This window comes from Diabrotica undecimpunctata, chromosome 10 (assembly GCF_040954645.1).
Source record: "Diabrotica undecimpunctata isolate CICGRU chromosome 10, icDiaUnde3, whole genome shotgun sequence".
In the NCBI taxonomy this organism is placed as follows: domain Eukaryota; kingdom Metazoa; phylum Arthropoda; class Insecta; order Coleoptera; family Chrysomelidae; genus Diabrotica; species Diabrotica undecimpunctata.
The window spans coordinates 49,705,501-49,932,658 of NC_092812.1; the positions used below are offsets into that span (position 1 = coordinate 49,705,501).

Below are 227,158 nucleotides of genomic sequence, written 5' to 3' on the forward strand. Positions count from 1 at the left end.
TATTACCTGGAGCTGCTCAAATTCCCTATGGCGCATTATGTGTCCTAGATATGACGTCTTTCTAATTTTTCACTGTTTTTTCATAAAATAAGTAACTGAGTAAGTGAGTTTTTTTGCCGAAAAGTCTTTGTTATTTTAAGGATATTGACACAAAGCGCGTACAGGGTTATTTCTATTTACACATCCATTGAATCGTATTGAATGATTTTCGATTGTGTAGGTATTTTTAAAAAATATTTCCGCCAAGATATTTAATTTAATTTTCATTCTGAATATCCCGAGAAAACGTAGAAATTTTAACAAATACTATTGCCAAAATGTATTCTTTAGTAAATTAAAGCGAACAAGGCCAAAGGAGAGATCTGCAGAAGTGTCAGACGCCCCCGCTTCAAGTGAGTAATGAACGACTACACCCACACCATTTGAAACCGCTTTAGTGTGGACCGTTTATTTATACGAGGAAGCTGCGGTAATTACGAAAGTAGATTTAAACCGTTTTTTTTTATAATAAACGCTATATATATATATATACATATATATATATATATATATATATATATATATATATATATATATATATATATATATTGTAAAGACTACGACCGTCAATTTATATTTCTAAAGTATTCAACTAGTGAATTCAGAGGTTTAATCGGTCATTCAGGTTGGCAAATAAAAAAAGAAGTCAACTACTTCATAAGTTTATTGAAGACGTTTCGCTTTATATTTCTAAAGCTTCATCAGTTCTCTAAAATATAACAAATGACATTCAGTTTATAAGAAATACAGATATAGTTCATAACTTACAACTCAATATGTAGTATGTTATCGATGTTATCATATCTACTGTACACTTTACTCCTTATTTAAAACTAACTTAACCAAAAAAGAAAAAACAAAAAACAAAAACAAAAAACACACAAACTTTGCAGAAAATAATGTTCATATTCGTAGATATGAATATTTAAAAAATTTTTAACCGAACATTTGGCTTCATTTAGATGGTTCTCCACTGAAGACCAACAAAGTTCTGATTTATTGCAATCTAAGCAAACAACTTGACGCGATACCGAAAATTTTTTTAAGGGCCATGTGTCACCAAATTCCAAGGTTTGAGACAATTATGAACTTCTACAGGGGACATTGCATAATTAGTTGGACAGGTGGAATTTATATGGCGGAAATATTTGATATATTATTTTTAATTTATGTTTTAATGAAACTTGGAAATAGGGGATAATTTTGTTATTATTTTGAACAAAAAATACGCCAACTTTTAACTGAAGAATAATTGGTATCATTTATTTCGTAAGATGAGAGAGTGGTAAACCTGGCTCAAATTGTCGATGTCGGTTCTTTTGTTTATTGCCGATGAGTTCTTGAGGATCTCACACATTTCAATAAAGGAGCGTTTCTGATGGTTGTTTTGTTTCGCCAGTATTTTGGTATTTGTGAAATTAATGTGATGTTTAGTGGAAATGGCGTGTTGTGCAAGGGCACAAGAGGGTTTGGAAAGTCTGATGTCGCTTTTGTGTGAAGTTATACGCCCTAGAAGAGATCGACTAGTCTGGCCAATGTAGCAGGAGTTGCATTCTGAACAAGGTATCTGATAGACAACATTAGTGTGCTCTAACGAGCTTAGTGGAGTTTTAGACTTGGAGAATAACTTTCCAATGGTTTTAGTATTTTTTAGGAATATTTTGACGGGTAAGTTTTTGAATAGTTTAGTAAGCTTGTTCGTAATTTGTGGGAAATAGGGAAGAGAAGCATATTTTGTGGCTGGTTTTGGGGTTAACGGGGAAATGTTTGTCTGTATGCTATTGGATATGGAGGCTAGTATTGCACCGTTGGGTGCTTCCGAAATAGAATGACCATAGCTTTTAGAGAAAAGATATCTGTTGATGATGGATATGGGGTAAGAGTTATCAATGAGAATGGATTTGAGTAAATCCAAGGATTCCCTCTTGTACCGCGTATGGGTCAACGTATGTACTCTAAAGCTAAGAGCTTGTACAAGGTTATGTTTGTATCTTATTGGGTGTGTAGAGTGGTAATTTAAGAACCGGTTGCTCGCCATGTCTTTCCTGTACCACGTAGTGCCCAATGTGTTACTATGTGTGCGTATGATTCGCATATCCAAAAACGGTATGCTGTTATCAACCTCCAATTCACAAGTAAATTGCAGGTGAGGATCAACGCTATTGAAGACTGATAAGGTGCTTAAAATCTTATCAGGTGGTGTTGCTAGGATCAAGTCGTCGACATAACGCTTTACAAAGGGAACCTGGAAATCTAACTTACCGATACTCTCATTGATAAGGTCATCGAGTACGAAATTAACTAGAATGGGGGAAATGGACGATCCCATGGGAGTTCCAAATATTTGGCGATAATATTTGTCATTAAATATTAGATAATTGGTGTCAAACGTCAGTTTTAATAATTCCGAGAATATTTCCCACGATACTGGACTGTGTGGTTGGATTTCATTCCAATGGTTCCGGAGTGACGTGACGACGCTGGAGAGTGGGAGGTTAGAAAACAGTGATACTACGTCGAAGCTTACTAAGACAAATTCTCTTGGTAACTGATAATTATTGATGAATTCACTGAACTGGAAAGAGTCTACTATGTTAAAATCGTTCTTATAGTTGTATGCTTGTGAAAGAATGTCCGTTAGGAATTGGGCTACATTAATGTTAGGAGCGTTTATTGACGATAGTATAGGACGCATACTCAGTTGGGGCTTATGGATTTTAGGAAGACAATAGAACCTGGGGGCGTTGCCATTATAGTTATGGAGGGATTTGGCTAGTTTATCATCGATGATTTTTTTATTTTTTAGTTCAGTGATGAATTTATTTATTTTATTTGTGTAAGTTGAGGTAGGATTGCGGAGAAGTGGCTGATAATATTTATTATCATCTAGAAGTTGTTGGCTCAGGTTTAAGTACTGCTCTCTCATCATTAGTACTGTTGCATTGCCTTTGTCACTGGTTAATACCATCAGGTCAGGGTGTTCTTTAAGGAATGTGGACGTTTGTCTATAGACATCATCTATATCCGAGCTGGCATAGGGAGGTTTATGTGAAAAGTTGGTAAGAATATTATTAGCAGATGATCTTAATTCGAGGAGTTCATTGGCTTCCGAATGTGAAAGTATGTTTTCTATGTCAGCTACGAAATTACATACGGAATAATCGTTAAGCGAGGGTTGTAATCCGAACTTAGGTCCGAGAGATAGAAGTTTTAAGATATTTATCTCATCTCTAATGATTTTTCAGAGATCTATTAGTAAGCAATATCCTTTTTTGAAATGGAATAAGTCCTTTATGTACACCAACCCGCACTGAATTAGTCATTTCTGACACTTCATCCAGTAGACGGGACTGCTTATCTACATCTGTACCATATGCATTTCGTGTTATTGGCAACGAACTTACATCGAGAATTTAATAGATCAAACCAATCATTAAATAGCTGAACAATTACAGCAGCTTCTTTCCAGTAACCATCTTTTGGCATTTTCTCCAGCATAACTAATAGCTTTTGCCACATAATTTGACAATAATTGAACTATAGGTCTCACTCTTTACCTCATAGAGCCTTTTAAACAGAGATGATGTAGTGTCAATTGATGCGCAATTGTCAATTCTGAAGTTGATGTATTTAGTAGCACTTCAAAGTAATCCTTGTTGATTATTTTAATGTCAATAATAAAACCATTCGGAATGTTGATCTGGTCCACGGAACTCCACTGGTCCTAGGTAGTTGACTGAAGGTCAACCGCTTTTGCTAGAATGTTGATCTAGTGGTAGTTCCTTACCCGGTCTTGGAGTCTTGATCTGAGAAAGCCCTATTTTTTTCCGTGGCTAAGTTTTGATTCGTCACTTCCCGCTCCTTGCTGAACCAAGTGTTGATCGATCCATCCATCTCTACTCCTCTAACCTGTCCTTTCTTTTTTTCAAAGCTGCTTAAATATAATTTTATTTGTTATTTGTTTGTTTCAAATATACTTTTATTTTAATTAAACCTGAGTTTTACTGAGTATACTATCTAAAAGAGCTACCCGTCACAAAATCAACTGCAAAGTTAGTTGCCACAGAGAGCCGATGGATAAATATTTACATGGCAACATAATAAATTCTTAATTCATCAATTTTTCTGAAAACGATTTTCTGATACATCAAAACAAATGTAAAATCTTTTTTGCTCAATACAATCAATTGTGATTTAATCCCATATAAATACAATATTTTATTGATTATTCCAACGCGATGTAAATTAGGTTATTTAGTCTGAAAATGCAGACAAAATGTATCCCTTATTGTTTGTTGTCAGTTCAGGGATATATTAAAATCAAATAAACACGAATTTTAGCTTCCATCAACATCTAGTTAATTCGTTAATTACAAATATATCAGCGGTACAAAATGATTTCGGATTTAATTAAGCCGTCTATAGTCTAATTTATCAATGTATTACACTATAAACCTCACGAAATGGGTTTCTTATCTGCGTTCACACAGACAACCTTTTTAATCATCGAAGAGAGCTACAATTTTGTTATAAAAGGACTATTTCAAATTTATAAATTTATAATTTGTCATTTTAGAATCTAGAGCATTACTACCGAAAAATCGACAAAAGAATTGAACAAAAATGTAACATTCATAGAAGGGTCCTTGCTCCGGTAGTAAGACAGTTAAGCATGTAAAATATTTTGCTGGCCTTTATAAGGGTAAACTTAAACCAAAAGAATAGTTCAGTTTACTTTAATAAACAATATGTTAATAATAAAATATTATATAATAATATAATAAGCATAACCCTAGAGATGACAAAACTTATACAAAAACTAATATTTCACTGCAAGATAGTAGACGCATGGAGAAACAGCATAATGATACAAAAGTTTAAGAAAGGAGATAAAGAAGATCGCCGAGACAGAAGACGAGCTCCAAAAATTAACACATATCTTCAATACAATAGTAAAGAAATACAATATGATAATATCAGCAGAAAAAACCAAATGTATGACAACATCTAAATACCCACTACGACGTAAAATCGAAATTGATGGGAAAATAGTAAAGCAGGAAGCTAGGTTTGGATATCTGGGAATAGATATAACGAGTTACAGAGATGTTAAAGAAGAAGTACGACAACAAAGCTTAAAAGCAAAGGTAAATTTGTTTTATTTAACTGAAGAATAAATAGAACAATACAAAGAACTAGGCGAATCCTAGAATATGACATATTAAATATATCTGGTGCTGTTCTGACCTGACATAATGTTTTTTACTGTATATATATATATATATATATATATATATATATATATATATATATATATATATATATATATATATACAGTAAAAAAACATTATGTCAGGTCAGAACAGCACCAGATCATATTTTATATTTACTTGGTTTACATGCAAGAAGTGGCTGTAAATGACAATTGATTAGATCAACATTTTTTGTTAGTCATAGCCATTAATTCTGCCAAAGGACACTCTGTTTTAAAAAAAGTTACTTATTTTTTTCTTATAAAATTTACTTTTGTTACAAGCTTAAAAATTAAAAATTTTAAAAATTTCAAAAATTAAAAAAAAACAAATTCTTCTTGGGGTGCCCAGTGTTTGATTGAATCAAACGCCTTCGCGAAGTCTACGACGGCTAAACTTCTTGTGATATATTGTGTTATTATTATTTTTTTAATAATAATATGCTAATGATCAACATGTGGTCATACATACTAAATACTTTCCTAAATTCAGCATGTTAAACTTTCACATAGAATTTGGTATTATTATAACATCCAGTTAAAAATATTCAAATAAAACCAACAATAAAAGAAAGAAATGAATGAATCTTTTAATGAATTACTTTTCAACGACACGTCCAGCTTAAATTAAGAACTCATGTCATTTCGGTCTAGATTTTTCCATATTTTTGAACAATTTTTCACCTTAATCCTTCCAACGTATTTCCTCTTATAATCTCCTTTCAAGAGATGCAACATTTAGCCGATCTCCCCGATTAAATTTAATTCAAGCTGGACCTCGGGCAGTAATTCTGTTACTGTTAATAATATTCTCAAATTACATCCATTTAGTCGATGAGGATCGTAAAGCACTACCATCTCACTTGTAAAGCACTATCATCCCGAGGCTGAATTTAAGGAATCAATCAGATTTTAGTTTTGGATGTTAAAAAAAATAATATGTACAAGTGAACCGCTATCAGCATCTATAACGAAACTTATGAAATTTCAGTAGATTATCAAAACGTATGCCTAGAGTCAAATACAAATCATGACGAACACGAAATAGAAAAAAAAATAACTATTATACTTTTATATCATTTTATTTTCCATTAGTTATTTTATATATAAAATATATTTTATATATAAAAATTTCGTATCACGGTGTTTGTCCAAGCTAATATTCAAAAACAACTTAACCGATTTCAGAAAAAAATTGTGAAAGTGTATTTGTTGATCCAACTTAGAAAATAGGGTATTTTTGATCTCGACGAATGACAATAATTTTTGTTTTAATTGTAAATTCAAAATGTTTTATACGACTGCACCTCTACAGTTTTAGTTCATTTGATCCATGCATTTATAAAATATCATAAAATGACGTTTAACAGACGTAATTTTATGTTTTTATAACATTTATAATAATAAATGATCTTTAATATAATAAAATGATAATATCTTTAATAACTTTTATAATAAATCGAGAACGACTTAATCGATTTGGCTAATAGGTGAGAAAATAGTAGAAGTAACGGATTTACTTCCCATACAAATAATAGTTACATTATACTCTTATAAAAAATGTTTTATTATGCGACTCTACCTTTACAGTAGTAGTTCATTTGAACATAAAGTGACGTCCAACAAACTTCACGTCTATTTACTTTTTTCGTTTAGCTTAAACTCGAGAAAATATTATGAAATTGTAAGAAAAATAGTAAAAGCAGTTTGATTTTCCCATACAAACAGTTATACCATGCGGTCCATATGTAAGGAATAAATTCATTTTTAGCGATATTATGTACTATGTGAAAAAAACCTGAAACAGGTCGATTTTTATTTTTAAATGGACAATTTACAGTATAAAAATATTATCCCCCTCCAGCACCCCCTTTCAATTATAAGCACCCCCTCGAAAATTTTAAATATCAAAGGGGCTCGTATGGTACCTTTTTAGAAAGTTATTTTAGTCATCTGTTCAGCAATATAAAGTTTTTAAAATTTGGTGGAATCATAACTGGGAAAATTGATTTTTAAGATGTAAAATTTTGATAATGTCTCTATCACAAAACTTTAGGTTAAATGAAGATAATAATGCCACATAATATTTAGAATGTACTTTTCAATATACCTTACAATTAAATTAAATGTTCAAAATAACCCCCATTTACTTCTTGACAATAATCGAGGCGATTTTGGAATTCTCGTACAACATTTTGTACGACCTCGGGTTATTTTGTTAATTTCTTTCGTTATCCTAACTTTTAAATCAGCAATACTGTTTGGTCTATTAAAATATACTTTAAATTTTAAATAACCCCATAAGAAGTAATCAAGAGAAGTCAAATCGGGGGATCTAGCCGGCCATTCGATCGTTCCACGTCGTCCAAACCACCTATTGGGAAAAACCTTTTAAATCATTTCTAACTATATGTGCAAAATGCGGTGGAGCTTCATTTTGTTGGTAGTAAATAGATCGATCTATCTCATTTGGATGATTAACATCAGGAAAAAATCTTCGTAATGTAGGCACTAAAAAGTTATTCAAAAAATCTAGATAAACCTCACCATCAACTGTGCCAAAAAATTAAAGACCAATAATTTGATTGTTAATAATCCCAGCCCAAACGTTAGCTTTTTTAAGATATTGCGTGTGAGTCTCACACACCCAGTGAGGATTTTCTCTACTCCAATATCTACAGTTCTGTTTGTTAATCGTTCCGTTTAAATGAAACGTCGCTTCATCAGAAAAAAACTATTTTGTCTATGAACTGCAAATCTGCGTTCATTCTGTCCACCATCATTTCACAGAATTCTGACCTTCTATTAGGATCATCTTCATTTAACTCCTGAACCAACTGAACTTTGTAAGGGTGGTATTTTTCTTTATGCAAAACTCTCAAAATGGATGATTTACTTACATTATTGACGGCGGCAAGTTCTGGAGTTGTCTTATGTGGATTTTCCTCAATCTCTACAAGTACATATAACTTTTTTTCATCAGTAAATTTATCATTTCTACCTGGTTTTTCAATATTTTTTACATGTCCAGTATAACGAAACTTCTTTTACATGTCCAGTATATCGAAACTTGTTCACCAGTGTATTTATTAATAAACATTTCACAAACCTCCTTTTGAGTTCTTCTTTTATTACCACAACCAATCATAATTAAAATGTCTATTCTTTGTGTTTCGGACAAATGAGTCATAATTAAATTTAATACGCGCACACATATTATACTGACTCTTTTAGTAACCTTAAATACCTTAATGACAGTAGCCTACTAGATTCATTTCAATTGTTTATTTGGCTTTTTGACTAATATTTTATTATCTTTAAAGTTTTTTCCCTAACGTTTAGCAGAGCAGATACAAAAATACTTGATTATTTTTAAAGTATATTTTAATAAACCAGGCAATATTGCCGATTTAAAAGATAGGATAAAGAAAGAAATTAACAAAATAACCCCCGATGTCATACAAAATGTTGTACAAAAATTCCAAAAACGCCTCGGTTATTGTCAATAAGTGAATAATGGTGGTCAAGTTGATCATTTAATTTAATTATTGTAAAAATCAATTTTCTCAGTTATGATTGCACCAAACTCAAAAAACTTTATACTACTGAACAGAGGACTAAAATCCCTTTCTAACAAGGTGTCGTACGACCCCTTTTGTTATTTAAAATTTTCGAGGGGGTGCTTATAATTCAAAGGGGGTGCTGGAGGGGGATAATATTTTTATACTGTAAATTGTCAATTTAAAAATAAAAATCGACCTGTTTCAGGTTTTTTTCACATAGTACATAATAACGCTAATAATGAATTTATTCCATACATATGGACCGCATGGTATATACAGATTTCAACTTTTGTTAGTTGTATATAAAGTGTTTTAAAAAATGTGATTGGTACTTGAGAGTAAAATATTTTTATTGCTGACAAAATTATTTATACTTGAATTGAAAATAATTTAAAAATATTCAACATTGTTTATTTAAAATGAAATGATATTTTTTAACATTTTTTCTGCAATATAGTTAAAAATTCAAGTTTGTGCATTAATTCAATACATCTTATTCTAATAATTATAAATTTAATTAATTACTATTTAAATGGGAATAAGCCACAATTAAAGGTTAAAATACGTTTATTGACGTTTTAATTTCCACTTCGGAAATCGTTCTCAAAATACAAACGTTTGTATTTTGAGAACGATTTCCGAAGTGGAAATTGAAACGTCAATAAACGTATTTTAACCTTTAATTGTGGTTTATTCCCATTTAAATAGTAATTAATTTAAAATGCCACAAGAAAATAGCTTCAGAACAATATAAATTTAATGTAACAATTCTAAATTCCAAACAAAGGTAAACTTGAATATTTCAATCTACTAATAATGTTAAAAAATGTTATATTCTAATTGAGTATAATAAATCCATAAAATCTTCCAGATATATTTTTATCGTAGGTGTGAAGAAAGTAAGCTTTTCTTATTTATAAAAAAGTATATTTTATAAAAATATATATATGATAACTTATTTTACTCGTTGAGTTGCGGCAAATGTAGACAACTTACAGTTTTTGTTAGTAATGCTTTTGCATCCAAATATACAATGCATCAAACTTCCAGATAATTTCTGCACTTTTGTTAAGAGTAAAAATGAATGAATTGTAAGTGTCTTTTCGGCTATACTTAATAATTACTTGAATCATAATTGGGGCTCAGTGATTAACTGAAATTAACTTTCAGATTCAACAGTTGTTACCAGGTGATCTGATATATTTTAAATTAATCGACAGTATTGTTAATGAAGACGAAACTGTAAATTATCCAACAGAATTTTTAAATTCTCTGGATATACCAGCAATGCCACCACACAATCTTCAGTTGAAAATTGTTTCACCAATTATTGTGCTACACAATTTGAAACCACCCAGTGTTTCATTTGTATTTAGCAATAGCCTCTGGACAGCTAACTTGTTTTAGATCTCCTATTTTGTTTGTTATTTTCACTTTTGTTATGACTTCTGGATTTTGAATAAAGTTTATTACGTTTACTGATTTTTTCTCTCTATCTCTCCACTTTACTACCGATAGTTCCCCAGATTGCGCAAAATTTAAATGATGGAGTCTTGTCTGTTTTCAGTATTGTTTTTGGGTAATATTTTCTATCAACGCTGAAAGTTCCGCAACCAAAAGTGTTCCTCTCTAACATAACTTTCAATACATTAAATGAGGAAAAGCGTGGTCAAAATAAATACACTATCCCTTATAGCAGTAAGGTTCACTTACTTCTAAAACAACCCTCTCTCCCAGGTAAGGCTCTAGCATTGTAACTTGTTTTTCTTGATAAATCTAAAATGAAAACCTATATACAGTCTTGGAACAAGCAAGGGCCTATACTTTTATTCCCGTTTGATTGGTTTTTAAGGATATCACTCGAAGTGCCATACCAGATATTGAAATTCTAAGATGATCCTTGGAGTTTTTTGTTACTGTGCATCTAAATTTTTGTAGGGCAGTTTTTATTTTTGCTCTATATTCTTTGGTCTTTAAATAAATCATTAATTTACTAAAAAGCTATTTAACAGTCTTAAATTTCATAATTACAATTTTCAAAAAGCTTTATGAAATAATAAAACTTGTATACATAATCCCCTCTGCGAGACTTTTAAAAATGCTAATATGTTAAGTTTCGAAAGTTTTTCTAGTTCCTGCACCATTGCTATAAAAAATACCAACAATGCTTATATTAATTTGTAGGTGGAAAGGTTGGTTCAGCGAACTCGAACTAACATTCGTTGATCAAAATAGCAACTGTGTGGGTATTAAAAGCTGAAAACTGGCTCTAATACTAATTAAATACTAACTGGGTAAAAATTGGAGCAAACTAAGGTTCTTAATTTTGTGCACTTACGGACGGAAGTATATATATTTCTCTTTAATTACTGTTAAGTATAAGGGTGTTCGTTTTCGTAGAATTTATTTAGTAGACAGTAATAATTGGGGAAACATTTATAAAATCTTTAAAGCGTCTAAAACTTGATTAATTAATCTTTTTCTTCAATTAATAAATTTTTTCTATATTTGTTAATAGCCGGTCAAGCTATTACTATAGAGATTTTCGCATAATCACGGCATTTTTCAAGATCATTTCTCAGGCCTTTATTATATGTCATATATTTATTTAATCTCAGTGTTCTTATTTAAGTTCAGAAATACCTTTGTCTTTGTCCAGTGTTCAATAATATTAGGAGTAAAAAGAAAGAAATAAAATTCAAATTTGTTCATTACAATTAAATATGATGTTAAAATAGCTTGAAAAATTATTACACATATAAACAAATCATTTAAGTAGATGTATATATCAATCTTTCCCTATCCTGATAAATTACACTGCAGAGTATGTTAAATTGGATTTTAAAAACAGCTACTACTTCACAAAAAAAATTAACAATGAAAACAATACAAAATAATTTTGTCCCTGTCTTCTTTACATTTAAATTTTTAATATAGAAATGTTCTTTTATCACTACCCTCTAGCTAAGCCTTTTTCCTTTGTTCTCTTACACGCAATCTAAGTCAAATGCCCTAACAATCCTTCCCAACTCATTTGGCTTTCAAGTTATCCTTGACGGTTCTCGTGATGAATAATAACTTATTTGTACTTACAAATACTACAAAACTTAAATACTGCAAACTTCTCCAAATTAGCATTCCTATTCCTATTATTTTCAATTACCGTTTGTAGCCACCGCTCAAAAATTGCTGGCACTAGTTCACTTCTCAGGATTCTATGTTCTCGTCTTTAAAGTCAGCAACAGTAAACACTTCTCTCTTTTAAGTCTCAATCAAATTAAAATTCTCTTTCCTCTAGTTTTTTTTTAACCAATCATCTTTTTTAACTCAAAATACCTAATTATCAAGAAATAAATTAAATTTCAATTTTTTATTTTTATAAACAAATCTAACAATGACCCTGCCGTATTTAACTGTCTACAAAATTTCCCAGAGCTGTGAAGTCGATATGAGATACAAAGGAGGTCGTTAATCCCTAATATCTTGCTTGTCAAGACCATTGAGAAAAAGTATACGGGTTTTACCACGATATATACTAAGAAAATAATTCGGTTTTTATACATTCCTTAAAACTACTATTATCCTAAATTTTATACTTTTTTCATAGAATAGAATAGAAGTTCATATACATTTTAACACATACTAAAAAAATATGTGAATGTAATTAATTTCTCTATTTACAATCTACGTGTAGAAATAACAAATTGTTGAAAATTTTGATTATTCTTCCTTTTCTCTGTATTTTTTAATTTTTCTACATTTTCGGGTTATAACAATTTAAATAAACTCAAGAGCTTATAGCTTGGTAAACAAATTCATTTCTTGGTATTCTGTCTTTTGTTTTCTTTTACTTCTGCTTCAAGAATTTATTTTAGTGTCTGATATCACGGTATAGAACGATTTGGTGGTCGTCCTGACACCGCAGTCTTCAGACGTGTGTCTCTATAGTTCGAACATATATTAATATCTTCAAATATTTGAAACGAGTTAGTTGTGTTTATACTGATAAGTAAAAGTACCAGTAGTTAGTGTAATAACTCGTAAGTAAGAATATCAAAATATCGGTAGATGTATGAGAAGCATTTTTCATAAATTCTCAACAAATAATTATTAGAGAAAATACATCTTTCTTTGATGCGAATGACCCCTATTTCGACATCTCAATTAGTTCCGAGGAAGTATACCCACTTTTTAGTAGCTGTAAATGCAGCAAATCTCCTGGTTCTTACGGAGTCTTAAAACATCTCCCTAACAACTAGGTCTTATACCTAACTTTACTTTTTAGTAAAATACTTGAGGAAAACCAAGTTCTTTTATCCTGAATTAATATAATCACAACAGTTTTACATAAAAAAAAGGACCAAACGAAGACTCTAATAACTACCGATGCATTGTATTAATAAGTTGTTTATGTAAAGTTTTTATCCACATTTTATATAACCATCTAATGCCATGGTGCGAGCAATTTTCTATACTTCCAGTATGTTAGAATTTCCGCCGAAAGACTCCTCACTGATAATGTATACACACTCTTATCCGCCGTACAAATGTTATTAAAAGCAATAAAGTAACTAACTTAAATAAAAAAAAAACGATTTGGCTGTGAGGTTAAATTGATGTGAGAGTCCTTATAGGTTGTCCTCGTTTTCGACAATCAAACGCTGCGTCATCTGCATAACGCAAAATTAGAATCTCCTTATCTCCCAGCATGTATCCTCCCATTGTATGCACTTTGTTTATTATCTTATCAGAGGAACGGGCTCAGTGATTAGCTTGAATTTGATTCTCTTTATATATGTATTTCACAGTTTTGATTATATTATGTGGAATTTATGTATTTTTACAAATTAAATTTGGTTTTTGGAGCATATGTGAAAGTTTCTCCTGGATATGCACTTAAATGCATTAAAAATTACTACTAATTTAATGTCGATGTAGAATAAAGTTCGTGAACCATAACCGGAATACAGAATTGCGATATTTTGAAGAAATTTTAATTATAAAATAAGCCTCTAAATCCATTTAAATTATGCCACAACCATACATGTGCCCTAATTCTCTACTTAAATAAACTACATTTGAAAATTTCCATACTTTTCATTTAGCAGCGCCGATATTTAATGTCGTCTGGAGGTAGATTACATATCCATTCAGCTCCTCAGCCCTCCTTTTTCTGTCTCCCTCTCTCTCTCACTCTCTTCTCGAGCTCGCGAAATTTGTGAATGAAATGCAACAACTGGTCGTCCTCGGTCGATATCAGCGACCCATTTAAGAATATTTGCCGATGCTCCAACTGTTTTATTTTCCAAGCTCCACACTGAAATCGGGACATCTGATGACCCCGTTTGTTGAACTTATAATAGAGCAGGAATAATAATTCCTTAGTGATTAGAAATTAAACTGTTTGATTTATTTGCTTAGTTTTAAAACTTTAAAACTAAAATATCGTTTATTTAGAGAATCAATGAAGCAAAATTATTAGCATTGTTTCTCGTTAACTGTCATATATCTCGATATAAGATTGTCATAAGACTGAATAGGTTACAAATGTAAAGTCGTGTGATGTGTAATGATAAATCAATTGCATCACCTTAAGTGATGTTGGTTCGCAAGGACAGGCGGCATGTGGTCTCAGGGGTGACAGATTTTAAGTAATTAAAATAGACCATTATTATAAACTCTAAATAATAAAGTAATACAACAATCGTTATTAAACACTATTACATGGCGCAGTCTTGTGGTCAATAAGACCTGCTGCTTCTAACCTAAAAAAAATAAGTGGTTAGAATTAGACCAATATGGAGTTTAGAATCCCTTAACCATTATAATTTGAAGGTAACGTGGCTGAAAACTTTAGGCGATTCAAACAGACATTTGAAATTTACCTCTTGGCCAGTGGCAAGGCAAAAAAGGAAGACAGTAAAAATTGAAACAGGAGAAAAACTCAACAAAAAGTAGTCAGGAAATGGGGTGGCACTCATGAGTTACAAGTAATTATTTATTGTCTTAAATGTAAAAACAATACATATAATATCAAAACGTTAAATAAATAATAAAACGCAATTATATACATTAAGATAAATGTAATAATCATCATTATCATTCTTTCTCTGCATTTAATCCCTAGGTGGGGTTGGTTTTCCTAGTTACATTTCTCCATTAGTTTTTATCTTAGGTCACACCAATATAATCCACACACACACACACATATATATATATATATATATATATATATATATATATATATATATATATATATATATATATATATACTGAAAAAGCGATAAACGCTTGTAATCAACGCTGATCAGTTAGACTACAAACACAACTATTTGGGTATGCAGCGGAAGATAGGACAAAGAAATACTCTTTTTAGTCTACCAAGCTTTCGCAAATCTTTATTTGCATCATCAGGGTGCTACAATAAACAAAATTAGTACAAATTACAGAATAAAAATTATTTTGTATCTTACACTAATTGAGGTTAGTTGTCATGGTGTTTATACAATGAAATGGACAACTCATCTGACTCCTACAAATGATATTGTTCTGAAGCTATTTATATAATATTTATAATATATATTCCCATTTAAATAGTAATTAACCTACAAATGATGGCGACAACCATCCAAAAAATTTTTGTTTTAAAACGTTCTTTTCTAAAACACATATTTAAAAATACTTAAAAACACATATACATAAACATTTAAATAAAATTATGTTACAAAACAATTACAGAACATGTAGTCATAATATAAAATTTAGGTTATAAATATTCTTATCAAAAACCAAGAATTAGTTGTGAATTAATTACTACCAACTTAAAACGACAGAACGTTAGATCTTAAATGATAACAATGTAAAGGTAATAGTATACCTAATAGACGTTGGATTTTCTGAAAAATAAGTGGCAAAAAGACTTATTTTAAAGTAGAAGAGATAATATATCTCATATATAATGAAACTTTATATTGTTGACGATTAATTGCCTTATTGGTAGGTTTGTGGTTATCTAAAGTTAACAATCATGAATATAAGTTGCTTAAATTGTTGGTATCTGTCTTTTTATTAATGGTTTCTTTTTCTTGAAAAATGAAAGCCATCTCGAGAAACAATCTTTTTAAATAATTGCTCTCCGTGGATAGGATTTTTACATTTGGAAAATCGAAAGAGTACCCTGTTGTGTTAGCATGTGTGGCTAGGGAACATCTATCAGGGTGTAACCTAACGTCACTCTTGTGAATAGTCAAACGGCTGGAAACTTCTTGGGAGGTGTGACCTATATAAGAACCTTTACAGCCTAAACAACTAAGTTTGTATATAACATCACTTTTATCTGAGTTAGGTACTTTGTGTCTTTCAATGACTTGTATAAAGATCCCACAACTAGAGTGCTTTTATAAGCAATTTTCACATTTGGTAAATATTGAGCAAAAATTCTGGTCAATTTGGGAGAGACATCCTTAATAAATGGAAGTGATACAAAAGATATTTTAGGAATATTGTTAGTCAGTGAATGGGAATCAGAACTAACTTTCATAGTACCTGTATTTTGGGGAGGGTTCACTTGTGTATTGAGTATAACAGAGGATGTGTTAAAGATGATTTTCCTGAGTAAGGATTCGGGGTAAGAATTATCTAGGAACAATTGTAAAAGGATGTTGAGATTCTTCTTTCTAAAAACAGGGTCAGCTAGTTTACAAACTCTTGTGGTCATTTGTTTCACTAGATTAACTTTCATGCTTGACTTGTGGTAAGAATGGTAGTTGAGATATCTCCCAGAGGTACACTTTTTTCTATACCAATCTATTGTAATGATGTTATCCAGTTCTCTGGTGAACATTGTGTCCAGAAATGGAACAGAATGGTTTTGATCCTCTTTTTCAAGAGTAAATTGAATGTGGGGGTCATAGCTATTGAAAATTTTTAAAAGCTCAGTCTCTAAAACTAGTGGACACGACATAATAATGTTATCAACATACTTTTTAATAAAGGGAACGTTATGAGGAACAACCTGGAGAATAATATCCAACAGATCGTCCATTACATATATTATGTGGCCAGAATTGGAGAGAGAATTGGGAGCCAGTATCTATTCTAATTTTTTTCATTGGGTTCCAGAGTTGTTTTTCTTGTTGTTACTCTTCTGTGTCTGTTTTTATAATTTCGGATGGTTCTCTTTGAGTAGATCTTTATAGTAGTCTTCTGATTCTTCTTCTGTTATTTATTATAATTGGACCTTTTCGTTGGTATTTTTTCTTAAAAATTCTAATATTTCTTAGGATTTAGATTTTTTTTGGCCTCCTATATATTGTGTGCGCAGGTTTCTTCCCATTCTTCGTTCTGTTCTTTCGTTCTCTTTCACGAGCACGTGAAAAATCTAACTTTAAAACTTTCAAGTGAAACAAGGCGGGACGTTAGTTTAAATACTATTAGATTTCTAAAATAAGACCTAAAGAACATTATTACTGCATGAAATGCATTAATTGGAGATTCCACCAGAGACATGAGAATAAAAGTGGTTGCTAAATCACTACTTAATTAACAGTCTAAAAACATTTATTACTTTTTGTGTTCAGTAGTTGTAAATAGGCATAATTTATTACCAAGAATTAATGTCTTAAATAAAATGTTCAAATTTCTTAAAGTTCTCACAGGCGGTAGATAATCTTAAAAAATATTTGTAATTCCAATGATCTGACGATAATGTTAACTATTTGTCGAATCAGCAACAATACTTTCTATAAATTTAGGTACTAATCCTGAATTTCTTGCTTTCTATTTTGCAAATTCTCGAACACGACATCTCCTCAGTAAATAAAGAATGTACCATATTATCTAAGTGCGATAATAAGTATGTATTTTTTTGTATTTCTAACTATAAAATAACTATGTTTAAGTAAAAGATTTTATTTTTGATTTTAAGTATCTTGGTGAAGTATTTTTTCACTGGCCAAAAAATAAACTTTTACGTTTTAAATTTTATTGGCATTTTTATTAGTGTTTTGTTTTGTATTTTTAGACGGTTACGTAAGTTATGTCATCGTTAAAAATTAATAAAAATATAAAATATTCTCTAAAGGGGAGCAGCACATTAGGTCTTCGCATGTGGGTGGCCAACTCCCTAGGATCAGCTTTATGTAGTAAGCACGGATAATGTCAAAAATGTCATGTGATAATAATGTCAAAAAGTATGATTACGGATAAGATAGAAGAGAAAAGTGGCAGCGGACGCACAAAACCTAAAGAACATGGGAACTTGGGATCAGAAGCTGATGATGAACAAGCTGTGCGTGATCTCCATTATTATAGGCAGAAGTTACAAGACACCAAGACTCAATTTCTACTGTAGCGTCATTGAAACAAGAAAGGCGTTTAGTAAATTTCTGCGGGATGTATTTTTTTACTTTAGTTACTTTCATAACAATAATTTTACATTGTGGAAAATAAGAAACAATAATTTTAAATTGTGGAAGATGAAATTAATATATTTTAGATTATAAATTTCCAATAAGTCTATTTTAATATGTTAAAGAACCGAAAGATACCACATAATTCCTAGACATACTACACCATTATTAAATATCTGATAAATTATTTATTAAGTGGGAAGTTGCAGTACAGAACCGGCCTTTACGATGAAACTGTCCATACTACAAAACATAATTATTAATATAAGTATTTCGGATTCAAATTTCCATATTTAAATGCTCCAAATTTTTAAAAGATCACGTAAATAGTCATCAAATTAATACTAAATTATAATGATCCTTAAGCCCCAAAATAAAGTAGATGAGTTTAAGATCGAATAATTAGCACTTTTAAAAATACGCGTGCTGGATTTGTGTTTTCAGCTTCTAAATCCAAAGTAATTCTTGGAAAATTTATGCCAAATTTAAAAAAAAAAAATTTAGTTTAATGTTTTAGTACATGCACTTGGTCCAGCTTATTCCAAACATGTGTTTTTTTCTGATCCCTTAATCCCAGTTTGCCGGAAAAGAGGAAAAATCGATTTAAAAAATCTACAGTTTTTTCCATTTTCCGGCAAAATGGTGCATATTTTCTAGACACATGTATGAATTTTTTTAATCAGCAAGTCACCCTTAATCCAAATAATTCAAATTTTAAACAAAATATTCACTTTTAATTTTTACGAAATTTTGAGCAAATACTGACATCCAAGTGGAAATTTTTCTCACGAACCGTTAGATGTAGGAAAATTCTGAGTATGGCAGAACAGGCGGCCAATTTTATGTAAGAAATGTCCATTCGCTTGACTCTCGGACTAAAATTGACGCCAACATCGCCGATTAACGAAATTTGATAAAAATCCAATGGTCTACAGTTTTTTCGATTTTCCGGCAAAACGGTGCATAATTTCGAGCCACATGTTTAATTTTCTTTAACAGCAAGTGACCCTTAATAGAAATAATTCAAATTTCAAACAAAATATTTACTTTTAATTTTCACTGTCAGGGGCTTTGTATAGTTCACTGCAGAATTTATTTACGAGTTGTATTATTTCATTCTGTCTATTTCTTTTCCTTATAGTCTTACACAGTTCTGTGTATCGTATTCTCTGTATGTTACTACTTACTTTCAATTCCTCTCTTCGTTTTAACATTTTTTTGGTTTTATCAGACAGTTTACTATGTTCATTTTGTTGTTGCGGGCTTCCGATTTCTTTGGAACTATCAAGGATGATTTCCATTAATTGAAAGCTGTCGATTTGGTCATGTAATCTTTAATCAATTGTCCTTTGGTAGTGATCTGAGTTTTCTTCTAGATTGTTAATATTTATACCGGTTACTCTTGGTTTTGTGATTAATTTTATTCTTTACTCTTGGTTTTGTGATTAATTTTATTCTTTCTAGTTTGAGATCTAGAACAATTTTTGCTCTATTTAGTCTATGGTCGCTGCCTGTTTGAAATTTATTTATTACACTGACATCTTTTATTGTAGCAATCTTGTTGGTTAGAATTATGTCAATTTCATTCTTAGTGATTCCATTTGGTGCTACATAAGTTCACTTTCTGTTCGATTTTTCTTAAAGAATATATTTGTAATTTGCATATTTTGGTAGTGTGCAAACTGAACCAGTCTTTATCCCCTTTTATTCGTCCCCCTTGTCGTTTCTCTTTCCCATTTTGGCATTAAAGTCACCAATTCATTAATGTTACCGTAGATACCTATATAGATTGAAAAATATTATATTTTTGAAAGACCAAATCCACCTCTGTATCCAAAATTCCTTTAAGCTACTTATAATGTACCACAATTTAATTAGGGTGAGTTTTACTAGACGATATTATTACATGATCTATTTGGAAGCCAGCTTCCTGTATGCACTCCTGTAAAATAAAATTTTAATATACGTAAACCATTGTGTGTTCATATTGTAACCTTTAAAATATGTTATTGGACACTTTCTCGTATCGTTTTTTCACTTAAGTAATATTTAAAATAAGAATAGTTCTCCCGTTGTTTAAAAAATTCCTTTTATCGTATGATTAGTTGTAATATTTTATTTGTAATATTTAACCGTCCTCAAACTGGTTGATTAATATTACTAATACAAACAATTTATAGATCAATCATGACAGAATTAATCAATTATAATTATTGATTTTCCTGTATTTTTGTCTTAATTATAGTTGGAGGAATACTAATTTTTCATTTATTTAAGTAGGAGTACTGCTAATGAAAAATTAAAATTGAATTTTAATATAATAATAATTATAATTATAATATTAATATTAGCTAAATTAATACGAATAATGCTAGACTATTTTTACTTTAATACCTGTATAAATATCTCCGAAATCAGTAATCAAATATAAATTTAACAAATAATAATTTATCATTCAACGGAATTAATTCCTATACACGGAAGAAAGCGAAAAATAAGAACTGAAGCGATTTGAAATTCTGCTTCACTTAAGATATCTCACAAGTACAGAGACATAGCAACCAAGCTAAGCAAAACGTTCTCATGTTTATTTTTGCTTCCGACTTTGGCATTGTTCGTCCTTCAGCGGACAACCGCGATGCCCTAACTTATTGGAAGATTTCGAATTGTAGGCAAGTAGAAATTAGAATAAGGTACTCTGAAAAGGCTCCACTAAAAATGAAACTATAATGAAAAAATTCCGTTCTGTTAAATTTTAGGTGGTGAAGCGTCGTTTCACTCGCGTCTTGGGATGAGCCACCACTATATTACACATCTTGCAAACAAAAGTCTAAACGAAAAAAATTAGCCCTAGAGACATAAAATATACCGATATCAATCGCATTTTTTAAATTGTAAACATCACCTTTTAAACAATCAAATAGAAAACTAATTAATATTTTTTTACCAAATTTTGTGGGAGCTTAAGTGTGTCGAAAGCCTACGTGTGAGACATATATTGAAATTGAGAGTCCGGCACCGATATCGAATAACCAACACGCTATTTGATAGATCCTGACAGATTGTTAAAAATAAAGTGTAAAAACAATTATAAAATTCTTACATTATGCTATCATACAGTTTTACAATGTTAGTTCATTGAGCATTGAAGAAACAAAATATATGAGTACATATTTTATTATTAATACAGGAATCCGTAATCACAGTATCTCAGAAATACACTCCTACATCTAACGGTTCGTTAGAAAAATTTCCACTTGGATGTCAGTATTTGCTCCAAATTTCGTAAAAATTAAAAGTGAATATTTTGTTTAAAATTTGAATTATTTGGATTAAGAGCGTAGGCGCAAAATTTCGGGCCAATACTTTTTAAATGCATTCATTTTTTTCGAATCCTAAGAAAACTAATAAGTATTTTTGAAAAATTTAAACGCAGAATAAAAGAATACATTATTACTGAGGGCCGAAAGTCCCTGAAAACTTCTATAATGTTTATTTTAATAAGTTACAGGGGTGAAAAAAAAAGAGAAAATTTAGTGTGATTTTTAATTTCAAATATCTCATTCAAAAAAAATTTTGTTTATTCTAAGGGACTTTCGGCCCTCAGAAATAATGTAATCTTTCATTCTGCGTTTAAATTTTTTAAAAATATGTGTTGGTTTTCTCAGGATTCGAAAAAAATGAATGCATTTGAAAAGCATTGGCCCGAAATTTTGCGCCTACGCTCTTAAGGGTGACTTGCTGATTAAAAAAATTCATACATGTGTCTAGAAAATATGCACCGTTTTGCCGGAAAATGGAAAAAACTGTAGATTTTTTAAATCGATTTTTCCTCTTTTTTGGCAAACTGGGATTAAGAGATCAGAACAAAACACATGTTTGGAATAAGCTGGATCAAGTGCATGTACTAAAACAAACTAAATTTTTTTTTTTTTGTAAAATTTGGCAAAAATTTTCCAAGGGGGTACCCTTGGATTTTTATCAAATTTGGTTAATCGGCTATGTTGGCATCAATTTTGGTCCAAGCGTCAAGCGAATGAACATTTCTTACATAAAATTGGCCGCTCGTTCTTCTGCCATACTCAGAATTTTCCTACATGTAACGGTTCGTGAGAAAAATTTCCACTTGTATGTCTGTATTTGCTGAAAATTTCGTGAACATTAAAAGTAAATATTTTGTTTGAAATTTGAATTATTTCGATTAAGGGTCACTTGCTGTTAAAGAAAATTAAACATGTGGCGCGAAATTATGCACCGTTTTGCCGGAAAATTGAAAAAACTGTAGACCATTGGATTTTTATCAAATTTCGTTAATCGGCGATGTGTGGTTTTTTCAAGTGTAACGCGAACCACTGGGCATTTATTGACATGAAAGGTAATTCCATTTTATTTTCAGCTTTACTGAAATAAAACGTTTAGTTCAATTTTATTCACGTTGATGTTTTTATCGATCATTTTGGATTCTTTTAGCATGAAACATACATTTACTAATGACACTACATTCCTAATAATAATTTCAAAACTTTTTTTTTTTATTTTAAAGACATAGTCGCATCAATATCTGAGGTTATTAGCGATATTATATACATATAAATGAGATAATTTGCTTATAAATAATAAATTTTGTTTAGTACATGAATGGCTTTAAGTAATTTTACCAAATGTTTAATTTTACAATTTTCTCTTTTACTAATCTCTCAAAATTTCACTTTTTGATCCAATAATGTGGTTGGTCTGTCTCTTCAACTGATATCTTAGAAACTCTACAAGAACATGCAATACTGAGTGGAACATTTCTAAAACTTCTCTCCAACTAAGGCGGGGTCTTACTCTTTTTTTTCTACCGTGAGGGGTCCACATTAAGATTTGTTTTGGGAGACGTTCTTCAGACATTCTCTGTACATGACTGTATCGTCTAAGTTGTTGGGTACCAATATCGTCTACTATTGTAGTTTTACTTTCATAATTTCTCTTATTTTGTTGTTCATTACTCTTTCTAGTCTAGATTTTCCAGCTGAACGTCTCCAGAAATCCATTTCCGTTGCCTCAAGTTTTCTCTTGTATATTTCCTTTACTTGCCATATTTCACTACTGTAGGTAATTAAACTTTTAATGATTGTGTTATATATGTTGTGCTTTTTGCGCACATATGTGTTGCCTCTCTTAAAATTGGCCAGTAAAAAGAATATTGCCAAGATAGTTGAGGTTTTAGATGACGAATACATGGTCAAATATTTAAAAACAGATATTGGAAACAATAAATTTGTCTATACAGATGAGGAAGTCTCTTGTGTCTCCGAAGGCGACATAATAAAAAAACTGCCTTCAGCAGATTTGGTTGAAACATCACAACGCCAACAAAATATGATGTCCTTTAATGTTAAATTTGATACATACAATGTAAAGTAATCATGTTTGTCATCTTATAATTTATGTAATAAATAAGATTCCGTTCGTTTGTGTTGTTTCTTCTTAATCGAAGGTAATTTGTTCTCTGACCACAGGTACAACACATTGTCGTACCTTTGGATGACCTGTCCAAAAAATATCAAATTTTTTTTTAAAAGGTAACTGAAACGAATCCGTAGACCATTGCTTTCTCATTTATAGATAAAGGTTGTATCTACTTCTGTATGCTTCAATGGTCGCTATAAAGCAATTTTTAAACATTTTGAGCCAAACGATATGAAATTTGCCCAAAGGTACAACACTCTCCCCTACCACTTGATTCTAGAAAACTTCGGTATTTTTTCTAACTTGACACAATTTCCATGTTCCGAGAACGGTAAAGTGAAACAACCTGCATATTTAGGAGTTTAAATCTAAACACAAATGTATGTTAATATTGTTTTTTAAAGTTTGTTTAGAAATAAATAGATCTACTGTTTTAATAAGCTTCTGAAACTGTTTTCTTGTGATATTCTATGTCTTAGTTAAATATTATGTTTTTATGGGATTGGACTACAATTAATTGTAATGACAATTACATTTTACAAACTTAAATTACATTTAAACAAATATTTTTTCGACTTAACCATTTCTTTATAGTTAAATAAGTAATTTTTTACATGAAACGTAAAAATGTGCAAAAAAATTATTAAAATTCTCAAACTACAGCAGAATTTATTTTATGAAATAAGTCTAAAAATTACCAGTATGTGTTTATATATATTTAATTACTTTAGCTGCAGAAAATATTGTGGACTACGACTTGGAACACAATCACGCAAAAAACCTCCGAAAACTAAGCTGTGAAGTCATCAGCAACATTTATCGTAGAGACAGTATATCAGGCGAATTTTAAAGAAATTTGCTGAAAATAATTTCTGAATTTAATAGAGTATCACTAAAAGAGGAAGTGTAACATATAACAGGCAATATTCTGCATTAGAAACCAGCGCCTGGGACCAAAATGCTGGCGATGAGTTTGCTATATTTCGGAAGGTCTAATAATTTTATCGGGAGCTAATGAATATGAACTAATCAATTTAAGCTATGGTATAAAGTTTTTCGACTGCTTTTTTTATTTATAAAAAAATTATATGTATTTAAAAATCTATCAATTCTGTTCTGTTCAATCACAATCGTTTAAAGTTTGTAGAAATATTGTAACTTGGACAATTATGTTTTTGCTATATTACATACTCTGGACCAATAATTTCAATACACTGACTATTTACAATTTCCGCGTCAACTATTTGACAAACAAATATTTAGATATGTAACCTAAACATAAATTGTACATATAAATAACTTTTCAATTAAATGCGCCAGGGCAAACAACAGTGAAGGCAAATTGAAAACGAATATTTGAGGCAGTAAAATTTACACTTATGCATCTAATGCAATATGCAATATTACAACGGTCGAATCATTCAATATTGCGATTATGTGTAGGAACGCCACAGATATTTGAAGGAATTTGGTAAATTTAGAAATTATGGTAAAATATTATCGATACTAAATTTAAAAATGTAAAAATTCCTAAGTAAAAATAGAAAAATGTGGATTCAATTGGTGAATTGGTAGTGGTCTATCAGAATAATAAATTCTGTTTGTAGTACGTAATATCTCCATTTAGAAATGATTTTTAAACTATTTCCAGCAATTCATTTTCTATTATACAATAATTAAATTTTGTTGTGTTGCGAAATATTTCCGCGGTTACTAAAATTAAACCTAGAGCTAAGATTAATACTATTACAAGATTTAATATTAAAGTCAACAGTCATCCGGGTTCAACCGCATCGATTTATCATTGTGCCGAGCTTTAGCCCTGAAGAAGACATCAAAGAGGATATGAACAGTATAAACAGATATAAACAGTAGATTACGATTTAAGTCCACTTGTTTTAATAAACTGTTGATATTACGAAAGATACAGGGCGTTAAAGTTGAAATTTATAATTGGGGGCTTTTAAGTATGAGAATATATAATTGAATGCATAAGAATGGGTGTAACTTATAGAGCGCTTATTTTTTTTGCTCTTTAAGTCCTATTTAAATATAAATATAAGTGTTAATAATTTCAAAACTCAACAATTTTCCAGATAATCGCATTTTACAAATCTACTGCATAATTCTGATTAAACGAAATTACTTCAAGCAACGAAGGAAAAATAGACAAAAACATCAATATTTCCGAATTTTCGTATGAAATACCTTTCACTAAAGTTCATAGTTTCCGAAAAATTAAAGAAAAAATAGTATACGCTAATATTTTTTTACATACATCAGTGAGACAATAATTAACAAAGTGTTATAGGATTTGAAATCAAACATTTTACGTTTTATATTAAATTAAAGTCATAATAAAATACATTTTATTTACAAAGCAAATTAAGAAATAGTTAAACCGAATAGAATTAGTTAAACATTTTGTCAAAGTAATAGCTCGATATGTTGACCATTTTCTTAAATTCGTTTATCAATACGTTCCATAAAAGAACGTCACAAATTAAATAGGGTCATTGGTTCAAAAGAAAGCACTGCAGTATTTATTTCTTTCCAATGTTGGTTGCAAGTGTTTATGAAATTCTTGAAGACACGTTGTTTCATTGCATTTCATACACCAAAATCAGGCGGATTAAATTCTGGGCTACGTGATGGCCAAGGAAATTGACAACCACGGGCAATCTAGCGTTCAGGAAAGTTGGTATTTAAATATGTTCTAACTGCCCTCCTTTAATGTGGGCGTGAACCATCTTACATAAACTACATATTTTGCCTTAAGTTTATTGGCAATTCTTCCAACAAATCAATAAAATCATTTTGTAAAAAATGTAAATAGTTCTCACCATTTAAATAACAAGGAAACGCGCATGGCCCTAAAAATTATTACTAATGATTTCACACAAACATTTACTTTAAATTTATGTTGGAAATGAGGAAATGAAACATGAGGATTTTCAGTGTTCCAAAAACGATTGGTGGAATTGAAATTGGTTGGAAATTGGTGGAAGAAATGGTCAAGATTTAGCCTGGCTTCGAAAGTATTTGCAAATCTGCATCTTTAAGGTAAATTACGCGAACCATTACTTTATATTTTTGATCAGGCGCAGGTGTAATGATTTTAGGTCGGTCTGTCTAGTTGTCATTTGAAATGTGGTCATTGAGAAGAATGATGCGCATACCTTGGGTGGATAGAGTTAGAAACGATGACGTCCTTAAGAGAGCCGGCGTGGAAAGAGAACTCTTTGAATTAATTAAAAAACGCAAGATTGGTTACCTTGGGCACATATTGAGAGGAGCAAAATATGAAATACCACAGTTAATCCTACAAGGGAAGATCGAAGGTAGGAGAGGAGCCGGCCGCAAACAATTATCTTGGTTAAGGAATATTAAAGAATGGACAGGAATACACAATACAGGCGAGCTGTGTCACGCCGCCAAGAACAGAATTCTAGTAATGAGATAGTCGCCTACGCACTTTGGTGTATGGCATGTTAAGAAGAAGAAGTCTAGTTGTCACTATTACGATGAAATGATCCACTTTCGCCTTAATTCTAAAATAGATGTTTAAAGATTTGGTGATTAGGTTGCAGCGTGGTTGTGTATCTTCTTTTCGCTGCACGCCCATTAAAATATTGCTAACAATAAATAGCAATCATTTCTGTCATATCCATATTAGAAAAAGTATTAGGTCTTAGGATTGTCTGCGTTTCTTTAATAAACCAAAATAAACTAGATATTACAAAGTCACTAATTAATCAAAACATGACTTACTGTCGAAAGCATTCGTGACATCAACCTACTATGTTAAGATTTTCTGTAATACATAAGCATAGCAATAAGATTGGGGTTGCATTAAATAAGACGACATCAAAGCTGGCTTCAAATAAAACATTTAACAGAGGGAGCAAAGTATTTTGTTGTTTTTTATAAGCATCTTTGAGCTGTTACTTATGCTCATCTACAGGTATTCAGTGCTTTAAGGCACAAATATCACAACTAAGAATTATTATGCAGCTAATCTGTAAAATGAGATCATCTCGAAAAGTGTTTCCATTCATACAGATGAAATAATATGGACCATTGTCTGATACAAGAAAAATTAATGGATTGACAACCAAACTTATATAGTATCAGCATGTATTTCAAACCAATATTTATTTCTTTTGAAAACATTTCTTATTGTTTCAAAAAATAAAGGTTTTTATAGAGGTTATAAATAGTTATATAAATAGTAAATAGGCTTATAAAGTTTTTATAAGGTTTTTTATAAAGGCGAGAAAGACAAGCAAAACGGAAATTACCAGATCTATTTACAGATATAAAGGAGGAAGTGTTATGCTCTGAGAAGGCATAATGATAATATCAGAAGCAGTTAACAAATTGCTTTAATTTCCATCCAACCAACTTTAACAGCTCGTAGGTATATTTAGTTGGTTCTAGTTAGGCTACAGTTAGGCTCTGGAGAGGTACAATGGTAGAAAATTTAAGTTTCATGCATGATAATGCGCATCCACATACCAGCAGAATGACTACAGACTTCTTTGAAGCAGAAGATATCACTGTTCTGGAGTGGCCTGCTTGCTTACTCTACCTTAACACTATAGAGCAATTGCGGTTGCTTTAAAAAATAATTAGAGCTCATAGAGAGAATCTACAAAACACTACACAGCTAGTGCAATCTACTTTTGAAGAATGGAACAACCTGTCACATCAAAATATTGAAAATTTGTTTAGGAGCATGCCAACGTGAATTAAAGCTTGCATAAAGGCTAGGGGTGGCTACACGGACTACAAAAAAACAAACATAAACTAAAAAAATAATTTAGTAGTTTTACATTAAAATTGTTTATGTTATTGACTTTAAAACAAGTGATGTCAATTTATTATTTCAATAATTTACCATTTCCATTTGGTGATTAAATTGCTTTAAAATAAATATTTTGTGACTTCTTATGTTGGTTTTTTGAAATTCGCTTGAAATAATAAAAAATATCAGATGATTTTATATAAATGTAATTGATGCATATTTCTACTCACAGTTAAAACTACTTTATGAATATACTTTGACACAACAATTTATTATATATTAATTACTGTTAGATTTAAAAATTAAAATTGATATTTTGTTATATATATTGATATATACATATATATATATATATATATATATATATATATATATATATATATATATATATATATATATATATATATATATATATAGAATTGAATATTTATGTTGACAATATACAATTGAATATTTATGTTGATTTTTCCCGAAAAGAATGAAGTATTACACTTTTAATTTGTTATATAGATATATGTCTTATATCAATATCCAGACTATATGAAATGTTAAGACTTTATTGGCGAAAACTTTCAAATTACTAAAGCAGAACCAGAATTCAAAGATTTCTACTAATAAAGCCCATTCTGGACCAATGGTAATCAACTTGAAGAAGATGGATGATATTAAGTAGATCATGAAATATGTAGAAGCTGGAGTTCTATTATCATATTTAATCCTGGCCAAGTACTAACATAGAAAATGATCATGATACTGGTCAGTAAGACGCGATATTCTTTATTTTTATACGCAGATAAAAATGTTACTTATGTAATTGGTTATTTTTATTTAATTCTGGTCTTACATTTTAATGTTACCTACTGTTAGGAATTTATTAATTGTTATGTCTTTAATTTATAATGTCTTTACTAATTTATTATATTGTTCCTACTTTAATTTATTAAAAGGCACGATAATTTATATAAGTTTATTTATCACTAAATATACAATAATTTATTAGTAGGCGAGCGTAACAATAATAATATCGCGAGCGCGAATCTTCTTTATTAACTGTCCCTTCCAAATAAAGTTCCGTTATTATATACCAGTGCCGTTATCTCGAATAGTCTAAAACCTTCGATGGCGAAACGGTAAAGGCAAACTGGATTTCCCTCATATCGGTTCTGGAAGGTCGCTCAGGTAAATCGAGGCCTCTCGTAAACTCTACAACATATTAGATTAAAAACATGTTTTAAAGGTTAAAACTATGACTCATATTTTTACGTAACATTGCCCCCCTCTCAAAAGATGGTTCCTCCTGGAACCTTGTTGGGACTAGAACTGGAACGGTATGCTGGTATCGGCAACTAGGCCCTCTTTTACAACTTCCAGTTGTATAAAAATGACAAGGGACGGTTTTCTCTCCGCACCAGTAACTATGCGGATTGCAACAGACTAACACCTGGACTTCGGTGTCTTTAAAGATCTCCTCCACCATATTTCGGATAACCCTCCAATCTAATTGGCGGCACTCCAACTTTGGCATGGCTAACTTTTGCACGTCGGACTCTAGTACGTGCCCTCTCAATTGAAGTAAGGCTTCCCATACATCTCGGTAGGTAGGTTGGTCACGGGCAGTGTCTTTTGTTACCAGGTAGAAAAGGTAACGTGATGCATCTTGGAGTTTCAAGGTTTTACCGGGAGCTGGCACTTGGCATTGAAGTTCTGCAACTCGACCAAACTTCCTTCGAAAGACGGATGCCAACCCTGGTGCGTCTTTGATACTGGCCGGGATGGTAAGGGCCAGCGAGTAGTCATCGGGGAGCTCGAGTAGATCTTGCTTTTCTTCAGTGGTAACACCATGTCTCGCTTTACCGGTACCTCCATAGGCACCCATGAATTCCTCAAACGTGAGGTCAGACACATCGTGGATTTGGTTTACTTCCACTTCTTCATCTACGTTGTGGTCACCTTCGAAAGACGCCAACCGGTTATGGTGTACTATCATCGGCTTTCCCCTCGGAATCTTGCTTATTCGGTAGATGACATCGTTGATCTTCTCCATAATGAGGTATGGACCTTCCCAAAACTGCTGCAATTTGGGAGAACAACCTTTTCGCTTCTTGGGATTATACAGCCATACTTTGTCGTTCTTCTTAAAGCAACCCTTTTCGGCTTGTGTATCGTACCGTTTCTTCATTCTGTCGCTAGCGATCTGAAGGTGGGAACGGACCAACTCATGTACATCGTCCATTCTTCTTCGTAATTCGATCACATAATCTTCACCTGCTACATCTTCTCCAGGTTTACATCCAAACTCGAGATCACAAGGTAGTCGCATTTCGCGTCCGAATAGGACTTTGGCTGGTGTCTGGCCTGTTGATTCGTTAACAGCAGATCTGTAGGCCATTGTGAAGAACGGAAGGTATTGGTCCCAGTCTCGCTGATGATCGGACACCATCTTTGTCAAATACTTGCCAACTGTCCTATTCATTCGTTCTACCATACCATCCGATTGCGGATGATACGCGGTAGTTCTTGTTTTCTTCATGCCTAGTCTATCACATATTCCTTGGAATAGATCGCTTTCGAAGTTCCTGCCTTGGTCACTATGTATCTCCAAAGGCACTCCAAATCGGCTGATATATTCTTGGATCAACTTATCTGCAACGGTGGCGGCCTTCTGGTCGGGAAGTGCGTAAATCTCGACCCACTTAGTAAAGTAATCCATTACTACCAGCATGTACTTGCCTCCATTTTCACTTTCTGGAAATGGCCCAGCGATGTCCAAAGCTATTCTTTCAAACGGGCTTCCAACATTATATTGTCTCATAGGAGCTCTCCTTTTTCGGTGAGGCCCGTTACTCGTAGCACAAATAGTACATTTCTTACACCAGTCTTTTACGTCGTCGGAACTGTTCATCCAATAAAACCGTTCCCGAATTCGCTGAAGGGTTTTTCTTACACCAAAATGCCCTCCCGATGGACTGTCGTGTAACTGACGAAGTACTTCGGCTATTCTGCTCTTTGGGATCACCAACTGTCTTCTCTTCTCTGAACCGTCATCATTTTCCAGGACTCGTTTGAGCAAGCCATCTTCGATGATAAATGAGTCCCACTGGGCCCAATACGTCTTAACTACTGAGCATAGGTTTGATATTTCCTGCCAAGGTGGTCGACGGTTTTCCTCTTTCCATTTTCGGATTTTCTGTATAACTGGATCTCTCTCTTGTTCTTCCCTGATTTTAGTAGGCGTCCAGTCGTCGTTGACAATCGTCGTTCTTAGCACTGCTGCTTCCTTGGATTCCGTTTTGTTGCAGTGGGAACACTCTGCTGGGCATGGCCTTCTGGAAAGAGAATCAGCGTTTCTGTGGCTAACTCCGGCCCGGTGCTCAATCTTAAAATCGTATTCTTGGAGTCGTTCGATCCACCTGGCTATCTGACCCTCTGGATTCTTGAACTGCATCAACCACTTAAGGGCGGCATGGTCGGTTCGGATTAGAAACTTTCTGCCATAGAGGTATTGATAGAAGTGCTCTACTGATTTAACTACTGCTAGAAGTTCTCTTCTCGTGACGCAATAATTCCGCTCAGGTTTTGAAAGAACTTTACTAAAATATCCGAGGACTCGTTCCTGTCCTCCTTGAATCTGAGACAGCACTCCTCCAATTCCCACATTACTTGCATCCGTATCTAAGATGAACTCTCCTTCTGGCAGTGGATACCCTAAAATTGGTGCTGTTATTAAATGCTTTTTCAACGTTTCAAAGGCATTTTGGCAGTCTATATCCCAGCGGTATTCTCTTGCTTCCTCTGTAAGTCGCGTTAATGGCTTAGCGATATCTGCAAACTTCTTAATAAACCTCCGGTAGTAAGTACATAGTCCAAGAAAACTTCTCACTTGATGTTTGTCAGTTGGTTTTGGCCATTCCTTAATGGAATCGATTTTTCCCTTATCCACGGCCACTCCTTCTTTACTGACTATATGACCCAGATAATTGACTTTACCTTGAAATAGCTGGCACTTCTTGGGGTTTAGCATCAATTGGGCAGCTTTAAGTCGATTAAAAACGTTTTCTAAATTCCTCAAATGATCTTCGAATGTCTCCCCCAAGACGATTATGTCATCTAAATAAACCAGGCATGTTTTCCAAGATAACCCTCTCAACACATTTTCCATAAGCCTCTCAAATGTCGCAGGAGCATTACAGAGTCCAAATGGCATAACGTTGAATTGCCACAATCCAGATCCTGTGGTGAAGGCTGTCTTTTCTTTATCTACTGGGTCCATTTCTACCTGCCAGTATCCAGACTTCAAATCCAAAGTAGAAAACAATTTACTTCCAGCCAATGTGTCCAATGTGTCATCGATCCGAGGCAGAGGATAACTATCTTTCTTGGTAACGTTGTTCAACAAACGGTAATCCACACAGAACCTCGTCGTTCCGTCTTTCTTCTTAACCAGGACCACCGGAGAGACCCATGGACTCGTAGAAGGTTCTATCACCCCGTCTTTCTTCATTTCCTGAACAATCGTTTCAGCTTCCTCTCTCTTCGCCTGTGGTAATCGTCGAGCTGTTTGACGAATTGGCTTAGCATTACCAGTATCAATTTTATGCTTAACAACGGTAGTTCTTCCCGTCTTTCCTCCTTTCGGTACGAAAATATCACGATACTGTCGAAGAAATTCCCTTAATTTCCTTTTCTCCATCTGATTTAGAGACTGTCCTGCAACTGCAACCATTTGGTCGAATTTGTCGTTGGAATTATCAGATGTTGTCGCCTGACGAATTATGGATGTCACAGGTACACAAGTTCCTACTTTTGTCTCTTTCTTTATGGTCACTGGGTAGTCGTTGACATTGATAAGTCTCACAGGGATTTCTTTAGCCGAAATCACCAATTCCTTTCCAATTATGATTCCACGGCCAACCTCATCGTCGTGGTTCCAAGGCTCCATCATAACAGGTCTCCCTTCGTCTACAATTCCCTGTAGTCGCGCTACTATGATCGTTTCGCTTCTCGCAGGCACGACTGTATCTTCTGTAATGGCTGCTTGCACAGTGTTGTCATTATGTGGATGGAGAAATACCTCCTCGTTGCCAACTTTGATTACCTTATTCTTAAAATCCAATTGGAATCCATGCATATTCATTACGTCCATTCCTAATATAACATCCTCTTCGATGTCAGCAACTATAACAGTATGGACAAACTTTTCTGCCCCAATTCCCAATTGTACCTGGATTTCTCCATGAATGTTGGCATTTTCACCTGTAGCGGTCCGAAGTCGTAACCTCGTTGGTAACAGTTTCTTTCGGCTGTTTATAACTGTCGGGCGTATAATGGTTCTGGTCGCTCCGGTATCCACCAACAACGTATGCTTTTTACCATTTATGTCTCCATCTACATATACACTATCTTCACGACATTTCAAAGAAGCTATTAGTATGAGAGGGTCTTTGGAAAAGTTCTGGGTCGAAGCTGCCCCCCTAAGGCTGACCCGTTCTAGTTTTCCTGATGGTGAGTTTCTTGATTTGCGTCGTACCTAGGGTGCTTACAGGAGCTTCGTACGTGTCCTATTTCGCCACAATTCCAGCATCTGATGGTCTTCGTTTTCTTGTATGTCATGCTTTTTATCATATTAACGAGCTGGTCAAGTTTATCTTCATCTTCTTCCTCTTTTACAGTCCTAACTTTACTGTAACCGCCAGAGGCCTGCGTAGCTGACTCATATTCGAGGGCGGCGGATAAGACATCAACCAGCGTCTTGTGACGAGCTAATCGTAGTGTTCTCTGCATTTCATGATCACGAAGACCATCAATAAACGTTTGAACGGCCAACTTTTCCATCATGTCTTCGGGAGCTGTTGGATAAGCATATCGTACTAATCTGGCAATATCTACTTCATATTCTTGAAGAGCCTCATCTTTCTTCTGTCTACGATTTTTAAGCTGCGACTGATATACATGCTCCCAATGTTCGTGGCCATATCGCATATTTAACCTCTTCTTCAGTTGTTCGAAATCATCGGTCTCCTCTACGGCTATGGTCTGAAGCACATCTAAGGCATCTCCTCGAAGAGCGATAGTCAGGTTTACAGCCTTTTCTTTTTCAGACCATCCATTCGCTCTTGCAGCTGATTCGAACTGTTTCATGTAGTTGTTCCATGACGATTTTCCGTCGAAAGTTGGGACTTTGACATGCACAGAACTTCCACTTCCTTCAAATTTCGGCCGTGTTTCCAACTTACATTTCGTCTCGTCTTCTTTTATCTCTGCTGTAATTGGATTGTTTCCTCTCTCTGCTGTCCCTGTTTCCTCCAGCTTCTTTTCCATCTCTTTCATCTTTTCTTCGAAGGCCGACATATCGGCAGCAACTTGGTTTTTTAACGAAGATATTCTATCGTCGAGGGCAGACATCTCAGAAGTGACTTTAGAGATTTCCGAAGAGATGTTAGCAGAAACTTTGCTTTCCAGGGACGAAATCTCGTTAGAAACTTTGTTTTCTAATGACGCGATGTCACCAGAAACTTTGGCTACATCAGAAGAAACTTTCGAAATATCGTCAGAAACTTTGTTCTCTAATGATGCGATGTCACCAGAAACTTTCGAAATCGACGAGAGGACAGCATCTTCAAATATATAAGTCTCTGGATCTAGTCCTTCTTCTAGCAAAGCGTTCTTTAGTCGTTGGACTAACTCAGCCTTTTTTCCGGTAGAAGCTAATTCTCTGTCTTCAAGATGTCTTCTTAAATTAGTCACTGTCAGCTCATAAATCGTAGCCATTTTCACAATTTATTTTATATCACACTTCTGCACCACTGTTAGGAATTTATTAATTGTTATGTCTTTAATTTATAATGTCTTTACTAATTTATTATATTGTTCCTACTTTAATTTATTAAAAGGCACGATAATTTATATAAGTTTATTTATCACTAAATATACAATAATTTATTAGTAGGCGAGCGTAACAATAATAATATCGCGAGCGCGAATCTTCTTTATTAACTGTCCCTTCCAAATAAAGTTCCGTTATTATATACCAGTGCCGTTATCTCGAATAGTCTAAAACCTTCGATGGCGAAACGGTAAAGGCAAACTGGATTTCCCTCATATCGGTTCTGGAAGGTCGCTCAGGTAAATCGAGGCCTCTCGTAAACTCTACAACATATTAGATTAAAAACATGTTTTAAAGGTTAAAACTATGACTCATATTTTTACGTAACACTACGTTGAGATTAATAACACTACAAGGTTAGTTTTTATAAGAAAATAATTAATCAACAAATTTACTTTTTATTTTAAAGAATGTACAAAATACTATACCAAAATACTAAAACTTTTATGTACAAGCGAAAATGGAAACAAGAACAATTATCTCAACACACAATTTTTTTCGTTTTCCCAAAATTGAAACATTTGGACTTGTACTATTCTTATTCTCACTGTGATTTGTAACTTCTGAGTGTTGCGCTTCTTCTTGTCGTTCGTATCTCCTCAAATACATTTATCTATATGTAGTTATTCCATAAGGAGAATGTTCATACACACGATCAATATATATTACCGTGTTTATCTTAAACTATGCAAACAATCAAGGCCTGTTTGCTCAAGATTTGGATTGTGTGGTTATACGACCAGGTAATAATATGAAGATATGTAAATCGGGAGTTGAAAGTAAAGTCTTGATCATTTAGAATACCTGTGGAATGAAAACAAACCAAAATATCTACACTGGAAAATAAAGAAAATGCACATCGCCTTTAATAATGAAAAATACACGTAGTAAGTACATATATACAAAGTGTTTCTATATTCAATCACAAAGAGCTCTCGATAATTCAAGAGGTCGGGGCAATAAGGAACCTAAGCCTCAGTAAAAATTTAGTAAATCACGTTTAAAGGTTTTGAAAAAATTCTGAAATTATTTGTTGTATTTTATAATGTTTAGCTTAATTTCTTACATACGTAATAAATTATTAAATATATTTTTTTTAAAAAGGATACAAAAGAAAAAGTCTATTAAAAAAATAATTGTGGCTTATGATCCTTTTCACAATAACAGAATTAATATAAATTCTAAAGGTAAGAATATACCTACAATATTATTTAGTATTAAAAAAAATGGTTTCGTTATTCCCGTCTACTTCATCTGTTTCATCAACTTGGTTATAGTTTTGTTCAATTCCGAGTTTTCGCTATATGTGGTTTCCTTGTAAATTTATTTATGCTTCTGCAATATCTAAATCTGTATCATTTATTTTATTAAAAAAAAAAAAGAAATTGGAATATGCCGTATGTGCCAAACTTCAATGGTTGCTTTACCTTCGAGCGGGCGCGCTTTTAAAAATCACAAGAGTGGGCGCGTGGCGGCACTTTATGTTCGCCAGCAGAAAAACATAGATTAAATTCAAAAGAAACATATTTATCATTAATATAAAATTCCAAATAATCATAGACTTAAGATAGTTACACCAAATCATTTATTTCAAAAAAGTACAAAAATAAAATATTATTTTACCACATAACAAGATAATAAATCGTATTCATAAAAAAAGAATATTTTTTCCTAATATTCGTCTTCCTCCACTTGAGTAAGTACACAAATATGGCAGGTGGTGGTCTTAATGTCGGATATAACATGTACAGGTCGTTTTTTATTCAATGCTGCTGTTCATTCATTAACACACCACAGTAAATTAGTCATGGTTGATCGACTTTTCACAAATCCATGTTTTTGTAGGGAAATTGTTGTCCAAGTTGTTGGCCAAGCAAAAATTCTAAACGACACTCTGTGATAATTGATTAAATAGCTTTACACAATAACAGATGTAAGGCTTATTGGTCTGTAATTATTGGGATTATATGGGAACTTATTTGCTTTTTTAAATAAAGGTGTTACTGAAACACTCTTCAAACATTTTCTCAAAAATAATTTAGACATTTTATCGGGCCCTGGAGATGAGTTGTTTTTTAATTTGTCGATATAGCGTTTAATGATTTCGGGCAATCGATATAATCATTTTTGGAATAAACTCGTCAATGACTAATTTTAGAAAAATGATTTTGAGACGGTTCAATAGCAAAAACTTTAGAAAATGTTTTTGCAACAAATGTTAGCGACCTCATACGTGTTCTTTTTTAATAATGGAATTAGTCGTTGCAACTTACGATATATTCTTCATATGCCATTTTGACGTTATTAATATATTAGTTTCTAGGATTTTATTGTTTAGCCATGACATGTCTTATATAGTCCAACAACATATTGGAGATTGTGATTCATTATTAAAAACTGATTTTAAAACTGTCAACTATTGGAAAATTCCACTATTCCAGCTACGTCTTTTTTAAGAATGGGATTATTTTACTAGAAAGTAATTCTATTGTAATCTGTACATACTTTTGCCGTTCTGTGAATTTAGTAATTACTCAACCCTTGCCTTACTATTATGGGAATAAAGATATGTGACTTTCTACGGTTAAAGATTTTACCTGAATTCATTTCTTAAATCCACACGTTTTATTGAAAAATTATTAATATTATCTAAACATTGTTATCGACAAGGAAAAATGTGCTGCGGCGGCAACATATGTGAAACTAGTATTACCATCGAATTCATACTTCTCATCATATTACATTTTTGTTAATGGATCAAAAAGTTTTCAGTGTTTTATTGCTCTATAATTTTTCTACAATGAGCCGTAAATTATTATGAAAAACATTACAAGATCTTAATTTTCGATATATAAAACGATGTCGGAATGACATTTTAACAGGTAAGGAGGAAATAATATTATGACAACGTAATTATCTCTGCTTAATTTGGGAATATCGTGCGGCAAAACGAAAAATGTATTATCTTGACGAGACTTAGGTTAACGCCGGACATAAAGTTTGGCAAGATACAACAGTAACAAATGCACGGCAAGCGTTTGCTGAAAAACTGGAGACTATCATGAAGATATGAACTTCATATGCTTCGAAAAATAGTTCGAGAACATTTTTGCGTAAATAATAACTCTGGCATAGTAGTGAATAATGAATCTTATCACAGCTGCCTTGTTAAACACATTTCAACGATGACTGACAGAAAATTCGTCATGCAGAGCTGGCTACGAAAAAAATGTATTTCATTTATAGAGAAAGTAGTCAAATCAGAACTAATGACAATAATCTAGGAGCGTCGTGGTAGATATCATCAATTTGATGTTGTCACAATGGCTAGACTTCATGGTAATAATGATATGAAACTTCTACTTTATTATTGCGAGTTAAATCCAATTGAATCAGTTTGTGCTCAAATGAAGGGATATGTTGTCTGAGAGCACGTAACATTTAAAATTGAGTATTACAAACCAGTATAGATTACATAGATCCCACAAACTAAGAGAACTGTGTTGCTCATGTCTTGAAAATAGAAAAGAGAATGTGGAAGTTGGAGCAATATAAATGTTATTAAACCTATATAATAGTAAGGGTCGGTGCCAACGGTAAGATGACTCAATGGATTCCCACGATTTAGATGAATTATAAACCAAGTTGTAAGTAAAAAGTTCAATGTGGTAAATATAAATATTTTTATCGTTGTAATATTTTTTTATCCAATACGGTTAAGCATAAATATGCTATATAATTTGTGTTAAATATGCTATGTACGATAACAATAATTTTAAATCGCAGAATACAAAATAATTTTCATTGTTCGATTACAATCCAACAATGAAAACGATTTTGTAGATATAATAGATAATTATTTATCCAACTATTTGTTAATCTTTATAAAACACGTAAAAGGATTATTTACGCTAGAATAAAATCGTCGGTCAGATACTCAAGCGGGCCAGACTTCACTGTGAATAATCTAGTGGATCGATGGTTCACACAGCATTAGTTTTCAAATCTAGATTATCTAATTTTAACAATTAAAATGAGTGCTTCACCAGATTTATCGGTGAGTATTCCTTTTTATACTGCTACTGTTAATGGTCAACCTACAAATATCCAATATCAGCAACAGCAAATTCAACCAGAATGCCCAAATGTCCATTTTCCACAAAATTTAAAACCAAATTTAGCACAAATTTTAAACAACCCACCAACAACAATATATTATGTTCCTAATCAATTACTATCACAATCTTCCTCAAACTGTCAATACAATCCTAAAATAAATCCCACATTATCTACACCTCAAAATGAAGCTTCTGATTCTATTGAGATGATACATACATTACAAAGTGAAAAATCTTCAGAGGAAATCAGCGACATTGAGTCATCGGACATCCACGAATGGCAAAATATACAACATAGTAACAAAAAACGTAAAATTAATCCTCCGACACCAACAGAAAACGAAGACACGGTAGTAACCAGCAATAAATTTCAGATTCTACAAAATGAAAATGAAAACGACAACCATAATAGTTCAGAAAATACCAACGAAACTCCAGCAACCTCTAAACTCCTATCAATTTTTATATATGATGTTACTGTGTATTCAGTAAAATGGTTAATAACCTATCGAAAGTAACAAAAACAGAGACATACTATTGTACAGCATTAAAAAACAACACAATAAAAATAAATTCCCGGGACTCTAAAACATACCGAAAACTGATAAGACAGTTAACAAGCAAAATAATTGTGTATCATACATACCAAATGAAAGAGGATAGAGCATACAGAGTTGTAATTCGTAATCTACATCATACAGTGCTCATTAATATAATAAAAAGTGAAATAGAAAAACATGGGCATTTAGTAAGAAATATTGTAAATATAAAGCACAGAGTAAGTAAGGACCCTCTAATGATGTTCAACGTCGATATTACAGCTCGCTCACTGTAAAGGACTTAGTAAATATTTAAAATGTACGAAGAGCTATCAAAATGTTAAGGACCGATATTATTACAACTTTCTTATTAGTAAACGGCGTATTCGATCTTCACATTATATAATTAGTACATCATGTTACATTTACAAGTCCCCCTTCCCAATTTCTTGTTAGGGTATAGGTTTTTCCCAATTGCTTGTCACGAATAGCTTCCGGTTTCAATGTGTTATGTTTTCTCGAAACCTAGGGGAAAGTCGGGTAAAATGGTCCTCTTACGTAAAATGGTCCCCTAACGTAGTTCTTATAATTTTCATAAAACCGCCGGCGCCGTTTAGCTTTCTTTATTATATTTAGTACTACTGGCACCACTTATATACGAAGCTGTGAAAAAGTGCGAAGCCTAATAGGCTAGTTTTAATATAACCTAGAAAAACACATGTAATATTGTTAATTTCGTGCTCACAAAAGTTGTTGTTTTTAGGCGTTTTAATTGAAGTAGGTAAAATTTTTTTAATGGGATTTAAAAAGGATTTTTTTCTGTTTATTTCACGTCTGTTGAGAAATATTTTATATTTGATCAGATTTTGAGATAAAATGGTCCCCCATGTTGAGGCAAAATGACTCCGGAGACCATTTTACCCTTGCTTAGCCTCCTAAATAAAGTTTTCACATCCAAAGATTTCTTTTAGAACTTATGATAAGAGACATACAAAGATTTCTTTAGAACTCCTGAGGTTACGTCAGCTGCCAGATCGAGAAGCTTTAATAAAGAGGCAGTCGCTAAGTTTTTATCCGTTTTGGATGAAATACAAAATAAGAATGAGATCAATCCTTTGAGTATATATAATATGGATTAGTCTAGCATTCAGACAAGTTGCACAAAATTTTAGCACATAAAGTGAGGAAACCGGTTGGTTTCTTAACAAAGTGCTGAAAGGGGACAAAACGTCACCGTTGTTCTCTATTCAAAAAATGTGGATCTATTCATTCCTCTAGCAGTAATATTTCCTCACAAACGAAGAAATGAATTATTATTTTAAGGCGCCCATATGGAACACTTTCTCTTTACAACGAATTTAGACACATGAAATCTAACACCTTCATTCTATTCTTAAAGAATTTTCAACAATATACACTATACTCAATTGAAAATAGGGTTTTATTATTGCTTAAAGGACATTCAAACCACAAGTTTTCTGACGCTATAGAATACTGTAGGGAAATTGACATTATAATGCTGTTGTTTCCTCCATACTGTACGCACGAGATGCAGCCATTGAATGTAGCAATATTTTCACTTCTAATGGCGTATTTTAATGAGAAAGTTATTTTATTGCTTAAAAAAACCCTGGAAAAGTCACAGCTCTGTTTAATATTTTTAGCTTGTTTGAAAAATCGTATCGAAGAGCTGCCACACTTAACAACGAACTTAGTGGATTCGAGGCAAAGGCATCTATTCTTTTAATCCGAACATATTCCCAGATTGGAAATTTAAACCATTGTGTACAACTAATCGACCTATATTGGAAAATGAAACAGTAAAAACCTTTTTCCACAAAGATATCCGTTTTGCTTATAACCTTGCTTATATTTTACCTGTAACGAAAAGAAAAATTCGTAACGTATCTTTATCAGACGATTCAGAGGAATGGGAATGAAGTGGACGATACTCAGATGATATTAGCTTCTTTGGAAACAGTCCGAACAATTTCCGAAGTTAGCAGTTGACAGAAAGGTGGCAATAAAAGAAATGAAATCTCAACATCGCTGGAGGATACTTTTGTAACTCCATATGTTATACCTTGACTACCTCAGGCACCCCCTCAGGCAAGGATTTCAAGACCTTCGCAAGAATCAACTGTTTTCATCTCTACAATACATTATCTTTTGATGAAAGAAAAACAAAAAACGATAAACTCAACTTCAAAAGCAGCTAGGAAAGCTGCAAGCAGAACGGTGATTATAAAAAAACAAAGAAAATAGAAAATTTGATGATAATGAAGATGACGGCGGCGTCGCCTGTATATTTTGCTCGGAATTATTCAGTAAATCGCCTCAGAAGGAGGTTTGGGTTAAGTGCAATTTGTGCAATAAATGATGTCATTTATTGTGTGCGGTTGTAACTGAAAAGCAGAAATTTTATATTACCGATTTTTGTATCATTTTATCTTAACCACGGTGTAAAACAAAACGATCCCTACGGTACTTTTCGAAAATAATGTTATTTTTCTTTTAACTGCGTACTTATATATAATTTTTTTCAAAGAAATATGTTCTGCTATACTCTTATTGTTTGATTAAACTGTACTTAATTATTTTATTTTTTTGAGCTTTATGAGTCATACGTTAAAAGTACTACCCAAAGTAACACATAATAGCATCTATGAAAAGTTAGAGGAGATTAGCGAGACGCAGTTTGGGTTCCGAAATGGAATAAGTACTCAAGAAGGACTACTTTCCATCAACACACCGATTTACCGATGACGTAATGTAAATGTTGATCTACACTTGGGCGTCGTTGACTACAAAATGGCTTTTGATAAAGTTAGACATAAAAAACTAATATCAATATTTATGAATATGTACATTGACAGTAAAATCATAAAGATACTCTAAATACATAATCATTATATTGGAACCAAGTATCATAGTTAAAATTTATAAGCAACAGTCAGAAGGAATGCAGATCTATAGAGGAGTTAAACAGGGATGTGTTTTATCGCCACTTTTGTTTAATTTATATTCTAAAAAAATTGTCAAAAATACCCTCAATAATATTAAAGCGGGAGTTATCGTTAACAGAAAATTAACTACGTACGATATGCAGATGACACGATTATTGCACGGATTTTAAAAGATTTGTAATATCTAATTGAAAACTTAAGTATGAATAGTGCTGAGATGGGAATTACTATAAATGCTAAAAAAACGAAATAAAAGCTAATTAAAAAAAGTCCACAAAAAATATACTCGACATATTGACAATAAATGGTAACGTGAGAGAACCAGAAGAAACATATCAGTACTTGGAAACTTTGATCAATGAAACCAATGATCATACTGTAGAAATAAACAGGCGAATAGAGATTGTCAGACCAGCATTAATATGAATGAAGCCACACCTAACGTGCAAAAATCTTAATTTGGAAATCAGACGTACTATTCCATGATATATATTTTCAATATTATTATATGTAGCCGAAACTTGGTTTCGCTCCATATAATAATATTAAAAATCTGGTTTTACAGCAGACTATTAAACAAATTATGTCATGATATAATTACAAATAAAAAAGTACTGGAGATGGTTGGTAAAGAAACAGAACTAATCACCACTATACAAACAAGAAAACTGGACCTAGGCCACATGATGAGTGGAATAAAATATAAAATTTTGAAATATTTAAGGAAGAAGATCTGTTGGCTGAAGGCAGAATTCTTGGTTGAAAACTGTACGTGATTGGTATCAATGCAGATCGATTGATTTGTTTAGAGCAGCACGTTCAAAAAAAAATAGTCATTGTGATTGCCAACCACTTGTAACAGTGGTTAAAGTTTTCTGTTCCATAAAGTGTCCACAGGCCTGTAAGTTGTAAGTACTATTTGTTGTACACATTGAATAGGAGACTTGCAAAATTCATTAGACCAAAGTCAATAAATTAATTTTATCAGCATACAATTATTAATACTTTATCGTACAGACAATTTTAATTGACTAAAACTATTTCGTTGATGGCGTTCAGTAATTTAAAATATTTACCTCGTTAAATTTATATTAATTTGGTTTGTATAGAATAATATTATATTGCAATTATATGTGTGGTTTTGCTTATTGATTATTTAACAGAGTAATAGAGTATATATAGTAGTAGAGATAATTTTATTCAAGTGTTCCGAATTTATTTATTTACCTTTTACATTTTTTAAAAAATACTTGGAAATACGTGTTTGATAAGAAGCACAAATAATAGCCCTGGGAATTTAATTTGAATTGAGAAGGGTTATGGTTGGTATATTTTTTATAGAAAGTATGCAATCAGTTAAATAAATTAAAGACAACACAAAGGGCAGATTGACATTAATACAAGCCTTTGACCAAATTAATTGTTTTCATACCTATAGCTAAGTTTCATACCATAAACCATAACTTATATATTAAGACGCAAAACTAATATTAATATTATTATAAAAATTAATATTAAACTCACCCGAATACCGGTTTGAACAGCGTTGATTATCACTGCGCCGAGCTTTCGACACACTTTCTGACGATTTCTCTCAGAGACTACTACACTGCAATCTGAAATATTTCTACGGTTAGTATGATTAGACCTAAAGCTAAGATTAATACTATTACAAAAATAAATATTAAACTCAACAGGCTTCCGAGTTGAACCGCGTCGATTATTGCTCGATCTGTATTATATAGTCAAACCCCGAAATTATGGCACTCAAGCAAGCAAGCAATTTAATTAAACCCAGCCTATGACACATGTTTACTCCTAAAAATTACGTTCGGGTGTAACAATTCATTGGAACGAGGTGTATTAACTCGAGTTAAATTACAGGAGTCACTCCACCGCGCCCCAATGCTCCAGACCATCCCTTTCCCCCCTATAGCACTCTGATGCGCGATAGGCAACTATCAGTCACATGCTCTGCATGTAGCAGTCCTGGGTAATAGAACTTCAACATGGCTTCCTAACCGAATCAAATTCAGGACAGCGTTTTTCGCTTTATTCCTGTTTTCTTCATGTGACTTATCCACGAAACTAAAATTGCTTACTTGGGCCTCAACTCTCCGCTCAGGGCTAGGCTCAGTTCGGAGACTTTGTGCTCAAGGGGTAGGGCCCTACTTGCTCGCCCGGGCTTTTTAGGGTTTGTAAATTTTTTTTTGTGGTTTTCGCCGGTTTTTGTTAGTAGTTTTTTAATTTTTTTTGGCCGAAGCTGTTTTTTGAAAATGGCAAATTTGCCAAAACGTTTAAGCAAAACTTAAGTAGTTTTATTTACAACGGACCGACAAACGGTCGGTCAAATTTATGTATATATGAGCAAATGATAATACAACAGATTGCGATTCAGGAGACGAGGATCTCACAACGATAGACCATTTACCAGGAACCCAGCTGAGAACTGACGTGGACGTTATATTCGACAATCAAGATCAGAGTACAGAAGAGTCGGATTCAGACGACGACGACGTAACTCTTGCCACACTATGCAAAGAAGACACAAAACCTTCGATTATTCTCGAAAAACTAGGATCTGCACAATGGCTTAAAGGTGATCGTATCAGCATCCTAAAGATGTTTACTGGATACTAGAAATCCGACATTAGGTGTTTTGTGGGTGTGCTTATTTTGAGTGGCTACGTGGTGTTACCAAAAAGATATATGTATTGGGAAAATCGTGTTGATAGTCAGTATGAAAAAATCGCTGAAGCTATATCGAGAGATAGATTTTCCCATTTAATGAAAATTCTTCATGTGTGTGATAATATTAGTTTGGACAAAACACAAAAGTTTGCTAAAATACGGCCATTATATAATGCAATGAATAAAATTTTTTTAAATCACGCTTCTTTCGAACAAGAACATAGCCTAGATGGTATAATTATTTATGGTTCATTATTATTATTATTATTATTACATATGGTATCATATTTTGGAAGACACACTACGAAACAATTTATACGAAACAAACCCATTTGTTGGGGTTATAAGCTTTGGATGGGTACTCTCCGTCTAGGTTATATTGTATGGTTTATACTGTATCAAGACAACTCAGTGCAAATACCAGCCTCATACAAAAACTTGGGTCTTGGTTCGTCGGTTGGTTTGTCTTATGCATATGTGCTTCAATCACGCTGGCCAAAAACCAGATTCCACCTTTTTTTGATAACTTTTTCTCATCTATACATCTACTAAATGAGTTAAAAACTAGAAGTCTTTTCTTAGAAAAGAAAGGGGAACTAAGGATTACAAATTAGATAAAAGCACAGGGAAAGAGGAAAACAATGGTACTTTCCGCTAATAGTACATCGAATTGACATGGCTATTCAAAACGCGAGGCAATTGGACCGAAAAGACGGAGGAAGCCTTGATCAGCTTGAATTTAGAAGGCAAATAGCTTCAACCTTCTGTAAACCTACAAAAAAAATACCAAAAGCGGCCCAACAAGACGGAATCCCCACACGGTCTTATATTCAAGATATGATGGTATGAACCATTTAATTGTGTATCAAGAAAAACAATCTCGTTACGGACTCTGCAAGAAAAAGATTCAATTTTTGTGCGAAAAATCTAAAATACCATTACACCCCAAACAATGTTTTAAGGATATATATATATATATATATATATATATATATATATATATATATATATATATATATATATATATATATATATATATATATATATATATATATATATATATATATATATATATATATATATATATAAACGTTCAAATTATCGGGTATAGTGGTCTATAGTAAAAATCTTTCTTTTTTCTAAATTACTCAATATTTCGCTATTTATTTAAAAGCTTCCTCAGGAGTAAACTAAAAACAATTTGAAGATTACAAAAAATGGCGTACAAATACATTTTAAAACATTCTTCTTCTTCAGTGCCTTATCCGGTCCGGATGTTGGCGATCATCAAGGCTATCATGGTTTTGTTGACTGCTCTGCGAAACAGCTCCGCTGAGGTCATCCCAACCAATTAAAACATACAGAATTTAAAAGATTTTGCAAATAAAAACTGACATTGAAGTATTTGAAATATTGAATGTCAAGATTAAATTGTCTTAAGCACGTTCGTTACAGCTATACGATAAAAAATTAAAATTATTTCAAATGTAAAAATAAAAATAACAATAAAAGAAAAGTTAGAAGAATAATATTTATTTGATGAATTATTAAGGTTAGTTGTTATTAAGATGAATGTTGGCTATTTTTAATATTTATAAATTTTGTTCAATATGTTACAATATATGTTACTTAACTGTCCAGTGTCCGTTTTATAATTTAAAGTGTTTTTATTTTTATTAATGTAATACATTTCAAGAAATAATCTACTTTTGTAGTTATCAGTCTGTGCCAAAATGTGAGCTTTGTTATAGTCTAGCATATGACCAGTGTTTTCATAGTGTTCAACCACTGCGCAAGTATTTTTTCTCAAGCGGCAATCACTTTTATCTTGTGTGATGCGTTGTTTTAGCCATTGTGATGTTTGACCAATATAGCTATTTTGACATCCTAAACAGGGTATTTCATAAACGACATTACTTTTATATAAGGTTGGTACTGGGTCTTTGATTTTTGAAAATAGTTGTTTGCTGTTCATGGTATTATATTTAACTATACTAATATTAGGAACATTTTTGAATATGGATATGACAGAATGAGTTAGACCATTAATAAAGGGAAGTTTTTTATATTTGATTGATTTGTTATTAGAATCACGACGGGATATCCTAAACAAATTTAAAAAAAACTGATTTACAGCACTAATTTCTATGACGGTCCGTCGTTTATGAAATACCCTGTTTAGGATGTCAAAATAGCTATATTGGTCAAACATCACAATGGCTAAAACAACGCATCACACAACATAAAAGTGATTGCCGCTTGAGAAAAAATACTTGCGCAGTGGTTGAACACTATGAAAACACTGGTCATATGCTAGACTATAACAAAGCTCACATTTTGGCACAGACTGATAACTACAAAAGTAGATTATTTCTTGAAATGTATTACATTAATAAAAATAAAAACACTTTAAATTATAAAACGGACACTGGACAGTTAAGTAACATATATTGTAACATATTGAACAAAATTTATAAATATTAAAAATAGCCAACATTCATCTTAATAACAACTAACCTTAATAATTCATCAAATAAATATTATTCTTCTAACTTTTCTTTTATTGTTATTTTTATTTTTACATTTTAAATAATTTTAATTTTTTATCGTATAGCTATAACGAACGTGCTTAAGACAATTTAATCTTGACATTCAATATTTCAAATACTTCAATGTCAGTTTTTATTTGCAAAATCTTTTAAATTCTGTAAGTGTTTTAAAATGTATTTGTACGCCATTTTTTGTAATGTTCAAATTGTTTTTAGTTTACTCCTGAGGAAGCTTTTAAATAAATAGCGAAATATTGAGTAATTTAGAAAAAAGAAAGATTTTTACTATAGACCACTATACCCGATAATTTGAACGTATTTATAAATTATTTTTTGGTCGAAATAATCACTTCTAATATATATATATATATATATATATATATATATATATATATATATATATATATATATACTGCTTCTTACTGATGTCCTTTTAAAAGAACATGACATATTTTAACAGCTAATGCAAAAATTATTATTTTAGTATGTTTTGTCGTTAAATAAGACACATTTCCTTATATTTCCTTTAAGTAAAAATAAAATTAAAAAAAAATAGTTTCAGTAATATGTGTGTTAAAGTATAAAAATTCAGTTTTTTCTCTCTCTACAGTAAATAAATTGGTTAAACTTTTATTATCAGTGCTGACTTATATATATATATATATATATATATATATATATATATATATATATATATATATATATATATATATATATGTATATATAAACATATAAATATATATATACATATAAATATTTAAACAATGTTATATTGGAATGATGTTTGGAGAACATCAGATAAATTTGCAAATACCAAAATATGTGTGTGACAAGCCAATAAGATGTATCCCCGTGGACATTCAACAACTACCTCTACAAGTTGGAAATAAAATATGTGTGGGCATTTTGCGCCTATCGCCCTATATTCAAAGCGAAAATGTGTAATTGCCGCGTTGGAAGTGAAAGATAATTGGGTAGTGTAGTCAGCATGGGCGGACCAATGTTAATAGTAAAGCCAATGATAGAGTGGTGGGGGAAACGGTGGTAACGGTAACTATCCATTTTTGAAATCGAGCGTTGGCGCCTTAAAATAGATAGCCGAATTTGGGGTACGTAAAAACGTAAAAGTTACTAATAGCCGAATTTTTGGGATGCCAAATTGGAGGACATATAAGCGGACAAGGAGTGAGAGCGGAGAGAATTTGCCCAGGAGCAGCCTGGCTAGCGCAAAACCGGCATCGCAACCCCATTCTATGAATTAGTCTTTCACCACCCCTCCTGTAATGCAGTCGTAAGTTCAGGATTGTGTGTACGTATATATCAACACGCTCTCACAGATGTGCACTCACAATGAAATCACACCTGATAGTATTAGTCCGTATTTTGCTGTGTTAACGTATAGAGCATTTCTTCTGCACTTTTGATAAACTTTGTGACATATCAAAATAACATGATCAGTTTTTAAAAGAAATATCAAGTTAACGGTAAAGTGTACAGTAGATCTTATTCGCCAACACGTACAACTTCATGAAAGTCAAGGTAAGTGTTTGATTCAATTTAATAAAACTTTATAAAACTTTTTCAACTTTAGAAATTTATAACTTACAAATAATATACCCCTCAAAAATTATTTCTAAGCAATTTAGCAACTTATATATCTTGGTGAATTTTAATTTTCTAAAATATTTTGCAAATATAAATGTTGATCTAAACTGATTTTAAATTCTCTTCAAAATTAACTTGTTGAATAAAATGTAACCTTGTTTATATTTTAGAAAACTCTATACCGGATTACTTATTTTAAATAAAATATTGACAAAGTTATGAGAACTTTGAAACTATTTTTAATTGAAATTATTAAAATATTTTAATGAAAGTATTTTCTCTAAAAGAATATTTGTAGTATGAGCTACTATTTGCAAATTTTTAAACCGAGCAAAAAAATTATTTATCTTAAGATAGGAATGGAGAATTATAGTAAATGACTAAAAAAATAGTGTACTCTGAAATTGTGATGTTTTTATGTTTTATATTTTTTACTCAGGAAGTTTGCATGTAATGGTTCTGTGTACTATATTTTTTTAGGGTTATTAAAAGTCATAGTCAATACAAAATTGAGAAGTATTATTTTAATTTATACGAGTTATAAAATGCAAGGAGTTTAGTAATGAATTAACATTAATGAAACATTTTTAACTGCTTTAGGTCGAAAGTTTTCGATGTAATGTTCTCATGACTTTACTCTTAAAAAAAGTATTTTAAATGTTAAATTCGTTAATTGAAAGTTGATTTATAGTCAATGAAAAGGATTTCAAAGTGAGCACTAAGGGCTTGCTAATCCAATCCTTATTTTTTTAAACTAATGTAATATTTAAATTTCCTATCATTCCCTTCTTATTCATTCCAGAGATAAGGTATTTGTTGCCTGTTCGGAATTAATTAAGAAGTTTTTGGTTATTTTATTTTCATCTATGCTGTTTATGTTATTTACCTCTTTATTCTCTTATTTTCTAGTTAATCGAGTAGATATCCAGTCTTTCATGTCTTTCTCCTTCATTTCTATGTCTATTAAGTATTCTAAAACCTTTAACTCTTCTGAAAAATCTCATTGTACTAGGCTGGATTCCAGAGTTATCTCTTTGCGTCATTACTCAACTTTCACATCCATATAATTGAGTAGGTGTGGCCATTGTCTAAATCAAGTTTTATCATTGTATTGTTTCTTTTCTGTTCTTCTTGAATGATTGGTGTATATTGATTTTTTTCCTGTCAGTATTGCTTTATCTCACTCTCTCATGAAGTTATCAATATATATATATATATATATATATATATATATATATATATATATATATATATATATAAAATTAGCATTTCTTGGGTTTAGGTTTAATAAGTAATATTAAAGTTGCAACTAGATTGTATTGTGCCATTGAAATCAATGTTTCTGCAGGAAACCCTTGCCTCTGTCAAGATTCTAAAATCAGTCAGGAACAAAAAGTTATTGTAAAATATATAAAAAACGTACCAAAACGGAAAACGGGACACTAACATTATTGAATTGACAGAAGTAAACCATGAGATGGTTCAGATATTAATTTTTACTTCTGTCAATTCAATAATATCAGTGTCCTGTTTGACGTTTTGGTAAGTTTTTAATATATTTTACAACAACTTTTTGTTCCTAATCCTGTACATTTTAGAATCTCGACAAAAGCAAGGTTTTCCTGTCGAAACGTTGAGTTCAATGGCACAATAAAATTTAGTTGCAAATTTATATATATATATATATATATATATATATATATATATATACATATAATTTAAGAAAGTAACATAGGTTAACTGAAAAAAGGGGACACTAAGGCACTCAAAAATTTCATACCTAATAGGCCTTACTTCATCAATAACAAAGATACTAGGTATTTTATCTATTTTGCCAATTTCTTATTTGGTACATAACTTTTTAATCACACTGTATATTTTCTTTATATTTGGGCCGCGAATATTTAAGTTATCCAATCGATTAATTTATTTATAATTATAAGAAGTCTATGGCCCAATCTGTCAAGAAATAGAAAATCACGGATATCGAAATGAAACCAAAGACCTCTTCCGGAAAGTGAAAATTCTTGCGAGTGAATTTAAACCCAAGAACTATGCAATAGAGGACAAACAGGGTATTATCATAAGTGATATCGACAGAGTGTTGGAAACATGGAAAAACTATTGTTCAGAGCTCTACAGGGAAGAACACGTAAATCTAGGCCACACTTCGGCCCTCGAAAACATCGCATACAACCCTGAACCTGAAATTCTGCTGTCCGAGATTGAAGAAGCTGTAACTCACCTCAAGAAGAATAAATCCCCTGGCTGCGATGATATCACGGGAGAGCTCCTTCAGAACATGGGAGACAAAGGATGTTACATAATGTGGAAACTTTGTAATAAAATTTGCAGATGCGGAAAGTGGCCCAGAGAATGGCGCACATCATTGTGAATACCAATTCATAAAAAAGGAACAACTACAAAGTGTAGTAATTATCGTACCATCTCACTGATTTCCCATCCAAGCAAAATATTACTAAGAATCATTAAACGCCGTTTGCAACAATACTTAGACAAACAAATTCCCCAAGAACAAGCAGGCTTTGTCAAAGGGAAGGGTACGAGAGAGCAAATCCTTAATATGCGGCAGCTCATAGAAAAGGCCCGCGAATTTAAAATTCCAATAATAATCTGTTTTCTAGACTACCAAAAGGCATTTGATTGTGTGAAGTGGGAAGTTCTCTGGACAGTTCTTCATGAGATGGGAGTTCCAGATCATTTGGCAATATTAATTAAAAACTTATACGAAGATAACTCAGTTAAAATAAGAATTGAAAACCAGCAATCTGATACCTTCAAAACCAGCAGAGGTGTACGACAAGGGTGCATACTATCTCCAGACCTGTTCAATTTATATGGAGAATACATAATGAGGAACGCACTCGATGGATGGAGAGGCGGCATCTCCATTGCAGGAAAAAAGATCTCAAACTTAAGATTCGCAGACGATACAACACTGATAGCAACATCTGAAGAGGAGATGTCGAGACTGATAAAGAGAGTAGAAACCGAAAGCAACAAGTGTGGGCTCAAGATTAATAATCAGAAAACAAAAATCATGATTGTGGACCACGCGAATATCCTCCAAACAACAGGCGCCCTAAATCAATTCGAGAAAGTAGACGAGTTCACGTATCTAGGATCTTCCTTAAGCAATGCAGCCTCCTCCCATACGGAAATTCGCAGAAGAATAGGGATGGCCAAGAACGCGATGAGTCGACTGTCAAAAATATGGAAGGACCGCTCTTTATCCAAAAAACTCAAAATGAGACTGGTACGGACACTCATTTTTTCAATCTTCAGTTACGCTGCCGAAACATGGACAATAAAATCAGAGGATAGGAAAAGGATTGACGCATTCGAAATGTGGTGCTGGAGACGAATGCTACGCGTCTCGTGGACGGAGCACAGATCCAATCAGTCGATTCTCGAAGAGCTAAACATTCAGACCAGACTCTCCTCTCAGTGTCTTGCGAATGTTTTAAAGTTTTTTGGCCACATTGCGAGAAGAGACAATGACAACTTAGAAAGATTAATTGTATGCGGAAACGTAGAAGGACGTAGAGGCAGAGGACACTCACCTATCCGATGGTCAGATCAAGTACAGAAAGCCACTGGAGAGACGTTTTCCGAGTCCATGAGAGCAGCCCAAAATCGCAAGAGATGGAGAGAATTGACAGCCCGCATTGTAGGAAATCACGATCCTCAGCAATGAGGAAACGACAAGAGAGAGATGGCCAAATTAAAAAATATAAGAAACATTATTATTAGAAAAACAACACCCTTTACATAAGATTTTTTTAAAATGGATTCTGCATTTGAAAAGAGAATGAAAAACTAAATTTCGTGGTAAACTTTGAATTTTCGGCAAAATATGTTTTGTGGTAGCATTTTGAATTTGAATTCTGAAATTATATGAATTGCTACAGCTCGAAGTAGAAGAAAATTGTGATGCGACTTAATTTTAATTAATACCATTATTTTGTCTAAATTGATACAATTTTAACATTTCAGTGGTTTTTTTATTATGTACGAGAAACACATATTCGTCTTTAAGGTCTATCACGTAAGATAACTTCTTTTTTAAAACGCTTTTTAAATTTTATATTACATATTTGCCGTTCCAGAGATTAAGTGTTCGTGTAGTCTTACGGTTGGAAATTGACCGTGTGTTCTGGAATAATCATATACCTTTCCAAAAGTTTCGATAACTTGGTATTCTTGGTTGAGAAAACCGCGTTTCATACTCTCTGTGAGCAGTTATGTCGTTACCACAAAAACCGTACATATCTACCATATCCTCATATTCTTCGTTGCTGAATTGATAAGGCATATTATTGAGTCTTAATACAGAAATAATGGATGAAAACACAAATAAATTATTTAATGCGATAAAAATGAAAGAACATTTAGTATTACTAACAGTAGTAGTGGTTTTATCGTCGAATCCTGAAGATATCCTATACCAACCACGTTACTAACCAGAACGTTTTATTAAGAATGCAAAAAGAAAAAGAGTTGTTAACTACAATAAAAACAGCCAAAATCGAATACATCGGTCACATCATGAGAAACAGCGAAGGATATGAGTTGCTGCAATTAATTCTATAAGGAAAAGTAGAAGAAAAACAAGGACCAGGAAGGCGAAGAATTTTCTGGCTGAAAAATCTACTTACGTGATTCAACACAACAACCACAAATATTTTCAGAGCTGCAGTTTGCAAAATACAGATTTACATGATGACCAACATCCGAAACGGACAGGCACTACAAGAAGAAGAACAGTAGTAGATTATTTAAAACAAATGACAATCACCGTATCTATTGCATAGAGCAGAAATTTTTGGAGGAACAATTTTTGGCACTATATTTAAAATAGAGGAACAATGAAAAAAAAAATATATAATCTTCAAAAGTTGTATAATAATATAAAAATAATATTGCCATATATAATAGATAAGATACACAAAAAAAATGTTGAAAATGTGTCATTTTTTCGTATTCTAGACGGTAATAGTACCTCTATTATTGAATAAATAATAAAGAGTCCACAAAAAATGCATAACTTTAATCAACGAAGTATCTTAAAAATTAAAAAAAAAACACCGAAAATTTGCAGAAAAAAAATTGTTATTAAAACTAAAGTAAATGTTTGACCCAATAATGGCCAAGCATTGAAATATTTAGATTTTTTGCAATTCAAGTTTATATACATAAATAAAGGCATAAGAACAATATTTCACTTAAAATTATAAATAATAATAATTGCCATATACAAAAAAATAATGTTTCGTTAACGAAACTTTGGCATAATATATGTAGTAAATTGAAAATTATACGTTTTATAGTGTGTAAATGAAATTTCTTGGTTTTATTAATTAAAACAAAAGGTATTGCTACAATAGTTAATTATATAAAATAAAATGATTACTTGTCTGGTAGTATGGCAGTAGCGCCATTATGGCATCTCATTTTTTATGGTAAGCACTAAAACAGTCAGCGTGCAAGTGAACCTTGCATTTTCCGCACATATAAACAGAATTAGTTTTGCACAGTCTGCACCGCCGTCTACGTCCATCCTCTTCGCGAACGATATTATGACCAGTCTGGTCATATTGAATATCAGAAGGTAAACTTCCTTTAGAAGGACGACCCCATGCGGATGTGGATGGCTTTGGCTCTGGATCTGATTCGGAGTCATCTTTTTCAGCAGCTGTTTTTATCGTAAATCTTTTTTCGTTTTGTATCAGTGACAAAACCAACGAAGAACGAAATTGCAATTGGGAGACTAGAGAATCATTTGCAATGTTGTAAATTCTCCATGAATTTACAACTGTGCAATCCACGAGGTTCATAAACAAGGGCCACCACCACTTTTTACTTCTTACTCAGGTCCGGTAATTTGATACCGAATTATCTAGGAGATCAACACCTCCCATATATCAGTTATAATCGTTAATCATATTGGGCTGAGGTATTGAATCTTCCTTTCGTAGCTTCCGATTATATCTTTTAACTGTAACAATTGGATGAACCGTTCCATTGTTGCTGGCTACAGTTACAACGGAATTATCGTTCCACCTTGCAACTGATATTTCTGCCTTTTTGTCGAAAGCATGATCAAACTCGCCTCTGTTTTTCTTTCCAAGCACTTTGCTACTTTGTAGAGGACATCCTGGTAACCTATTATCTCTCACGGTGCTAGTAAAGAAAATTCCTTTTTCACCTAGAATGTGAAATGGTGCATAACTTGAAAAGAAGTTTTCGAAGAAAACTCTATGTTCTGAAGGGTTTTGCATTACACGTAGCAGATCCAAAACTACTTGCGACTTCCTAATATTGTCTGGGTTATTTTTCATTTCTTAAAAGGCGTCTTAAATCCGTTCAAAAAGTTCTTCACTACTATGTATTTCATCTTAATAAACTTCGAATTTTAACTATCCCCAAAACATAATAATTGATCGGACTAAATTCACATGATCGTGAAGGCTAGACCTGAGAACCCCCTCTACCAATCCATCTATTGGGAAAATTGTCGGATAAAAAATCTCTAACTATGTATAATCATGTTGAAGGTATAAAGTACCTGTATTAATATTTTCATCATCTAGCAGTACTGGTAAAATATTTTCTAAAAAATCTTAACACACTTCTTCTAGTTCCATGATTGTTATCGAGCGTTATCATGTTAGCTACCATATTCGGCATCGTGACTTCATTGAGAGCAGCTCTAAATGTAGTCTAAATGTAAATCTAGAATAGTCGATTATCCGTACCAATGTCTTGGATTTTTCGGCCACGATCTTCTTCTTCTACCATGAACACGTTTACCTTTCCCTGAATGATCAGATGTAAAAGTTCATATTTTTGAGGGTGTCTCATAATGTGACCGAAGTATTCCAGTTTGCGTCTGTTTATTATATTGGCCAGTTGTATTATTTGGTTCAGGCTTTTAAGGACCTTCTCAACAATCCAACTTCACTTATTGAACCGATGGATCAAGGAATAATTTCTGCTTTTAAAAGAAATTATAAAAAATAATTTGTACAAAAAATTGTAGCAAATATGGATTTGTATGGCAAAACATCTCCAATGACATGGCAAGAAAAATCTTGTTTCACTCTGCTATTCATATAATGAAAAAAAGTTGGAACATTTCGAATAATTGCATAAAAAATTGTTTTATAAAATAAAAAATTTTTAAACAGGCACAAACTTTATCAACCGATAAAATAAGGAAACCCCAAAACTGGAGAAAATGTCGGACGACGTTTTTTTAAGATTTGTTTCTTCTGGCGATAATTTATCGATTTTAAAAGATACTCAAGATCATCATGTAAACAATGAATCCACCCAACTCAATATTATGCCACAGATGAGACAGGAGATGAAGGTTTTTCTGACTTCGTGAAAATTCCATCCATTCGGCAAGTCCGTGTGTAATATTAGAAGTTTTTTGGAGGACCAATCCTATGTCAATTTGTCTAATTCTTATAATTATTATTTTATTACCATTTATTTATTTTTTTAAGAAAAAATAAGTAATTCTGTTGTATGTATTTTAATAAGATATCTTTGCATCATTTTTGTATCATTACATACATTTCATATTTATTAGCCACCAATGATCGGTTATTAGAAAATCCTGGCTATACGAATATTTTTTCTTGGCACGAAGGCTATTACAATAAGCGGGTTCGGCTGCAATAAAAATTACTTGAACATAAAACTCGTCAAATAAAAGGTATATAAATCAGTCATTCTACAAAGACTACCTAATAATTGTAATAATTATTAATAAACTATCTTTTCTGGCTTTCTGGTAAGCAAACTTGTCAATAATTTCGGTCAGAGAATTCGGATTCGATATAGTTAATGGCCAAATCTGTAAGCCTTTCTTTTGTTATATTATTTCTTAGAAAGTTTTTAATAATTTTTAATCTACTGAATCTTTTTTCACCTGAAGCCACAGAAACAGGTAAGATTAAAAAAAATTCTGAATGTTAGAGCAAAATTTGGAAAATAGGAAATGAGATCATTTTTGACTATAATTAGTAATATTACAGTTGAATGTCAAATAATACTTAATAGTCCTAATAATTATTTATAAACTTACTATTTCTGGTAAGTAAATTTGTCAATAATTTTAGTGATATCATTTTTTTTCAGAGAATTCGGATTCGATATAGATAAGGGCCAAATCTGTAAGCCTTTCTTTTGTCATATTATTTCTTAAGTAATTTTTAATAATTTTGAATGTACTAAAACTTCTTTTACTTAAAGCCACAGAAACAGGTAAGATTAAAAAAATTCTGAATGCTAGAGCAAAATTTGGAAAATAGGAAATGAGATCATTTTTTGACTACAATTTTCAATATTACAGTTAGCTGTTTTTCATCTGGAAAACTATCTTTAAATGAAGTTATTTCATAAAAGAATTGTTTACGGTCAATACATTTTACGATACTTTTTTTACTATATTTGTAACTTAATATTTAAGGCCATACATGCTTTTATAAGGTGTGTTTAAGAATTGTAAAATAGATAGCAGTCTTGAACTGCTGGAATGGGTTTCAAACAGGTTCATATCGGTTCATAACGAGGGTTCATGCCCTCGTAATCAAATAATCGGACCATTTTCCTAAGCTTTAAGATACGAAATTCAGGATCAGTACCTAAATCTCTAATAAGTAATGTTGCTGAAGGAGCAAATATTTTAAAATTATTATCGGATCTTTAGAATTCGGAATATTGTTAGGTTTTTATGTGGGTTTAGAGATTAGATGAAGCACAACGTGGTTTAACTACCTCAAAACTTGATTTACCTGAAAACTTCCTTAATTACCAAATTACAATTACTAATCACATGAATAATTATCGCTTACAAAACAATTATGCGTGTAATACATCTTATCGCCAATACTAGCCTCTGTGCGCTTATATAATGAGGACATAATTTTCTGGAACAACTTCCAGCGATGAGAATCTCCGCATCGATAGAAACTGTGCGTGGAATATATTCGGCGGTGAAGAGAGAATTCTCGACTTCTCTAAAGCACAGGGCCGCAATCAGGAGTATGTGACATAACAATATTTTTTAAGATTATCTAAACCTTGAATGTATTTCGCGATATTTAATTTAGATTTTAGCATTTTAGCACCCATTTTTGTTTTCCTGTCTCTGGTGTAATCTTCAAATAAGGCATTTAGTGCAGTAATAATGTTTTTGGTGTTGTTTTGGAGGTCTAATAACATTGATATGATTTTTACCCTTGTTTTACTTAACGGTTTTTAAGTTTTTCACGTATTCTTTTAGCAAATCAGTTCAGTACCAGGTATACATGGGGAAAGCCACTAAATATGTGGGTAAAAACCCTTTAAACGATGTAAACTTTTTTAATTAATACATATTTGCTGCTAAATTTAATTGATGTTGGAGTTTTAAACAGATTTACATCATGACAAAGCAATACTGCCAGGGGTTGCCAACCCAAGAGAAGGTATGTATCCTCAATAGAAACTGATTCTTATAGCAACAATTAGTTGCTATCGAAAACCCATAAAGATACATTCTCTTAAGTTGGCAACCCCTGGGAGTCTTTTTTTTAACTATTTTCGTTCCTGATATTTCTTCTTACTGTCTTATCCACATTGCATTGGCCAGATCTGGGCCACCTCATTTCACTAATTTTCAAAATTGATATATGCAGTCTTTTCATCTCATTTATTGCATTATGTGTTGTCCTGGTTCATATAAACTCCGCTCACACATTTCATGTGCCTATTCTACAACTTATTTTGATTACAAATTCTGCCATGCGGGAGACTCTTCGTACACCTGCCTCATTTAAGAGGCGGCTGTATTCGGGGACATCATTTAATTCCTCAACCATAATGGTAATTGTTCGAAAAATACCAAAGTACTCATTCCCTTGGCTCTTCCTCTGCTGTGTACATGCTATTTAAGTGATTGCCACTGCACCGGGTACTGTTATGTATGGACCATTCTGGCCTACATGACTTTTGTTTAATACGAAAAGTACTGAAAAACCAGCTGCCTATTTCCAGGTTGGTTTTTATAAAAGCCGCTCTCCAGATCATCGTAAAGACTTTCTTCTTCGCCAAGGATGCCGTTGTGGACTTCATCCGTGACGCAGGACAAGCAGATACTAGTTTTCTGGACCAGCAAACATCTGAAATCTATTGATGGTAGGGATTTATTCACTTCCCCTAATATGACTATCCAGAAGGAGTTCCTACCCGCTACCGCCTGACTAAATCAGCAGATGCAACCATTCAGTTGATTATTAAAGATACTGTAATTGAGAGCGTGGACACCTACAAATATGTGGAAACATGGGTAACATCAAATGTAGACCAAACAAATGAAGACACGTTATAAAATAGCACATCATTCTTTAACCTAAAAAGTTTCTGTGTTGTTAAGATGTAAGGTGTAAGATCTAAGGAGATCTTCAGTATTACGTGTTCTCTACTCTTCTTTGTGGCTTGTAAACATATCAATAAATTGGCCACCTTTTAATTTTGGTGCTGTAGAAGAATCCTATGAATATCATGTATTCAAAGAGTGTCAAAGGTTTAATTATCTAAAATGATAGGAAATAAAAAAAAATCATATTAACTATCAAAAGACGAAGACTTAGAACGTGTGATGAGAGGGCAAGAATACTCATTATTACAACTTATTATGCAAAGAAAAATTCGAAGAAAGTGACATGTGGCAAGACGAAGAATTTCTTGGTGAAGAAGCTGAAGTAATGGTTTGAGTAGTAAAGAACTATTTAGAGCGGCGGTTAATAAGGTCCACATAGCCATGATAATTGCCAACCTTCGATAGAAGATGTAACTAGAAGAAGAATTGCTCATGCCGTTTCTAAAGCTTAGTTGGTTGTCGGATTATCCTCTGGAACACCTTCAGTGCATGGCTCACCAGTGCAATTACCCGGTATTCTGAGCAGTCTTTCTCATTATGCTTCGTTGGAATGTTTCTGAATATGGATACTAACAATTTATTCGGTATGGTGCCTGTGTTATAAATATTATCGTACTATAATCTTATAATCTTATTTTTTATAATCTTAACTTTTATAATCACTCGGTCTATTTTATTGCATTTCCTAACTATTGTTTGAATTTGTATAAATATATGGGTCGCTATTTTTAGCTTCCTCTGAAGTATAAACGCAAATAATTGTGATATTTGTTATATTTTTTACAAGTAGAATTAAGGTATTTTTAATATAAAAGCTTTTAAAAGCTTTAAATAATTTAATTAAATGTTTTCAGCCACCTGTGAAACCAACTCAGGAGGGAATTAATTAAAAATAACTATACGGTGTCTAAAACTTTCGTGATGCTCTTTAACATAAAAAAATCTAATTATTTTTAAGTGCTAAACTTTATTTTTAATTATTCTTGAAACAAGTTCAATCTACGAATACTTTAGACATTCACTGCACGGGTTTACGTTTTAATGTTTTCTCCAGGATATACTGATTTACGAGGAAAGGTTGATAGAAAACTTACTTTTCTATTTAGGACGCTATCAAGGACTGATTTAGGTGTTTCTAAATTTCTTTTTCCCAATACTAGCAAAATCGATTTCTTAAACAGTCTAACATAATTTCAGAAATATTTTCAATAAAAGAGGCTATGAATACCGATGAAAAAGGTGCAATGAATAAAATAAGCGGTTTATTCGGTAACCGCAAACTTAAAAAGGTCACGAGGAGCATAGGGGTGTGATCATAATAGATCTTTTGATTTGTCTTTAAAATATTTATAATCATACCAGAATAGTATTATTCTGCATGGTTTCGGTTTGCAGTTTGGTTTCGCATAACCAAAGCCTTAAATTCACTAGTCCGAAACTAGGAAAAAGGAACATCAATGAAATATCAACAAGGCCAGCTTCAAAACAGCAAAATCCAAACAACAAAATTAATTGAAACATTATACAGCGACCTTTATAGCTAAACAAATGACTCACTTCTATCTTCGAAACAAAATCTAAAAAAAAATCATAACAAAGGTAAAATCAGAAGTTATGCACGATATAAACGAATAAGAAATAGAGCATTCTATCAAAGAAATGGGAAGGAACAAAACACTTATAGTGATGGAATTCTGATAGAAATGTTAAAATAAGGTAGAAGAAAAATCTTCCGATATCCAAAAACGCTTTTTAATAAATGCTTATTTGAGGGAAATATGGAAAACATATATATATATATATATATATATATATATATATATATATATATATATATATATATATATATATATATATATATATATATATATATATATATATGAATATGGAAATATGAGAATACATGAAAACACCCCTAACACAATCTTAATTTACAAAAAGGGCGATACCACGGACCTAAGAAATTACCGACCAGTTTCGCTTACACGGAAATTTGATGAATACCAACCGGTAAAACGGGCTAGATTTTAAAAGGGGTACAGCACTTATGACCTACACTTGTGCACACTCTAAAAATTCTAAGAGAAAAGGTAAATGCGTATAATGTTTCTCTCTGTTTAATCTAGATTATTCTAAAAAGGCCTTTAATAATGTGGAACTATGGATCATCGAATCACAATGGTATCATTTTTCTCTTTGCACATCTCGTCGATTTTATATTTTATGTATTCTTTCTTGAATGTGTACGATTTACATAAACTCTGATTTTAAATAATCTTCTCAAATAAAAAAAAGTTCTAGCATCATCATCATCAACAGCTATTCCATCCATCGTTGGGCGTAAGCCTCCCTTGTCATCAGTCCATCTAGTTAGAGGCCTGCCTCTACTTCTTTGCTTGCTCTTGGTTTCCATTCAATAATTCACTTCGTCCAACAGTTGTCTTCTATTCTTTCTATGTATTGTGTCCAGTTCCATTTTAACATGGCAATATTTTAAATTATATCTGTAACTTTTGTTAGTCTTCTTATTTATTTATTGGACTTGTGATCGCTAAGCTTAATGTCAAGCTATGGCAGATAAGCATTCTCCGTTCTATAGCTCTCTGGGATATTTGGAGTTTGTGGACTATGTCGTTGTTAAAAGCCCATATTTCAGTTCCATATATCAGTTTGATTTAAATAATATTTGTAATCTGCCAAATGCTGTTTGCGTTTGTTTGAGTTTGTTTATTTGATTTTTTTTCCTAAGTATATATACGTACCAACCTTTTTTATATTATCATTGTCTAGAGTTATGTCCTCAATTATATCTAGAGATTTGTCTGTTAGATATTTAGTTTTTGATTTTTAGTCCTATTTATTTTGTATGTAGGCCTAATAGCATTTTCTGCAATTCTTCCCTATTTTTTGCTATTACCACATTATCGGAAAATCTCAGGTGATTTAGGTTTACGTCGTCTATCGTCACTCCTTTATTTGCCCATTCTAAGTTTGAAACGTATCTTCTAGAGCTAAAGTAAATAGCTTGGGAAGATAGAAACTCCTTGTCTAACCCCTCTTTGTAGTTTTATCTTTTTTATTTTTTGTCTATTTTTACTTGCTATATTGAATTGTTATATATATATATATATATATATATATATATATATATATATATATATATATAAAGATCAGTATTATAAGAGCATTTAACCAAGCTGTGGATAATTCACTTATTTCTACACATTTATTAAAAATGATTTTTAGCATTTTTATGATGTTTTGTCCGCCATACTTTATCATTTCTAATAATATTCCCTGTTCACCTGGAGCTTTTTTATTTTGCATAGTGCTTATTGCATTTCTTATTTCGTCCTCTATTAGATCTGGTATATCTTTAGGCATATTAAATATTTTTTAATATTTTTCGGTGTTTTTCGTCTTTACCTGGTGGTGGTGTTGCTTTTGACTTGTATAATGTTTGGTAGTAGTTTTCTAACGTGGTGGTTATTTTTTTAACTTTGGTAATTTCCCTGTTTTCATCATTAATTAGTTTTGTAATTAGATTTCTGACTTCGCTTGTTTTCTTCTTCCAGTTTCGTATGCCTTTCTTTTTATATAGTATTTCATTTAACTGTTATTTTGTAATTCCCCAGACTTTTTCTTAATTATTTTATTGATTTATGTTATTTTTATTTTATTAAATGTTCAGTCTTCCACAAGTTGTTGTCTCTTTTTTATTAAATCTTGTGTTTCCTTGCTGAGCTTTTGAACTTTTGTTTTATTATGGGTCGATTCTTTTGCTACTGATATTATAGTATTCGCTTAATTTTTATTTAGCATTTCAAGGTTTGAATTTTTGTCTATTAGTGCAATACGTTCTGTCATTTTTTGTTTATATTTGATTTTTCTCTATTTTAATTCGTTTATGAGTCGTGTTCTAGTTCACCTACGAATCGGACGTGCCTATCGACAAAGCGAAACGAGGGTTTTTTTTTGTAAGTAAAAAAATCTGAATCCAGAACGAACTAACAGATACAATTTAAGGTAGGCAAGAATATGCATCGTCCTGTAAAAAAATTACATACTTAGGTTCACTTGTCACCACACACAACAATATCAGCGAAGAGCATACCGCTTTTAAACTAGAGCTTTAAGCCTGAAGACCTGATGGACAGAATTAAATAGCCAATTCATTATTAACTTCGGCTGTTAGTCATGTACAGGATGTATGTTCATTAACTTTTCTACATAATAAAGACCAAAATTCTGCATTACCCGTAAGTTGACTCACATTTGAAAGATTATCCGCCTTTATAACGCAAGGTGTGTTAAATAATAAAAATTATTTGGCTTTGAAAAACTTTTTCAATCTTAAAGTCGTCATTTTCAACACCAGCATTTTTGTCTACCTGTTAAATGCTTAAAGTTTATGTGAGTCCTGGTTTGACTAAACAATAGCTGCTATATTTTCTGTATCAGTAAAGACAATACATGTGTTGCTAATATCCTTCTGACCACTATTTCCTGATTTCATAAACAGCTTACATACAATTAAGTTTACATTTGCCAGAAATCTAGAAATAATTGGGGTAATTAAGTGATTTAAAGTAATAAAAATTGCCACAGGGAAAACATTAAAATTCATATCAAATAACGTTTCCCAAGTCCTCCGGATTAAAAAACATTTTTCTTGTTTTGAACACAAGCATCAACATTTAAACATAACGAGTCTTTCACAAAAATCTTAATTAGAGTAGGCTTGGAGATATTTTTAATGTTTTAGGGATTTACTGTATTTACGTCCACCGTTTAACATTTGTTTAATGTTTGGAAGAGCGTAGCGTACATAGATGCGAGTTACAGTTTCGATGGAATTACAAACTGCCTACAAACTCACAATATTTACATTCATGCAGACCGCTTAACCCAACTACGACGCATTGGTTTAATCAAAGTATTTTAAACTTTTACTAAATTCGTCAGCTGGCATCCACTGGAAGACAATGAAAATGTTGCAAAAAAACTTTTTCCATTTTTGGAACTTTTTAACTAAAATAATGATATTTTAGAGCTCCAAATATAATGTTAGTGGACATAATGTAGACGGTGAACAACATAAATGAATTTTTGAGTAAATAAACTAGACTGTGCTGCCTCGAAATTTTGTCCGTTTTTTATTTTATTGATAACAGCATCAACCACTTTGGGTTATTAGCTGTACTATAATTAATACGTAGATACTTACATCTAAAGAATATTTTTTATGAATTATTAGTTTCACAATTAGGTAAGAATGTTATATGTTACAATTTGTAAATACGGTTTACAAAACTACAAAACATTAATAGTTACAGTTTGTTTAAAACATCAATATATATATATATATATATATATATATATATATATATATATATATATATATATATATATTACAGGATCCAACTTGTATATACAATACATTTTGGTTTTGGAGGCGGCTATCGCCGTATTCCCGTTCTGCTCCGCCAATCCTCCCGATCCACGACATGCTCCTCCTCCAAACCTCTCGATTCCATCGCTCTTCTAACTGCTTCATTCCATGAGCGTCGAGGTCTACCTCTTTTTCTTCTTCCAGGGGGCGGCCATCTGTGAAGTTTTTGGGGCAAATGTTCGTCAGGCATTCTCAATATGTGTCCAAACCATTTTAAACCTCTTCTTTCTATTCTGTCAATGACCGTTTCTTTAGGATTTATGTTATTTCTTATAGATTCGTTGGTCTTCCTTTCCAGTCTTGATGTTCTAGCACTTCTTCTCAAATAATCCATTTCAATATTGTTCTAAAGCTATTTTCTTGTGGCATTTTAAATTATATACTATTTAAATGGGAATAAGCCACAATTAAAGGTTAAAATACGTTTATTGACGTTTCAATTTCCACTTCGGAAATCGTTCTCAAAATACAAACATTAGTAAATTAAACAAATTTTGTTTTTTGTTACTTAGTGAAAAATTCTTCTAATAATTTAATTTTATCTGACTCATCTATATTGACAATTCAGACATACATTATACATTTTAAAGTAGACGACTTTAAAATGATATTGCCAATATTGTTGAGTTGCGTTCCTGGGACGACTTTACTTATAAGATAGTTCATTCGATTAAATGACGGATATTCTCAAGTTAAAGTTGATTTCATGTACGCTCCGTTACAAGACGGCGATGGTGCAGGGAAAATAAGAAGAATCGATGAGATGAATTAAATGAAGGACATGATATTGTACGATTTGTAAAAAGTTAGGGGCTTTCATAGCTGGGACATGTTTAGGGGTAAGAAGACATAAAAACATCCTGTTGGTAATAGAAACGAACAGCAAACAAAAGAAGGGAAGACCTAGGTTCAGATGGTTGAACGATGTGAAGGATGACTTAACAATGACGCATCTAAGATGATGGAGGAGATAAAAAAGGGCACACTAAAGGTTGTTAAGCCAAAAGATGAGACATAGTATATCTTTCTGATTTTTACATTCAAGTGCCCGATTATTATATTTCTGTAATTTCTGGGACAACTAACGTATATATGTGCTTTTCAATTCATCATGATATTATTTAGCCGTCATATTACATTGTTCCAAATAATATTGTTTAATGTCTCTTATTATTTCTCCAGTTAAAGTTATGATTACATTTCGTGTACAATTTTATTTATTCTATTTATTAAAATGTCTCAAAGACACATAAATGGCATGCAATAAACTTAGATTCTATTAAAATTAGTCCGCACCAGTGAAGTTAAGGGGTATATTTCGATGCTGGTAATTTATTTCGATAATATTAAATTTCCCAGGTCGGGTGGAAAGAGATTTATGTGCTATTTTTTATAGAACGTCAATATTAGTAAATTGGTAACAAATGAAATATCGCTTCAGCTGCTTTCGTCAAGTTGATTTTTTTTTATAAGAAACTCTGATATATGAAGCTAAATCTTAAGATTTAACAGGAAATAAGAAGATCGTGTGTAAGATTGTGAAAACATTTTATTGAAAATGTGGGTGTCCAATTTCCTTAATATAATATATCATATCTTACTTTTTTGATATATCTGATATTGTGAGTTCTTCCCCCAATATTATTATAAAATGTTACTTAAGTACGTGGAACAATATTGTATACAATAAATTGGTAAGTTTATATATATATATATATATATATATATATATATATATATATATATGTATGTGCAAAAATGATACATACACTTGCCATATTTATTGAATGGCTTGATTTCAGTGAATAATAAAAGGAAATAATATTTTCTGACGCTATAGATGGGACGGTAAGGGTGCCCATCCCCCCAAACATGACCGAAAAACGGTCAGGGCAAAAATGATAAATAACCAGCTAATTTTTTCTGTATGCCTTGCTTTAACGAGGAAAATAAAGGTTTTATTATTGTCTGACACCAAGAGCAAGCCCTCTTTCCAGTATGACGCGTCAATCGTGCCTTTCTCACGCCATCTCTAAAATGATTAATACTCATCAGATATCAATAGATATTAACAAAAAAAGCAATACTTAATGAATGCTAAAAAAGTCTGACGTTTAAATTGGGCATAACTCGAGTCTGACGCAAAAACCCTATTTTCTTTAATGATCGTACTGAACTTTTAGTAATCATACACAATATTAATTAATGTAGCAAATTAATTCTACATCTAATATTATTATTAAAATTGCATTTCGAATACTTTATAAATTATATCTGCGTATTTTTGCATTATTCTAATAAATTAATTAATATAGTATATTACATATTTTAAAACTTAAAACTGCAACATTAATCAAGGAATTTTTGTTTTGCAAAACGCTAGTAAAATTTGAACACATGAGTAATTTATATAATATGATGCATATGATTTAAATTATTTGTTGGTGTAACTACTTGGTGTCCTAATAAACTTACGATATGCAGTGTATACATTCCTCCTTACTACCCCCTTAAAGAAATTGAAATTCTAAATCTTATCTATCAGCTCCCCGCTCCATATATTCTAGTAGGTGACTTCATTGCTCATAACTTTATGTGGGGGTCAAACCACACTAATGGCAAAGGTAAAACTATAGAAAACGTTATCAATTGCACAGGCTCCTGTCTACTAAATACAGGCTCTAATATGCATCTGAACTTTTCCTCTGGCACATTTTCGGCGATAGATCTTAGTTTTAGCGACCCAAAAACATATACTTCACTAACTTAGAAAACTTTCGATGATCTATATGACAGCAACCACTTTCCAATATTTTTATCATCTGATATCTCCAACCATGAACAAACTATAACCAGAAACTTCTGGCGGCTAAAAAATGCCGACTGGATAGACTATACTTCACAAATAGATAACACCTTACCTTTTCTATCCCTATCCGACAATATTAACAATAATCTATTATTAATCACAGATTCCATACTTAAAGCTGCAAATTTGCACATAGGCAAAAATAGTATTTCCCATAAAAAAAGGCAGTACTTTGGTGGAATACATCTTGCCAAACCGCAATAGAACAACAAAAATTAGTTCTTAAAAATTACAGTAAAAACAAAAATCTGGAGAATCTCATTGAACTAAAGAAAACCAGAGCCAAAGCCCGATTTATTATAAAACAAAGTGAAAAATCATCTTGGAGAGAATATGTATCCTCTATTAATTCAAGCACCAATCCGGCGGATCTCTGGAAAAAGATTAGGCAAATCCAAGGAAACAACACCAACCTCAAAATCTCTAGTATTGCTGTAGATAACACTACAATCACTGACAATCAAGAAATCGATGAAACCCTAGCAAAGCACTTCGACACTAAATTCAAAAGTAAAATAGATACCTCCTTACGAAAATCATTACCTAACGCCCCACCCTGTTCCTCACCCGAAACAATAATGGACATCATACATCTTAATTCTCCCTTTCTTTTTGAAGAACTAGTATCAGTTATTCAAACTTGTAAAAACAATGCCGCTGGTCCTGACGACATTCCTTACATATTTATCAAAAAGCTCTCCAACTGTAGCCTACTCAAAATACTTGAGATGTATAATTTAAACTGGTCATCTAACCAATTTCCCAATCAATGGCAAACCTCTATCGTAATACCCATTAAAAAGCCTAACCTAGAACGTTCCTTGGCCAACTCTTATAGGCCTATATCACTAACTTGTACGATGTGCAAAATATTCGAAAAAATGATTAATAAAAGACTCCTATGGTTCATTGAAAAACATAAGATATTTGCTAGTGAACAGTCAGGATTTCGTCAGAACCGTTCAACCCAAGACAACCTTGTAATCCTCCAAACTCATATATCAGAGGCCTTAAACAAAAGACAAGAAGTCGTAGCTGCCATATTTGATATTGAAGGTGCTTTTGACACTATAAGTAGGCAATGTATATTAAACAAACTTATCCTTCTTAATATTAATGGTAATATATTTAACTTCATACGAAATTTTCTATCTTCTAGATCGTTTAGAGTCTCTGTCAACGGTATTTTATCTTCTAATCATACTCAAACTGATGGCGTACCTCAGGGATCGGTACTAAGTCCTAAGTGATTTATGCTCTCACCTCATTTTCCCTATTAAACATATCATGTATGCTGATGATCTAGTAATTTACTGTCATGGACAAAACTCTTCTACCACCTCGAAGCTTATTCAAACTGCTGTTGACACACTTTTTAAAAACACTAGTGACATGGGGTTATCTTTATCCTATGTAAAATCTAAAATTATAAACTTTAGTAGACGTCCCCCTTCTCCATCTCCACTTATTTTGATCAACAATGTCAATCTTCCTGTTGTTAAACAATGCAAAATTCTCGGATTAACGTTTGACTCACGACTAACTTGGAAGCAACATATATTTTCAATAAAAGGAGAAACGTACATAAGACTAAACATAATAAAAACTCTATCACATCATTATTAGGGATCTGACGAAAACTCACTTCTTAAAATACAGTACAATTTTCTGAAATAAACGCAATACGCTGCTCATTTCCTTGTATTTCTACGTTCGACAAAAAATTATAAACGTCGTTAGAAACAGATTTTCCAGAAGAAATTTTGTACAAATGTTCTTTCGATAAGTCGGTAGAAAATAGGTTTGTACACCACTGCTATATTATATGTAATAAGGCGACAAATTTTTTTTGGTTTTTTATTATCACAGATTTCTTCAAATTATTACTTATACAAGTGTAGTAAACGTAAATTTATCAAATCCAATAATTTTGAAATGCAACTTGTACGAAGAGAATGAGTGATAGCCCATTTTTCTCTCCGATTTTTTTCAATTTTTTAAAATGATTTTTTCGTTTTTTAAATATTCATTTATTTATTTTATTATTATTTATTTATTATTTAAACATTCTAATTTATAATTAAACAATGATTGCTGTAATAAGTATGTTTAAAAAAACACCTATTTATTAAAGAATTAATCTGAAAAATAGACGCATACACTAGGCCCAAGTGCTACTGAAAAATTATAATTTAAAAAATGTTTTTTTTGAAATTTTACACTATATGCCCCGTTTTGAGTGTCAGACAAGTTATGAAATGTATTCAACATTTAACTTAAAAGACAAATATGTTTGAAAAAAAAATTTTATTAATCATTTTAGAGATGGCGTGAGAAGGGCACGTTTGACGCGTCAGACTGGAAAAAGGGCTTGCTTTTGGTGTCAGACAATAATAGAACCGTTAGTTTCCTAGTTAAAGTAAGGTATATAGAAAAAATTAGCTGGTTATTTATCATTTATGCACTGATTGTTTTTCGGTCATGTTTTGGGGGACACCCTTACCGTCCCATCTATGGCGTCAGAGAATATTAATTCCTTTTATTATTCACTGAAATCAAGCCATTCAATAAATATGGCAAGAGTATGTATCATTTTTGCACATGTCGTGAAACGGACATGTTTCGGAAAATATAAGGGGAAAACGCCCTCGAACCAAAAAAAGTCACAAAGGAAAACTGTGGCAGACTTGGTCTAAGGAAACCGTACAAGAAGTTTCAAGAGAGTATAAATCTCTAAAAAATTTGCCAGCGGGCACTCTAACTACCACTCTATATACAAAGATAATAATAATAATTATTTACATTTATTTATTATTTGTAGAACAGTATTATTCCAGTTCACTCGTGTACTTCAAACATTTTTGAAAGTATTTTATCAATACATTGACAACGTTCAGCATCATGAAAGGATGAATGGTATTTCTAACGAACCATTGACGACTGAAATCACGTTGTAGTCGCTATGACGGAAATACTAGTGAATTATTATACTCTGCATTTGTTAACATTTTACTTTATAGACCTGTTTATTTATCTGTTTACTGTGCGTAATTAAGGTCCAGTAGTTTCATTCGCACGTTATTTTAATATTAGTTCGAGTGTCTTCAAAACACTTTTCGCATACAAAACACATTACAAACAACTCATTTGGATTTCCATGTTAATTTGATCTGTCTACTTGTACACCTAAAATAAATATCCGTCAGATATTCAACCCGGAAGGCTGTTGACTTTAATATTAATTCTTGTAATAGCATTAATCTTAGCTTTAGGTTTAATTGTACTAATATATATATATATATATATATATATATATATATATATATATATATATATATATATAACGGCGCAACAGGCCTTGTGGCCCCCGGCTTCTAAAAACTTGGTTATTTCCCTCAATTTTTTTCAGTCAATAATTTTTATATCTGTAATTTTTTTATGTTCATTCGCTGAATTTATTTTCCCGAAAATCTCTCCAAAAGATTAGATTAACAATTAGTTTTAATGCATTTCTGTTGAAGTTCTGATTGTTATTTTTGTAAATGGCTATGAAATTTAGCGTTAGGTCAGAAATAAGCTGGCTATTGTTGGTGAATAAGTTCCGGCAGTCCAGACAAGGGCAGTCATGATATGATTGTGCGGGCTTAGGGAATTTGCCCGAAATGAAAATGTATATTTTTGAATGCTAAGGGTATTTTTACTACCTCTACCCTCTTCTCGATATTCTGTTAACCTTTTTGTAACTTTTTTTTGAATACTTTCTATCATTACCAAGCTAACCGTAAATTTGTACACATCACAATAGTAAAAAATAAACATTCTATCCCGTAGTATATTATTTTAAATTAATAAAGTATTATTTTTTGCAATTATATCTCACGGTGAACTAGTCGTGGGCCAGCACACAGATAATTCAAATAAGTTTACAGAACTTGTGTACAAACTAAGTAAATACAAATATGTCGAAGTGAAAAAAAATCAAACTAAATGAAAATCGATCTGGATTGCGGATATTTATCAAATGAATTTGAACGTGAGTAAACTTATAACTGGTACGATAAAAGCTTCACATGTCACTTAGTATTACTTCGATGCAGCAGAATTTTGGTTTCTTGTTAACACCGCATTTCTACACTTTATGTCGAGAACTGTCTTATCAAAAAGCCCGAACAAAGGTCGGTAGTTGAAGATGAGACTTTTGACCCAATTTTGTAGTGTGTAATATGGGAATCGTTAAAAGGCCGCTTTAGTATGCTTTATATTATGTGTTAAATGTCACGTATTTGTGTTCTATAATGAATATGCTTAATAAGACAATTGTTTAGAATGGACAAAAATGATAGATATACTCGGGAATAGAGAATTATATATTTTACACAAGTTATATTTGTTTATATATGTACTTATTTCAAAAATTGCACTCCGTATGCTTTCATTGCGATGCTTCGTCTTAGTCTCTTATTTATTATAAAAGCACGAGACTAAATGTTACCGAAATATAAATCATGGGATAATAAGACTATAGCATAATGTTAAAATTTTGTGGATTGTCAAAAGAAAACGAATGAGTAAATATGTATTGTTCTAAATAAATAGTAGGAGTGAAATTTTAAATTACAAATTTTACTTCGAAAAATACAGAATTGTATATATTCTATTGTAACACAATCTACTTTTTCTCGCAGAATCATCCTGACTCGAATGCAGTTTTTCCCAAACAAAAAGACATCCTTCACAACCGTTAAGAAGACAGTGTTATATATTTCGCTTGAAGTTTGTTTCTTGTAGGCAAATGATGTCTACATGGGTGTCTGAAATGAGTTGTTGTATACGTTCTAAAAGTGGTAATAGCCATCGCAATTTCAACGAATTAGATTGAAAATAAAATATTTATAATTCGTTGAAATTGGAACTAACCAAATTTTCGGATAATGAACTCGTGCTTTCTGCTTCATTCAAAGGATTTCTTTTACCGTAACAATATTCTAAAAATGCTATGAGGTAATCGGCTGGTAATATAAAACAGTGCTTTTGGTAGTGTTTTATAATTCTATAACTCTAAAATAGTCTCTTTTAATTTTTTTGTCTTGATTTACTTTCTTATGCCTTGTTTTGGGACAGTGAAGCCTTCTGAGTCGGTTAGAAGATCTGTATCCAATGAATCGACAGATTTTGGTCTCTTTTCGACTTTAGAAACTATACCTACTTGGTTTGTTTCTTTGGGAGTTTCTGAAACAGCTTTTGTAGAACGGTCCGTAATGTACCTACTTGTCGATGCAGCATGTGAATTTTCAACGGGAATAGGAAGTTCTGCGTTTTAGTTATTATAGCGATTAGGTCTAATTTTTTGCTGAGAGTTTTTTTTTCTTCTGCTGAGGTGAAAATTTTCTAAAAACTCTACCAGGTTAACCCATCTCTAGGTATGGCTCGCATGTCTTGTATTTAGGGTAGAAGAATACATCCTACAAGGAGGTCCTATAAATGAATGTCTTCCTGTTATCTTACATACCAACTAAAACTACCCCACTTTCGGAGCACTCCCCTTTCTTATCTACATTTTATCTCTATTGTTGGTCTGGCTGTTGCTTCTCTCCTTCCTAATAACTACTCGGATGTAATTGTGTACGCTATTTCATCCCTCCTTACTACCACTCACCTTTGCGTTTATCTTTCTCAGTCACAGGGTTCATACCAATTCTCTATGCATTATGTTTCTCCCACTGTGCATCTATTACACCCCAGCATTGTGTGAGTAACAGTTTTGGAGTATTCACAGTATAAGCATTTATCTGTATATGTCTTTCCGAACCTATGAAGAAAGGCCCTAAAACACCCGTGTCCTGTGAGCACGTGTCAGTCGCCTGTGACCACAGTTCACTCAATTCATTAGACTCGAGATCACCATGGTAGTCCTCTGGACAACATAGATTATGCTGTTCCACTCTTTCTGTCATTTTTCAAGTATTATTTCCCTTTTTTCTTTTCTTATAGCTGTAGTCAAATGCTCCCTTTTCTTAAAGAGAAGTCGTCTTTCTACCACTCCAGACTGGTACCGCGTGAAGGATAACTGACTACACAACACCCTGTAGGGCTCTCCTCCTTTCGGATGTGGCTCTCCAAAATGTTGGGTATAACTCTCCTTAGCAGAGCCGCACACTTTGCTGCCTTCCGGGCTACCACCCGTATATGACGCATTTATTTGATATCAGTCGTGTCCCTGCACATTAGAGTTCCATCTCTTGTTTTTTTCGTTCACCCTTCAAAATGATCCATGAGTTTCAGTCCGTGATCTATCATTCATTTCTCCGTATACCGTACTAGAAATCGGAGATCCGACTCGTCCCACGCTATTAGCAGCACAGCAAAATCATCCTCAAAGGTGAAGGATGTTATGCATTCTCCCTATTCGCAGTTTATGACCCCGTCATATGCCAGATTCCATAGCGTCCGTGCCATTCTTAACCATGATCCTTCTCTCGGACAGATATTACGCTAATACATTCATCAGATAGCCCGGACATTCCCTTTCCGTTTAATACCCGCATCACTTCTTTCCAATGCAGAGTTTTAAATGCATTTGTAACACCGAAGAGCAGCAGAGCCGCCCAGCGCTTTCGTCCCTAATGTTCTGCAATGCCTCGAGTACACTCAAAATTGCGTCCATAATGCTCTTCCCCTTGCAGAATCTGAACTGTCTCGGGGATTGGCTTCCTGATCTCTACATTGCGTCGTCTATCCGTCCTTGCAACATCCTCTCGTACAACTTCCCAATGTACTGGTGAAGCACATAGAGCTATACTTCTCGGCAGTTTTGCGGAGCAGTATCAGCCGTGATGTCTTCTAAGCCTCAGGAAATGTCTATACTTCAAGCAGTGCATTTATGTGCTCCAAAAACCACCCAGGCTTCGCGTGTCTTACACTCTTTACCACTTCGAGCAGTAGTCCGTGGGACCTATGCGTCTTAAGTGCACGCAATGTCATGACTAATTAATTCATGTTAAAGGGTACGACCTGCTTAGCTTCCTCGTCCTTTCACACTCCAGACTACCTACCGAGAGGAAAGAGCTCTTGTTGTCTTAATCTTTTTGTACAGTGACATTTCGTATGAGGTATACACATGGAATTTTTTCATTGGGATCTTGTATCTCTGACCAAAGATGTCCTCATCCAGATTGTCACGTAGTTCTCTCTAGTGTCTTTTATTTTTTGTACGAATATTATAAAGTTCTTATTTTTGTTCGCGGTATTCTATTTCGATTTGCTGGATTTGCTCTGTGACAGGGTTTATTCCTGCTCTGCCCCTCGCCCTCGTTATCCTTTTCCTCATTGTTATGGCATCCTGCTTACATCTCGACGACCTATTGTATTGCCTTCTACAGTTTCTTCCATGATTCATCCCAGGTTTTCTAGTTTTCCACCGATGGAAATTCACCCTGCATAGTACCTACTCTTAATTTAATGAGTTCCTCATCTGCCTTCCAGTCGTTCCCATCGCCGCATCCGACTCCGGACGTCCTGGTACCTCACAAACCGTTATTGTTCCTGCTCCGGTTATCAAGAATACGATGTACCGATGTTCCGTTCCGGTATAGTCTGGCAAGACCGACCAATCTACTTATCTCAGAGAATGGCACTCTGTCAAAACATCTGTAGTAATAATTGGTTATAATAAAAATTTGTACAAGTGTTAAAAACAAAAGTTTGCAGTGTATTATTGCTCAATACAGCGTATATGTTTGGTAGAGCATTCAGGTTTATGAAGAGCGCGTGTTAGGTTACCAAAATCCAAGAAATGAGTCTTGTTCATCACATCCGATTTTACACTTATAATTAAATATGGCATACAAAACAATTTGGTTAAATAATGACTACCATATAACAGCTCATACTGAGCTGAGAGTAGGTACCTAGTTTGTTTAAAATTGCGATTGAACACTTTGTCGTGCGTTTCCCCATTTTAATAACATTGAAAATGATAGTAGATCTCTCGTTGTTTAAAAATCCCTCTTATTGTATAATTATTTGTTCTATTTGTTTATAATATTAATTCGTTCTCTAACTGGTTGATTAATATTACTAATACAAACAATTTTTATATAAATCATTAAAGGATTAATGTATTGTAATTATTGATTTTCCTTTATTCTATTCGTAATTAAATTGGAGGAATATAAATTATTTTTATTTATATAACTAGAATTGCTTTTAATGAAAAATTTAAATTTAATTTTAATATAATATTAATTATAATGATAATCCTACTAAGAATAATGGAGTATTTTTATTTTATAAAAATCTCCGAAATAAATAATCAAAATTAAATTTACTGGAAACAATTTATCATTCAACGGAATCAATTGCTATACATGAAAGCCGGCGAAAAATAAGAATTGACGCGATCTAAAATTCTACTTCACTCAAGGCATCCCAAAAGTACAGAAAAGTATCGTTGCCATAGCAACCAAGCTAAGAGATGTGATGTTTTGGTGATGTGCTGAGACGGCCGGCCGAATTTGCCTCTCGTATTTGTTCTTGCTTCAGACTTTGGCATTGTGAAATTACAAAGAAAAGTTTGCGTTCTGTCAAATTTTAGGTGGTGAAGCGTCGCTTCACTCGCATCATGGGACAAGCCGCCACTGAAGTGTGTTGAGAATGTATAAAAATTCAATAATAGAGAATTTTCAGCATAAAGTTAAAAAAATTCTAAGCATTTTAGTACAACCAAAAAAATTCTGGTAATATTTCATTAATCAATGTAATGGAAACGTTGGTTGATAAGCCTTTTATTTTTGTATGATGTATTTTTTTAAAGATTTTCAGGCCAACAAAACAATTCTGGTTTATAAAAGCTAAATGTACCAATACACCGATAACAACAAAAATGCAAAAAGATATTTCAAATCCAGCTGTCGTTATAGTCCAGTCCTCAGAAAGACAAATGCCACTCAACCTCTAAAAATCATACGAACAAGCTGAATTTTGGTGAGAATACCAATTTTCAGATCCTAAAAAGACGCAAAAAGTCTACTCTCCTACCCCCGGGCTTTCTCCTACAACCCCCTTCGTAGGGGGAAAGCATAAAACATCGATTTACCAAGAATCTGTACCCATTAGAAAAAATATTTTAAGGAATAAATGTACCTGAGATAATTTTGAACAAAAATATATTTTAGCACTTTTTGTGTAGAATAAACTGTTTTCTCAGAAACAACGCCTGAATTACCGGCGATTTTGAATGTCAGTTCAGTCATTACCGCGAAATTATTTTTCTAAATAAAATTTGTATTACTCGACAGTAAAAATTATATATCTTTTGATCAGAGTCTCCTAACAAAATGGGTTTTAAATGTGAAGAGATTTCGTATACACTTTTTTTATTTTGCCGCAAAGAAAGTCAGTTTCTGTTAGTAAATTTCACAAAACTATTAATAAATAAACGATGCACGATTTATGCGATTTATCACTTGTATTTACCAGTCGCTATGGAATTTCCATCGTTGGAGCCTAATATTAAAAACCTTTAACATAAAATTTCGATTCTGACCTTCGGCAACAAATATAAGGTATTTGAAATAAACCTAAAAAACGCCGAATTAACACTTTTACATTCCAAACTATCTCAAGTCACAAAAATGCTTTCACGAAGACAGCATTGGATTAGATTTGTAGCTGAAGTTGTATAGTTTTGAAACATAAATTCGTGAGGTCGAAAAAAAGTAGTTTTTAACGTTTTATTTGACGTATAAGGCCGCTGCGAGAATTGTAACCATGCCGGCAGTGCTCGAGCGGAGTGCATTGCTACCTGTATTCGAAGGTCTTGAAATTAAAGTTTGTTTAGCAGAAAATGGTTTACTTCAATTAGTGCGTTTAATGTTATTAAATTTATCTGACTTGGCCCATTGTTAAGACCTTGTAACTTAGGTAAAACATTCTTACCTGAAACCGGGCCTTTTATACTATTATCGGTTAACCCAGAAAGTCGATACTAATTATTAAAGTCAACCATTTACTGCTAAACAAACTTTATAAGAACCTCCTGCATAAAGCGACTATAGACAGTAAATAGTAGAAACACTTAGGTTCAATTTTCTGTTTTAACTTTCCGAATTATGGTTGGAATCGAAAGTTATGTATGTTTCTGTGAAAATGAGATAATAGTTATATTTAATCTTATACTTCAAATAAAGCATTTAAATCGCTTCTTTTTGGTTGCACAAGTAGGTATTTCTGCTACAAATTCCATCTACAAAAGTAAACTTCAGTTACAAATTACACCCAATGCCACATCTTCGTGGATGCATTTACTGTGATGTGAGATTGTTTCTAATGTGAAAGTTTAAATTCAGTATTTTTAGACATATTTCAAATGCCGCTTATACGTTATCAAAACTCACAATCAAAATTTTATGTTATAAGTTTTGAAGATTGGGCTATAATAATGAAAATTATACAGTAAAGGGTCATTAAAAGTGATAAATTTTATTGATCTCTTGAGAATCTTAACAAATGACAAAAATCGCGAAACGTTGATTTATTGAACAGATTTGTAAAACTGTATTTATTTGTTGCAAAATGAAAAAATTGCATATGAAAGCTGCTCTCTTTCAGTTTTAAAGCGCATTTTGATTTTTGTCGATAGGATAATGTGCTCAAATAATATGGAGTTTTTACTGTCGAGTTAATACACATTTTATTAATCGCCGGTAACTTTCAACATCGCCGGCCGCGTCAAGCGTAGTTTCTGAGAGAACGGTTCATTCTACACAAAAAGTGCTAACAAACATTTTTATTCAAACTTATTTCAGCTACATTTCTCGTTTAAAATATTTTTTACGGCGTACAGATCTTGGGAAATTGATGGTTTATGTTTCCCCCTACGAGGGGGCGTTTTAGGGGGAAGCCCGATGGTAAGAGGGATAAACTGTTTTGTATCTTTTTTGTGGTCCACAATTTACATCCACAGCAAAATCCAGAATGTTCCTCTCGTTTTAGAGATCAAATCTCTGGCGACTGGACTATTATATTTGTAATTACATACATGTGAAAATAGTTAAAATATGCAAAATCGCCGAATCTGGTCATTTTAAATTTTGACATGCTGCCAATTAGAATTTTATTAGAGTTGACTTTTATTGATCTATTTTTAATAAATTTCATGAAATCAATTTAGTGTGCTACGTACGTACGTGTGGTAGTAAGCTATTTTCTTTTGGAATTTTTATAATTCGTATAATTTTTATGGTAAACATTTCATTTTAATATAAATATATATATATATATATATATATATACATATATATATATATATATATATATATATATATATATATATATATATATATATTAAGCCCTTCTCTTTATTCGAATTGCCGAATATAGGCCTCTCTTAATTCTCGCCATTCATCTCTGTTTTTTGTAAGACGTTTGGTCCTGCAATTCTTTTAATATCGTCGCTTCAGCGCATTTGCGGTCTTCCTCGTGGCCTTCATTTTGCCTTCATATGGCCGCCAATTTCTGATTTCTTTATTCCATCGGCCCTCCTTAAGACGTTCGTTATGTCCAGCATTTCCACTTCAGTTTAGCTGCCTGTTTGACAGCATCTTTTACTTTTGTTCTATTACGAATGTCTTCATTGGTTTTATGGTCTTTTAGTGAGATATCCAGCATCTGTCGTTCCATAGCTTTCTGAGTTTTTTTGATCTCCATGTTTATTTTAGTGAATGTCTAGGTTTGACCTCCATATGTAAGTACATATACGATACAGGAATTAAACATGTGTGTGGGTGTGGCAAAGGCTGGTCTAATAAAAAAATTTTCAAAGCGGACTGTAATTATATGTAAAATTCTTACCTTATTAACTGGTAGGCTCGAAGTCTAAAATTTCTTTATTTATAGTAAGGTAAGAAAGGAAAGAAAGATAGGTAATTTATTTTAAAGTGACTGAACCGGCGTTTCTTGGCTTTCGACTGACTTTAGGCGAATTACTTAACCGGTGTTAATTACTACTCGACTGGTTTGAAACAACTACTACTACATACTATTATCAACAATATTAATTTGACCCTAATTGTGGCAAAAAACGTATTATGGGAATTTTGTCAAAATAAAATATAACGTGTGCTTAGAATAAAAATAATACAAGGAGGTCAAAATATTCTGCCACACGAGTTTATTTTTAAAATAAACGAAAAAGTCAAAAAATCAACTCAAACAAATTAAATTTTAATATGCTGCATCTGCACATATACCCATCACCCTTTATTGAAATTTTAATTAAAAATCTATATTAAAAAAGTTTCCTCTCCAGTTTATAGACTGACAAAGTTTAAGGACTGGGTACAAATAACTACCATGCTTGGATCGGACTTTTACAATTCGACCGATCCGGTCTTTTCCAGGATGCAAAGTTTCTATGACTGCCAAAGGCCACTGTAAAGGTGGGATAGTTGATAGTTTCATTGTTTATTACAACTACCGTTCCTTCTTTGGAAGGATTCGAATTAGTGTTACATTTTAAACGAGACTGTAGAAGACAAATATTCTGAATGCCATCTTTTCCAATAATGTTAAACAATGCAATCTAACAATTTATATATTTTTTTAAAATACTCATATTCTTAGTACAGTGCGACAGGATTTTAAAAGGTCGTTACTTTGAACACAAAGAGGACGCGAATTCAAATCACACTCGATTTGTGTCAAAACGGTTAAAAAACAGTAAGGATCTGATTCCCCACAACTCTACTTAAATGAACTTTCAGGCTTTTTATACTGCTTTCCCAAATACCACAGAAGTGCCATAAGGTACATTCATTTTCCAAGAAAATGGTATTATTAAGTTCCTGTTGGAATGCATCATAATAAAAAGTATCACAACATATGGATGCGAAGTGTGGCCCCTAAAAGACAGATCAGAGAAAATGCTTAGAGCAACAGAAATGGACTTCTGGCGCCGCTCGGCGGGAATCTCCAGACGCGACAGAATAACAAACGAGAGAGTCCGAGAAATCATGGGGGTTACACATAATATTGTTGATGACATCAAAACGACACAACTCAGATGGTACGGACACGTAAGGAGAATGCCGGAGAATAGAATACCAAGACAAATTCTTGAATGGCAACCAAGAGGTAGGCGAAGACCAGGAAGGCCTAGAAGAAGTTGGAGAGAAGGAGTTGATAAAGAAATCAGAGAAAGAGAACTGGAAGACGATCTATGGAATGATAGAATGAGATGGAGATTGGAAATCGGAAGACGTCGAAGAACGTTGTAAACCGAAATTATATATATGGAATGCATCAAGGTCTCTTTTATCACCTACAAAATTTGTGCCATTATCTAAATACAAAACCTAACAATTTCCATGGCGAGATAAAAATCTTTTGAAAGCGGCCAAGAAACAATATGTAGAATGCGAGGAGGCTAATTCGAGATGTATGGCTTTCGTACTTAGACAAGCAAATAAACATACGTAAGCCTTTTTGGTTTTTACGCCACGATATCTCCCTATAGTGATGGCAACGCACCAGTATAATCTACGATAAGAGTCAATAAGGCCTTTGCCTTATTGACTCTTACAGCGGATAAGTCAGCAATCATAGGATATGTAGGTTTAGGATTAAGACGGTAACAACATTACTCCAAATTCTATTTCTAATGACCTGATGACTAGAGAGAATCCAATCATTTTTTTTTTGAGATTTTGCAACAAATACGCTTCAGCATGCAAGTACAATTTGTGGAAATATCTATTAACAAAATGGTAAAAGGATCGGCGTTGGGCAACAAAATTGGATGTTTTTGTTCAAAACTACATTGGGAGTATTTCCAAGGGAAATACTCTTCAGAAAAATATTTTTACAGAACAGCTCGAATTTCTGCAATTTTTAAATCAAATATATAAACAGATATCTGTTTATTTAAAGGTATTTTTCTAAAAAATCCTAATACATATACTATGAAATTTAAAAGTTTCGACCAAATTAGAATGAAGTGTATAGTGGAGAAATTACGCGGGTGACAATAACAAAGAGGGTTTGTGATCTATATTCAGAATCACAAATCATAATTTCCTGTTTGTTGACAGACTGAATAGGCATATATTGTGGCTTCAATAATAACCAATTTGGATTAGTAATATATGTGTGATAATTGACTAACGAAGAAGGAAACAAACCTAGAGAGGCGCAATCAATAACATTTTCCTTTTCAGGAACAAAAAACCAATATTTTAAAGGAACCATCTTGTAAATTTTAATAACCCCATTTTGAACAAATAATTTGAGATTGTTCTACAACTTTATCTTATTTAAGACAATCATGGAATCACTTAAGGCAAAGATTTTATCAATATTATTTCTAGGAGAATAAGTTTCAATCGCGTGTGAAAAAAGCTTTAAGAAAATACTCCACAATCAAGAAGAGTTATTTTAGACATTGGCGATACTTTATATTGAGAGTACAGTAAAGTAACTTTAACTTGACCTCTACAATTAACAACCCTGGAATAAACAATTTTACTCCATTAGACTCAAAATGTCATCGGTAATCGACTGTTGCTTTTTTCGATTGTCATCTTTTAAGTTTGGAGTTAAACCGTTTATAATCATTTTGATTTCAATGATTTTCGATGGATTTTTGTCATTCGGTATTCCAAACATTGCTCTCTAGATTGTTTGCAGTCACCTGACTGTTGTTCCTATAAAAATCCATATCAATTTAATTAGAATGTTTCTGTTGTTTTATCCTTTAAGCGTTAATTTTAAGTCGGCCAATTACAGACTGTTGTCAGATAGAACATCGGCACCAGGAAAAGTTTCTACAGATTTTACTGCATTTCTGTAACGCTCACTGATGGTTATGCAATCAATATGATTTCTTATGATCTGGCGAGTGGTATCTGCTGGAGATTTCTCCGTATAGAATCTCCTTTTAGGTAGTTTGAAACAGCTATTCATTATACGTAGATTATATTCTTTGCAAAAATCTGCGAAATAGCCTCCCCTGTTTTTTCTGTTATCATCATACTAGCTTACAACCTGATCTAGCCTGAGGATCCTAGCCTCCTTAAAAATTTCTCTCCAGTCGTCCATATATATCGCCTTCCTCTGCCAAGCACGTATTTACATATTTTTCGCTCATGTCTTCAGTCTTCATCGATTTTATCAAAGAACTTTGTTCTGGGTCTTCATCTACTTCTTTGACCAATGGATCTATTAATGAGTATTTTTCTGGTTGGGTCATTTTGTTTCATCCACATTACCTGACGTACTCACTCAGATGTTACACCTTATTATATTTTATGATGCCTGGGTTCCGGTATATTCTATAAAGTTCGAAGTTGTATCGTCTTCTCCAAACTCCATTGTCATTCACCACTCCACAAATTCGCCTTAGTAATTTTCTTTTGAAGCATCCCAACATGTTTTCATTACTTTCTATTAGACTCCAGGTCTTTGAAACATATATTAAGACTGGGCGTATTATTGTTTTGTAGAGGTTTACTTTTGTATTTCTCCATATCATTAAGGATTTAAGAAGGAGATTGGGCCACTAGCCCATTGACTATTGATTTATCTCTGTAATAGTATTATTTTCACTGTAAACGGGTACTTCCAGGTATACAAATTCGTTATATAATGATTATAACTTGCTCAGTTGCCTGGCATATAGCTCTAACACATTTGCTAACCTCCTTTGACACTATGAATCCCACACCATCACAATGATTATTGCTATATTCTCCTGAACAACATACTTTATGATTATCCACATTGTATTGACCAGATCCAGGAGACCTCATTTCACTAATAACCATAATTGATATATGCAGTCTTCCCATTTCATTTATTTCATTATATGTTTTTCCGGGTTCATATAAAATCCGCACATTTAATGTGCCTATTCTACAACTCATTTGGATATCAAATTTGGCCAAGCAGGAGATTTTTCGCACCTCTGTCTCATTTAAGAGAAGCCAGTATTTGGGGCTCTCATTTAGTTAATCAGCTTTAATGATAATCCTTTAAAAAATAGTGCACTAGTCATTCCCTTGGCTTTCTATGTACAACTGACTGCCACCTTCGCCCTCCAAATCATTGTGACGACTTTCTTCTTTGCCAAGGATGCCGTTATAGACTTCATCCGTAACCCTGGACAACGGACCCTTAGCAGGTACCAGTTTCCCTTGCCAAGATACACCTGGAATCTGCTGACGGCAGGAATTGATTCACTTTCCTGATACGACTATCCAGAAGTAGTTCCTACCCGTTACCTTTGTGAACTATGGAACGTTCCAATCAAAATTAGAGTACCTATGAAAGTTGCAATTCCTTCTGCATAAGTTCGCGTGTCTTCTCGAATTGGTTCTAATCTGTTCTAAATTTTATTAATATCAAAACGGGAATTAAAACTCACGCTTTAATTATATACACAGATAATTTATTTAAATGTTTACAAACTTAATGATGTTCTTGAAATTGATTTTATAACTGACCGTTCAATCAAAGGGTTTTACATTGAAACAAATATATTCAAGATGTTTCTAGGGATTTCTATGAAACACGTCGACATTCGATGTGTTGATGTGATATGTTGGTAGAAACACTGATAATTCCATTAACCTTATCATAATTAATAGGTTCATGAAATCAATTTTACTTCTGGCATTCCCTGTATTATCTTTTGTTCCAGTCAAAAGTTTTATTATGTTCCGAGTCATAGTCTGAACTTGAGTATTATATCTCTCTTCAATTTGGTGACTTTGTTTATTTCCCAAAAACAATTTTCAATGCTCTTTTTATTGGTTTTTTCTTCCAACTTACACTTACTTTGATATTCTGTGTTATAACATCAACATCTTCTCGCTCTCATCCGATTCCTCCACGATCAGTGGATTTTTATCATTACTTAAAATCTTACTTTAGGATTTCTACTCTCTAGACACCTTCTCGGGTTAGATATTTTGCATCATACTTTTTCCTGTAATTTATGTAGTAGGTGTATATAATAATAATTAAAATAGTAATACTCATTCAAATTTGCAAAAACAAATAATATTTTAAAATTTCAACTACAAGAACAAATGTTACGTAAGTGGCGCGTGGGTTAAAATTATAGACCAGTCAACTCTGAGCACAAAAAACAACAAATACCACTAGTCTCAAATAACAGAAACAAACTAATTGAGTGTAGCGATATTATTTTAGTAGATATTAAGAGATGTTCACGAATATGTGTATTTTCTTTTCAAATCATAACTATTCAAAGAGGCAAGGTCAAATAACACAAAAGGAACTGAAAAAGTCGTACTGAAACCTGAAAAATGAGAACTGAAAAGTCTAAATTCTCAATGATAAGATTTGAGACAGTCCAGTGACAAAGATTTAGAAGCCACTAGTATTACTTAACTGTAATAATGCTGGAGCAGGCATTACTTGGGAGCAGCTTCTTTTAAATATTCAGTAGTTAAGGGAGAATAAGAACACTTCTTCACTTACCCACATATACGTTTATTCTAATTTGTATATCGATGTAAAGTGGATTCTTCAAATCACCCTGTGCTTACTCAGCAGAACTTGTGACCCCCTAAAAAATCATATTACTTTACATTTAGCAATATAAAACAACATACAGTTCTTCTCTTAACGTCTATTATTCCGTTAAATACTTACTTTTTGCGTCCTCTTTAGTTTTAATCAAATTATAAGCTTCCAGTGCTTTATGACATCCAGTGCTCGGTGTCTTGCTGTAGATCTTCTTGGGTACAGGTTAGTTATAGCTGCTCGCACACCAGCAGATGATCATTGGTTTGTAAAGCGACACAGTTACGCAGATTATCTTTAGCTCCCCGTTTTTCAGTTCGTAATTATTGCACCGGGTCACTCTATTCCGCAGCCGGTTTAAAGGTTTCCACATGGAGAAAGGTAAGCCTGATCTGGGTGGTAGTTCATACTTATGTTCTAATGGATGTTGTAGTTCATACTTATGATCTAATGGAGGTTGTAGATCATGCCAGCTCCAAAGTTCTCTCTTCCGTTTACTTGGTGAGGTCTCCAGCTGTTTTGTGTAACGAAGGAAACTGCGGCATGACTTCAGTTAGGCGGGTTCTTTTACTTGATCATTCAGGGGGTGACGGTGGTCTTTGACTTGTTTTTATTTCTCTTCCTCTGCGGCTACAGCTCTTCTGATCTTGGGAGGAGCTATTTCTGTGATGGGGTAGATTTAGAAACTGGCGTAGGTCTAAGGTACCGTGTAATATTTCGTTTCGTTACATTTAGAGCAGTGTCCATCTACAAGGTGTGTTCAAAGGCGCACCAAGGTGCAAGTGCTGGTGTAAAGTACATGTAGATGGGCACCACAGGTTGCACCTCTCAGTGTTTTCAGGATATTGTTTCTTGCTGTGATGTTCATTTTTGTATTCTGATAGTGGTGTTTGTATGTGCTCCACTTCCTGAGCCGACCACACAACTTTAAGCTTCTTCTCAGCTTCTTTATTATTTAAATGGAAAGCGTATACCTGCGGTTTTGACGGGCTTGGCTTCAGGTGTTGTCGGTCATAGTAAACTGTCAGTTTATCTAATGATCTTGAAAGTTTACCCTGCACCTCCGCAAATTATCTCCCTGTGTGTTCTGCGTATATAAATCTGAATATTACTTACAGTATTAAGTATTTGTATTTCTTCTTATATGCCATAAGTATATAAGTTTTTTTTACCATTTTCACTAATTTATTCACCTGTTTCTCTGTGAACAAAAAATGATAACTTATGTGTATAAATATTTCTTCAAAATGCATAAATTCTTTTGACGCATAAAAAAATTAAAATATAAACATTAGTAAACCGAAAGTTAAACACACCACATCAATCTGGCTAACATTGGGTTTTCGCTCTATTTAAATCAAACAGCATACTCCAGTCAATCTCCGAATTTCATAGAAATTTAGATTTATGTTTTACTTATGAAACTTGGTTCCCGGTTAGTTATCAAATTACATCGGCATTTTACCGTTCAAATTATAATTTAAGCTCAACCACTGTTTGGTTTTGCGGTTAGTTATGCAAGTACTCCAAAAGTTCATTGAAGATGAACTTTATGAGTCTGAAAACGTTCTAAACTTTATTATAATTCATTTCGACTTTTTACTTTAATTTTTTAATTAAACACTATACCACTTACAACAGAAGTTTTTCCTTCAATATTCAAGTTTTTAACTAGTATTGTAAACATCCGGTAAACATCCCATTTTAAGTATATTTTAAAATTATTTCAATCGGTTTCACGCTCGAATCTAGAATTCTAAAATTATTTTCGATAAGGGTAAATTTTCACCAAATTCAATAAAAAAAAAATAAACTCTCGGCACAGGTTTACTTTTTGTCGTTTTGTTTTACGTTTGTCACTTTCTAACTATAATTTAAACATCAATAGTCTTTTATAAGCCCTAATAGTTAGACAAACTGTATTACCATAGGAATTTCAATTTGATATCTATGATAAAGTGTGGAATGTGTAGAACAAAGATTCATAGCTACTAGGAGCGAGACTACACACTTCACTTAGATCTAGACAGTCAAACCAGTCAAACGGATGGCGGATTAGCTTTTTGTCAGTGTAAGGTCGCGGCATATTATCGTGCACGTATTGTTTCCGGCACGTAGCGTTTCCACTCCAGCAATTGGGCTGCGCGTTCACATTTTCATACATAGAACGTTTCAGTTTGGTTCGGTGAAGATATGATCTCGCTTTTCTCGACAAAAATTATGTGCAATTGCTCTTCTACTTAACGATGAAGAATGAAAAACTGTGTTAAAAAGAAGGTTTGAAGTACATCCAATGCTAAGAGAAAGGAAGAAGGAATGTGAATACTGGACTTTATACAGAGAATTAATTGATGACGATGAAAAGTATTATGGATATTTTAGAATGAATAGGATTCAGTTTAAATATGTTTTAAATTTAATTTCACCTTCAGTTAAAAAACAAAATACTACATTTAACGAAGCCATACATATAAAACCAAAAAGTATTTTTAAAAAGAAGAGGTATCACTTCCGTACAAAAGTCCTAATTGTTTATCACTTCCGTGATTAATTCCGTCACAAAGCAATAAAAATATGCATAACTGACAAAATAGCCTCGAAAATTATTTTTTTAAATACTCTGTATCAAAATCAAACAAATACCTAAATAAACAACGGGGGGAAAACGACGGACATCTAATTCACATTATCCTTACCAACCGGTTACGACTCGTTACGTTGCCATCAGCATCAGTAAAATATTGTTTTCAAATATACTGAACGGAAACGCTAAGTGTCTGAAACGCTTTATTCCGGACAGTGTGCGTTGTTCATATTTAAATTAATTGTAAATTGTATATTTTCTATAACAAAGTAGGGATTAAATTGGGTTGTACATAATATCTGTTTTATTAGTATCATTGTTTTTCCTCTTATTTTCATAAAATAATTAAAGCAACTATTACAGCAATATAATATACTTTGGAAAGTAACCTCAATACTTTCCTGGCGCCCCCAATTTTCTTTTAGATGCATGCAAATTGGCCGAATCCTTCCTGAGATTAATTGGTCATCCTCTGGCATAGCCTGCTAGTCAAGCTCACAATATTGTGTTTCACATTTCCTCCATTTTTGTTACATTGGCCACTACATCCGCCAACCCCCTATTCTTGTTAAATTCGTGCTTACCACAAAAGCCCACCTATACCAGTTTTGTTATAAACTACAGAGTACGTAGAACCTAATTCCACTTTTGTGCGCAAATTGGTGCAGTTTGCCAAAATTATACTGTTTCGCCGTATTTTACCTTCAATGACTGAACTAGTAATTTTATCATTATTCAATTGGAAAATAAATTAATAAATAACAATTTTCAATATCACGTAAATTAATATACTCGAAGAGTAGAACAAACATATTTTCAAGGTTAATTAATTTATTACGTCAACACAAAACATCGACAATAATCCTGGATTTAACTTGCTGCCAATTTTGTGACGTTTGCATATTTTTAATTTTATTAAATTACTATTTAAGGATTTCTAATACGGGTATATTTTCCCTAAAACTAATAACAAGTAACATATTTCAAGTTTTTATTATCTGTATATTACATTAGTTATGAATTTAAAAACCTTAGTCTCCTGGTATTGAAAAATTAACAGCTGGGAATATCAAGGGGATAGTAAATTATATTGTAAACTCACTCACATATATTATTAACAAATGTCTTCAAATAAAGTATTATCCCAACCCTTTGAAAAAGATTGTAATTTTCCCTGTATTTAAAAGTGGTAAAATCAACTGGAAATTGCAACTTACGGACCTAATCTTTGCTATTTAACTTATTTAAAATATTTGAAAAAGTTCTTCAAATACGAGTAAACAAGTTTCTCAAAAAATTCAATATCTTATCATATACAAAAATTTGGTTTCCGTAAGGCCAAATCGGCACAAAATGTATTGCGTTTTCAACTGGTCAATTATCAGGAGCAATTGATCAAAACAGCCTGCTTTGTGTATCTTTGGTGATTTGGCTAAAGCCGGTTTGATACAGTTAGCTACCCAAAAGTTAGCTACCCTTGCTACACTGCAAAGAATTGGTTTTAGACGTCCTGCATTAAAACTTATTCAGTATTATCTTCAAATCAGCTAACAATTATCTTCAACAATTTAAACCAGTGAACAGAGACGTTAAATGATACAGATCTTAAATGGTACTCTCGTTTGAAGATAAAAAAAATAGACCTCGAATAAAAAAAGAGTGGTTGCAATCACAAAACTGCATTAAATTTGTTAAGCAAAGGACATAAGAAAGGATACAAAATAAGGGATATAAAATTACCGAAATTTTACACATAAAAGTGACCACAGAAGGTATAAAAAATCAAAATTAAGCCTAGAATGCAAAAGATCATCGGCATCAAGAGCACAGACATACACAAAATTATTGTAGAAGATATCCGAGAAGCTTGAAATGTCTCGGGAAACATTTGACAAAAGATTTTGGAAAGCCGTAAAATAAAGAACATAGATGTGTAAACTGTGGTGGTGCCCACACAACACGGAACGAATAGACACCTACAACCACACAACCAAACAAGACAGCAGACATGGAGCTTTTTACACAAAACCAACTACGAGAGGTTGACCAAATCCAAACCTATGCTGAAATAGCCTGTAACGAGCCAAAATAAGGTACTTGCAGACGACACTGCAATACTAAAAGGTGGTCAAACATTTTAAGAAACAACCAGAAACCTCCAAAATCCAGTGAATAAAATAGGCACTTGGAATAATAAATGGCACATTAGTTTTAAGTATTCTACCTAGGAACAATGAAAAATAAAGTTGAATATGACTTTCCTGAGGTAAAAAATTTCTTTGAAAGTAAATTATTGACTATAAATATATCAAAAACAATTTTTTTTTGACCTGGAATTAGTCACCTTAGAAATTTATCAAAATTCTTGAAATTCTCAAAATTCTTTGTCATAGAAATATCGGCAGTTTCCAGTGTAAAGCATTTGAATATATTATTTAGTACATACAATAGACAGCTATTTTCAGTGGAACGTTTAAGCACAAAAATTAATTATTAAAATAAGAGCACTTCTACCCAAATTTGCAAACCATTTTGTTACATAAATCAATTAAAAATTATATTTTATGCACTAGTACAAAGTCTTTGCACTTTTATATATGGATTATTATCCTGAAGCGGTATAACACATAACTATGTTCAAAGCAAAATTTGATATTAGGCAACTCTATTATGAAACATTAATCCATTATTAATTTAAAAACAAATTTCAACAACATATCGCTCACTCACGTGAAACAAGATATAGAGTGGTATCACAACTAGTGCCACAAATTCACCAGACGGCAAGACAGCTCTATTACACATTTTTAAATCCCAGGCTATTCATTAAATTGTCAGTGGAACCAAAAATCTTGAATTTATTTATTTTTTTTTGTACTCCATTCTAAGAATTAAATAAATTTGTTAATGATGTTGCTGTCGATGATAATGATGTTGGCTTGTGGATTTTGCCAGCCTGTACCGGGTCACCTTGATTTATTGAATGTGATCTTCTAGCCACTTTCTCTTCCGTCATCTAATTCTTGCTGGAGGTTTAATAAGGGCGCTGATTAGTTCATTGTCATGGTTTGTAGCGGTTATATTGCCTACCACATAGGGTATTACTTATAGGGGGTCGAAAATTGGGAACAGAAATTGTTGGGCTGGAAAGAGGGTAAGCAAAACAAACCGGAACGTTTGCTCACGGCTGCTCTTGGTTTGTTTGGAGAGCTGGGTCGTGGGTAAGTTAATAATAAGGGGACTAGAATGGGGTAACTACAAAAAGTTAATTAAAAACGTACTTACATGGATTTACTGGACAAAACAACACAAGAAGGTTCATAAGCTATTTAAATCGGACGCCGCTTGGTAGATACGCCGGGCCACACAGGATGTGACCAATTTGTACAAAGTTGGAAGACAAGTAATTGGGCGGTACTTTGCTGGATCTTGGGTGTTACTTTAATCCTTCGGTATTAGATAAGTGGTTCCCTGAGTAATTTACATTTTCTACGGTGGAATTAAGTTTTCTATAGAAAGCCTTCTCTGCATTCTCAAAAAGCATATTGTCGCATTTACGGTTGTTACTAACTTTGTATCTCCTTAGGCGACCTGAATAAACGGAGAGTTTTTGTTTTAATGTGTCCAGGCAGTGTTGAGCTGTGTTGTTCTCTGGATCATGTTGTGAGTGTCTTGGAGTGTTCAGAATTATTTCTTCAGTTCTTTTAATTACTTTTCGACTTCTTACTCCTCGGATGTATTCTGTAATTTGTCCAATATCCCTGCGCAATAATTCAATTTTACTCAGCAGTCTTTTTTCCCAGGGTGCAATTCTGTTTTCAGTCCTTCCGATATTAGTTCCCCGCCGTGTTCTGATCTTAATGCCCATAACATTAGCAATTGCTGTTGCTGCACAATAAATCAGCATATGCAAATATTCTAATGTATGGGCTTCCACGATATAATTGGGTAGGACTTCAGTGTTCATAATTTGTAACAGCGCACCTAGTTTCTTACAAGAGTTTATTTTTGGTAGCGGTGGTCTGCTAAGTGGGTTTGTACCATTAAACTCTTGTACGGCACGTGCCATTTCTCTTACCAGGCTATCGTGCAACTCGTTGTTGTCCTGCTGCGTGTTAACAGGTTAAGTTTCTTGTATGATGGGCTCAGGAATCTGCTCATTTGGGATTTAATTATGTACTTGATCCACAACTAGCTCTTGGTTATGAATCTCCCGTTCGACTTCGCTTCTGATAGTATCGCGTCTAGCCTCTGGGATAAGATTATTTCTTATAATTACCCGGTATTGATCTGCTATTCGCTGTTCAGATACTTGAATCTCTGGGTACTCCCTGCAAAATTCGGCATACAGTTGTTGTCGATAGCCGATCGTTTCTCGACCGAGGTTCGTCACCTTGTAATAGAAACGCAAAATGTTTTCATTAATAGACACAGTCCATTTCATGCGCTGCCTCGGTCGTCCCGCTTGAGTGAGCGCCGGCTGATGTTCCAGCGCAGCACCTTCAGCGGGTGGAGCTCGTGTTGTTGTTTGGCTCATTTGTGGTTCTTCTTGTTGTTGGGCTGTAGCTGATTGTATGACAGGGGCCCGCCTCCTCAACACCCTGCCACCGACGTCCCGCATGCTGTCACGTCCAGCGCCGGCTCCAGACGTGCCCTGGCGATCCCCAGGCAGCGACCCTAAACATAAATTATTAAACTCCATTTTCATGGGTGTGCATTTTATACCTACAGCCAGGTGTCAGTTTTTGTTCCACGGCAGGTATGCCTGCTACCCTCTGGGTATCGGTTCTAAGAATACCCAGAGAGTATCCCCCATTCGCAGGGGGCCGCGCCTGATAGAAGAACTAACAAAAAACTCCCACAGGACTATTATTATTATTATTATTATTATAAGTAGTCGAGAATTTAACGATTTCAAGACTTTTTATTCTTTTTATAGTCCTCGTATAACGCCTTTCGTTAAAACAGAAGACATAAAAGGACAGCATTAAATCGAATAACACTAGTTTATGAAATATCTGAAATTTAAGTACCAAGGCACTTGGTTACTCGAAGCATTTTATATTTATAATAAATTTTTCAAATAATAAAGGCTAACGACAGAATAAATTGAGATTAATCGACAGAATTTTTTACTATTTGAAAATAGCTAATGACAATTTGTAATGTATCCGTATTCCAGCACTTGTTTTACTGAGTTAATCGATTCGTGCAGCAGTGAACGGCTCATATACTCGTATTAGTATTCGTACCCAGCAAAAAATTATGCAGCAATAAATTCTCGATGTAATAAAAAACTATTGAAAGGAGAAATGAAAACTGCAGTAGACATTAATATAATAAAAGAGAATTTGCTATATACGATAGTTCATAATATAAAATTTATAGAATTTTAGCAATAAAAAATTTGAAATATAAAATGATGACACTGTTAAAGATCATATTTGACAGCCGGACTGGCAATCACAATTTAAAAAATCAAATCTTCCGCAAAATGTTCTCAAGTAAAGAGGTATGTGCTATTATTTTATATGTAAACTATATGCAACATGAAACTATGAAAACTGTTTAAAAATTCCTAAAATAAAAACTTTTAATTCTTTCAGACTACCTTTCAGTTCTACAGGTCATAAAAAATATTGTGTTCCTAATTTTTGTTTTATTTAGCTTTACGTGTCTCAACGGACACAGGTACAATTTTACTACATTATATTACAAGAATATACAATAACATTACACTCGATAAAGAAATGCATTAAATATTGGTACAATTAATGATTATCAAATTCTAAAATCCATTTCGTCTTCTAAATTTTCTGGTAAAGCCTGGTTTTATAGAGGTGATTAATAAGGTTTTTGAATTTATCTGGCGAGCTAAGAATATTTTGTAGGTTTCGACTCGGTTTCGATTTTTTGTGTTGTTGTTGGAATAGGAACAGTCTACGAGAATATGTTTAAAAGATATAATGTTACCACAGTGTGTACATGCAGCCACTTGCAGACTCTTGGAAAGTCATTAAATGTATGAGTTAGTCTTGTATGGCCTATTCTAAGTCTGCGAATTAAAATTTTGTTTATTTGTGTCATGAACGCAAACTCAGCTTTTTAACGGAGGTATGGATATCACGAAGCTTCGAATGGATTTTATTCCAGTGATCTTGCCAAGACATTTGGATGATATTTTCAGAATATAGCTGTAAATCTGTATGTAGTGGTAAGTTCTGTTGTATGTTGTATTTCTCAACATTAGAAGACGCGGCTTCCACCAAGAATCATGGTTATCATGGTTATGGATACTCCCAGTGAGATTAAACTATCGAAAGGGTTCTGAATAGCTTGGATAAAAGGATGAGAATGACGAAAATGTATACCAACAAAAAATCATTCTGATTTCCAGCTTGGTTATAGTTTTTTGTTTCCTCGAGATCTGTTGTTTTTCTTCTTTAAGTGCTTTATTATTTTTTCTCTGAACTCTTTGTCGTCTATTTATATTTTCTTGATTTCGTTTAAGTTATTTTAAGGCAACTATTAGTGGATTCCTGGTCCCCAATTGATAGATCGCTTATCCCTTCAGCCTTTGGTGGTAAATAATTAATGTTTTTAAAAGGTTTAAGAAGCGATAACGGCCCTCCATTTTTCGTTTTACGTTCGGTGTCAGCTGCTTGCATTTGTTGCATGTTAGTGATAGAGAGTTTGCCTTCCTAAATTGATCAAATGCTAGTTTGTCCATATCCAAGCTCAAAATAGTAGCGAGGCAACCGAAATTAATTCTCATTTAGTTTAAGGCTAATATACGTTCCGATAATACTGTGAACAAAGCTAATACAGTTCGATTCCTTACAAGCATCTTATAACACCTTGGTTTGCAAAGATACCATTAAAAATTCACTACACTCGCGGTAATTTCTGGAAAATTGGAGGTAAAACTCTAATGCGAATTTAAATTTTAACGCCATGCCTTGTTATTTGCAAAGAGATGTAAAAAATAATGTCCTTTTTTCTTTCCCATTCCTGAAAAAAATACCACTTTGTGCAATGGTTTAACAAATTTCTGTTATTAACATTTCACTAAAGATTATATTGTACTATATAGACTTATATAACAAGCATACATATTTCGAATATAAGCAATTTTTTAAGATAAACTTGAGGGAAATCCTTTGTGTGAGTTGTGTAAGCACGCTGTCAATAAAATACGGCTTTCACGTCTTAGTGCTATGTAATCCTTTCGTCTCCAACCATATATATCAAATACAGCACATTTCAGTATCGTATAAAACGAGCGAGAAATCACCAACTTCCATTATAGTGGGTAAACATGAAGGCAACTTATGAAAAATGCAATTTGTTGGAATAACTTTGTCGATGCTACTTAGTTGACACATGTTATTGAGCACCCGTTGTGTCAAGAAAGCATTATAGGGTTTTATTGTCACGTAAAATATGGAGATACACTACATATCTGGTAAATGTTAATGATATTTAAAACATATATTTATATATGTATAATTGTATATACATATACAGGGTTTCCCATAATTAATTGGACATTAGGTAATGGGTGATAGCTGACATCAAAATAAAGCGTTTAAGCTCAAATTGCTTAGGCAAAATGTTGCTAGTTTTCGTTCTACAGGGTAATTCATTAATCTTGTTTTATAATATTTTTAGGGATATATTAAAAACTATTCAATCGATTTAAGTGAAATTTGGTATCTTGCTATTATTTAGTATGCTTAATATGAAAATGATATTAGTTTTACCATTGACACTAGATGGTGCACATTGGTTCATTAATGTGGCTATAAGTTTTTGTCCGCTCTGTATAAACATTCTAGGAAAAAAACATGAAATAACTTTCAATTCTACACAAAAAAGGTGTTCGTGTTTCAAATCGAAAAAGTACACCGTTTTCGAAATAAACGTATTTTTTAGAGACGTGCATAAAGTGAAATAAATTTACAAAAACTGATGTAAATTCAAACATTATTCAAAAGGTTTAGATTACACAACATAAAAAGAGCTCAACACACATTTATTGGCTCACAAATAAAACAACAATTCATCAAAAAGGCCATCAATTTGTACCTTTGAATCGAGGTGCTTACACCCATAATTCGCACTACGAAATTATTGCCGCAATTGATCTAGTTTTTACCGGAAGGTAAGTAACCTTGTAATTAATTAAATATTCGATATCTATTACAATTATATAGAAAAAATGAGTAAATTAAATGAAGGCAAAATCTCTATTAGACAATGTTGAAAAGGACATCAAAAGTGATAAAAAGAGATAGAAGAAAGTAATAGTTAACAAATATTATTGTGGTGATACAGGAGAGAACAAAACTATTGGTTACAGGACTTAAAGTTGGAAAAAAAAATTGGCCTACAAAAGTATAAGTAGTATGGCTTCCATGGCAGCATATTGAATTAGGACCCGAACTCCTTCTCGATCTGCAAACTTACAAGAAGTGCCCAATTCTGGTCTCTGAAAGATACGCTAGCACACATTTGGATTGTAGTTCGCTAGTATTAATGATTTTCTACTACGTGCTTTCTTTCTTTGTATCCTTTGTAATGTCAAAGGATTCTTGAGCACACACTAACCAAAAATATTCGTAGATGGGTCGGCTAAAGTTTTGTCGTGAGTTTTCTTATGGCATCTTCAATGGGGTTCATTCTCAGACAAAATTTTATCCAAATAGTTCTTTGAGATCACTGTTGTTTTGATCCACATTAGAACAGTTTTGTAAATTCTACAACCAAATTATTGGGGAGAAAGTAGTTCCTCGAAAAGTAGTGGTAAGTTGCCGTGTTATGATGGACTTAGTCAGCAGGCTGCTGCCTGATATTCCTGAGTTTTCTTCTTCAAGTTTCAGATCAGCATTGCCGCGATATTTAAATTTTCTCGGTGTTTTCTGTAAGAGCATGTTAGTGGTCCTCTAATGTTCGTTTCTTGTTCGATTCTTTTGGGATTGTTGAATCTTCCTTAGTCTGTTAAGTATATTTTTGGAAGATGTTTTATTAGTGGGGCCTGATCAATATGAAAAGTTTATGAAGTCTCTTCTTGTTCTTTTTCTTAGTTAAGCGAGAGGCGCTAATCTCTGACACTTCATTATAAAAACTATTTACCATATCCTGTTTTTTATTAAAATCACAATAAATCATGTGACCTCAATGAAGGTTAATAGTTTTTTCGTTGGTAGTTTTAAGATCACTTCCGGTTTAATACACAGGTACAAGATGTGTATGGCAGTCTCTTTTTTCATTTCGCATTTTCTGCATCATGGTCGAGAGTTTTTTATTAATATTTTTGATTTTTTTCTTAGTCTGTATTTGCGCTTGACAGGCTCTCCATTTCTTTTGATGATTCCTTATCAGCCAATTCTGAACTTTGTTTCTTTCAGTATCTTTTTTGATGCCACAAAATATTTCTGGATCTATAAAGGTTCCTCTCGATGTTTGTTTTGCCATCAAATCTGCTCGTTCATTCCCATGGCCCAGCACTCATATTTAAGACACTAGGTCTTTTGCTAGGTTGTTTGGGATATATTTGCAGTTCCTCACCAGTTTAGATTTGGTGAGTACGTTCATTACGGTCAAAATAGACGCTTATTTATCTGCATAAATGTTAATTCTTTAATTTTGGGTCTCCATTCAGGATTTCATCAATGCAGGCGACAAAAGCATAAAGTTTGGCCTGGAACACAGTTGTATATTGACGTATAATTTGCATTGTAAAAAAACAAGCATAAGTCAGCTAAAAAGCATAACTAACACGCATCATTACTAGGCATACTCCAATCAAAAGCCACCTGCATAAACAGGGCTATTTCATTAAGATTTAAGCTGTAAACTCTGTGATATATATGCATACATATGCAGTTACCTTGTATGTTTCCATTTTTTTGGTTTTCTGGCTCAAACTTAATCAGCATATTAAGTTAAAACGGCATGATGAAGAATTTAACCTTTTTCACTTATTTTATGGAGGCACTTAGAGGTTTCAAGATCCGAGGTTTTGTTCATAACGTACAAAAATAATAATATCATAAAATCATAGTTGATTGTATTCCCAGGCAAGTAATTTGCTTTATACGGAGTTGTTGGTTTGTCCACAAAATAGTTTCGAGCCTAGGAAGAGAGAGTTTGATCCATGTTTTGCCAAGTTCCAGATTGTCTATGTCCACTAATCCTATTATAATCCGACGCCCTTCGGTATTTGCTCTTAATTTCTTTAAAAAAATTTGTACTGCTAAATCAACCGTGATACCTTGGTAAACCAGGGCCTTTATTTTAGGGCCTTTAAAGTCACTTAGACGTTTGACAGAATATAGACCTTTGTTCTACGTGACACGTCCTGCCTAAGTGTCTTCTCCAGGTCTTTTTTGGTCTTCCTCTCCTACTATTTCCAGGAACCCGCAAATCAGCAATTCTTTGTATTGGGTAATGAACGTCTCTACGCAGAATATGACAGACCATCTTAACTTATGATCTCTCATCTTGGCAACAATTGGTGCCACCCCTAGACTTCGCCTAATATACTCATTCCTAATTTTATCTTTTTTGGCACTTCACTTATCCATTTAAGCATTCTAATTTCCGCCACATACATTCGTTATTCCTCTTTCTTTTCAACTGTCCAATATTCAGTTCCTTACATCATAGCTGGTCTTATGACTGTTTTATAGAATTTTCCCTTCAGCTTCGTAAGAACTTTTCTGTCACACAACACACCACTAGCTTCCTTCCACTCCATCCGTCCAACCCCAATTCTACTGCATACATCCCCATCTATTCCCCTATTACTCTGTAACACCGATCCTAGGTACTTAAAATTATTACTTTTCACAATCATTTCACCATCCAAATATATGATTCTATTTGTGCTCCATCTTTAAATGAACATTCCAAATACTTGGTTTTTGTCTCACTTAGTTTTAAACATGTTTCCTCAAGAGCGTGTCTCCACTGTTTTAGTTTTTGTTTTAAGTCGCTTTTATTATTTCCTACTAACACTACATCATCAGCATAAATTAAGTATCACGGAATATTACCCTGTAGTTTCTCTGTTATTTGATCCAGAACTAATGAGAATAAATAAGGACTAAGCACCGAGCCTCGGTGCAATCATGCTTCCAAATGAAATTTATTAGTCTCTCCCACACCTGTCCTAACACTAGTTGTTAGTCCCTTATACATGTCTCTCACAATCTGTACATATTCACCGGGGACTCCTATCTTATTGAGTGTCAACCACAGAATCTTCCGAGAAACTCTATCATATGCTTTCTCAAAATGAATGAATACCACACGAGCGTTTGTTACTTTATTCGTGTAGTTTGGACCATTTACCAAGCCTAAACTACCAGATGGACAACCTACCATAAAAGTATCATGGAACTTGGTCTGGTCAATTGTGCCCCAAATATAAAAAAATAACATCATATTTAAAAGATATTTATATAACTTACGTTGCAAAAATCGTCGAAGCTATACGACTCTCATACAAAGTCACCCTGTGAAATACAACTGGTACACAAATCGGTGTATTTAAGCTGTGGAACGAAAAAATTATCTACGTGGTTCCTTATAACCGAACACGGCAAAAAACACAATCAGTTTGGATGGGCTGAATAAATGTTCGACAATGTTGTCAAGTCACATTATCACAACATTCAGTATACACCCATAAATACTCAAACGGTTTAAATGTACCCCCGTTGAAAGGTACCCCCTCCTTCACTACTTATTTTGTTATTCAGTTGTGTTGGATAAATTTCTCTTATAATGGTTGTTATAACTTTTAGCCTCATCTGGTAAAAAAATCCCTTAAACCGACCTCTCTGTATTACCTTTTTGTACACCCTAACAAAAGAAAATTAGCTATTCTTTCTACGGCCTCAATAAAGCAATTTGCTCCCAGTTCCTTGAAATAATATCTTAGGTAAACAATTTTGATTTTTGACACTCATATCAGAATTTTAAACACAAAATAAACCTCGCCCGTACTTTAATATATTTGAAAAGAAGCAAATTTACATTTTAACCAAGGCAATTTGTCTTGTAATCCTCTTAAGCTCTCCCAATTATGTCCCAAATTCAAAATTTCTTAATTAGCACCTCGTTATATTTACAATGTTTTTAAAAGGTATTTTAGATCGCACAGACTACAAAAATAATGTTTTTAAAACATTTTTGATCAAACAAAAATTTAATTTTTAAATGATTTGAATCATTGTTTGTATTATTTTTAAGTACGAAAATTTGATTAATCGGATTTTTAATGGACGAGACATGCTATATTAGATTTATAACATGGTGGTAAAACCCATAATTACATATGCATCAGTGGTATGGTGGCCAAAGGTGCAGCAAAAAAGTGCTGATCTCCCTCCTTTACATATAACTATAAGAAGAGAGGCCAGGATATGACATTATAGGCTGCGAGAAAATCTGAGCAACGTACCGGTTAGATCAGGACATAGCAACATCATAAATAAAACTAATAATGCTGAATGGATGATGATTTCTGATCATACGCCACCCTGATACAAGCCTGAAATACCTTTCCAAGTGGACATTTGCCCACTGGGAGAAAATTTCGCCCACTCGTCAAAATTTCGACATTTTTTTCCACTAGGAGAATATATCTCTGTATTTCAGGCAGATATTTTTGCAATATTGCAGTAAGCAAGATAAATTAACTTGAGGGCTTTCGAACTAAGGCAGATCAGCATATGCACAGATAGCCAAGCAGCCATTGGGGCTCTCATAAGTCTTAAGGTAGACCCTAGAGTAGTGTGGAAATGTCGACACGAACTCGACAGACTGGCGGAACATAACAGTGTTGAACCGGTATGGGTTTCAAGTCATCGAGGCATATTTGACAATGAAAGAGCTTATGCACTTTCCCGAAGAGTATTAGCTACAAAATACTTCGGTCCGGAGCCGGCTGTGGAAGTGCCAAAAAACTTTGTCCGCGACCCGAAAAAAAGCCTGGATTCGAAGCCAACACAACTCACACTAGGAAAATATACCAGGTTAAACAGATGGCAAGATGAATATTGGACGGACATGTGCTAACAGGGCTAAAGTACTGCAGAAAATAAGCAGACATCAGCTCAAAGACATAACAGGCCTCCTTACTCAACATGTGCCTGTTAAGGGGCACCTGCACACAATAGGACTGGTCCATGGAGACTTGAGCTGCAGACTTTATAGCAGAGAACCTAAAACAGTCAACCATACTTGCATGACTAAGGCACTGGATAGCAGGCGGCAAACACTTTTGGAGACAACGAAGTGACTCCAGAAATGACTCCAGATCTGAGATGACTCTCAGAAAGTTTCTGAAGTTTAACGAATTCTGAGATCGGTGTCTCTTTGAACAGTTGATGAAACATGGAGTTCATGGTTGTACCTGGATCTTTAACTTCGTTTTCGAGAATAGGTCTAAATATCTTCCTTAGAACTTTTAGTTAGACGACTTCCAGATTTCGTTTTGTATCTTCTGTCATCACCCATGTTTCGCATCCATAACATACTATTAGTCTGATTTTAGTCTTGTAGACCCTGATTTTCGATCTCCAGAGTGTGTTTTTGGAACGGAACACATGGGCGAGAGAAAAGTAAGCTTTGTTTCCCTTTACTATTCTTCTCAAAATTTCTAGTTCTTCTGTTCCATCCGTGTTTAATGTAACTCCCAGATATGTGAAACTTTCTACAGTTTCAACATCATCCTCTAATTAAATTGTTCTTCTGTTTCCACTGGCTTTTGCCAGTGTTAGTTTTTTTGTCTTTAGAATATTTATTTCTAGTCCAGTTTCTTCTGTCCCCGTTTTTAAATGTGAATAAATTTCTGACACATCTTCTGTTCTGCGAGACATAATGCTAATGTTATCGGCATATGCGGCAATCTGTATTGATTTATTTGTTAGGAGATTACCTCTTCCTATATTTAGCTATATAATCACAATTTCAAGAGTCAGGTTGAATAATGCCGGTGCCAGCCCGTCCCCTTGTTTTAATCTTTTGAATATTGAAAATTTCTCAGTGAGCTCATATTGTACTCTGACAGTTACTGTTGACGAGTCTATTGTTGCTTGCTTTTACTATTGGGATATATTTTTGGGTTATGTTAAAGCTATGCAACATTTGATATAACTTTTGTCTATTAATTAAGCCGTAGGCATGTTTGAAATCTATGAATATGTTGTGGACGTCAATGTCGTATTCCCACGATTTGTTTAGAATTTGTTTCACTATGAATAGCTATCAGTTGTAAATCTTCCTTGTCCGACAATATTTTTTTAGTTAGTTGTTTGAGTCAGTTAGTTGTGGGATATTTATTTTATTATACCAAAAATGAAATAGGATATCATAACATGAGGGAAATTACAAAACGTATTAAGGAAAATAGGAAAGAGAGAAAGAAACTCGGATAAGAAGATCTGATAAATATATATATATATATATATATATATATATATATATATATATATATATATATATATATATATATTATATATATATATATATATATATATATATATATAATGTTTAGAGTTTAGCTTCTTCCAACCGTATAAATCTTTTTACAGGATATGCTTGGTCAAAAACCAGTTCAAATTTAAGACTAGATTTGTATTTATTTAATGACTCCATTGAATAAAAATATTTGTTCTCTCAAAAGTCAATTTATTTTTATATTTTTATATTGATAATTTTTATATTTGTATGTAAACAATTGTACCGCTTATACATATTGGTAGATTTTAAAAAAATATCATTCACATTTTTTCCGAAGGCGTCATTCATCGAATTGTAAGGGAAAACAGAGTCGTTTCAAATGGCGTAAGACGACGCCTACACGACGTAACAAGTATTTTCAAGTTTCCCAAGTTTTTCACATTATATCGACTCAAGGTCTCGCCCAAGTAGGGTTAAGGGGCCGTATTGCTTGCTTCCTTTCGCCCTTATTTTGAGAAGTATCAAAATAAGTAGGCTGAAAGTATATAAAATTAATACTATAAGCGTTTTTTTAAATAAATTTAGTTTGGGTTATACATTATTTAAAATTTTTTTAGATTTTTAACGTCTTTTTCATCACATAAAATCCCAAATATAAATGTTTCATTTATTTATATTCTAGATGAAGCCATTATTTGTTTAGTTTTCGTTTTTCTGCAATTTATTTAAAAACGTTTAAGAATCAGGAGTGGGTTCAATGGAAGCACAGGTAAACTACAATCTTTCTTAGACGCACTCGAACTTTTAGAGAAGCTATCGGTAAGCCATGAGGAAACAGCGATAATCCTCATAAAAACAAGATAAACCAACAAAGCCAGGAGCCTAATAACCATTGAAAACACCATGTTAGATATAAAAGAAACATTGAAAAGGGAACTAAGAGGTGACAGCCCAAAAATGGTGATAGCTAAATTAGAGAAAAAGAAACAAGGACATAGGGATACAGCGGTGTATGCATCTGAGATAGCAGAACTAGGAGAACAATTAAAAGTGGAATACATAGCAGAACGAATACCTTTAGATTTGGCAGAGAAATACACAACAAATACAGTGGTGGCAAGAATGAAACATACCAGCTCCGACAACACCAATCTAATATTAGGCAGGTAGCTATACAACCTCTGAGGAAGTCATGTCGAAATTTTAATCGATTGACACAACGGAGGATAACACACAGGGAAGAAAGTTAATCTATAGAACAAATTGCGAAAATAAAAGTGGAACATTTTAGTATAACAGAGGATATTATCATGAAAACGACAATGGAGAAGTCAAACAAGTCTACCCAATTAGCAGCATACGCAGATGACATAAACATAATGAGCAGAACAATGAATGCAGCGGAAGAAACCTACGTTGAGTTGAAACAGAGTGCAGAAGCAGTAGGGCTAGCAATAAATACAAATAAAACAAAACTACTCATACAAACCAGATCAAATAGACCGGTGCAACAACACTTTATTGACGATATAGAACATGTAAATAGATTCACATACCTAGGAATGGATCTGGTCGCAAGCAATGAAGAAGAACCGGAAATAAATAGAAGGCTTGTGCTGGCAAATAAAGCCTATTTCGCGATGGGCCACATATTCAAATCGCGAGACGTACACCGGAAAACAAAACTCCGGGTCTATAAAACAATAATCAGGCCCATAGTAAGTTATGGTTGCGAAACATGGGTGGTGACACAGAAATCTGCCAAGGCATTAGATGTGTTTGAAAGAAAAATATTACGTAGGATCCTGGGCCCAATAAGTGAAAACAACAACTGGCGAATTAGGTACAATAGAGAAATATACGAGCAATATAGCGAACCACCTCTAGCACAACATACTAAACTGCAGAGATTACGATGGGCAGGGCACGTGGTCCGCATGCATGAGAATAGAATCCCCAGAAAATTATTAAATGCAAGAATGCAGGGAAAAAGACCTGTTGGAAGACCTAAAAAGAGATGGGAAGATGAAGTCGATGAGGATGCCAGGCACTGCCTGGGAACGCGTTCATGGAAAAGAACAGCGGTAAATAGAGATGGTTGGAGAAGCCTGTTGAAGGAGGCCAAGGCCTAATTTGGGCTGTAGCGCCATTGGATGGATGGATGGACAATGGAGAAGACTAAATTTAGCTCAGCAAAATTCGGTAACAAGAGATAACTGTCCATACGATCAGAAAGTACACAGACAATTCAATAATTAAGCAAATAGAGGAAACTCAGGATTTAACAGAAACATAAGGTTATTAGGATTAAAAGGTATCCACGGGAAATCATAAAATCCGCAGTTGGGGTTTTGAACAACCAATATCCATATAAGACATATCATTATTAGATGATGACTCAGAATTAGAGTACTACATATACAACTTCGACTTAATCCTAAAAAACACAGGGTTGTAAAGCTAAAATGATGATAACTTTTTTTCTCCTTCAAATGTATATGCCACCTATATGTTGGATTATAAAATTTAAATCTTTCTTTGGAATCTGTTCAATATTTAACTTTTAATGTTAATAAACAATGAAAATATGACTTTAAGACAAAAGTATGTTATACTGTTTCTTATTGGTCATAGAAGGTTCTGTTTTTTTTTTGGAAAGTGTGTTTTTTCACCAGATTTTCATGGAGTTGGCTTACAAACGTGTGACATGAAAAATGTCAAAGTAATTATAAATCTTTATAAGCTAACAAGTCCTTTCTTTCAAACTGTTTTTAAATAACAAATTTCATAAAATGCCGAATTTTTTATTATATCTAAAAAATTAAGCCTAAAAGAATTGATTGTGATTTACTTAATACCTATAGAGTGACTGTTTAGGTAAATTTAAAATAATTTGGATAGCCAAGCGGGCTGGGCGGCTGGCTTCTCCTTCGCTTCAATGCGAGAGATGTCAGTTCAAATCCCCGGCTCGGTGAACAGAAAACAAAAAGGCTAACGCAGTAGTTTAAAATTCTAAAATGAATCTGCGGCTTAGTCTAGAATATGCTGGTATCTGATCGGCCTATGGTGGAGCAGTACGGCAAGAGATAAGGGCTTGCGGCTAGGTGATACTCCTCCATAGATCCCTACCGGAAGGGCGTGGAACGCCTAAATACCGGGTAACCGGGTATATATATATATATATATATATGTATATATATATATATATATATATATATATATATATATATATATATATATATATATATATATATATATATATATATGTGGTTTCAGTTGTTTTCCGGGTTTGACTCCGCGTTAAATATTTTTGGTTTTTAGAAAAACCATTGTTTTGACGACGTTTCGGCAAGGTCACACTTGCCATTGTCAAGTCAGATTCTGCTTCGTCTTGATGTTACAGGCGAACTGTACATCAAGACGAAGCAGAATCTGACTTGACAATGGCAAGTGTGACCTTGCCGAAACGTCGTCAAAACAATGGTTTTTCTAAAAACCAAAAATATTTAACGCGGAGTCAAACCCGGAAAACAACTGAAACCACATATAGCTCCCGCGGAAATTTCAAATTCAATATATATATATATATATATATATATATATATATATATATATATATATAAAATAATTTAAATAACAAAATAAATAATAATAAAAATAATAAAATAAACATAAACTATTCGCAGATAAATGAACTTTTTAAAATCTACAACTTTTATTTGAATTATTTTTCTCTAAATGTTAGGAAACATTTTATAGGCAATGTTTTTTCATCAGCTACTCCTGATATAACTTTTAGAACCTTTAAATATCTGTTTAAGGTTTTTACATGAAATCAATCACTCCTGATATAACTTTTAGAACCTTTAAATATCTGTTTAAGGTTTTTACATGAAATCAATGATTTTTTCAAAAATATAATGGTTTAACAAGTCAAAAGAAACATGTACATATTATATTGGTTTATACTTAGGCATTTCTATGACATCACATTCCTATTCTAAACAACATGTATATTATATCATATTTTACTTATAATAATATATTTTTTCTTCTTCTTTCTTAACTTTTCCCTTTCAGGGGTCGCTGATCCTTAATCTTCGTCGCCACACATTACTGTCCATCGGGTCTTCTTCACTCAAACCTTTCTCTCTTAAGTCGTATGCCACACAGTCCTTCCATCTCCTCGGTTTTCCTCTACCACTACTTCCATCAACTTTTAACAGCTCTATACTTCGTCCCACATAGTTTTCATCTCTACATCCGACATGACCAAACCATTACAGTCTTTATTCTTGAATTGATCCTGTCCCTTCTAGTCTTACCCAACCTCTACCATATCGTTTTCATTTCAGCTACCTCCATCTTCTTTTCCTGAATCTTCCTTACAGGCCACACTTCACCACCGTACACCAGCACAGGTCTCACCACACTCTTGTATATCTTTCCTTTCACCCCTTTCCCGATTTTTCGACCACAAAGTACCCCGCTCATTCGCTTTCAGTTAAATCAACCAATCTGTATCCTGTAGGCAATTTAGTATCCCATTTTCCGCGATAAAGGAGCCAAAGTCTTTAAGTTTTCCTTCTCGTCCTACCTTTTCTCCAAGAAATTCTATGTCTCCAACCATTCCATTTCCTCCCAACCACTGGGCACTTTACCCAACGGAACAACAACTTTTGACACATTTTCTTTTTTTATGTAGGACTCCCCCTACTATTTTTTTAGGGGCGTGTCCATTGATAATATTTTTTCCTGTTTTTTCCTGTTTATAGGTTTAATTGCTTGAATGTCTGTTTTTTTTCTCTTTAGCGCCATAATACATTTATCATGTCATTTTGTTGTTTGTTGCGTTTTTTATAGCCAGTTTTTCTATTCTTTTTTTCTCTAGTATTTCATCTACGGTTCTTAAGTTTCTCTCACATTAAATGTTTCTAGTTTCAAAAGTTTTAGCTGGTCTTTACTAGACTTTCGCTGTCCTTGTCCATACCCTTACCTTTATAATTTTCTCTGTATCTCACACTTCTTTAGGTTTTTTATCTGAAGTTTCAATAGAATAAATAAATTACTATTTTATAAAGTTTCCGTTAATATAGATTAAACATATAGTTTTTTATTGCACCTAATGCTTATAATTAAAAGTGAAGTAATATTGCTATAATGTTTACTTCAAAGAACTAGTTGCCAAACGTTTTATCATTTTCCGATCATATCCCGTTTTCATACATAAGAAAAAAAACGTAAATAAAATATCACCCCAATACCGACCCGAAAGCCTTATTTTAATTGAAATGAATCCGACCCCTTACAGCGAGAACAAGAGTTTGCTCGATCATCAGAAAAAATAAAGAAACAGTTCAATAGAACCATTTCTCGGTTTATTCGAAGCACACAAAATATGCCTTTATGTACACTGAATTTTACTCCAATATTTTCTCCAATATCCATATACGATTGGAGAGTTTAATATAAAAAAGGAAGGACTAAAAAAACTGAAAACTATTAAATATAAGCTTGATGTTTAGTTAAGTTTGACGCAATTCAGATAAAAATCAATGTTGACGTATTTAGAAGAGATTTACAATTCAGAAAGCAACCGAAGCATAACCTGATTATGATAAAAAACTTTTTATTGAATTATAATAGAAAGACAGTGCAACTTTTATTTCAACTTGTTTTTCTTTTTTTAGTCTTCAGAATTATTCTATAAGTTTACATCTACAAAGCGTTAAGTCCTCTCATTCCCTCTCGACTCAGCGTCCACGACTTAATTCTGTAGTCTAAGATACTGTATACATTACATTCAGTCAATTGTGGTTTTAGGGCCAATATTAAATATCATTTTTATAGAGTTGGCACGTGAATTTCCAATTAACTTTTATTTAGATAGTGCAGTTGTTTTTTTATGTTATTAGTTTTCGCAGGTAAGTGTACTTCTTAACTTTTCCAATCTACATCAACCTACCATTAATCTTTTTAGACACGGCAAAACGCTCGGGTTCGTTCGGAAAAATATTCCCATTAAATTTTTTTGCATAATCACTTTCATGAGGTACGCTTTATTAACGATTAAAAAATTTTAAAGTTTAAAGTTTTAAAATTAAAGAAACCCAAAATACTTATCGGGAAATGATAGAACAAGGTTTGAACTTGAATTAATAAGTAAATTGGTAAATTCAAAAATAATATTTTTTAGTTGTGTTGCCTTGAAAATCGTAATTTTGCCTTTTTGCAGTTTTAAAGTGATTATAAGTCGAAAACAATTAAGTATACAGAAAAATTACAAAATACCTATTTTGTTGAGAATGGCCCAAAAAACTTAAAAAAAAATGGGTTTGTCCGGGCCGAAATATTTATTGTTACAATATGTTAAAAAAAAGGGTTCAGTACTGGGCGTAAAAATAAAAGGGCGGTACTGTGAACTAGCGCCAAGCTTTATTTTAATCAGCAAAATAGCTGTTTTTAATATTATCTTGACAATTTTATAATATTTTCAATCAAATTTCTATTTAGCAGCAGTTTTGGAGATTTGTCTTTTTTACCCTTTTTTCATACTTTATCGGATTCGTTAGTAATTTTTTTACGTCTCCTGTACATAAAATTATGAAACAATCAAAAAATCAAAATAACAAATTATGGTCAGTTTTGACATTTTGTATTTTGATTCTTCGGCTGTGACTACAAAATATGAAAATATTTGACGTATATTTCTTTTTATCGCACTTTGATACAATAGTCTAACTGATAATTGCAAAAATACAACACTGTATTTATATGAAATTATGAAAATATTAAAAAATATTTTTAATTTTATTATTTAAAATTTAAATAATATCGTTTTTATCTTTGCTGTTTCTAACATCCTTTTTGTCCTCTCTGTGTCAGGTCGTGATTCTGTCGCGTATGTTATTATTAGTCTGATGGCTGTTTTGTAAATTCTGCCTTTTATTTCTTTGCTGATATTGTTTAATTTAGGTATTCTGCGGCTCTGTTTGCTCTATTCACATGATCTATCACTTCGAGCTTTCCGTAGGTAGATAGTGTGATGCCTAGATATTTAAGCTCCATCACTGTATTATCTGACCTTCCAGCTCCAATTTACATTTTAATAAATTTAATTTTATATTCACGCATTTTGTCTTTTTTGGGAAAATGTTTAATTTTCTGGCGGTTATATTAAATTTTTACAGCAAACGTTATAAATTATCTTCATTTGAGAGAGTAGTATTACGTCGTTTGCAGAGTAGATTATTTTAAGTTGTTTTTCTTCCATTTGGTATCCTTTTTTAGTTCTGACTTTTTTTATTAATTCATACATAATCAAGTTGAATCATAGAAGACTCAAGGAATCTCTCTGTCTTATCTCATTACCAGATTTAATACGGTCAGTTAGTTCTTTTACTTTTATTGTGTTTTTTGGTAGACATTTTCGATCATTTGAAATTTGTACAATAAGTGGATAACGTCCTTTAATTTGATCTAATACTTCTTAATGTTCTTCTACCTTCTTAATGTCCACGAAACGTAGATATGCCGGTTTGTTGTATTTTAATGATTTCTCTTGCACTTGTCTTATTATAAATATAGCGTGGGTGCATTCTTCCCGACCTAAAACCTTGAATGTGGATCTTAACGAAACTCTAAAGTTTTATTATAAATTATCACAGTTTTTGGTTTACTTGTTCGAACGCCACCTTTTACTTGTCGAGTTTCCTTAAAGCACTTTACAATGTTTCGTACCGACGCCTTATGGATAGTAGAATGATTTAGTATCGTTGAACAAGTTGGCTACTTCACTATAAGATCTTTTTCTGTCGTCGCAACCCCTCATCATTAAAATAGCTATTCGATCTTTTTCATTCAAAACCATTTTTATTGAAGAGCTTTTAAAAACACAAAAAACAACAGTCAGCTTTAGTTATTATTACAATTTATTTTACAAAACTTTTCAATAAAAGCCCAGCTATTGTTAGTTTTATGAATTAATATCAAAATCACAGCATTCTATATTTACTGAATTACTTCAAACCCATTTGGTACTAAATTTTTAATGTATTTAGATCCTTCGTGACTAGATAAAATACCTAGATTAACAATATGTAACAGTAAGTGTTACATATTGTAAAACTGTATATGTGTGTATGTGGGTCTATATATATATATATATATATATATATATATATATATATATATATATATATATATATATATATATATATATATATATACTGAAAAAGCGATAAACGCTTGTAATCAACGCTGATCAGTTAGACTACAAACACAACTATTTGGGTATGCAGCGGAAGATAGGACAAAGAAATACTCTTTTTAGTCTACTAAGACTAGTTTTAAAACCTTACTCGTAATTTAACTTCAGCTCAATCTTAATTTATATATTATCATTTTTTATTAAAACTTCAAATTTTAGTTCAGAAATAAAACAATTATTCAATTTGAAATTCGAACAAGTAATTCATCCATAACGAATCCATTTCGTAATACTAGAGACTGTATAGACCAGAGAATACAACTTGCATGCAACAGAATGGATGCGTCTATTGAGATTATCTTCCAAATTCCTAATCTGTAAAGCATTCCACACTAATTCAGCGCCATTACGGACCATTCAAGTAAATAAATATTCTTAAGCTTTTGCATTATTTATTGTCATAATCAAGTGCACAAGTATTTACGTCTCGAATATATCAAACCTGATTAAAACCTTTTTAGCTTTCTTACTCTATTTATATAGGGTGTGAGAAGAGAAGCGGGACGGTCGAATATTTCGCGAAATTGACATTGAAAAACGTGTGTTTAATATTGTTCTAAAGTTTATCGAATAACATCAAACATACTGTTTGATATTATTTGATATTAACGAATACCCCTGTTTTTATTGCAAATTTGGATATTGCTATACTCGGAAAAAAGGTTTATGCTGATACCATAGAAAAATTATGGAAAAGGTCTAATATCTCGAGAAATAGAATTCTAAACGAAAAACCAAAAACAGGTGTTAAATATTTTTCAAAAATCTTTCGAATAACACCGGACACGACCCTCAACCCCTTCCCCTGATGATGAGGCGGGTTGCAATGTAAAATCCTAAATGGAAAACCCTATTTTTTATTGCAGATTGACATTTTGCATGAAAAAGTCAACAGGTGTTTTCTGAATTTTGTTTTTTTCGATTCGTGATAGATGGCACTCTAATTGCAAAGGCTGGCTACTACCAGACGCGTATGACGGATGAAAGAGAATGGTTGACCCTTCCCAAATTCTATGCGATTGGCAGAATTGCTAATTTAGTGCAATTTTTTGATTCTCCAATGATTTCTATGTAAATAATATACTTTTCATTCTTCTTCTTAAAGTGCCCTCTCCTCAATGGAGGTTGCCTACTACAATTTTAAACCCTTCTCTATCTTCAGCTGTTCTTATTAGCTGTTCAAAATTTAGCCCTGTTCATTGTCGGATGTTTCTGAGCCACGATAGTCTTTTCCTTCCTAGGCCTCTCTTTCCCTCGATTATTCCTTTCACTATAAGTTGGGCATATTGGTACTTATTATTTCTCAGTATGTGGCCTAGGTATGATGTTTTTCTAACTTTTACTGTGTTAAAAAGTTCTCTTTCCTTGCCTATTCTATGCAGCACTTCTTCGTTTGAGGTATGCGATGTCCATGAAATTTTGAGTATTCTCCGGTAGATCCACATTTCAAAGGCCTCCAATTTATTTACGGTTGATGTTTTAAGGATCCACGTTTCAACTGCATATCGAAGAGTCGACCAGACGTAGCATTTTGATAAACGTAGTTGAATTTCGAGTTTTATTCGAGAATCACAAAGCAGTTTTTTTATTTTTTCGAAAGATTTTCTGGCCTGTTCTATTCTCGATCTTATTTCTAGATCAGGATTTAGGCTGCTATCGATCCAACATCCCAGGTACTTAAATCTATTGACCTGTTCTAAAATGTGCCCATTTATTGTGCAAGGTTGAGGTACGTTTTGGTTTTTTCGGATTGACATCACTTTGGTTTTTTTAATGTTTATTTTCATACCAAATTGCTCACAGGTCGAGTTGGTCTTGTCGATGAGTCGTTGTAGACCTAAGTCGGAATCCGCAATTAACACTGTATCATCGGCGTATCTAATACTGTTGATATTTACGCCATTCACATTGACTCCATCCTTGGAATCCTCCAATGCTTCTTTAAATAGAAACTCGGAGTAAAGATTAAACAGCAGAGGCGACAGAACACATCCGTGTCTAACTTCTTCTCCTAATTTCTACTTCTGCGGATGTGGAACCTTCGATCCTAACTCTGGCGTTTTGGTTCCAGTACAAGTTTTCTTGCAAACGTTCTAATAGTAGGTCGTGTCTTACTCTATCAAATGCTTTTTCGAAGTCTATAAAGCATATAAATATATCTTTCTGTTGGTCGTAGCATTTTTGGGCGAGAACTAGTAAACTGAACAGGGTTTCTCTCATTCACATGCCGGCTCTGAATCCAAACTGATCGTCTCCGATGATTGTTTCGCACTTTCTATAGATAACGATAAAGTCATTATTTTTCGAGATATTTGAAGTTAAAAATTAAGAGGCACAGTTATTTTAAATAATATATTATGTATGTCAATGTTTTTGGATCATAGGATAGCATTTATTACGCACATGAAATTTTAATCACTATTAACAAAAAAACATAATGTTATTCATTGAAATTTCTTGAAATGAATAGATGCATTCAACATCGCTATTCTTTTGTATCCGATAGATAAATTTCGAATAAAGTAGAATAAACATGAAAAATAAATAACTAAAACAAAAAGCTTTAAGCTAATTTTTATTGACAGACCCGATAAGAAAAAATACATCATTTTTGTTTAACGCATGAAATAACTAAATACTCATTTAACTGATCGTAAAATTTCAGCGCCTGTCACTCAAAACATTTTTATAAATCGAAAATCTTCTTTCAACGTCTACTCTAGTTATCGATGAACTTTGCCAGTTACTGTCGGGTCCATGTTCTCTATTTAAAATTGAAAATAATTTCTTCATCGTTTGAAATCCTTCGTTGTTTGTTAATAAATTTTTTGAGTTTTGTAGATACTATCTGTCCAATTCTTCCAGGGATATCTTCCATCCTTTTTCAAAACTGTTGATTTTTTGGATCGACTCAACAACTGACATTTCCTGTTTCTCCAAATATGTGTTTCACTCACAACACTTGTTACTCTTGATAAAAGCAAGATTGTTTTGTAAATATGTTTCAACTAAAACATCCTGAGAATATTTTATCGATTTCGTAGCAGTATCTTGAAGTTCCAATACGAAGCTTTTAAAATTTCCGATATATTCGTCGTAGTATAAAGCTGCATCTAACCATGTACCCCATCGAGTTAACACTGCTTCAGGTGGTAATGGAGTGTTAGGCAATTTTTCTCTAGGAGCTTTAATGAAACTTTTTCCCATTTTTTTATCAACACTAAACCTGAAAATTGCAGCCGTATAGATTTAGGCAGGGTGCTAGACACGTACAATGGATTAGATTTGGATAAAATACTTTAGGATTTGATGATATTTTGATCATATATGGTGCAGGATCAAAAAGCATTAATACTATCTTATTGGTGAACAGCCTTGGGAAGATAAAATTTGTTAAAGCTTCATTTACGAATCTTGATACTGTATTGGTATTTGTTACTTCCAGTTCTTTTGAAAAAAGAAAAAAGAAAGAAAAGTGGTGTAAGTCATATGAGCATCATTTTGAGATATAAAAGGTTTTATTAGAAATATTGCAATTAAATCTACGTAACATTTGTAAACATGCTTGTGGTATTTTTTTATTTATTACGAACATACGTAATTCTAATAACATTTTTGTACAAATCAAACTGTGTTAAGAGTAGTTTTTAAGGGGTGAAATGACTTACACCACTTTTACTTTAAAGAGAATGTACAGAAAGCAAAACATGTTTATTGTTTTTACATTAGAAAATAAAAAATAAATTTACTTATTAGTCATTATTTTCTTCTACATCAGCAAGTGTTCCAGCTTCGTCATTGACTTCATCAGATGATATAAGATTTATAAAATAAGAATGGTGGACTGGAGGAATGTATGGTAGTAAATCACACATATCTCGTTCTTTGGCAATCCAGTTGAAGATTTTTCTACAATGTTTGTCTTTTCTTCTGATTGCTTCGAAGGATATTAATTTGTGAAAAGTAAAAATCTTCATTTAGTGTTTCTTTATAGAACAGTGAAAATGGTTCATCTTAGTAAAAAAGTGAACACCGGTATAAGACAGATGCAGAAAGCTGTGCTACTCTCGACGTCTAGATGCTTACGAGAATTTTTGGGAAATACTCCAACTTGCAAAGTTACCTTGGGCTCGATAACACGGAAAGAGTCCCACCATAGCTAAATCCTTTTAATACCGTAGGTATCTGGGATAAGTGAATTTTTCCCTTAGAGAGAGTGTGAGCCGTATGGCTAAATCTGGATAATAGTGATAAACACCTCTGACAATAATATAACACTACTTAATCTCAGCCAACAACAAGCAACAGAAGATCTAGATAACGACAGTGATGAAGCACACACATCAGATAAAACAACAAAATCGTCCCAAAATGGTACGGCCATGTACAGAGAATGCCAGATAACAGGATTCCGAAACAGATTTTGACGTGGACACCACAAGGAAGAAGAAAAAGAGGAAGGCCGAGAAGAAGCCGGAGAGAGGGAATTGAAAAAGAACTAGAGGAAAAAGAAATCCCTTCAAGCCTATGGTTAAATAGAGAAGAATGGCGGTTAGGAGTCGGAAGGCGTCGGAGAATGCTGTAAACCGATAGTAGTAGTAGTAATCGTCCCAAAAAAACGCTCCACGGCAGACATTACAATATAATACAACAATTACATATCAGTAAATTATACTCATACACATGGCTAAAAAAAGGAAAACTACAACCAGAAAACGAAGGAACTACAATAGCAATCCAAGACCAGGTGATAGCAACTAAAAATTATATGATATATATCTTGAAAGTCCATAACATACTAGACGGCAAATGCATAAGATGTCATCAAATTTCAGAGACGATAAACCACATCACTAGCGGATGTAAACTTCTCGCTTGTACAGACTATACAGATAGTCACAATATAGCAGCTAAAATATTCCACCGAGAAATAGCACTAAAACACAAACTCATAACAGAACAAACACCATATCACAAATATCAATCACAAACAATATTGGAAAACAACCAAATTAAACAATACTGGGATACATTACATACAGACAGAACAGTTGGACAAAACAGAACAGATATAACACTCATACTAAATGAAGATAAAGTTACCTACTTCCTGGACATAGCTATTCTCAACTAAATAAACGTAAAAGCTAAAGAACAAGAGAAAATAGATAAATACACACCACTAGCTATAAATATAAAGCAAACATGGAAACAAGAAAAAATTATTATCCTACCCTTTATTATGTTACCCACAGAAGTAATACCAACTTTCTTTATACAAAACCTACATAAACTCAATTTACGCATAGAAACATACACAACCTTTCAAAAAGCGGTAATATTTGAAATATGTAACTTAGTCCGAAAATTCCTTAACCTACCCCAATAAAAAAATAACCTCCCGTTAACTTGGTACCCACTGAGAACCCTGAGAAGATAAACTGATAATAATAATAATAATCCATACCTACCATGTTATACGGATGAGAAAGCTAGGTAATGAAGAGAGGAGATGCCTCTATAATCCAAGCTAGCGAAATAGGATTTCTCGAAAGAGTGAAAGGCATTACAAAACTTGATAGACAAATAAATAAAGACATAAGCAAAGATAAGAACTTAATATTTACTATATCAATGTGCAAATAAGAGTATCATGTGATAATGTTTGTTTCTTCAATCAGTAAAATTTCATTAATAAAACTCAATTGCGTTTCTCTGCAAAAAGAAGTTACATAAGTTAAATAAAAACAAAAAGAGTGTTCTGTTTTTCTTTACATACATACCAAAATTGAAATAATATATAAACAGAATAGATCTGATAAAAATCGACTAACTAAACAAATGTTAAATTTCAAATTGAACGGGAAAAGGAGTATACGACTGATCTTGAAAAGATTGAGATAAGTTTGATAGTGGACGAAGCAACAGATGCCTTAGCCCTAGAAGGAGGAAGAAGATCGATGTTTAAACTAAATAAAAATTAAACAGTATATTCCATTTTTATATATTTTATAATTTATTTATATTTATATTCCAGTTTTATTATTAAAAGTCTTGTATGTATTTTGCTGCGAAATTATTTTTACTTGAAATATTATATATTTCTCAAATTTTAATCTTAAATGTAAATATAAATAAAAATTGATTAAGCTAGCAAAGAATATAACCGAAATAATAGTTTCTATCCTTCGCTGCATCCCGTCGAAATTAAATGAAAATCCTCCCTCAGATCTTCGAGATCCTTTGAAGTTACATTTTCGACTGGAAGATTTATATTGACTTGGAATGACCAATTTCCAATCTCTTTAAGGGCGGTGTAACAACTGAACCGAAATTAATTCTCATTATATTTGAACAATGACGAGCTCCCATATTCGATAAATGTTCAAGAAGTAATTTAAATTCAATGCCAATCCAGGCATGGATTTGATTTTGGAGATATGAAAATATGAAAGAAATTTTAAGAAATAAAAGGAGTTTATACTTTGAGTCTTAAATTATTACTCTTTACTTTTTTTTTTTAATAATTTCTTATTGGGAATTGACTACTAATACAGTTGGAAATATATTATTGGACGTTTCAGCTCGGAAATGATTTTTAAAACATAGATTAGCAACAACTAACACATATAAGGAGAAAGCTAAGCTACCTGAGGAAAGAAATGCCAAATGTTAATGCGAGTTAATAGCAATATAAAGATAGTAGGTAACGGCGTAGTTCGCAATAAAGAAAAAGAATATAATAAAATATGTGTATAAGATGGAAGGCAACCATATATATGTATTTCTGACTATTGTGCAGCAGACAACATCTGCTGCACCAATTTAATATAACCGCCAAAAAATTTAATATGTTAATTTCAAAGACAAAATGCAAGATTATAACAACAATTTTTTTAAGGTGTAGATTGGAGCTGGAAGGTCATATAATAGAACAAGTGATGGAGTTTAAATATCTAGGCATCACATTATCTATCTACGGAAAGCTCGAAACTGAAGTGAAAGATCAAATGAATAGAGCAAACAGATCTGCAGGTTGTCTGAATGAAACAATATGGAGAAATAAAAATATCGAGAAAGAAATGAAAGGCATAATTTACAAAACAGTCATCAGACCAATAATGACATACGCGGCAGAAACACGACATATTTAATGATAAACGATGTGCTCGAAATGATTAGAAAGACACCTGGTGTGGAAGCCCTCCTGTATGTTGATGACAATTCGGTGAAATTGCTTTTTTGTATAAGTTATTTGTTAATAACAATTGCCGGCCCACTTGTAAAAATTTAAAAAAAATACATTTCATCTTGGAAAAATATATAGAATTGAATAAAAAGGTTTGGTGCATTAGAAATGCAAAAAGAATTTTAGTAGGTATATTCTGTTTCTAAGCGTCTTTTGAGGGGTAAACCGCTCGCCTATTAGTTGATAAGAGATAATCGTGCTGTAATCTTATAAATAAATATATTTATATAAATTCGAACTGCTCGTTTGATTTAATCTCGCTACAATATGATTGGAGTTTATTTCGAATGTCACCAAAATGCCGCTATTGCCTTACGCATATATTCTGTAAGATATCCTGACAGGGGACATTATGGCAAACAAGTATTTGAAAGAAAGGCAAGAAGATTAAGATAAACTGGTAGTTTTCATCGTCATTATTTTAAACGACGTAGTAGAGGTATGCCCGAAGATAATTCAATCAATGTTCTTGCTTTAATTCAACAGAATCCACATATAAGTAGTCGGCAAAACTCTGTAGAATTAAACATACCCAAAACTAGTGTTCTAAGGATTTTAAAACATCACAGGTTGGTTTTTCAGATTATAAAGTGAACGTTTAGGTCAGAAACTTGGAATTCCCTTTAAACTTTAGATTCAACCGTTATTTTAATATTCTGATAAAAACGGCAACACGGCGCTTCTATCCTTTTATCCATTTCTTAAAAATACTTATGCACGATTTATCTCGTGAAACAATTGTTGATTTTTCAAGATGTTTTGAGTTTTAGTAAATATAGTGGTTTCTTTTTCACCAATATTTGTTGTTCTGTTTTTTAGACTGCATCCTTATCATGTAGTTCTCCACCAAGCTTTACATGAGAAAGATTTGGATGCAAGGCTGGATTACTGCAATTGGATGTTAGGTCTGCTAGAAGAACAACCGCATATCATGTCAAAGATTTTGTGGACAGACGAGGCTACGTTTAATAGTGCGGGTGGTGTTAATCTGCATAATATGCATTATTAGGCTAAAGAAAATCCGCACTGGATACATGAGGTGCAGGTTCAAGGTATTTGGAGTCTTAATGTTTGGTGTGGTATAGTTGATGGAAAGATCGTAGGTCCATATTTATTTGATACAACTTTAAATGGCGAAATATATTTGGATTTTCTGGAAAATCAGTTGCCTATTTTATTGGAAGATATTTCCTTTCAAACAAGAAGATATATGATATTACAACATGACGGGTGTCTTGCGCACTTTTCCAGACGAGTTCGAGATTATTTGTATGCAAGTTATCCAAATAAATGGATTGGAAGGGGAAGTATATTTGGGACTTAGTGTACCAAACTTGACTAACCACGCGAGATGACATGAAACTGCGCATTATAAACGCAATAAATAGTATATCAACAGCTGAGATTGAAGCAACTGTTATGTCTACGCGCGAAAGATTACATCTTTGTGTGGACAACGATGGAAAACAATTTGAACATTTAATTGGACATTTAGTTTTAATAATCAAGATATTTGTATAATATTTCACACATTTAATTTTAAGTTATAATAAAGGGTGAGTCAATACTATACTTACTTATGTTTATGCGTTTTTATTCATATCTCGAGTTCGACAAAAGCTATCAACATGCGGTTTGCGGCATTTTGTTACGAGTTTAATCCAGTTCCATTATAAATTAAAGTAAATAGGTGTTTCCATTAAACATTTTGAAGAAAAACTAAATGCAATTGTTTTATAGTAGATGTAAATTAAATCATCCACACTCTATGGCACTAATTTCGTTAAAATTGGTTGATCCAAACCAAAATTATAGGTATTTATCCACAAATACATTCCCACTATCCCCCATCCTTTATTTGAAAAAAAAAAGTACTTGAACAACTTTGTGCGGAATTTAGGCCTTTTTCTAGTTTACTTATTTAACACTTGGTATAATTGGGCATATTTCACAAAAAACTGGTTTCCAAATTTTTCTTCACAGGTTACGCCCCCTAGCGGTTAACCCAGAAACTTGAAAGTTATTTCCAGCGACTTCTCTCGGCCACTTTTACCAAGGAATTTTTTCTCCCAAAGTTATAACATGAATAGTTTCTGATATATAGCAGAGAGATCGGTTTATTGGACCACCCGGTACATTGAAATTCTAGAAATTGGCTAAAATGATTGTATTACGCATAATGTTTAAAAACATTTTAAATATTTTAAAAATATTTAAAAATATATAAATAAAAAAATATTTAAATATTTAAAAATAAATAAAAATAAAAATATTTGTTTAAAAACATTTAATTTTTGCAAGAAAAGTAACATTTTTTTAAATCTATGATTCGCTTTGCCAAATTTTTAATTCACACAAAATTCAGTTAATTGAATTTAGTTGTAAGATGTAAAATTCTTATTAGAGTTGTATTATTAGAATAAAACGAACTTATTTTTAAAAACCGGACCTGATTCTGTTCCAGTTTAAATAAATCAGTTCATGAGGTAGTTGTAGTGTAATGTTTGAACAAAACATGAGACACAAGTTGTTTTAGTTAATGTTTGAGGATGTATTGTCGGTTTTGAAGTGGTGAACTTGTTCTCTATTTACTGTAATTATTTCTCGATGTTGATTCACGAACTCATCGGCAAAAGTTTTACTGGATAAGTACGAACAAATACGATTATTTGAAATTATTAAACAGAACAACATATGCTTTGGATTAACATTATTTCCAACGGCTAAATATTCTTCAAGTTTGATACCGTTTATCGATTTAAATATTATAGCTTGCTCTTTTGATGGAAAAGTGGTGGGCTATTGTAAATAGCGTGCAGTGTAGTAGGTGTAATGTTTGTTGGTGTTGGTACTATCGTTGATGTTGAAACTCAATATTTATATTATTTCTTGATTTGGAAATATCAAAAATGTTGTTAAACTGAACCTGGTTTTAGACAGGTTCAACTTATTAGTTCGTTTATAAGTAATAAGCTACTTATTAACGAATTAGGTGTTTTATAAGTAATTACTGCATACAGTGATGAGTGTCTTACCACCCGGCAAAATAGCGGAAAGGATAGAAGATAGATTAAGTTGTGAGATAGTACGAGTTAAACTAGTTTTAGACGTGGCTATTTGACTTCAGTCATAATTATACGGATGACCTCGAAAATATTTTATTTCAATAATTTCTGATGTTAGAATAAATGATTGAATAAATTAAGATATATTATAGTAAAAACATTAATTAGTACAAATGGGTCAAAAATGGGTTAACTATAATTATATAGGCACCTACTCTTTCTCTCTTGTCGTCTCCCCATTACTGAATATCGTGATTTTTTCCAATATTGCTAACAACTTTTCTCCATTGATCTCTATCTTCAGCTGCTCTGAGAGTTTCGCAAAAAGAGTTTCCAGATGAATTCTTAATTTGGTCAGACCATCTAAGTTGGTGATCGTCCTCTTAAACATTAAATCTCTCCAAACTATCGTCACCTCTGCGAGCCACGTGACCGAAAAATTACAGAATACATCGCAGACATATTGTGGACAGCCTTTTTTTAATCTCGAGTTGGTTTGGAATTGAAACGTTTGTCCTATGAGCTATCCGAGGTATGCGCAGCCTTTTTCTCCAGCACCACATCTCAAAGGCATCAATTTATCTGCACCATATAGAAATATTGAGAATACAAAAGCATTCAGTAGTCTCATTTTGATATTTTGAGAGATAGATCTGTCTTTCCAAACTTTAGTTGGGCGACTCATCGCATTTTTGGCCATACCAATACGTCTCCGAACTTCACAGTTACCATCGTTAGTTATACTACACCAGCGATAGACAAAACTGTCCACTATCTGGTATTCCTGTAACATGTTAGACATATAACTGATTTCTAATGTAATAACCGTATACTTAAGATTAGGTTCAACTCCTGTGTCTTTGTTTTTCTCTAACAAATCTAAAATTTTCTTGGTTCTGTTGTTGACAACATAGGAATACATCTTGAATATCCACTTGATCACAAGCAATAAAAAGTATTTCAAATAAATTAATTCAGTCATTTTTTAAAATAATTTTACAATTATATGTTTAGTAGCACAAAAAAATGTAGAGACATTACATTGTGTAATGTATAATCAAATCAAAAATTAAAAACAAAACCCGCATACAACCTGATCACAAAGCACGATAACAACTATACAACAATACGTGACTAGCAGCTGTTTGGCCTACCGGTACCAACAGTATAACTTGACATACTTTTTATACGTATCACATAAACAGAGGTTGGACATATATTCATCGGATCAATGTGAGTTTTACAAAAAAATATGGCAATAACTGACTTGTACTTTTAAGAACGATGCAGAAGGCAATGACAGATCAAATGGAGAAAAATCCTCAGAAACAAAAAAAAACTTAATTACTTTTACTTATCGATTCCGGTCCTGGATATATTACTGAAATACAGCAACTTAGTCATCTGCAGAATTAATAAAAGTATAACAGTGAAACGAGTATAGTTAGTGTGCTAATTTGTGCTATGAATCATAACTGTGAGTAGCATAATTTCTAAGTATTAACTATTGATCAATACTGTAACCTCAAAACTTGATATCCAAGAGTACCGATAATAAACCACTTTATGTTATTACCTTCTGTTCCTACCGGCTTTCGAGACAGGGCCGTCTCGAGGATCGAGTTGGAGAAGTATGCGGAATCAATTCAAAAATGGATGGAAATCCTGATGAGGAAGCTTCGGCTTCTCACCATACCAACCAACCAAATACATATTCCAGTGCCCTTACTTCTTTTAAATATCCGACCAAAGAGCAAGCTGTTGTTCTCTCTAGTATCAATGACGTCAAAATTCATGAATACATTATTGCTGTGGGAAATTTAGTACAACCGAAAAATATTCTATTTGCCTCACGTATCTCAAACAATAGAGTATGTATTTACCTCACCAGTACTAATGTCGTGGATTCCTTACTGCAAGCACATAATTCACTAATATTGAACAATACAAAAATTGAAATTAGAAGATCAATCACCCCAGCCACAAGACTCGTCATTTCTAATGTCTGCCCTACCGTCCCAAACACTTTTTTAGAAGATGAACTGAAAAAGCTGGGACTTCAAACAGTATCTAGAATAACTTTTTTGAAAGTAGGCATGCCGGATACTGCATACAGTCATGTTTTAGGCTTTCGCCGCCAAGTGTTTGTTACTCCTGATGATACTATCCTTATACCAGACTTTGTTACAATTTACTATGACAACACCAACTACTGTATATACTTTACCCTCTTATATACTGTATATATTACAACTTAAATTGCACTAAGTGTGCAACAAAAGGACATAGGGAAACTGATTGTCAATCAACATTTCAACAAACACTTCTCAACATAAATACCCCAAAACAACCAGAAAAATTCCACAACAACCTCCCCTAATGGATACTGACCACACTAACGTTTAAATTCTTAACACTGAAACCTTAGTATCTAATCAACCATCATTAGAAAAACGCACTTTGTCCACAAAAAAAAACCAATGAAACAAATTTTCCTCCATTAAATATCGAAGTACCCCCCATACAACCAAAAGACAGATATCTACCTCACCTGATATACAAGAAACATCAACTTCCACAACTCCTTTTGCAAAACGTAAACACATAATGAAACGCCAAAAAGCCTCCCCCTCTGATATTATGAAAGAGCTAGTGACCATTAAAAATAAATTTGAGTCTAGTTCCTCAAAATTTCCTCTTGATTTTAATATTATTTGTGATGCGATACAAAAAGCCTTAAACTCAAAAAACCCTAACTCCATTGTAGAAAACTACACAACGGATATGATATCATTTAAATATATTCTATTATTTGCACATGATCATATTTTAGACCGCGGTATAAAATCCAAATTAACAAGGCTAAGAAAAAGGTTACAACTCAATATCACTGATTCCTCATTGAATATAGGAAGTGATATCTCTGTTTCTCAGTTAGGTACCCAAAATAGCTAATACATTTATTTTACAATGGAACCTAAACGGATATTACAACAACGTAGAATCTCTTAATATTTTAATGAAATAATTGTCTCCCCTAGTAATCTGTTTACAGGAAACACATCTTAAAACTAAAAACTTATATATTAAAAACTATACTTCTTCTTCTTCTTCTAATGGCGCTACAACCCTTTGTGAGTCTTGGCCTGCTTAACAATGTTCTTCCATTCTGCCCTGTCGGATACTTTCCTTCGCCACTGCCATCCCTCTCTACGTCGTCTATCCATCTTTTACGGGGCCTTCCTCTTGTTCTGTTTCCTTGGATCTTCCATCTCTGGACTACTTTTACAGCTCGATTATCTGGCATTCTTTCTAGGTGACCAAGCCAGTTTAGTCTTTGTGACTTTACAAATCTGATTAAAAACTATATTAGCTTTCTCAAAAATCACGACACAGAACACGCCAGCGGCGGAGTAGGTATTTTCGTAAAAAATTGTGTAGAAGCAAGAAAAATTCACCTAAACACGAATTTGGAAGCCGTTTAGGTGTCTATATCATGCTATATCAACTGCAGACCTATTAATATATGTAACATTTACCCCCCTCATCCAAATGAAAATGTACTTGAAGACTTACAGCGCTTAATCGATGATATTCCTGCTCCCAAATTAATATTTGGTGACTTGAATTGTCATAATATCAAATGGGGTAGTATAAAAACAGACAAATGTGGTAGACTTTTTCAGAAATTAATAGATAATCAAAATCTAATATTAATGAATACTGGTAAACCTACCCATTTTAGCTCCCACAATAGTACTTTTTCTGCCATCGCTATTTCGTTGTGTGATCACGATCACTCATTAGCTAGAAGTTTTTCTTGGAATAGTCTTGATTATATATATAATAGCGATCATTTTCCTCTAACAATTGAAACCATTGGGCATGATCAACCGAATATTCCTGTTTACCAAAAACGGAAATTAAACTTAGCAAACTGGGACTTATATAGAGATCTAATAAATGATTATCTTACGAACTTTATTCTAGAAGATAGCATAGATTCATCTCTTTATCATTTCAATGATACTATACTAAAATGCGCTAATATTGCACTGAAAAAAACAAAACCTTGTAAACGAAAACCAGTACCATGGTGGAATGAAGAAATAGCCTTAGCTATGAAATCTAGCAAACATGCTTTCAATGTTTTAAAAAGACATAAAACAGTAGAAAATGTTAACTTAAAAAACTTGGGGCAAAAACTAAATATCTTATTAAGAAAAGTAAAAAAAAAACATGGTCAAATTATAACTCTACCATAAATTCATCAACAACTATGACTACAATCTGGAATAAAGTACGTACACTAAAAGGTGAACAAAACTCAATTCACATTAACACTCGTTCTTATAAAAACAAATTAATATCTTCCAAACAAAAAATTAGTAATATTATGTCAGATATATATAAGATAAACTCAAGCAATGCAGACTTCATCCCGCATTTTTGGATTTCAAAAATAAACGTGAAATGACAGAAATATCTATAGTAGATAGTGATAATCCACTTAATTTTCTCATCACATATCAAGAATTTGAAGAAGCTGTAGATAAATCAAAAAACACTTAATCGGGTCCTGATCATATATCAATCATATTTATCAAAAACTTGCCGTACACTGAAAAATCAATTCTCTTAGACATTTTCAATCATATTTACCTTACTAAAAAATTTCCTTCAATCTGGTCTGAATCAACAATTATTCCCATTTTAAAACCTTTCAAATCAAAAACTGACCCTCTTTCCTATAGACCAATTTCTCTTACAAATAATACATGCAGACTACTAGAAAAAAATTTAAATAACAGATTAATATGATTTCTTGAAAAAAAAATCGATTATTAAGCCATATCCAAAGCGGTTTCAGGAAAGGCAGATCAACTCATGATGCCTTAATAGCTATTGACAATTTTATATGTGAGTCCTTTAGAAATAACCAGAAAGTAATTGCCATATTTTTTGATATAACTAAAGCATTTGATACTGCATGGAAATACGACATTTTACAAACCATGTCTAACTGGGGTATCCAGGGAAATTTTCTTGCTTTTGTAAAGCATTTCATGAATAATAGAGTATTCCAAGTACGTGTGAATGGAATTACTTCAAAAACAGAATGTCTTAAAAACGGTATTCCACAAGGCTCAACCTTAAGCCCCACTCTATTTTTAATAGCAATTAATAATATCGCTTAAGAGATAAAGTTACCTTTGAAAGTAGCTCTGTATGCAGATGACTTAGTTGTATATACTAGTAGCTGCAATATTACACTAACCTCAAAAATTTTGCAATCATTTCTGCATAAACTAGAAGACTGAGCATTGTAGAGAGCATTGACTTTCTTGGCCTGAGACTGGACAGTCAGTTAACATGGGCAGAACATATTAAAAAGTTAGTCGTATCCTGCCAATCTAAAATAAATCTCCTTAAAATGCTATCAAACCGGTCTTGGGGAGCGGACACCATAAAATTGCTGCATATATACCAATCATTAATCCGAAGTAAACTGGATTATGGTGCAATATGCTATTCAACTGCGAGTAATTATATTCTTAAAAAACTAGACACTATACAAAACACATGTTTAAGACTTATTCTGGGTGCTTACCGAACTAGTCCTGTTTCAAGTTTTCAGGTTATTCTAGATGAATCCCCCCTATCAATACGAAGACAACACACTTCTTTAAATTATGCCGCGAGACTGTCTTCCAACCCTAATAACACAAACTATTCACTTCTTTACAAAATATATCCATCTACTCATTGCCATCAACAAATTAAATATCCACCCCTTAAAAAACGTTTAACGAGATATGGTTTTGACATGGAGCAACTGACACATTCTTATCCTACACAACGAACTATACCTCCCTGGGCTATTAATTTTCCCACACTATTGATATATCCCTCACGGCCTATCCAAAGAGTATCACAAATCCCATAATCATTAACAAATTATATCAAGAACGGATATCAGAATACACTGGCTTTAACTTATCACCTTAGAAATATAACCATAAATAAATAAGTATATACTGTTTGTAAATATTAGATATAAATCACCTATTTTAAATTACTTATTCTGAAAAATATTTAATTATATAAAAAGTATGATTACTCCACTGTTCACCTCTGGAATACAGTGGGCCAACTTCACATGTGCGAGGGTTTGTCTTCCTATGTGGTGTTTACTAGAGCTATATTTAAGTTATTTGTTATTTTAACTAGTTTAGCATGGTCCGTCATTATTTTGATCAGTCTGGTCTTCTAGTTTGGTGCGTCTGATTATTTGTATGCGTAAAATTACACAAAGGTCTTGGAGATTGTCTTCCAAATAAGCCATTAACTGGTTAATGTCCAAATGTATTCGTTGTAGAAAACGACGACCGTAAAGCCTGACAATTTCCTATGGGGAGTTTAAACAATTTCTGTCTCGCTGCCATTAAACTTTTTTCGATTTGTGCATTAGATTACAGCGGACCTTTTTCAATAAAAATGTTCCGTCGGAGATGAGTTCCAACTTAAAACGACTATTTTTGTTTGTTTGTTGTGCCACTAAGCCTTTACATTTAGAGTAATTTAACGGAGGAAGTCTGTCTGCAAGGTTGCAGAGATTTATTTCTCGTCGAGGTCGGTCATCGCAAATATTTTATAAAATTGATGTGGTTTTATGTCGACTACTTTAGATGAGAAAAATTCAGTTGGCTACCGAGGAATTCGGTCCGTCAAAAATCATATTGCTCGCGTATTCGGTCCGCATAGTTTTGCTTATGAAGGATTTTATTCCAATTTGACTTCGATAGAATCGGTTTTAAGTTTATGACCTTTAACTCCATTGACCATAGATGTAGAATATCTAAATGTTTTAATGCCAGGACATATTTTGAGTCTTAAGCATCTAATTTCCTTACCTGCACAGATTTTTAATATATCACTTGTTATTATTCATTTGACCTCCCTCAAGTAAACATCGTATCGATAACATAGATAAAGCGAGAATTACTGTGATAATTAAAATTCCATTGTGATAAGACTTTGAAAGTTTTTAATTTCAAAATTAAAATCCTATTGTGAAAAAGTATATAAGTTTTTATTCGCAAATAGATAGTTAAATTGTTAAATCTTTAAATAGGCCGGGCGCTTTCGGACCATAGTGTGAGATGGGTGTGCGGAAATATAGGAAAAGACAATATGTTTTCCCAACAGACAACACCAAGTGAATCAGTACTTGCTCAACAAAATTAATTGCTTTTTAATTAGCATCAAGTTAGAAGCCAAAATAAACAGATGTTATACAACGCCCGGGTATAGGCAAAACATGAAAGAGAAAATCTAAATATGATCATACAACAAATAAAAATTCAAATAAATATACTACAAAAGAAAATACAGGAAGGAAAACAACAGAAAAATTAACATATAGAATATTGCACGGACGGGGATGAACTAAGTAAAGAAACCGAATGGATTTCAGTTCAATGCGCAAAAAAGGAAAGCAAGTGACTCCCCAAAAGAAGTACAACTCCACTCCCATTAACAGAGAAGTAAATAAGAAAAAATTTAAACGGAGCGTGAACTACCACCAGTTATTATACAAACAAATTGGAAAAATGCCCAATAGGCCAATATCTTATCAAAATAGTTTGCTAATAGATGGAAATGTAAGAATAAATGTAAAAGACGAAAATAAGCACAAATTCCACGAACACTTGTTATAGAAAACGACGTAATCGAAGAAATGAACCAATTTGTATACCACGGAGTGCTCGTTAGAACAATATTCCAGCAGAGTTAAACCGCAAAATTTTCACGGCTAACAGATGCCATTTTGGGCTCAATGTTCTTCATACATTTTTAATTATATCGAGAAATACAAAGGTAAAACTCTACAAAACAATAAGACGGCTAGTCCTAACATATGGTTCAGAGACCTGGACTCACAAAACGTAGTGAAGGATGTTTCGAAAGAAAAGTACTAAAGCGAATCTATAAAGCGGTGAATGTTAAATATATTAAAATATGACATTTGAGGAGGAAAGGGGATGTAATGCCAAAATGACCTAGCTAGAAAAATGCTCCTTGATAGACCTCTTGGTCAGAAAAGAAGAGGAAGACCCAGAACAAGGTTACTTGACAACATCGATGAAGACATGAGAAATATGGAAATACGTACTTGGCGGAAAAAGGCGATGGATAGGGACTACTGCAGAGAAATTCTTGAATAGGCTACGACCCATGCAGAGTTGTATTGTATTGTATTGTTTTGTAGAGTTTTATTTTTGTATTTCTCGGTATAATTGTGGATTTAGGGAGGAGATTGAGCCCCAAATAGCATCTGTTGGTCGTGCAAATTCTGCGGTTTATATCTGCGGTAGTATTATTTTCAGTGTTAAGGAGCGCTCCCAGGTATACAAAATCGTTCACTGCTTCATTGAAAGACCAAAAAAGCGATGGGAGGATGATGTGCATGATGACGCCAGAAATCTCCTTGTCAGTCGATGGTGGAGGAAATAACTACAGACTGTAACGGATCAAGAGGTTTGATGAGGGAGGCCAGCGCTCGACTTGGGCTGTAGATCCATAGTATGGATAAAGAGGAAGCTAATGGTCTCAGTTCTGATCAGTCTCTAACCTAACAATTAGTGAGCATATTATACTAAAAGAAACTAACGCTACATTAATTAATATCAGAATGAACTGTGACAGCTTTAGACAGGAGTTAAACGGTTTGACCTAAATCTATATATATATATATATATATATATATATATATATATATATATATATATATATATATATATATATATATATATATATATATATATATATATATAAATAACGAGTTTATTACAGCTGCCGCCGTTTCTCGCAACCTAACTTCCAACGCTTGCGATCGTTCCAGTCATCTACTTGTAGACCCCTATTTTCCATTGCACCTTTTACTTCTTGTCTCCACGATCTTCTTGGTCTTCCCTTTTTCCTGCGGTTGGTGGGGATCCACTGTAACATTCTCTTTGGCCATCGTTGGTCATTCATCCTTTCTACATGACCATACCATTTCAGCCTTTTGCATTCTATAGTTTCCAGGACGTCAATGTCTATGCCCATACGCTCTCTGATTTTAGTATTCCTTACTCAATCTCTTCTAGTGAGTTGGCAACATCTTCTCCAATAATTCATTTTCATTGCTTTTATTTTGGATGCGTCATTTTTATTTATTACCCAAAGCTCTGAACCATATGTAGCAATGCTTTCTATGATACTTTTGTATATCCTAATTTTTGTGTTTCGGGTGATGTGGTTATTCCAAAGTATACTATTCAGTTGAAGTATTGCTGAATTTCCTTGACCAATTCTAGTAGCTACTTCTTTTGTGTTCCGACCATTGTTTGTAATGTTTACACCGAGATATTTATAGCTATCAGTATTTTGAATTTGTTTGCTTCCTAGTTCTAAGTGCTTTCCTTCACCTCCCACTACTACGTACTCTGTTTTTGATGGATTAATTGATAAGCCCCACTTAGTATATTCTTCATCTATTTTTCGTAACATGTAGTGGATATCATCTTGATCTTCTGCAAGTATTACTTGGTCATCAGCAAAATGCAAGCTGTACAGTGTATCGTCTCCAATTTTAACACCCATAGGTTCACATTTTCTTTTTGAAATATCCAAAGCCCCCTCCAAATAAATCTTAAAGAGTGTAGGTGCAATGCAGCAGCCTTGGCGAAGTCCTTTGGTCATTTTTATCGTTTTTGTCACTTTTTGTCCAATCTTTATTACACTCATCATATCATCGTACAACTCCCTTACAGCATTAATGTAAATTGGTGGAATATTTTTGTCTTCTAGCACCTGCCATAGCTTGGCTAATGGGACACTCTCATACGCTTTTTGAAGATCAATAAATACCATGTGTGTCTCCATATTATGTTCCAAACGCTTTTCTATTGTTTGTTTTAGGCAGAACACATTGTCTATACAAGAACGACCAGTACGAAAGCCACTCTGATCTTCAGCGTCTTCCCAACAATCTTCAATTCGGCTTTTAATTATCTTCCCGTAGACTCGACAGATTGAGTTAGTTACACTAAGCCCTCGGTAGTTCTTACAATCTTTTCTGTCGCCTTTATTTTTGTATAGATTGCTGATATATGCAGTTTTCCATTCTGGGGGTAGCTCTTCTCCTCTCAAGAATAAATTAAAAGTATAAGCCAATAGCTGAAATAGTTTGTCAGGACCATATTTAATCAGTTCAATGGGTACTCCCCCCGGTCCTGGAGCCTTTCCATTTTTCATAGCGTTGCCGTGTTTTTTAATTTCTTCTGGTGTTATTTCAGTTTCTTCGCGGTAGGAAATATCATATTTTTGGTAGTCAATATCTTGGAATTCTGTTCGATCTTCTGTCAGCATTTGTTCATAATATTCGACCCATAATTCTGGGGCTATTAGAGTTAACCTACTGCATTCTTTTCTATCTGTTCTACTACCTCTAATTGTTTTCCAGACTTCTTTACTTCTTGCTGTACCCATAAAATTTTCTACGTTATCGCAGGCTTTATTCCACATCTCATTTTTGGCTTTATTTACCTCTTTTTTTACTTATTTGTTTAAGCTGTTGTACTGTTGTCGATAGTAACGTTGCTACTGTAACGTCTTTTGTTGCTAGCCATTTGTTATACATATTCTTCTTCTTCCCCACAAGATCTTCCATTTCTTTATTCCACCATTGACCTAAATATACCAATCAAAAATAATAAACCAATTCATGAAGAAGCAGCGAAACTAACCATAAATACAACTAACCATAAATACAACAATCAGCAAGGAATAATACCAAAAAAATTATATGAAAAACCAAAGGTCAAATCTAGGACAACCCAGCAAAAAAAATAACTTCATAAAATAAAAACGTATTAAACAACCTCACGCAACAGTTAAAACAAGAAATAGATATAATAAAAAATGAATCAATTAACCAATAAATAAACCATCTGACAAATAACTAAACCACTGACTACTCAGTCTGCCAACAGTTGGCAAACCCCCGTACTTACGCACGGGTGTAAAAATTCTATTTCGAGTAGGGACAAATGGTTTTTGGTCAGGTATCCAGTAACATCGGCATTTTACCGTATAATTTAAAACTTTAAGTATGTTACCTTTAATTTAAATCCAAGCATTGTTTGGTTTTGGGGTTAGTTACGCAAGTACTACAAAAGTTCATTAAAGATGAACTAATTAGTCTGAAAACTTTCTAAACTTTATTATAATTCATTTGTGTTATTAATAATTACAATACAATAATATTTATAATACAATATTATACCACTTACAACAGAAGTTTTTACTATGCTGTTCGACTTTTTTAAGTTTATCATATTTATCACTTGTCTTTGTTGTTATCAAATTTTATAAATTTTAAATCCATTCTGCCCCTTTAAAAGCAGGGATAATCTTGCAGGGAAATTCAAGCAATCTTGATTTAGCGCCAATTTTAATATGTTTGGTATTTCGTCGTTTTCGTATTGTGAAATTCTGTAGAAGAGTCTGTCATAGTAGAAGATGCGTTTGCTAGAGCGCAGAAATTTTTGTAATCTTGGAAACGTACATAATTCAGAGAAAAGTAGTTTTGAATTCAGGTTTCAGTAATTTGTAAATAGTTTCCAAAGGTTGGCGAGGTAAAATAACTAGAGAAGCACGAATTTCACAGTTTGGAATTTCCCGTTTCATTTCCAATGCTGTGTTTTATAAATACAAAAAAATATTATGACGTTTCAAACTCCACATAAAAATTGCTTTTTGTTACATATATACTTTATTTTTCATTTATTAACTGCAATATAACAATATTGCAGTTAATAAATGCAATATAACAATATTAAGACAAAAAGCTGAACGGATCGTAATAAACATTCATTTTTCATTTTTGTTTCGCTATTTTCGCCGTTTTTGGACGTTTTAAACATTATGGACCTTTTTTTGTACATTTTATTCTGTGCCGTCAGAATTCAAATAACGAGTTTGTTATCATTTTTTTATTCCACTCTAAAAATTTTATACGCAGTAAAAGCTTGTTTTTAAATTGTCTTTATTTCGCCAAAAATACTTTTACTAGCTGAAAAGCTTACGGCAGTCGCTACAGCAGTGCCCACTTAAAATTTCTTAGGAGCTTAAGCGTTTTCCTTCTTGCCGCTTCGCATTGCATAAAAAATTTAACATTTATTTTAACTTCTACATTTTTCGTGTCACAATAAATTCTTTTTTTTAACTTGAGCTTTTAAATTCTTATTTAATTGCCCTGATTTCTTAATGACATTTTTTATATTGCCATTTTCGTTAATATGCGTTATTCAAGACCAATATCCTACGCTTTGATTTGCAAATAATAGCATCCTGAATTATAAAGCTATAAATCATAGGGTTAATTTTTATCTGAATGAGGTGTTTAGAATCCTCTTCAAAGAACTAATCCCTAAATTGAGTGTGACCATTGCTATAATTTAAATGCAAATTTAGACGCCATCTGACATATTCCAAATAAAAAGTTCATTCAAGAGCTCCACTGTTACTATTATTGTTACTACTTTTAGGAGAGAAGTTACACCAAGACCTTTAAGATCTATCGAAGGCTACTTCGGTCAGGAACTCTATCTATGTCACAATTAACTCTCCATGAAAGATTTTAAATTCAAGATAGAAAAATAATTCGAAGAAGACAGTGCGAACTAGACCGAGAGCAAGACCTAAATTGAAATAGGAGAACAAGATAATTGAGGATATTGAGAATCTTGGTATCTAATGCTGAAGATTATATGCAGAGACAGGAACCAATTTATGCTTCGTCAATTACACTAAAGCATTCAATTGTATGAAATGGAGAAGGCGATAACTGATTCTTCTACTTAAAAACCTATATGGAAACAAGTTTCTGGTGTAACAAAATCTGATGCAAGAAAAGGCTATATTGTACTACACATATTATTTAGTATATAAAGGCTTTATATTTTAGTTATCGTTTCGACAAACATTCCTTGTCTTTATCAAAACTGTATCTTAAATTTATCATCAGTGTTACAAAAAATTAATAAAAACGTACCATAAACCGTAAATTAGTTAACATTAAAAACAGAATTCTTCATAAAACTTCTTAAAATAATATTTTAGAGTATCAAACAAGCTTTGTCCGACATATTTTAGCGTTATTTCTATCTATTATAAGCTTTAATTTAAGCGTATATAAATTTGAAAAATAAGGGGTAGTTTTCACCCTAAAAAATAATTAGGACATATTGGCATAGGCTAGATTTTATAGTAAAGAGTTTGAGCTTACCCACAAACTTTCATGCAAATCGATATATATAAAAAAAATTCTAAAGTTTTCTGCTATTTTTATCGTCATATTCTGGACTATTTCAAAAGTCAACAGACCAAAGAAGAAAAGATTGCCCGCAATAAATTATTTGGAAGAGTGCGATAAAGGTGACAATAATTCCGGTATAAGAAAAGATGCCATAATGATGATCAAGGCCGTGATAATACTAGAAGAGGAAAACCGACAAAAACCTGTTAAGAGATGATAAGACAAAACGTATATGTGATGGGAATTATTATTATGATCCAAGATAGAAATTTGGGTCCCAAAACAAATATATCACCAAGGCAAAGAACGCCACGATTCTGTACAGAAGTAAAGGAAAAATGTGAAGAAAAGAAAAAAGCCTACCTGAAATACAACCAAACCACAAAAGGCATACCATAATTATAAGGCAATAAGAAACGAAATACACACACTTGTAAGAAAATTATAAAATAATCACTGGGAACGCTTTTCGAAAAAATGAATCATGATTTTTATAGTCTGCAAAAGGAAATATGGCGCTTAATAATAATAACTAATAGAACCAAAACATGTAGAAAAGGATGCATAGATTGACTAGCCAAAAAAGCTCTATGCAGAGGGAGAACAAGTGACGCTAGAACCGGAAGCACAAGAAATTGCCACAAATGAAGAACTTAATATAAAAATACCGTAATATAAATATAAAATCTTATGAATAGAAAAGCAGTAGGTAAAAACGGAATACCAAACGAATTACTGAAATAAAGTGAAGCAGCAATGATAGAACAATTTACAACAATGATTAATAAAATTATAAAACAATAAAATACCGGAAGAATGGAGAACAAGTGAAACAGAGGTATAAACTTGTTAAATACTGCCCTAAAACTTAGCAACTAAAATTTTACGAGATTTAATGATTCAGAGGATAAATTTGCCAGATGAACAACAGGCTTTTCGAACTGGAATATCGTGTAGAGATGGAATATTCGTCATCAAGCAAATTACTGCGAAATCACTCTAGAGTATAATAGACTAGCATTTCTGTGTCTGATTTACTTAAAGAAAGCGTTTGACAGAGTAAGACTTAAAGGTATATTCCATCTTCTGTATAATAGAGAAGTTCCCCTAAATATCATAAAAACTATTGAAAACATCTACCAAAATAACAAAATGCAAGTTAGAATAGATGGACAACCTACATAACCTATAGAAATAGTCAGTGGAATAAGACAGAAGGACTCATTGAACCCTATGCTTTTCAATTTAATTATGGATAAAATAATCAAAAGTGTCAACAAAGGAAGAGAATACAGAATGGTAAACAAGGAAATAAAAATACTTTGTTACGCAGACCATGCAATATTGATGGTACAGTCTAGAATATGAAGACAGTCTAGAAAGACTGGTCCACAGATTGACCTTATAAACAAACAAATTTAATAAGACAATCTCATCTCAGAAAACTAAAGCAATAGTAATCATCAAAGAACCAATCAGGTGGAAAATAGAAATTGATGGCATCAGTACTGAACAAGTAATGCTAAAAAAATACCTTTGAATTACACTGTCCAGCTATGGAGACCTGTATAAAGAAATGATAGATCAGAAAAAAGCAAACAGACTGGCAGGAAGCCTTAATAACACTATATGGCGAAAAATACACATTAACACTGAGATGAAGTCAAGCCATAAAGCCTGTGAAAGACCAATAATGGCATATGCCTTATAAATAAGATCCGATACAGCCACGACATAAAGCCTACTGGAAACTGCAAAAATGGGAGTACTGAGAAGAATTACAGGAAATACGCTGAGAGATCGAAAGATGAAGACATTAGAAGAAAATGTAACGTACAGTGTGTAAACTAATGGACACTAAATAGAAAAATAGAATGGAATAATCATATTAAGAAAATGGAGGAGAACCGTGTGGTCAAAATGGCAAGAGATGAATCACCAATCGACAGAAAAAGTATCGGACGACCGCGAAGAAGATGGAGTGATGTGTGACGAGTGATGGAGTGATAATAGAGGTATTAATCCGCCAATGAACAAGCAAAATTGCTTATAAAGAGGAAGAAGAAGAAAAAGTTAGAAATCTAACAATGATGATGATAATGATATTATCACTCATTATATTTTTACTATAGCAATCTATGATATCTATTGTATGCATTTTTCTTATAACGTTTCTAACTGGATTTGTTTTCAAAATTGTTTGTTGTTTATTTTTACTTTACCGGTTAAAACAAAAATGAAAGAAAAGAAAATTATAACTAGAATATGGTCGTAAACCATATTTATTTACGTTTTTAGACGTTAAGCTTAATGCAAAACCCCGATAAAATTTATGAATCCCAAGAATGTGGTGGTTGTTATAATAACAAACGATACTGTTTGGTAATCACATTTTTTAATTTCTGCGTCATATCTACAAGATTAATGAAAATGTTTTTATTAAAATGTCGTCTGAAATTTCATCAAGCCTGCTTATTTTACAAAGAAGTTTTGTTGATATATTGCTTGTTTTGAAAGTCTGAAGCAGCCTCCGTTTTCCCTAATTATAATGAAGTAGAAATTAAATTGCGTCCGTAAAGTTGTTGGAATAGCATCTAAATTCAAGTCTCGAAATGTCAGCAGAAGCATTTATTATCTACAAAGAGATGCGACGAAAATTGTAAGGAATTATTCCACCGACTTTTTATGTAAAAAATAGTGTGTTATTTGTTGTGAGATGAAGTAAACCTAAAACAAAACAAACAATACTTTAAAAACAACTATTGTGCGTGTATTTCATTTGTTGGAGATTTAACTGAAGTAAAACGGATTTAGTGGAACATGATTTTTATCGATTTAGGGTATTTATATGGAGTCTAGTTAGTCGTTACCAAATGTTCTCGATAATCATGGCTATTTCAACATTACTGAAAACATTGCGCAAAAACTCTGTAGTATTTATTTGAAACCTTGTCCTTCGGCCACCTCGGGCCTGGACCATAGGCCGAACTAACCGATGCCTATTTATTGTTTGTAAGGATATAGCAAAAAAATACTTGCACATTAACTAGAATACAACACACGACTCTGACATATATTTAACACATATAAAAAGACAGAAGGTTACTTAAAGAACTCTAGGCCAAATGAAATATAAAAAAAATATTACTGTACATTGGTGGTTTGGCTTCTTACACACCTACACAAATCAGTTAATTTTTCTGAATTTTTATTTCTAATGATTTTTTATGTGCAAAGTCACGCTTTTTTTTAATAATCATTACATAGATGGCAGTTGCTTCTTTTTGCTGTTCGATATAGGTAGCTGACAGTTGCACAGCTGCTTTGCCTTCAGCGTGACTCATCTTATTTTCTTCGTCTTCCTCTTGACTGTCCGTAGCATCTGCGTCGTTCTCCTACTCATTTCCTGGCAAATGAGTAGGAGAACGACGAGTATATATATATATATATATATATATATATATATATATATATATATATATATATATATATATTGAATTTGAAATTTCCGCGGGAGCTATATGTGGTTTCAATTGTTTTCCGGGTTTGACTCCGCGTTAAATATTTTTGGTTTTTAGAAAAACCATTGTTTTGACGACGTTTCGGCAAGGTCACACTTGCCATTGTCAAGTCAGATTCTGCTTCGTCTTGATGTTACAGGCGAACTGATTTCTCGGTCGCTGCACGCTGCGTTTAAATATCTTGTTGCGCTTCTTGTCATTGGTCCTGTGCGCAGAGTGGGCGTGGTCTTCTTCGCTATTTTAATTTTTACGTTTTTCTGCAGAATTGTTTTCCACGTATTTGGGAGTCTTTGGGCATCATCTCTGGTGTTTAAATTTTTCGGATGTTTTTCGATCTCTATGGCTTCTCTGATTACACGTTTGGCCTTATTTTCGATGTTGGCTAGCATTGTTGTTCCATTTAAGTCTATTTTATGTCCTGTGTTTATGACATGTTGTGCTAGGGATGAAGTTTTTTCTTTTCTTTCGATGGCGTTTCGATGTTCTTCGCGTCTAACCTGTATCCTTCGATTTGTTTGTCCGATGTACGATTTATCGCAGTCTTCACACGGGATCCTGTATACGCCTTGATTTTCTAATGCAACTTTTGTTTTTGCTGATGGTAATATGGTTGCTATTTTTCTGTCGGTGTTAAAAATAGTTTCTATTTTGTTTTTTCTTAGAACTCTGCTGATTTTGTCTGTCGTACCCTTTATATAGGGCAGGATAGTTTTACCGACTGGTTTTTCTTCTTTTTCTGGATCTTTGCTGTTGTTTCGGGATTTATGTGCTTTTTCAATCATGAACATGGAGAAACCATTTTTTCTTAGACTTGTTTTGACTTTGTGCATTTCTTCATTCTTATGGTCCTCATCTGCCAGTTTCTCAGATCTTGTTATTAAGGTTTTTATTACCGAATTTAATTGTGCAGGATGATGGTGTGAGTCTGCGTGTAAGTACCTGTCAGTATGGGTTGGTTTTCGGTATACTGTATGTCCTATGCTTCCATCTTCTTTCTTAATAACTAACACATCTAGGAATGGAAGTTGTTGGTTATTCTCCCGTTCCATGGTAAACTGTATTTTTGGATGGATATTGTTAATGTGTTGTAGAAATTTATTAAGTTTCTCTTCTCCGTGCGTCCAGATAATAAATGTGTCGTCAACATACCTAAGCCACAGTTTGGGTTTATGCTCTGCTGTTTCTATTGCTTTTGATTCCATATCTTGCATAAAAAGGTTGGCTATTACGGGGGACAGTGGTGAACCCATCGGTGCTCCTTCGACTTGTTTGTACCTCTGGTCCTTGTAGATGAAGTAGGTGTTGTTTAAGCAATGCCTCGTTAAGTTTAGTGTATCCTGTGGTATTGGATATTTTCTATGTATAATTTCTAATGTTTCTTCTACTGGGACATTGGTGAATAATGAGATTACATCAAAGCTCACTAATAAGTGTTCAGGTTCCAGAATAACGTCCTTGATACGGTCGATAAAGTGGCTTGCGTTCTTGACGTAAGAATCCGCTTCCTCCGCATATGGTTGTAGCTGGTCAGCCAGAAAGCCAAGTCTCCGAAAAAGAATCTAACTTACGAAGAAAAGAAAGCCTTGAAGAATATACAACAAAACAAAGACATTATCGTTCTTCCAGCTGACAAGGGTAACGCTACTGTCATAATGAACATTGAAGACTACGACACAAAAATAAAAAACATTCGGTCGATAAAGTGGCTTGCGTTCTTGACGTAAGAATCCGCTTCCTCCGCATATGGTTGTAGCTGGTCAGCCAGAAAGCCAAGCCTCCGAAAAAGAATCTAACTTACGAAGAAAAGAAAGCCTTGAAGAATATACAACAAAACAAAGACATTATCGTTCTTCCAGCTGACAAGGGTAACGCTACTGTCATAATGAACATTGAAGACTACGACACAAAAATAAAAAACATTCTAAACGATAGTGCATATCAAAAAATCGCAACAGACCCAACAACGTATCTGGAGAAAACAACGAAAGCCAAAATACAAGCGTCAAACATCAAGAAAGAACAACAGTTCCAGCTTATTCCACGAGAAAAGTCGTCAAGATGTCCAAAACTGTACGGTTTACCTAAAGTACATAAGGCAGAGCTACCATTACGACCAATAGTCAGCTCTATTGGATCACCGATACAATCACTGGCAAAATTTCTGGCTGACCAGCTACAACCATATGCGGAGGAAGCGGATTCTTACGTCAAGAACGCAAGCCACTTTATCGACCGTATCAAGGACGTTATTCTGGAACCTGAACACTTATTAGTGAGCTTTGATGTAATCTCATTATTCACCAATGTCCCAGTAGAAGAAACATTAGAAATTATACATAGAAAATATCCAATACCACAGGATACACTAAACTTAACGAGGCATTGCTTAAACAACACCTACTTCATCTACAAGGACCAGAGGTACAAACAAGTCGAAGGAGCACCGATGGGTTCACCACTGTCCCCCGTAATAGCCAACCTTTTTATGCAAGATATGGAATCAAAAGCAATAGAAACAGCAGAGCATAAACCCAAACTGTGGCTTAGGTATGTTGACGACACATTTATTATCTGGACGCACGGAGAAGAGAAACTTAATAAATTTCTACAACACATTAACAATATCCATCCAAAAATACAGTTTACCATGGAACGGGAGAATAACCAACAACTTCCATTCCTAGATGTGTTAGTTATTAAGAAAGAAGATGGAAGCATAGGACATACAGTATACCGAAAACCAACCCATACTGACAGGTACTTACACGCAGACTCACACCATCATCCTGCACAATTAAATTCGGTAATAAAAACCTTAATAACAAGATCTGAGAAACTGGCAGATGAGGACCATAAGAATGAAGAAATGCACAAAGTCAAAACAAGTCTAAGAAAAAATGGTTTCTCCATGTTCATGATTGAAAAAGCACATAAATCCCGAAACAACAGCAAAGATCCAGAAAAAGAAGAAAAAGCAGTCGGTAAAACTATCCTGCCCTATATAAAGGGTACGACAGACAAAATCAGCAGAGTTCTAAGAAAAAACAAAATAGAAACTATTTTTAACACCGACAGAAAAATAGCAACCATATTACCATCAGCAAAAACAAAAGTTGCATTAGAAAATCAAGGCGTATACAGGATCCCGTGTGAAGACTGCGATAAATCGTACATCGGACAAACAAATCGAAGGATACAGGTTAGACGCGAAGAACATCGAAACGCCATCGAAAGAAAAGAAAAAACTTCATCCCTAGCACAACATGTCATAAACACAGGACATAAAATAGACTTAAATGGAACAACAATGCTAGCCAACATCGAAAATAAGGCCAAACGTGTAATCAGAGAAGCCATAGAGATCGAAAAACATCCGAAAAATTTAAACACCAGAGATGATGCCCAAAGACTCCCAAATACGTGGAAAACAATTCTGCAGAAAAACGTAAAAATTAAAATAGCGAAGAAGACCACGCCCACTCTGCGCACAGGACCAATGACAAGAAGCGCAACAAGATATTTAAACTCAGCGTGCAGCGACCGAGAAATCAGTTCGCCTGTAACATCAAGACGAAGCAGAATCTGACTTGACAATGGCAAGTGTGACCTTGCCGAAACGTCGTCAAAACAATGGTTTTTCTAAAAACCAAAAATATTTAACGCGGAGTCAAACCCGGAAAACAATTGAAACCATATATATATATATATATATATATATATATATATATATATATATATATATATATATATATATATATATATATATATATATATATATATATATATATATATATATATATATATATATATATATATATATATATATATATATATATATATATATATATATATATATATATATATATATATATATATATATATATATATATATATATATATATATATATATATATATATATATATATATATATATATATATATATATATATATATATATATATATATATATATATATATATATATATATATATATATATATATATATATATATATATATATATATATATATATATATATATATATATATATATATATATATATATATATATATATATATATATATATATATATATATATATATATATATATATATATATATATATATATATATATATATATATATATATATATATATATATATAAATATATATATATATATATATATATAAATATATATATATATATATATATATATATATATATATATATATATGATTTTGATATATTTATGAGCATGAGATTTTTGGCAACTAAAAACAAAATAAACAATCTAAATAATTTAATTAGTCCTCATTTTAGCAAATTTTAACCGTTAGCAAAGCACCCTAAATAACCGTTGTGGAAACAACGACATATTTCATTTCTAGTGGAAAATGCGTGGAGTAGAAACAGATGTGGGCTTGGATATCTCTCTCTTTTTCCCGAAACTTATATAATTTGAATATTTAGGATAAACCCGAACATTTGGGATGCGGCTTTAGTGCAGATGCCCTATTTCATGGTTGGCGGCGCAAGTCTGTGATATTATTATAACGTCCCTTCCTAAGTATAACTAGAATTATACCTTTCATAATAAAAAGTTCATTGTCGATTCAACCTTGGAATCCTGGACACATGTTGAAGGTGATTTTATTTTTTATCATACAAATAGTAATAACATTTTATCTTTATTTATATATTAATTTATTTTGATTAATTAATTATATCTAATAATTCATTATTATTTTTTATTAGTGCCATAAGAGACGTCATTTTAATACTGTTAAAATTTTCAAATGTTGTTTCTTTTTGCAAATGGTATGTTTTGCATTATACGGATTGTCACGTTATTGATAGTTTCTGTTGCTGCTTTATTTTATTACCACTTATCCCAACATGAGATGGTACCCATAAAAATGTTATGTTTTTGCCATAACAAATGCTATACAATGCAATTTGGGCATTGTATAGCATGTCTTTTATTTGTGCTTAATTGGCATGAGTAGGATACATCTGTTTGACGCCATTTAAGGTACTCTTAAAATCTGATATAATAAAAAAAATTATATCGTTGTTGGTACATTGGTTCAGTGCATTGAAGATTGTTTGCAGCTCTGCAGTATATATGTTACACTCCTTAGCTAGGCGGCTGACAGAGGTGCTGTCTTCGAAAGTAGCTGCAGCAGCTACACCATTGCTGCTTTTGGAGGCGCCAGTAAAAATTAGTTTGAAATCCGGATATCTGGAGATGATAGACTGGAATTGTTGTTTTATTTCAGATGGATTGTGTGAATGTTTGGGATCGTTGAGTAAGGTAAAATCTACTTTTGGTATTTGAATTTTCCAGGAAGGAGACTGGCATCTGTGTGTAGAAGTAGCTCTCAATTGATGTATATCGTATTCAAATCGATTTATGCGTTCATTAAAAGGTAAGTTTTAGGGCAGTAATTTAAGTACAAATTTAGAGGGTTGTTTCTTATTAAGCTTGTTATAAAGGGGGAAATATTTAGTAGCACAACACATTGAAAAATAATGTCTTCTAAGAATAAATAGTAGTTCTCCTGCTAGGACTTGAAGGCTGCTAATCGGCGTGGTTCCAAAAGCTCCGAAAACTATGCGTAATGCTATGAATTGGATGATGTCTAGTTTGTTTTGACTTTTATTAGCAGTTTCGTAGCATATACATCTGTAATCTAGTTTGCTTCTAATTAGAGCTTGATATAATCATAGTCTATCATCCGATTTGTGATTGGAAAGGACTTTTAGAAGATTTATTCTCTGTTAGCAGGATTTAATTAGTTCATTTATTTCCGATGTCCATCGGAGTTAAGAGTCGAATGTCATTCCAAAAAATTTGATTTCGTTGATTGTTGTAAATGTGTGTCCAATTAGTTTTAAATTTAATTGGTGTTGTGTTTTCCTTTTGTCAATTATTATTACTTTAGTTTTTTGGGTTAAAAATCTCAAGCTTATATCTAATGACCACCCTTCTAATTTATTTAGTGTATTTTGCAATATCGATAAAGCTGATTTTAGGTTTTTACTTCTAATACGTCGTTGAGTACTATTAAAATCAGCAGGGGGCTCAATACAGATCCTTAAGGGATCACCGTTTGTTTTAACTTTTATACTTCTGTTCTCCAGAAAGTTTTTGGTGAAGGCAAGGAATTAGCCAACTATTTTCCAACTTTTCATTGTTTTTAAGATGTGATATGTCCACGTGGTGTCAAATGCTTTTGTGATACCATGAAAATTGCTATTAATTTTTGTTTATGTATAAAGGCTTCATATATTTCAAATTCTGATGCTATGATATTATTATTGTAGACCTTTCTGATCGGTACCCACTTTGGATGGATGTAAGGTTTTTCTTTTCTATGTACCATTTTAATCTTTTGCTTAGAATCGTTTCCATTATTTTACAGATGCTACAGGTATTGGTCGATACGAGGAAAATAAGTTTTTTGGTTTATTGTCTTTTAAAAATGGTATTATAATCGCTTCGTGCCAGAAAGATTTATGGGTCGAATAAATTTTGCTGAAGATTTCTACTGAAGTAACCTTTGCGCTAATGGGCAGTTTTTCGAAGAAGTTTTTCATCAGGTCTAGATGAGGCATTTTTTGAGTTATTAAGACTTTCTTTGGAACAAACAGGCTGTGATAACATTATATGGAAATGGCACGGATGCGCAACAGATAAGTAGAGGAGTAAGACAGGGCCGTGTACTTTCACCATTACTATTTAATATATATTCCGAAGAGTTATTTACGCAACCACTTGAAAACTGTACAGAAGGGATCAAGATAAATGGTGAAAATATAAATAACATTCGTTATGCTGATGATACAGTCATTATCGCTGAAAGTGAGACAGACCTAGAGACGTTACTAAACACAATTTGTGATACTGGAGAACAGTTTGGTTTAACAATAAACATAAAAAAAAACAAAAACCATGGTTATCAGTAAGAGGGGCAAAGTCATTACAAGGATCCAGATAAAAAATGAAGATATTGAGCAATTGGACAAAATGAAATACTTAGGAGTCTGGATTACGGAAGATCTGAATCCGAAATCAGAAATTCGCTCAAGAATAGAGCAATCAAGAGCAGCCTTTTTAAAAATGAGGAAATTTCTGAGTAACCAAAGACTCAATCTGCAAATCCGATATCGGATGGTAAAATGTTATATCCGCTCTATTCTTTTTATGGTGTCGAAGCGACTGTAAATGTTGACTTAATGAGAAAACTGGAAGCTTTTGAGATGTGGCTTTTTAGGAAAATTTTGAAGATACCCTGGACCGATCATATTACGAACGAAATAGTGTTGCACAGAATGGGACGAGACATAGAACTTTTGACCACCATTAAAAGGCGAAAGACAGCATATTTGGGACACATACTTAGAAATGATAAGTACGAGTTGTTTCAGCTGATTATGAAGGGTAAAATCGAAGTAAAAAGAGGTCCTGGTAGACGACAAATATCCTGGCTGAAAAACATTCGCGACTGGACCGGATTAAACACACAGACGCTCTTAAGAAAAGCTGAAGATAGAGACGAATTTGCAATGGTTATAGCCAACCTTCATTAGTGGAGACGGCACTAGAAGAAGAAAAAGACTTTCATTTAATTCATCAAGTGTTGTGGAAGTGTTTAGTCGGCAACCAGTATCTTCTATATTAATTATTGATTACTGCTGATTACTTGAATACAATTGATAGTGTTCTGCTACAATTTCTGATTGTCTTTTTGTATTTGTATTATTATATTACAAATGTTTTGTTTATTTGTTAGATCATTTGTAGTTATTGTGTCAATATTGTCAGTTAAATGTTTATGAACCTTTTTTTTCTTTATTTTTTTTATATACCTTATAGGCGTAGACGAGTCAATGACGACATATAATTGGTCCAACTTTCTTTTTTGCACGCTTTATCAAAAATCTAGATCTCGCCTTTAAATATCTAAAATTGTTTAAATTATTAGATGTGTTCTTAAATATATTAAAAGCATGTTTTGTTTTCTTCAAAGCGGATGCGATTTAAGTGCTTAATCAAGGAGAAGCTTTGTGATATTTTTGGTTTTTCCTATAGAATGTAGTGTGTATATTATCTGATATAACGAGAATTTTTATACGTAAGCTTACTAGGTTTGAGTACTGTTCCCAATCAGCTGACTTTAATTTCCACGTTTCATATGGTGTTGTATAGATTTTCTTGTATTTGTCATGAGTAAATAATATTAAAAATGATCACTGTGATATAGGTGGTCTAATGTATTGCACTGCAGAAATGGAGCTAAAGTTAAATCACTGATAGATAAATCTATGAAGGAAATGTGCCATTATATGCATTGAATCTTGTAGGTATTCCTGTATTTAATAAAACTAGTTTTATATTATTAATTGCTTCTAATAATATTCGTCCATTTTTATCAGTTTTTGGGGATCCCTATGCGATGTTGTGACAGTTTGTGTCACCCAAAATTAATTTTGGGGATGGAATTTGTTTAATTACATTTTGAAGTTTCAAAAGAATAGTCTCGTCAGGATGTGGTAAGTATACGTTGAATAATGATTTTAAAATGATGTATTGCCGAAACTGCTACTCTTTCCAGATTTGTATTTAACGGAATTTATTTGGATTGGATGGTTCTGTGTATAAAAATTCTAACTCCACCGCTGGATATTTGCTGTACTGCTCGATTTTTTGTATAAGGCGTATAATTTTAGTGGTCAATCAATTAATCAAAGTGTTGAAGTTGATAAAGTCTTCGAAATCGTTCACTATCAAAGTGAAAAAAAAGACTTTCAAAAGAGCTTATAAAAAAATAATAACGCTATAGGAAGATAAAAGCAACATGAAATGTGATAGTAAAGAAAATACCATAGCGGAAGTATCTATGTTAGTGAGCAACGCCGATGAGTTTAAAGAAGTTGATGCAACTGAGGTTAAGACGTGGATGCATTGTAACGAAGATGACCCAGGTTATCAGCTGCTTACCAGCAACGATATTGTAGAAATAGTTTTGAATGAGCTCGGTAAATTAAAAACTGATTAATCCGAAAATGAGAGTCAAGAGTAGAATATTTTTAGTAACGATCACCTTCGGACCTTGTCGAACTTGTAGCTACCTAAAATATATAACCCCTTTATGTAAATGCAAGTTGATCTACATACCTATGTAGTTTTTATTTTTTTTTATTTAGTGTTAAAGTTTTTTATGTAGAAATCTTTTATGTATGTTTTTTGTGTCATGTATATATCTTTTTATGCAATTTATAAATGTATATAATTATGTACATGTATAAATATCAGTGTTTTTCAATTATTATTATTATTATATATATATATATATATATATATATAATAAATAATAAATATATATATATATATATATATATATATATATATGTGTTTGTAAGATAAACTATAAAAATGTATGGATGTTTCGATCCAGTCCTTTCTTTCAGATGCCGATAATAGGACAACTGAACAAAAACAATCAATGTCTATTTATTTAGTGTCTCTAATTATTGATATGTCGTCAAATTTCATGTAATTTCCAAATACAATTCTGATCACATATTCTACTTCATTATATTCCTGGGAAAAAATTACTCAATCGTTCGCATAGTGTTCAAAACTGAAATTTTCTACTGATTTCCTTGAAGATATAAGCATAAACATCTTCTACGATGGAAAAAAAATGTTAAAAGCTCTTTACTAGCTCTCGTTCCTCTTTTCCTGTAACTTTTTTAACTAGTTTCGCTACTAAAACTATAATAGCATATTAATAATCTTATTAAGCTGTCAGATTACAAGTTCATAATTACGAAATTTAATTAACCTCAATAGCCACGTTAACACTACATATTATACATGCAATTAATGTGGATGCCTTACTTCACGTTTTAAAGTGACGCTTAATTTAGCACTTGATGGACTGCTATTGTTCTTAGCAGGCGCTTGAAAAGCCACTTTGCACAATTTACACTGATTGTGGGATGGATTACTGAAATACCCTGTCCGTGTATTCCATACAAAAGCAATAAAATTAATTTTCAATTGGTTAATAGCTTCTTGTGAAATTTATATTCAGAATAAAACCATAACTTATTAACGTTTAGGAAATATACAAATCAAAACGGGGAAACCGTGGATGCTTTCTGAAGAAAAAAACGAAAATAAAAAAGCACAAAGATATGAGAAAAAAATTTAGAATACAAAAACCAATTGTGGCAAAAATAACTTGCAAAAGTTTTCATCTAGTTGTTATCTTCTTCTTCTTTAAGTGCCATCTCCGCGACGAAGATTGGCAATCATCATGGCTATTCTGACCTTCGAGGCAGCTGCTCTAAACAATTGCCTTGAGCTGCAACCAAACCACTCTCTCAGGTTCTTCAACCAGGAAACGCGTCTTCTTTCTACGCTCCTCCTACCCTCTACTTTTCCTTGAATTATGAGTCTCAAGATGTTGTATCTTTCGCCTCTCATCACATGTCCGAGATATTGCAATTTCCTCTCTCTGCCTATTCTCCTTAACACTTCTGTATTCGTGATTCTATCTACCCATGGAATCCTTAACAATCTTCTAAATGTCCACATTTCAAACGCGTTAAGTCGATTTATTGTATTCCCGTTTAATGTCCATGATTCAGCTCCATAGTAGAGTACACTGTGTACATAGCATTTAACTAGCCTTATTCTGAGGGCCAATGTCAGATCTTTGCTGCATAAAATATTTTTCATTTTCACGAAGTTGGCACCTGCTTTTTCAATTCTGACTCTTGATACAAAAATATGACAACAACTACAAAATTGTAAAAAGGCGCTTTCAGAAAAAACACCACAAACGAAATTATTAGAAAAATCAATCCTGTTCTCTAACAAAGTATAGAACATCCGGAACTAGAGAAAAAAATACCATAGGATAGGAGAATAAAAACAAAAAGTACATATCTGAAAAGAGTAAAGATATTTAATGACAATATTCAAAAAATGTCTTCTTCTTTCTTTTTAGCATCCCATATCATTCTCTCTTGTTTGCATATGTATATATATATATATATATATATATATATATATATATATATATATATATATATATATCGAGAAAAGGAGTACGACCGTCAATCCAATATAAATTAAGGATCACTCAGAAGAGTGGTGGGTTTTTTCGGTCAAAAGGTGGAGAAAAAAGACAAAGTTGATGGCTACTTCATCTATTTATTGAAGACGTTTCGCTTTCTTAATCAGAAAGCATCATCAATTCATCTAAAAAGAACAATATAAAAAAACCACACAAGCATGGAAAAGTTGTTATATGTGTTACCTTAAAAAGATATGTAGCAGTCAGTGATATTAAAGTTGTAAAGACACTTAAGTAAATGGACATTATACGATTACGATGTATAAACAATAAATTGAACTAAATAAGTTAACAATTTGTTCAAACTAAGCACAGCAAACAGAACATGTGGTTTTGTTTTTTATATAAAAATATTTTTACGATACAAGGATTATTATTTAGAGTTTTAGAAAACATAGTTTAAACTGATATGGTAAACTGGTGACGGGTGATCATCGGTTTTATTGTATCCAAATAGTTATAATTTTTTATATACATAAATATTTTTTATTATTTAGTACTCATTTATTATTTAGTACTATTAAATAGAAGAAGAACTATCACACTTTAACCTACAACTACTTCAACTTGTCAATTTTTACCTCTTAAAAATATATTAGACAACAAAAAAACTAGTTCTTTTTTGCCAGTTCCTCTCCTTAGAAGTGATGTAGTGCCACTAAGTGCACCCTTTTAAATTAAATGTCTGTTGTGTCTTTTTGAATGTGTTCTGTTTCTCTTTAAGTTTTTTTATTTTAAATTTATTTGACATTACAATAATTCTGCCCAAATACAGACCAAATCAATTTATCATAACTTGATAACTACAAGTTGGAGTTATTTCACACCCTTTATATACTTTTATATACACTTTTTATATATTATCATAGAGCTGTCTGATCTAAATAATTTTCACGGAATTAACACATATTTCCAAAATATACCTCTTAAATAAATGTAAATAAATGTTAAATAATATCACATTCATTTCAACAAACAATCTACATAATACCTACTCCCTAGTTTATTTGTTAATCTCTCCGCTCAAGAAATTTGCCTCTATTGGTTAAATAGTTACAATAAAACCGATCCGAACCGATAATAATCCTTGTATCGGCAGTAGTATTTGAGCAAGATGCATAGCAAATTTTAGTATGCGAAACCGGTCGTTGGTGGTAAAATAAATTTATTGTGAGTAAGGCTTATTCTTATTTCTGTTTACCTATTTGAAATGGTCTTACATAGGCAACATATTCAAGATTTTACTTAAAATGCTTTTTAAGGGATCGTGGGGTGTAAAATATTGCGTTGAATTTTTATTGAGATTATATAAGATCTATTATAGATTACGCCTGTTTGGTATATGAGTAAGCTAGCATAACTACTTTACATATACTTAGTAGAATCCAATTAAAAGCTTTGAAAATTGTGTTAGGGTTGGTGCAAAGCACTCCCAATCAAGTTACACTGGTTCTAGCCTCTGAAAACTCCACTCTCATTACGCAGAGAATATAATATGGTACGCAATTACTTCCCAATCCAACATTATCGCTGCAACTATAATGCCAATATAATTAATTTATTAGATACAGCTTATTTAACAACTACATTCTTCTTAAAAATGGAACTGTTGGAATATGGAGGCGCAAGGATCATGTCATTCATACGAATGTTGTTCAATAAAATCGAAGCAAGAGTGGAATCTATCATATATGTCCTCAATTTTCAAAAAAAGGTGACAAAAGGTCACCAAATAACCATAGAGGGATCAGTATAATGCCTTCATCAGCAAGAATCTTTTCCATAGTAATAAACGACGAGAAGTAGATCCACCAGGCTTGAGAATGGCAAGTGAGACCTTGCCGAAACGTCGCCAAAACAATGGTTTTCAAGAAAACCAGCATTTTACAACGCGGAGTCAAACCCGGAAAAATAGTGACAGCATATATATATATATATATATATATATATATATATATATATATATATATATATATATATATATATATATATATAAAGGGCCTGCGTAGCGCAAGCGGTAGGATGCTTGCCTCGCAGCAAGCCGGTGGTCCGGGGTTCGAATCCCACCGCCGGCAAGAACATCTAGACATTTTAAAAAATGTCTATAGGCCCCAGGTCGACTCAGCCTGAATAAAAATGAGTACCTTGGGTAAAACCAGGGGTAATAATAGACGGTTGAAGCGTAGCACTGGCCATGTTACCTTCCTTGTATACCGTAGGCCCTAGATATAGCAGACTACCCTGCTATACTCCCAAAGCCGCGACAGCGGTATAAAACGGGAGACTATTATTATATATATTTATATATATATATATATATATATATATATATATATATATATATATATATATATATATATATATATATATATAATGCAGAACAATGGGCATACCAGTACAAAAGAATTTATTACATTCACTACTCTTCGCAGATGACCAAGTCATTTTTGCACAAAACAGGGAGGATATGGAATGGGAGGATGTATAATAAAGAAATTAAAGGAAGAATATGTGCTATGGGGACACAAAATAGATATGTGTAAGACAGAATAATAATGTATTGGATCCGAGGTTGCAAATTTACCCTTACGTTTTGAAGAAGAGATTATTAAGAAATGGTATTTGTATAAAGGATATAGAAATAAAAATAGTACGGGAAAACAAGCCACGAAATCACTCCATGAAGTGATATGAAACAACACTCTAACCAAAGAAAACAAAAAAAATCTTTCAGAGAATTTTCATGAATATTACCCTATATGGAGCGAAAGTATTCAAATGATAACATCAATACGCAATAAAATAAGAAGACTTGAACTGGACTTTATGAGAAGATGTCTACAAATTACCAGAGCAGATATAATAAAAACAGAGGAAATATGGAACAGAATGGAAGCAGAACGCTCAATTACAAAAAAGTTGGAAAACAGAGCCCTGCAGTGGTACGGGCATGAAAGAATGCCAGAGCACAGGTGGTCGAAAAGAATATTGGACTGGGACCCGCCGGTAAGAAAATGGAGAGGAAGACCTGCTATGAGATGGAAAAAATAGATAGAAAATGCTATGATATATAGAGACCTCAGAAAAGATGCCTGGGAAAATAGAGTGCTGTAGAGGACGAAAACGGCAAACTCATAATGGGAAAAGCCAAAGAAGAAGAAGATGTTTCTTAAAAAACACTCCCCACCACTTGAAAAAGCATTTGTACCTTACAATGAACTTAAGTTAATAAAATCTCCTTATAATCCTCTGTGGGAATCATTGGACATACTACACCTGACAGGTTTTCTATCTACAAACATTATTATTTTAAACATCAAATTGAATTTTGTCATAATACTCTCAAGGAGATCTTAAGTAACTATTCAGATTACATTTTAATCTATACAAATAATTCGAAATTAGTAACATGTACAACCAGTGATTACTTTGTAACAAAAATGAAAATTCAAAAAGCATTTACTCTAAATAAGCAATCCAGTATCCTTTACGCTGAAGCTTGTGCTATACATAAAGTCCTTGAATGGTGTTGTGAAAAACAGTGGAACAAAATTGTCGTGTGCACTGATTCATTATAATTATCAGTGTTAAATGCATTACAAAACTTTAAAGTCACAATTAACAGCAATATCTTTTAATAAAAACTGTTTCAATAGTTACTAAAATTATCAGCCTCTTTGTATGATGTTAAATTCGTTTGGGATAAGGGACAGTAGGGACATTAGGACATTAAAGGACAATAGTATTGCGGATTCAATAACTAAAAATCGTCTAAAGCACTCACATATATTGATTGAAGAATTTAATACATGTGATCCCATTGCATATTATGTGAAATAGCATAATAAATTTAAATGAGATAGATGTTGGATTCAGTTCGGTGAAACTATTTTGGCAAAGGCACTACTTTCTTTAAAATACAATCAACAGTAGCCGCGAACTAATTTTACAAAATTGTTGGGCTAAGAAATACAGTGTCGGCCATCCTAAGATTAAAAGTAGATCATGGATGTTTTCCTAAGAAGCTCTATCTCTCTACCTCTTTCTCTCTCCCTCTCTCTCTCTCTCTCTCTCTCTATATATATATATATATATATATATATATATATATATATATATATATATATGTATATATATCATCATCATCATCATGTGCAGCTTTATCAACCGTTTCCAATTACGGTGTAGCCTCCCTTATTTCAATGTTATTCTATGTTCTTATTATTATTCGACGATGTCTTAGTTATACGTTGTTCTAATAATTTGCGCTTATTTGTGCCCATATTTTTCTATCTTGTGCTATTCGAGACCACGTTGTTCCTGTTAATTTTCTAATATCATAATCCCATCTGAGATTTGGGCGCCTCTTCGGTCTCTTAGCGTTCCTGGGGTACCACATAGTTGTTCTAGTGGTCCATCTGTTATCTGTTCTTCTTGCCATATGTCCTGCCCATTGCCATTTCAGGGATTTTATTCTTTGGATTACATCAGTCACCTGGGTTTGTATATATATATATATATATATATATATATATATATATATATATATATATATATATATATATATATATTGTTTAATGTCATCTATTAAACTATAGATTTATTGCCTCGTGTAACGAATGCTAATTTTCTCAAATATTATTATTACATGTGGGGCCTGAAATATATTTGTTTGCCACATGCTATTGATTTAAACTGTAATAATTATTCGTTTCATTAAATTTGTAATAAAGCTATTAATTTATAAAAGCACATGACAGATTAGAGGAAGGGAGTCGGACAAAAGCAAACCACAGGTGCTAACGCTTTGTCATTATTTACTGGGTTTGTGTCAATAAAATGGTCTATTGGGTTTGGTGGTTTTACTTTAATTCAGAACTTGTTAATTCGTTCCTGTATTAATAGAATAACTAATTTGTGACTGATACGCGAAGATTATACAATATGTATATATATTTATATTTTTTTATTCACCTATTTACTAAAAATCTAAGAATTCACTATATAAAATATAATGTATAGCGGTTACCATCAAATTACAATCACAGAAATGCCATTTAAATATGTTAACTAAATTTAAATTTTCTTCTAGTTGTAACTATTGAAACTTTGTGTACATAGAATAATTATTCTAATAAATTTACAATTTTCTCCTGAAGAAGTCACAAAGTCGTGACGAAATATTGAGACATAAAACAAATAGAGTTTTTATATGTATATATATATATATATATATATATATATATTAATATATAAGTATAAAGTTTTTTGTGCATTTTTAGAAGTTTTTAATAATTTTCAAAAAATCGACTTTTAAAGCAATTTTTGCAAAAATTCAACAACAAATGAACAAAAATAATTTTATAAACTCTAATTTTAAATGATTTTCTATGCTTTTTCAGCAAAACTTTCAGCAAAACTGTGTCAATATTTCTTATAATTTACCGGTCTTTACTTTTAGTATTTAAAATCAAATAGCGATCTTGCATTGTTTATAATATATTATTTATAACTAAAAATGTAGTTTAATCTTACGCCTATTTTGTTTATTACAAATTGTCATCACCAAAAATGTATCAAAAGCAGTTAGATAGCTGTATAAAGGAGTGTGTCACGAAAAGGCTTTTATTTTGCTAGTTTTTCTGGTCTATATAATATGCAACTCATGCTAAAAGTGTTTATTATTCCCGAACTGACAGTTAACCTGCTAAAAAATTTTACGTTGCGTGTAATAAGCGATTACTTTAAGCACTTGTTGCATAAATACATAAATATTTTGGAAAATAATATTACTAATTGAATACATATAATAGGTATATTCAATTATTATTAGAAAATTATCTCGGAAGAAATGCAGTCCCCACTGCCAGCCATCGCTGAAAATTTAGTCTATTATAACAAAAAAACAAGTCACTCATTTCTATCTCTAATCCTATAATTCAGACAATACCTACTTGACTTGGTATTTTGGTATTTCTAAACTTGTGAGCAGGCTGCGCACATTTCATTACGCATGAAGTAGGAAACTGTCAAAATCCGATTTTGATCGTTAGAAACAAAAGGGGTTTTTTATTTAATGTTTAACTTTAGTTGATTAATGATGTTAAAAATAATGGAAACAATAATTGTACCTGAAATTCTTTTCTTTTGGGATATGTTTGTATTTAATGCTAAATATATGAATTTGCAGTTTGTCAACTTTTAATTGTTGAATGTTTGTGAATGTTTAATTCATGTTGTTTGATGTTATAAAATAAAGAAAACACTTATTTTACCTGGAAGTCTTTTCTTTTGAGATATGTTCCTGTTTCAGATTTAATATGACAAAATTGCGACGATAACGACAATACACTAAACGCGAAATAACCTAAATCACCCGAATATAAACACACCGTTCGACACCTATCATACAGAATGGAAAACAAAATGCAATTGCAATGGCCCTATGTACTCAAAAAACTTACGCGGTACACTGTTGCCGGGTTATATCGTCTATATAACTTTTCAAGAAAATAAACGATATGCCAAATAGAAATAATATCTATTTATTTAGAAATATAATTAAAATTTGTAGGTCATATGAGCTTTATTTATTTAGAGGAATTTATTTTTATAATTAATAATAATATAAAATAATAATTAACAATATAATTTATAATTAATAATAATAATAATATACACGTATATATGTGTAGGGTTAACAGACCCTTTAGGCCCATTGCTGGATGCATAACTAATCGTTATCCATCTTTCTGTTCTTAGCTGTCAGCTTCCAACCTCTACTTCTTATCTCTCTGATATTTCTCCAGTCTACATCTCTCCATTTCTTTCTTGGTCTTCTTTTTTTTTGCCCTCAGGTACTCTCCAAATAATATTCTTGACTAGTATATTCCCGTGCATTCTTTTTACATGTCCAATCCATTCTGATTTACGTTTTTTACCTGTATTAACTTTTGGTTGCGAGTCACAGGTTCTAACAAAAGGACAAAAGAGTAAAATACAGGCAGTAGAAATAAAATATCTGAGACGAGGTCGAGGAGTTACCGAAAGAGATAAGTAGACTACGGAACACTCAAATAAGGGAAGATTTGCAAATAAAGTCAACATTAGAATATATCGAAAGAAGGCTACTTAGTTGGTGGGGTCAGCTTCAGAGAATGGAGAATACAAAACCAGTGAAAAAAATTTGGCAGGCAAAAACGCAAATAAGGAAGAAGAAAGTAAAACCACAGCAAATGTGGGATAGAACTCTAGGAATCATTATCGAAAAAAGGGAAACAACATGGACAGAAGCAAGAACGCTGGCCCGAAATAAGCAGGAATGGCTCAAATTTGTATTTAATGTCAATATACAGTAGAATATAGTTAAGTTTACAAAATAAGATTTAGGTTTGATATTAATATTGAATTGTATTTGTATTATAATGTATTGTCGCCCTACACCACTATGTGGTATAATGGTTTTTGAATATATATATATATATATATATATATATATATATATATATATATATATATATATATATATATATTATTGTGATATTCAAAGTCAAGCAATAATTAGCTAATTAATTTTTTTGATTAATTAAAATTATTTAAATGATATGATTATGACTCTATCACAATTTTTAATTCTTTTATCTCAGGGTTAAATTTGTGCTTCAATATCTATGCTATTACATGTGAAAGGTAAGGTCCAGAGAATACCGGAATAATAAAAAACACATATGATCTAACACTATATATTGAAATAAAAATAATGAAATAATTCACACTCAAAAGTTTTCAATAAACAAATCTCATATAAGGATTCTCAAAATTTTGTTCTCCGTACGTGAACAATCAAAATTAATGGTACAAACAATATTAATTGAAAACTCAAAATCCCAAACTATTCTAACTCTCCTAATCAAAATATTTATATCCTTTCTAAATTACGTGTAAAAATTGTGTTATCAATAAAAGAAAAAAACTGCAGAAAACAAAAATATCTCTCTCTGATGATGAGTGGTCCAAATCCTTGTTCCTTGTGGACTGTATTATCTCCCCTCAACCGCTCCCTATGTAATCAGCAATCTTACAACAGATTGTTGCAAGTATATCGTCCTTAATGATCTCCTTCAAAAGCAACAATCATTCAAATTATGATAGCCTTTCTCCTCTCGATAAACTGAATCTCTCGTTGGCCCGAGTGAAAAATGACTCTTGGAATATCTTCTCTTTACGATAAACTGAATCTCTCATTGGCCTGAACAGTGACTCTTGGAATATAAGTAGGAAAATATGACTTACAATATTTTGCTGCTTCAGCTTCTGTCAGATACACTAACTCCACAAAAACTCACTAACATTCAACACTACTGCTTGCTACTTCTTGAGAACCACCAGAGAACAATCACTGTTCGTCTTACAGACTTGGAAAACCAACTGATTATCTTTTCTCTCTCCTCAATCTCGCTAAACTTTTTCCTACATACTTATCCCACCTTTTTCAATCTCCGCCAATCAAAACTCGTCACAATTCCCCCATTTTTTCATTTCGATAACAAACAAATTTTTACCTATAATTATAAAATTTCCTAAAACTTATTTACAAATAATATTTTCTATAATTCTTAAAAACTAACAAAAACCTCTTTCTAAAATCTCTTCTATTTGTCTCTAATCACTGCATTAATGTGGTTCAATTGTCTTTGGATTTCACTTAAAATTATGCGGGTCACTCAAGTATAACAAAGAAATAATTTATGCAAAGCTTACATTTTGTTTAGTACAGGTAATACAAGAATTTAATAACTTTCCTTCTTCGAAATGTTTGTTGTTTATTATCCTACTTATCTGAATTATTTTAATGTTTTTGAACTTTGAAATATTTTAAACAAACCAATATTTTCTTGATTTTACATATCATAACAATATATATATATATATATATATATATATATATATATATATATATATATATATATATATTGAACTGTTTTTATGAATCTAATTTGTTAACTTTATTTATTATAAAATAATGTTTTAACACTTAGTTTATTAGTCTTTATTTAATTTATATGAAGTCTTACAATAATTTATTTACAGTATTTACACGATTCTAATTTATATACATTTCCGCGTTACAATTCAAACTCGATACAGCTATTCAGACTAACTGTTTTCAAATAAAAATTTCCTCTATATATTATATAAAATAGCCGTTATTCCGAAGTTCCATCGAACCGCATGGTGACCTTCCTGAATGTTCTCGATTGCCATCGACCCAGACAGGTTTTTATCGTAGGAGAACCTACTAGAAAAATACTTGTTAGAAACAATATGTTTACAGTTTAAGTTATGAGTCATATTTATCGTAACAATATTTATGTTTCGCCAAGATGGATTCGTTTCGTTTTTAAATATTAAATCCTCCAATAATAATTGTCGATGGCAATCTAAATGGTCCATATAAATTTCAAAAATTTCTTCTTTAAAGAGCTCATTCAAATTTATTAAATATTTATTTTTTATTTCATTTGATATATCAGTCATCTTTGAATACTTATTTTTTTCCCTAAGTAGCAACTTTGATTAATTGAATATAGCTTTTTATTTCTTTAGAAATGTTAGCAGTTTTTTTATTTAATTGGAAATAAGATTTCTGTCATCATCATCTTTGGCTCGACAATTCTCTGTGTATTCTGGTCTGCTCTAAGATTAGTCGACATTTTGTTCGATTTCTGGCATCTTTTTCTTGCCATCTTCTGATCTCTAGGATCCTTAAGTCGGTCTCAACTCCATCTAACCACCTAATTCGGGATCGGCCTCTGCTTCTTTTTCCTATCAGTGTTCCTGTCGTTAGCATTTTAGCAATCATGTTGTCGGGCATTCGTATTATATGTCAGTTCCATCTAAGTCGCTATGTTTTAATGAACTTTGCGACATCTAGTTCATTAAAGAGTTGGTATAATTCAAAATTAATTTTTTGGGGCACTGCTCTTGATCGTTTATAGCTCCAAATATTTTGCGGAGTATCTTATGCTCGAATATTCCCAGAAGTCTTTCATCATTCTGCGTTAGAGTCAATGTTTCCGCCCTGCATATGAGTACCGACCTCAGCAGTGTTTTGTTTATAAAAATTTTAGTTTTGCTTTGGATATTTCTTGAGTGAAATTGTTTTTGGAGTCCATAGTATGACGTGTTTGTAAGGTTTATTCGTCTTTTAATTTCTTCGCTGTTTTATTGGTAGTAGTCACTAGCGAGTCAAGGTATGTGAAGCTGTCAACACGTTGAAAGATATGACTTCCAAATGCTGTGTTCCGTTCCTCATTTGATATGGGATCCTTAGTAACCAACATGTACTTGGTTTTGTCTTCGTTTCGCCGCCGTTTGCAATTCTAGAAAATATTGCTCAACATCTTGCTTGCTACGCCCTATTATGTCAATGCCATCAGCGTATGCTAAGATTTGTATCTATCTATTGTAAATAGTACCGCCATCTCTAATTCGTGTGTCTTATACTGCCTTTTCCAAGGCAATGTTAAATAGGAGGGTTATACCTCTGTAGTTGTCACACTGAAGCTGATCGCCTTTTTTATGTAATGGGCATATCACGCCTTGAGACTATTCACCGCGCATGGTCTCATTTTGCCAGACATTCTTGTAGAGCTCATTGCAAATTTGATCGTTCCTGGTGCTTTATTATTTTTAAGCTTTTTAATGGCTTAGGCAAGCTCTTGCGGTAGGTGATCTTTCGTTTGGGTTGAATAGATTCCAATCATTTCGATCTGCTACGCTTCGATGAGATTTGTGTGCATATGCTTTTTTGACTTATTTGCGGGGTTTTCATTTTGACATTAATAAAAATTGTTTTATACAAACTAAACCAATTAGAAAATCATAGTCAAAATGGTCCTTTCCAATCACAAAGACTTGAGTTTCTTTTTCTATAATTTTTTTTATATTTAACCACATCAAGTACTACCTAATGAATAACTACAAACACGAACACTTAACAATAGCACTCGAAGTACAGCACAAAATACATACTAGGTAGCCTGAGTAACAACAATTAAGGGTAGAGACCTACTACAAGTCATGCAAAACTTAAATCTTCAGTATCTATCTATACTACAAGAGAGTTCATGTATTGGCCTGCTGACAGACGCAAAATTCCGGACTGACTTGACTTTTATGTTATAAAGGGCCTTAATATGAAAAAATTTGAATCCGAATCTGCCTTAAATCTGTCGTCCGACCATTCTCCAGTAATTAGAACCATATTTTCTGATATACTGTAGATACTACTGGAGCCTAGACTGACCACAAAAATTACCGATTGGTACTACTTTAAAGAAAAATCAAGTGAAAGGGTTGTCTTTTCGCTAAAAACAAGGAAGGATTAGACACAGCAGTGTACACAAAAAATATTCATCAAACTGCATGGTTAGCTACCACTGAATAATTCACTTCATCCATAAACTATAATAAAACCTTAATTGTTAAACAACAAATCACAACAAAAACAAAACAATTTATAAAATTTATGTAAAACCAGCTATGACGTATGGAACTGAAGGTTAGAAAAAAGAGGAACAACGAATGCATGTAAAGAAAATAAGAATGCTGAGATGGAGAGTAGAGTGACAAAATAATAATACATTTAAAAATGAATATATTAGGGAAAGTCTAGGGTGGCAAATGTATACAAGTTATCATGTACTAGAATATTCTGGAGTAGCGACCTCTATCCTTCACGTCAAAAGAGCATCGAGAATATCAACGATCGAATATTCTAGATCCATACTTCTAAGAACTGTGACACTTACCACGCATCGCAGATGGGCTATTTCGTTACCATATAAATAAAAAAAACAGTAAAGTGGTAACGATTAATTTTATTAGAAGTGCTAATTAGGAGGTGATTTTCACGATAGTTTTACCAAAAAAAGGGACACCTTAATTTGAGCGTAACTCGCTTAGTTTTGAGGCTAGAAAATCAAAAATAAACATTTTCTTAAATACTTTCAAAAAGCTTTGAGGAGTTTTCTTCTAAAATTGCTTAATTTTTTGGTTACTTCACGTTGAAATATGCGATTTGGAATTTGACAAATGAAAACCTACATTTTATTTGCTACAACTCTGCTTTTACTAGGTCTACAGATTTCATAGGTAGCTACACCGTTTTTTGTTTTTTTTTATAAGCTACATTGTTGCTAAATGTAATGTAACGTGGTTTTTATTTTGAAAAATGAGAGTTGTACGAAAATCGTCCAAATTATTTTTGCTTATTCATTTTCACGTCCTAAGGTTATTCAGTTGGAGAGTTTGTACCCTAAATTATTTATATTTTTGTAACATTTTTCTGTTTAATAATTAAGGTTAAATTACCTTAATACACCTGGATACAACGATGCTTAAAAATATTAGTAATGCTATATTTTGTTTTAGATGCAGTATTTTACAATCTCAAAAATAAGACTAATCACCCTGTTGATAATCAATGAGCTAATGACTCTAGCTTTAGCCCTACCTCGAGCAAAAGACAGTAGAGGTACTGGAGAAGTGATAGCTAGAAATGGTATACAAACAGAGCCTACATGTGAGGAGTTAAAAGCGATGTGGAGGTTTTCAAAGAGACAATCGAGAGCCGCGGAAATAACAAATGAACTACCCATGTACAGAGATCCTTTTAGGGAGAACGTCTGGACGCCGTATTATGCTACATCACGAAGCGTCGGAGGGTAAGTAGGCAAATTATAACATTATTAACTTTGTTAGTTTAACCCCAAAGTTAAGAAATCCTGAATTAACTTTATAGGAATAATTAATATCTTTAGGGACTATATTTGTTGATAAAAAAATGGTTTTAATATTGATAAATATTACTTATTTATTGACGGGGATACCTCCACTTATTATTACTGTATCCAAAATAACAAAGATTACCAGAATACAAAAGTAAAAACAATTACAAATCTTAATAATATATTAGACTAACATGATTCTCATTTATTTTATTTGGAAAATTTGAGTATGAAATGCCGACAAACTCAAAACAAATTATGTTACAGAAGAGTTGAGCAACCTCAACATACGTGGCAAACAGGAGTTAAAAACTTTAGTTTATTCGTTGAAAAGGTAACTGAAACTTTTAGATCTGGTATTCCTAGTGAGAATATATATTTCAATTGCGGAAAGCAAACTGGAACAATCAACTCTGTTAATAATAATTGGATAAAAACACATCAAATCTCTATGGTAACGTCGAGTTTCGAGACGTCGAACAATGACAGCAAAATAGTGTGAAGGCGAATTGACCTTTCGACCTTGACCGAATAATATAATGAAGAAATTGATGTTTTAACTTTTCAATTATGTATAGGGGTATACAGTATACATAATAGTAGACCAGGGAACTAATGATTTTCCCATAACACTCGTTCATAGAGGTATCTAAAAACTGCTTTTGATAAAATTGTTGATAAAAATATGTAATAAACAAAATATGCAAAAGATTAAACGTCATTTATTACTTATGAAGTAATTTGTAAGATCGCTATTTGATTTTAAATACTAAAGGTAAAGACCGGTAAATTATATGGAAACGTGACACTATTTTACAAAAATACATAGAAAATCCTTTAAAATGAGCGTTTGTAAAGTTATTTTTGTTAATTGGTTGCTTAATTATTCTAAAAATAGCTTTAAAAGTCGATTTTTTTATAACTTTAATTTCGCTTTAAAATAAAAACAATATCACAAATATTCAGCTTCAAAAATGTCAAATTCAGCTTGGTGATTACAAAATTTAAATCATTTATTCCAAAAAGCTTTTATTTGCAACGTTATTATGCGTAAACTATTAGATTTACATAAATTGTGAAAGCACAAATTTGAAGAAAAATGTTTATTTTGTCACACAATCCTTTAACGATTAAAACGTTTATGTTAAATATTGTAAAATAGGTTTGCAAATGTAGGGACTGTGTTTAAGCTTATAATCAATTAAAATAACTTACGCAATAACATATAGAAAGTTCATTTTTCTTTTATTCGCCATACTGGCATTTTTACACGAATTCAAAAAAAGCCTAACGTCCTACAACCATTAATATTCGAGTTAGCCATTTTTTTGTCAAAAATTCACATGGGTTTTGTTTATAAATAATAAAAAATTTACCAAGAATAATTTAACAAATAAAGAGTTTAGATAAAAAAAATTAAGAACAATTCCTGTAAAAATGAGCCGTCCATCATGCGCCAAACATAAAGGGTTTTAAATCAAAGCGATTTTACTATTTCAAACACTGAATTCATAAATTAAAATTTATAAAAGTCGCAATATCCCCGGTTCTAATCAACGGAAAGTAATGGTTTTTTTAATCCACGAGGTACCTCGTGGCATAGATTATAAAAATGCATTTAGTTAATTTGTAAATTGTTTATTTAACTGAGTATTTTGTTTAAATAATTCAAAATAAATATTTATTTTGTGTAAAATTTTACTCTTCCCTTTTAATTAGTAGAAAAAGTTATGAAATGATAAGCAACCTAAATATTTATGTATTATGGTTATAAATAATATCTGGTTATAAATAATATAATAATCTGTACGCGTTAATTTTTCTTAAATGATGCTTATTATTTTTACAATAACTTTTTCTCAAATGAGACTGAGAGACTTCTCTTCAACTGAGACTTCCCTCTGATGCGGTTGAAATAACACGCATAGATAATTTGCAAAAGTATATGCTTTATCTATGTCAGTTTTAGCCCAAGTGCCCTTTTGTTTCGTGATTGGCATATTCATTTGTTCGTTGTGTTTAAGTTTTTTTGTTAGTTTCCACAGCGAATAGTTTGTATCATCTGCAGGTGAGAGGTTCTTTAGATATTTGTTGATTCCTTGTCTTTATGTTGGATCAGTTTTCTTTTGAGTAGTCTTTAAGCTCTATTAAGATTTGCATTATCTTCTGGATGCCTAGTAAGCTGCCACCTCTTTCGTAGTTTTCTTTTTTTCAATATGAGTGTATTTATGTGAGCAGGATACGACTTGGAGTTGTGTTTGTAAGTAATTTCAAACAGCTTGCTGAATAACTGTAGTTGAGTGAGCAACTGCATTTTCTATGTCGCTTTCACTTTTAAGAGCCAAGTTTAGGTTAATGAATGTTTTTATTTCTTCTCTATATCTGTTCCAGTTTGTTTGTTTTATTAGAGGGTGTTAAATGTTTAGAACAGTAACGAATTTGGCTTTGTAGATCTATGAAGAAAGGGGAATGATCTGATGAGAGGTCAAATGAAGGAGAAATTTGGTGGTAAGTATGTGATATTCCTTTTACTATAGCGAAATCAATAAGATCAGGAATTTTTTGTCTATCATGGGCCAATAAGTAGGCTCTCCAGTAGAGAGAGGAATTAAATGATTCTCATTAATACTTTTTAATAATTCTCGTCCACGTGAGGTTATGATTCTGGAGCTTTATTTATGATGTTTGGCATTGTCCGAGCATCTTAAAGTATTCAGTAAAATGATCAGCTTTAATTATTTTATTCGGTGGGCAATAAACAGCAGATAAAATAATCGGGCCTTGTGAATCTTAGACCGACACTGATGTGGCTTTGATGTTACTTTTACTAATTTTATTTATTTCATAATGCTTAATGTACTTTCTTATAATAATTGCCGTACCTCCGTGGGCTTTACCTAATGAATGTTGAGAATTATGAGAGTAAAGGATGATTTTCTAGACAATTTACACATTGAACATCTCATATAGTTTATATTCTTTTGTTTTGGTCATTGAGACGATAGGTGATCGCCCACGCATTTTACACAGCGTGGACTCCTGTGACAATAATTGTGTGTGTGGCCAAAATGTTAACATCTCTTTTGGGGTAGTTCCCTTTTCGAATGCGGTTGCGCAACTGTGATAATAGAGTTGAGTAATTTTGTAATATCATATATATCTTTATTATTACTTTGAATAGTCAGTTCTATATTAAATAGGGGCAGATCTTTCTTTGTGCCTCTTTGCTTAATGTTGAAGATGTTCAGTACTGTATGTCCGTCCTGTCCGTGCACTAGCAACGCTTTTTTAATGTCATCTGGATCTGTTGAAGGATATAAATTACGTATAACAACTCGTAATCTACGGGTTTGTTTTAGTTGGTGTGTATGGTACTGACCATTTTTTTCTGCTAAATATTTTAAAATTAATGAATAGTTTTTGGATCAGTCAGCTTGAACTTTAATTTGGTTGTTAGCAAGACATTTCAAAGTATATTTAAAGTTTGTTTAGCAGTAAATGGTTGATTTCAATAAGTATCGACATCGACAGAATATAAACATCCAGGGTTAACCAATAATAGTATAAAAGGCCCGGTTTCAGGTAACAATGGTTTACCTGAGGTACAAGGTCTTAACAATGGGCCACATCAGATAAATTTAATAATATTTACGACCGCAATAATTGAAGTCAACCATTTTCTGCTAAACAAACTTTACCTGCTTTAGAGTTAATCTGTTGTAGTAATTCCTGTAATGGTTTGATACACTCGACATTTTGTATAAATATAGGTGGTGGCTGTTCATCTTTTCGGTCTTCCAGCATTCCAACCTCTTCACTAGGTGTATCATTTTCAAGTGCCTCGTATCTGTTAGATATAAGAACAGTTTTGCTTAACCAATAATCTTTGAGTGTAGCTTGTTTGGTGTGTTTCAATTCAGAACTATCATCGTTGCATTGAGGTTTCTTGTGGTGGACTGATACCCATTCACTATCAATTTTTACCTCATCTGCATCTGGGAAATTTTTTTGTGGTTTCTCTATTTAAAAGTTTGGTAAATTCGTATGTAGATCGTTGTTGCGTGTTTTAAATTTTTTCTGCTCTTTATCTAGTGAGTTGTAACTGTCTTTTCGATTTCTTCCAGGTAGAGGAGTCCGGGCTAGGCAGGATTTTCTAATCGCTGGATTTATATCCTCAATGCATTGATAACTAGTTCTTGGTTCTTGGTTATCTGCTTGGTGATCCATTGTTTTCCACTAATTACAACTAGGAATTATTAAGACATTCCAGCATATTTTCTTAATATATCGGACCATTTTATTTATATTTATGTTAATAAATGTAGTAATTAAATTTGTATTAGTTCCTTGTTGGATAATTATAATAACATTGAACACAAACACTTTTTTCGGTTATTGTTTTTAATTTTCTGAATAACGAATGGCTTATACTAATTATAGGTACTAATTACAAAAAGAGAAGATAATTATACACAATTACTTCTTCGATACTTGTTTACAACTCGAAGATTCGAACGAGACTGGGATTTTACTAATAATAATAAGATAAAAGTAAAATTCATTTTAAATTGTTGAAACAAATTATTTGGTTAAATAAATAGTTCACAAATTAAGTTATTGAATTGTTCTAATCTATACAACGAGTTACACCAGAAGTTAGAAAACTTTGAAGAACCTTTTAGTGTTTAATATTAGTCGTAGAGCCTTTTGCATTATACCATTTTAAAGGTAATTAATGTTTGTTTCGATTTAATGTACCATTGCGTATACCTAAAGCTGCGTAGAAAAAAGTTATAGAGAAATTTGTGAGAAAAAATAGGGGAAATGACCCAAAAATGGTTTTTGTCAAACTTTAAAAAATCGTATCTTAAATACTATAAATCATAAAGACTTCTACTAAATGTTATTTTAAAGAAAAAGGATAGAAGTTTTTATTTCTGTAAAGCAATGCCTATATCTATATCCCCGTGGATATGGCTATGGGTCAAAAACGAAACATTTCGTGTGTTCCTGTTTTTTTTTTGCTTCGTTTTTTGAATTTATTTGTCAACAAAATTATTTTTAACTTTAAAAGTTGACATTTGGAACAATTTTTAATTTTGAACCTCTTTTCTGTACATATTAATGTACCAAAACTGCAGAGAATTCGCCCAAATGCAGCCTACTGCATAGGTACGAATTTTTGAGGTTTCATATTTGGGGTCCATTGACCATATGAAATAATAAAACCCCTTTAACGTTTTAGTTCCTTTCTAAAGTACATAATCAATAGAATATAAATCGCAACACAAATTTTAATCATTTTCAGTAATATTTAATAATCAAAAATAAACTTTTAAACCTTAATATCTCACAAATATCTATTATAAAGTCAAATATCTATATGAAGTCAAGAATTTATAAAGCCAGTGTAAGACCAATAATGACATATGCCTCAGAAACAAGATCCGACACAGCCACAACGCAGAGGCTACTGGAAACGGCAGAGGTGAGAGTACTGAGAAGAATTACAAGAAATATGCTGAGAGATCGAAAGAGAAGTGAAGACATTAGAAGAAAATGTAACGTACAATGTATAAATGAATGGACACAGAATAGAAAAAAAGAATAGAATGACCACATAAGCAGATAGGAGGAGACCCATGTCGTCAAAATACCCAGATATAAGTCACCAATTGGCAGAAGAAGTATCGGACGACCGCGCAAATGATGTAATGACAACTTTCCTTAGAGATATTAATCCGCCAATGAACAAGCAGAATTGCTTATAAAGGGAAATAAGAAGAAGAAGAAGAAGAAGAAGAAGAAAAAGAAGAAGAAGAAGAAGAAGAAGAAGAAGAAGAAGAAGAAGAAATATATATGTATGACTCAGGCACTTTTCACATTGACCCCTTTAATTATAAAAGCTATTCTACATTATTTGTCAATGCAAGCATGCGGTATGGGGTAGAGTTCCTGTAAGCTAAAATTTAAATAAAAAATGGTCAAAATACTAATTTTAGCACATACGATATGTCTTGCTTTAACGCTATATACATAAGTAAAAATAAATATTTTTAATTACATAATAATTACCAGAACAACCAGCCGCCGTATTATATCTTAAAGAAGAACTATTAAAAATTCTTCTCCAAAATGTTCAATGAAAAAGCATCAGTCTATCTTTCAGATGAAGACGGCCAGATTAGTAACTGAAGACTTTCTTGACCAAATTTCAAAGCACGTCAACTCTGTAGGGGCTTATCAGTACTTTACATCATGCTTTGAAATATAAACAGGAAAGTTTACAAGAATTGTTTATTTTAAAGATAACAGCCGACTACGTGGACATAGTTTAAAATTGAAGAAGCAATTCTTTTTAGTGATAGGACGGCAACCTGGGTAATATTGTTTTCAGCACACGGAAAATCTGCTAATGAAAATTATAAACTTCCAATCAAAGCAAACTGTTTTCTTGTAAATGGGCTTGTGGATCTTAAAACACCACTGCTTATTTCTAGGTAATAATAAAAATATTAAGACAATAAAAAGTTCGAGTAGTTAGAAAAACCACTACTCAATTTTCTTCGAATATGGCTTTTGCGGTCATCTTTCGATCATATGGAACAAGACAGAATGAAATTGAAGGCGTGTTTCTACTACAAAAGTGACGCTCATACGGCCAGAATCAAGATAAATGGAACTTATTTTGACATTTTTAAATCGATTTGATTTAGGTAGGGTCTTTTAACGTGGGTTAAGTATATAATGTATACACTTTATTCTCTCCAATCCTTCTATTTTGAATATTTCCCACTGTGCGTGATATATAGGTTATGACCGAGATGTTAACGATTAATATTTTAGCGAATGTTAAACTACCGATTATGTTGCTCTTTTCGAATAAGGTCAAGTGAGTGTTTGGAGAGTTAAATTCCAGTTTCCTTGTTCCCACTTAATTGACAGGCCTTCTATTTCTCCGATAGTTAATTTCCTGCGGTTTTGTATACTTGCCGACAGCTCTAAAATGGCTGCCTGTTTAATCTTTCGGGCTAACGAATTTTCTTGTTAAGATTTGTTCGTATAGATAGAAAGGAAAGGTTTTTCAATAATCTGTTCCTTTGAGAGGGTTTTAGATGAATTCAGTGATTCAGTAATAGAGTTGGTAAGCGATGCAGAATGTGATTTAAGAAGCAGTGTAGTACGATTTTAATCCATTCAATAATGGTCGAATAATTTTTATTCTATTCATTTATTAAACGAAAGAACAATTTTTTAAAATAACAGTTATAAGGTGATAATTTGAAAATTTTCGAAAGTTTATTATGTTCATTACCATTAATAATATAAAAAATCTAAAAAACAGGTCATCAATGATTAATCTCTAACAAGGGTAAATGTTATCCAATCGGCCGTCTGCTTTTTATTACAATAACTAAAAGTTTGGCTTCAACTATTTCGTTATATTTATTGTATAGTTCGAACTTATATCGACGACAGCAAGTTCCTTTATCATTTTTTGGCCAAATATTTTTGCAAATATTTTTCTTTAGTATAATATTAGTAATCTGTTTTCACCTCTTTTAGAAAGCACCCACTCCAATATTAAGAGTGGAAGTACCAAGGTTCTGTATATTATTATTTTTGTTTTATATATTAGGAGTGGGAGTACCAAAGTTTTGTATCTTTTCATCTTTGTTTATCAGAATTAGGCAACAATAATTGAAGAAAAAGGCACCTATATAGGCAAAGATTTTTATTAAAAAGGCAGAAATCTTAACATATATGCAACATAAAGGCAATATAGCAAATAACTTATTTATTATATAATTGTTTAATTATTTATTATACAATGTGAATTAACTTAGTACTAATTTAACAAATATATTTTCACAGCGTAACATTAATAACGTAACAAATTAATGACTGAATAATTGTTAATTAATAATAAATATAATAAACGGCCATAGGCCAGTCAGTGTGTTATAAAATTTTGTAAAAGGGACCCAAAAGACAAAAATGAACTCTGCTGCTTCTACGGTGATAAATCATCATGCTGTGCTATCCAATCAAATTGTGACCCAGTAAAAGTAGGGTAGACTGAGTATGGTTGTAAGAATTTTCTTATTAATTACAGCTGTAGGCAACGATCAAAGCCTCTTACATGATGGCATAATAATATGTCTTTAAATTAATGTCAAGACCAGTAGCATAAATTAAACAGTGTGGACGGAATATGTCATTTAAATGAGTATGTGCGACCAGGGGCGGTTGTAACACGAATAGGAAACAGTTGTAACATTAAAAAATAATACATAAAGCACGCATATAAAATCAGTTTTATTATTTTTAATAAGATTTAATAATTAAAAATACGAAATAAAATCTGAGTTTAAAAAAATTATATTACCCTATATTTAATCAGACTCATCGCAGGTGTGGCAAATATAATATCAGTACAGGCTACGTAAATTAAAATTATGATAGCATTAATAAATAAAATAACAATTGGCTTAAGTAAGAACAATGAAGTACGCAATTAAAAATTTGAAAAAAAATCTGTTGAGTTTGATTTTGGAGCTATTTTATTAGTCAATGCGAAAAGCTCGGGTTCGTTCGTAAAAAAACTTGTTCTTCTTTAAACACACATTTCTCAAGCAATCAACAATCAACAAGATGTCGTAACAACTATATTTGACATTGAAAGGTAATTTGATTCAATTTCCAGAAAAGCAGTAATTGACAAACTCTCCAACTATAATTAGGCATTAATATTTTTTCATTTGTAAAAAACTTTCTAACTGGAAGAACCTTTAAAGTCCTTGCCAATGGTAACCTTTCTCAATATCTTCCTCAAAATCAACGTGCCCTTCAAGGATCTGTATTAAGTTCAACTCTATTCATTCTTCTCTCACTCTCAAAGTGATCAAGGTAAAACCAAATTAATAAAATTTTCCAGAAGGACCTCTACTCCCTTACCTCAAATTTTATTCAACATTTCTCCACTTTCTGTTGTTAATCAATGTAAAATTCTCAGTTTGATTATTTGACTCCCGATTAAATTGGAAGAATTAAACCTCTGAATTTAAAACCAATTATTTTAAAAGGCTGAACGTTCTTAAAACCCTCAGTCATCTTCAATGGGGTGTCGATGAAACTACTTTATTAAAAGTTTACAAAGCCCTCATCCGATCTTAGCTCGACTACGGTAGATTTGTCTATTCCTCTGCCTCTCGATCTGACATAGATTCATTAAAATCTGTTCACAATAGCCCGCTCCGTCTATGTCTAGGTGCTTTTCACTCTAGTCCTATCGGGAGCATGTACCGTGAATCCAATGAACGTCCTCTCACCCTAAGACGACAATCTCTTGTACTTTCGTATGATGCATCAACATCGGCAAATCCCTTTAATCTCGTTCATTCTCTAATTACCACTATGCCGTCTTCTTCCAATAACAATATCCAACACCTTATCGACGTGCTTGTAAGCGTTGTAAGAGTTGTTGAATAATTTGGATTTTTCCGTGGTTGATAATAAAATCATTCACTTATTTTTCATTTGCTAAGTAAATGCATATTCTGTTGTTTGATAGGCTTGAACGAAAATAATATTGATTGCTCGAATTATTAGGCTTAAATTATGAAGGTTATCTTCAATTTTAGTGTCGTCAATTGCGTCAAATTGACGGAAAATTTCTTGATGGAAAAATATTTGCGGCTGATTTCTAATTACGGAGGAGTAACTTGTAGGTTGTAGAGATTGTTGGTCTGGTGCAGAGCTAGGTTGAATTGACGTAGATAAGGATGTCATGATGTGTTTATTAATATTTTGTATGCCAAAATATTAATTAATTGGGGCCAGAGAATACTGGCCTATTTATTAAGCTGTCGATATTTATTAAACTAAAATTACCTTGCCAATGTTTATTGTTGAAATAAACCACATTCACAAAACGCGTTTTTAGCTTTTTCAAAAACTGAAGACGAATAATTGGAATTTATCGTGCTTATTCGTTGGCTGTTCTGATAAAACTCTCGCAATTATTATTTGAAAGAGGTAATAAGTACAACCATTTTCTATTTTGTAATTAGAAATCTAAAAATCTAGAAAGTTAGAAAGTCATCATGGTGTCTGTTATACCTAATACTAATACTCTATAATTTTTTATTAAAAATATCATATATTTGACGTTTCGATTTATACCTCGGAATTTTTCTTCATGTCATAAATCATATCCTATATCATAAAATTTAAAACTGGTAAAAATTCTAGAAAATACATTTATTCGCATCATACATCATGCATTTTCATAAAGATAGAAATATGTGTGGAAGTTAAATTAAAGGATAGAATCGTCCGTATCTCGAAAATGAATCACTTATAATTAAAAACAGTATTTGAAAATGTGAAACACACAATTATTTATGTTATTAAAGAGTAGGATGTGGTAGGAATGAAAAGGAACTTGATTAAAGGTGGGTTGATGTCATTAATATTTATTCTTTTGATATATTTTAAAATGATTTTTATAATTTTTGATATAATTTACAATTTTCGGCCAACCAATAATATCTCTTTACTTCTTTCTGTGTGAAATATTAATATGTGTCTAATTTGTTTCGGGTATGCGGTCACTAAATACTTGTTGGCTTTAGATAACTGTTTTTTTATTTAGAAAAAACATATAATCCACATCAACCACGAAGGGTTATTAGTGGAGTAACGTACACAAAAGTTCATTTTATTTACATTAAATAAATGTATATAAACGTAAATTTTTTAAATAATTTATTACATGGTCAGTGTTTATGGTTAAAGTGGTTTTAATGTGATGTGAGATTCCATATTTTCTTCTTGTTTCTTCGTGGTACTGGCAGTCAATCAGAATATGCTTCACCGTCAATGGGAGAGAACAGTTTCTGCAGGTTGGAGAAGGTTCTTTGTTGATTAAGAATCTATGGGTCAGTGCAGTGTGTCCAATTCTTATTCGGTTAATTATTACTTGATCCCTTCTATTGGATGGATTATTCAAGATGGTCTTCACAAGGAGATAAATCTCATCTAGTTTGGTTCCTGAATCTTTCCAGTAGTCTTGCCATATGTTCATACAGTGGTCTTTAATTAGGTTTTTGAGATCGGAATATGGGATCTTTGATAACTTTATTTTTTATTATTTCGCTTTCCTTTCAAAAGCTTCATTAGAAGAAAACGAGATATACAATATAATAAAACAATTTTAAAAAGATACAAACTAGCCTAACAGTGTGTGAACTATGTATGTCGTATTAATCACAACTTCTTCTAGTGCCGACTTCACTAATTAAGGTTGGCTATAACCATTGCAAATTCGTTTTTATTTTCTGCTTGTCTAGTCTACCAGGATTCCTTTTCCTTTTGATTTTTCCCTTTATAATCAGCTGCAACAAATCGTACTTCTCATTTCTAAGTACGTGCCCCAAACAGTGTTATCGAAGCTCGATAAAAGTAATCAAAACATAAGCCAAAGCTGGTGTCCTTCTGACCATATCCTCTGATTTAAAACTTAGACATAAGAAACTTATAAAGAATCAACCCAATCGCAGGTTGAGATGTCGAGTCTCTAAGTTACTTTCATCAACCACTGGCAACTAGTTTTTAGAATAAAGAACATAGCTGGATAAGAATGTCACAATTGCATTAGCGGAAACTTGACCCCAAATTTTGGGGCATCACAAAAGATGAAGATTCACCAAATTTTAGACCAAAACATTGACACATCAGCTCAAAATTCCATAAAACGTCAAAAACCGTTTTTTTTTTTGCCATAACTCACTTAATATTATACCAAAATAAATTTTATTTCTTTTACGTTAAATGTTTTTTTGGGTTCTACAAAACTATTTGAACTAAAATGAGAATTAAAGGGAAACTCAAATTAATTTGAGCGTTTGAGAGTCAGATGAACAATTTTGGGTCCTTACAACCAAGTTATGGTGATTTAAAAGACGAAAATCTGATATGAACCGTTGCGTCAGTTCTCCGGCGTTTTCACTGTTTTTTTTGCCGTTCTGAGTTATACCTTTAGTTGGAAAGACTATTTTAATAATCGTTTAAGCCATTAGTTGACATTATTACCTTAAATTTGGACTCCAAATGAACCATTTTGTACCCTTAGAATAGGAGTTATGATGATCTTTAAGACAAAAATCTTGTTAGAATCCACAGTTGAAACCTAGATTTTGCCCTGTGAACCACTTAAGCTAAGCAATATAAATCAAAAATTGATAATTTAATAAATAAAAAGGTTTTGCCATTTTTTTACTATTTTAATGTGTATTTAACTTAATATTTACATATGAAATATTTTGTGTGCATAGCTATGGTTTTTTGAAACGGCAATGAAACATAATTCAATTTCTTTTTCTTCTTTAACATTACATTCAAATATTAACCCAGAAGACTCAAAAAACGGAGGGCGTGTCGGAAGATGCTTGGCTGCTTTTTTACTTCTTGGCTACTTTTTACCTCTTAACTTTCATATTTGACCTCTTAAGTCGACTTTGAATCAAATGAATACCTCGTGTAGCATTTTCTACATAAATAGCTACCTAGGGTACATGCGACATCAAAAAAATTAGATAATTTTTCAGCTTTGGATTCTGATTTAACAAGCTTATTCGTAAGTTCCGTAACTTACACACTTTTTAGCTACACTGCCATGAAACATATTTAAATACCAAATGCACCGGAAATCTAAAATTAGCATTAAAAAAATTAAAAGTAAAACTTAAAATAAGCAAGAATATACTACACTTTAATAAATATATTTTTTATACCCTAAAATATGTAGTTTTAATAAAAAAGCAGAGCCCCTGCAATCTAGGGGCTTTGCTTTAGCTACCACTTCAGACTCTGAGGATGAGTTATTTCCACAACAATAATTGGTGTTTTTATTTTACTTGGTCATGTAAGAACTATCTTGTCTTTATCAATGTATATTAAATTTTGTTTCGTTTTTAATATATTTATTCCACAGAATGCCATAAAGACAGTATATTAGTTTCGTTCCGGTTTGAGTCAAAATTTACTTCCAGATAATAGTAGTCTTGGTAGTGTGGTATACCGATGATTATGGATTTTAACTAAAAGAGAATATGCTGAGCCCATACTCGAAAATGGCGACCACTTCTGGGTCAAACCAAAGTTGCACCCAGACGTGGTGGCCACTATCGACATTATGTCATTAAATTCCAAGTTCAAAAAATATTTTATGTGTAAAGTTTTTTAAACTGTTTTGTAAATGTATTTTTGTAAATGTTCAAATATCACTAATGATGGTCTAATAAGACCAAAAAATTTTGTAGTCATTTTGGATATTTTTATTATTAATTTAATATGCCAATTACACAAGAAGTTTTACACATTCTTGTAAGTTTTTTTGGTCAATATTAGTAAGTGTGGTGTTGAATACCATATAAGAGAATTCACAGCCTCCTTAATTTACATACTATTTTTTTCGATCGCTTTATATAATCTTAAAGAAAAAAGATATTATTACTACTTATAGCATATATTCTATATCTTTATATCTTCTTTAATAAAAAAATAAAAATGAAAAAAATCTTTTGGAAGTGAGTTTGATATATAATTTAATCCTGCCGCTTGAAATTGATTTATCGCCAAACTTCCAGAGGGTTGTAGAAATTTTGCTCACGTCTACACTAAAGCCCAATATATGTTCTTTCTTGTATTATTTTTCAGTTGGAATATATTTTAGGCTTATGTAACGTTATTGCTAACAGAACAGTTTTATTAAATCGTACGCCGCTACACCGAATTACAAACTTTCCAGCATTTTTCATATTAAATCTGTACTATACGTGATTCTCTCATGTAGATTTCAAACAAAAAACGAAGGAGAAATTCTAGTAAGCAAGCACGTCCAAAGGGATACATGCACGAGAAAACTAAATAAAGGTTAAGGGAAGGCCAATATAGAAAAAACGTATTTTACAGTACATTGCATTTACTGTACACTATATTGTACAGTAGATTAAAATCATTAAACACATTAATCTGTTCGTAAAGCAACTACAGGTCAGCACAAAACTGCGAACAAAAATAAATCAGTTCCACCTCAGACAATTCGGACACATACTGCGAAACCAGAAATCCTACAAAAACTGATCGTCAATGGTAAAATCAATGTTAACCATGATCTCCTATACGCTAGGTACATCAAATCAGATGAATTATTGATCACATTCTACAATAAACGTTCCTAGCAGAGAGAGAGAAAGATAAAAATTCACGATCCCAACGATAAAGACATGATGTCGATATAGTCTTTCGAAAATCAACAAACAACAGACAAAGGAAGATATATTGTACATTATTTACGATTAAACAACGAAGAAGCTTCTTTAGTTAATGATTCTTCTTCTTCTTCATTCCAGGAATCAAGGCATTCATTCTGCTTATATGTTGCTGAGACTTTATTTTGTATTCTCATATTTTCTTAAAGTAGATATTCAGTTCTTGTCTTACGTCTTGTAATGCCTCCACTCTTCTGAGAAACCTCTTTTTGCTAGCGTGTTCTTCAATTTTGTGTGAACTGCTCGGTATGTCTATTTTGGAATCACCCTAGGTAATTAAAATGACTTACTTCTTCTTGTAATCTTGAGCACTAGATACAGTTTTTAAAAATCTCTTTGCAGGTCACTTTCAGAATTTTGGATTATTAGCTTATAAAAAAACTTATTTTTTTATTTTGAACGTTAATTGATCTTTTGTATAGTTTTATCCCACCCTCTTATGATGCTTGTTTAAATTCAAAACTTGGAATTAGTTTGTCCACTAGTTCACATTTAAGATGTAGAAGACTGAAAAAATATTGTGCGTTGATAGAATTTTCAATCAAGAACTCTCGCGAAGACTATCAATAGGAACTCAGAAGATCAATAAAATGAAAAAAGTTCCCCCAGGCCCCACTGATTATGGGGCCTAGGGGGACATTGAGCTTATGGATTTTTGGAAGGCCGTATATCGTTGGAATTCATGATGATTTTTCTCTGGGCAAAAGAGGTTTTTTGATGTCTAAAGGTAGAGTAGACTTATTTATGATGGATTTTGTTGTTTTTTTTAGATAAGTCGTGGGATCGTTTGGGACGCGTTTGTATTCTGTGAAATTGAGAAGTTTGAACATTTTGTCGAAATAATTGGAAGAGTTAAGAATGACGGTGGCATTACCTTTGTCAGCCAGAAGAATGACAATGTCAAGGTTTTTATAAAGTTCTTTGGGGGCACGTATTTCTGAAAGACTGATATTTGGCGGTGGGGGTTGCGAAAAACCAGTTGCTCTAAGAATTTTTTAAATGGATAAAGATTTAGAGTGATGTTTAATTTGAAAAGATTTTTTAATGACTTGATAGTCACTACACGATTTAATAAAAGCAAGGTCACAGAGAAGAGGGTATTTGCGTGTAAGAAGATTAGAAAATGATTTAGTAGGAATGAAAAATTCCTCCCTGTAGAGGCGAATAAAATGTTCGGATAAATTTCCGCGGTTAGGTAAATGACAATTACTAAGTTCTCGGCAAGAACCGCGTTGAGAATTTAGTATTCGACGTTTCAGCACCCACTTTCTTTCGGCACCCCTTTCAAAAACATTTCTATTTCACCCTCAGATTTACTAGTTAATTTTGACATTTTTTCTTCATTCGTCAACATTCCTATCGATGAAACTATTTCCATCTTGGACTGAAAACATCAAATCTCCCAATACACATTATCTCTTATAACACACTGCATGTCTAATACATACTTTTTATTCCAAAATCATTTCTATCGCCAAATCAAAGGTGCCCCAGTGGGATCCCCCTCTCTCTCCCGTAATAGCTGATATCCACATGGAACATTTCGAAACAAGACACATTAGATCTCTTCCTCTCCCACCTAAATGGAATACATCCCAGTATTCAATACACGATGGAAGTTGAGTCTAAAGCGTCTTTGCCATTCCTTGATGTTCTTATTCAGAAAAACCCACCTCACAGTTTTTCCTATTCCGTGTACCGAAAACCCACTTATACAAACCTCTCAATGCCCAGTCACATTATCAATCCGCCCAACTCCATTAACTTAGCGACAACAAACACAGATCATCCGAAATCAATTCAATAAGGCAAACACTCTTACAAAACGGCTACCACAAAACCCAAATCAATAGGGTCATTTAAAAATATCTAAACCTCATTCTATTCAAAAAAGAAACCTTGTCGCCTGATCAACCCAAAATAACCCTCTAAACATCAAAACCATCTTCACTACTCACTCCAAGTTGTACAATCTCGTCAGATCCGTAAAAGACCAAATCCCCAATGAAGGCCATGGTGTCTACGAGATATCTTGTTCCAGTTGCCCACGTACATACATAGGGTAGCAAACCGACGAATCCATAACCGTATTTATCAAACATTTGTCAAACATTCCGACACTACTTCATCGCTCCCATCCGCTCCTTAAAATCGAGAATAATTCGTGAAGTCATCAAAATTGAAAAACTAACAGCTTAAATACGCGAGATGAAGCTAAACAACTGCCGGCAATCTGCAGGTTTCCACGCATACCGTTCCCGCGCATACTGAGGGTATAAAAGCAGCTACACAGGGTAAGACCGGTCGTCCCTCGACACTGAGGAGTAGGCAGATTAAGACATCAAACTCGAATGGAACCGTATCCCTCTTGATAATAGCTCCAAAATAGGTGCCGAAACGTCGAGTATTAAATTCTCAATGCAGTTCTTTCCAAGAACTTTGTAATCTTCATTTACCTGAACGCTGAAATTTATCCGAACATAAACTTCTTTGTGTCTGAGTGCCCACCAGAAAACTTCTCAAGTTAATGTATCTTACGATTTCTTATTTAGAGTAGTCGATATTAATTTGCTCTTTATACAATACTAAAACCTCATAACTTTTGCGCCTATCATCTTAAAATGACACTACAGCCCTTCGTAAGCCCCTAGCCTGCCTCAAAACATTCTTTCATCCTTCCCTATCGAGTGTCTGTCTTATCCATCCCTTTACTTCAATCTTCCTTAAATCGTCCTGCACATTATCCAAATACCTGAGTTCAGGTCGCTCTCTTCTTCTTTTTCCGACCGGCCTATGTAGCATGAATATTTTAGAAGGAACACTCTCTTCCATCTGCATAGCGTGGCCAACTATCTTAGGCAGTTTATTTTGATGGTTTGCATCACCAAAAAGTCTTAGAGTTCGAAATTGTATCGCTTTCTCTATAGGCCCTGTCCGTTAGCTCCGCCATATATAGTCCTCAATACTTTTCTTTTAAATATTCGTAGTAACTCTTCATCTCGATTCGCTAGTGCCCATGTTTCCGATGCGTAAGTGAGCAGTGAGCGTATTATTGTTTTATAAAGTTTGCACTTTGTTGATCTTAGCATATTTACGCCTATAAAAACTTTATATTACTGTCGAAAATTCTCAAAACTTTGTCCACAAATCCACAAGGAACGTATAATTTTTTTTTGTTTTGATTTTTAAGAATATTCAACGCAAAAAAGTGCTTCTCAGTCCCGAGTGTAATTCTAACGTCAAACTGTGTTCCTTGCAGATTTCCCTTATGTATATGTCGGCGTTTGCTGTTTTCCTAAAGTATTCTTAAGAAAATCTTACGGGTGTGGCTCACTAGGTTAATTAATCGATATTCGGAGCAATTTCTGGCTCCGAATGTTTTTTACGGATTGCGATAAATTTATATTTTACACAATTTTAAAGAATCGCCCAGTAGTAAACTTTGCGCTTAATATTTTATGAAAAATATATCATCTTCAGTTATTATCTACCATATTTAATGGGAATATGCCACAATTTTAATCCAAATTGTGGTATATCCCCATTAAATTTGGTACGTAACAAAGAAATTATACAAAAAAAGAGATTCAGAATGATATTTAGTATTCTATTTCCCATATCTTAGAAAATTTCTTTCATTAAAATGTTTAATCCAGTGGCGTAAAAATATTGGGATAAATTTGACCCTTAAACTCATGGCACGCCACGGATTAAAGTTGTCAAAAGTTAGTTTGTTTTAAAATATATATATTATTTAGGTCAAATTGAAAAAATATATTTTATTATTTAAAATTAATGTGCTCGGCTACTAAAGCCACTCACAAAAGGATGATTAAGTCTCTCGTTATGCAGTCTGTGCACGTGGCCTGCTTATCTTAGTCGCTGTGATTTAATTTCTTGGACAATATCGGCGTCATTGTAGAGTGCTTTTAATTCGATATTGGTTTTGATTTTATACTGGTTTGTGGTGATGTCATGGTGAGGTCCGAAGTATATTTCGTTTAAAGCGTCTGAGCTTTTCTTCGTTTGCTTTGGTCATGGTCCACGTTTCGCATCCGTATGTTATTACAGATCTGACGATGGATTTATAGATTTTGATCTTTGAACTTCTTGTAAGATTTTTTGATTTTATGAGCTTATTCAGTGCGAATAGACAGCGGTTTGCAGATTGGATTCTGTCTTTTATTTCTTTAGTAACATCGTCGTCAGCTGTGATTCGGCCCCCAGATACTTAAAACGTTGTACTCTTTCGAAATTGAAGGTGTTGACCGTCACATTTTGTCCTATTCTGTCTCTTCGTGTCATTCTATTTATACACATATATTTCGTCTTCTTTTCATTAATCTTCATCCCTTCTTCACTTGTTGCTCCTTCCACCTTGTTGAAGATATCTTTCGTGGATAGGATGGAGTCGCCCTCGAGATCTATATCATCTGCATATGCGAGTAATAGCTTGGGACCTTGAACCGATAGCAATTCTGTTTTTATTTCGGCTGACCTCATGGCTTCCTCTAATACAAGGTTAAAAAGTAGTGGAAATAACGCATCACCATGTTTGAGGCCACTGTTGATTTCAAAGCTGCCAGACAGTTTATTATTTACACGTACTTTAGACATTCCACGCTCCATATAGACTCATCCGAATGAGTTTCTTTGGTATTGAGAACTCCGCCATGGCATTCCATACTTGGCTTCTTTCTACGCTATCATATGCCTGTCGAAAGTCTATGAAAAGATTGTGTTTGGGTCCGTTATACTCCCATTCCTTTTCTAGAAGTTGTCTCAGCATGCATAGTTGATCTATTGTTGATCTGTTTGCCCTAAAACCAGCTTGATATTCGCCTAGGACATTTTCAGCATAAGGGATTTGTCTACTAAAAATGATGTTTGACAGGGTTTTCCAATAGGAGGAGGGCTGAGAAGTTGGTGTCCCAATATTGTTGCCATTGGGTTCTTGTTCTTCTTTTAATATGAGATTTTAAGTTCTTACTAATTTGGATGTTAACAGCGGGATCAAAAGATCTCGAGGTAAGTTTTGCGTGGTGGTCTGCAAGTTTATTGCCTGTTATACCAATATGGGACGGTAACCAGATTAGAGTAACTGTTATATTTTGGGAAAAGATAAGTTGGTAATGGTGGTGAATCTTTTGGACTATAGGATGATCAATGAATATAGATTGAATTGAGGCTAGAAAGTCTGTGCATATAGCAACTTGCTTATTTGTTTATGAAATGCATTTGATAGCTTGAAGTAAACTGAATAATTCACCAGTATGAACGCTGAAAAGGGAGGAGATAACGGATGACGTGATAAGAATATGTGACGTTGTAACAGAACAGCCTACTCCCGTATCATTTTTTTACGCATCAGTGTATAGTACTATGTCGTATTTCTTTGTAAAGATAATTTCTTTAAAATTGTTTTTAATGAATTCCTTGTAAGTTGTAAACTTATCTTATTTTGTAAGTGACGTGTTACATTGAGGAATGACTATAGACCAAGGAGGATATGGAGATGGGAGAGGTAGGATTTTTTGTGATAGAGATATGCCATCAAGTAACTGTGCCAAAATTAGTGGGATGTGTTTTAATATTGGTAATTTAGAAAAAAATATTTAAAAGCATGTTTATTGTGGTAAATATATGTATTTATTTATACTACTGTTAACTTTTAACACTTGTATTATGTTAATTAAGCATTTTAAAGATGCATGTTGCAAATTGATCAATTAGCGAGAACTCAGTTGTAGAGATTACCAATTAAATCTATCAACACTCTGTAGAAGTTTCTAAACGAACCCATAAATACGACTGCAAAAAACATGCATCTATGCATCGTCACAACATGCATCTTTCGGTTATTTTTAAATGAATGTAAAATTAAAGCCCTAAAAGTTCAATTCCAAATGTCGCAGTAATGAATCAAGGTATGAAAAGCTAACAGGTGCGTTTAAACAGCTACTCAACTCTGGATCAATACCGACGACAAAAACAGCTGTTATAGATTTCTGAAATTCCAGCATTCGGGCAAAGATAACTGTTGGAGTTTCATTCACAAAATCAGGATAAACGCCATATTCACTTCATACGCACACGAAATACGTTCATCGATGTTTTGTTTTTATCTATATATTTTAAATATCAGTTCTGAATGAAATTTACTTGGACATATTGAATGTTTGTACTATTTTCAAGTTATAAACTATTTCTACATTTCTACATTTCTATATTTCTATAAAAAATATATACAAACTCATTATATAGTTTTTGTTATTTTAGTGCTTTTGCGATAAAAAATGTAGGTCGCTTTGAAATTGTGAGTTTGTATTTTATTGTCTGTATTAGGAGTGTAGGTGTGCAAGAAAAAAGCTTTCTATGATCAATTAGGAGATATATTTATGGATATTCCCAGTAAGAGATAAGGTTTGTTTAGTAGAATTATGGAAGTATAACAAATACCAGACGAATAATTGTAATAGCAGTATTTCAGTATACGAAAACAAAGGAGATGCATATACCCTAGTTAATGAAGAAAAAAAGTTAAAAAAATCTTTTGAAAAATACGTGAAGACGTACAGCTGATTTTGTAGGTACTATTTTTTAAGTCAATCTTAAAAAGTAAAAAAGATAGTTTTTTGACTATAAAAAGTTTGTTATACATTCTAAAGAAAAATGTTTTAAATAAAAAATAAATTAACTATACGGCTAAACGTTAGATTGGCTTTGGACCCACATTGGAATAACGGTGGACCAACAACGGACCCTAATTAAATAAGGAATGTCAGAGAAATAAAAGAAGAGAATGTCAAATAAGAGGAATAATAAAAAGATAATAAAAAATTACGAAAGGTGTCAAAAAATAGCTTACCCTTTATCAGGGGTGTGGAGACATACTTGGAGACATATTTTACCTGCTCAATGGAAAATGAAATAGGATAGCTAGAGTTGGCCTATTTATGCAACAATGCAAAGGTTGGCAGAGGCAAGGAATGAGATCGTGGGAAACTTCGGTCTAGGGGAGAGAAACGATAGAGGTGATAAACTTATGCTTCTACCAGGAATATAACCTGCTATTAAGTAATACACTCTTCAAGCTCCCCAAACGTCGACTTTGCACATGGAAATCCCCCGCTGACTCACCTGACAACATCATAAGGAATCAGATAGATTATATAGCAGTACCAACAAGATATAAAAATATGATAAAATCATCAAAAACGTACCCTGGTGCCGATTGTTCCTACGGACCACAATCTGTTGGTATGCAGAATGGTCATGAGAGAAAAACGGCTCGAGAAAAGATCTAATTTAAACACAATTGATATTAAGAAACTAACTAACCCAGAAACCGAAATAAAAGTACGAGAACAACTAGGAAAGAAAATAAACGACATTAACGAGAACACGTCGGACATAATAGAGAGATGGGATAAATCGAGGGAAGCAATCCAAAGCGTGACAGACAGAAGAAGAAAGAATGGATGTCTGATGAGATAATGGATATGATGGATGAAAGACGTAAATTCAAGAATAAAAATGCAGAAAAATACCAGCAGATCCACAAAATCATAAGAACGAAAATTCGAGAAGCAAAAGAAAAATGGTTTTTCAACGTTTTCTGGAATGCAGGGAAATAGAACAATACGAACGGAAATATGACAGTTACAATATGCACAAAAAAATAAAATCAATGACAAACAAGAGGAAATTCAATAAGTCACCCAACAGCATAAAAGATAGCGATGGTAATCTTATCTCGGAGCCATCAACGATCTTAGAAACATGGAAATCATACATAGAAAAATTATTTGCATCTGACAGGACTAATGATCACCTATATGGAGAAGGAGATACAGGTCCTTCAATCCTTAAATCGAAGATAGAAGATGCCATTGCAGCACTAAAAAACAATAAGTCAGCAGGTCCGGACAATGTACCCTGCGAAATATTAAAGATCCTATGTAAATCAGACAAACAGTTCCTTGATAATCTAGTTGTACTTTTTAACAACATATATAATATCGGTAAAATCCCGGAGAACTAGTCGAATACAGTCAACATTTATTACAATCCCGAAGACCAAATGCCCAGATCTGTGATGACTACCGGCTTATAAGCTTGATCAATCATGTCACTAAAGCGTTCACTAAGATCATTTATAGAAGAATATATGATAAATGTGAGTCAAATATCGATAGATCGCAGTTTGGTTTTCGGAAAACACTTGGAACTAGAGAAGCAGTTTTCGCTCTCCAGGTGCTTATACAGCGGTGTAGAGACGTTGATAAGGACGTGTATTTGTGCTTTGTGGATTTTAGAAAAGCATTTGACAATGTCAATCATGAACAATTGATGGATATTCTGCGAAAGACAGGTATTGACGACAAGGACATTCGAATTGTGGCAAACCTATACTGGGGTCAAACAGCAAGAGCAAAAATTGGCAACGAACTTACTGGAAGGGTGCAGATCAAAAGAGGTGTCCGTCAGGGGTGTATCTTATCCCCATTCCTATCCAATATTTATTCCGAGGAAATATTTAACAAATGTATGGAAAATGTAAATGAGGGCATAAAAATAAACGGCGAGTTAACGAACAATATAAGATATGCCGACGACACGGTGATCCTTGCCAGTACCATAGACGAATTATAACAGGTAATGGAAAGAGTTTATTCAGTTAGTGAGGAATACGGCCTGAGCCTCAACTTCAAGAAGACAAAGTGGATGCTGATAAGCAAAAAGCAACAACCTGCTCGACAATTACGGATAAGTAACATACTAATTGACCATGTAGAATCTTATGCGTACCTTGGCACCAACGTAAATGCAAAATGGGAACAGGCCAAAGAAATTAAGGCGAGAATAGAACGAGCTAAAGCAGCATTTAACAATATGAAAAAGCTCCTCATAAGCAAGGATTTGTCTCTTCCCCTAAAACTACTTCTAGTTAAATGCTACATCTTTCCGATCTTACTATATGGTATGGAAGCCTGGACGCTGACAGAGACGCTCACGAGAAAACTAGAAGTATTCGAAATGTGGGTGTACCGACCCATTCTTCGTATATCCTGGACCGAACATGTCACCAACATAGAGGTACTCCAAAGAATCGGAAAGGAGAAAGAAATCGTGAGCACAATCAAACAAAGAAAGCTTGAATATCTAGGCCACATATTGAGACACGATAAGTACCGTCTACTGCAATTGATTGTCCAGGGGAAAATAGACAGTAAGCGAGTGCTAGGCAGGAGAAGACACTTGTGGCTCCAAAATCTGCGGAAGTGGTTCCGGCTCACATCGGTCGAACTATTCAGAAGCGCCGCAAACAAGATTAGAATTACCATGTTGATAGCCAACGTTTGCAACGGACAAGGCACTTGAAGAAGAAGGATATTTATAAGAGTATAGTCAAATATTAAAAAACCCTTGACTTGTTGGGTGATCTAAATCAGACGGAACCATTAGGGTGATCTTTAACAGGATATTTTTGTTCTGGACTTTTAAAGAGACAAAAACTGGTTCAAACAAACCGGGGGCACTATATTTATAACCAAAAAAGTGTCTGGATTGGATTAAGAACAGTTTAGAAAAACAACCGCTCACACGGCAATAATTATTCAAACGTCGTGGTCGTTACTTGGAGTATTACGGTGGTAACTTTTTAAAGGGAACCTAACGGTTGTCTTATACAAAGAAAGAAACGCCAAATATTTAGGTTAATATTACTGTGGGTGGTTTATTACGGTATTTTCATTAGGAAGTATTTCGGCTCTAAATTATTTCATTAAAATTAAGTCATATATTAAAATTTAATATAATAACGAAACTTAGACAAGATGTAACGTCTTCCTGTCGTTCCAGGACGTCACAATTGTGTGGGTCTTATTAAAATGTGAAATATGAAGCAAAATTTTATATTAACTTGTTCGAACTGATATAATACGATTGTAGTGGATATCTATTACAGGTTTCATCACACGTGATTCATTTAGTCAATTCCCATTCCCTATTTAAAATTAGGTTTTGTGAAACTAAGAGGCAATAAGTGATACAGATATCTGTATCAATGGTTGATATATGTATCTTTCAAAGATACAGCAACAAAAATCGGCATTAAAAAATCTAGTGAATATTGACAAATATGAGAATGGACTGTTTTCAGTGACCCACTTTGTATTTTATACATCACACAGGATTTTACAAACAATTTGTGCATTTTCACCATGGAATTTTTTAAGAAATCTCTTAATAATAGGAATATTTAATATGGCTGTTATTTCCACTAGTTTTGTTTCTTATGTCCCACATTTTATACATTACATAATTTATATTTATTAATATTAATAGAGATATATTATTTCAGACAAAAAATTGGACGTTTTAGAACTCGGCCCATATACGGAACTCTCATTACCACTCCTCGAAGTAGTGACGAAAGATACAAAGCATTCCAAGAAGTTGCTAGACTGTACGGAATGCCGATATCATCTGAACCAAGACGAAAAATGACGACGACCTTCCGTTTACCTGGAGGAGGCAGAATTCGGACAGTCGGCATGTCACCCGTACAAGGAAGTTTTCAACATTTAAAGGTTGGTATATCATTTACGTCCATTTTGTATAATAATGCATCATGTACAAAATGAAGGCATAGCTGATATCGCTATTGTACACTGTATCATAATTATTCTCTTTGCCTCTGTCCTTATGCCAACTCGGCTTCCCTGATTAGATTGTTTCATAAGTCATAAGTTTCTATCTTGTGTCATACCAATATCAATCTCCTACCACATGTCCTACCTAGTTGTCTACTCCAAGTCTTCCTTGGTCTTCCTCTCCCACTCCTCCCAGGAACCCGCAGATAAGCAATTTTTCGTATAATGACCAAACAATCTTAACCTATGCTCCTTCATTCTGGCATCAATTGGTGCCACCACTGGTCTTTTTAATTGACCAAAATTATGTTCCGTACATCATAGCTGACCTTATGACTGTTTGATAGAATTTTTCATTCAGTTTTTTAGGAATTCTATCATATGCTTTCACAAGGTCAACGAATACCATGTGAGTGTTCGTTTCTTTATTCCTGCATTTTTTTTATCAACTGCCTTATAATAAAAATTGCATCTGTTGTTGGACTTTATTGGAATTTTTCTTTCACACAACACAAAATTCGCTTCCTTCCATCTCACCCATCCAACCTTAATTATTTTAAGGTTGGATGGGTGATCCAGTGATAAAATGGATGTTAGTCCAACCTTATTTTCCCATTACTCTGAAATACTGATTCTAGGTACTTAAAACTATTAAAAATACTTTACATTGGAGTATATATTTATTGAAACAATAAATTAAAAATCCAAAGTTACTATTGTTCAAATTGTTCAGAACGAACGTTTTCGGTCTTATCAAACCGTCTTCAGTGAACTCTAAAGTACTTGCTAAATAACCCCATTATCAAGCAGTGGATTTGTTTAAATTACGACGATGATGAGGTTATTTAGCAGGTACTTAAAAGTTCACTGACGATGGTCTTATGTTCGTTCTGAACAATTTGAACATGTGTAATCCATTTGGATTTTTAATTTAATGTTTCATTAAATATTTATTAATTAGACTAGAAGTTTTTACTTCATTGTAAAGTTTGTTAACTACTATGGTATACAGCCAACCCTAGGGAACTTTTCCACTTTAAGCTTAAAACAGTCATAAACAATCATCATAAATTTTAAAGTTCATGATGAGAGTCGCAAACAAATTTTGTTGAGAATTTCTTTATATTAATTTGATAACAGAAAATGAATAATAAATAAATTATATTAATTAGAATAAATCCCCCTATTACTCTGTAATATCGATTCTAGGTACTTAAAACTATTACTTTTCACAAGCATTTCTCCTTTCAAAGATCATTTTATTTGTAGTGACTTCATTTTTAAATGAAAATTCAAAATCCTACTAGGTTTTAAACCTTTTTACTTAAGAGCTTATCTCCACTGTTTCAGTTTTTGTTCTAAATCGCTTTCACTATTTTCTTCTAACCCTACAACCTCAGCATACATTAAGCTCCAGTGAATGTTACCCTGTAGTTTCGCTGTTATCTGATCCAACACTAATGAAAATAAATAGGGCATTTATTCTAAGCAGCGAGCCTTGGTGCAATCCTACTTTCACATGAAATTTATCAGTCTCTCCCACACTTATCCGAACACTAGTTGGTTAGTTGTTACTCCCTCATACATGTCTTTCAAAATATTCACATATCCACCAGGCACTCCCTTTTTATTGAATGTCCACCACAGAATATGCATTCTCAAGATCAATGAATACCATATAAGTGTTTGTTCCTTTATTAATGTATTTTTTCCATCAATTTCCATAATAAAAATTGTATCTGTTGTTGATCTGCCTTGCTTAAAACCAAACTGATTATCGGATATTTCGATTTCATCACGTATCTATCTATCAATGACTCTCTACCAATTTTTCATGGTATGAGAAAGTAGTTTTATTGTGCTTTAGTTTATACATTATTGTATATCTTCGTTGTTTTTGTAGACAGGTACTAATATATTGCTTCTCTATGCGTCTGGCATTTGTCTCACTTCCATAATTCTATTAAATAAACCTGTTAGTCACCTTGCTCCTGTCTCTCCTAATGGTATAGACACTTCCTCAGGAAGATCATTTGGTCTGACTGCTTTACCTTTATTTATTTTTTGAACTGATTGAACCACTTTCTCGTTTGTTATCTTGGTTACCATTGTTGTTACTCTCTCCGTTGACTAAACTGTCCAATTCTTCATTTAATAAACTACCAAAGTACTCGCCTCCATCTCCTTTTGGAAAAGCAAAAAAAATTGTACCGTATTTGCAATCAAGTTTTAAAATGATGAAAATGATTTTTTCTAAATTTTTTTAAATCTTTTCCTAGAATAACTTTATCTTTTGCTTATGCTACTTGTAAAATCATTCTAAGTTCATTTTTTTATTGTTATTGCAAAAAGAAGTTGTTTGAAACAAGCAAATTGAATATTTTTTAAACTAATTGGGCTAGACTTAAAAATGGTCTTGCACTTTCTTGAAAAGTAAGGGTTTATGTTTTTGTACTTAACTTTAGATATAATTCCAAGTTCTCATCGATAAGCCGATTTCTTAGTTGACTCTTGATAAAGTTCATGCTTGAAAATATATGTTCTCATGAGGATGTAGACCGAAATAAGGCAAAAACAGCAAACGGTAGTTTTTTCAGTTATTTATATTAGTCAGGAATACTATTTCAGGTGATAAAAATCAACATATCTTCTACTCAAGTAGGACGTATTGAAATTAGCTGATTAAATAATTAAAATAATAAACGAAAAATGATATATGTGATTGTGAATAAATTTAGCAATTAATTTAGCAATAATAACTTATAAGTTATTATCAATTCATAAAAAAGCTGACTTATCTTTATTGGAATGTGTTAATTGGCCTATAGCAAGGACAGCATCCATAGGTGGCCGGAGTCGTCATGCAAATGGGCTCGACGTTGTACCACCGCGGGAAGAACTCGTCATAGATGCGTAGTACGATCTTCTCAACTTCTGGTTAACTACTTCGTATTGCTCGGCCAACCGCAATATTCATTTGTGGATTAGGATAGGATTCTTTATTGCAAATAAGATTGAACATGAGATCCCCTTTTAGGATCTTATGATCTTCTTCAGGTTTGCTTTGAATGTTGTTGGATTAGCACATTACAAGGCAGAACAGCACCATCTTTGAGGCTGTTGAGATGGAGTCGCCAGTTGAATCAGAGGAGAAAGGTTTTGTCTGGATGGGATGTTCTTTCCAGCGTGTAATGTATGTGTTTTTTGAACTAAATATGACAAAGACCGAGTCTCTAGTTACTATTGTTCCTGCAAGCCGTTTTTACGTCTACAGCCAACTTTAGAACCAGTGTATTACACTAAAATTCTTATTTTTATTCTTAGTTATTGGATATTTGCTTTAACAGCCATGCTGTACTTCTCGGTCCTCTTGTCGTTTTTTATACCATGGGTTCTCTGTGTATGGACAAGACCCTCGTACGTAGGTTGTCGAGGGATAGTTAAGAAAAGCGTACCGTAATAAAATAAAACTGTCATCTTGAGCTTTTAACACAAGGTTTCAAGAAATTTGATCCTTTAAAAGATTTTTTCTGCTTTTGTGAATTAAGTACAAGTGATTTCTCACAACTTGACAACATAATATAAGTTAGCGAATTTGAACGTGGGAATTTAAAAATAAGAAAGTAGCTTTTAAACTAAATAAGTAATTACAATATGTACAACTAAATAGGTCATATATAATAAAATAAAAATATAACTAAAACTTAAATAAAACTAAAATATTTAAGTAGGTAAATGTTAAATATTTTTCCAAACATCTTCCTTCTTTAGATGTTTGAAAGTAAACCACTTCTGCTGTAAACTTTACATTTATTTTTCTAAAATTTGAATTTTGAGCTTCACAATTCTTTATTTTTTTAATCCACTGTATTTCAAAGCTATCCATATCAATATTAAAGTCCGACAAAATTATGTAACCGTAGCAGTCAGAGGTTTTTAACAAAAACAAAGGTTTCCAAAGTCTTTAAACATGCTGAGAAAAGCTTTATTTTATATTTAGAAAAACTTGTGTTTCCTTATTTTTCTAACTTACGATGAGGCAGATTTAAATAAAAATTAACATACACCATAAAATAAACGTTTTAAAATATTTAATCTTTAAAAATCATAGGGCTCGATAGCTCAGGCGGCAAACTGTCTAACTTCCACGCAGAAGGTAGGAGATCGATCCCCAGGCGCCGGCGAGAACATCTAGATGTTTGTAATATCTAAATTCCCCATGTTGACTCAGTTTCTTACATTATTACCTTGAGTAAAACGAGGGATAATAATAGATAGTTGAAGCATAGCACTTGCCTGTTACGTTCCTTGTACACCGTAGGCCCAAGCCATAGCAGATTACCCTGCTGTAATCTCAAAGCCGCGCTATTGGTATAAAGGAAGACTATGATTATTAAAATGTTTTCTCTCGATAACCAATTAATTAACCTTGTTAAGCAGCAAAAGATTGGTGATAGTAAAAAGGTTTAGCTACAATAGAGTTAATAATCTAAAGCACCAATTCTAATACTTTGCAAATTTCTTTAGGAAATATCTGCGCACATAGTACTTACTGTGCATAAAATGGTAAAAGAGTCTCGTGATTATTTTTTTTTAAATAGCTTCAAACCCATTTCATGAACCTATCATACTTTTTGCTCTGTCTCGTCTGTTGAAATCGGGACCATTTTTTCTAAAGGAGTTTGATGTTTTTCGAAGCACTCAATTACATTTGCTTTATCTACTTCACTCATTTCACGGAAGAACCGCAACCAAGTAATCAAACAGCCGCATTCGGCTTGTGTGCCGCGGTTTGCCGACTGCTGATATAGTCTATTATCGATCTGCATCCTTAAGCACCCTATGTGTATTTATAAATATCTCTATATCTAAATAATATGTTTTTAAAGTGATTTGTATAAATATACAGGGTGAGTCATGAGGAACTTTACATACTTCTACCATATGTAGAGTCCCTCAGGGAGCATATCATGTGGCCACTAAAAAAAGTCAACTCCTCTTCTTTATTAATTAACAGGGTGATTTGTGTAATTGACCATTTATTTCATTTTACTGTAGTGTTTAAACGGCTCATTTGATTTTTTTAATTTTTGCATCATACAGTACACTACTATCAAGCATTCGACTGGTATTAGCTAAACTAAAAAATTCCAGGACTGGCTTTGGAAAAATTAATTTAGGGATTCGTAATAAATATTACACCCTGTATAAATTTTTTTTAAAATGCAATAAGTGATTTTCAAACTTCATAAATAGCCAATGAAAACGACATATGCGACAATGTTGTCGCACTTTTATTAAATTTTTAGTGAACGATCAAATCTTACCAAAAATAGAACAACCATAATGAAGTATCAAATTATAAGGTATTAATTTAAACAAATGTTATAAATTTCAAACATTTTAATTAAAATGAGTTCCTACAACATAATCTAATACGTAGAAAATTAACATCTTTACTGTCACTTTGTCATATCTCTACGATAGAATCAATTGTTTTTCAATTTTAAATTTTTACTCATAGATCGTATTGGGGCATTATTTTCGATAAATAATAAATTAAATTGATTAAAAAGTCAAACCTCTTGTATGTGTTAGTTTTTGTTGATTGTAAATGATTAAAATTTTATGTCAAATAATAATACATTGCATCAACTGTACTAAATAAAAATAAATCTAAAAAAGTTTAAAATGAAGGTTGGCGTTGACCGTTTGACGTTTCTTGATATTTTATACCCATTGTCATTATTGTCATTATCAATTGTTATTTATGTGTACAAGAATACATATTTCTTCTATCATATCTACGTTAAGTACATTGTGTTAGTTTTGGTAGAGCTTTTGTTACTTTCGTTCAAAATGCCACATCAGTTTTCGACCACAGAATATGCAGACATAATATTTGTTTATGGATTCTGTAATGGGAATGGTAGGGCTGCTAGTAGAGAATATCGCAGGAGATTTCCTAATCGTCGAACTCCCAGTCATCCAAAAATTGGGTCAGTTTTTAATTATTTGCGAGAAAATGGCACTTTTCCTAGTGGAACAACAGAGCGACATGTAGATGAAGCGCAGGAAGATGACATTATGGACGCCGTTACTATGAACCCTACAATAAGCACTAGACAAGTAAGTCGAGAACTCAATGTTACTCAATCAAAAGTAAGTAGAGTCTTACAAAAAAATAATCTATACCCATATCACATTCAAATGGTTCAGCGACTACATGCTGGAGATGAGATCGATAGGTTGGAATTTTGTAGATGGATTAACAATAATCGACCAACGCTATACAGGACACTATTTACAGATGAAGCCCAATTTACCAGAGACGGGATAAATAATTCACGAAATTCACATGTGTGGGCAGAAGAAAATCCCCATGCTATTCGAGAACGTCGTTCTCAGTTAAGGTTTTCGGTTAACGTGTGGATTGGTGTCATAAATAACCAATTAGTAGGTCCTCACTTTTTTGATGATCCTTTAACAGAGCAGGTCTATTTGAACTTTCTACAAAATATTTTGCCGAATTTGCTTGCCAACGCGAACGTTGCTATCCGAGGGATGTATTTTCAGCATGATGGGGCACCCCCACACTTTTTACTGGCAGTGAGACATCTTAATAATGTTTATGGCAACAGGTGGATAGGACGTGCAGGTCCTATTTCGTGGCCTTCAAGATCCCCTGATTTCAATCCCGTTGATTACCATATTTGGGGACGATTGAAGCAACTAGTTTACGCAGTGAATATTAATAACCGACAACAATTAATTGATAGAATTATACATTGTTGTAATACTATTAGAAACGATCCCCAGAGTATCCATAATTCAATACGACAATTAACAATTCGGCAACAAAAATGTGTACAGGCTGCAGGGTTCCATTTCGAAAATCTATTTTGAATTATTTTTATTTTGTTACCATTATTGTATCTTTTCCAGTTCTAATTTATGGGTTTATCATAACTATGTTCATATTTTTAGTTTTTTTTTAAATTGTTCTTCGTTATTGTTAGTAGTTACTGTTTTTTGTTTTGCAGTGACTCAGTTTATCATTTCAATTAAAATGTTTGAAATTTATAACATTTGTTTAAATTAATTACCTTATAATTTGATACTTCATTATGGTTGTTCTATTTTTGGTAAGATTTGATCGTTCACTAAAAATTTAATAAAAGTGCGACAGCATTGTCGCATATGTCGTTTTCATTGGCTATTTATGTAGTTTGAAAAACACTTATTGCATTTTAAAAAAAATTTATACAGGGTGTAATATTTAATACGAATCTCTAAATTAATTTTTCCAAAGCCAGTCCTGGAATTTTTTAGTTTAGCTTATACCAGTCGAATGCTTGATAGTAGTGTAGTGTATCATGCAAAAATTTAAAAAATCAAATGAGCCGTATAAACACTACAGTAAAATGAAACAAATGGTCAATTACACAAATCACCCTGTTAATTAATAAAGAAGAGGAGTTGACATTTTTTAGTGGCCACATGATATGCTCCCTAAGGGACTCTACATATGGTAGAAGTATGTAAAGTTCCTCATGACTCACCCTGTATTGTTTCGTTCTTTTTAACTTTCTTTCTAAAATAATCGAGATGATATATGTAGTAGCAGCTGTTATTGTTATGAAAATAAACTTTAAAACTCGTTGTATATAATATATATATATATATATATATATATATATATATATATATATATATTGTTTGTATAAACAACCTAAATGTAAATAAAGAAAAGACACAGATAATGAAAATAACAAGGAAAAAGACACGTATGACGAAATCGAAGTGGTAATAGATCAACAAAAAATAAAGCAAACAAACATATACAAATATCTATGTTAGTAGCACTAACACAGCAAGCATCCAGGACGATCTAAACAAGAGACGAGGACGAGAGTACAGGAAACATATTCCAGGCTGTAAATAGAGGTTTCCTCAACAGCAAAGAAATATCAAGGAAAACGAAGATGACAATATATGAAATAGTATATAGGCCAACGCTGACATAAAGAGCAAAAAACTGGATCTTAAACAGAAGGCATCAGAGGAGGATACAAACAGCAGAGTTGAAATACCTCAAAAGAACGATAGTGTCAAGAGGGACAGACAGACTCAAAAATGAAGAAATAAGAAACAGATTTAAAATTAAACCATTACTTGACACAATAAAGGAAAAAAATTAGCACGTTTCGGCCATATAACACGAATGGACAATAACAGACAAGTGAAAAGATTGTGGGAAGCTAAACTAATAGGGAAAACCAGAAGAGGCTGACCAATAAAACAGACAAACAGTGGCATAACAGATATATTGCAAAATAAGGGCAAATCTTGGCAAAAACCAACACAAATGACGCATTTATGATTATTAGCATTTTTGACTCTTTAGTATGTTGCCAAAAATTAAGAAATACACTATAATTGCGAGAATCGATACCTGCAGGTATGTGATTTACCGGAACATTTCAGCAAACGATTTTATTATAAGGTGTTTGACGATAGGCAACACGTAATTTAATTATTAGGACCACAGTTAATAGTATTCACCTTAAACAAAGTAAAATATCATCTGATAGACCACGTTGATTTTGTTCGAATTATTATGCAGTCGAATTATTTCTTTTCCAATATAGAGATATTTTTCTATAGGTTTTAAATTTGCGATGTACAAATAATAGCTCTCAACAGATTTCATAAATCCGCCCGTCAATAGAAATCTTCTTTTATATTTTTATCGTAATATGGAGCAGAGTAAAATAGTATACTAAATTGAAAGACTTTTATAAATAAGCTCTCTGTACCGTTCTCATTCGAAATGCAAAGAGAGAAATGCGGAAAATATTTGCGCGGCGTTTCAAAGAGAAAATAAATGTAAATTTTAAACGAACGCAGAATTAACGATGTCAATATTTTATTGTTAAGTGCTCTGGTTGATAAATACTCCTTGGGCGTCCTCGTAACAATATGAATTTTTCCGATCAGTTTCGTTTTCTCGATTTCTCTTTAAAATATTGTACGGCACAAAGGTTTTCGGATATTTATTGATACTTATATTATATATAATTTACATATTCTTTGAATACATCTATAACTGGGGTGAAATTTATACGATCCCTTAGTTGACATTATATTTTTTTTTCTGGGATCTTTAAATATGACATCCTTAACAGTACTATGGTCGACAATGGTCTATCAATTCAGACAAAATACATTTAACGCGGTCATTTTTGAAATAAAATTTCGTTATTGTCCCTAAATTAACGGAGAGATCACCGAGCAAAAAGAACCCACAAAACGAGGATATGCATAAAATAATGCGTGAACTTTTGGCTAAAAATGACGATATGATGGCCGAAATTAAAAAACTGCATAAAAAACACATCCAGAGACACTGGATTGTATTAGAGAATTGAAACAAAAAAATTTAGAAGAAGAGAAGGGACTTGATGATGCAAATAAGAGAATCGAACAGCTGGATAAAGACAAAAAAAGAGAAATAAAAGGCTTAGATTTGAAAACTAATGATGAAGGAGATACTAATGATAAAATGAAACAATTTATGGAAAAAAAAATCTTCACTTCAACATTAAATTGAAAGAAGGTAACAAAATAGGCGACAAAATGCTCCTCGCTGAAATGAAAAACATGTCGGACAAAGTAAGTGTAAAGCAAAAGCAAACTCAAAAATACAGAGCGTATACATATATATATATATATATATATATATATATATATATATATATATATATATATATATATAAATATATATATATATATATATATATATATATATATATATATATATATATATATATATATATATGTATATATATATATAGAAAAGAAATTTAATCTTTGCAGATAAGTTAAATAGTAAACTCTTAAATATTGGGGAAATCTGCAAGAAAGACTCTAATGAGTATCAATTGTTTCGCCGAACGTTTCCAATCCTCTCTTGCAGCAATTCCTACATCGGCTAAACATCTCAATTATTGAAATCACGTATTACACTACACAAAAGTGATTCTCGACTTCACCCTGACCGCTGTGCATTAGCCAAACATGTCCATTCCACTGGTCATCTCATGGACTATACTAACACTACAATTCTCCACCGTGAGAACAATAAATCTAAAAGAGAGTTCATTGAAATGTCTTATATTTTCCTTAACTATTTCTCCATCAATGTTAAGAGAGAGAATCTAAGCGATATATACCACTTCTTACTTAAATCAGATACCAAGAACAATACAACATCACAAATAACTAACTTGACTGATATATCCATTAACAACTAACCTACTTTAATAATTAATTTTCATTAACTAAAAAAGATAACATTCCCTTGCTTTTCTTAGATGCATCTCAATAAGATATTATTATAATAATACATGAACAATATAATATAAGTAAAAAAGAAAATCAAAAATAATATTTCCCTATACTGGGATTTAACTTCATTCGGTTTTATCAATGAACCTTAACGACAAAGATTCAAAAGAACTACTTGAATTGTCAGCACATGCGTTCTGGTAAAACAGAACCTCACAATCCCAAAAGGGATTAAAAATAGATGGAGTATATCTTAACCATTTAATAATGGTGAAAATAAATTCCTAAATGGAATTTATTTTCACGTTAAGTTTTCATTACGAATGTTTGCGAAATCTTAAGTTCCCTGGATATTTATCTAGTACTTAAATATGGATCATCTTGTAACAGGACACAAATATCTGAAGATTTGTTTTAAGTAGATGCAGTTTTTCTGCGCTTTATTTGGATAAATCTTTTACTGAATTAGTTTCATTAAACTTTTTTACTAAATTACTGACAGTAGATCTTGTTATGGGATTTCGGTTAGGAACTTCTTCATCTTTAGGCTTTATTCGTCCACTGCTGGATATAGGCCTCTTCTATTTGCTTTCATTGATTTCTAGTCTTGGCAATTCTCATCCACTGCTTGCCCACGACTTGTTTGATATCATCTGCCCACCTCTTCTGTGGTCTGCCTACTCCTCGCCTGTTCTCTCTTGGTCTCCAGTTTGTTAATCTCTGTGTCCATTTTTCGGGATTATCTTGGGATTTCCACTTGAGCCTTGCTATACGTTCTGCGACATCAGTAATCTTTGTTCTTTCACGAATGTCGATATTTCGAATCCTGTCTCTCAAACTAATCCCTAGCATGGCCCTCTCCATCGCTCTTTGGGTTGTACTGAACTGCTCTAAGGTTTTCTTTGTAAAGACCATGATCTCCAGTCCATATGTAGTTACAGGCAAGATACATTTGTCATAAACTCTACGTTTTAGACACATTGGAATATCTTTATTCGTCAAGATAAAGCTTAACTTGCTGAAAGCTACCCAAGACAATTATTGTGTGCGTCTTTTTATTTCGGCTATTTGGTTTTCTTCGCCGATTTTAATGGTATGTCCAAGATATATATAGTGATCTATATTTTTAAGACTGACGTTGTCAATAACAATATTAGTTTGTAAATTACTCATTATTTTTGTTTTCTGAAGGTTTATTTTAAGACCTATTTTATTTGACTGTTGATTTAATTCCTTGAGCATTTGATCCAGTTCCTTGATATCTGTACTTAATAATACTATGTCGTCCGCAAACCTCAAATGACTCAAACGTACACCATCAATGTTTAGACCTTTTTGCTCCCAGTCGAGCTGTTTGAATACATTTTCCAATGCTTAGGTAAAAAGCTTTGGTGAAATAGTATCACCTTGTCTTTATTGATTTTGATGTGGAATGTGACCGGTTCATAAATGTTTTTAATAAGTGTAGTGTATGTAGTGTAGTGTAATGCCATATGTAGAGGTACGTTGTATTCTGTGGTTTTTTCTACCAGTGTTCTGATGGTTTGTAAGTGATCGTTAGTACCAAACTCTTTTCTAAATCCCACCTGTTCAACCGGATGATAGAAATCAATTTTTTGTGTTATGCGGTTGGTTAATATTTTTATTAGCAAGTTGTATAAGTGTGACAACAAACTTATAGGTCTATAGTTTTCAATATTAGTAATGTCTGGTTTTTTGTGTAAAAGTATTATTTCGGCGTTTTCCCGGAAAACGCCGCTTCAAGTCAATAATAGGTTTATCAGCAGCTGCTTCTCGTTGAGCGAATTTTAACACTGAGTATATTATTTCACGAGCTAGACCAAACTTATCAAAACACCTAAAAAATGTACTATCAGAATCGTCTGGGAAGCTCTAAAATGTTGCAAGAGAAACTTGGTCCATAATAAACGATCTTCGAAATAAAACTAATACAGCTCAAACATTTTCTGTTCCAAACCCTGAAAATCTAAATGAATACTTCGTTAATGTGAGTAAAAATATAATATTAACTAGTTAACCACGACAAGATCCTATTTCCTATCTCCCCAATTCAAAAAAGGTCTCGAATTCATTCTTTATAAGACCAGTTCATAAATCTGAACTAATCCAAACATTCAGTAGTATCAAAACCAAATCTTCCTGTAATACTAATGGACTATCCATAAAAATTGTCTTAAATCTCCCAAAAAATGTGTTGGAAGTCCTGGTCTCACTAATTAACGATTCCTTTAAAAAAGGTATGTTTCCAGAGTGCCTAAAGACAGCCATTATTATTCCTCTTCATAAGGGTGGTATAATTAGTAAATTCTAATGTCCGCACCTATAGACCTATTGCCTTACTACCGGTCCTATCCAAAATTTTTGACAGACTTATAAAATCTCGACTTACATCCTTTCTCGTTAAAAACAACATTGTCACACAAAGTCAGTTCGGCTTTTTATCTAATAAATGTACCAGTGATGCTATGTACAACATGTGCTTTCTGTACAACATGAGGTCTATCAAGCACTAAACAATAATCTTTATACTGCCACTGTTTTTTGTGACTATGCCAAAGCTTTTGATTGTGTAAATCACGACATTTTGATAAAAAAAAACTAAATTCCTACGAAATTCGAGGTATTTCTTTGAATTGGTTCCAATCTTACTTGAGGAATAGGAAACAACTAGTTAGAGCAAATGATACTCACTCTAGTCACAAAAGCATTGTATGTGGAGTACCACAATGTTCAGTACTGGGTCCTCTACTTTTCCTTATCTTTATAAATGACATCACTAACTTAAAAATCAATGCAAAAATTTTTCTTTTTGCTGATGATACCAGTATTATCTGGAGGAACTGTAATATTGCAGCTCTTCATGCAATTATAACTTCTGATTTACTTAAAATAAACACCTGGTCCGACTCTAATTTACTGTCTTTTAACGTAGATAAGACAGTAGCATTATTCTATAAAGGAGCTCTTCAACCCTTGCTTCTTAATAACAGCCAGATCACTATCGTTAATTCTGTACAATTTCTTGGTATTTTTATAGACAGCAACCTTAAATGGTCCCTTCATATCGATTTGTTAAGTAAAAAACTAGCTTCAACCTCCTACGGAATAAGGTCTGTTTCGAAGGAAATCAATTTAGCATCTTCCAAAATAACATATTTTTTTTTGTTCGAGTCTCATCTTCGATATAACCTTCCTTTTTGGGGTTCTAGTACAGCTGCACAATCTGATGTTATTTTTAAATTACAAAAAAGAGCGGTACGGTATCTTTTTCACCTCAGTAGAATAACACATTGCAGAAGCTTCTTTAAAAATCACGAGATTTTAACTTGTCCCTCTTTATATATTCTAGAAACTGTTTGCTTAATTCCTAAAAACCTATATATTTTTCTAGCAAGACCTAATCATGACAACTCCACCAGAAATTGAAGCTTTGATGTGTATTTACCGAGCCCGTCCACTGAGTTAGTAAAGAAATCTATATGATATTCGGCAAAAAAATTATACAACCATCTCCCTTTGCAACTTAAATCTACAACTTCTTTCGTTAAGTTCCGTAAATTGACAAAAGCCTATCTATCTGAAAAACCATATTATTCAGTGGAAGAATTTCTTAACGGATAACTAAGAAATTACAGTACGTTTAGGTACAAGCAACGAAAGTATATATATATATATATATATATATATATATATATATATATATGGGTATCATATGCAGCAACTTAAACTTATTCGTAAACTAGTTCGTAAGGTTTTATTATGCAATTTGCAGTTTAGTTAAATTTTGCAGTGGATTGTATTATTTTATTATCTTTTATTTTATGATATTGACAATTTATGTAATTTTAGTAAATTTTAATTGTTATTGTTATTATTTTTTTGACTTTTTGTAAGCTTTGTCCATAAAATTGTACAATTTTCAGTGACAATAAAGCATATTTCTATTATATTCTTAATTCTTCCTTGCATAACTAATTGAAATACGTAATATCTTTCGTCACGTTAACATGTCCCGAGTACTGCAGCTATCTGGTTTTAATGGTTTCTGTTATGTCCGTACCCTTATGTTTTCTTCTCATGACTTTACGGTTTGTTACTGATCAATCTATGAAGTAAGGCTTGGACTATGTAAAATATTAAAAAATATTTGCAGTTCAATCTATATAATCGACACTGGATATAGAATACTCAAGGTTTTAGCTATGTCTCTTTTGTTTATAGAAACACAATGAAGTCTTTGGTTATTGAGTTCTTCTAATGATAAATGAAGGGATCAAAACTCCATTATATGGGTTTCTTAAGATTATGAAATACGAATTTTTTAAATTGTCTTTTAGTTTTCCCGAGATAACAACAAAATACCCTTGTCTCGATAAGTTTTGCGTAAGTTTTGTGATCCCAGTAAAGGGTTTCCTGCCCTATCATATAACCTATTGTTCCTTTTGAACCGGGAAAATGGAGATTGCGCAAGAGACAGAAACCGCAATTCCATAGAAATCAAATATTAAGCCGGGCGCTGTCGCCTCGTCGTTTTTCACCACTCTTAACCCACATCGCGGGTTAGAATAAGTTTTCCAAACTTCCCAGAAACTCCCTGCAGGCAAAACCCACGTACTTATATACAAGGCACTTGGGATAAAGTATTACTTTTTAAGTGAGTTTTTACTTCGTTCTTCGGTCTAAATTTGGTTAACCACAATTCGCGTCGGTGATGTAAGATTAAAAATATTAATAAATATACTTTGACTTTTTTAAAAACAATTTACCCAGTGTTGTATTGAATTTAAACAAGCTTATCTCAGATAATTTAAACAGTAGCGTAGTTTGAAAGTATATTGATCGCTACGTTTCTTATTCGTGTTCAATGTAATAACAGTCAATTTTACAGGATTAGAGAAAACTTGTAAAACTGGTTTGGGAGGAAGTTCTCATAGGTTTAAATTCACTTGGGCATCCAAGAGTGCAATGATGAGACAACATCCAATTAATTCTCCAAAAAATAAGTATCCCAAGAGTGTACGGTCAGCCAAGACCCACCCTGGATTGTTGCCCTACATTATGATAATAATGTATACATTATTACATTACATTATTACAATGTATAGATCATCATCAACATAAGTGACTCGACAATCCGTTGTGGATCTTGGTCTGTTCACAAAGAAGTCGCCACTCCTGTCGATTCTTGGCAACCTTCCTCCCTCTTCTGACTGTAGGAATTTCACAATATCGGTGTATAACTGATATAGTTGAAAGTTGTATCTTCGACGCCAAAGCCCATTTTTATTTACGGCCCCAAAAATCTTTCTAATTTTTCTCTCAAAAATACCAAGAAGTCTTTTATCATTTTGAAATAAGGTACCCGTTTCAGCTCCATATATCAAAACCGGTCTTTTATAAGGTCTTGTATATATTGAGCTTTACTGCACGTTATATATTTTTATTTTTTAAATGTTTCTAGAGACCGTGAGTAGTTCTCTAAGAGCAGTTTGCTATTCCTATGCGTGTTTTTATTTCGTCGCTTGTCGGGTTTGTTGCGTTTACTACCGATCCAAGATATGTGAATTCTTTGACTTGCTCAAAGGTATGGTTGTTAATTTGAATTCTCTGTTGGATATTTCGGGGGTTTTTAGAAACCAACATATATTTGGTTTTTCCTCGTTTACCACAAGTCTTAATTCACTTGCAGCGTCCGCAAGCCTTGTAAAACACTGCACCATGTCTCTCATACTTCTGTCTACTATAACCATATTGTCAGCGAATGCGAGAAATTACGTCGATCTAATAAAAATAGTTCTAATATTTAATTGTCTGATTGCCTTTTCCAAGGCAATATTAAAGAGAAAACACCCCAGCGCGTCCTCCTGTCTTAGACCATTAACAATGTCAAATGTAGTTGGGTTAAATTAACTAACTTAGGTGGGATCCCAAAGTCTATCATTGCATTATACAATGCAGTTTTTTTCATACTGTCAATTTTCTGCTGGAAAGTTGCCGTTCCAGCAGTAAATCCGCATTGATATTGATCAACAATATCCTTTGTAAAATGTTTAAGTCTTTCAAACAATACATTGCCTAAGATTTTATACGCAGATGCTAACAGAGTAATGCCTCTATAGTTCTTACACTCCACTTAATCACCCTTTTTATGCAGCGGACATACTATTCCCTTTAGCCACTCTTCTGGTAACAATTCATTCTGCCAAATAAGTACTATTAGTTTATGGATTGCTACAAAAAGTTGATCACCACCGTGGTGCTTTATTGTCTTTGAGTTTTAGGATGGCATTTGAAACTTCTTCTCTTGTTGAATCTTCACTGTGTTGATTGTACATGTTGTAACCTTCTTCAATATCGTTTATATTTTGATGTTCGCTGAAATGTTGTGCCCATCTGTTAAGAACTGATTTTTTATCATGTAGAATTTCACCGTGAGTGTCTTTACAAATTTTTAATCGTGGTTTAAATTTTCGACAGCTATTATTTAATGATTTGTAGTATTTCCTCGTTTTATTTTTATAGAATAAACTTTGTATCTCATTGAGAGTGTTCTACTCGTATTCCCTCTTCTTACGTCGATGTATACATTTTTCCTCTCTTCTAAGACGTCTATATTCTTTTTTTTCTCCGTGTACAACCTGCGTCGATGGTTTTTTGATATGCTGCGATCTTTCTATTTCTGACCATTTCGCACTCATGATCAAACCAATGGTTTCTTTTTTTTGACTTGGTTTGCCCAATATTTCAACCGATTTCTATAACACAATATCTCGTATATTGGCCCATAGTTGGTTAATGTCTTCTTCTTCTTCTAAGTTTTCTGTCCTTATTTGATCTTCTATTTGCTGTCTGTATACATTTGAAATGTCGGGATCTTTTAGTTTATTAATGGCGATTTTTTCTCTCCTTTTCCCGATCTCCTTTTTTAAATTGGATATTCTCTCTTTAAATCGTGCTTTAACTAAATAGTGATCTTCTGTATAGATATATCTTCTTAAGCAGCGTCTTTTGCTGCTGCACTACCTGATTATTACAGTTGCTCATAATTTTTCCATAGATTTTCCATAAACGTAATAATCTTATTTTTATTTTATTGTATTTTTGTATAGTAATTCCACAGTTTTGTCTTTTAAACTTTCCAGGTTATTTCGTTTTGTAGTATTTCAAAATAAATTTTAAAATTGTGATTTTTTACTGAATCTGTTCTACTGTTTCATTTTATAACATCTATAAAAAAATTAGTTGTTTGTCTAAATCTCGAAACGAAATCCTGTATGCCAAAAATGTCCCACTTATTTCTAGTTCTACATTGTTTTATCAAAAACGTTACTACCACATAAATTATTTTGTTATCGCGCCCTTTTCATTTTCGTTTTCGCTTTTAATTACTCCATTTAGTACATGAATGCGGCGTCGAGTGTTTTAACTTCACTTCCGTTAACATTTCTACCATATTCCATTTTCTCAGTATACTCCCATTTAATTGCCACTACACAGAATATATCTGCAGGCCCGCAGTGCGAAAATCCATCCAATTAATACACCTTTTCTATTTTTCCACTTCACAAATAAAAGTTTTATTTCGTTTAAAAGCCTTGGTCACGGGCATAGTTTACATATACCTAAATTAAATGTTTTTTTAACGTGAATAAGTTTCAAAGTTGCTCTATACAACTTTATATTTTATAGGAAAGTGGTTTAATTAAAATAATTAATTAAAATAATTAAAAAAGGAACTAATAGAAAGTTTGAATAAATAAAAAATATTAAGAAATAAACAAATACAACGAAGTATACAACGATCCTACACTTTATTTGGTATTGAGGAAAAGAGAAAATATTTTTTATTATAACTAATAATTAATTACTATTTAAATGGGAATAAGCCACAATTAAAGGTTAAAATACGTTTATTGACGTTTCAATTTCCACTTCGGAAATCGTTCTCAAAATACAAACATTAGTAAATTAAACAAATTTTGTTTTTTATTACTTAGTGAAAAATTCTTCTAATAATTTAATTTTATCTGACTCATCTATATTGACAATTCAGACATACCTTATACATTTTAAAGTAGACGACTAAATTGATATTGCCAATATTGTTGAGTTGCGTTCCTGGGACGACTTTACTTATAAGATAGTTCATTCGATTACATGAAATCAACTTTAACATTAACCTTATACATTTTAAAGTCGTCTACTTTAAAATGTATAAGGTATGTCTGAATTGTCAATATAGATGAGTCAGATAAAATTAAATTATTAGAAGAATTTTTCACTAAGTAACAAAAAACAAAATTTGTTTAATTTACTAATGTTTGTATTTTGAGAAAGATTTCCGAAGTGGAAATTGAAACGTCAATAAACGTATTTTAACCTTTAATTGTGGCTTATTCCCATTTAAATAGTAATTAATTTAAAATGCCACAAGAAAATAGCTTCAGAACAATATAACTAATAAATTAACAATCAGAATAAAATGTATTCTATAAGTTATGTGATAAGTTTAGGTCCTGTCCCTTGATTCTGGCGTGATGTGGTCTTCTCCAGGGAGAGAATCACGTATCTATGTTACTGGTCTGTTGGCCAACGGCTGTCTAGTCTTCTGATAACTTGATGTTGAGGTATTGCGGAATATATTATATTCCGCATTTACTTTTGTTCTGAACTGTCGGTTTTTTAAGTATGATGTAAGTATTCGAAAGAATAGTGGTATGATTTGTTTAATTTTATAAAGTCCTTTATGCCAAACCTTATCAAATACTTGACTTAAATCTAATATTACCATTGGGCTATATTCCATTTCTTCTAATGCGGAATCGATTTTAATATTCGGTGGCATTGCTGGATAGTTGAGTGTTCTCGTCGACATCCCAACTGACAATTTGGTATCCAGTCTGCGCCAGTAAAGTCCGGATCTATTCTTTTTATTAAAAGTTTTTCTAGTAATTTGGAGATTGTTGGTAACAGACTGATAGATAGATAAGACTTCGATTGGATCCTTTCCTGGTTTTGGGAATAAAAATATTTCTGCAATTTTTAGATTGTTAGGTCAATAATTACACCTTAATATTGTGTTAAATATATATGTTAGGATCACTATACCCTTTTTGGGCAATAATTTTAGCATTTTTGGTGTTATTAGGTCAATTCCTGTTGACTTTTTGATTTTCAGTCCCAAGATTTCTTCTTTAAGTTCTTTTAGCGTTTTTAGTCTCATGGGCTTTACTGATGGTAGTTCTGAATTTAAATAATTAATAATTTCTTGATCTTCTTCATTGTTGTGTGGTTGGAATTCTGTTGCTAAATGTTGAACAAATAGTTCTGATTTTTTTTTTAATCGCTTCTTGCCCATTGGTTTTGTATGTCTGTAGTTTTTCGTACTGGTGGCTATATTGTAGAAGGTTTGAATGATAATTTGATCGATTTCACTTCTTTTTTCATCACTTCTCTTTCTTTCCCCATTCTTCGTATTACAGTCTCGTTGGTTATCTTGTCCGTCCATGAGTGGACGGACAAGATATCCTTAGGATTCCTCTGTATAGCCACATCTCGAAGGCTTTAAGTTTTTCAAGACTTAAGGTTAGCAGGTCGAAACCGGAATTTATGTGGATGGAAATGGATTTTTTATTATTGAAATTGTTAACTAAACTAGCAACCAAAAGTTATGTAAATGTAGTGAGGAATATTGTATCCTATCAGTGTATTATATCTTGTAATTCTTATTATTGATTCACACTATGTGTTCTCAGTCAAGTTGGAGTTATGTAAACTTGATATATGGCTGTATCTGATCTGAATAAGAGAAGATTTATATATCACTCAGATTCTTCATACCAACTTGAACATTGATAGAGAAATCTTTTAGAAAAATTTAGAACATTTCAAAAAATGCTCTTCTGAATTTGTTATGTTCTTGATGAAGAACGGTGGTATTATCAAAGTCCATAGAATGACCAGCGAAATGGACGTGTTTAGCTCATTCATAACGGTCTAGATGAAGGCGTTAATCACTTTTATGAAGAGTGATCCTAGATTTGAGTAGTTTGACTAAAGTACGACTTATCACATAAAGAACAGAGAATATTGTAGACAATATTACTAAGCTCATCTTTTCCTATTTTATCCTTAATTTTTGAAAATAGGTTGTTAATTGTTAAAGTTGATACGTAAGCCTTAGTTTTAAAACAATTGTCATTGTTACTATTTAAAGTGTAAAGTGTTTATTAGATCATGTAAGAGACTAGACCAATTAAATCTACCTTTCGATATATTTGTAAAATCTCACAATTGATAAAGTTTCAAATGATTTTAATAATTATTAAAAAAGGTATTAACAATTATAGAAAAAGCTCATTTTCTGACTAAATTTGCAATAATTTATGTGTTTGTGGAGCAATTTTCATTCGCAAAGTCTCGTTTAAAGGTTAAAGATACCTAAATTATTTCATTTGTACAAATTTTTTGGTACGAGACATCGTTGTCCTAGAACATCACAACGAACATCCTATGTTTCATGATTCAAAAGATTGGACTACTCTTATATTAACTGTCTTAATACTGTTCGATAAAAAAACACCTCCTATAAGTAATTTTTAAGTTTCAGAAACCATTATTTGCTTAGAGTATTTGTAAAAAATGTCTCAAAAAGTGCAATTTTTATAAGCAATACAGCAGCACATTATTTGCCACAATTTCGTTGATATTTCAAATGGTTTGCTGGTTATTACATGATAAATGTCACAGAGTCCTATATAGAATTAAAAGATATTTGAACATACCAATATTAAAAACCCATTTTTTACTTGTAATGGTGTTTACCAACAATATTTGTATGTATAATAAAGTCACTTATAAACAATATAATAAAGTAACTTAATGGTACGTGTGGGAATATTAAGTTGGAAAATAATTATGAAACTTGTGCATTTTAGTGAACCGTTCGTTGTAATCAATTACAGCGGTAAAAATAAACACCCATTACAAAATAAACATTTCCTAACTATTATTCCTGTAAAATTAGACAGAAAGGGTCTTTTTACAGGATTTTGACAAAATATCACTTCCATTAAAGGCACAAATTGTGTTTAATGAAACTCCACTTTTACTTTCAGGAATTAATTAAAACAGAACGGGCTCGTGAACTAGAGCAACAAAGAGCGAGCGAAGAAGCAGCCGCTCGAGCTGCGACACTTAAAGAATTAGCAACCGGGAAACAGAAGACCCATGGGTAAGTCTCTATTTAATCAAATTAAAACATACCGGGTAGGCTAAAAGTTAGAAATAGATTTGGGGCTGTAAGACTAAAGAAAGTGATATAAAATTTGTCTACGGATTCTAAATTAAATTCAAATGCTTAACATAATAAATCTTGACATAGTAAACTCTATTTTTAACGCAAATGAAAAAATTTTACTGAAAATTCATGAATATTACATATATCTGAAGATTATGTTTTCCAACTGACAATTTATTCATCAAAATTTGAATGTAATCTCATATTAACCATTAACTGTTAAGTTTTCCGCTTCCAAAAAGTGGATTATTTTTCATTTTTAGCAACACTTGCTGAAGCATGGTAATAGTTTGCCCAAAAATATTGTTACTTCTGTTTTCGTCCACCTCTCTTTTTTTAATGGTATTCTACATAAGTAATGATTGTAAGTTCTTTTGATTGTCTTTATTTAGGTCCCTGCCATTAGTTGAAACAGACATCTGAAATTATTTACAAATCTATACAATTATGCCATTTTATTTGATTTAAGTGACTTATTTTCTGTAAATTTGATTTGATTGATCAAATCAAAATATTACGAAAACGGTACACAGTATCGAGTTTTACCAAGAGTACCTTTTTCTTTTAAAATTGAATGATGTTTAAAGTTTACTTGAAATTTTGATTAATAGTTATACTCTTAAAAAAGTTATATTTACTAATACTTAGTACGATCCGTGTAACTAGCGCCCTCTATGAGAATCAGATATAAAAACAAATTCATGGGATGTATCAGCTTCCAAACATATTCGTATAAAATTTCATTACAATGTTGCCAGTATTTTCGGCAAAATCGTAAAAAAAATTTTTTTCTTCAACGCCCTGTATCTTGAAAACGGATGGCGTTACAAAAATTTTTTACTAAGCAAACCCCAATTATTTTTCAGTTTTTTACCTACCCTAGAGACAGAGTTACCTTTTTTTGAAACACCCTGTATATATATATATAAATATATATATATATATATATATATATATATATATATATATATATATAAAGGAATGAAGGAATGTAATGTTTAGAAGTTGAAACAACAAAAATACTTTTCATTGTATTTTCCGTAATAATTTGAATTTGTAAAAAGAAACAACAAAGTGAATTATTCGAACTTAAAATTAAATTAAGTATGTGGACAAAACTTTTTGAGATATAGAATTTAAGCTTTTTAAGAAGTTCACAACTTTCCGACAAAGCTAAAAGAAACAATGTGGTAATTTCCGCATTTCTTTATTCTTTATGAAATTTCAGAGAGCGCTTAACTTTAACAAGCTGTCGCTGACTTTATTTCATTAAATAATATGAATTATTGAAGGAAGTAAAGAACGACGGAAATTTAAAGTTTTGCAAATTTAAAGTTTTAGACGTTTTTTTTGCAGGTGTATAAATTAGCTGTTGTCGTTTTAGCATCTCCATTTTATACAAATAAATATATTTTTATAATAACATTCCTGCAGGTACAATAATTTTGAATTACATTAATATTTATCCCTTTTCAGATGTAATTATAGTTCTGAAACTATTTTTTGTGGCAGTTCTCTTACTACTGTAACTACTGTAATAGACCAGTATGAAAATTGGAATTTAGGTTCTTACTCCTGGACTTGTTGGTTGCCGGTTGCCGTTGGTTGATTTTTAATTTTTAACGGTGAAAATTACCTCTATTGAAAAAAATCATATAATTGTAAATTAAAGCGGGTATTTGATTCAAATTATCATTTAATAAAATGAATGAATATTAATTAACATTAAACAACATAATTTAAGATTTTATCAGAGGTTATCCCCTAAATCTCACCCCCCTAGATTAGTTATAATTAAAACAATGTCATTGAATATCTTGTCTTCACTGATTTGCATGGAAATTTGGATTTAGGTTATACTTACCCTCCACTTCAAAATTGGACTTGTAGCGTTGGTTGATTTTTCATTTTTAGGGGTGAAAACGACCCCTATAAAAAAATCATATTGTATATTCGAGCAATTTTGAATTATTTAATTATACAGTGACAATAAATTTAGATTTCTTTACGAATAGTTGTATTTTTTTTCTATTGAAACTTTAAATACAATGATTTTTTTATCAAAATATAATAAATTAATTTTATTTCAACTTAAAAACAACCCTTATTGGTTTGTAAGGATGGGTGAAAGTATATATGTGTGCCTTAATAGCACATTATGTGTATCTTACGATGATCCAGCGTTATAATATTTCTTAAAATATGTGATTGATTTTTTACTCATAGCTCGGTTAACTTTTAAGCTATGAAGCACGTATCGAGCTTTCCGTAGCTAGATAATGTGATTCCTAGATATTTAAACTGCCATCACGTGTTCTATTATCTGACCTTCCAGCTCCAATTTACATCCCAGTAACCATGCAATTTTTCTTTGTTGGCGCAGCATACGTTGTAAATCAGCTTCACTTTAAAAGAGTAGTATTGCGTGTGCAAATATATACTTGTACTTGTATTAAATGGGATGGCTTCTTATCCTTCTTATCATGCTCCTTTCCTACTAAATTGGCTAACTTACTATTCTCCTTGATTAATCACTGTTGGCTGCTCTTTCTCTCCAACCATCAATTCCCTCTTTTCTGAGATATTCCTGTACGCTATCAAACCACCTTTGTCTGGGTCGTTCTTTCATTCTTTTCGTGATTAAGTACCGTTTTAGAATCATCTTTGTCATCATCTTCCTTTCTATTCTCATGTGCCCCATCCATCTCACTCTCTGTGCTTTTGTGAAGCTACTGATGCTTGGTTCGTTATACAGTTGCTCTAGGTACCTGTTTATTCGTCACACTCAACCTTCCACCGTGTTTTTGCTTCCATATATAGCTCTGATCATTTTCTCCGTGTTTGCTTTTTTCATTGTCCATACTTTACTACCATACGTCACTGTGGGCCTTATTACTTTTGGATTTCATCAGTGTTCTTAGGCGTCCCATCCCCGGATTGTTCTCGCACGCCCTATATTGGCTTTTATTGTATATGTATATATATATATATATATATATATATATATATATATATATATATATATATATGAAAGAATTATAATTAGTAGCTTTTTTACATACATGTTAATTTTACATTTGTCACTCAAAAACCAAAAAAAACATTTACTCATTACCCGTTAAAACCTATTCACGGTCGGTCGAACACGGGAATAGTGTGTAACGATATTTAATTATATTTATGTAGGTGTATAATAATCTACAAACATTGTATAATATGTATATTAATAATTTTTTTATATGTGTGTGTGTGTGTGTATGTGTGTGTGTGTGTGTGTGTGAGAATCTTTTTGACACAGAAAATTATTATAAGGATGTTTCAATTTTTATATTACAATCGTTTATAAACTTGATTAGAATATAGATTATATTAGGATACAGATATAGATTTGTCAGAATAAGATAACAGATTGCTGATGTTAACTGGTAGGCTAATATTGAGATCGAATAAACTTAAATATATGCTCCGAGTCCGTTCCCTATGATTAAGACAATCGAAAAATAAGTGGTTCAAATCTCCGATAGATTTATTATTACACGATTACAAGAGAGTTTCATTGATTCCAAGCAGATACTCTGGAAAGAGGCCTTGTTAAGTTTTAGCCGGATTATAAACGAGGAATGTACTTTATTATAATTAAAATTAAAATGATGAATATTTTTTGGTAAGCATGGATTAATAGAAAAGTAATGGTTTCTTGAAGTCTACTAAACTTGGATGGCTGGATGGCTACGAATAGCTTGTAATACTGCCTGAGAATCTGATACTATTACGATGTTCTCACAATAACTAGTGGTACACCAAGTTAGTGCTTTCTGTATATCAGCAGCATCGGCTGTAAAAATAGAACAACATTCAGGAATTCGATATTTCTCAACATAATTGGTATTTGAAACAAAACATGCGAAACCAGCACTTTCAACGGTTTTTGATCCATCTGTATAAATAATTGTTAAATATTCCCCTAATTTGCTTAGTATGATTTAAATATCAGATTAGTTAAAATTGGCAAGTCTGAATACGAGGGCAATATAATGGTTGATTTGTCTATCAGAACTTCAAGGTCTTGTTCGTAAAAAGGAAATTTTGGTAGCTGTAATATATGAGATTTGGACCAACCCAATGCAGCGATGGTTCGTGGAGAATTAAAATGAACCACGAGCTGGATGAACTAATGCAGAGCGCAGATATTGTTAGATGTGTAAAGTACCAAGACTAATCTGGCTTGGTCACCTAGAAAGAATGCCAGATAATCGAGCTGTAAAAGTAGTCCAGAGATGGAAGCCCCAAGAAAACAGAACAAGAGGAAGGCCCCGTAAAAGATGGATAGACGACGTAGAGAGGGGTCTTAAAACCATGAACATCAGGCAGTGGCGAAGGAAAGTATCCGACAGGGCAGAATGGACGAACATTGTTAAGCAGGCCAAGACTCACAAAGGGTTGTAGCGCCATTAGAAGAAGAATATATGAGAGTGATATGAATTCGTATCAATAAAAGATTCTTCAAGAGATTCAGAATTTTTTATTCTCCTTCTTGGCGGTTTTTGGGCTTCTTCTAGAACTACTTTTACTTTGGAAGACATCTTGGTAAATCGATTTTTTTTGTTTTTCCCCATACGAGAGGGAAGCCCTCGTATGGGGGAACGAATATAATAAATCAGTCTATTGCAAATATTCTTCTTTTTTAAATTTTAATCATTATTAATTAGGCAGATCGGAAAATGTATTAAACTTAGTGAAATAAGAGTATTAATATATATTTTGTATATGTTGGGCAAGTGATTAAATATTTTTGGAGCAAGATACATGGCAAATCTCTAGTATCACAGAATAATAAATGAGATTAGTTTTTTCTAACTAATTTAAATCAACTTTAGAAAATATGATAGATAGAATGATACTAGTCAATTTGAAGCAGTAAAAATGACAGACTTCTTCCAATTGCAGAAGCAATAGTTTATGTTATCCTTGAAAATACGCTTAATACAGATTTACAGAATACAGATTTTTTGTTTGAACCTATATCATTGACAATAAAAGTAAACAACTTTTTTTTCAAAAACGTCATTCAAACAATATTTAGCATCTTATATTGCTCCGAATGGCTTATAATGGCTATGGTGGCAGACTAATAATTAGTCTGCCATTTCAGTTCTCGTTATAGAGGAAGTCTACTACATATTATTTTTAAATATTTTAAATCTATTTTAGATTTGAGAAATTTAAACTTTGAAATTCTCAAACACTTTGGTAATTGATCTATATGGACATCCCATCTTAAATGAGAGTCAATTTTTATTCCAAGATATTTTATAGTGTTACTTGATTTTATAATTATATTTCCCTTCATGTTTTTATTTGTTATATAACTATAAGAAGGTAGTGTTACTTTTTAACTACAAAACAGAACAACACACGTTTTTTCATAATTAATTGTTAAACCTTTATAATTAAACCATTTTATTAGTTTAAGCAAATCAAATTTAATTTTATTCTGTATTATCTTCCCAATGATCTGCGCTATATAAAATTGCAAGGTTATCGGCAAAACTTACTATTTTCCCCTCAGTATTGAGATTATATAGATCGTTGACATGGATATTTAATAGTAGTGCCTACAAAGGTCCCATCTACTTTGATGGCCATGAACGAAAACGATCTAATAATATCGTTTTCCGTTCTTTGCACTATATAATATGTGCAAAAGTTCACATCTTTTTGAAAAAGCTGGTTATTGCTTCGATGTATTGTTCAACCTATCATATTTGAATTGATACATCAACATGATATTATGACGTCATTTCAAGCTCCCGTTTCTTCATCATTCAGCCTGTATTCAGCCGTAGCGTCTGATGTTCTTCGATCTCAACATCGTAATTAGACTCCCAGGAATTTTATCATCTTTAGCGATTCTTTTTATTAACACCCAAATATAACAAATCAAATAAAATAAAAAATATTTTTATGTTTTCAGATATATGGATACATATGAATATCTCGCAGACGAACCTGATTTTGACCCTGACGAAGAAAACTTACAGAAACCAGGACTTCTTTCGTTCCCTAATCCGATGGCACCTCCATCTAGAACGATGAATCTCAGAATGGTGCCCGATTTAGCGTACACACGGAGCGCAGGTCGACCTCGGACATATAGACCTACAATTTTTGATACTTCATTTACTGTAAGTAGTACTTTATATTATTACCATATTTAAATAAGACATTATATGTGAATATAGGACACTATAGGTGAATATGTTTGAAATTGTGTTTGGTTATTTTTTAAATCTGTAAAATATAAATGTTTTTTTAATTTCCTTAATGAAAATTTTAGGTCACATTTTTGTTTGTCTTCAGCTTATATTGATATTAGCTTTAGAATAATTTTAACTGCGTCTGTTGTTTTGGTTTTCATTCACATTGCCTTTTATGATCCTAAAACTATTTATTTGTGGCATTTTCATATTAATTACTATTAGTTATGCTAATATACTACATAGATGAAAGTGGGTCAGTTGCGAAACTCGGTCGCAACCTTATCTGTTTTGGTATTTAGATGTATCTCTGGGTTTCTAGAACAAAACTGATACGTACAAGAGCCTTGCAAGATATCTAGAACTGGCATCAACTAGACTCAAGCTGACTAGACTCAAGCTGAAATCATATCAAAAAATAGATTTAATCACCGTCTACCTGGTTTCACACTACCTGTGGTGCTCAGGTAATCGTTTGCTCATTAGATGGCAATTGACCGGTATTCTTGAGCCAAGAGCACGAAGTGACGTTTCGTTGCTTCTTACCTTCAGTCTGAGTTTGACTACAGCGGTGACACCTCTCAAAGGATCATGCAGGCTTCCTAAGGACAGTTCAGCCAAGACAGAGACCTCGCGTAGGGCGAGAGGTCAAAAACTTCCTTGATCACAATGTTCAGTATGAATGAGAATTGCAAAAGAACTGCCTAGCGAACCTTTTTGCTTGAATAGTTTTTGGTAAGAGGTATCACAAAAAACTACCACAATGAGAGCCTAGTTAATATTAATTTATTTTATTGCGAAGCAGAATTTACCAATCATGGAATAGTTCATCCATAGACAGGGAACGTGAGCTGTTCCCTGTCTATGGAAACAGCGATACGTAGAATACAAGTAGGAAAAGTTTACTTACAAACTTGTACCACATCAGCTACCGTCGGACACAATTACTTCACCAACTCACAACTTATTCTTTATCACTTACTATCCTTGGATACCACCTCAAAAACCAACCACTCGCCTTTAGAAACTGGAACTAACTGACTCTCTCAGCTCCTCTATCCATTCATCCAACCTCTCATTATACACACCCATCACCACTTTCCAAATTCTCGGCCAATCAGAAATTTGCATACCACTCCCACATAAAATCAGAAATACCTACAAACTTTCCTAATTCATATTATTTCTACAAGGACACTTAATTTCTACTGGGTATTTACATATTCCGAACAATCATTTATTTATTAACTATTTTTATTGTCCTTTTCATAGCGCAAATCCGGCTTACGGAACACTTTATGGCTTATGGGGAAAAACCATCGTTAACTTCTATTCATTGTACCCGCACTATTTCACTTGTTATATTAATACAAAAGATTATTTATGACTAAGATTACCTTTGGTTAATTCCAGGCAGCTCGGAGTATTTTTTTTTATTTTCTATAATCTCTGAAATATTGATTTCCTCGTACATTTAACATTTTTACCCTTTAATTTTGAATACCACAACAATATGTACAGATTTATGAGTCAATTATTCCTAATACGAAATCTTATACGAAAACTTATGTCTAAGTAAATTTATACTTTAAACAACGATTTTTGTGACTATCGGTTTTTTACAACCAAATGAGTGGTTAATTTGATGTTGTTGTAGCAGATTGCAATTATATGTTTAACTATTTCTTTACGTATTATTTAGTAATGATGGTATTGTTTTCTTTTTTTAGGACGGTTACAGTGGATATCTGCCATAAGTATTTAGAAACAAATAGATCTTAGGTAGATGTTATGCCACCATATTTACATGCTCTAGTAAAAGCCACATTAACTTATGGAGGAAGTTCTATGTTTCCTAAGCTTTCCTAGAAGAGATATCCGCATCATATCATGATAACAAGAAAATTATTTATCTTAGTGTTAGTCTAACTATCTGCCCTCATTAACTTTTGTAAGTAAGAAGGAGTGAAGAACATTTAGTCCAAAGTATAGTGTTATTTTCTCCATGAATTGATTAAGATCTAGGACAATCCGTTGCCGACAATATTTGCGAGCCGCATCGGGGCAATCTCATCGATAGGATCTCACTGCCAGACTTCCAAACGCTATCAAACGACAATACCTGAAAAATCAATATTTAGCGAAAAGCTTGACATAGACTTAATGTTTTTTACACGGAGTATTTCTTCAATATTACATACATTTATTTCAAGCTTCATACCGTGTAAAACTTTTATTTTAAAGAAATAATAACATTGTTTATTGAAATTTACAATTTAGTTGGGAATAAGCCATAATTTTACTTTAAAATTAGTTTATTTGACATTTCGATTTCCACTTCGGAAATCGTTCTCTATATAAATAGCTTTAGAACAATAATAACATTGTTATTATGATATATAAGACCACTTTGACTTCTACTGTAAATATTTTTAAAACTAGGCCAATACCCATATGCAATAGATAAATGTATGCCGTAAAGTTGTGCTTTAAAGACATATTGCCGTATCTGCCGTTATTGAAAGTTTGACAGTAAGTTCCTTAGAGTTGCCCCATAGCGAAAAGCACCTGAGGAAAGATAGCGGGACAAGTCAGCAGCGGAGAGTCTCTTTCCGATTAAAAGTTGATGAGTTTCCATTGAGCAATTTGGAACCCAATAAATATTTCTATAAACAATTCAAACGGATAAAGTTTCCTAACAAGACAATAATTACGTCTAGAAAAATATTATTGAGAACACATTTTGTTTATAGATTTGAGGTAAAATTGCCCGGTCTGAAATAATATTATGAGGTTTACAAGATTTTTCGTACAACCCAGATGAAGTTTTATTTTTAATGGTTGTAGGAAAAAACAATGCAAAACGTACGGAAATCTATTTTTCGTGCAATATAAGAAGTCAGTCTGGAATGTACAGGGTGTATTGTGATAAACATATTTTTCAGTGTGTAACTGTTTTGTTGGAGGCTGGACATTTTTGGATATTTTTGGTAACAGAACAATATCTTTATCACAATTCATCTAAACGAATATACAATTATAGCAATTATTGTCCCGAAATTAGATTTGTATATTTTTTGTACTAAAACATGCCTGAAAGTGCACCAATAGTAATAAATAAGAAACTGTTAACAGTAAAGACTTATATTGTATAATTATAAAGTTCTATTATTATGTTTCTGTTGAAAGTTTTTCTTGTATTATTATTTATTTTGACGATTGTTAAAGTTCCGATACCGGACGTTTCTTTACCTCGCTACGCCTTCTAAATACTCGTATATTATAAAAACTCTATTTACCATTTCGATAATATTGTCATTCGATTACTATCAATTTCCTTTACTAAAATTTTCTGCCTCACCTTGGAGCAGGAAAGAGGCAGAGTATGAGATTAACTCAATGCAAGAATGAGAGACACACATTCGTGAATTTTACAAACAACAAATATTATGAATACATATTCGAAAAAGTAAAAAAACTTGTGTGCTTCTGGATGCGAGTTGTTGGTAAATGCCAAGAGGTTGAGCAACAGTAAAAAGGTAGAGAAAATATTAAGTAAAATCAAAATATCCACCTAGAACCATTTAAAAATAATGGTCAAAAATAGACCAGCCTCTTTAGCAGCTATAGAACTTAAAGTGGCCTACGACTGGATAAACAGAATTAAACTAAGCAATGAACTACACAATATACTGAACAATAAGCAATGGAAAATTGGTCTTTTTGCACACAATTCAGGTTTTAGTCACGTAATCACGTAATTTAGGTTTTTATTAACCCTTTAGGTCCCAGGCTTAAAGCACTATGCATGTCACAGAATTCCAAGGATTTTTTCTTGTTATCAGACCCACTGGCGCATGTATACAGCGGGTATAAAAAATAGACAAATTTGCTAATGAAACTTGTTAAAGTAACAAAAAAACAAAGTTATTTGAAAAAGTAATAATTAAAATATTTGCTTCGTTTGGTATAGTTCAAAACATGGAGTTACATACAGACCAACGTCACACTTTGCACATATGTATATCTGAATTCACTTTCTTTTTTCGTCTGAACCTTCTAATCTGAAACTGTAGCAGGAAAATGTCGACAAGAGAGCCTGTCAGGATCTCTAGTCAAAGATTTCACCTTGATTTTCTACTTCAAATCTGCCAGAGATTATTGTTCTTTTTTTGTCTAATAAAGCGCATGAGCGTTAAGAAGTGAGAGATCCACCATATAGAGGAATAGTTTCTTGTGCCATTTTATGGTCTTTCTTAAACATTCCTTGAAACTGAGCATCATGTCAGATCTATCTATCGTACCCATAGAGCATTGTAATTCACGACACATGCCGGTTTTGTTATAGGCTCTTTTGTCTTGAAATCTACCGTATCCAACATAAGCATTTGATCTTGATGCATGATAGTTAGCATTACAACTTCGCGTTTATTTTTCCATTTAATAGCTAACAAGTGTTCACTACATCGGGACAGTCTCGCCTTTGTTTAATTTGACTGTTAATTTTGGCATTTCTTGGTTAGGGCGAATTGTTCCGCAAGAATTTGTTTTCTGTTCAAATAGGTATGTACATAAAGTGGGATTTGTGTATTATTTATCTCTATACAATAAAAGGTCGTTAGTTAAATATGGCTTCATAAGATGTGTCACCACTGATCCAGTTATTCCAAGATCTTGAAATTGTTCTATTTGAGTAGCTTTGGCAAGGTAAACAATTACATCTAATACGTATCTCGTTTTACAGTTACACAATAGGAAAAGTTTTATCCCAAAACAATAGCGTTTTGATTTAATATCTTGTTTAAATCGTAAACATCCCTTGAAAAGGACTAAACTTTGGCCAATAACGAGGTTTTCAGACGCATAAAATTGTTTCTGAAACAATAATGTCATTTTATCAAACACAGATTTTGAAAAGGATCGGTTTCTTTTTGATCAGCATTGACTGAAAGGTGTAGCATGCTAAGGATGGCTTTAAAACGATTCCTTGACATCAATTGAGAAAATATAGGTGTATGTAGTAAAGCATGCGTTGACCAATTTTCTCTCAACTTGTTTTTTCCATGATGCCCTGTTAGTAATAATTAGTAACATTTACGTCAATTTCTTTCCATTTCAGTTTTTTTAGACCCATACATATTGGAAGCATATCTATTGGTTTCAGCTAAAATTAACTACTTCCACTACATCGACATTAACGAACAACAAAAAATAACTTAAAACATCCGATTTGTCTTATATGAACTCTACACGTGCCCCGGAACCTATATCAAATGATTCTTTTTTTTTAATACAATTTAGAGATAACACACTTTTTAGTGCATTTTCATTGACACAGCTTTCGTTTTCTCTATCTATATAAGTTTCAGTGTTTTCTGTTCAGAGGTTCTTCTTCTTGGTATGTCAATTCATTTACCTCCTCAACCCTGGTATCACCGTCATCCAAATCGGGCTCATATTCACTGCCACTATCGATAAAGGGCTCTTCATCAGAGTCCAATATCGCCATTATATTTTCATATTCACGTTGTGTCAGTCCACACAGATTCCTCCTCCATCTCCTCCTCATTTCTTGAGCTTTTGTCAGGGCGTGGTGACTCTAAAAATTATTGACTTGATGTGATGCTGTACCATAGGGACGACTTCATGTAGGGATTTTCCCACCAGAGTTTTCATTTGGTCTGCCCATCGTGTTGGAGTCCTTCCTCTTGGTCTTCGGAATTCTACTTTTCCTTCTGCTACTAATAGTTCCATGGTCCCCGTTCTTCTAGCCGAAATAAATTAGGTATGCTCGTTTTACTTTTTTTAATAGCCTGACTGTTATATTAGCTCTTCCAGAATTGACAGTTTGGTATAATTTTTTGTCTAGGACACGCCTAGAATTCTTCTATAAACCTACATTTCGAAGGCTTCGATCTTATTCCTATCGATTTTTTCTTTAGTCCATGTTTAAGCTGCGTATGTAGCAATGGGAAAATAAGGGCATTGACCAACATGAGCTTGATATTCCTTGTTATCGTTTGATCTTTACACATTTCCACACAGATTAACATACTCATTATGGTTCCTTTTGCGTTTAGAACAACCACTTTTATTAGTAAAAGCGCCTGAACTTGAAGCTATAGCGCATAACGTTACCTCTAGGAAGAATCAGATAATACTGAACATAGGTACCGAAATATTTTTGTTTATACCTAACTCCCTGCATTTACAGTACCGCATATATACGGCGATGGACCCTAGATGACCAATCTTACATGGATCTGAATCTTTTCACGGCGTTGTATGCAAAAGCCTATGCAAATAGTGACATATTAATGCGGTAGTGGGACTGGTAACGGAACTAAATTTTATACTGCCGTGTATACATGGCCATGGGTTTGTGGAACCATAATAAACTACGCAGGTGGGACTCACCGCACTTCTGGTTAATGTCGTATATATCCGGCGATGAAACTGAAAGGGTTAAAGATTTTACGATCGTTTTCCACAAAGTTTTGAAAAGCATAAAGCTTGAAAAAAAATTTGCAAAGAATTATTATTTGCATTATATTATATATATATATATATATATATATATATATATATATATATATATATATATATATATATAAAGCACTATAAATATTTTATTTTGCAGAAAAACATTCTTTATGTTACCAACATTAAGCAAAAAAATTTGATTGAAAAATGTTTAATATTTTATCAGATATTTAATTTGTTTATTAAGTTTTACTATTTTTTTATGTATATTTTGACAAATGCATTGAGAAATCAAAATTTTAATTAAACCTCTCTCCAAAATGGCGTTCGAAAATTGTTCCAATGTGTTTATAACTTGTTTGTTTAATAACGTCGGGGGAATTAAACATTTTCAAATGCCGTTTCCATATTCGTGTTCCTAACAATTTTTCACATTTAAAAAAAGTTGTTCTATGACCATATTTTGCAGAGATAGCTTTTCCAAATTTAAAAATTCCTAATTTGTTTATTTTTATCAATATTAAAATTTTAAACTGCCTGAGTATATCTATCAACCCTACTATTTAACAATGCCATTTATACATTTAGTAAAAAATGTCGAATATTTTGAATAATAATCATTTTTTTAAATTTTTTTTAATTCTTGCGACGTTAATAAAAGAAAAAAGTTATAAACAAAATGGAACAATTTTTAGACGCTATTTTGGAAGAAAGTTTTTATTTCGCACTGCACTGCACTGCAAATTAAATAAATCATAAATTATTAAACATTTTTCAACGAATTTTTTTTTGCCCTATATTGGTGACATAACGCAACTTTTTCTGCAAAATAAAATATTTATACTGCTTATTTATAATGCGAATAATAATTTTTTTCAAACTTGTTTTTCGAGCTTTATTTACAATTATTTAAAGAAATTTAGGGTCAAATTAATTTAATGTAGCAAGTCCAAAATGAATGCTTTCGCCTTCAACTTTGCAGAAAAAATCTTCCTTAATGAGTCCTACAGGAATAAAAAAGACAGAAAACCTTGAAGATCGTTTAGAGATCAAGTAAGCTAGGCAAAGAAAATAAGAAACCTAAAAAATGAAAATGATCACAATAGAAAGACTGCTAAAACTGCCTTACTTATTAAAAATCAAAGGGAGACAGGATAAAGAGTTCCAAGAGAGATCCCTTGCAAAGATAGTTTCTAAAATTACAACTGATTTAAATATATGGTTCCAATAAATACCTTTACCAGTTGAATAAAATAAAGTGATTCCTTTTTTCACTTTACTACACTTCGTAATGGATTATTCCTTAATATATGCTCAACATATGTATCTGAATCTATGCTGTTATATATAAAATCGTTCATTATTACTGATCCTATAAGTTTCTAATAGAATATATTCTTAAGTTTAATTTATACCCTTTGGTCTTTCCATTATTGATAATAATCGACTAAAAATAATTTTCTTGAAGCCAAAAAGTACGTGTAAGAGGTGAAGAAATAGTTCGGTACAAATGAGATATTTGTTTTTATTGTAAGTACTACTTTTTCTTTCATAGTTTTAGAATTATATCATACACCGTAGCATATCAGCGTCATACTCAATTAAAAACTTCAGATATCACAAAACTATGTAGTATATTTTGTAATACTGTTAAAAGCAACACGATATTTTATAAATAATATTTTACATATCTATCAGACTATATGTAGCAAACACAACAATCAAAATTCTTTAAAATAGTGGCGTAAACTATGTTATGAAAGTAAAAAACCTTGCTCTATTGTCTTCACTTAAAGAGAGGATTATTGGATACAATAATCCTAAACAAAACCAAATAATACTAATGAAAGCGCTGGAGGTAGACAAAGGAAGAATCAAAGGAAGAGACAAATTTAATCAATTTAATTTTAAAGTGGTGGCCAATAGGAGAAAAAAAGAGAAAAAGGTCTCGAAGATCATTTAGAGATGAAATAGACGAGGCAATGGAAAGAAGAAGATGGATATGAAGATTTTCAGGACAGAAAGAGCTGGAGAGAACGGCTGAGAGAAGGAATATAGTAAAAAACTGTTGAAATCCCTAGTGGTAACACTTCTTGGTTGTCTTTGATTGGCTGTGGTTGTTCTTTCCAGCCCCACTGGTACATTGCAACAATTAATTAAATGTTTAAGGTGTACCTAGAACAAAAATAATGGTCAAAAATAGACCAGTCTGTTTAGCATTTACAGATTTCAAGAAGGTAACAACAACTTAACACATTGTTCAACATCAAAGTTTTAAAACAACTAACAAGGGCTTTTTCTCTACATCTACCACTTTGTTCAAAATATTTTCGAGAAACTGTAAAAAATAAAATGCAAGGAATTTGCATACCAGTAAAAGATAAATATTTATATACCTTAAGTTGTGCTGACGATAAATTAGTCATCGTACCGGACAAAGACAACCTCAGTTTTATGATTCGAAAATTAGAACAGAATTACAAAAGACATGAAATATATACAATCATAATAACAGAAAGCAATTGAGGCAACTGAAGGACGACAAATGAAAGGATGAAGCTAATTTAAGTAATTTGTGATTTCCGATAGGAGAAAGAAAGAGAAGAGCCTGTAGATCATTTATAGATTAAGTAGACAAAGAAATGGAAAACAGAAGTTGGGGATGGAGATTGGTAGACTAAAAGCTAGAGAGACTATCTAAAAGAAGAAACACATTGATAAACTATGGAAATTTTGAGTAGAAATAACTCTCCTTTGTCACATATTCTTTGTAACCCCAGTGATATGCAAGTATTTTAGTTTAAATAGTTAATATGATTACGTACATTCTATACCTCTCTTTAATAACCACACAAATACAAAACTATGATGAAGAAGACGAAAACATCAAATCAAACCAAAGAGCTAGGGTTTAGTACAACTAACAGGTCTTAAAGAAAGGTCGACAATATTGTCATAATTATATAAAGCGTGTACCTATATATGCCGCAACTTTTACTGAGTAGCTCAGTACTGTTGAACGGGAGAAATTATCCAGTAATTACATATGTCATATTATTAAGTGTTTTAGATAACTAGTAGATAATAGACTTAGCATTGGTAAGATAGTAATGCTCTTAAAAGCAACACTTTGTCTTCCTGTTAAAAATATATCAGCAGTATACCATTATTCTCTTAAAGATATTGGTATGAGGCTTTGGATTCTAATATGGTTAGGAAATACCGGTATCTAGTTATATTTTCTTCCATTGTAGAAATTTTTAAGAAATTTTGTTTCGACAAGACAATGGATATTCTGTGTATGATAATAAATAATAATACATACCCTTGAGTACATATATTTTTAAAACCAATAAATTTGCGAACTATTCTGTCATGTAAGCCATGGTGGTTAAAATATTAAAAAATATTATTTTTTGACTAAATTCTGTCGAAGCAACATTCTAAAACGTTTAAATGAGAAGAAAATATACCACAACAAATATTGATAAATAAGTTATTGGTATAATAGTGAAAAAACTCTATTGTTCATGTTATTCTCTCTACCAAATCCCATTTAATGTTTCCTTCCTCCATACCCTTTGTAATGCTTTTTAACCACGTTTCGTTCATTAATAAGGATAACCTGCACCAGTAACTCATTTTATCTGTAAAATAGGCTCCAAAAGTATATCATAGCCTTTTCAAAATAAACTCTTGTAATTTTAAATTACACATTTCAAATTTTAAAAAACACAGAGATATACAATACAAGTTTCTCAATTAATAAAACTATGAAATAAAATAAACTAGAGTTTCACATTTACTAGGAGCTTCCTATAAAATCCTTATTATGTACATAATTTTATTTACACTTAAAAACAGCTCATAGGTTTGACACAAGATTTAAACTAATATAAAAAACACCTTCTTTATTTCTTTTTTGTGCAACGGGTAAAAAAACATAAGAACTTATTTGAACCCAAGCATAGGAAAGCGTAATGTGTCTATTTTGTACGTATAAACATTATATTTCAGAAAAGTATTGAATCACCATCGAGCACAATATAGGAGCAGAAAGAACATAACTTAAAAGACAATCTAATACAATTTTTAAAGAGAACTAAGGCACCACCAAAAAGGTATAAAAAATATGACAGATTTTATATTAATATTTACATATGTATGCAACATTTTTTACATTTTATTTTTGACTTTACTCAAAAAAGTCAGAAAACTTGTTAGCGAATCTTCAATGGAAGTTTCAATAGCGAATATTGTCATCTATAGCACGACTACCTTGACAATGACGACTGAAATAGACGTTCTGCTATTTTGTCTAATTTTTCTTATAATATAATCAACCTTTCCTTCACGTCTTCCATAAAATTTATAAGCATTTGCCTGTAGGAACAAAAATTCTTTGAATTGCGCCCATGACATAAACCTTCAAAAAAAATATTGAGCAATATAAAAAAGAGTGTAATAAGGTTACGTCCTGTCTCCTATCTTATTTAACATCGTTTATTTTTTTCTAGTAATCCTTTATTGTATATGAATGACTTTATATTAGACTGAAGGATATTAAATTTAACCATCTATTAATCTAGTAACCTTTTATTATGTATGAATGACTTTATATTAGACTGAAGGATATTGAATTTAACCATCTATCGTTTTATTTAAATCTTCGTCTGCCTTGAAAAACATGAAGAAAGAATAAAAAAAAATGTAAATAAGATTCGATGTGCTGAGACATAAGACTTCGAAAGCTGATTGAAAACTTAGATAACTGCTGTGAAGAACATGGCATTAGAATTATCATCAAGTAGGCCGTATAGGCAATATATATACAGTATAACAAACATAAAATTACAGCCAACTACTGGGAATTTTCCCTTAGTTGTTTTTTATTTAAACAGAAAAGTGTCCAGTGCTGTAAAAATAAAAAGGCGCGTTGAAATAGCTGGAGATATATGTATTAAAATGAAGCCATATATGTAGCGCTAAAAGGTTACCACTTATTATGCCCACAATAATAATTAAAAGTTATATGTGGTCGAGTGTGTTAATATGAGTTATCGCATTGCAAAGAGAAATACAACG

At 32.5% G+C, this 227,158-nt stretch overlaps 1 protein-coding gene across 1 annotated transcript; it reads left to right on the plus strand.

Moving 5' to 3' along the window:
• The first annotated feature begins 49,556 nt into the window (after positions 1-49,556).
• LOC140452394 (uncharacterized) lies at positions 49,557-222,180 on the plus strand. The gene is made up of 6 exons (XM_072546617.1): positions 49,557-49,809; positions 162,314-162,606; positions 187,372-187,600; positions 209,152-209,267; positions 215,308-215,518; positions 217,321-222,180. The coding sequence occupies exons 1-6, from the start codon at positions 49,798-49,800 to the stop codon at positions 217,345-217,347; spliced, it is 888 nt and encodes a 295-aa protein (XP_072402718.1). The 5' UTR covers positions 49,557-49,797; the 3' UTR covers positions 217,348-222,180.
• Positions 222,181-227,158: the final 4,978 nt, after the last annotated feature.

Coding starts and splice junctions, on each gene's coding strand:
- LOC140452394 (XM_072546617.1), top strand. Junction 209,268..215,307: donor GGGAAACAGAAGACCCATGG/GTAAGTCTCTAT, acceptor TTATGTTTTCAG/ATATATGGATACATATGAAT. Junction 215,519..217,320: donor TTTTTGATACTTCATTTACT/GTAAGTAGTACT, acceptor TTCTTTTTTTAG/GACGGTTACAGTGGATATCT.